General features: G+C 41.6%; 1 protein-coding gene across 1 annotated transcript; it reads left to right on the top strand.

Moving 5' to 3' along the window:
- Positions 1-47,312: 47,312 nt before the first annotated feature.
- LOC126235570 (leucine-rich repeat and calponin homology domain-containing protein) lies at positions 47,313-246,054 on the top strand. The gene is made up of 18 exons (XM_049944287.1): positions 47,313-47,317; positions 47,407-47,698; positions 70,356-70,573; positions 87,908-88,188; positions 167,593-167,755; positions 172,718-172,950; positions 177,437-177,573; positions 178,832-179,068; positions 179,196-179,360; positions 181,345-181,454; positions 184,592-184,708; positions 185,006-185,114; positions 202,262-202,807; positions 206,148-206,285; positions 210,266-210,343; positions 214,877-214,975; positions 236,478-236,602; positions 244,008-246,054. Exons 1-17 carry the CDS (start codon positions 47,313-47,315, stop codon positions 236,595-236,597), a joined length of 3,048 nt encoding a protein of 1,015 aa, XP_049800244.1. The 3' UTR covers positions 236,598-236,602; positions 244,008-246,054.
- The last annotated feature ends 42,304 nt before the right edge of the window (positions 246,055-288,358 follow it).

The raw sequence follows: 288,358 nt of genomic DNA, 5'->3' as shown, positions 1-288,358 counted from the left end.
TGTACTTTCGACCATAAAACTATGCGATAAGGATGTTAGTATTTAATGCAATAAGCTAACGGCTGCCTAGAATAAACGTGAAAACGTCGCTCCCGATACGTCCATATCTACTGTTACGAAAGCGACCAGGAAAAAAAAAAAAAAACCAAGAGACAAAAAGGAGCAAGCAAAACGGCAAGACAGTTGCTTCCTTTTCGGGAGGATTACTATTCAAATACCAGCCCTGCCTCGTTAATCATAGTACGCATACCCTGGGTCCAGTGGACCCAGAGAGAGGTGTAACTTTTTAATTGAGCTCCCACTCATCAGATATAGTCCAATGCAATATTAAATGACATACTAAAGGTATTGTTAGAAGTCTGTGTCATTAGTTTCATTGTCATTTATATTTTCTTCTTTATACCTCACATAAACATAACCTTGTGGTTTAATCAAAACCTTGTGGTTTTGACACAATAAGAATATTCATTAGATCTGATGACAGGAGAACAAGAGAGCTTATGTTATTAACTGATAAGCTTGATGCTATATCCTACACATGGAAAATATTCACTGGAAAATGCATGAAATTAATGATACGTAAAATTAAAATTACAGTGGATGAAAATGTGTTATCATTTAGGGCTGTAGAGGATTTGTTCAATATATGCCAAATAAGCGTAGAAAGTATAGAACAAAATATTCTGGATGTGTGAAGCTATAACTGATTATGCAATTGATGGGATTGTGTGTACAGAAAGTGGACAAGGTAAGCCACACAGAGAATTTTGACCTTACCATAGTGTGAAGAATCTTGCAGGCAATATTGCTGGTACAGCCAGGAATATTATTGTAGATAATTATTTTATAAGTGTACTGTCGGCAGAACATTTCTTGAGTAAACGCCTGACTGTTGTGGGAACAATGAGGATGAATAAAATAGAAGTTCCAAAAGAGATTAAACCAATGGCAGTAGAAAAGAAAATTCAAGACTATTTATTTGCATTTACGAAAAGAATGGTAGTGGTCAGTTTTTTGGCCAAGGAAAACAAGTGTGTAGTCCTTCTAAGTACCTTGGCTCATGACAACTTCATCTGATGAACATCATTCAAAACGGAAATCCGAGAATGTGAAATTTTGGAACCAAATAAAGGGTGGTGTGGATGTTGTGGGTCAGCTTGTGCGGGATTACACATGGGAAAGATGAAGTAAGCGCCGGCACCTGGCTCTCTGGTGCAGCATCATGGACGAATGCACTCTAATTGCCTTTGTTCATTACACATCATTCCACATATCATGAAGAACTCTTGCACAAGAGGAGACTTTTCATCTAGGAACTTAAAGTGGAGTCGATCTAACCGTTTACGATCGGAAGATCTAATCCCTTTCTACAGGATCCGTTGAAGTTCGTTACTATATCTCAAACACAAAACAGCAGTAGCAACAGTAACAGCCCGATGGGTAGTCATATGAGCTGTTATTGTGCCCTGCTTCAAAGGACAGAAAAAGAAAGACAATGTGCTACAAGTGTGCAAAAATGGTTCAAATGGCTCTGAGCCACCTGAGGTCATCAGTCCCCTAGAACTTAGAACTACTTAAACCTAACTAACCTAAGGACATCAGACATCAGTCATCGCGGCTAACGATACGTGGTGACCGATGGATTGGTAGAGGCGGACCAATTCCATGGCCTCCACGCTCTCCTGACCTCAACCCTCTTGACTTTCATTTATGGGGGCATTTGAAAGCTCTTGTCTACGCAACCCCGATACCAAATGTAGAGACTCTTCGTGCTCGTATTGTGGACGGCTGTGATACAATACGCCATTCTCCAGGGCTGCATCAGCGCATCAGGGATTCCATGCGACGGAGGGTTGATGCATGTATCCTCGCTAACAGAGGACATTTTGAACATTTCCTGTAACAAAGTGTTTCAAGTCACGCTGGTACGTTCTGTTGCTGTGGTTCCATTCCATGATTAATGTGATTTGAAGAGAAGTAATAAAATGAGCTCTAACATGGAAAGTAAGCGTTTCCGGACACATGTCCACATAACATATTTTCTTTCTTTGTGTGTGAGTAATGTTTCCTGAAAGTTTGGCCGTACCTTTTTGTAACACCCTGTATGTGGGAAAACAGACATAAACCCTATGTAATATATTGCTATTTAGCGCGGATCATCTGCTTCATGTGTAATTGTATGAATTAAACTTTTCACAAGGACGAAATTCAAATAAACCTTCCACCAACAAAAAACAGAAAGTTTACCGTATTGCATTTTATAATGCGCTTCCTATTTCCCGTGTGGCACAACTGTTAGAGATATAAATGGAGATCTTGAGCGACAGTTTTTGTGTTCTATCTTCCTGCGACGTTTACAAGACGGTCTCCACGTAATGAGCACTTACCAGCCGAGTGCTTAAGAGCTTTGTCTATCTTGTGAAGCGGGCGCTGCTAAAAGTTTTAAGTGGGGCGAAGCTAAAACTTAAGGGCCTGAATCGCTTATAGTCAGCCAACTTTTGAAGTTTCCTCTCGTGTCCTACTTCGATAAAAACTTCACGCAGCACTTAGCAGACTCATTTCTGTTGAGTTAGGTCCCCGTTACCGCATCATAATTTAGTATACCTTTTATTAAATTCGTGCTTCTCCGGTTCCGAAGACTTGTTTCCTTATTCTGCTTAACCGGAGTTGTGCTGAAGCGAAGCCAGCAGGTTACTAGACAAGCGAAGAGCTATGATCATGATCTTGGCGCAGTGCCTACGTGCAAGCGAATGTCTAGCAGTAACTATAATTTTTATAAACGAGAAGTACTATCAAGGCGAATCATTAGGAAACTATTAGGCCCAGGAAGAACTATTGAAAGTTGGCAATGAAGCGCTAATGATTAGATATATCAAAACATATAAAACATATCGTAAACAATGAGGAAAAGAAGGCTGGTATTTTTTGAACATTTATATCGAATGCAAGAAAATTGATAACCAAAAAGATCTTCCTATATTTTTGGGATAAGAAATCAACAAGAAGCTGTGTTCTTGAAGCAAAAGAAGGATTAAAAAAAAAAAAAACAATATAATTGATGAAGCAACTGACAGAGAAGTGATTAGGAAAAAGTATTAAATATGAAACAAATCCAAGGTAGGAGACTGGAGATAGCTGGTTTGAATTGGTCCGAAGAGAGATGGGTAAAAGTACCGGAGCAAAAGAAGAGGGCAACGAATAAGGAATTGGAATTGGCACGTGGTCCTTAGTTATCCCATCCGAGGACGATACAGAAAAGGGTATTTAGAACCGGAAGTAGAGTCGAAAGGATGCTACATTCTGCTACTTTGTGCATGTAGTCACTTCAAAGATATTATACATGTAAGAGATATGCTTCCTTACATTGAGTACAAACATAATTGAAAGGTGCAATTGCTGGAGATTCGCTATCTGTTTAATGTTCATAAAGTACAGACGTTTTTCTTGTACTTAAAAAAATAATATAACTACCAAGAAATGTAAATTCAGTAGCAATTCACTAAATTAAATTAGTTTTGCTCTTCTGAGAGAAAACTTTCGCTTTTACTTTTACACGAGTCAGTACTATATTGCAGCCCACACATACGTATATTTTTAAATACAAGCGAAACACATTTATGTACATATAATCACCTGATATACATTGAGTGAGTTAGTAAATAAACTGGAATAGAGGCACCAGAGCAGCGTGTACCAGCTTGAAATTTATTATTCTTTTCAACAGACTCCCCTTGTAAATTTAAACACTTATCCCAACGCTCGACAAAGCGGTAAAGCGCCCTAGCATAGAATGCTTGTTGCAACGTTCACCATGAGTGACCTGTCTGTATATAACGGGTTCATTTAGTTTCTGAAATTGCTGAAACCCAAAATACGTATGTGTCGTGTGGGTAGCGAAATACCTCTAGACGGAGAAACAATGTATCCTGTATCCAACTAAACAAAAGTTTCCACGGAATACAGATCTAAACATACGCGGGACGAATTTCGCTATGAACGTGCTCTGCGGACAGTCTCTCATCTCAAAAAAATCGCGTTGTTCTGGTCGGGTACACACTCATAGCACATCTGCGTCTTTGTCTGACCGCGGAACAATCATTGGCTGCGGAATACTGTGTGTTGGCTACCTGCCACCTTCTAGAATCATATAGGCGCGAAATTTAAAACGATGTATCGTATTCTGGCCTTTGTGCCAGGCTAGGGCTACTGCTATTATTATTAACATTGATTTAAAAAGCAGTTAGAAATTCTAATTTTATGAGGCGCAGTGTCTGTAATTTTAATTGAAGTATATAAAATTGTATTTGTTCTTAGTAGTTCGTGGTTTTCTTTACAAACTAATAAAGTAAAAGCGACATTATTTTTTTTTTCCTATTGACTGCAGAGTGTCCAGTTTATTTGATTAGTAATTCCTACGTGGAATCGACGCACTTGATTATTCTTAGTATTGTTTGGAGTTGTAGAGCCTCTCGGACTGGCGGAACATTACCATCAGCGGCAGCTGCGTATTTAGGGCTCTAAAGTAATTTTTATGCTGACAAATTTAACATTTTCACGTTTTTTTTACTTTAGTAATAGCGGCGGCTCAGCCGGTTCAAACTGTGTAAAAACTCGAACTGAGACATTGGGTTGCACTCCTTATTCAAACTTTTTAGTAAAGGGAGCCGACATAAAGTTAAAAGAGAGCGCAAGTTCCAAAATGAATCAAGAAAACTACTACTTCCTGTAAAATTGTCTCGCCTAGCGATCACAACGTTAACATTCGATAAATACTGTCCCTGAGGAACAGGTATCGACAATATTTCTTTCCGCGTTTCTCTCATGAATGAAATAGACTGGCGCTTACTATTTATTCGATTCGCTGAAACGTCGGTCACAAATTACAAAAACGAGATGAAGATGAGTGATGCAGTATATAACCTGCACCGCACGACGCACGCTGGCACAAAGATTTTTTTTTTCTGTTTATTGGCTTTCGGGACGTGCCCATACAGCCATCTCAACAGTGCAATGTCAATTATAAGACGATACGAGCGAAAGGACAGCACAACATCCAGTCCCCGAGCGGAGAAAGCCTCCCATCCGATCGGGAATCGAACCCGATCCCCTTCGGCCAGCAATCTGGCGCGCTGATCGCGCAGCTACCGAGGCGGGCAGAGTACAGATGTAGACGCAGATATCTGCTTGTAGATTGCTTTTGACTATGCACTGTCTACTGTGTGTCGTTCCAACCAGCGTCGTAACCAATATGGCAGAGTGGCTCTTAAAGAGAAAGGTTTGTGCTGTCAGCGTTTCCGTATTCACCTGTAAGGAGTTTAGGAGGAGAACCGGAGAGTTGGCACGTGCGGTGCTCCCAGCCTTCTTCCGCAGTCGCTGCAGCAGCAGCTGGCGAGGAAGCGGGCCCGCCTTGCCGCTTGCGGCTTCCGGCGCCAGCAAGCCCCGGAGGATGTTGCAACACGTGCCTCGCACGCGTCCTGCAGCCAGCGCCTCGGGGCCGCCGTGACAACTGTTACAGCAGCACTAAATACGGCACAGCTTCCCCTTCCTTTGTTCCGGAGCGGTATTTGGCATACACTTAACCGACAAAAAAAGTTAACGTGTAACCCCGTATCCTCGATTCTTTAAACAATCAAGCAGCCATTTATAAAACTCCAGTTTCACGCATTCAATATTTCTCATGTCTCCTTTCATTATTTTGTGGGACGTGTCATCCAGAAAAAAGTTTAGAAAGGTTTGAAATTATATATAAAATTTGTTGGAAGTCACTAAGGCTCTCATTCTCAAACATTGAATGAGTATGATGTATTTTCCGCGCCTTGAGTTACGCTGCATCAAAACACACACACACACACACACACACACACACACACACACACACACACACACACATACATACATACATAAAGAATCTTGGCGGAGTTGTGGGGTCCTTTCCAATACCACTGAAAGTGTACACGTCTGCCATTTCTTCTGTTGATAATTGTATTTCTGGCTGTTCCACATACCTTGTCGGCAGTTGATAACCGACCTGCGGACAAATCAGAAGCATTGTCGCGTCATCCGGTTTTTCAGTGTACTGCTTTGAAGTTTGGGCTGTTCCATTATTGACCCCACGACACCTTAGGCGTTTCTTTCTTCTGTATGGTCAAAATTTAATTATCAACTGAACAATTTTATTTTTAGGCTTAATTAGTGTTCTCATTTACTTTCAGCGTTACTGTGGCTTTGAGCTCTCATTCGCGTATGTCAGTGCTTGAGCTAAATTTTCCGGATTTTGTGAGGAAAACGTTAGGAGAAGATGGAGGCAGTGATACAAATGATCTCGAAGATGAAAATTACCCTTCTTACAATTGTGATTATAAAACTTCTTCAGAATAAACCTGTGACTCGAGTAAAGCAGATAATGAAGAGAGAAATGACTACAGATGAGACACCTAGTTTCTGTGGCAATGGCAGAAATAGGTATAAGTGGTCCGCTATTGGACTTCAAAAGAGTGTGAGAACCCTAGTCCACCACTTAATGATGAAAGTTCCTCACTGAACCGTCCTGAAAGCGGATTGGATGACTCGTGTAGTCCATCGGAAGCGTGGGAGTATTTGTCTATCAGAGGTATATTTGAGGAAATTTGCTAAACCTGTCGTCCATTGATTTGTAAATAATGTCGAGAGGAGAATCTCGGTGATTACTGAACCCTGTCATCCCGCGCCATTGTCTGGAGGCTAGCAGAAACCAGACTGCTGAACTGACTATAAAACAACACTGGCGGCTGCCTTCCGTGTTCTGCCATACTTGGGAAGCAGAGACTGCTGACGATTCGCATGGCATCATTTTTCAGTCATGAATCTCTGTTCTGCACATTGGTTAACACACTGGACACACATTCGGGAGGACGACGGTTGAAACACTTTTTCGGCCATACAGATTTAGGTTTTGCGTGATTTCCCTAAATCACTCCAGGCAAATGCCTGGATGGTTCCTTTGAAAGGGCATGGCCGATTTACGTACCTATTGTATTTATTGTATTGTATTGTATTGTAACCGGGGCCCTAGAAACGAAAGAAAGGCTCCGTCCCAGTCCCCGCCGCAGCCGCAGTGGTTCACAACCCCACGACTACTACCGCAGTCCACCTCTCCGCCGGTCCACACCGAACCACTCGTTCAGGGTTACTGTGTGGTTCGGGCTCCGGTGGGGAACCCCCCCCTTCTCCTCCCCCCCCCCCCCCCCCCCACCCACACCCAGGGAACGTCTCACACCAGACGAGTGTAATCCCCATGTTTGCGTGTTAGAGTAATGGTGGTGTACGTGGAGAACTTGTTGCGCAGCAGTCGCTGTCATACTGTAGCTGAGGCGGAATAAGGGGAACCAGCCCGCATTCGCCGAGGCAGATGGAAAACCGCCTAACAACCATCCACAGACTGGCCGGCTCACCGGACCTCGACACAAGTCCGCCGGGCGAATTCGTGCTGGGGACCAGGCGCTCCTTCCCAATCCAGAAAGCCGTGCATTAGACCGCACGGCTAACCGGTCGTCCTTACTCATACTTGACACAGTCCGAGCTTGTGCTCCGTCTGTAATGCGGTCGATATAGACTGGATTGTAAACACAATCTTCCTTCCTTCGGTTCTGCGCGACTCGGATGACCACCGGCTGCGAATCTGGCGCCGCCGTGGAACGAGATCGCATTCTGGTGTAATGTTTTGAAGAGATACAGTAGTGTTATCGCTAGTATCATTGTGTGGGTAGCTGTCGGGTTACCCCTGGTAGTGATTCAGGGAGCTCCGATAGCACGGTAGTATGCCACAGTCGTCCAACCACCTCATTTCTTACTTCTTATAATACAGTTTCCTATGCGATTTTTCAAAGAACAACACTTGTCTTCATACGACACTTGCGTCTATGAACTGCCTGCAAAATTTTCTTGCACTGGCTTGGCCAGTTGATTTCACCAGTCAGCCCCAAATATGTGTGGGACCTGGTCGGACCCACCTAATGTAGTGTCAGTAACAAGGATGTAGCGGACCAATTGAAACAGTTTCGGGCCAGCTTGATTTTGAAGAGAATTCTACCGCTGCACGGCATTCTCATCAACCTAATCCTTGCATACATCCAGGCGCAAAGGGATGCAGCAACCTACTCTTATGGGACAAGCAACTCTTACTGCCAGCTGTTAACTTAACTTGATTTTTTAATCACTGAAATTAAACCAATAACAACTTGTTCTTTTATTTCGCGTTCTAGTCTCCGACTACCTGCGTAACCCTTTCATCAGTGAGCGTGTTTTTATGAGAGTAACCTATAAAATCAGTAATTTGAAGAAAATAAAAAACCCAAGTGTGAAGCTATGCTTGGTAAGTGTATTGCAAAAATACAACGCAACCAATAACTTTAGAACTGCTTGCTTCCCTTGTCAAGCATATCGCGGGGATAATAAGTTTCTTCCAACTCTAGGGATGATATATTTCTCCCACCATTAGGACGCGAACGGACACCTTCCGATCAAAAGTGACTGTTGTAGCATTGGTTAGTGACTGGAGCCACGGGACGGAGGAGCTACAATGATAGGAAAACGACGGATATAATTTGAGCAACTGCAGCCGTAGTGATCGATGGTGCCTTCAGACATAGAAGTTTTACGCTTAAAACCATTAACTACAAAGAACCATCACAGCTGGGCGTATCACCAACCATCCCAACTCCGATGGCGTTCATTCAAACGTGTCACTGTTTAGCAGTACATCTGCTCGTGAACTCAATAATAATAATAATAATAATAATGATAATAAATCCATATCAAATAATAGTTTTTAAATAAAATGCACTAAAACTGCAGGGGGCAAGCATATTTTCCACACACTGTGCGTCACGCAGTACATCACGCGGTCATCTTGCATATGTCGACCGTACGAGAACGTAAATTTAGTGCGCCTGAACATCAACAGAGGACGAGTGCGGTCGTATATCTTGCCGTGAAAGCACTCCCCGCAGCTACATACAGTATAATACAGCTGTAGACTCGTATCATTATCTCATTTACCGGCGCGCCTTTAAAAACGCAGCAGCAGACCTTGCACACGGCTAGACTACGTGTTGTGCTGGCTGCTGCAGTGGAGAGGGCCCCTTATCGACATCAAAGAGCCACTGCCGTCGCTCATTAACTCCTTTACTCTAATTCCAATCTACGTATCTTTTACGTCATTAAAATTTCATCTGTAATCGCAAGCCTCGTGATAGGAGATTTGTTCCATTGTTGCGCAGCGTCTGTAGCTCGAATAAAATAATTTTGATCTACAGATTGCAGTTTGGTGGGGGGAGAGACTGGTACAACCTATCCCTGCGGGTGCGAGCGAGCACTGCCTTGACACACCTGATGGATGTTAAACGCAGAAAATTCAAAAACTGATTGTAACATTAATGATGATCTAGCATTTACGCAAAAACACGTTTTGTAGAATATTCATTTACCATACATTCTACGCAAAAACATAGTCATTCAGCATTTTACCCATCGTCAGCAACTGTAGCTGTATATATCTAAATAATCAGCAGCCAGTTGCATGAAAGAAATGCAATTTCGTAACCGATTTCGGGTTCTTAGTGCCCCTCTTCAGAAGAGTGTACACGAAAATACACCATAAATAAATAGAAGTCAGATAAGAATATTAAAGTTCAGGATGAAAAGTTTAAAAATCATAAAAATTTAAATATAAAAACGATACATAATTATCTCGTATTATTTGAGAGTGTCGACAGTAATATGTATACAGCAAAATGCCGTCATCCAGAAAAGAAATACAAGAGCAGTTAAGTAGTACAATATTGAATTCATTATAGTACAATAAGATCTTTTATAAGAGTTCGTAATTGCTTACATGTGATTCATAATGCCTCTGCAAAACTGGTATAAAGGAGGCATGCATAGCTTGAAGTTTGTCTTAGGGTGAGGGTGAAAGTACGTTGAAATTATAAAACAAAACCGTACACAGTTATGGTTGTCATAAGGCATATAAAAAGTATACCACGATGCCCATGTTTCCTTTCACCTACTGACTTGGAATTCTCTCTCCATTTACTCCATTTATTGCTTCTCGCCCCTTTTTGCATCTCGCGCGCTGTCTGCGCGGGCATATTTCCTGCTGCCACGCTATTGGCATCTCTACACCAATTCAGCGACGTGTTCTTTAACTTTCAGTAGCATACAATTGATGTAAAAGCTGCTAGATAAAATTATTTTACGAAACGTACTTGCGACCTGCATATATTCCAGTACTAGTTGTTTCATTATAATAAAATTGTTCTCACCTTTATTTTCCCGTTTAGTCACTTGCGATACTTAATATTAGCTAATGATTGAGAACTCTCTCTCCACTTACTCCAGTAGCAAGTTCCAGTCTCATGATACGCGTCACGCGTAATTTTGTTGACAGGTTCCCTACAAGCATGCTGCTGACCTCACTATAGCTATTTGAAGATTAGTTCCCAAATTTCCCACCTATAGCGCCACTTGTCGTTCATGTTAACTGATTTTATTTGGTTGGTTGATTGATTCAGGGGCAGGGACCAAACATGGAGGTCATCGGTCCCATCAGATTATGGAAGAATGGGGAAGGAAGTCGTCCGTGCTCTTTGAAAGGAACCATCCCGGCATTTGCCTGAAGCAGTTTAGGGAAATCACGGAAAATCTAAATCAGGATGGCAGGACACGGACTATTTTATTTATCATAAGGTTTTTATATGACTTATCCGTCCACTTTTATTTTTGTTTATGCCTTATGATCACTGCAGTTGTGTACGGTTTAGTTTTATTATTTTATCGTACTTTCACCCCTACACTGAGACCAACTTCAAGAATCGCATGTCATTAGCTGATTAGCTCCGGTTCTGGCATGATGTCTGCACTTGTTGTTTGGCTCCTTTATCCCATTTTTGCAGAGGCACTATGAAACACATGCAAGCATCCACCAGTTCTTATTATTTTTAATCGGTTCGGTATTGTACTACTTATTGCTCTTGTATTTTTTAGGACCACAGCAATTTGCTGTATATGTCTTTCGACTCTCGCAAATAATGCGATAGGTATAGGGTGACAATTATTGAACTGTATGAAAAAACGTAAATCAGGTACAAACTGCGGCGTGCACACACTTTATTCAACATGTAAACGTCACTACGGATATTCGGAATTAGTTTATGTTTGATATGCCTCCCATCATTGGCGATGATGTTGCGCAGTTGCACAGACGCATGGCAGAAATTCTGCATGACCCTCTTGAAGTATCGGAACATCGATGCTGTCGATGACTTCCTGAAAGGCTGTTTCCAGCTCAACAATGGTTTTGGAGTTATTGCTGTACACCTTGTCTCTGATATAGCACCACAAAAAGAAGTCGCATGTGTTCAGATCCGGAGAATATCGTGGCCAAACGAGGCCCTTGCCAGTGGTCTCTGTATACCCTAGAGCCAGAATGCGGTCCCCAAAGTGCTCCTCCAGGACACCAAATACTCTCCTACTTCGATGGACCGAGCTCCGTCTTGCATGAGCCACATCTTGTAGAAATCGGGGCCATGGATAATGGGGATAAAAGCATCTTCCAAAACGCGCAAAGTTTGCTTTTTGACGAACCCATCCAAATGAAAGTGGGCTTCGTCGTTAAACCAAACCATGCTTGTGCCTACTAATTTTTATCATGTCCCGAGGCCAACTGTGCAGTTTGAACGTCGTAACGCAAATAGTTCAGAAGTTGTGACAATTTTATTTCATATAGTTCAATAATGTCACCCTGTATATACCATTTTCTGATATTTAAATTTTTCAACTTTTCATCCTTCCTTTTAACATTCTTACCTATCTTCTACTTACTTGTGGTGTATTTTCCTATGTAGCATTCTGAAGAAGTGCCCGAAATCGGTTAAGAAATTAAATTTCTTTTTCTAAAACCCGTTGTTGATTATTTCTATACATAATCATTCAGTTTCAAAAATATTTTTTTTTTTGTAGGAAAGATAGGTCCGATCATTAATATTCGCAGAATCCTTGACAATGCCACTGATTAAAATTAGACTAAAAAAAGGGCCTAATTAAACAGGCAAGTCACTAGTGTTCAGCAGCCTGGCATGAATATGAAACGAATTTGTAACACATGTTTATATGCAAAATAAAATTAGCAACATGAGTAATTAGCTTCGTGATGGATCGTGCCTACAGCCTTCGGCACCCCTCTGTAACCTGAGACCGTTGGGATGCACCCTTCGCATCTCCGGGTAGGGCTGCCTTTGGAGGCGTGGGGAGGGGAGGGGGGGGGGTTAGTCTTGTATTGTCCAGCGTGGCTGGCTGCACGCTGACAAGGCTCTGCTTGTCTACCTACAACACTGGTAACAGAACGAGCAAGTGGCGCTCGAGAAACAGCTACGACTGGCTGGCAGTTGAACCCTAACGCTCTCAAACGTTAGGCGTAAAGTAATTGTAATTGAAGTACAGTAAGAAACAGTTCTTACATCATTGCTAAGTATATTAATTTAATTCGTTGTCCTATAAAGGTCATGCCATTATTCAAAATTTAATTTTGTTTGCCTCTTTCGTCATCAATGTGGTTATATTTTGAACCAGACAAGTGCGTTGTTGAGTCGTATTGTTTTACATTCGTTCTAAAATGACGTAAGTGATCTGTGGTTTCCCTGTGGAGTTGGCCGAGATACGTTGTTGGCGAAGGCAGTAGAGTTTTCCTCGGCACTGCCGCCTGACCGAGCGAGGTGGCGCAGTGGTTAGACACTGGACTCGCATTCGGGAGGACGACGGTTCAATCCCGCGTCCGGCCATCCTGATTTAGGTTTTCCGTGATTTCCCTAAATCAGTCCAGGCAAATGCCGGGATGGTTCCTCTGAAAGGGCACGGCCGACTTCCTTCCCCATCCTTCCCTAATCCGATGAGACCGATGACCACGTAGTCTGGTCTCCTTCCCCAAACCAACCAACCAACCAACTGCCGCCTGCAAGTGGACGCGTTCCGCCTGTCAGTGATCTAGTTGGGTGACGAAGCTCAGATTTTCCAGCTTTTAATCGCCTTATGAGAATAGACCTTCAAAGCGAATTTCACATTGGTTTATCGGCCGAAGCATCAGTGTTGTCTTGAACATTTGCGACAAGTTATGTATCTCTTATGTTCAGGCGAATTGCTGGAGTCTTGTACAGTATGATCTTTTATAGATTCTGTACGGTACCTCTTCTCCGCCGAGGTGGCACCGGTAGGAGAATATGGTGTCACCGTAAAATGTATACAGGGAATTACAAAAAGGTACGGCCAGACTTTCAGGAAACATTCCTCGCACACAAAGAAAGAAAATATGTTATGTGGACATGTGTCCGGAAACGCTTACTATCCATGTTAGAGATCATTTTATTACTTCTCTTCAAATCACATTAATCATGGAATGGAAACACACAGCAACAGAACGTACCAGCGTGACTTGAAACACTTCGTTACAGGAAATGTTCAAAATGTCCTCCGTTAGCGAGGATACATGCATCCACCGTCCGTCGCATGGAATCCCTGATGCGCTGATGCAGCCCTGGAGAATGGCGTATTGTATCACAGCCGTCCACAATGCGAGCACGAAGAGTCTCTACATTTGGTACCGGGGTTGTGTAGACAAGAGCTTTCAAATGCCCCCATAAATGAAAGTCAAGAGGTTGAGGTCAGGAGAGCGTGGAGGCCATGGAATTGGTCCGCCTCTACCAATCCATCGGTCACCGAATCTGTTGTTTAGAAGCGTACGAACACTTCGACTGAAATGTGCAGGAGCTCCATCGTGCATGAACCACATGTTGTGTCGTACTCGTAAAGGCACATGTTCTAGCAGCACAGGTAGAGTATCCCGTATGAAATCATGATAACGTGCTCCATTGAGCGTAGGTGGAAGAACATGGGCCCCAATCAAGACATCACCAACAATGCCTGCACTAACGTTAACAGAAAATCTGTGTTGATGACGTGATTGCACAATTGCGTGCGGATTCTCGTCAGCCCACAAATGTTGATTGTGAAATTTTACAATTTGATCACGTTGGAATGAAGCCTCATCCGTAAAGAGAACATTTGCACTGAAATGAGGATTGACACATTGTTGGATGAACCATCCGCAGAAGTGTACCCGTGGAGGCCAATCAGTTGCTGATAGTGCCTGCACACGCTGTACATGGTACGGAAACAACTGGTTCTCCCGTAGCTTTCTCCATACAGTGACGTGGTCAACGTTACCTTGTACAGCAGCAACTTCTCTGACGCTAACATTAGTGTTATCGTCAACTGCACGAAGAATTGCCTCGTCCATTGCAGGTGTCCTCGTCGTTCTAGGTCTTCCCCAGTCGCAAGTCATAGGCTGGAATGTTTCGTGATCCCTAAGACGCCGATCAATTGCTTCGAACGTCTTCCTGTCAGGACACCTTCGTTCTGGAAATCTGTCTCGATACAAACGTACCGCGCCACGGCTATTGCCCCGTGCTAATCCACACATCAAATGGGCATCTGCCAACTCCGCATTTGTAAACATTGCACTGACTGCAAAACCACGTTCGTGATTAACACTAACCTTTTGATGCTACGTACTGATGTGCTTGATGCTAGTACTGTAGAGCAATGAGTCACATGTCAACTCAAGCACCGAAGTCAACATTACCTTCCTTCAATTGGGCCAACTGGCGGTGAATCGAGGAAGCACAGTACATACTGACGAAACTAAAATGAGCTCTAACATGGAAATTAAGCGTTTCCGGACCATGTCCACATAACATGTTTTCTTTATTTGTGTGTGAGGAATATTTCCTGAAAGTTTGGCCGTACCTTTTTGTAACACCCTGTATATAGATTGGTGGTTGGAGCTGCGACCAGCTCCCCCCCCCCCCCCCTCTCTCACCTCCTTCTGCTACAGGAACGCTAGTTAAAGCCCTTATTCATAAAGGCACGTGTTAAAACGGTTCGCTGTGTGTTTTCTAGCGAGAACATGTGTCCGAACATTATGAAAGAAATCGAAGAAAACTGTCTATTGCCACACAGGTAGCACAGACTCAGAAAATATAGTTCTTTTGAACGAAGCAGCGAATCAAATTGCGTACGTGTAGAGCGTCTGTCGTTGTGCGACCTTATTCGTGATTTCCTGTCAGAAAGGTCACAGTTCGTAGTAATTAACGGAAAGGTGTGGAGTAAAGCAGAAGCGATATCTGGTGTTCCTCAAAGAAGGCTACAGGTCGTCTGCTGTTCCTAATACATATACTTCCGTTTTTTAATGCAGTGTTTCCTGTTGCCTTTTGCATACTCATGCCGTTGATCGCTGCTGATTCTTCCGCCTTTTAGAGGCAGTTGGCCGGCCATTGTGGCCGAGCGGTTCTAGGCGCTTCAGTCTGGAACCGCGCGACCGCTACGGTCGCAGGTTCGAATCCTGCCTCGGGAATTGATGTGTGTGATCTCCTTAGGTTAGTTAGGTTTAAGTAGTTCTAAGTTCTAGGGACCTGATGACCTCAGATGTTAAGTCCCGTAGTGCTCAGAGCCATTCGAACCATTAGGGGCAGTTTTCCCATCCCAAGGACAAGAGAGTGCCTTTAGCCCCTGACCGCTCCTCCGCCCTCTTTGACAAGACTATTGGCAGAACGAAGGTGACTTCTTATGCCGGAAGTCCTCGGCCGCCATTGCTGGTGATGTTTATTTAAGTAGTGGCGAGAATCGAAGCCGGGACCGAGGACATTTTGCTTACTAAACAAAGACATAACCCTTAGACCACGGGTGCTATGCTTTTCTAATCTATATAAACGACTTAGGAGACAATCTGAGCAGCTCTCTTAGAATATTTGAAGATGAAGCAGTCATCTACCGTGTAGTAAACTCGTCAGAAGATCAGTACGAAATACAAAATGATTTAGACAAGAGAGAGAGAGGAGGAGGAGATTAACGTCCCGTCGACAACGAGGTCATTAGAGACGGAGCACAAGCTCGGATTAGGGAAGAATGGGGAAGGAAATCGGCCGTGCCCTTTCTAAGGAGCCATCCCGGCATTTGCCTGAAGCGATTTAGGGAAATCACGGAAAACATTTAGACAAGATATTCGCTGGATGCGAAAAGTGCAGTTTACTCTCAACAATAAAAAATGTTAGGTACTCCACATGAGTACAAAAAAGAAAGTTACATATCTGTCCCACGTAAATATCACAAATTTAAAGCTAGCAAATTCAGTTAAGAACCTGAAGGATGATTACAATTAGAAACGATTTAAATTGGAACGGTCTCATAGAAAATGTTGTGGAGAAGGCGAACCAAAGACTGAGTTTTATTGGCAGAACACTTAGAAGATGCATCAGTTCTACTGAAGAGACTGCCCACACTACGCTCGTCCGTCTCCTCCTAGAGTATTACTGCGCGTTACGGAACCCTTACCATATAGGACCGACGGAGGACATCGAAAAAGTTCAAAGAAGACAGCTCGTTTTGTTTTACTATCGCGAAATAGACGAAAGAGTGTCACGGATATAACAACGAGAGTTGGGGTGGCAGTCATTAAAACCAAGGCGTTTTTCTTTACGGCGAGATGTTGTTGTTGTTGTGGTCTTCAGTCCTGAGACTGGTTTGATGCAGCTCTCCATGCTACTCTATCCTGTGCAAGCTTCTTCATCTCCCAGTACCTACTGCAACCTACATCCTTCTGAATCTGTTTCGTGTATGCGTCTCTTGGTCTCCCCCTACGATTTTTACCCTCCACACTGCCCTCCAATACTAAATTGGTGATCCCTTGATGCGTCAGAACATGTCCTACCAACCGATCCCTTCTTCTGGTCAAGTTGTGCCACAAACTCCTCTTCTCCCCAATCCTATTCAGTACCTCCTCATAAGTTATGTGAGCTACCCATCTAATCATCAGCATTCTTCTGTAGCACCACATTTCGAAAGCTTCTATTCTCTTCTTGTCCAAACTATTTATCGTCCATGTTTCACTTCCATACATGGCTACACTCCATACAAATACTTTCAGAAACGACTTCCTGACACTTAAATTTTTTTTTTTACGAAATTTCAATTACCAACTTTGTCCTCCGGATGAAAAAACATTTTGTTGATTCCCACCTTCGTAGGGAGAAATGACCACATTAATAAAACAAGAGAAATCAAAATTCGCATGGAAAGATAGAGGTGTTGATTTTTTCCCAAGTGCTGTTTAAGAATGGAACGGTCGAAAAATTGTTTGAAAATGTTTCTATGAGCCTTCCGCCAAGCACGGACAAGTGTGGACTGCAGAGAAGTCATGTAGCTGTAGAAGGTGGCTAGGACGAATACTTTAGATATTTTCTGCGTTTTCAACGCTAATAACCAGATAAGCTTTCATCATTATAGTCACCACTGTCCGCTGTTACTCAGCCGTACTGATTAAGAACTGCCTGCATTTCTTTCTGAGCTGTAGCGTTCTGAGACCATGAATACAACTGACGTCGAAAATTGTGTGGTAGACATCTTATTGCCACTGCACAGCTTCTCTGTCCTATGCAGCGCAACACCAAATTACCATCCTCCACCAACAAAATACTTTATAATCACCCACCTTACTGACTTGTCAATTTTTATCTTTAGTCTCTGAAGCTGTCGATATTCTTAGATACATAAAACAATTTCTCTTTTCCACGACCACACAAATAAATGACCATATCGTCTTCTCCCAAAAGGCTGACTCGGAGATAATTACATGAGCTGCTCAGTATTAATCTTCACTCTTACAGTCTTCAACTCTTTACTTTACGACATAGATGTACTTTCATATCTTCCCAACTTAGTGCATTTTATATTTTGTTGAACCATTTCTCTTCTTGTAAGAGCATTGATCTGTACAACGTCGGTGCATATCTCACACAGAACAACTGTTTCTACTCCGTGGTTGAGGCTTGTATTGGAGCTCACCATTCCGCACAGTAGCTGAATTACACATGTTACTCACCACGTGGATTCATGCAACTCCAGTATTCTGAGAAGTGTTGTCGCCTTCACCAAGTAAACGCTGTGGGAAATGTTGTCATAACGCACTTACCGATGCAGACGCCAACAGACAGGTAGTATTATGTTGACCCTCCGCTGTAATCACTGAAAGTTGTCAGCATCTTCAACGGATTAAATCACAGTTACTATCTGTGATCACATGAATCAAGTTGTTGGAGTGAAGACAGTAGTTAATTAAAATTATGAATAATTGTTAACAGCAAATGATGTAGCAATACGCAAGCACATATTCAGATTTGTAGCTTCTGAACAAGTAATTGTCATGTTTAATGCGATCTGCATCATTTCGATCTTCATGTGTTAGAACTTGGTTGTAATCTGCGATACTAAAATTGTGGGGCCGGTGAAGAGAGCGAACACTGCAAATATTTGTCTGAACAGTTTTGTTCGTAGGTCATTGATTTATCATACTTAGTTCAGTATGTTTGAATGAAGTTACCTTTCGCCGTATCAAGGATTACAAAGGTCAGTTGTGTTGCTTCGGAGCTGACCTTCTGTGGCCTTTATACAGTCGTTGGTGTGCGGTTGCTGCGGATTACCTTCGAGGGATAACTATTCGCAAGAAAAGTGCTGGAAGACTGACAATACACAATATATTGCTGAGAGGTTCGTTCTTCATGTTATTACGTGTAGCAGGCGTAGCTATAAAGTTTTAACTATCACCTGGAAAATAATCAGGTTGCGACCATTAAACTTGGTGATGGTAATAGCCCTTTTCTAAATATTCTGCCTTCAGATCGACGTATTTTTCCCAACGACAAATGACTGTGTGGAGATATTGGTCGCGAAAGTCTGCATTTTGGCTCTTTAGGAATATTTCGGCCTCGAGAATTAACTCGTCGTTTTTCTGGAAATGCTGGCACGCAGTGTCTCTGGATCCGAGGCAACAGTAAGAAGTCACTTGGTGCTATGTCGAGAGAATTCTGGGTTTGAGGCAAAATTTGATAGCCCAAAGAAGCATTATATGTGACTGTGTCCTGTGCACCTGGAGTAGAAACACCACCTTGGACGCCTTCCGCGACGCCTTCGTCTTGACAACCTCACAGGACCACGTCAGACTTCAGTACTATCTCCTTTGTTTGATGATTCGCCCCTTACGAGAATAATCTTTTACCACCACAACGCGGCAGTCCCAAGAAACACGTTGCCCGACGGTTGTTTGGTGTTCGTACTTTTTCGGCGATAGTGAATATACAGGTTTTCAGTGCCTGCTTTTTCCATTGCCTTGATACCCACAGAATTCAGCAATGGTGATCAGACGTCTAAAGGAATAATCTGCATTAGTCTGAGATAGCTGCAGCATTGTCGCTGGTTACTTAATTTTGATTGGCTCTTTTTAACAGGTGTCATGTCTAAACTGTCTTGCAAGATGTTAAAAAGCGACCCTTGACTGACTTTCACTTTCTCCGCTATCATCTCGATTGTGATAAAACCGATCTTCAAGCACCAGGTCCGTCTCATCTTCTGCAATTCTCGTTTCTTCACAGAAACGTATTGCCTGTTGGGTTTTGTCTCTGGATCTTCGGCTGACGTTAGTTTAACAATTATTTTGACGTTTCGCCAGCACGCACGGCTCGGCACTGTCAACGGTTCACCATCCGTTGCTAGTGGCGGACTTATTTGATCACGCTGGAAGTGTGCGCGCGGCGTAACCACTGTGCTATTTGATTGTATATTGTTGGCGTACGCTTCTACCAACTCAGCATGGGTTGGTCAGCATTGTTCACCTTCAAATGCAGAAAACGAGTTACTGCACGCTACTCCACTTTATACATGAACTGCGTCATTTTGTTATGACTGCTCTTGCAGCGTTATGTGGCAATGTGGATGAGGATCGTAGTCATTGCCTGCAAACAAACAAAAAACTAATTGCGTATTTTTTTTTTTTGTATTTACGCCACGGAATATTCTGTACTTGCTACCTTAAAGCAGAATGTCTCGCACCATTCTCCTTTTAGTCGTTTCTTCCTTTGGTAATAAAGACTTCCTGCTGACCACTCGGTAAATTACGCGCAACAGAAAAATTATTGCACCGAATCGCGTCATCAGTGCAGGTGCAAATATGGAAAAACTAATGCTCGCTGTGTTGTCTTAGCATCTACAGTTTGGGTCCGACAGCAGTGGACAGCGAAGCGCAGGTGCAGGAGTGTGGGTTGCACGCCAATGTGTTTATGATGGCGTGCCGACCAATGAAATGGTGGCAAGAGCCTACGGCAGTAAAGAGACACCCTGGTGTGGGAATCGGGAGTGCTTTCACGCCGCAGAAATGACGACATGTAGCGTCAGCTGAATTGTTTTTAGGAAAGGTGAAACGACCGCCATTCTTGGACGTGCTGTAGTTTAACGCTCGACGGTGATGGTAAAGATCATGCAGACTGTCGTATCAAGGTATGGTTCATAGTGAAATTTGAAACCACCTCCACCAACCACCACATTTCCTCTTGATTTCTTTACAAAAATGGAAGTTTGAGAGCTTGTTTCCTTTAGTAGAAAATTTGCACACAAATTGTGGAACTACATCCATTTACTTAGCTCATTTGTCACAGTCCTTGTTTTAGATATTGTGTCGGTTGTGTGCTGTCTTTAGCAACTGAGAAATGCTCGGTATTTAATGTCCTCGAGGTTTATGAGCTGTTAAACATGAAAACGTAAATAAATGAGGAAGGAAGGAAAAATACGTAGAGCTTAACATCCAGTTGTAACACAGGTTATTCAATTCGGATTGCGAGCTCAATAGGACATTGGTGGGGGCTAGAGCCGCCTGTGGCTTATCCCAGCAGTCGCTTCAAATTGGTTGGTAGAACAACAAATAAAAAACATGTATTGATGAGATATCTCCAAGGTCTTCTTCATTACAAATTCATGCCTGGTATATAATGAAATGAACAGGGAATCACCTAAGTTAACGTTGGCCTTGTAACAAGTTGCTTTTAAAATGAATTTTTTTTCGTCCATTAGAGCGGAAAGAATGTTCTTTTTCTAGTGTATATTGTACCTATGCTTTCATTCGCAGCTACTTATTCCACTAACAATGTTGTTTTCTTCTTTTTGCAGGTAAATTGTGCTCACGTTGTTTCACCGGGAGTTATTAGTAAGTACAGTTCTTGGAGGTGATACTATTAAAAACAAATTGTGACCTGGTCCGGCGGGTGCTCTCAGAAACAGAGAATGGCGCTGGACATTGTTCGAATCCTTGTGTTGGCACGACAGCCGAACTGTGTGACCAGCAGAGTATACGAGGATCGCAAGTCATCCTCCACAACGTTTGGAGAACTCTTTTCCCACTTCGGGTTAAAAGTTCAGTCACATAAACAGGAAAAACCAAGGAAACACACGTGGAACTTCCGTAATTGATAAAACTGAAGTCTGCCACTGAAAGGCTGCATCTCTGCAGGACCCAGGAACTTGTGTCGGCGAAGGGAGGAGGAAACAATTTACAAACACAGCGCAGTTGCAAAAATGTGTCCAGAATCCTATGAACGCGTAAGGAAAGGAAATAAAAAGCTACTATTGATAGTTGGCAGCTGACTTCTGTTTGCAGGCAGCCACCACAGCGTCCCGCTCGCTGCGGCCATAGAAAATCCCTGTCACGTTTTGTTCTTCTACAAAAATTACCTAAAAGATCTTAAATACACGTGCGCCTTAGGTCTCGATATTGTATCTAAACGTGTGAAAATTTCCTTCTAAATCGGAGTTAGAGCTGCAGTTATGTTAGTTGCTCTGAAACGAATAAATTTTTTCTGTCCGGAAACAGTTTGAAACTTACCACATCATACTTTGAAAACTATTGAACCTCTTGAATAAAATTTTCTTTTTTTATTGATTACAAAACTGTCTCGCTCGACAACGGATCTCGTCATCGTTCCGTATAGCATTATGCTGCCATATGTAATCTTCGGAAAACGGCGTGTCATTCTTTACGATCTTGTTAATATTTAAATAATAAATATGAAGTTTAAAGTCTCAGTATCCTACAGAAGCTACATACAAATCTGGATATTCACCTGTGGTATACTCGTAGATATTGCTAATGCTTCTAAGGATGTCAAAATCTGATCTTAATTTTAATCATCCTTGAACTAGGGGCAATTTACGTGTCCGGTCAAGTTTCCTACAGAAAGGTGCATGCTTTGCGCAGCAGAAGTGGCAAGGCAACAGCCCGATTACACGGGTGGTCTTTGCGACGCTTTTGTAAAGTACGCTGCAAGTTCGCACGCGAAACAAAGGAAATGCCAGAAGCACACTCTCTATTCCATTGTTGTGAAGTTGTTTGATCGTTGTGATGCTCCGTAGTGTTATAGACGTTAACATGTCTTAGACAAGGAATAAATAATAATAATAATAATAATAATAAAACCCGTGGAGGCCCGGGAAAAGAATAGGACTCCGGTATGTTCTGCCAGTCGTAAAAGGCGACGAAAAGAACAAACCACTAATAGGGCTAACCCCCTTTTAATGTGATTAGTTGGTTCAGGACAGAACTAAAGAAGCCTCGGACAAGCGCTGTCATGGTCGGGGACAGACAGATGTAAGAAAAATACCATAGTCAAGGGAAAACACACTAAACAAGAAGATTACATATTGGACAACCACAGCGACTGCATTGAAACGATGGAAAAAACAGATGCCTATAAATATCTAGGATACAGACAAAAAATAGGAATAGATAATACAAATATTAAAGAAGAACTAAAAGAAAAATATAGACAAAGACTAACAAAAATATTGAAAACAGAACCAATATTGACCTACTCATTTGGAGTAGTGAAATGGAGTAACACAGACCTAGAAGCACTCAATACACTTACACGATCACAATGCCACAAATATAGAATAAATCACATACATTCAGCAACAGAAATATTCACAATAAGCAGAAAGGAAGGGGATTCATCGACATAAAAAACCTACATTACGGACAGGTAGACAATTTAAGAAAATTCTTTCTGGAACGAGCAGAAACTAGCAAAATACACAAAGCAATCACTCATATAAATACATCGGCTATACCACTGCATTTTCATAACCACTTCTACAACCATTTAGATCACATAACATGAACGGATACGAAGAAAGTAAATTGGAAAAAGAAAACACTACGTGGCAAGCACCTGTATTATGTAACACAGCCACACATCGATCAAGACGCATCCAACACATGGCTAAGAAAAGGCAATATATACAGTGAGACGGAAGGATGCATGATTGCAATACAGGATCAAACAATAAACACCAGATATTACAGTAAGCATATTATTAAAGATCCCAATACCACAACAGATAAATGGAGACTTTGCAAACAACAAATAGAAACAGTAGATCACATCACAAGCGGGTGTACAATACTAGCAAATACAGAATACCCCAGAAGACATGACAATGTAGAGAAAATAATTCACCAACAACTTGCCACACAATATAAACTAATAAAACAACACGTTCCCACATACAAGTATGCACCACAAAATGTACTGAAGAATGATGAATACAAATTATACTGGAACAGAACAATTATAACAGATAAAACAACACCACATAACAAACCTGACATCATACTCACCAATAAAAGGAAGAAATTAACACAACTAATCGAAATATCCATACCCAATACAACAAATATACAACAGAAAACAGGAGAAAAAATTGAAAAATACATCCAAGTGGCTGAGGAAGTCAAGGACATGTGACATCAGGATAAAGTTGACATTATACCAATTATACTATCATCTACAGGAGTCATACCACACAATATCCACGAGTACATCAATGCAATACAACTACATCCAAACTTATATATACAACTACAGAAATGCGTAATTATTGATACTTGTTCAATTCCCCGAAAGTTCCTAAATGCAATGTAACATATACCGTACAGTTAAAAGGAAGTGACGCTTGATCAAGGTCCGCGTCACTTTCCATTTTTAACCAGACTTAACGTCTGAGAAAGTAAAGAAATAATAATAATAATAATAATAATAATAATAATAATAATAATAATATAATAATAATAATAATAATAATAATAATAATAATATAATAATAATTTATTACATCAGTGAATAGTACAAGAAATTGCATTTCAGAAAAATAAAGCCTTTGAAAAATATATTTCGAAAATTTGAAAAGTACATGGCATACAGTTAATTTAAGAACTATAACAGCAGTAAACTCTCACAACTATGATAGCGTCAAAATTTACACAATATAAAATCGAAGCCTGTATTCACAGTCACCAATATTTCACCAAGCACTAAGATTGTGAACACAGGTCAGCAGACTATGATCGCGGGGTGTGTGAATGAGAGAAATGGTGTTCCTTCCGCCGTTTCCATCTACGTCTTGGATGTTTTTTGAGAGGTCTTTATTGTTTTGTCTTCTTACTCAACTGTGTAGGATTTATTGTTGGTTGTAGATGTGGTCAGACTGGGACCGTACTGCTTTGCGTGGCTAGATTGTTGTCGGCCAGGTAGTAAGCCTATAAATGTGGGCAAGCCCTCCCGCAAGCAACTACAAATTATTGCATTCTTTTGTTAAACGCGGCCTTTGCGTTTTAGAATTTCTTGCCATCTCCGAGACTGTGTAGTCTTCATGGCACTGTATTCCGCGAAAGTTAGCCTTGGAAACCCTAGAGGCTCTACCAGAATCTTTTGAGGGTGTGGTGATACGATCACCCCCTCCCCCTTTGAGTCATTCCTGACAGCGGAGGACAGAACTGCGTGTTTGAACACCTGAACGAAAACGTGCAGCAGAGAATGTGCGTCCGCAGATCCGAGAGGACCGTCGGTGCTGGGGGACGCTTTTTGTGCGGCCAGCCAGTTGAGAGAGTAACAAGAGAGGCGGTGGGGGAGCGTGCCCGCTGAGTGACGTTAACTGCTAGCGCCGGCCGCTGCTGTAATTGGCGACAAACTGCGGGGCGCCAGCCGTCACAGCGCGAGTCCAGAGCGGCTTGTTACCGCACCGACTCGGCCGGCGCCGTGTCACCTCGTTCTCTGCGAGGGCGGGGGATGGGTGGGGGTCACAAGGCAGAAGCGGCCAGAGTGCGTACTGCCCCTGTTAATCACTGCACAGACTCAGGAGGAGGTAGCATCTGCATCCACGCTATGCAATTCGTTGTGCTCGTGACAGGTGGTACTTTCCACTGTATGATTCACTGTGGGTTCCTTCGTGCGAAAAATGAATCCTTACATCACTCTGTCAGCGGTAGCTGTAATACATCATTATTTTATTAATATTATAACCCTACGTGCTACTTGCTACAAAATGCTCATTATTAAAAGTAAACAAAATGTCACGCTTCTTTGGCTCAAATTCGTGCTGTGTAACAGGTGGCCGAATGTGCGGTAGTTTGCTACTCGGTAGCGCTATATTTCGTGTTAGTTCGTGAATTTTAAAGCATGTGCAGTTAGTTCAACACACAAAAATCACTATTAAAATAAATACTATACTTTATTGCTACCATGCCTGCACTCCAGGATTGGTCCCAGCTGAAAGACCGCGATCAGGATGCCTGGTCTCCTCGGAACCCACTCTGCTTGCGCCACGAAAGTACAGAAAGTAGTTCCCTCGAAAATTAAAATAAATACACGAATTTGACACATTTTGGCATTCCACGATATTCTTATATGCTAAATTTGGTTGTTCTTAATGAAGTGCAGTTATTCTATTCCACTCTTAAGGGAAAATTGTGTACAATGTGTGGCGTACGAATACAATCACATTCACAGTGCCTGCTGCTGCTGCTGCTGCTGCCAGTCCGAAGCTTTCCACGCTACTCTATCCTCTGTAAACCTGTTCATCTCCGAATAACTACTGCATCCCACATCCATTTTAACCTGCCTTCTGTACTCATCTCTTATCGTCCACGTTTCGCTTTCTTACAAGGCTAAACTCCAGACAAATGCCTTCAGAAAAGACTTTGTAACCCTTAAATTTACATTCGATGTTAACAAATTCTCTTCTTCAGAAACGCTTTTCTAGGCATTGTCAGTCTAAATTTTATATCCCCTCTACTTCGGCCGTCATCTAGTAACAAAGCTCATCTACTACTTTCAGTGTATCATTTCCTAATGTAATTCCTTCAAGACTGCCTGACTTAATTCGACGGCATTGCATTACACTAGTTTTCCGTTTGTTAATGTTCATCTCGCATCCTCCTTTTACCACACTGTCCATGCTATTCAGTTGCATTTCCAAGTCGTTTGCTGTTTGACACAATGGCAATGGCATTGGCAAACAGCAAAGTTTTTTTTTTTCTTCTCTCTGAGCTTTAATTCTCTGTACAGATTTCTCCTTGCTTTCCTTCACAGTGGGGATGGCGGTTTCCGCTGTAATAATCTGTTTTCGTTTATACAGTTCTTTTTCCCCACGCCATTTTAACCTGACTGGAAAACCGCTCAAAACAACCTTTATCGGTCTTTTATTCCTGTCATTACCCGTAATAAACGTAGAAATTGAATAGAGATTGAAAAATTTTTGACTCTCTCAGTTTCAAGATACATAGACTCGTAATATTAAATTAAATAGGCAAATAAAAGACAACTTAGTCCGTCAGCCGTTCGGTGCTTTTCTCGAAAAATTATGGGTGGTTGAGTACTATAAAAATCACCTGTTTTTCGCTGTTGATTCTAATTTTCTGAAACTCAACTAAAAATCATGTTCTAATCGGGCATCATACCAATATTTGGGCATTACCAATATTCACTGGTAATGGGTGAAATCTGAGGTTGAAGAATTCTGTTTTTCGTGTTAATTTGTGCACATTCAAGGGCTACAGGCATCTGATCCTTCTATTTTTATTGTGTAGTATGAAAATACCACTGGTCGCTTTTCCCATTTTCTACAATAACTCAATATTTCAAAGTCAGTTCAAATTTTACGAATAAAAATTAGTACTTTTTATTTAAAAAAAAAAAAAGAAAGGTCTATGGAAAACGAAAACATTTAACACTGCTGCCGTAAATAATTGATATTTAGTTTTATTTACTTGGTTATTAGTGAAATACAAAAAGTACCTGTTATGATAGAGACCAAACAAATATCGAAAAATACCGGTTATTCAGAACTAAGATACTGGTGTTGGTTTTCACCAACTGGTTTTTCTCATCCCTACTTCACAGCTTGCTCAATGTACGGACTGAAAAACATTAGGGATAGGCTACAGTCGTGTCTCACTCCATTCTCATCTGCTTCCTGCCTTTCATGCCCTTCGACTCTTATAACTACCGTCTGGTTCCTCTACAAGTTGTAAATAACTACCGTCAAAAATTTAAAGAGTTATTTTCTAACATAAGTCTTAGGTTCATTATTGGCTCGTGTGTTCCAACATTTCTCTGTAACCAAAACTGATCTTCCCCGAAGTAGGCATCTACCAGTTTCCCCATTTTCTGTTAATAATTCGTGACAGTATTTTACAATCATGACTTAATAAACTGATAGTTCGGTACTATTCACACGTGCCCAATAGCTCAGAATTTCCACTGGAAACAACAGACATGCACAGATAATATATTCGAGATCTTAATACGTTTTACGGGTGCTGAGGGCTAGAAGTTAGATATTTTATAACGTTATAATCTCCATGAGTGGTGCACATACATAACTTTAATACCTTAATGTCAATGAATTTTCTCTCGCCTGATTCTGTGACACCAAGCGAACTGAAACTACTTGGTCAAGGAAGGAATTACTCAGTAACTTCTAGAAAGCTGTTAGGAAAAGCGCGAAGACGTGGGTGTGTTGCAGTATCAATTAAGTAATACAATTTTGCAATGTTCGTATTTCACAGTGTCTGTGTAGTACTATGCAATGTCTTTCAGACATGCTGTATGTCTGAAGGAATAGACACCGCTGACGATCTACCGTCGTATGAAATAAGAGATGTATTCGCAAATTGCGAATATGATTATACACCATCTGCACAAATGTTTAGTGACACATGAAAATTCGTGCCGCGCTGGGACACGAACACGGGTTTCCAGCCGGTTAAAGCGAGCGTTCGCCTGAACCACTTTGGTTATCTGTGATCCAAATCTCCATATGCCACCGTGTCCACGTTCCGAAGTGCGTGTTCCGCACAACGAGAGACTATTTTCGTCCTTTGTGGCTTATCCTGGCATGGTATACGATTTTGAAATGTCTGTATTTTTCAATGCCACTAATAAATATTACAGCTGATGTCTAATCGTATTCGAAAGTTCTGTTGATTTAATAAGTTGACCGGTTTTCAGTTTGGACAGCAAACCTCAGTATTTTCCACAACTCCGTAATGTTCCAACGTACGCGGTCCATACAAAAGCATGTGTTAAGTAGAAGAAGATAACGTAATTTCGTCATCTCAGCATGTAGTTCTGCAAGTGCCTCACAGACAACAAAAAGGTGCATTTTCAGGTGATGCTCCTTCCGTGAAGTCAAGCTGCAAATGTGACAACAATCTATGCGTACTGTTATACGTTAATATCCTTATGCAGAAGAATGTTGGTAGATACGGTCTTAATATCGGATTTTTAGAAATTGGTGAGGAGATATCATTAAATGTTCACCAACTAGATCTTTTAAGAAACTCCCTCCCTCAGATGGTCATGGTTAACGAGTTGCGCTTGGAGTAAACGATGTCTAACGCCTATCTACTTTCACCACGCTCCACACGATAGTCACAGAAACGCCCCAACTTGTACGTGCGGTTCGACATCAGAAGGTGATTTAAACCACACGTTCTTTTCCGCTACATATGTCACAATGAGCAAGCAGCTTTGCGAAAATTAAAAATCCTGTTTAACACTAGAATATCCACTTGCATCATGGAATTCACTTGCAGTATCTTCAGGTGTATCATAATAAAGCAAAACTGACAAGAGATAGTATGTGATGTAGCAGCAAAAATGCGCTAGTAAGCAAGGATCCAAAAAAGAGCCGTTTTTGGAACTGCAAATGTGTGGTTTTATACGAACTATTGAATGTAAATTTAAATTTTTCAGTGAAGTACTTCTCTGATTGTCCCAGATTTCACCTATCGCCCATCGCTGAGGAATGTGGTACACGAATGGCGGGGAACCAGCGTATTTTGCTGCTGGCATACGATGACGTATAATGCGCTACTATGGTCCACGATGAATAAGTCGAGCGGGTCTATACCTTGTCCTCAAAGATCACCTGACCTCAGTCCTCTGCATATACCTGGAGTCCTCTCAAAACTTTCATGTACGATACACATGACGACACTGTTGAAAAAAACTGGAGCAGCGAATTGTACTATTTCGTTAAGGTGTACGATCTGATCCGAGAGGGTAGGGGTGCGGTGTTTGAAAGAATTCTTGACACTCATAGCAGAGACTAGTGTTTAATTACATCCAAATGCGAGAACAGTAGGTGCAACACCTCATTTATTAGGTACGAGTGTTCAGTAAATTGTAACATGTAGCATACTGTAGGAGTGTTGTACTTTTTAGTAGGGTAGGCCATGCGTGAAATATCAGGCCAATTACCTTTGGACTTAGTCGAGAAGTTCACTTGAAATACATGTGAAGTAACTAGAAGAGTATTTCATAGTTATGTCCGTGGCGCTTCTTAACCACGCATTTGCAATTATCTTGCAAACGACGCATTTGCGATATCTTGTTTACTGGAACTTATTTACTCTTTTACTGTACACTCTCACCGGTGTCAGTTTTCGCTGTTAGTTATGATACGCTCTATATAATTATGTGCTAACATACCACGGACTGTCTGTGAGCTTATAGTGCGTATTTTCAATTTATGAAAGCCATTGTATAACCAGAAAATACTGCCACAATTTCGTAATAAATTAGCGCATTTGTAGCGTTCTTGAGTCTCCCCCCACCCATTGATGTAAAGGAATTCTATCTGTTACCAAGTACCATGATGTATTCTAATGTGTTATCTGCTATTATGCATTCTGTATGTTGTCACTTTTTTTAACGTCACATGATATATACTGTCAGCAGCTGAGAAGAATGTGCGCGGCAGATATACTGCTGCGAGTCGGTATACGTGGTGGAGACAGAAGGGAGGAAGATCAGACTTTAACGTCTCGTCGACATCGAGGTCATTACAGTCGGAGCACAAGCTCGAAATGTTTCAATGAAGGGAAAGGAAATCGAGCACGTCGTTTCAAAGGAACCATCCTGGCAAAGCTAGAGCGATTTAGGGGAATCACGGAAAACGTAAGTTTGGATGGCCGGACGCGGATTTGGCCATTGCAGCACCTCGCTCGGTATTCGCACAGAATTGTAAGTCCTGTTCTAGAATCATTTTCATGAATGTAGTTACGTGAACATTATAACTGTGACAGACTGATCAGATTCGAGTGACGTAATCGTCTCACCTCTTCAGTGTACTGATATTGGCAGGATGATAATCACTCAGATCTTCTCGAAATGTGTTTCGTCACGTTACACGTTCTGTTTTCCTCAGGTAAAACATGACGAATAGTTGAATATTCTCGTTCGTTTCTTGTTTTTAATGTGGATGTGAAATCTCCAAGGAAGTTTCACTGAAATTCGCTCCCTTTTCACTGATGCTTTCAAACTGATACATAAAAATATTTGTTTGTTCGTCTTGTCTGGAAATATTTACTGTTGCAGTAGGAAACTTTACGGCTGAATTTTTTGGGGTAAAAAGGCTTGACATAAAAGCATTAACCTGGTGAAACTTCAATCCTGTGTACCTTTAAAAAGAAAGAGAGACACTGCAACACATGCCGGGCACAGCTAGTAGAATATGGAAGAAACTGCAGTGGATAACAATGAACACAACAAGGCTTACAACTTACTACTGGTGATGCAGTATGTTTCGAATGGCCAATAACACAGGCTATTGGCAACCGCGGGGCGGAAGGGAGGGAGGCGAATGACTGTTCGGCCGCTCCACGCCTCACCCCACAGTAACCAGTCTGTTCAACAGCCCGCTGTACATCAAACGCCGATAAATTAATAAAAACTAAAGGTTCTTTGGCCTGACGGGTCTTCCTTTAACACTGATACTTGCACCTTATCGGGCTCAGATTTCACTAATTTCAAAGAAGCAAGCGTGTTGCTGGCCGTGCTACGCAGGCTGTCCTGCTGGCAAGGACAGCGCAGCCTCCGCTCGCTGCAGTTCCCGCTGGGTGTCGGCCCAGCTGTAGCGCGTAGCGGCAGCGACCCCGCCCACCGGCGTTTCCACGTGGCCGACCACTCGCGAGCTCGGCGGAGCGCGTGCCTGGCCGGCGGCGCGGCGAGGCACGGCGGGTAGCCTGCCTGCCAGGGCGCAGCTTCCAGCTGGTCGCGCGGTCGCTGACCCCGCCCCGCCCTCCTCCGCGCCTCTGTGTTGTCGTCCGCCAGGTGTGAACCTTGCCTCGTCCGTCCGAGTGCGCTTCCGCCCTCACCGGCCGTGTTATTCCTGTCCGCTTATCTGAGCGCGTGTTCCTGCGGTAATTCCGTCTTAGCGCTGCCACTTTAAAGGTACCCGTGCCGATAAAATGACAACAGCTTTTTCAGGTAGGGAGCGACGATGAATTCAAAATACATTATATGATCAAAAGTATACGGACACTTATATGTGGATGTTAATATGTGGTGTGTCCACGCTTCGCGCTTATGACGGCTTGAACTCAGCTGAGGGCACTTTTCAGTGAAATGTCTGTGGAGGAATGGCAGCCAGTTCTGACTCAAAGAGTAGGACTGTTGATATTTTTAAAAATATCGGAAATCCGATACATCGATATTTAAAAGAAATACCGTGTGATCAAAAAGTCAGTATAAATTCGAAAACGTAATATTGCTAGACGCGCGAAAGATCTCTTGCGCGCGTCGTTTGGTGATGATCGTGTGCTTTGCCACCTTTTTTTTTTTTGTCTCCCCTACCTTTTCCTCTCCAAAAATGCCGCCAGCCGCCATCCTCTAGTGTCGACGCAGCACGTAAAGCAGGGTGCTGTTAGTAGCAAGACTTATTTCCATAAACGAAAATAAAAGCGGAGGCATACTCTGCTATGCCTCAGGGGGCGACGACACACTACTCAGAAACACACCTCCCTCTGCAGGTGTGAAGCAAGTGATGATTTTAGAAACTAAAGAGAAAGAAAGAAATAAATAAAGACAGAAATGAAGGCAAAATAAAAACAGGGACGGCAGCACACTCAAATTAAAAACAAACTGGCGAGATAATCCCATCGAGATAATCCCATCGCCCATAGAATTAACGAAGTAATAATCCTCTAAGATAGATTACGTGGTTTCCAATTTTCCAATAATTTTTCATACAAGGTTCACACAATTTCCAAGTATCATAGAACAGTCTACTCTAGTGATGCCCAGAAGGCCAATGTCAAATCTGGGGTATAGGCAAGTCAAGGGTAGTTTGAAAGTCAGAGTGACAAAGATCCAGGGGTACACTCAGGCAATTCTTGTACGAGGGGCCTTAGTCAGCCCGGAACACCATTTGATAACCATGAACCATTGCAACTTTAAGAAATCTTGCAAAAGTAATGGTATATTTCCGGTCAGATTTCGCCAGGCGATGCTGGCTCCAAAGGTAGTGCATGAAAGAGACAGCATCGGTGAGGCAAAGGTCGTAGATAGTAAAAATGGTGTGGCCCAAGAGCCACACCATTGCGTTACGTCGTATTCGGGGATTGGTCTGAATATCAGGGGTAAGGAACCAGTCGATTAACACATTGTCCGGTGCAAGGTTCAAAAATGGTTCAAATGGCTCTGAGCACTATGGGACTCAACTGCTGAGGTCATTAGTCCCCTAGAACTTAGAACTAGTTAAACCTAACTAACCTAAGGACATCACAAACATCCATGCCCGAGGCAGGATTCGAACCTGCGACCGTAGCGGTCTTGCGGTTCCAGACTGCAGCGCCTTTAACCGCACGGCCACTTCGGCCGGCTACACGTGCAAGGTCCCACACTTCTGTGACATGAGGGCATAACAGACGATGCTCTCTGGTGTCTACGTCACCACATTGGCCGCAAGCAGCCGAGGGCCGTAGGCGGATGGCCGCCAGGCGATGATTAGTGGATATTAAATTGTTTACCACGCGATACCATAGCGCTGAAACTTACGTGGAAAGGGCTGTGTGGTTGATATTGGCCCAAGCTTGGTGCCAGATGACCGACGGTCGTCTGTCCTCCAATTTATGTGGTGTGGGCTGGCCTCGAAGTGCCTGGTAAAGAGGCCACTGTTAGAACGTAACTTTGATTGAGGTAATAGTCCTTGACTGTCGTCATCCGGAACGGAATATGTGTCAAACATACTGGTGCACGCGCCGATGGTGGGCGATAACGGTCGAAAAGCACCGCTGTTGTCCCACCTAGGTCAATCTCACGCAAAGTGGCGATACGGTGAATCAGGAGGGCCGCACATTTGCGGGGAAAGTCAATGAGTCCAAGGCCACCATCGACCTTTGGCAGTGTACAAGTCTGCGCATCAACTTTGAATAGTGCATGCCGCCACAAAAGCCAATATACTGTTTGTGAGATGGCTCTGCCGGTTTGTTTCGGTAGCGTAAGGAGCTGTGCTACATACAATGCCCGTGCTAGGATGTAAGTATTAATCAGTTGGATTCGTTGATGGAGGTCTACTCGTCGATCAGCGTGACTCACGCGAAGTGCTCTGATGCGTGTGAGAATTCGCCTCCACGTGAGTGTTAACATGCGCTACGGACAGGCAGTCACCTCAAGGCCCAAGATACGTTGTTCCCCCACAATCCGGTAGCATGGGCGTTCGATGGTCAATGATCGTGGTCCTAGCGGGATTAGCACCGTTTTCTTGGAATTTAACATGGCACCGGATGCTCGTTCATAAGCGTTGAGGACTCGGCGAACTGAATCGATGTCCCTGGCGTTTGCTACAAACACACCGACATCATCCGCGTATGCCGCACTGCGGAAGGTGACGCTTTCGTCGTGCTCGGCCTCCCAGGTCCCCAGACCTCGGTTCGTGTGGTTATTGGCTTTGGGGTTACCTGAAGTCGCAAGTGTATCGTGAACGACCGACATCTCTAGGGATGCTGAAAGACATCCGACGCCAATGCCTCACCATAACTCCGGACATGCTTTACAGTGCTGTTCACAACATTATTCATCAAATACAGCTATTGAGGAATGATGGTGGACATATTGAGCATTTCCTGTAAAGAACATCATCTTTGCTTTGTCTTACTTTGTTACGCTAATTATTGCTATTCTGATCAGATGAAGCACCATCTGTCGGACTTTTTTTGAACGTTTGAATTTTTTTGTTTCTAATAAAACCCCATGTCATTCCAAGCATGTGTGTTAATTTGTACCTCTCTATCTACATTATTCCGTGATTTATTCAGTTGTCAAATTTATGCTGACTTTTTGATCACCCGGTATAATTACCGGTCATCGATGTATCGAAGAAAAGCATAGAAAGAGTGTCTAGTACCAGCCTATAAAAATATCGGCTGCACATTGTAAATATACTAACGGTTTTGGACCTATATATTTAATTACCGATTTATTATTAGATATTCTGCACATCAACAAGCTTACAACCTGCTTAGCCCCCTTAGAGCAAGAACTGAAAGGAAAACGATGCCAAGTTCACGCTTTTCGCGATAACCACATTGCTAACAATGGTAACTGAATGTCAGTGCACGATACAAGATGTGCGATGGATCCGTCGTATTACAAACGTTCTTGCGATTTAAATCACAGTGATTCGCTTGTATTCTGTAATAACTCATAGACTCTGTCTTTGGTGTGTAGCGGTAGGCAGTTGCAGGGTTCTGATTTGTCCTTTAAGTTTTTCATTCCTTTCTTAAAAATGTTGACTCACATTTCAGTATGCACACCGAAGTCTGAGATGAATGTCAGAATCAGATTTTTCTCCTTTAACAATGAATTTAATGATAGTACACTGTTAGACACCGATTCATCCGGCCGGCCGCTGTTGCCGAGCTGTTCTAGGCGCTACAGTCCGGAACCGCGCGACTGCTACGGTCACATGTTCGAATCCAGCCTCGGGCATGGATATGTGTGTTGTCCTTAGATTAGTTAAGTTAAAGTAGTTCTAAGTTCTAGGGGACTTATGATCTCAGATGTTAAGTCTCAGATGTTAAGTCCCATAGTGCTCAGAGCCATTTGAACCATCTTTGAACCGATTCAACCATTTTGCAGATATACTCACTTGATAGAAGTTAATGACTTCACAGTGGGCCAACACACAATGTAAAGTCTATAGAGTATTGTAATTATAGTACTGTAGCAACTGAAGTAGTAGTGAGCGGTTGCTCACTACTTACTCCTATGACACGTACGTTCCCCAGTCGCTTCTTCCATATCATTTTCTGCGGCATTGATAGGTGTACCATATTAACTTAGACATTTTTCCAATCAGGCCGCAGCATGTACCAAACAGTTGTTCCCAATTGAACGTTTCAGTTATATTTCCTATTTACATACTTATAAATGCAAAAGATTTTCTGAAAAATACTAAAATAATAATAACACGGAGACAATAGAAACGTTAAATTGACGATAAATAATGGACAGAAGAATAAAGCAACTGAACTAGGATAAAATTACATCCTTTTTCGCATCTCTAGTCCACTTCTGTAATTGAAAACAATTTTAATTTTTCCGTTCTTTCATTGACTGCATTCCTCTAGAAAAACACAGCTTCAGACTATGCGTACACAACAGAGAACGGTTATCGTTCAGACTGAAAATCTCGTCTCTAGGAACAAACATCTCGCCCTCATCTTGCATGAAATTTTTGCAGAGGGCCGGTACGCAGATGAATTATAATGTAGATCACACTATCATTCAATCAAGGTACATTACTTGCAGGGATGACCTAAATGACCCTAGAGCAATCTGGACATTTCTGACATATTAGAAGCAGTCCTGTTTACACGTCCTTTCTGCGAATTATTCACAAAGTTACTATTCGAAATACGGGAACGATAATTTTCCGCTCTATCCGTCTGCTACCGCCAAGCACCAGCTGTGCTCAGTCACTGGTGGAGTAGGCCTACTACTTACTATTGGCGTTTTCTGTTTTTCCTCATACATATCGTTATACCGAATGTCAAACTAGGCTGATTTGAGACTGCTCTATCGAATGGCGACATGCAATTCCACATTAAAATCATTAAAATGCGAGGGCTATTCAGAAAGGAACCTGTCGCTGCACGTCTGCTGAATCACTACGCATCGACCTGTGATTGTCTGCGATGCGTGTTGCCTCTGCTTTGTTCACTATGAATGTTTAAAATGAGTGCTGCAATAGAAAATCCTATGACTTGTGGAGTGCAATAAATGAATAAGAGTCCAGTTGAAATTTAGCGGCCGGCCGGAGTGGCCGGAGTGGCCGAGCGACCGCTACGGTCGCAGGTTCGAATCCTGCCTCGGGCATGGATGTGTGTGATGTCCTTAGGTTAGTTAGGTTTAATTAGTTCTCAGTTCTAGGCGACTGATGACCTCAGAAGTTAAGTCGCATAGTGCTCAGAGCCATTTGAACCATTTTTTAAATTTAGCGGGAACTTTGATCGGTGTATGGATCAAATTTCACGAACTTTGTTGTTTCGTTGTGACGTAAGACCTTAGCCATCACAAGTTTTGTGCCAGATGGGTACCGAAACTCTGCTCAGAAGACCACGAAAAGCAGCATATGAAAAGGTAGGAGACGAGGTACTGGCGGAAGTAAAGCTGTGAGGACGTGGCGTGAGTCGTGCTTGGGTAGCAGATGGTAGAGCACTTGCCCGCGAAAGGCAAAGGTCCCGAGTTCGAGTCTCGGTCCGGCATACAGTTTAATCTGCCAGGAAGTTTCATATGGTAAAATCTTTGACATTTCTGGAGGCCTACAACAAACATGGTGAATCTCTTCCCGATCGTGTCGTTAGAAAAGAGACTTTGGTGCAGTTCGTGACTGGTGGTACGCGCCAACAGCCTATGGACTAGGATCAGACGACTTTCCCCAGGAAACCAAAAAAAGTTAGCAAACATTGCCCTCAAGAATGATTATGGCGACTGTGTTTTTTTGGAAAGATAGTGTGTGCTTCTGGTGGATTTACTCGATTATGGTGGAACAGTAGTTAGCGAGAGATGTTGTGAAACGTTAAATGAATTAAGAAGAGCGGTGCAAAACGAGCGACGAAGAGAGTTGCGTTCCAAGTTTTTTTTCATTCGCACGACCCTACACAGCCATTCGAACTCTACGGATCTTGGGTCGTATAGGATGAGATTACTTTGGTCATCCACCATGTAGTATGGACATTGGTCGTCATGATTTTCACTTGTTCCCACACTCGAAGACGTGGGTCGCATCGCAACACAGCTCTTCAGCAGTAACGAGGAATTGCGCGCACATGTTCGTGCGTGGTTGAAGTCTCAGCTGGCAGCATTTTATGACGATGGAATTAAGAAGCTGGTGCACTGTTTTGACAAGTGCCTTAATTTGTACGGATATTATGTTGAAAATAGTTGAACAGTATCCACCACCTCCCGCTTTTTTATGTATAAAAAAATCAGAGTCACTCTCTGAATAGTTACGTTCGGACTTCTTTCATTGACACTGCATGAAACACGTGGTGAGCTGACTTGTGCATAACAGTTGCAGACTGCAAAAGCTAAACTGTAAATACCTCCCAAAACACGAGAGAATATGCTGCTGATGACATTTCGGAGAGAGACTCCGTACATACATTGTAAAATATCGTATTATCCCTTCAGACCATTAGCTGTTTAGATACAGCAGCCGAAGACACATTTAAAACACACAGCCGTGCCCGTGGCGAAACTGGAACCTGCGTCGTCGGCTTTACGAGGCACCACCGGTGCCACGAGTACACGGAGGTGAGCTGTGGTCGAGTTTGTATTTGCCTGGAAGGTGAGAGAATGCTTAGCTGGCAGCAGGCGGTGTGTTTCGCAGGGGCGCGGTGTGGCAGCTCGAGCGCGGCGTTCGGGTTGGGAGGACGCAGGCCCGGATTCATTTAGGAGCAGCCGTTATCCCAGCCACCACCTGCCCCAGGGCCGCGTGTTTCAGCGCCCCCAGGCGGTCGTTCGCCTAGAATGGCTTAATTCGCTCAACTGCTGTCATCATGTACCACGATTTACTGCGGCGTATCGACACTGAGCATCCAAATTAACTGCCCAGAGCTGTGCATTTCCCCCACGACTCTGCTCTTGCTGTCGCCGCCGAGGTCGGGTACAGGGTTGGCGAGCTCTTATTCTGAAGCTTTTTCTAGTCTGCCTTCGTTTATATGAAATATCCGTAAGGCTTTCAAAGTAAAGCCATAGTCACAACACTGCTCATGTTGTTGTTGTGGTCTTCAGTCCTGAGACTGCTTTGATGCAGCTCTCCATGCTACTCTATCCTGTGCAAGCTTCTTCATCTCCCAGTACCTACTGCAACCTACATCCTTCTGAATCTGCTTAGTGTATTGATCTCTTGCTCTCCCTCTACGATTTTTACCCTCCACGCTGCCCTCCAATGCTAAATTTGTGATCCCTTGATGCCTCAAAACATGTCCTACCAACCGATCCCTTCTTCTAGTCAAGTTGTGCCACAAACTTCTCTTCTCCCCAATCCTTTTCAGTACCTCCTCATTAGTTACGTGATCTACCCACCTTATCTTCAGCATTCTTCTGTAGCACCACATTTCGAAAGCTTCTATTCTCTTCTTGTCCAAACTGGTTATCGTCCATGTTTCACTTCCATACATGGCTACACTCCATACAAATACTTTCAGAAACGACTTCCTGACACTTAAATCTATACTCGATGTTAACAAATTTCTCTTCTTCAGAAACGATTTCCTTGCCATTGCCAGTCTACATTTTATATCCTCTCTACTTCGACTATCGTCAGTTATTTTACTCCCTAAATAGCAAAACTCCTTTACTACTTTAAGTGTCTCATTTCCTAATCTAATCCCCTCAGCATCACCCGATTTAATTTGACTACATTCCATTATCCTCGTTTTGCTTTTGTTGATGTTCATCTTATATCCTCCTTTCAAGACACTGTCCATTCCGTTCAACTGCTCTTCCAAGTCCTTTGCTGTCTCTGACAGAATTACAATGTCATCGGCGAACCTCAAAGTTTTTACTTCTTCTCCATGAATTTTAATACCTACTCCGAATTTTTCTTTTGTTTCCTTTACTGCTTGCTCAATATACAGATTGAATAACATCGGGGAGAGGCTACAACCCTGTCTCACTCCTTTCCCAACCACTGCTTCCCTTTCATGCCCCTCGACTCTTATAACTGCCATCTGGTTTCTGTACAAATTGTAAATAGCCTTTCGCTCCCTGTATTTTACCCCTGCCACCTTCAGAATTTGAAAGAGAGTATTCCAGTTAACACTGCTCATATTACTGTTGTTATCTCATACTTGTCCCTTCGAACTACCAGTGGGCTCATGAGAGAATGTGACTGGAATTTATTCCGTTGTAGTGGCAATTTTTAAATTTTATTTTGATGTTAATCTCATGTATGCACAGTCGGCTTAAAGGCAATATTATCTCATCTTCATATACCCCTAAGGCGTGCTTCACCGAGTCGAATGCCTTAAGTATTGTAACTGTCATACCATCAAGGGGACCCCATCTATAATAGGGAACTTGCAAGACTGTACGACAATAACTGTACTTACGGCATTCGATTCATGAAGTACGTCTAATTGGTATGGAAATTGGTAGATCTGATGTACTTGTACAGCCATGAAATGATCTCAGTTTCATGGATATTGGATAATTTAGTCAGGAGGAAGAGCTTCACAAGTCGAGCTTCTCGTTAATGCGCTGGCCCACCTCTGGCCCTTATGCAAGCAGTTATTCGGGGTAGCACTGATTTATAGACGTGTCAAATTCTGTCCAATTGGCGCGTTAAATCGTCAAAATCCGGAGTTGGTAGGACGGCCTTGCCCATAATGCTAGAAACGCTCTCAATTAGGGAGAGATCCGGCGCCATTGCTGATGAAGGTAGGGTTGGCAACCACGGAGACAAGCAGTGGAAACTATCGACGTGTGCGGGCGGGCTTTATCTTGCTGAAATATAAATCCAGTATGGATAGCCATGAAAGGCAACAAAACGGGGCGTAGAATATCGTCAGCTTACCGCTTTGCCGTAAAGATGTCGTGAATAACAAGCAAAAGGGTCGTGCTATGAAAAGAAATGGCCCCACAGACCACCGCTCTTGGTTTTCGGACCGTATGGCAGACGACAGTCAGGTTGGTATCACACCGCTGTCTGAGACATCTCCAGACACGTCTTCGGTCTGGAATCTCTTTGAGTGGAGTAGAATTGTCTTAAGCGATGAGTCCCGCTTCAAATTGAGCTCCAATGACCAGGGAAGACGTGTCTGCAGGCACCCCAGACAGCGGCGGGATACCAACCTGTCACCACCATACGGCTCAATAACCAGTAGTGGTGGTCTGGGTTGCCATTTATTTTTCATAACAGTTGTCATCTGCGGCACCCTTCAGCACAGCGATATGGCTCTTTTGGGCAACTTTCCTGTCAACTTATCCTGGGCTTACATTCCAGCATGTCAATGTCTTTACACAAAAAGGCAGAGCCTTGAATGTTTGTGGAATTTATTGCAGTTGGTATACTGGCGTTCTAATTGTCTTGTAGTTATTAACACAGAAACATAACTTATGTTAGGAACATTTACTACTGAGTGTTAAAGCAGGAACAGTATTACTAATGCTGGAATTAAGCGTTTAAAGTTTGCCCAATTTTGACGGAATTTCTGCAAATGTTTGTACTGCCATCTGGTAGCTATATTTCGGTAGCCTACGGGCCTCCCGTCCCTCGGGGACGACGCTTTCTCCGCCTCTTCTGGAAATGAGCCGCGGCCAAACAAACGCTTGCCAGCCAGACTGTGTTTACGCGCAGGAATGTCAACATTTACGCATCAGCCGCGGTCGCGTCCCGGATGCGCAAGTCACAGACGGCGATACGGTCAGCAGAATTTCGCTGACATCTGCTCACCAAGCCCGAGTCAGAAACTACACCACCGTTTGTGAAAATAGCAACATCAAGAAGGGTACCCGTGGATGAAGTACCACAACGTTGGCACGTCGTATCACACAGGGGTTACCGGACTTTGCACGACCTGTGACTTAGCGATTCCAGTCTCTTGGTAAGCGAGTTTCTCGAGACTGCCGTTATGCTTTGACCTCTGGCTCTAAATCCGTCCCTTTTTTGTTGCATTTGGCCAAGATGAAAATTTGTTACAGTGGTTGTGATAACTTAAGGCAAAAAAAAAGTTAATAGCTCCACAATATAATACTAGGCCTCTGCCTGCCGAGAAATTGTGCACTCTATAAGTTGGAACATACACCCACTAAAACGGGTTAAAGCCAATCAGAACTCCACACCGACGCATAGGAACGCAGTTGTAAATCCTTGTAAGTCTTCGATGTTAACTGACTACCTTTATCGATCTCTGTGGTTCACTAATCCCGGCTTTAAAAAATTTAAAACAAGCGTAATCACCACCTTCTCAACATTGGGCCCACGACTCTTCTTTCGCCAGGAGAAGTGAAGTGCCTGGCGAGTCGTCCGGTTTTGCAAGTACAATCAACTCTAGCATTAGTATAAACATAGATGTCTTTCAACCATCATTCAGACCTCATGCGCAAAGCGATTAACTTTTAACTCAAACCTAGGTACTCTCGTTGATCATCCTTTTTTCCCGCAAGATGTTGCCTCCTGTCAGAACTTCGTGCAATGTTACTTTGAACTTAATGTTGTTTGGAGAATATCTGACGTCATGAGAATGTCTCTAACACGTAAGCTCTAATTCGTTTGAGTACGTTTATGACAAAAACGTACCCGCCCAAAACCTCTAAATTTTCTGGGAGTCCGTTAATTTAACGCCGTACTTAGTCTCTTGTATGGATGGCTATTATCGCTGTATCATTCGGGTTTCGGCCATACCGGTTGTTTTCGTCTCCATTTTAAACCAGCAGTTAAAACCGCTCGAAGTAATCTGTTCCTGAAATAACCAGTTTTCGGTTTTTTATTTTTATTACCTCCAGTAATAAACGTAGACTTCGAACGAAGATTGAAACATAATAATGCAGCTGAAGGAATAAGAGATCACGGTCGATATGGGGTTGGTGCTGTTGCAGAAGCCGGTGTTACTGTCTCTAGCAAAGATTGCGAAGGTGAAGGAGACGAGACGGGCGCGGCGACAGCGAGAGCGAAAGGTCAGAAGTTGATGACCTCCATCGTCACTTTGGGATGGTATCAACTCTTCACCCTGAAGCAGCCATAGAATGGTTCAGTTATTGTCCCTACTTTATATCAGTCAAATTTACCTTCTCTCCCAAAGTGTGGATGTTTTCTGCTTATGTGATGTCGCAAGTGTTTTCTGCTTCCTTCCGTTTTTAATCTTTTAAAGCAAATGTAGTATTGGTTTCATTGCTACTGCACTTTGTAAAATACTTCCAAACTAGGAATGATGCCATCGTGCCATACAACTGATGTCTCAGGACGATAGCGAGAAACTACCGTATAGATCAGATGGCGGCAAGTCTTGCACATTGCACGTAGATACGTTTTTTCTACAGGCCACTCCACATGCCGACAGGTCCAGCGTTGTATCTGAAATGCTGTACCGATTCTTTTGTTACTCATGAATTTGTTGCTAGTTTTTAACTGTTGGCGTTGTTATTAAAATAATGCTGATCACTTTTCCCAGTTTCTGTAACAACTCAGTACTACATAGCAATGGAAATTTTACTCGTTTACAAAAAGAAGTTGTATTTAAAATCCAAAAATTTGATCACTGCTGCTGTGGCACACTGATATGGCGGCTTTTTACGCGGTTATTAGGAAAAATGAGAAAAAACTTATTATAACCGAGACCAAACAGATACCGAAAAATATCGGTTATTCAGAACTAAACTATTACCTGTTTTAACCGGTCAGTTTTTCCCATCCTTAGTCTCTCTTATTTTAACTATTATATTAGCCAAATTTGCTGCGTGCTGTTGTTGAATTGCTCCCTTGTTTATAGCGTCACTGGTCAAAGCTAAACTGGTTGTATTGTATTCAGGACTATTTTCGTCTAGAAGCACCTGCATGTTTCAGTCAAGCTTTTAAATGTCTTGGTACGAGGTGCATTCAAGTTCTAAGGCCTCTGATTTTTTTTCTCCGGACTGGAAACAGATAGAAACATGCGCATTGTTTTCAAATGTGGCCGCGTTCATTGTCAATACGTCCCAGAGATGGCAGCACCGTACGGCAGATGGAATTTTACCGCCAGCGGCGAGAATGAGAACTGTTTTAAATACTTAAAATGGCGACGTTTTCCTTACTTGAACAGCGTGCAATCATTCGTTTTCTGAATTTGCATGGTGTGAAACCAATTGAAATTCATCGACAGTTGAAGAAGACATGTGGTGATGGAGTTATGGATGTGTCGAAAGTGCGTTCGTGGGTGCAACAGTTTAATGAAGGCAGAACATCGTGTGGCAACAAACCGAAACAACCTCGGGCTCGCACAAGCCGGCCTGACGACATGATCGAGAAAGTGGAGAGAATTGTTTTGGGGGATCACCGAATCACTGTTGAACAGATCGCCTCCAGAGTTGGCATTTCTGTGGGTTCTGTGCACACAATCCTGCATGAAGACCTGAAAATGCGAAAAGTGTCATCCAGGTGGGTGCCACGAATGCTGCCGGACGACCACATGGCTGCCTGTGTGGCATGTTGCCAAGCAATGTTGACGTGCAACGACAGCATGAATGGGACTTTCTTTTCGTCGGTTGTGACAATGGATGAGGCGTGGATGCCATTTTTCAATCCAGAAACAAAGAGCCAGTCAGCTCAATGGAAGCACACAGATTCACCGCCACCAAAAAAATTTCGGGTAACCGCCAGTGCTGAAAAAATGATGGTGTCCATGTTCTGGGACAGCGAGGGCGTAATCCTTACCCATTGCGTTCCAAAGGGCACTACAGTAACAGGTGCATCCTACAAAAATGTTTTGAAGAACAAATTCCTTCCTGCACTGCAACAAAAACGTCCGGGAAGGGCTGCGCGTGTGCTGTTTCACCAAGACAACGCACCCGCACATCGAGCTAACGTTACGCAACAGTTTCTTCGTGATAACAACTTTGGAGTGATTCGTTATGCTCCCTACTCACCTGACCTGGCTCCTAGTGACTTTTGGCTTTTTCCAACAATGAAAGACTCTCTCCGTGGCCGCACATTCACCAGCCGTGCTGCTACTGCCTCAGCGATTTTCCAGTGGTCAAAACAGACTCCTAAAGAAGCCTTCGCCGCTGCCATGGAATCATGGCGTCAGCGTTGTGAAAAATGTGTACGTCTGCAGGGCGATTACGTCGAGAAGTAACGCCAGTTTCATCGATTTCGGGTGAGTAGTTAGTTACAAAAAAAATCGGAGGCCTTAGAACTTGAATGCACGTCGTATGAGCAATATGTCTGCACGCTCTTGGTCGCATGTGAGGTTTGCTGGTTGCTGGAGCACAGAGAGGAACAGATTTCCTGCCACCCTTAGCCCAGAGATGTTCGCAGTGCGACGTGTCGGGCGACTGTACAGGTCAGGGCAGCAGTACTGTTTGTTGTTTCTTTGAAGGAAGTTCGCGCATTCTGTTGCTGATATGCAGCATGTGGAGTTTGGGATAATATCCATGTGGCCTCTGATATGCAGTTTGTTGTATCTAACGGCGTCCGAAACCATCTCATTTGACGTTTGTGAGTTTGTGCACTATGTTGCTCAACATGTACGTTGTTAGGTTGCAAACACAACATATGGAACCGCCACTGTAGGACAGCTCTGACTGCTCCGAAAACTCTGTATGCCAGAGACGACGATCACGTGCTCTGTGCAGTCCGAGACATTTGTGTTTGTGGACAACGTAGTCGGCGCGAGTGCAATGCTCGTTATACATTAATTTAAACAACTTAATCAACCTTGTACTTTTCTCAAACATAATAAAAAATGAGCAAATAAAAAGATGAACATCGCATAGCGACATGGGCAGCTCTGTCACAGAGTATAAGGTATTAGTCTTCCAAACCTGTCACCATTTTGCATGGTCCAGTACCTCCCTCCGTAGCCGCGTTAGGCCTTACAATGTTCCTTCCTTTATACTCTCGTTGTTTTTCGTGACGTATATATCTTCCTTCTCTCTTGTCCTAAAGTGGGATAAAAGACGACTCGATAACTGATTTGTCTTACACGAGGTTTCCGATTGATAACCACCATTTATTTTTACTGTTGGTTTTTTTTTAACCAAACTATACTGCATACTGTGCGTCACTGCTCTTCGACCTGATCAGCTATTTAACTAAAATGGCTCTGAGCACTATGGGACTTAACGTCTGTGGTCATCAGTCCCCTAGAACTTAGAACTACTTAAACCTAACTAACCTAAGGACATCACCCAAATCCATGCCCGAGGCAGGATTCGAACCTGCGACCTTAGCAGTCGCGCGGTTCCGGACTGAGCGCCTAGAACCGCTAGACCACCGCGGCCGGCTATTTAACTAAACCTTGAACCATTTCGCGCGACCGATTTTCTTGTCATCGACATGCGAATCACCTTAAGTCAAATTCTCGCGATTGACCCGTTCAATCATTCACTAGGACCACTTCGCCGACTGCCCGTGGCTCTAAACACAGTGCAAAATCCTCCCATTGTTGGTGCCAGATATGCAATTTTACTTATCGTCACAAGTTTTAATTGTTTTCACAAGTCGCCGATACTATTCCTCCCCAGGCTCGTCAACACGTATGGATATTAAGACGAGCTGTGAGAAAAGTAACCTTGCAACCCTCTTCTGTCCCCTAGCTGCACCCAAGAGTCTCTTGTCATAGTAGCGTGCAGCACAACAGATGAAATGTCACGGTGTGACCGACCCATTTCTGAGAGACCGATGAACTTGCCCCCATTCGAATTCACTCCTGTTCTGACATCGCGGCATTTGAAAGGTACCATGAGACGCGCTTTCACGTTTCAACTTCGTTTGCGAGGCCTTCGCGTGTATACCGCCTCTATAATCTTAATCAGTTGTACAGGAAATGTATTCTCAGTTGCAAATGTGAAACAGTCAGCTGTACATTGGAAACACGACAGTGAAAATGTATGCCGGACCGGCACGCGATCCCGGATTTCCCGCTTTACTCGAGCTGTCACCTGAACCGCTTCGCCCATCCGAGCACGAAACACTGCCAGACAAAAACTTCCATGTCTGGTCGTTCATGTGTCACGACCTGCACTCGTGCGTTACGTATAATCCCGCCAGGAAGGACATTTTATTTATTAAGAGTCGGGGGCCTGGTATTGGCGATTAAATATTAAGTAGCAGTGCCTGTATGTTAAGAAGTACGAGTTAACGGCAGGTCCAGAGGAACATTGCATCACACTTCTTAATAACACAGACACTGCTGTTTCGTATTAATCACTTACTACTGGTGCAATCTTCTACACAACCTCCAAATTCATTCGACACATTCTTTTGGTAGTTGCAATTTTCACAAACTTTAGTGTACATTCTTTCCCTCCAGTGACTGCGTAGTTGATCAAAGGAAATATTTTTATGGTATAACATTACCATTTGGTTAAAATAATGAATTTGCGATACCAGATGTCGCGTAGTGGTGTAAGTAATGTTGGTAACAAACTTTTTGGGCAGATGTAAATTTTAGGTATTCCCCTACCTTTCTTCAACCATTCCTTCCTCCAACCCTCCTGCTCATCCGAGTCCACTTAACATCTGAGGTCATCAGTCCCCTAGGCTTAGAACTACTTTAAACCTAACGCGCCGGCCGGTGTGGACGAGCGGTTCTAGGCGCTTCAGTCTGGAACCGCGCGACCGCAGCGGTCGCAGGTTCGAATCCTGCCTCGGGCATGGATGTGTGTGATGTCGTTAGGTTTAAGTAGTTCTAAGTCTAGGGGACTGATGACCTCAGATGTTAAGTCCCGTAGTGGTCAGAGCCATTTGAACCATTTCGAACCTGTGACCGTAGCAGTCGCGCGGTTCCGGACTGAAGCGTCTAGAACCGCTCGGTCACAACGGCCAGCCGTTCTTTACAGTATTCCCGCTACACTGCTTATACAGTGGCTCGAGCAACTCGGATGTACTCACAGCTTGAAAAATCTAAGCCTTCATCCGACCGAGACCCATTATCTCACGTGTTTCAACACTACAAAATAGCGTCACCAGGACAACTGAGAAAAATTCGCAAGACTTTGAACGGGACGTCCCCTTTGTTGCATTATCCTTCATTGTGCCTACTGTCTTTATTAAAGAGTAACTTTGCTTATTCAAACATGCGGCCTGTCTGCCAGTCTGACTTTGAGGGTCTCCTGTCGCCAAAGCTGAAAGATATTTGAGAGCGTAAGGCGTTGTCTGCTTTCTGTGTAGTGCCGCGGCGGTATGCTCCTGCGCGCGACACCGGGGGCCCGTAAGCTCTCTGCCTAATGAATCCCCGCGCGGCGCGCGCCAGCAGCTGGCTGCTTTTAGAGATGACTGCCCGCCGCGCCCGGCAGCAGCGCCAGCACCGGGAAATGAAGGCCGCCACCCGCCTGCCTGCCTGCTTGCTGCCTACCTGAGCGCCGAGCAGACTTTAGGGGACGAAATTTTTCCACTTGCGGGGACAAAAACACTCAGCAGAGGCCCTTCACCGTGCTTTGTTGTTGCAGCGACGAGGGGGAGGGTTTGTTTTAACATTTTGCGGAGAGCGCAGCTGGGAAATGGGGGGCAAAGGCTTAAAGCGCAATTTTGTAGGGAAGCCGAGCCACATTCGCTGTTGAATAGCGGCGCAAGTGTCACCTTTTCAGTGCAAGCCAGTCGTAATACACTGAAACATGCTAATCACACCGTCAGAGGGTACGTTTCAGAGACCGTAAATATTAGCAGGAGCGTCCATCTCATGCAGCAAGGCATTGGATATTAGAGGGTGATTTAAAAAGAAAGAACAGATTTTAGTTGTTTATTACAGAGAAACTTCGAAAGATAGAAACACATTGCGCATGTCACTGGGTAGAGGAAGTTTCAAAGTTTTGCGTTCGCACGCACTCTACAGGGTGGTCCATTGATAGTCACCGGGCCAAATATCTCACGAAATAAGCATCAAACGAAAAAACTACAAAGAACGAAACTTGTCTAGCTTGAAGGGGGAAACCAGATGACCCTATGGTTGGCCCGCTAGATGGCGCTGCCATAGGTCAAACGGATATCAACTGCGTTTTTTTAAGTAGGAACCCCCATATTTTATTACATACTCGTGTAGTATGTAAAGAAATATGAATGTTATAGTTGGACCACTTTTTTCGCTTTGTGATAGATGACGCTGTTATAGTCACAAACATATGGCTCACAATTTTAGACGAACAGATGGTAACAAGTGGGTTTTTTAAATTAAAATACAGAAAGTAGGTACGTTTGAACATTTTATTTCGGTTGTTCCAATGTGATATATATCTGAGAACGCATGCTGTTACAGCGTGATTACCTGTAAATACCACATTAATGCAATAAATGCTCAAAATGATGTCCGTCAATCTCAATGCATTCGGCAATACGTGTGACGACATTCCTCTCAACAGCGAGTAGTTCGCCTTCCGCAATGTTCGCATATGCATTGACAGTGCGCTGACGCATGTTGTCAGGCGTTGTCGGTGGATCACGATAGCAAATATCCTTCAACTTTCCTCAAAGAAAGAAATCGGGGACGTCAGATCCGGTGAACGTGCGAGCCATGGTATGGTGCTTCGACGACCAGTCCACCTGTCATGAAATATTACGTAGGAAATCAGCATACATTGCACCATTTAGATTGCCATCGATAAAATGGGGGCCAGTTATCCTTCGTCCCATAATGCCGCACCATACATTAACACGCCAAGCCGCTGATGTTCCACTTGTCGCAGCCATCGTGGATTTTCCGTTGCCCAATATTGCATATTATTCCGGTTTACGTTACCGCTGTTGGTGAATGACGCTTCGTCGCTAAATAGAACGCGTGCAAAAAATCTGTCATCGTCCCGTAATTTCTCTTGTGCCCAGTGGCAGAACTGTACACAACTTTCAAAGTCGTCGCCATGCAATTCCTGGTGCATAGAAATATGGTACGGGTGCAGTCGATGTTGATGTAGCATACTCAACACCGACGTTTCTGAGATTCCCGATTCTCGCGCAGCTGGTCTGCTACTGATGCGCGGATTAGCCGCGACAGCAGCTAAAACACCTACTTGGGCATCTTCATTTGTTGCAGGTCGCGGTTGACGTTTCACATGTAGCTGAACACTTCCTGTTTTCTTAAATAACGTAACTATCCGGCGAACGGTCCGGACACTTGGATGATGATGTCCAGGGTACCGAGCAGCATACATAGCACACGCCCGTTGGGCATTTTGATCACAATAGCCATACATCAACACAATATCGACCTTTTCCGCAATTTGTAAACGGTCCATTTTAACACGGGTAATGCATCACGAAGCAACTACCGTCCGCACTGGCAGAATGTTACATGATACCACGTACTTATACGTTTGTGATATTACAGCGCCATCTATCACAAAGCGAAAAAAGTGGTCCAACTAAAACATTCATATTTCGTTGCGTACTACACGAATACGTAATAAAAAATGGGGGTTCCTATTTAAAAGAATGCAGTTGATATCCGTTTGACCTATGGCAGCGCCATCTAGCGGGCCAATCATAGTGCCATCTGGTTCCCCCCGTCAAGCAAGACGAGTTTCGTTCTTTGTAGTTTTTCCGTTTTGATGCTTATTTCGTGAGATATTTGGCCCGGACACTATCAGTGGACCAACCTGTATACAATACACTCAACATGAGCACCATGCGTTGCTGGAGAAACATCGTAACGGTAGTCCATTTCATCCCACACACGTATTAACAGGTTCCTGTTTATTGAATCTACAGCCCCAATAATTCCATTTCTCAGCTCTTGAAGAGTAGCTGCCATAGGTGCGTCAAAGACTTTGTCTGTTATATACTCCCATAGAAAAAAAATGTAAGGGGTGAGGTCTTGTGATGGGGAGAGGCCAAAACCAGTAAATGAAATCATTGGAACCTCCGTGAAGCTGAGGAAACGAACAGTACTGCAGCATGTTAAGGTATGACACTCCTGTCGCAGTTTCCTCTGCAAAAAAGAAAGGCTCATGAACTTCGTCAACAGAAACGTCACTAAACACATTCATGTTCGATGACGACGCCAGGATTTTGTGACCCTCAAATTCTTACGTTATCGTGGTTTACTTTACGCGATAGATGAAACATCGATTCATCTGAAAAGATGAGTCGTTCCAAGGTCCCTCCGCCATATCCTGGAGAATTGAAGTGGAAAATTCGACACGTAAAATGATACCTATACTGATGTAGTCGCCATGTTGCTAACAACAGCACACCTGCGTCAAAACTTTGAACCTTACTCTATCCATTGACATGCGAATGTGGTGACAGTTACTGAACTACGTATATGAAATAAAATCGTCATAAGCTCTCAATGATTTGCGTTAGGACGTTCATACTGTACGGTTCGCCATGGGGCATGACGGGAATTAGTATGGTTTGGCCCACTGTCATTTGGATGGGTTCGTCAATAAGTAACATTGGCGCATTTGGGGAACTGAGAATCCGCATTTTGCGATCTAGAAGTCTCTTCACCCTCAACGGGTGACTGTGTGGTGTACAATGCCTAGTCACGCAATAATGGGTGCGATATCCCATGAGCCGGCCGCGGTGGCCGAGCGGTTCTAGGCGCTTCAGTCCGAACCGCGTGACTGCTACGGTCGCAGGTTCGAATCCTGCCTCGGGCATGGATGTGTGTGATGTCCTTAGGTTAGTTAGGTTTAAGTAGTTCTAAGTTCTAGGGGACTTATGACCACAGCAGTTGAGTCCCATAGTGCTCAGAGCCATTTTTGTTAAGTCCCATAGTGCTCAGAGCCATATGAACCATTTGATATTGTGCTCAGAGCCATATGAACCATTTGATATTCCTTGATGGCACGGTGACTACCGAACGGTACGTGATGGTTTTGGAAGATGATTTCATCCACATTACCCAGGGTGACCCTGATTTTGACAAGATGTGTTTCATGCAAGACGTACTTCAACCCCATCGAAGCAGGAGAGTATTTGATGTCCTGGAAGAGCACTTTGGGGACAGCATTCTGGCCCCCAGAGGCCACTGGCATGGGCTCGATTAACGCCATATTCTCCGGCTCTGAACATATGCGACTCCTTTTTGTGGGCAATCTCCTGCGACTGCAGCCTTGCTTGCTAAATAATAATATCAGTAAAAGCCGAATGAGTGCACGTGTACAGAAGCGTACTGCAGAAATGTGACACGGAGAGATGTAAGTATGGCACAGTTTGGAATAGTGTGTATTTCGAAAACAAATGTACGTAGTACCTCCTTTTACGCAAAAATGGTTCAAGTGGCTCTGAGCACTATGCGACTTAACTTCTGAGGTCATCAGTCGCCTAGAACTTCGAACTAATTAAACCTAACTAACCTAAGGACATCACACATATCCATGTCCGAGGCAGGATTCGAACCTGCGACCGTAGCGGTCGCTCGGCTCCAGACTGTAGCGCCTAGAACCGCACGGTCACTCCGGCCGGCTCCTTTTACGCCAAACAGTTTTTGATGTTTGCATTGTGCTCAGTGCATGCTGTTTTTATTTCATAATTAAAGTGCTCCCACTGAGGTTAATGCAGTATCTCTGAAACACGTGTAGGGCATAGCAAATACTGAATATGTGGGTTTTACGGAGTCGGACGTCCACCATTAAATTTTTATTCAGCAAATACGAAACCAGACAAAGGAGTTATTTCTTTCCTTAATGAGAAAATATACAATGAACACGTTTTTACTGTCGTACTCCTACAGTTACATCACAATATTGTCATCTGATAAACGCAGCACTCTTCAGGAAATAACTACAAAATGGACTTGAGATGACTTCGCGTCCCGTCCTCTGAGGGCCCAATGGGACGGGACATTGCTACCACTGTCTGCTTCGTCGCCAGCAATTTCATCAGTGCGCCGTTTTGCACGCGGTCAGTAACTCGGAGGGAAAGTCGTTGCTTTTTATGTGCCATACTCTTATAGCCGTAATTTTTTTTCCAAGGAAGAGAGCACTTTACGCCGATTGTAAACATGCTCGCGGTCGCCACACCCTAACCCGCCTCCAAGAAATTCCTCTGCCGACGAACGTACCTGTGTGAATGTGGGGGGGGGGGGGGGGTTGAAATGGTTCACACACACACCACGATAGTTAGGTTGCTGTGGGAGAAAAGCCATCAGTGGCTCCTGCGTCGTTTCCGTCACCACAAGTACTGCTGAATTGCCCTCTGCTGGGGGGGGGGGGGGGGGGACGATGGCATCAATTTTATTTCTCTGCGACCGTCTTTAATGTCGACTTTTTTCTGCTTTTATATCAAATTATTGACCTGGCCCGGCTTTCCCTGCGCAGCAAGAAGTATCTACAGCCGGTCGTCTTATCTGGCGGTGCGGTAGTACACAAACTTTCCGCGTGAATCAGTATATCTGCTAGTGAAAATCGTATCAAAATTCCTACTATAATTCCTGTGATTAGCCTTCACATACAGGCAGAAAAACGCGGCGACGGACTCTAATTTATACAGGGTGTTTGTGGTACCTTAAGATGTGTACACGTGCGACTACTTTTTGTGGGGCTATATTAAAGACGAAGTGTACAGCAATAACCCGAAAACCATTGCTGAGCGGCACACAGCCATTCAGGAGGTTATCGATAGCATTCGATGTTCCGACACTTCAGCGGGTCATGCACTATTTTGCTATTCGTCTGTGCCACATCATCGCCAATGATGGCAGGCATATCGAACATGTTATAACCTAAATCCGAATACCTGTACTGACGTTTATATGTTGAAAAAAGTGTGTGCACGCCGTAGTTTGTAACTAGTTATATAGTTCAATAATTGTTACCTTGTAAGTGATATAAGCGAAATATTCTCAGACCTCTAGAAGAACGTAGCAATTCCAATTCAAAAGTAGCTCACAGGAGTAAACATTATCGGACCATCTGTTTAAAAAGTCATGGCTGCTAAGTACTGGCTCGAATTATTAACAGAAGAATGGAAAAATTGGTAGAAGCCGCTCTGGGGAATATCAGTTTGAGTGGGAACACAGGTTTTTAAAGAAGGCAAATCTACATTTGTACTGTAGCATTTGTAGAACTGGAGAAAGCTTTATACAATGTTGTCCGTAATACGCTCCTTGCAATTCTGGAGGTAACAGGGGCTTAGTTTACATTAATTTACCATATAGCATTGTTCACGGACAGGCGAAATACACCAGCAGTGCCAGTGGTATAAAAACGAGTTTTGAACTTAGAGTAGTCTCATTGGTCAGAGTCACAGGGCTTATTCATGTATGAGTAATTGCGTTACATCGCAGTCTCAGTCGGATTGTATTTCCATCAACACGCGCGTTTCGGTTCGTTTGTACCATGTTCTCGTAGCCTGTCTCAGTCGTTACCGGCTCTCTCTGGCCTGGCCCCTAGTACGCATAATATGTAAGTTGAGTTGCCTATCTTGAGGTGCATGAAATACTTTTCTAGCCAGTTTTATTTTACCCATCCTGTACTTGTCGACATATAGAATGTGTTTAGTACATCATGGGCCAGGGGGAAACGCCGACGACTGGAGACGACATGACGGCACAGAAGCAACCGAAACCAGTGTGACATTTGTGGCAACGGAAATAAAGCGTTATTGATACTGTAGCGTAATAAAATTATTTTAAACGTCGTCGGTTAGTTACTTTTCCCTTTCTTTAAGTATTTAGGTGGCTGATAGTCGCAAGAAGTCATTGACATACACAGCTTTCAATAGAAAGCAAGTGTTAATATGCCAATATTTCATTTGACCATGATTTCCGCGTTTTTATCAAAGAAGCGATTTAAAGAATCAGTCCTTCACTGTGAAAATATTGGTTACACACGTGAGGGTGGAAAGAAATGCGTTCAAACCTACGCTGCAGCAGGTAGGAAATGGAATCCGTATAACAAATAAAAAGAATTGATTTTCTGTCTCCTTATTCTTGATCAGTGTATGGAAGGTTTGTGGTTTATGTGGAAACGTATAGAATCGGTGTCATTTCTCTCTGCGCGGATGAGTTCGAGGGCACATGAATTTAAATGGCTGTCGGTTTCCCCTCACTAGCAAGTTTGCTTAGCGCCCGCTTCATGGGGCGAATCGGGAAAACTCGCATAAAGGCGAGACGTGTTTGCCTTTCGGCTGTTGGAGAGATGGGCGCTCTTCGGAGAAACGCGATCCCCTGCCGAACGAGGACGATGTATATATTGAGGGCTGTATGATGGGGCTATGAGGACTTTGAGATTTGGTTTTCGTGGAATCGCGGGGGCCGCCCGCCAAGATGGGTCCACCGCGAAGTAGTGCTCTCCCAGAGAGATCGATGCCTGTAGTGAAGTGATCCCTGGATGGCCAGAGCAGCGTCGAGAGACTAATGTGCTGCTTCTAAACTGCGCCTAATGTAGTAGCTTATGATCTTCTGTGACTCACAAGGCGACCTTATGGAGTACTCCCCCCCTCTCAAAATTTTTCTCGTGCTTCTGGGATTCGACGATCAGTACTCGGACATCGATATCCTTGAGAGGCATGACGCACTTCCCAGAAAAACTGAAAAAATCGTCTTTGAAGATTAAAATATTTCCGAGCGCTGGTAAGTACAAAACATTTGTAGATTACTAATGTATTCGTCGCTAGTTAAACGCGTAGCGTATCTGAATTGCAGTCATAGAGCTGCTCGTGCGAATCTCGCTTACTTTATTTCCATATTTGTTAATTTAGCATCCTCGCCATCGAAATGAACGCAGTTGAGCTGGCATGGGTATCGCAACGGAATAGTGCAAAACGCTGTCACGGAGACCCTACGGGAAGCGTTGCGTGGTTAGAGCCAATGACCCAGTCTTCACCTGGCAGCTATGGGCAGTTCTCGCGGACATCAACTACCTCGGATCTGGCATTCGCCTCACCTCGCACCGTGCTGTTTCCCGTGTGCTTAGTTCATTGAGTCGCTGTTTTTGCTCCGCGGTCCCGTACATTGACTAGCACTTTCTGCATTCAGCTCCCCGGATTTGTAGTCGAGCCATAGTCATGTACTATAGTAATATTTTGTGCCTGCAGTGATGGCATCACGGCGTTGTCACTGCTGTGCAGCTACAAAAATTGTCAGCTAACATTATGACATCATAATTTTTCAACAAAAATAAAATATTTTTTGTCTTTACTGATTGTATAGCTTTTTGGTAAATCAAATTGTATACTTCTGTAACGCTGCTCAATTTTTAGAAATAAAAATAAAAAGGTATCAGTAGTTTTGAGCTCAGTTACCGTGCTTGGAGAAAAATAATAATGAATGAAGAATAGATCCGCCTTTTGCAAGTACACAAATTATTGCTTTGTTTTAGCACCCAAATATGTTTCGCTACAGTTGTGGCATCCTCAGTGTAATTTTTTTATATTATTTTCCTGTGATACACATACATGTAGTTTATTTTAAGTTAAGGAATATGATACAGCAGATTTTGTTGTTATTTAAACTGTATGTACACTTTACCTTTTATTTGGCATTGTGTGCGTCCAGCGACTACCAAACAAAATCAGCCACAGGTCTAAATTAGTACACCATGTCATCTATAAACAGGAGGGATGTCATAAAACCGTCTGCATTGAATTTTTTCGTTTATTATCCAATCTTTAAAACGTAGGTTCTGGTAAAAATTCGTGGCATATACCCATTTTTGCCGTTGCCGTTGCAGTATTTTGCTAGTCCTTAGCTGTGACAAGTTTGTGCTTATGTACCAAACGTGTTTTTGTGTAGTTGAGCTGAACCTGTGGACGTCGATAAAAGTTTTGTGAAGCTTAGGTATGGCGAACTATTTAGTGTAGTTTGTTATTCAAGGATTATATTTCGTATTTTGACACTGTATATTCATGTTTTCTTCTGCTCGTTTGTAAATACTGCGTCCTGTTCTGTTGCTGTGACTTGGACACACGTTTCATTGCACACATTTACGTCTCTGATTCAGTTCTGACTCGTTTGTTTACTGTTTTGTTTTGTTCTGACTTCCGTGAACTTTGAACCTGTTCCTCTTGTTTCCATTCTCTCTCTCTGTCTCCGTGCGCGCGCGCGCGCGCGCGCGCGCGCGTGTGTGTGTGTGTGTGTGTGTGTGTGTGTGTGTGTGTGTGTGTGTGTGTGTGTGTGTGTGTGTTGAATAGTAGTGTGTGTGTGTGTGTGTGTGTGTGTGTGTGTGTGTGTGTTGTCAGTGTTGAATAGTATTTTGTTACATGGTACTGTTTCATCATTGAAAACTTTTTTGCACAGTGTGACAGCTTTCCGGATGCGCTAACTTTCTTATGTTGTTAAAAAGTGGTACAGTTGGTACTGTGCTTTAGGATTTGGCGGTCTTTTTCTACGCCACTACTTTGGTGGTTGTTTTTGATTATGTGGTCAGCAAATGTGGAATGTGGGCTGTCTCCTTTCAGTGGTCTTAAAATGTTCTGAGTATCTTATCCTGAAATTTCAGCGTGTCTGTCCGATGTAAACTGAATCACAAACTGGTGTATACTTGCTTTGTTAAATTTACTTATGGTGTTGTTAGGTATTTTTAATCTTTTACGCAAAGTGTTGTTTATTTTATATGTCATATTTATACCTTGTTTCCTCACGATGTTTCCATCTGTATGTTATCTGTTATCAAATATCAGGCTGTGCCATATTTTCTTATTGCTTGTGGCTTCTTCGTGCTGTGCCTTGTTTTTTGTGTGGTTGTTGCTGGTGTGTGGGTTGTGATTCTATTGTGTGTGTCAGTTATGTTTTTATTTTATGAAACTGAAAGAGATAAAAATTAGACTTCCTAACCATCACAATAGAAAAAAAAACCACAAACATCCGTTCTCAGCAGACACAAAACCTAAAACCGCCAGTACAGTTTTTCATAACAGAGCAAACCACGCGACAGTCCACAAGCTGAGCAGCCTCAGATACCTCCTACACAGACTGAACAGCAGACGGAGATAGCTTCACACAGGAACTAAATATAATCAGACAGATTATTACAGAATAAAAAGTTTAATGATTTAATCCGGCCTGGTGCTGTAATTTGTTTTTCTTGATTTGTTATACAATTGTGCAATTTCAGTCATAGACCATTGTTAAGTATCTAATAAGCGGAAGCACCATACATACTGTTTACTAACAGTCAGTTAAAAGTTAAACATAATAACAAGTCAGATCTTACAATTCATGGCAGCAGCCCCGTTGTAACAATTTTAACGTATTGTCAAATACCGCATTTTCATACTATCAGTAATAAAAAATTAGGATTCCATATCTGTTAACTGACATTTCTGTTAATAAATATGCGATTGAAAAAGAAAATTAATATACTTCTACCGAGATTGCATCTAGTGTCTCTGTGATTGCAATCGAATCACGCCACGCGCTGAGTTACCGAGGAATTAGTTTGCAGTCCACAAATGTTTTGTACTCAGGAGTGCTCGGAAGTCTTCTAACTTCAAAGGCGATTTTTTTCGCCTTGGAGGATTATGCTGCTTTGCTGTAGGAAACTGATTTCCAGGCACTGAGCTTCAAGTCCTGTAATTATGAAGAAAATTGACGCGGACGGTAGATTTATAGGAGATACATATGAGCGATCGGTGATTGCAGAAACAGAAACGGGTTTCAGCGATATCGACAATACGGTTGAGAAGAAAGATCGGTGCAACTGAATCCAAGGAAGCTTTATTCTGGAATAAGTGTTGGTAAATTCCGAACGAATTGGATAGAATATCAGCTCCGTGTCTCCATTGGCAGCATACCTTACATGTTACTAAATAAAATATAATACACTCCAGTAAACGCAGAACTTCGATAGTTTTTTAGTTAAGCAAATGTTACGAAGATGAAAATAAATTGTAAGCAGTTCATATGGACATTTGGGACAGTTATGGAAAAATTATTGTGTAGTAGTCTAGGGCACTTTTACGATCTATTTTGTAGTACTCTTCAATTGTTTGGAATCATTGATCCGGAAGAAATATGTAGATGCCAAGAATTCAGAAACATGCAGTCAGATTTATAACCGGCAAATTGTCAGTACGAAAATGTGACGGAAATGCTCAGGCATCTTAATATGGAAATATTTTGCTGCGAAACGGAACGAGCTGGCACATTGGTTTAAACGTTGGGTTTCTATTAGAGAGGAGCGTTGTTGATATCCCCGTGGAACCTTGGAAATGTAGATTGTCTGACTGCTCTAGATCAGTTAAGGCAAATTCAGAGATGTGTTCTTCAGAAAAAGCTGCCGCCGATTTATTGTTCCATTCTTTTCCAGTCCAAATGCTGCTCCATCTGTAACGACGGAAACTAACGAAAATTCAGTTCTAGTTTTCATTTCTCTTACTATCCAGCGATGTAGTCTTTAACGATTTCAGTCTTCACATCTTTACATATCTAACGTGATGAATGAGTGGTTAAACGTCAGTCTGCAAATCCATACGATTGTATTTAAATACCCATATGGCCGCCGGCCGCTGTGGCCGAGTGGTTGTAGGCCCTTCAGTCCGGAACCGCGCTGCTAATACGGTCGCAGGTTCGAATCCTGCCTCGTACATGGATGTGTGTGACATCCTTAGGTTAGTTAGGTGTAAGTGGTTCTAAGTCTAGGGGACTAATGACCTCAGATGTTAAGTCCCATGGTGCGCAGAGCCATTTGAACCCAGATGGCCCTACGACGTTTCACCGTACTTAGACGTTCGTTTGTGTGTTTGTGTGTTTGTGTGTGTGTGTGTGTGTGTGTGTGTGTGTGTGTGTGTGTGTGAGAGAGAGAGAGAAAGAGAGAGAGAGAGAGAGAGAGAGAGAGAAAAGTCTTCCAGTTGGACTACGATGCACTGGAGAACACTGTACAGTGTTGAAACTAACTGTATTACTGTGACGGCTTAACATACTTTTAGGTACGTATGTGGCTGTTAAACTTAGTGTGTAATACTCAAGCAGTGATGATGTTGCCGTAATCAGCAAAAATGCGCCATCACATTGTGAGCTGACGCTTCTGCCAGCGCACACTTTTCAATGAGACTGTGCTGGCTGTGTTGTGATACTCAGTTACGTCTGCGTCACTGTTTATTCTCGGCACGTTTTCTGAGCGCAGCCCACACGTGCACACCGAAGTTAGCAAACGGACGTTGCACGCCGTTCGTCGTGAGGCTGGGAGGGCCAGCTTTCTGCGGAAAAATGGCTTCTCTGCTGTCGTTTCCTCTCCGCTACTTCGCCGTCGACTCATTCCGTCGTCTTTAATATTTTCGAGCACTGCCCATTCAACTCCCCTCGAAGTCCGTGCCCTAATTGGTTGCTCAAAGAAGTTTCTCAATTATGAACGCCAGGTCACGAACTTGGAGGTATGGCTGCTGCTTGTTGAGTTCGCCAGTGTATTTCCAGTTCACAGCTGGCGGTGGGGTGGGAACCGTTCCTTGTTACGATATATTTCGATTGCTGTTCACTACTGCCTTAAGAACTCTTTTTTTTTTTTTTTTTTCGTTTATATCTCTCTCCTTATCGTTTGCTTTTTGTTTACTTGCCTCTGGAGAGATTTGTACAGCAAACATTTTTAAAATTAATGCTTTCACACAATATCTACTCGGAGTATTTATACAAAATAACTTGATATAATTAGATGTATCGCAGAAAAACCCTTGACACATTGGAAATAATAATTTTTGCATGTTTGTTTGGATGGCGTGTTATGCGCTCCAGTCGTCATTGTGTCAACACGCAAGCTAATACAAACTTCTTTACTGAAACGAATGAGTGGTGTCTGTTCTTTCGGACATTCGCGATCATGGAGGACATCGACGGGGGTTGCGGTTAGGCGGCGCTCAGTGGTAGTGTGAGGGGACCGGCGAGCGTGCCTGGGCACTCTGCTGTTGTGACCGTAGAAAATTTTAATTTTTATTCTTGCTTTCGTGAATAAGAGTCCAGGCTCCATAGGCAAACAGCCAGCCGACATTAAGAAATAGTCCACCAGGACGTAGGGACAAGATAAGCGACGGAGGCTGCCATGTATGGCTTGTTGATCAAATAACTTAAAGTGTTTGACTTCCTGCCAGAGGAAGCAGCATGAATCAAACTTGCGCAATGGAAGACGCAAACACCATTGCGGTAATACAGCAAGAAAGAGTGTCAGTCACGGGCGGAAAAGACTCGTGTGGAACCGAAGGCATTCTTGCGCAAGCCAACCAATTAGAAACGAGAGTGTCATGTAGAACCTGCGCATTTGCGTTAAACATTGCGTCTGGGTGCCGCAGTGGATGACGTAACTGCCTCGTAAGCAGGAGATACCGGGTTCAACGGCCAGTCCGGTATACATTATCATTCGTCGCCGCTGATTCCGCCTAAAGTCCCTATGCAGCTGATATCATTAGTTCCTTTTCTTTTCTCCCCCCGCCCCCCTCCTCCAATTTCAATTTACACGATGGAAATCTTGCTCTGTATTAGCTGCGCCTCTCGAAAATGGTAAACAGTCTAAAATAGTCAGAATGTAAGTGTAATAATTGACCAACTAAATACAATAAATAACAATGATTATCTTCTTACCACGGCTTCTGAAGTCAGTTTGCCGGCCGGTGTGGCCGAGCGGCTCTAGCCGCGTCAATCTGGAACCGCGCGACCGCTACGGTCGCAGGTTCGAATCCTGCCTCGGGCATGGATGTGTGTGATGTCCTTAGGTTAGTTAGGTTTAAGTAGTTCTAAGTTCTAGGGGAGTGATGACCTCAGATGTTAAGTCCCATAGTGCTCAGAGTCATTTGAACCATTTTGAAGTCAGTTTTCTTGCTTGTCTGTTGTTGATGGGGCAGCATCAGAAGTATGTAAAACATTTTTCATTTCTTAATTTTTTGCCTGACAAAATATTAGTCGCCTCTTTAAAAGAGAGTGACGTGGTGTGTAAGTGCCGGTATGTAATCACCGCGATGAAATGGGCCGACATGACAGAATGGCGCATATTTGCTGATTACGGCAACATCATCACTGCTTGAGTATTACACACAAAGTTTAACAGCCACATACGTACCTAAAAGTATGTTAAGCCGTCACAGTAATACAGTTAGTTTCAACACTGCAGTGTTCTCCAGTGCATCATAGTCATGATAACACTTGTGAATGAAGTTGTCCGATTTGTCGGTATATCAGCGAGGGCTGTAAAATGTGTCCTCTAGAAATGCTCTACTTGCAGCCATGTAATAATACAACATAAGAGCAGTGATCGTAAAATTATCGTAACCGACAGGAACAGGAGACGAATATCACGCCTTGTCAATGACAATCCGTTTCAAACCCCATAAGAACTGAGTCTGTCTATGAATGCAGGTCGTCTCAACGTCGTTTCCGAGCGAACACTGCGAAGGGAAATGCATGCAGTGAGCATTTGGAGTCGGATTCGGTCGGCCTCAGCTCACTGCTGCACGTCTTCAGTGGACCTCCCAACACAGAAACAGAACAGCAGCTCACTGAGGCGTGTAGTTTGCTCGACGGGCCGCGATGTTGCATCTTTGAAATGATGCAAGGCGGCGAGTGCACCGACGATCCCACATGGCGCTTACTGGGCTCGTATTTCACGCCAGAGGTGGTTCCGCAGCGTTTTAGGGGTATTTTAACTACGGTAATTTGGGCCTTACATTCAGGGTACCGTAAAATTAATCAGATTGTATATTTAAACATTATCGGTGACCAAATAGGGCTCGTCGTTGTGGCCGAGCGGTTCTAGGCGCTTCAGTCCGGAACCGCGCTGCTGCTACGGTCGCAGGTTCGTATCCTGCCTCGGGCGTGGATGTGTGTGATGTCCTAAGGTTAGTTAGGTTTAAGTAGTTCTAAGTCTAGATGCCCTCAGATGTTAAGTCCCATAGTGCTCAGAAGCATTTAAACCACTTGACCAAATAGGCCTCTTGCCATTTCTTCTAAATCCTACGGATACTCTCGTCTTCCGCAGCGACAGCAGCTGTGTTCACAAGCCTGTACTGTTACTTTCCTGGTTTCGCGAACACACCGGTACCCTGCACCCCACGACTGACGCTCTAAATCACCTCATCGTAATGCCACAGAAAATAAACGCTCCAATTACATTGATGTGGCCACCTGTCAAAAAGCTGAACAATCACCTTTTGCATCGCGGACCACTGTGAAACATGCAGGAAGAGTGTCAGTGAAGCTCTGGAAGGTGCCGACAGGAATGTGGATCCATGGTGATTCCAATGCCGTGGCCAGCTACGCTAGATTCCTCAGCTGAAGGCCCATGCCGCTAACACCCCAAACGAAGTGCTCCTACAGATCCTCGATTCAGTTCAAATCCAAGGTGGCCAGGGGAGTACGTGGTGCTCTTATAACCATGCACGTACACTGCAAGCTGTGTGCCCAGTTGCATTGTCCTGCCGGTAGAACCCACCGTGTCGAGGAAAAACAAACTGCATGCACGGTGTACATGGTCCCCTGTGCCTTTCATCATAACGAGGTCACCCAGGGAATGCTCTCCGGCCTGTACCCTTCCGACGATGTTTCAGGCTACTTGCTTTCAAACCTTTTACGCCAAATACACGCAAATGGTCTTTGGTCCGATGTAGCATAAAACGTGATTCATCTGAAAAGGCCACCTACCGCCACTCACTTGACGTCCAGTTGCGGTATTGGCCTGCAAATTCCAACCATCGTCGCCGATGAACAGCAGCTGCTGCGAAGGCCCTTACGCAGCAGCGTTCGCTGAATGATCATTGAAGAGAAACGGTTGTTTGCCCTTGTTCATGTGGGCGTTCGGCTGCTCAACAGTTGCGCGTCTATTCGCCTGTACACATCTCCGCAGCAGTGGTTCACTTCTGCCATCTATGGCCCGTGGTGCACCACAGTTGCTTTTATGCCGGTTTTGGATAGTGCCATTTTGCCATGCACGCTATACTTTAACCCGGCACGCGAACAACTTACTAACTTAAATGTTTCGGAAATGCTTCCACCCTTGGTCCGAAAGCAAATGATAATGCTCTTTTGGACGTCAGATAAATCACTCCTTTTCCGAATTAAGACAACGCCTACACTATTTTCCGTGTCCCACCTACATGCTTTATATATCTTCCATTGCTAGTGCTGCCACTTGCCGTCTGGGAGTAGCTATTACACTTTGAAGTGGAACATAGGCGGTGACCACATTAATGTGGCTGGACGAAGGAGCGAGTGAGACGTACCCGTTGTCGTCCGCCGCCGGTGTCCCATCAGTTCGCTTATCTCGACGACAAGTCTCCCCTAAATTCCAATGAACGTCGTCGATTTTTGAAATAGTCATTTATCCGCCAAGATGGACGGTACTGCTCAAACTTGAGCGGTGACTGTCATTAGCCGACGTAGTCATGGTGGGATAGAAGCTCTGTGAGGGGGGGGGGGGGGGGGAATTTCGAAAAGTCGCGCCAATACCATTCCGTGTTCCTGTATCAACCATCACGTTAGAAGACGTTTCGTACTACGCCACTTAACTATCTACATGCTCAAATGTAAAGAACAGCAGTCAATCGTAGAATTGGTAAATTAATTCCAGATCTGGATTTCGAATAGATGTTCATCGTTCCGTTACCAAAAGAGCCATATGCCTATAAGCCTAGGACTATATGACTCTTCTGGTAATGGACCGATGATGACTGTGTTATAATCTCGTAAATCTAGATCGGCAGTAAATTACGAATTATGCGATAGACTCCTGTCCTTTACATCAAAATATTCAACGGTCGCTCGTCACCGCAACTCTGCTTGTATTGAGTGGTGGAGTCTTGCACACTTCGCTCCGTCTGTAGAACACGGCCCACGTGCCACGATGAGCACAGCTCTACTGTGTACTCTGCTCCCGTGACACCATTGCCTGCAGGGCATAAATACACTCCGGCCCCAAAACCCAGCATTCGTGTTCGCCGTGGCATGCTAATGCGCTTGAATAATTGAAATCTTATTTAACCTCGTAACCTTTCAAAAAAGGATATCTCTGTAGACATTTAAGGGGGAAAGCTGCAGATAAAATCCGACGCTTCATGCTACCTGATGTCTCATTACCGAGCCGTGTACACCGAAAGCCAATGTAAGGTGCCTGGCGGAAGGCACTCGATTGCTTTCCCTTCCCATTCGCGACGAAGCATGCCTCCGTAAGAATCCAGATAGCGATCTTATGGCACTTTAACATAGCTTGCATTGGGGTTGTGGAATCGTTAAATAACACTCTCTCGTAAAAAGAACATCATCCTTGAAACTTCCTGGCAGATTAAAATTGTGCGCCGGACCGAGACTCGAACTCGGGACCATTGCCTTTCGCGGACAAATGCTCTACCATCTGAGCTACCCAAGCACGACTCACGCCCCGTTCTCACAGCTGTACTTCCGCCAGGACCTCGTCTCCTACTTTCCAAACTTCACAGAATCTTCCTGCGTACCTCAGTCCGGTAACATCATCCTTATTCTAAGATTCAGATGTAACTTCCCTTCTCATTTCAGTAACACACTAGTACTAGATGAAACGGCGGCGTGTAGTCTTAGAAATACTTTAGTGTATTTGATTACAGATAAGACATTTTACTGCGAGGTTGTCTTTGCGAATATATATGTGTAGTAATCTCATTAAAACGGTCCTTTTAACCTCAGACTTGTATTCAGCGTATACTGTGAGTTGACAAAAGTCTTGGAATACCTCCTACTCGTACTATCGTGTCGGGGCTCCTGTTGCCCAACGTAGTGCAGCAGCTCGACGTGGCGTGGACTCAACAAATCGTTGGAAGTCCCTTCAGATGTATTCAGTCATACTGCCTCTATAGCCGTCCATAGTTGCGAGTGTTGCCGGTGTAGGATTTTGTACGGAAACGATCCCTCTATTATGGCCATTACATGTTGGTTTGGATTCACACTGGGCGATCTTGGTGGCCAAATCATTCTCTCCAATTTTCCAGAATTTTCTTCAAACCGATTACGAACAATTCTGGCTGGTGACATGGCGCACTGTCATTCATACAAATTGCATCGTTGTTTGGGAACATGAAGTCCTTGAATGGCGTAAGAAGGTCTCCAAGTATCCGAACATAACTATGTTCTGTCAATGATGAGTTCAGTTGGACCAGAAGACTCAGTCCATTCCATGTAAACACTGACCACAACATTATGGAGCCACCACCAGCTTGTACAGTACCTTGTCCATGGCTTCGTGCGGTCTCGGCCCCCCTCAGCTCTTACCATATGAAATCGGAACACATCTGACGAGACCATGATTTTCCAGCCGTCAAGGGCCCAACCACTATGGCACTAGCCCTGAAGAGACGTCACAGGCGATGTGCTGTTAGCGAAGGCGCTCGCGTCGGTCGTCTGCTGCCATAGCCAATCCATGCCAGATTTCGCCGCACTGTCCGGACTGATACGTTTGTCGTACGGCCAATATTTATTTCTGCTGTTATTTCACGCAGTGTTGCTTCTCTGTCAGCAGTGACAAATCTACGCACACGGCACTGCTGTCAGTGGTTAAGTGAAGGCCGTCGGCCACTGCGTTGTCTGTGGTAAGAAGTAATACCTGAAATGTGTTACTCTCGGCACACTCTTGACACCGGGGATCTCTGAATATTGTCTTCCCTAACGGTTTCCAAAGTGGAATATCCCATGCGTCAGATTCAACTACCATTCCACGTTCAGAGTCAGTTAATTCCAGACGTGCAGCCATAATCACGTGAGAAACCTTTCCACATGAGAACCACCTGAGTTCCAATGACAGCTCCACCGATGCACTGCCGTTTTATACCTTGCGTACGCGATACTACAGCCATCTGTATATGTGCATATCGCTGTCCCATGACCTTCGTCACCTCAGTGTAAGTACGTTATTTCTTAACTAGTCTTAGGTCTGTTGTGGTTGATAGCTTACACCCAAACGTCCAGATGTCTGTCAGATCGGTACCAAACGTTGTGTATCGATAGTGTATCAACCAAAACACCGACATATTTCGTGCTGTGTGCTGTCGTCCAGGACAACGTGCGTAAACGATAATAAATACGTACTGCATGACCTACGGGGCACAGGAAAAGTTTAACTATGAGCGTCTGTCGTCTAGACCTCCCGTGGGGAAGTCGGTAGATTGTTAATTTTTCATACGAAGTGCCATGGATTCGAGCCCTGGTCATGTCAATTTTTGTACTGCAGTACCTGTGAAACTGTTTTACGGGAAAGAACTTGCCCCCCTTCTAACAGCCGTGTACCGCAAGTCTCTAGAGGAACGGAGGGTTCCAAATGATTGGAAAAGAGCACAGGTAGTCCCAGTCTTCAAGAAGGGCCGTCGAGCAGATGCGCAAAACTATAGACCTATACCTCTGACGTCGATCTGTTGTAGAATTTTAGAACATGTTTTTTGCTCGAGTATCATGTCGTTTTTGGAAACCCAGAATCTACTTTGTAGGAATCAACATGGATTCCGGAAACAGCGATCGTGTGAGACCCAACACGCTTTATTTGTTCATGAGACCCAGAAAATATTAGATACAGGCTCCCAGGTAGATGCTATTTTTCTTGACTACCGGAAGGCGTTCGATACAGTTCCGCACTGTCGCCTGATAAACAAAGTAAGAGCCTACGGAATATCAAACCAGCTGTGTGGCTGGATTGAAGAGTTTTTAGCAAACAGAACACAGCATGTTGTTATCAATGGAGAGACGTCTACAGACGTTAAAGTAACCTCTGGCGTGCCACAGGGGAGTGTTATGGGACAATTGCTTTTCACAATATATACAAATGACCTAGTAGATAGTGTCGGAAGTTCCATGCGGCTTTTCGCGGATGATGCTGTAGTATACAGAGAAGTTGCAGCATTAGAAAATTGTAGCGAAATGCAGGAAGATCTGCAGCGGATAGGCACTTGGTGCAGGGAGTGGCAACTGTCCCTTAACATAGACAAATGTAATGTATTGCGAATACATAGAAAGAAGGATCCGTTATTGTATGATTATATGATAGCGGTACAAACACTGGTAGCAGTTACTTGTGTAAAATATCTGGGAGTATGCGTGCGGAACGATTTGAAGCGGAATGATCATATAAAATTAATTGTTGGTAAGGCGGGTACCAGGTTGAGATTCATTGGGAGAGTGCTTAGAAAATGTAGTCCATCAACAAAGGAGGTGGCTTACAAAACACTCGTTCGACCTATACTTGAGTATTGCTCATCAGTGTGGGATCCGTACCAGATCGGGTTGACGGAGGAGATAGAGAAGATCCAAAGAAGAGCGGCGCGTTTCGTCACAGGGTTATTTGGTAACCGTGATAGCGTTACGGAGATGTTTAACAAACTCAAGTGGCAGACTCTGCAAGAGAGGCGCTCTGCATCGCGGTGTAGCTTGCTCGCCAGGTTTCGAGAGGGTACGTTTCTGGATGAGGTATCGAATATATTGCTTCCCCCTACTTATACCTCCCGAGTAGATCACGAATGTAAAATTAGAGAGATTAGAGCGCGCACGGAGGCTTTCAGACAGTCGTTCTTCCCGCGAACCATACGCGACTGGAACAGGAAAGGGAGGTAATGACAGTGGCACGTGAAGTGCCCTCCGCCACACACCGTTGCGTGGCTTGCGAAGTATAAATGTAGATGTATATGTAGACATCTTCCTGGCATGTTAAAGGACTGTTCGGACTTTGTAGATCTATGGCGGTGCTGTCACCTAGTATCAGTTATTATTATTATTATTATTATTATTATTATTACTGCTGCTGCTGTTACTGTTAATACTTCCTCACGTATGACGCAATTGTTTCTTTATTCTTCTGTTGCGAAACTTCTGTGCACAATACTTTTTCATGTTAGGAACATGTTGTCCGATGCAACACTTTCACATGTTCTGCAGTACTAACTGGCAAGACCGAGCGGTTCTAGGCGCTACAGTCTGGAACCGCGCGACTACTACGGTCGCAGGTTCGAATCCTGCCTCGGGCATGGATGTGTGTGATGTCCCTAGGTTAGTTAGGTTTAATTAGTTCTTAGTTCTAGGGGACTGATGACCTCAGAAGTTACGTCCCATAGTGCTCAGAGCCATTTGAACCAAGTCATGAGACAGGTCGGAGCAAGGCAGTAGCATACTACATCCGATAAGGCCACACCTACGTAAGAACTGAGCTGATCACACCAGTCTTAAGGCTTAGTACAGCTGTCGTTGGCATAAATAGATAGTTGTAGATCTCCTGGTTACGGATACGCGCTTCTTACTACACTACTGGCGATTAAAATTGCTACACCACGAAGATGACGTGCTACAGACGTGAAATTTAACCGACATGAAGAAGATGCTGTGATATGCAAATGATTAGCTTTTCAGAGCATTCACACAAGTTTGGCGCCGGTGGCGATACCTACATCGTGGTGACATGAGGAAAGTTTCCAACCGATTTCTCATACACAAACAGCAGTTGACCGGCGTTACCTGGTGAAACGTTGTTGTGATGGCTCGTGTAAGGAGGAGAAATACGTACCATCACGTTTCCGACTTTGATAAAGGTCGGATTGTAGCCTATCGCGATTGCGGTTTATCGTATCGCGACATTGCTGCTCGCGTTGGTCGAGATCCATTGACTGTTAGCAGAATATGGAATCAGTGGGTTCAGGAGGGTAATACGGAACGCCGTGCTGGATCCCAACGGCGTCGTATCACTAGCAGTCGAGATGACAGGCATCTTACCCGCATGGCTGTAACGGATCGTGCAGCCACGTCTCGATCCCTGAGTCAACAGATGGGGACGTTTGCAAGACAACAACCATCTGCACGAACAGTTCGACGACGTTTGCAGCAGCACGGACTATTAGCTCGGAGACCATGGCTGCGGTTACCCTTGACGCTGCATCACAGACAGGAGCGCCTGCGATGCTGTACTCAACGACGAACCTCGGTGCACGAATGGCAAAACTTCATTTTTTCGGATGAATCCAGGTTCTGTTTACAGCATCATTACGTCGCATCCGTGGGAACACAAATTGGAAACATGTATTCGTCATCGCCATACTGGCGTATAACCAGGCGTGATGGTATGGGGTGCAATGGGTTACACGTCTCGGTCACCTCTTGTTCGCATTGACGGCACTTTGAAAAGTGCACGTTACATTTCAGACCGTGGCTCTACCCTTCAATCGATCCCTGGGAAACCCTATATTTCAGCAGGATAATGGACGACTGCATGTTGCAGGTCATGTACGGGCCTTTCTGGATAGAGATTCAAATGGTTCAAATGGCTCTGAGCACTATGGGACTCAACATCTTAGGTCATAAGTCCCCTAGAACTTAGAACTACTTAAACCTAACTAACCTAAGGACATCACACACACCCATGCCCCAGGCAGGATTCGAACCTGCGACCGTAGCAGTCCCGCGGTTCCGGACTGCAGCGCCAGAACCGCTAGACCACCGCGGCCGGCTTCTGGATAGAGAAAATGTTCGACTGCTGCCCTAGCCAGCACATTCTCCAGACCTCTCACCAATTGAAAACGTCTGGTCAATGGTGGCCGAACAACTAGCTCGTCACAATACGCCAGTCACTACTCTTGATGAACTGTGGTGTTTTGGTGAAGCTGCATGGGCAGCTGTACCTGTACACGCCATCCAAGCTCTGTTTGACTCAATGCCCAGGCGTATCAAGGCCGTTATTACGGCCAGAGGTGGTTGTTCTGGGTACCCATTTCTCAGGATCTATGCACGCAAATTGCGTGAAAATGTAATCACATGTCAGTTCTAGTATAATATATTTGTCCGATGAATACCCGTCTATCATCTGCATTTCTTCTTGGTGTAGCAATTTTAATGGCCAGTGGTGTATATTCAAGAGAAAGTTGAAAATGTTTCAAAATGTCAAATACATTTCTGGATGTTAGGCTGGAGTGACGAATCCATTTATCTGCAAAATTGTTGGACAGTTGACCCAGTTGTTTTCTCGGCTTTTGTGCACGATGATCTCAGACTTAGGCGGCATCTGTCCCATCATAGTGTGTTGTAAACGATATTGTAAGCAACCGTGTTCGGTGGAGTTACAAGACACGCTGTCTTTATTTGTGCCAAAAAAAAAAAAGGAAACAGATGAAGAAAATTTGAGAGTTGTAGGGAGAAATAACCGCACCCTCCGGATCGCGAGGGTGTGGGGCGGTTCAGCTGTCTCCATAGAAGCAGCGGCTGCGTATTGATTGCGGCTGCAGACGGTGGGCGCGTGCACGCTGCCAGCAGGAGGGCACCCGCGTAACACGGACAGCACGTGGTGCGCACGGCGGGGTCACGCCCACGCCATCGATCAGCGACACGCGACTCCCATCTGGCGCCCAGGGAACTCGTCTGGACGCCCCACCTGCCGGGGGCGCGCTGGCCCGGCAAGGCACCTCCGCCGCCCGTTCACATTATCATAAACAACACACCACTCCACACCGGCTGGAACCCAGAAAAACGCTATCGAAATGTGCTGCAAGTGACCGAGTAAGTTGCCGATACACATCCACGGCTGTTTGCGTCCATGCTGACTGCAGAGCCTCCCACAGGTGCAACAGGGAAACATGGTGGAAGGTCAACACAGCGAACGCAACGATCGAGGTGTTGAAGTCTGTTTACTCGAAACTGAGCGATACTGACGTCAGCGGTCAAGGTTTCTAGGGAACAAAATTTTGACGTCACTTTGACAAAGAACGGTATCAAGCTATTGCAAAACGCCGAAGTCAGCCAGGTTGAACTAATGCAATAATGATGCGTTCAGTTGGACCAGACCATTCCACATAAACACAATCCACACTATTAAGCGTAGCTTCCCGTACCGTCTTTCTGGCTGGTCCTCCCTAAAAACCGAGCGAGGTGGCGCAGTGGTTAAACACTGGACTCGCATTCGGGAGGACGACGGTTCAATCCCGCGTCCGGCCATCCTGATTTAGGTTTTCCGTGATTTCCCTAAATCGCTCCAGGCAAATGCCGGGATGGTTCCTTTGAAAGGGCACGGCCGACTTCCTTCCCCATCCCCCCCTAATCCGATGAGACCGATGACCTCGCTATCTGGTCTCCTTCCCCAAAACAACCCAACCCCAACTTCCTAACAAGTGCTGCGTATGTTGGCCGACATCGCACCGAAGAAATTCATTTGGTTCGCTGGCGCAACCTGTTGAAGAATTAGGGAACACGTTCTGTGCACACGTATTGTCAGACATCAGGCGAATGCTAATAGCTTCTATAAAAAAATAAAACGTTCGCTGTGTTTGTCCATGGAGTCCAGAGCGTAGGAGACAAGGACGCCGAGGCAGTCGCAGTGTTCTTAAGTTCGGGAAAGCATTTGACACAGTTTTGCACTGTAGTTTAATGAGCAAGGTACGAGCTCATCGATTATCGAACCAGATTCGTGACTGGATTCAGGACTTGCTAATAAACAGAACTCAGTACGTCATTCTAAACGAGATGAAATCGACAGATTTCTCGAGTACCCCAGGGGGATGTTGGAGGCCACGTTCAAACTCACTTAAGTCTTGGTAACTTTCCATTGTAGCAGCAATAGCTGATCTAACAACTGTGCCGACCGCGGCGCCGTATTCTGTCTGTTTATATATCTCTGTATTTGAATATGTATGTCTATACCAGTGTCTTTGGCGCCTCAGTGTATAATTTATTACTGCTACACCAGCAAGTCGTTCGACCAAAGATGCTTAGCGCTATCCTTGTGAAGCTGGAGCATGTCACGAGTCTGGTATATGAGGGTTCGACAAAAATTTGGAGACACTGCGAGAAATGCGTGCTTGAAAATAAATACAGATGCTAGCTTGGCTTGCAGGTAGCGCAGTTGTATGTGACCACGGACGGCACCTTCGTTATGTCCCCAATACGTTCCAGGCCTGAATAGTATTCTATGTAATTGTGAGTACATTATATCGGATCTAAGTGAACTCAAACGTGGGTAAATTGTTGGTGCCCGTAAGACGGGCACATACATAAACAAGGTAACCACAGTGTTTGGAGTGTAAAGAGAGGCACCATATCTCTGATTTATACAGTACCGCATAAAGGGAAAAACGGGGAAACATCATTCGCTAAGTGAAAACGCAGACGAAACTGTGTGTTAAGTGATCATGACAAACGGTTGTTGAAATGGATTGTGACGAAAAATAAGAGGACGACAGCCGCAAAAGTCACTGTAGAAATGAATGAAGCACAACCATACCCTGTCGGCACTAAAACAACACGGAGTTCAACAAACAGCGAATTGAAGGGCGAGCCGGAGGTCCAAAACAACCTATCAGTGATGAAAATGCTCATAAGAGGAAAACGTGGTGCCGAAGCTGTAAGACGAGGACAACGAAGTAACGGAAGAAAGTCATATGGTCTAATGAGTCTTGTTTCATTCTGTTTTCAACTTCTTGCCGAGTTTACGTCTGATGTACATCGACCAAAGCCTTCCAATGCAGATTGATTGTTTCCAGGAGTGAAACATGGTGGGGGTTCGGTGATGATTTGTACAGCTATATGGTGGTATTCCGTGGGCCGCACAGTTACTCTGCAAGGTTGCATTACTGCCAAGAATTTGTGACCGTTTTGACTGATCTGGTCCGTCCCATGGTACTGTATTTCTTCCGCAATGGTGGTGCTGTATTCCAAGATGACAGGCCCCTCTGCACACAGTTCGCATGGTCCAGTACTGGTTTTATGAGCACGAGTATGAACTGTCGCGTCTTCCCCCGTCACCGCAGTCACCATATCTCAATATTATTGATCCTTAATGGTCTTGAGAGAGAAGTGTGCGTGATCGCAATCCATCTCCATCGTCGTTACCTGAACCGGCCACTGTTTTGCAGGAAGAAATATGTAACACTCCCTTGAAAAGCATACAGGGCCTGTATTTATCCATTGCGAGACGACTAGAAGCTGTTTTGAATGCCATCGGGTTTCCATCAGCGTATTAGCCATGGTAATGGGTTGTGTTTTGGTGTTTCAAAATTTTTCCCTATCCCCCGTAAATTTAAGTGTTATGGAAGTCATTTCTGAACGTCGTTGTCTGGAGTATAACCTTGTACGGTAGTGAAACGTGGACGATAAGCAGTTCAGACGAGACGAGAACGGTAGCGTTTGAAATGTGGTGGTACGGAAGGATGCTGAAAATTAGAACAGTAGGTCGCCTTACTAATTACGAGACATTGAATCGGTTTCGGGAGAAAAGAAATTTATGGCACAATTTGACTAAAATAAGGGATGTGTCATATTTTGAGGCTCGAAGTAATAAGGTAAGCAAATTGAAATGAACGTAGCTTACTACACTCGTAGTTATTCGGAGTTGAAAAGCCTTGCACAGGATAGGAAACTTTATTCGTTAGTGATATTTCCACGTATGATTTTAGGTCACTATTACTGGAGTTTGTCCCACAGGGTATGACGTTTGTGGAGATCATTTAACTCAATTTATACAGGGTGTTTCAAAGGCAGTGGCTTTTAGGGTTAGTAGAGGGCACTTGTAGATAAAGTTTTGATATGGAAATCTACCGTTTGGATGTCACATAAGATTGAAAAAATGGTTGAAATGGGTCTGAGCACTGTGGGACTTAACAGCTGAGGTCATCAGTCCCCTAGAACTTAGAACTACTTAAACCTAACTAACCTAAGGACATCACGCACATCCATGTCCGAGGCAGGATTCAAACCTGCGCCGTAGCGGTCGCGCCGTTCCAGACTGAAGCGCCTAGAACCGCTCGGCCACACCGGCCGGCTAAGATTGAAGTCGGATCACTTTCAAACCTGCCGTTCCTGTGCTCTGCAGTAGCCCACAGCATGGACCATTTATCGAGTACTGGTCATTAGGTATCTTCCTACATAACGAAGGGTGTCGTCTTAAAAGTCCCTGGAACACCACAGTCAACTCTCCTCGTAGCTCTTCTCAGTCTTCGTCCATACCGTGAAACGGGAAATTTGAAAGTGATTCGATCTTCAAGTCATTTTACATGTAAGCTATACATTTCCTTATCAAAAGCTTATCTATCAAGTCCCCTCTAAAACCCTTAGAAATCGGTAATAGGAATTCTGAAAGACCCTGTTTACACTTCTTGTGGCTGGGTAAACAATGGCCCTCCACCGCCTCCTATGCCTCAGCTGCTGCTACGACATACCGAGTGGTTGCTCTGGTATCGAAGTTCGGAAATAAGAGGAAACATCAGTGGCGCCGGAAGGTTGAGTGAGACCTGGAGACGTGCTCAGATGGTCTAACAGCAAAGGCATCTGCTTCCGAAAAGTAGGAAATATACGTTCGGGTCACGCACAGTTGTTCCATTGTAAGCATAACTTTATTAATGTCCTTACTTCAGGTGACTGATGGGCTATTTCCATAAAAAAAGACCACGGCAGCATTTTTACAGCACTCTTCTCCACCTGAGCTTGTGGTTCGTATGTGACGTAGTCAGTGTCGATGGCACGTCGTTAAGCACCAAAAGTCTCTCTCTTCCCGCGACCAAATTTTTTAAAATAGTAAATATTTGACTTGAAAACTTTATTTCAGCCGATATACACCTTCCATATCTGATGATTTGGAATCGCGTGTACTCTCGATCTGTCCCGCAGATCGGCAGTGTGATATGAAATATCTGCTTATTCTTTTCGGAGTAGGAGGCAGCCTACCTCTGCTGGAGATTGCGGAAATGCCACAAAAGAAACTCGCTGAATGACCAGATTGGTGGGCTGCATTTCCTACGCTGTTATTTTCCCAGCCGTCGCCGGGCATTCTCCCCGCTGCATAATGGAGCACAAGGACCATTCAGAAGCGTCGCGATTTCCGCTCTCTCCCTCCGCGGACCCTACGGGCTCCGTCTGAATATTTCAGCCGGGTTGCTTCCTCCTGCTGTCCTCTGGGAGGGCTGCAGCAGCCTAGCCTCCCGTACCGTCTTTCTGGCTGGTCCACCCTAACAAGTGCTGCGTATGTTGGCTGGACATCGCACGCTGCTGTCGTTCACATTATCCTCACAAAGCTCCGAAATACGATGTTGCTTTCATGTGACTCACGCCTATGGGACACGAGGAATTTTGAAAGAAGACGTCCCTTTTAAAAAATCTACTTATCCATTCCATCAGGGAATCGTAATAAGGCTAGTATTATGATTAGGACTTCATAACTGTTGTTCTCGGCATAAATTATAATGGTAACGTGCATTGTTTTATAAACATGTAACGGTTATAAGTGCAGATATTTCTATTGGTGACTGAGCATAATGTACTTAACGACATTACACCAGGATTTGCGTCGTTTGCAGACTAATAATTACAACTATTAAAAGTCTTATGTTTTTAGGTTGGTTAGTACTGCCAAGTGTATGTGCCAAGAGCAAGCCATTAATGATTATCTCCCTCTGGGCAGCAGATCAGGTGTTGAAGTGTGGACACATGGACGCAAAACGGTTACTCTATACTGACAGGTGTAATCGACTTAGTGCAGTTACAACCATGCAGAAAACATCAAGTCATAAAGTTGTTATTTGTGGGAAGACTGTTCAAAAAATGGTTCAAATGGCTCTGAGCACTATGGGACTCAACTGCTGTGGTCATCAGTCCCCTAGAACTTAGAACTACTTAAACCTAACCAACCTAAGGACATCACACACATCCAAGCCCGAGGCAGGATTCGAACCTGCGACCGTAGCAGTCGCACGGTTCCGGACTGCGCGCCTAGAACCGCGAGACCACCGCGGCCGGCAGAAGACTGTTCGACGCAGAGAAAACTCAACCAAAAACACCCTGATTTATGTACATTCTTAGATAAAAAAAACCGCGATCAGGCCCTGAAAACCACACCGTAGTCGATTGACCGCCGTGTCATCCTCAGTATTCGTGTTAGGTCTTTCATGTTAGTTAATTCATGTTAAGGTACCACTTAAAAATATTTGGACTTATACCCATTACGCCCTGTATACAGTGTGTTTGGAATTCCCAATCAGAACTTCTAAGACTTGTAGAGGGGAGTGAGTACAAATATTTTGAATAGGAACTCATGTCTCTACAACGCCTACAGCTCAGATGTGTAACGTGTCCATGTCTGCTTCCCTCAAGCTAACTGGTTCTGCATACTTGATCTTTCTACAAAACGTATTGGTTCCGTTCTCGGAAGCATTGCCCCTGAATGTCATCAAAAAACGTGGTTTCAACATATTGTGCGTCACTTCTCACTTGCTGTTCAGAGAGAGCTCAACAGATGATACGGTGAAAGATGGATAGGCCGAGGAGGTCCAACCGCTTGGCCGACGCGATCACGGATTTAACTCCTATGAACTACCTCTTGTTGGGTCGTATACAAAGTTTAATTTACGAGACTACTGTAGAGACTGAGAAAGATCTGCTGGCCCTTCGCGCCAGTACACTAGAAACAGGAGACACTAGGTGGAGTGGAGGGTGTGTACCGGAACATGTTTCGGAAGTACAATGTGAGTAACAAAGTAGGTGGTACCGCTGTCGTAATGCATCCGTGCTGTTCTGTACGTACGTTATACTGCTTCATTTTTGTTTTGGAATAATGTAAACACGTAACGTATAAGTTTTAATGCAAACAAAAGTGCTAAGTGATAAATGGACGTTTCGTTTGATTTTCTTTCGAATTGTTATCTAATAATTGTACTGCGTTACGCCTAATTCAGTTCTTCAAGTAGAAGTGGTTGAGTTAAGCTTGTGAATTGAAACCGTCGTAGAGCGGAGATCGGACGTTTCCAGACATGGGTTCTTATTGAAAATATTTTGTACTCACTCCCCTCTACAAGTCCTAGAAGTTTGTAAAGGGAATTTCCGAACACCCTCTACGTTGAAATCATTGTGCCTTTGGCGACTGTTTGACATCTCACTCACTGTTGGCATTCGTTCCAGGTTCTTCAGCAGATGACTTTGTGGCGTTGCCTCTTAAAGCAACTACAGCGGGAAAGTAATGGCACGTCTTCGCAATGCTCAAACGTGTCAGTGAATAGTAGCAGTGATGCTATTAAACCAGCTGGCGAGTTCTTAGTACCACAAATAATCATAATTATCATCGACATCGATGATTCTCAGAACAATTCGTGCCGTCCTTTAAAGGGGGCTAATATTTCATTTCCCAGTGGTATTGTATTGCAAAGCAATTTTAGTATTTCCACTACCTTCCGTACATTGAATGTGGCCTCTCCATTTCATTCTTTATTTTCGTATAAAGTCTGCAGCTGACTCCCCGTTTAGTTCCTGCCTAATGCCAACGATCTACGCAGCGGAGATATCTTATTTCAGACGATCCAGTTTGTATTGTTTGGTCAAAATTAGGGTTGGCTATCGCATCCACACAACAAGAATGGTATACTTCGCATAGTTTGAATAACATTTCATTTTGATCTTTACATTCTGATGTATGTCACATTGTACAGGTCTATGAAGCTTTATTTATTTAAACATAGTTTGATACTCTGTGTTTAAGTTTGTACCCCAGATATTTACATTCATTTACTCGTTCGGTTGTGTGCCCATTTATTTCAGTTTCTGCGTTTATTGTTTCTAATCCTCGAAATGCTATCACTTGTGAAAATCGACATACCATATGTAGCAAGAAGCTGGCATATTTATGCGCTGTTGTCTGTATTTCATTTTCGGCGAAGTTTTTTATGAATTGTTTGTCAGCATGTAGGAAATTAGTGATGATAAAAGCGTCGTTTACTGCTTTAAGCAAGTTTTTTATGATTGCGTCCGTATAAACATTAAAAAGTTCGGGTGAAAGTCGACACCCTTCTCTGACTTCTTGACTAATGTTCAACGAACAGTGGTAATCCATATTTAAGGAATAAAACAACAGAATAAAAATGGTTATATTATTTAAGAATTCGAGTGTCATACCCTAAACAAATTACTGGTGTACCTGAATAAGAGAATCCGTATCAGAGTGTATTTGTCACTTCTGATTTACAGCAGTAGGAGTTTGCTCTTAAATGCGTAACAGAGAGAGACCCATCGATGATAGCCAAAACATTTAGTGAGAAGATAAACGAATTGGTAAGTACGTTGGTTTACAACGATATAGGGACTGGCAGGGGATGCGTGTGGATGAGTGATAATAAGCATACCTAGCTACCGTGTTACTAGAAAAACCTGCTTTCTTACCTAAGGTTGCCAACACATGGCAGTACGGTGGCGCTCGACTGGGAACTCTGGCAGTTGGAATACATCTACATAGATACATACCCTTCAAGCCACCCACATGGTGCGCGGCGGAGGGTATCCTGTACCACTACTAGTAGTTTCCTTTCTGTTCCACTAGCAGATGGACCCTCCGTATGAGCCCTGATTTCTGGGATCTTAACTTCGTGATTTTTATGCGAAATACATGTTGACGGCAGTAGGCTCGTCCTGAAGTCAGCTTCAAATGCCGGTTCTCTAAATTTTCTCAATAGTGTTCCTCGAAAAGAACGTTGCTTTCCCTCTAGGGATTCCCGTTTGAGTCCCCGAAGCGTCTCCGTAGGACTTGCGTATTGTTCTAACGTACCTGTAACAAATCTAACACTCCCTCGTTGAATTGCTTCGATGTCTTCCTTCAGTCCGACCAGGGGAGATCCCAAATACTCGAGCATTACTCAAGAATAGGTCGTTTAGCGCCCTACATGCGGTCTCCTCGACAGATGTACCACACTTTCCTAAAATTTCTCCCAATAAACCGAAGTCGACCATTCACCTTCCTTGCCACATTCTACACATGCTCGTTCTATTTCATATTGCTTTGCAACGTTACGCCCAGATATTTAAACGACGTGACTTGTGTCAAACAGGACACGACTAACACTTTATTCTAACAAGACAGGTTTGTTTTTCCTACTCATCCGCATTAACTCTCATATTTCTACATTTAGAGTTAGTTGCCATCTAGAAATTTTGTCTAAATCATCTTGTATCCTCCTACAGTCACACATATTCGACACCTTCCCGTGCATCATTGAATCGTCGGCAAAATACTACAGACTGCTGTCCATCCTGTCCGTCAGATCGTTTTGTATATGCAGAATAATAGCGGTCCCATCACACACTTCCCTGGGGCACTCCTACCGGTGTCCTTGTCTCTGATGAATTGTCGCCGTCGAGGACGACATACTGTGTTCTATTACTTAAGAAGTCCTCAAGCCACTCACATATCTGTGAACCTACTCAGTAGGCTCGAACCTTTGTTAACAGTCTACACTGCAGTCCACTAGTGGTGAGAGTAAATCCATTACCAGGACTGCACTGACAAATCTAGAAAGTGTGATGTTGTACAGTTCCTTACCAGCAGACTGTGCGGCAGTGTCCTGGATTAAATTCCAAACTGTCAACTGCGTGTAATCATGTGAGAGTATACAATACTGATGATGACGATGATGGTGATTAGGCAGCTGGTTGGGTGACGTTAAACTATAGAGTCCTGGGGCTTTTCGAGAGACCGGGTTTCACCCTCTCGTCGTTTTCTTTCCAGTCGCAAATAACAATGGGAACATAATGTTTGCACAAGCACTCATTACAGTCATCCACACGATTTTGACCGGCGTTGAGACACTTAAAATTGGTCACAACATTAGAGTACAAACTACACTGAAGAGCCAAAGGAACTGGTATAAATGCCTACTATCGTGTAGGGCGCCGCGAGCACGCAGAAGTGCCGCAAAAACGACGTGGCGTGGAGTAGTGCTGGAGGGACCTGACGCCTTGAATCCTGCAGGATGTCCATAAACCCGTAAGAGTACGAGGGGCTGGAGATCTCTTCTGAACAGCACGTTGCAGGACATCCCAGATATGATCAATAATGTTCATGTCTGGGGAGTTTGGTGGCCAGCGAGAGTGTTTAAGCTGAGAAGAATGTCCCTGGAGCCACTCTGTAGCTGTTATGGACGTGTCGGTTGTCGCATTGTGGTGCTGGAATTGCACAAGTCCGTCAGATTGCTCAATGGACATGGATGGATGCTTAAGTACGTGTCAGCTGCGGGGTCCTACCTAGACGTACCAGGGGTTCCATATCACTCCAACTGCACACGCGCCACACCATTACAGAGCCTCCGCCAGCTTGAACAGTCCCCTGCTGACAAGCAAGATAGATGGATTCATGAGGTACACGTCCATGCGCTCGATACAATTTGAAACTAGACTCGTCCGACCAGGCAACATGTTTCAAGTCACCAACAGTCCAATGTCGGTGTTGACAGGCCCAGGCGAGGCGTAAATCTCGGTGTCGTGCAGTCATCAAAGGTACACGAGCGAGCCTTCGGCTCCGAAAGCCCATATCGATGATGTTTCGTTGAATGATTCGCACGCTGGCACTTGTTGACGGCGCAGCATTGAAATCTGCAGCAGTTTGCGGAAGGGTTGCACTTCTGTCACGTTGAACGATTCTCTTCTGTCATTGGCTCCGATCTCGCAGGATCTTTTTCCAGCGACAACGATGTTTTACTGTATTCGTGATATTCACGGTACACTCTTGAAACAGTCGTACGGGAAAATCCCCACTTCATAGCTATCTGGGAGATGCTCTGTCCCATCGCTCGTGCGCCGACTGTAACACCAAGTTCAAACTCACTCACATCTTGACAACCTGCCTTTGTAGCAGCAGTAACCGATCTAACATCTGCAACAAACACTTGTTGTCTTATATAGGCGCTGCCGACCGCATCGCCGTCTTCTGCCTGTTCACATATGTCCGTATTTGAATACGCATGCCTATACGAGTTTTTTGGCGCTTGAGTGTAATAACTACAGCGTGACGCTACGTAAGAAATAGGAGAACCGTGGTAACTGTATGAACACGCTCTACAGTTTTAGACAGTATCGTACTGTCTTGTCCATTAGTCGTGGCTGCCGCTCGCTCCTGGGCTGCAGATGGCCGTTGGGCGCAGCAGAGCGTGGTTCCCGTGTGAAACTCGCTTGTACCAAACGCGGCCAGTCTGGGGTCCCGTGGGATTCCGGCAACAGGGACTACTACTGAGAGACAAGGAATACATTTACACTGCAATTGTGGGAAGAGCTGACCTATTGTGCTAAGGCACACAAACATTCTGATACTGAGAAACTCGCGTTGTTTGTACGGAAATAAACATGTACCCAAATGACCCAGTCGGAGCATAATGCTACTGCTGTGTCGTACTGTACATAGCGAACATTCTCCCCGTTGAGGATAAGCAATCGCAAATACAGGCAAGCTGCGGGGCTGAAATTATATACATTTCTGGAAGCAGCTAATGCACAGACTACGCAATTTGCCCGGAAATTACAGCTTTTTTCACCTGACATGCGGCAATGTATTTTAAACTGAAAATACTGCCAGGATGTCAGTTCAACTAATAATGTAGTGATTACTATTACGAAGAACGTATATTGGATCGATAACATAGATAATGTTGTGGGAAAGACAAACCAAACAGAACACTTAGGAAGTACGACAGGTCTACCAGAGAGACTGCTTACTCTACGCTTGTCCACCCTTTTATGGGTGTTGCTGTGCGGAGTGGGATCCGCATCAGATGGGTCTGACAAAGGACATCGAAAAAGTTCAGAGAAGGGCGGCACGTTTTGTAATATCGCGCAACAGGGGAGAGAGTGTCACAGATATGATAAGCGAGTTGGGATAGCAATTATTAAAACATAGGCGATTTTCGCTGCAGCGAGATCTTTCGCGGAATTTCAATATGCAGCGTTCTGCTCCGAATACAAAAATATTTTGTTGACACCCACCTACACAGGAAGAAATAATCATTATAATAAAGTAAGTCAGAGCTTGCACGGAAATATTTAAGTGTTCGTTTTTCCCGTGCGCTGCTGGAATGTGGAAAGGTAGAAAAATAATGTGAAAGTGATTCGGTGAGCCCTCTTCCGCGGTCTTAAGTGTGAATTGCAGAATAGTCATATACATGTACGAGCTATTAAGTAAACTTAGAGCGAAAAACATTTAAAATACAACTACAGTATTATAAGTATACGAGTAAGTTGCCTAGAATGTGTGGGTGAGATAAACGTCCTACATGCATTCTTGCAAACTATAGATCTTTCGACATTTTTAACAAAGAGTAGTTTTGTTTTAAAATTTCGTATAAAATGCCGTATAACAAAGTGGAGAACACGGGCACGAATTTTCGGTAGATGGAGTACTTCTTTTAAATCTCGTGGAGACTTGATAGTGAAATGAGCCCTCAGATATAAAGTCATAGGAAAAGTAAATCAGTCGCCTACGTCCTACTACACGTCGACGTTATTTGTCAACGATTCTCTGTGTAAGGATTGAATAATATTCTTATGTAGGAGACAGAATCTTCAGCCACTCCTCGCGCAATCAAGTCTGCCAAGATTACATAGACGCTGTCCCAGAAGTTTAGCACATTGTTCCTCGGATCGGTACGGATGTATGGTCTGCCTTTAGTGTTCCTTATGCTAAGCAGGAAAAATAAAAAGATCGTAGGGCATTGTTGGCCGGGAGGCCCCTTTCGGGGGAGTTCAGCCGCCGTATACAAGTCCTTTTTAGGTGACACCACATCGGCGACTTGCGAGTCAATGATGATGGACACACAACACCCAGTCCTCTGTCGAGAATCGAACCCGGGCCCCCTGCGTAGTAGGCGGTAACGCAACAGCTACGCTACGGAGGCAGATTAAGTAGCCACAGTTTCAGCTTGATGGACACGGGAGTTGTCGTCTTGGAAGTTATAGTTGGTAATGTTAAGGTCGTGCAAAACTGAATGGAAAAGGAAGGAAACAGTTTTGCTCGTGCTATTGCTTTTCTGCTGAAAAATAATAAACAAAGATTGCTGGAGATTTTTGTTTGTTATTTACAGAGTTGTTATCACGTCAAAGGAAAGCCGAATCCGTGGACGTGCAACTGTAGGCAACCAACGACCACACAGTAAATGTGTCCACAGGATCTCGAGTTAATGTCATTTGAAATAAACTATAGGTGGGTGTCAAAAATGGCATAAGAGTTAGTCTCCCAGCTGGTAACAAGTTTGCAGCCATTCACCGTCCACTCTCGGCTTCTCTTCTGCCACTGCGATCCAAAATCTTTTGAGGGCTTTTGACAGAAGTGGTGAGGGGTCGTCTTGTGTAAAACACTTCTCCAAATTCCGAAGCTGCCCAGTAATTCCTGCCTCGTAGAGAAGCTATTTTTAGTCTCGCGTGGGGATTCACACCGGCTGCTCTGCTTCGTCATAACCTTCTTTCGGTCACAATTCTGACTTGAATGCCATGCGTACCTACGGTTTCTGTTACTGTCTGTGAACCTGTAGCAGTATAGTAGTGGAAGTCAGTATAAAGGCAGGGTTCCTACGAAAGTAGTAGCACAATGGCTGTAACGTACTGTATCGGTTTTATTATGAATGCAATAGATACACAGATACGCATAAGACATAAACAATCATGACGTGCTTTTTTTTTCATTACGCGAATAACAAAATAAGACGTTTGCATTTCCTGAGTGGAACTGGTATAAAGGCACTTACTATTCTGATGCGTTATTGCACTGTTAGTACTTTGTCCAACTTCCGTTCTTCCAAATTACCTCAAAAATTCTCTCCGGCATTGAGAGTGTTAGCGTTCGCAGTTATTGTAATGGAACTGTCGCCCACTCTGTCAACCTGTCCGGGAACTTTCCTTCCAGAAATTGACCGGTGTTTAGCGACAACACCTGATGGAATATGACTTCAAGTTGCACATGTTCCAAATGTCACACGGCAAACCCCTGTACCACGTCCAAGTATACACTGTTGACGGTAGACTCGCTGAAAAAGAATGAACAGTGACACAAATGTGCTGACATGACGACACTCTGACACCCATACGGAAACGTTAGACGGTTCAGCTTTCTGGGTGCATGAAAAGTTGATTCATCGGTGAAACGATGAAACCTTTGTACCTACTGAAAAATTAAATTACTTGTCTTAGCAATTAATAAGTTATAGCCCATCAGTAATGAATGAAGGAAACGTTAGACAGTTGTGTCGAAACTTTAAATGTGGCCCTGCGAATGCACGTTACGAGAAGCGGAGGGGCAGGACTGCCTAAATCGTGTAACAAGTGGACCGAAACTGCGAACTGATCAACGATTAGTTCTCTGCTGATGAATTTCCTCATGTTGGACCCATCACTATTTACACAGTTGTCGCCGAAAAACTCATATATCACAAAATATGTTAAAAATTCCGCCAGTAGAGCTCATGCAAAGTAGCTTTACCCATGCGCAGAAGCACAATCTCGTTCCTTGCGCCACGCGAGTCAACCCTTTGTTCCGGAGCTTGTCGCATGCTGAGCTATGCGCTTCGTCCGTTAGAAGTGGCTGTTTCTTTTATCTAGTCAGAAATTGCTGTCTTGTCGAATTATTGGTCGTATTGGCATGATTTGTCAATACGATCGTTTAAAGTAGCTTAGAAATTCTGCGCGTGTAGGCTTGAACTGTAGAACTGTACCACCCGTACTGCACAGTGGTCGCATGAAACCCCCCCCCCCCCACCCTTTCTCAACTCGCAACTACCATTGTGCCTATTAGCTTTTCTTGCACGTGAAGCAATAGCTTGTACACAACGGTTTGAAGACGACGATCAATTCGAGACAGCCGTTGTCGACTGGTTCAATTCCCAGGAGGAGAATTACTATGCAGATACGTTGAACAAGTTAGTGTAACCTTACGAAAAGTGCTGAGATTGCAAGGAAAACCGAAGAGATCTGTAGGGAACAAAAACTGTCACTAAAATGTATTTTCTTTATGATGGAAAGAGACTTTACTTTCGAGTAGTACTCGTACTTTTGGCTTTTACACACAAAACGACACTTGGTTTTTTATTCGAGAGAGATTAATATGGGCTCCCTAAAATCTCTGGAGGCAAATGGCGGGATGGTTCCTTTGTAAAGCATACGATCGATTTCCATCCCTATCCTGCGACAATACGTCTTTCATAACCTAGTCGTAACGAGACGTAATACACAGATCTCTCTCTTTCTCTTACCCCTTACTTTCCAAAGAGAGATATATAATGATTTTGACATGTCAGCATCCTACACATCACAGAATGTTGAACACACAAATTTATCTTTTATTTATTTATGTTCTCGCAGTGTATAATTGTTCTGTTCAATCCGTTCTCGTACTCAGTCTCTAATGACCTTGATTTTAATGACACTGTAAACTATTAACTTTGCTTTCTCCAAATTTCATTTTTCACCATCCGTTCATAATTAATTTACTTCCAGTACGTTTTTTGTAGCTTGGATTAAACACAAACAAATCTTATATAATAGTTGTCTCTTATATCAGAAAGCGACGTAGGTGTGGCACACACGAAGAGCGCAACGGAGACTTACGCTTGACAATAACATGGCTGTATACCAGACTCTTAGACGATGTCTGTAAGGCATAGTACACCGGAACGAAAGAAATGCAGTTCATGTAACGTTGATGATGGTGATAGAAAAAAATTAAAAGTTTTATACCTGTGGTCCTTCAGCGTTCTTCAGCAGTTGACGCAGTGGCCTTTTTTCTTGAGTCAAATTAACCCTTCGTATGTACTCACATGTGTCCCATTGATTCGGTGCCAAGTTAACTAGCTCATTCTCAATCTTTAAAGTTATCGAGCTTGGCCTCAGTATTTATTGTCGGCGTCATAGTATTGTAGTTCCTCTCAGGTAGTGTCTTTAATAGGAAACTGATAAAAGTATAAACTTTCGTTCATTGTAGTTTATTTTCAGTATGCTTTATGATATTCCGGCAACGAAACATTTCAGCGCCTCGGAATTCACGGTCTATGCGCTACGGATAGTGGTAAATCAATTTAGAAAACCTTCTAAAGCCGCTTAGAAAGATCTTGATGCCCGAAGGCCATTCCCATTAACCTCTTTAATTGGTGGTATGCGCAGAGAAATGGCGTTTAAAAAGCACGTTGGACTTATGAAGCCTACTGTACAAGTAGTAAAGCAGACGCGATCAGCTAACCGGTCAGGAATATCCCACTGAGAGCCACAAGAGGTGTGAGACCAGTATATTCTGCGCACCTAGACTCGCAACACGAAACTCGTATGGTAACAACAAAAGCAAAAGCAGCGTTTTATTAAATTGAATGTCGCCACAAGAAAAGCTTTCGCAATGTGTTCATACTAGAGCTCGAAAGTTTTCGTTCGGTGTGTTCGCGTCCTTTAGGCATCCCCCCTGTCCCTAGTGGCTAACGATCTCCCCGTATGATTGATTCCATCAGCGTGACTATCTAGCTGCACTTCGGAAATGTAACGGTGATATATTCCGCGGCAGCATGCGGATGCTTCTACGTCATTGCCCCTCATGCTCGTATTAAATATGTGTTTCACGATTACTAATAGATGGCTCTCCATGACGCGTGGCTCCCAGCGCATGGTGTGCCTGCTATAACGGAGTCACATGTTCGATTTGATGTAACTCAGCATCAGGCCGAAGCATCGAGGCACTGATGAGTCAGGCCCGGACAGCCTTCTGGGTTGTACTTTGCTATTGTAATAATAAAAAGGCATAAGCTGTATTTCACTGCGCATGGCATTCTACCATCTGTATTGGATGCATTTAACCTGAAGCTAGATCGTATTTTGACGACTCCTGAGAATTTCGGTTGTTCTGTTGAAACTAAATGATTTACCAGGTTTTTGTTTGATTTTGATGTAATAGCCACATTACTTAAATTGCTTAATGATAACTTAAAGATTGAGGTGAATATTCACAGTACAGATCCAATATCATAAAATTTAAATACGGAAATTATGCACCGCCCAATTTTAGTGACAGCTGTGCATGAAGGTTAAGCGAGATATCAGTCATAGGCCTTTTTAAGCAACTATTCTATCAGTCACTGCAGTAATTTACAAGAAAGATGAAAAGTGCAAAGCAGGTTATTTCATACTCTCACCAGTGCACGATTTCACTGTTTTCTTTTTCTTTAAATTGTGTGGATGAAAAGCAGCATGAAAGCAGTTGAACCAGACGTATTTGTAAAATATTTTTAGAGTTATTATATTTTACATCAGTGTTACATTTTCATTGTTTCATCGCGCACAAAATGTTGTATTCAGAGCAAGTATGAGGTCGGTCACCGAAATACCTGACCTGACGTATAAATAGCGTTTGTTGTTTCAAACAAATAACTACGGTAGTATGTGCTAACCTTATGAAGCTCAAGTCTGACGGTTGACGATGGTACGTTGTTTAGTATTGGTTTGGCAGCCATCAGTGGTTAACACTCTCAGCGAATTTGTAAACATATATAGAACTGGTCGTGGTAACTTTGTTGACTCCCACCTACAGAGGGAGAGATTAACCATCGTAAGAAAGTAACAGATATTAGAGCCCGCACGGAAAGATTTATGTGCCATTCTCCCCACGTGCTATTCCAGAGTGGAACCGTCGAGAAATACTCTGAAAGTTGTTCTATGAATACTGTGCCAAACACGTATGAATTGTAGAATTGCCGTTCAAATGGCTCTAAGCACTATGGGACTTGATATATGAGGTCATCAGTCCCCTAGACTTAGAACTACTTAAACCTAACTAACCTAAGGACGTCACACACATCCATGTTCGAGGCAGGATTCGAACCTGCGACCGTAGCAGCAGCGCGGTTCCGGACTGAAGCGCCTAGAACCGCTAGGCCACAACGGCCGGCGGAATTGACGTGTAGAAATAGATGTAGACAGACGCATTGGACGACAGTCACGTAATTGTTTTAGGAATTAACGAAGAAAGTACACTGATAACTGTGGTATTGCGTACTCCAGGACCTTGTGATGATACGCAAGTCGGGAGTTTGGAGAGCGAGAGCGAGCTAGCTTCACTGTGTCGACTGGTCCTCAAAGCCGTCGCATCCGCCCGCGAGAGAACAGACGCACCTGGCCGGGCATCAGCGACCGTTCGGGCGGCGCGTTTTTGCCTGCTGGAACAGAAAAAGTGTGTCCGGCATCGGCGGCGGCGGCGGCTGATGTGAGTCACGGCAGTGGCGTCTCCCACGCCTCGCCTGCGGAGTGTAGCTGTGGCTGTAGCAGCGGCTCCTCGCCACCGCGGGCGTGCGGCGCGCTCTACCAGCCAAGCGGCAAGTTTGCGGCGCGCGTGCTGCTCAGCACCTGCACCGGCCAGAGAGGTGGCGTTTAACACCCGCAGCAAATATCTGGCTGTACCTTATACGAGCCTTAACAGCGAGCTACACGTACTACGGAAAAAGGGAGCCAGGAGGCGCACACACTGGACTCGCATTCGGGAGGACGACATTTCAAACCCGCGTCCAGCCATCCTGATTTAGGTTTTGCCTGATTTCCCTAAATCTCTCCAGGCAAGTGCCAAGGTGGTTTTTCGAAAGAGCACGGACGATTTCCTTCCCCATCCTTGACACCATCCGAGCTTTTGCTCCGTTTCTAATCACCTCTATAATTTGAAGCTCTTTTTGGGGACAAACTACCCCCGTTCTATAGTGGTTTTTTAAGTTTTCCTTCTGCTCTATAGTTCCCCCACTTTTTTGAGTTTCGCTCCCATTGCTGCAGGTTTCAAGTTTCGTTTTTTTACCTTTTCCTAAGTCACAGACCGGGCGCTTAATGACCATAGCAATTTTGCGCTCTAAAAACCATAACAAAAAATAATCAACTCTATGTCTACGAGACGTCAAACCCAATCTTCCTTCGGATAAAGGGATGTAGAAATAAGTGAGCAACGGAAAAACACTGTCACTTTTTTCATGAGATAAAAAAAACGGGTGGCGGTCATCAGGACCGTCAATCTGCTACAACTCCTCCCCCTTCATTCACTACGTGCTATATTTTTGACATGTTTTCGTTTCCTCTACGCCACCTCATCCCCACATCCTCCTCCCACAGTGCAAAAATATCTTCGTGAACATATTTTTGCTATACATATGTTATTATTTTGTTAGAATATTTAATGAAAATATCGTTTTCTTGGAACACACTGCTTCAGTGAACTATATCGATATAACAAAATAAGAGTAAATAAATTGCGGATATATATATATATATATATATATATATATATATATATATATATATATATACTCCTGGAAATTGAAATAAGAACTCCGTGAATTCATTGTCCCAGGAAGGGGAAACTTTATTGACACATTCCTGGGGTCAGATACATCACATGATCACACTGACAGAACCACAGGCACATAGACACAGGCAGCAGAGCATGCACAATGTCGGCACTAGTACAGTGTATATCCACCTTTCGCAGCAATGCAGGCTGCTATTCTCCCATGGAGACGATCGTAGAGATGCTGGATGTAGTCCTGTGGAACGGCTTGCCATGTCATTTCCACCTGGCGCCTTAGTTGGACCAGCGTTCGTGCTGGACGTGCAGACCGCGTGAGACGACGCTTCATCCAGTCCCAAACATGCTCAATGGGGGACAGATCCGGAGATCTTGCTGGCCAGGGTAGTTGACTTACACTTTCTAGAGCACGTTGGGTGGCACGGGATACATGCGGACGTGCATTGTCCTGTTGGAACAGCAAGTTCCCTTGCCGGTCTAGGAATGGTAGAATGATGGGTTCGATGACGGTTTGGATGTACCGTGCACTATTCAGTGTCCCATCGACGATCACCAGTGGTGTACGGCCAGTGTAGGAGATCGCTCCCCACACCATGATGCCGGGTGTTGGCCCTGTGTGCCTCGGTCGTATGCAGTCCTGATTGTGGCGCTCACCTGCACGGCGCCAAACACGCATACGACCATCATTGGCACCAAGGCAGAAGCGACTCTCATCGCTGAAGACGACACGTCTCCATTCGTCCCTCCATTCACGCCTGTCGCGACACCACTGGAGGCGGGCTGCACGATGTTGGGGCGTGAGCGGAAGACGGCCTAACGGTGTGCGGGACCGTAGCCCAGCTTCATGGAGACGGTTGCGAACGGTCCTCGCCGATACCCCAGGAGCAACAGTGTCCCTAATTTGCTGGGAAGTGGCGGTGCGGTCCCCTACGGCACTGCGTAGGATCCTACGGTCTTGGCGTGCATCCGTGCGTCGCTGCGGTCCGGTCCCAGGTCGACGGGCACGTGCACCTTCCGCCGACCACTGGCGACAACATCGATGTACTGTGGAGACCTCACGCCCCACGTGTTGAGCAATTCGGCGGTACGTCCACCCGGCCTCCCGCATGCCCACTATACGCCCTCGCTCAAAGTCCGTCAACTGCACATACGGTTCACGTCCACGCTGTCGCGGCATGCTACCAGTGTTAAAGACTGCGATGGAGCTCCGTATGCCACGGAAAACTGGCTGACACTGACGGCGGCGGTGCACAAATGCTGCGCAGCTAGCGCCATTCGACGGCCAACACCGCGGTTCCTGGTGTGTCCGCTGTGCCGTGCGTGTGATCATTGCTTGTACAGCCCTCTCGCAGTGTCCGGAGCAAGTATGGTGGGTCTGACACACCGGTGTCAATGTGTTCTTTTTTCCATTTCCAGGAGTATATATATATATATATATATATATATATATATATATATATATATATATATAAATGTGTAGTGTTCCAAATCTCCTCCTAACCACTTGGACCGAGTTGACCAAACGTGGTACACATCATACCTTACTGTCAGGCAACAATCGCTGTGGGGGGTTAAAAACCCATTACATATCAGTTCCACAGATACGGCGTCATAGATAATCGGATCCGTACAAAATTACCGCATCATGCATGACGTTAAGTTTTCTTCTGTGCTACTAACTCTTAAGCGCAATACATTTCGCAGGCAGTATCCACATATGCCGCTGAATATACCTACACAAATGCTGGATTGAACGACACATAGTTCAAGAGATATGACGTCATAAATATTGATATTTGTGAAAAATACTGCGTCGTCCATCAAATTTTTAACATATTTATCCTCTACTGCTAAGACACTCCAATAATCGAGTCTGCTTGATGAAATCCCTGACACGTCGCAGCGCTTTTGACAACTTTCAACTGCGACGTGCAAACGGCAGCAGTGTATAAAGCCAGGAAGAGACGTCCGAGTAGAGGTGTTTACAAAAACAGGTCGTAGACAGCGAAACAGCTGCGTCCAGAATATAGAAACTGTCTCGTAATAGGAAAGGTGTTCTCACGAATATATGAAAATGAAAGTTTTTGTCCGCAGCTCGTGGTCGTGCGGTAGCGTTCTCGCTTCCCGCGCCCGGGTTCCCAGGTTCGGTTCCCGGCGGGGTCAGGGATTTTCTCTGCATCGTGATGACTGGTTGTTGTGTGATGTCCTTAGGTTAGTTAGGTTTAAGTAGTTCGAAGTTCTAGGGGACTGATGACCATATATGTTAAGTCCCATAGTGCTAAGAGCCATTTGAACCATTTGAAAGTTTTTCGTTATTACACTGCAAACTCAGATAATTTTTTTATTTTACGCGTCAAGTTCCGTAGGACCAATAACAGGTAAAATAAAATGTTTATGAACCCAAACAAAGGCAAGCCGTAAGTTTATGTAAACGCAATCAACAATGCAATAAAGAATCAGCTTAATTTTTCAAGGAACTCCTCGACAGAATAGGAGGAGTGACCCATGAGAAAACTCTTCAGTTTCGAATTGAAACCATGTGGATTACTGCCAAGATTTTTGAATTCTTGTGGCAGCTTATTGAAAATGGATGTAGCAGTACACTCTCTCTGCGTAAGAGTCAAGGAAGTTCGATATAAATGCAGATTGGATTTCTGCCTAGTATTAACTGAGTGAGGGGGGGGGGGGCTTATGGGCGCTCTATTAACTGAGTGAAAATTGCTGATTCTTGGAAAGAAGCTGATATTGTTAACAAGAAATGATTGGAAAGAATGAAGAACGACTACTCTGATTACGAGCTGAGAACTTATGTGGTGGATTCCTTTTATATTACTCTCAAATGATATTTTGTAGCCGGCCGATGTGACCGAGCGGTTCTAGGTGCTTCAGTCCAGAGCCGCACGACCGCTACAGTCGCATGTTCGAATCCTGCCTAGGGCATGGATGTGTGTGATGTCCTTAGGTTGGTTAGGTTTAAGTAGTTCTAAGTTGTAGAGGACTGATGACCCCAGATATTAAGTCCCATAGTGCTCAGAGCCATTTGAACCATTTGATATTTTGTAGTATTTCAGTGAATAAAGATTAAAAATGTTGCTTTCAGTGAAGAATGGGCTGAAAAGTTAAAAATAGTTTGGCAGATTAAACTATGAGCAAGACCGGAACTCGAAACTTCGACCCATGCATTTTACGTCCAAATGCTCTCCCGACACAGCCTTCTTCAGTTCTTTTATTTAAATAAGTTTTGTGCTAAAAGTATTTTACTGTGTTGAAATACAATGAACTACAAGTTGTACAAGTATTGATAAAAAATTTAACCGTTACCAACAAATCGTTCATATTATTTACATGAAGCAACATATTAACTAATAGATGCCAGTTTTTATTTTGTATCCAGAAGCATATATTTTTTAAACATCTTAATTGATTTTAACGTGTTCTTGCAGAAAATTGTTTGAAATTATTTTAGATGCAAATCAGATAATATAAAAAAGCAGAATTGCAACAACTCTCATGTGTGAACATGTGAGTTTTGTGGTAATGAACTGAATGATTGGTTCAAATGGGTGCTATGTGAAAGTAATCCGTCCAAATTTTTGTGAATTGAACTGTATCCATGATAATTAAAGTGAGCTCCAAAACATCAGTTTCTTCGCTTTCACTTTCAAAAATCTAAGCTACGCCAAGGAGTACTTTGTTCTTATTGCATTCTCTCGTACACTATCGGATCAAAGGTTTGGGGCTTAGGTGATGTGTACAGTAGAGGAACAGCCTGGAGACGATGAACGTTCTAGCATGGGAATGCACCCTGTCATAAAGCAACATTCGTGAGGCAGTGGTCTGTGGACAATAGCATTCCTGAAAAGGACTGCTTTGCTCAGAGACCCTTCTTAAACTCAGCGGAAGACCACTGGAATGAGCTAGAATGTCGACTTTGCTCCGGATCCGAGCGACCATCATTACCTTGTATGGTTTCAGCTCTGGAGGAAGAATGGGCTGTCATTTCTTCACATACATTCAGATACATGCACTAATAGGCGTCCTGATCAGTTGATGTATAGTCTCAAAGCAGTCTGCATTTTAATTATTTTTGCAATTTAACTTGATTTTTGCAGCCTTTTTCCATCAGGCGATCTGGCTTGAGTGTAAACTCACCATATTTTCCGTTCATAACCTACCTCGAGAGTCATACGCAGGTAATCGTACACTGAAGGAACATACCTGGCTCCTAAATGAGATCTGAGACTCCAGTGTTGCAATGAATAAAAATCGATAAATTTCGATGTATCAGTGTTTTCCAATTTGTTGAAGAAAAAAAAAAAAGGTCACGCAAGGAAAAGGTATTGTGAAACTTACTGGCAGATTAAAACTATGTGCCGGACCGGGACTCGAACTCGAGACCTTTCCCTTTCGTGGGCAAGAAGCTGTGAGGACGGGGCGTGAGTCGTGCTTGGGTAGCTCAGTTGGTAGAGCACTTGCCCGCAAAAGGCAAAGGTCCGGATTTCGAGTCTCGGTTCGGCATATAGTTTTAGTCTGCCAGGAAGTTTCATATGAGTGCACACTCCGCTGTAGAGTGAAAATTTCATTCCAAAAGGCATTGTGTTTAGCGACAGGGAAAAATTTCCAAACCTGCCCCCAAACTTTGTCGACGTTCACGATATTTACGGTGGGTCTTGTGATGATATAGTCCTTAAGGGGGTTCACGACTCGCCCAAACAGCTTTACTTCGAGCAGTATCTTCCTCCTACCTTCCACACGTAACAGAAGTTCACCAGCGTATCTTACGAGCTGCAGTATTCTTTATCTCCTTGCGACCTCTCTGTCTGGGTTACCGCCGTCCCATCGGTATAACACAGATCGCAGTGCGGAAAATGAAAGGTTTGCCATCTGCAAAGTGAGTGACATAAAATACCAAATCTGCATGACGCTGTGATACTGAGCACTAAAAGAACTGATCAGTGTATCGTGTCGTTCCCAAAATAGGAACCATGTACGAGGAATTGAAACCGTGAATATGACTTTCTCAAAGAATTGTCTCTTGGTTCGAGCGTCGTAATGGGGTAGTAAATATTGCGGGCATACCATGACGAGGTCGATGATCATAATTTTTGCAGTTATCTCAGATTCAGTGAGTTCGTGGTGCGGGCCTGCGGGAGGCCAAGGGTTCTAAAGAAGAATTGCCCAAGCTACTGAGCGTGAGGTGTTTCGTTTGCATTATTGTTACGAGGAGTTGCTCAAGAAAGGTGCATCAGCTCGTCAACCTTGTTGTACACATTAGCCAGCCATAGTGACCGAGCGGTTCTAGGCGCTACTGTCTGGAACCGCGCGACCGCGACGGTCGCAGGTTCGAATCCTGCCTCGGGCATGGGTGTGTGTGCTGTCATTAGGTTAGTTAGGTTTAACACATTAGCGTTACACGAGGTTTGACCAAAGGAAACTAGACAGTTCGCGTCACTAAGGAATTATTTGTTAAGGGACTGTTTTCCGGCCGTGAACTGTATCTTTCTGCGAAGAAAACTGTCAGTTCAGTGGCAGCGGATGGGCTGTGTACTACAATCATGTTTTTGCCCTTCGTCAGTAAATCTCTAGTGCGAGAAAAGATGCAGACGAAAAGAGACTTACTCTGCGAATTTCTGTTCTTAACAAAGGGAATGTTCAGCTTGTGTTGATTCCCTTCAAAGTATGTTTTCATTCGCTGCTCCCACTGCTCATAACATTTCTACACGTTGTTTTAGCAAAGTTTTTCTTCAGCTCGGCCGTTAGTGCCTTGCTGCGGAGCACAAGAAAATGTCTTGAAACCCCTTTTACACTAGCAACTTTCTTCTCCGAATTGTTAATTCATAGCAAGTGAGTCTACTGCAGCGCCCCTTGCGTTGTATTCCTGTACTGAATCTCGCCTGTCACGAGTGCCAAAGTAGCGTGTTGTAACAACTGTCAGCTGTACCGTTTGGAACGGGGACGGTGAACGAGAGGTTATTAGAGGCCATCCTTTGCACGAAAAACTGGCCAGTTGCGAGTAGGACTTTGGGTTTCGTAAAGACTTAAATTATGTATACAGATAATTCATCCGTTCCGGAAATCGAGAATCTCCTCAAATTTTGCTTTTTGTCGACAGTGATGCTGGCAAGATATCGGTCCCCGGGGTACCAAGACTTTAAGAAAAGTTTTAATTTCAAGTTTGAAGCCGGAAAACAAATGAATCTTCTTTTCGTTCGGCATAATATTCAAATTTTTTGATTGTGCAGTAAAATATTGTTTCTTGCCAAATTTCATGATTCTAGATCAACGGGACGTGTCCTGTAGGTTTTGATGAGTGGGCCTGCAAGTATTGAAGTACGTGCATAAGTGGCCGTATCTTTTGCCTGTGTTGACTTACAAGTTTAACGTTTTTACACCACTATGGGACAATATACTTCGGTATATGACGTAACTTTTAACTTTACACATCTATCCGTTCCTGACAAAAAGGATTCATAACAGTCGGACGGGTAGACGGAAAACAAAGTGGTACTGCAGGGATTCCGTTTTTACTGACTGGGGTATGGAATCATAAAAATCGAAGTATAGCAGCAGAATGTAGAACAAGTAACGATGATAGAGTTGATTAACGACCAAACTAAAATCCGTATTGGATGTTCTTGACAGCGGTCGCAGAGTAAATTCTCTACGCTCTTGAGAATTGGAACAGCATGAAAATTGTCGTTCAATCATTTCAGAACATCTAAATTTATCAGCTCGAGAAAATATATGCTTTCAAACGCATCAAACTATATTTAGAAGGCAATAACTATTGTCTTTTTACTTTATCCTTTTTTTTTTTTTTTTTGCTAGTTTTCTTTCTTATAGATAGTATTGAAAATTACCGCATTTTTCTCGGTAAACATATTCGACATTTTCATTGTTGAAACAATATTTATTATTAAAAGTTCATCTATTTATGTTCTCATTTGTGCACAGTGTAGGCTTTTCTTTGTCCCGGTATTGTAAAACGTAAATTCCTTTATCCTTTCAAATGTTTCGTCTCTCTTTTTGGAAAACACTAATATAAAAAAATATCGGGCCCTCGTGTAACATTCGCAAAATGGCATTGAAAACAAATCAGACAAAATAGTTTAAAAAGACACAAAAACGTTAAGTCCGTGTGATAGTAGGAGTGAACTCGGCGAGAATAGATAAACGAGTGATATTAGCAGACAACGTCTCAAATCTGTGTTTCTGCGCACGCGCAGTCTGCAGCATATTCGATTTTAGAACTGCAAACTCGATACAGTCATCTGATAATTGACATTACTGTTTCATTTGGGACGTGGTTGGCCGCTGATTCACATGCAAACGCACAACGCACACGCATTCCCGTTAGTCGATTTTGACCAGAAAGTCACTTTTATAGCATGGACAAACTCTCTACTGCCACTGACAAGAAGTTGAACGCTTTGGATGAAATGTAGTCACAACGTAAGAACACTTGCGCGTTAATACAACGGACAAATGGTTCATCAGTAATGCGAAAAGTCTTTTTTTTATATAAAATCTTCAAATTACTAACTTGATTCCACTTCTCGGAAACTGATTTTGAGTCCCTGCCTCCCTTTCCCTTGCAGTACATTTTTTGACGGTTACATATTTTTCAGTTGGATTGCATACCGCGCGAGTTAACGAGTTCCCACACCACTGAACTACGCTGTTGACCATGCTCCGTTTTTTATAGGCACGTAATTGGAGTCTGATATATTGTTTGCAGTGTGTGTGTGTGGGGGGGGGGGGTACACTTTTTATTCCTCTGCCCACATCCGCAGCCGAGGAAATGAAACGCGCCATGTTGTGACAGCCCGATAAATTAGACAGGCGTTATTAAAGCGGTCGAGTGCCTAAAAGCGATACATTTTGCAAGGTTTCCCGGTAAGAATTCCCATTTTGCCCAGCTTAAAAAATTTCGTTTTGCGTCATGGAAAGCTTCGAGTGCAAGCACTGCCTCGAATAATCACTATTTATCCCCGCGAAGATGTAAAAAGAAAATGCTATTCCAAGTAAGTTTACTGCTGTTTTAAAGTAGATTTTCTTCGGGCGAATATTTTAACATTTAGGGAAAAAATGAGCGGAATAAACTCATTCTTCTTATAAACGAAAAAGCGTGTACCTGCAATACTATTGTGCACACTGGATGAGGTTTAGTGTTTTATATAAAAATACGTACAGTTTTCCTATAAGTCTACTTACAAAGTTCCGAGAACGAACTTTTAATGATGAATGTAGGGGCATTCTACAGATCCCTGTGTATCACTTCATTCTTAAACAGAGCAGAGAAATTCCCACGTAGTGCTGCCAGCTATGGGGCATAAGTAAACACAATGACGTAACAACGGCTATCATGAAAATGAAATAGATGCATATTCAAAAACATTACAAAAACCAAAACCAATAGCAGACAAACCCCCAAAACATACAAAAACTCAAATATATGTCGGTACCATATAGAGGAGTCATTTACGACAAAATAGCCAATCTGTTCAGAAACACAGATAGCAGGATCGCTTTTTCCACCTACATCAACTTTGGGAAAGAACCTGTCTCGTGGCGTCTCAGACCCAACAGAGATACTAAGCAAATTAAGAATTTATAAACTTCTATGCCATCATTGCAGCAAATACTACATTGGCCAAATGGACAGAAATTTTAAAATTCGTTTTAAAGACCACATTGGCCGTCTCAGACCTCAAGAAACTAACAAATCAGCTATAGCGAAACATTTGGACGAAACAGGACACAGTGTTGCAATAAACAACGATCTGAAAGTACTGTGTATTTCAGAAACACGCTTCGACATACAGATTATAACAAGACGGCTTTCTCAACACTAACCATGTCTTGGAGTAAATGAAAGTATGCATCCGTGGCCAAAAATTGAAAAACGAGATCCTAAGTGAAATTACGGAATTTAAGAACTCATATTTCTTCGCTAACTTAAATACAATATTCCTAAAATAGAACATTCATAAAAATTGATCACATATAAATGTAGGCCCCAGAAATCTTTGTCATTCTTTTCAGTAATTTTTATACTTTCATATTTGGTATAAAATTTTCAAAGCCTCCCATTTTGTAATATCTTTCGTCGACCAACATCAGTGATGTGACAGTACGATGTGCAAAAGACACTGCAAGTTACTGACAACACCAGGATTGACATACCGATAACTAAATCGAATCGAGCTTCGTTTTGGCACATTTTGTTTTCATACACTGTTGAATCTATTGTGACAGCGTCTCTTAAGTTTCTTTTAGAAATTTGTGAACAATGTCTAACAAATTCAAAAGAGCCATAGAAATGTAGATACCAGAAGAGAACATAAGAAGACAGCCATTTCGTAAGAAAAAGTGAGTGATTATTTAAAAAGAAACTGTTGTGATCAGTAGACAAACATACTAAGAGACATGGCCTCTTGAGGTATCCTTCGGTCTGTCCACAGTATGACCGCAACACTACGAAGACTGTACACTTTAATATCTATGTGCGCTTCTGTTAAACGTTTTTGTGCTACTAGTATAGCCTGTTAGTGTCTGTCTCGAAATATTTCACGGATTATATAAATTAAGTAGTAAGAAATATTATGACTAATAGTGGTATTTGAGGAACGCCACTGTGGGTGGTGGTTATTTTTATTTGCATGTGGCGAGCCATTCCGATGAATGACGAGTGCATACGAGATGGGGTGGCAATCGCAGCAACTTCGCGAGAGGAAATATCTGCTTGGGCGCGACCGCCGACCTGCTTTGAAGAGGTGCACAATCCCTATGAGGATACGTTTCATAATGAAGTTTACTCTGTATTAGAAAACAAATTAAATGTTATTTTAATATTTATTTTATGTTCCATATCCGGACTCTTAAGGTTGAAAGTTATTGTTGAAAAAGGGGTCTTGTTATAATATGTATATCAAAATATGTTATAAGAGACAATAGGTGAGTCAGGAATTCAAGATGAACTTTTTATGTTATTTAAATAGTGGTGTAGTTTCTGTTAAAAGTAATAGAAGTGCAGTGAAGCAGAGAGTCCAAGAACAGCCGTAACAGAGGTTACAGTAGTGAGTACGAGGAGATATCGCAAAAGCTCGTTATTACGTTTCGGAACGACGGGACTCTTCACCACTTATAGAACATGAGTGGTACTTCACTTACGGCTTTTATTGAGAGGCACAAAACTCTTAATGGGTTGCTTGTGTGTGAAGTCTAATAACGTGCTCCGAAACTTGTCCAGGTTGGCAAGAACGAAGCCAACGTTTCACGCGGCCTGGCGCCCGCCCGCGAGACGGATTTCACGCCTTCTGCCCAAGGCTCGTTTAGGCGGCGGCGCACTGGCTGCAAAAAGCGCCACAGGTCACGGCTAGCGGGCGCTGGACTGACGAAGACACTGGCGAGCGGCGGCCACTGGCGCCACGAAGCGTGGCCGACCACAATACCCAAACGACAGTTTGGTCAGACAACCTGCCGCAGTGAAGCGCCATGCTTGTATTCGCCAAGAGCAGCGTTCAAATCCGTGTCCGGCGATCTGGAAAAATGCGTTTCACGAGTGCGCAAACGTACTTGAGGGGAATGCTGAGGTGGTTCCTTTATCGATACCACGGCCAGTCGCTGCCCGATTCCAATTTGTGCCACGGCACTAAAGATGGTGCCATCGACCCGATGTTTACATTTAATTTCCCTTCCTTATTCCCAAGCCACGTTTGATCCAGACAAACTTGCCAGTCACACTTATAATGCTTCAGTAGCATGAGTCTCATTTTACACACATTAGTGCACGATGTTTGCGTATGCGAACTACTTTATTGAGAAACTTCCTTCTAACCATCCTCGAATGTGATTCGTGACAAAACACATCCCTCATAGTTCACATCGTTTATCCAAAGGTGTCGCTATATTCGTAAAAAAAAAAAATTAGGAACTCCCAGACCAAGAGCTTTGCACACAGAAACATAATGTCCGAACAGATGTAACATAACAAACACCTGCGTCTGAAGATGAAGTATGCAGTTCTTGGAAACACAACTGGGAACAGTTATGATAAAAGTAACTTTTTCAGTACTAAGCAGTATGTAATTTCATTAAAGTGCAGGCCTGTCTTTCAAATGTCTAACCCACACAAGGATAACAGTGTGTAATTGTTGTGTGAGTTGTAGGACTTGCTTTAAAGCGTTTATTTCGAAAGTAAGATGCCAATAGTTTCATGGGAAAACTGAGTTAACAGGCAATGTAACTGACACAGTCTAATACGGCACTAATAATTTTTGAGAACATATCTCGTGGAGAAACTGTGGTCTCGATAAAAGTACTTCAAAATGGATTAAAAAATGTGTCTACCTCAGCAAACCATTTATTTACAATGGTTACCTATTTTGGTCGGCATATGACGGTCTTCACACCATTTATACTATGATGGTAGGCGGTTGCGGTGAACGGAGCAGGTGTTACGACACCACGAACGTCAACTGCTGAAGCGTTCGTGCTTATTCTATCATTTCTGGGTCGGTAAAAATGAATGTTAGGAGGATCAATTCTCCTGTTTTAATTGGGACAGTACCTTTGCATTTTTCCGAGGTGCGATAGGCAGCTACACTTCCGTGATACAATATTGGCTATTAACGACAAAGTTTCCACGAGTCTCGTGGGCTCGGGATGCTTGCCTAGTATATACCCTAGACTTAGTGAGTTGATTTAGCAGCGTGATTGGCTGAAAGGCCTGAATGTTTAAGCAAGTTCGGTAATTTCGCAGAGCTAGCTAAATCCGGGAGTCATACACTATCTGAGTGCATTACACGAGTCGTCGGCCCTCGAGGGTGTTTGGTGGCATTACTGGGTTACTGGTATGTGACGTCGGAAATTAGTGTTTCACTGTAATTGAATCATCCTGGAGTACCGACAGCCTACAAGGAATGTTCCTAGATATAGGGAAGTGCGTCGTTGCCCTGCTCCGAGTGGGAGGAATGAAACCAGCTGTTTCGCTGCCCAATTATTAGAGGGTTATAGGAAGGGAAGAAGAGAGATGAGTGAATGAGAAAGAGAGAGGAGGGGACGTAGAAATAAACGCAAACGACTGCGGGAAAAGGAAACAAAATAAAATGTAGTAGAAGTATGGAGGGGGGAGGGGAGCACAGTGTTACGGCGCCAAAACGTCCGCGGTAATAACTTGTCCTCGCACGTCGTACCACATCTGTTATCACTTTAGATATGGAGCGTGGGCTGTCAGAGATACGAAGGCACGCCGAGATATTAAGGGTGCCAACTAGGCACACCCAACGTATGTTGGTTAACGAGAGCTTTGCCCTACTGTAACGCTTGTACATCTACTTTTCCGTCGTCCCTAGAGTTTCAAGGACAGAAAATGTTAATTCCTTAACCTGTAGCGGTCACGGGTACAATCACGACCTGCCTTGTCTCCAAAAGTGTGGCCGAAGTCGTTTCAGTATTTAATTAAAACAATTGTCAGTGTATTTTCCAAAAGAACGTAAAATGTTTTCCAAAACACATACGTTTCTAATCCCAGGGAGATTAGCAGTTCAGGGGCGGCGATGGTGCCATCTGTGCCTCTGGTTCTCGGTCGCACGTACCCTCTTTGACTTCATGGATTTCCATCTAATATCATTTTAGCTGTTTCTGTGTCCCTAATCCGTGTCAAGCGTCCCGCCCATCTCAATATAGCTGATTTTGACATTCTTTTAGTCGGCGCGTCTTTATATCTAATGTATCTGACACCAATTCTCCCGTACTTATCCTACTCTGTGCCTCATTTGTCGTTACTCACACAAGCCTTAACAATTTCCCAGGAGTTCCTAGTTCAGTCAAAGCGCGGTACTTTAGTAACTACGTATTTTCTGTCACACTGTATGTTCTGTTTAAGATTAACTGACTGCTTTGTACTTTGTGGCAAACGAGAGAAGCACGTTTAGGTGGTGGTCTGCCATCTGTTTTATCTGATGATGAGACGAGTGTGGTGAAGCTTTTAAAATTTTGTAATGTGTCTAAAGTCTGGCGTAGGCTTTAAAGCTGGAGTTTTTATTGTGTTGCAGACTGGCTGGTTCACACGCGAATCTTCCAGCGATCAGCTGGCTGCAGGTGTCTGCTGTCTTCTTTTAATACATTACATTGCTTATTTCCTCTTTTACCTAGTGTTGGCTTTGACTCTGGTATTTTCATTGCTTTGTGTGTGTGTGTGTGTGTGTGTGTGTGTGTGTGTTTAAGTTTCAAGACTTCCTTTACGTTTTTATTCTCAGTTCTCATATTAGTAATTTTATTTTCTCCACACTTGTCTCATTACGTTTTATTACGGGTGCTAAAGACCTTGTCGTGCGGTCTCAAACCCTTATCATCGTCTATTTAAAATTAGTATCTAGTTTCGTAAACTTAATCTGATGTTACTTCTTTTCTCAAAAGAGAGAACACGCTCCTCTTATTTGATAAAATTAAAATATATTTTCTTTGTTTTTAGGTAAGTTGCTGTCTACCTTGGATCACGTCTTACTTCTTTTTAACCTGCCAGTATTCAAGTAAGTATAATTTAGCTCGTAATGCAGCTGCAGTAGTTTTAGAAGCTCCTGCAGTGTCTGTTGAGCAATGATGAGCAGGAGAATCCACAATATGAATGTTGACTCTTCATTGTCGGTGCTATTGTTTCGTAGTTGTCATAAATATTCCACGTTCGTTATAAGAATTGTCTTTTAGTCTTTTGTCAGTCTATCTTTACTATTGTTCTGATGTCATTTCCGGCTATCAAATTTGTCATTACTTTCTTCTGTGCGGGAATCTTCTGAACCACGGACTTTTTTGCATTTCCATAGCCCTTGACCTAGGGACCACTTGTTTATCAACAGAAGGATCGTCTTACTGTAACTATCCTACAGCACCGGGCAGCGTAGGCAAATGGAGCAAATCGGTTGGTTCTCTTTGCATTAGATGTGATGTACAGTGTGCCTTAAGGGGCACCATTTGAATCATGGGAGGTTCCGGGGAAAAAATGAAAAAAAATGTTTTTCACGTTCTTTCCCCGTCAGCAGCGGATATCTAAACAATTAACCGCAGAAAATGGCGCAAATTTTAACGGTATATTCTCGAGGAATTTTGCTAGAAGGAAAATTTTTATCTGTTATCCATAAACACCACAAAAACATGGTTTTTGGGTATCAAAATCGATCCGCGCATTCCAAGACGTCTATGCACATCAAATGGCTGTAATTTTTACGCTGTATTCCACTAAGATTCCGATCTCGAACAAACTTAGAAACTTCCTCCGTATTTTTATCCATTTCTGGTAACCAGGAACACATTCACCCTATTTGTCCTCCGATAGGAGTATTTTTTCAGTGGTTCTTACCATTAAAGTTTGCACTTGTAAGTTGTAGTGTATTCAAGTTTAATTGTGTGGCTTCTGCTTGCTAGAATTATTTCACGCCTGCAGATAGGCAACCGAATGAACAGCTTTGCAAAGCGTGCTGCTTTCGCGCCTTCCCATACAATTTGTATCAATGACTGGTCGCACGCATTGACGTTGCCTTTTCACGAAAGACGCGGACTTTGAACACATGTAATATGAGTTCAAGACTTGAAGAGACGCTCTATACACTGACGTGTGTCTATTTTCTGTGTGTGTTGTAGTTTTGTGCAGTCGTCTTCTGAAAGCCCAGACGCATATGAATAACCGTCTATGTCCCACATCTCCCCCAGTTGAGAAACGGAACGGCGAGAAATAGTTTCCCATTTTGTTGCTTCTGACTATAACATTAATTAAATTAACCATACATTTTCTTCGGAAAAAAACTGATAGTGATACGGTTAACGCTGCGTTCAGACTGCTGTCAACTTCCGTAATACGTCTTGCTCTTTGAAATTCACTGCCTACTCTAAATATTTGTCTCCGCATTCAACGCAATTCTATTGTTCATCTCGGTGGAAACCGCAGATCACGAAAATGTGCAGAGGGACACAGGACCCCCACAGCGATGTCGGATGGCGTAATTACAATCGCCACGGAGGGAAGCATCCTGGGAGGAATCGTGCCTGCGTTATTGGTTTCCATCCGCGAGGAATTTCATATTACGATGCATCCCGAGGCTAGGCTAGCTGCGCAATTCCTGCTCCACTGTGGGGGACTGTGTGGCGAGTCCCTGGGGCACAGCCGCCTGGGGGAGGCTGCACTCCGGTCCCTGCATCTGGCACGCTGCCCACCTTCAGCTCACTACGGCCGAGTGGGGCGCTGCTTCGTTTCGTAATGTCAGTTTATAAACCCACAGTAACACTGGATGTTCAAGATTCCTGTGCACTTGAGGTTCCTACTTCATGCCTTGTCTGGGTGTGCCTGAGGCAGGGCTTAATTTCGGCCGGAACGGCGTTTTGCCACCTCCCATGATATATAGTGGAACAAGTGAGCCCTGGAGATTTAAAATAGCACACATGTATTACAATCGCAGCGTAACTGTGAAAGTTGAGCTTCGTTCTTGAGTTGTGATCAGTACATATGGGTAAGCTTCGTGTTGTCTGTATTTTGTTTACGACTGTTAGCAACCTCGGAGATATCGATATATCAATAGTTCTTCAAAACAAGATCGATATATATCGGCAATATTTAAATTATCCGTATTTCGATTACTCGGCATTTTATGTTGGATATCGGAAGCGTTATTTTTATTGTCTATCTTCTCTTAATTCATAGGCATTATAGCTCTCATCAGCAGATTTATTGCCCGTTTCAACTACTACCAATCTTTGCAATCTGACAGTAAATATGTTACAGTGGACTTAATTTAATTTCATAATCAGTAATACAAATGAACACCAGATTTGAATATAAATGTATCCACACCGCATATTTTTGAAAGTTTGTTAGTTCTGTGTGTAATTTCTACCATTGCAAACGATAGGTATAAGTCTCAAAATACACACATTAGGTGACAGCACTGCATGAGAATGGTGTGAATTATTACTTCCTGCTCGCAACTATGAGGCAACCGCCTGATTGCCTGGATCAAGAAAAGATAGACGCGCTGTAAAAGTAACGTACACTCGGAACAAAAATCATACTCATTACAGCACTGTTGTTTAATGGGAAATGGACTTTGTTGTCTGGAATGTTTAGTCGTCATTTCACATCTGTCTTGTCAGAAATTGTTCAGAAATACTTAATACGCCAAGCATCTTATGTTTCGTCCAAAAGAGCGACTCCCTTAGTAAACTTGGTTGTGCTAGATAACGGAAGCAGACTGAGTGGCGAACATATTAAACAGAGAGTCCTGTTAGTGTCTATCGGTGATGATTATAGGTTTCATTAATTACTTTTTAGCAAATAAGTGATTTTATAGTACATTGTGTGTCTTTTATTAGTTAATGTTGGATATCATTTCTGCTACTTCAACCAGTTTTTTAATTCTTCTAAATATTGAAAATATCGACCGATTTATCTAAATAATGGTATATTTGTCTCGATAATACCGATATCTTTCTGTAATATTGATGCAATGTATATCGACGTATTTAGGAATATGCCCATCCCTAGCTCACGCTGTGTTCCGCTGTCAGTGTGACCTGCACTCAAAGACGCAACGCTTATGGTGTCTGTGGACTCCATGGAAGGCAATAATTTCGTAACCTGCATCATTACGGCCGTGAGAAAAGGGTCATCATTTCACACCTGCAACAAAGACATCGTCTATAGAGTAGAAACACATCACCTCGCCTCTGTGGAAGAAATGCAAGGTTGTGCCATCAGCAAAGAGGAGCTTTGTACAGATACATTCTTTATACAGGTAGTTTATGACAAAGGACTCAGCCGTTAATGGCGATTCGTATTCTGCAACACTGACATCGTTGCGCAACGGCATAAAGTAGGAGAGGTGTGGAAAATTAAGCAAGGCATTGTTCACGTGCACGACATCCGACGCACCACACGGCGTGCACAACACAAGATTTGCTTCAATGTGTTCGATCATGTACTGTGTGATTTACATCTTTTCCGAAAGCTGAAAGAACGTCTAGCAAAAAGACATTGTCCGACGATGACGACGTCCACACAGCGGTTGTCGAATAGTTACGTGATCAAGGAGCGGAATTCTATCGTCCAGGAATTAAACGATTGCTACAACGTTCCGACCGCTGTTTACAGTGTGTTGGTGAGTATGTGGAAAAATAGTGACATGCATCTGCGTCATTTTGAAGATTAGTGCAGCATTCTGTAAAAGTTACTACGTCAGCCACAAGAATATGCACCTTACATTTTGAAGTCCCCTCGTAACTTCCGTTGGTGACTTACATTTTTTTGCGATGGAAGTTCTCAAAGTTCTCGGTCTGATATAGAAATGGCTCGAACGTCGCTATAATATTGTGGTCATTGGAAACTACGATTCTACAGGTGGTGCACAGTGAAGTTTCTGACACGAAAATTTGGTTATTTGTTTGTGGCGATCGTGTGATCAATCAGAAATTTGGAAATTTGTGGTAAGTTCCTGTCAGACCAAACTGCTGAGGTCATCGGCCCCTAGGCTTACAAACTACTTAATCTAACTTACGCTAAGGACAACTCACACACACACACACACACACACACACACACACATACATACATACATACATACATACACGCGCGCGCCTTAGATCACGCGGCAGTCAATCAGATGCAAAGATTTTCCTGAAAAGTGAATCTTACTGAATTGCGAGGTACAATAAAGTTCACGTCTGGCCATTAGAATTACAACACCTAAAAGCAACCAGCAACGAACGCCAATTTGGCTTGAAGGCTACTGCATGCTTGCATACGAAAGTGGTCAACATTTCAGTGCAACCACACAAAGAAAGTAGGAATAACCCCACCTAAATTCTGTATGTAAGGAAGAAAGAATAGGAGCGGGGTGGGGGTGGGGGGGGGAGGGCAGAGAGAGAGAGAGAGAGAGAGAGAGAGAGAGAGAGAGAGAGAGAGAGAGAGAGAGGGGGGGGGGGCTTAGAAAAGAAATCATAACTTTTTAAAAATATGCCGTCTAACTACATTTTCTGCCCGTTTCATTATCACAGCTTCGTTCCACAGAATTCGGATGTTTAATTTCCGGCTGAATCAGCCCTGATACCATCTTCAGCGCTCCCTCATCACAGAAAATAGAGAAGAAGGTTTAGGAGGCAGTAGCAAGGAGAGTGCTGTGGTTAGCTATTGTTCATGAGATATGTGATGAACCGAAGCAGTCTTCAGGGGACTTTGTCGATAATCACGTTTCGAAGTTGTTACCTACGCTTTGTTTTTTCTTTTGGCGTCATAAGATACTTCACCAGCCAATGAATTACGCCAAATTTCGTCGACTCGCAAGTAACATCCAAACAACAGACAGCATCCGTGATTGCTACTATATCGTTCCCTTTGCATCATTCATCAGGTCCCTACTCCCAGGTTACACAAGATCATGTGTTTCACGCTAAATGGCTGACTACATATTTACCAATGAAAGTTTCTCAGAGATACCTGAATATATTTGACGTCCCAGAGTACGTGAAAATACTTTTCTAATAACGAAGAGTTTTTATTGCAATACGATTCCGTCCTCAAAACTAAGCAAAATTTCTTCGAAATTTGTACTCGACACTTCTTATAGGCGTCAAATAATCACTAAATTCTTACGCTGATTATTCAAGGTTAATGAAAGGGATGTTGGTGTCCCGCAAGGATCTATGTGACAATGATAACAATAGTAAAGAGTCAAAATTTGACTCGATAACTGAAATATACTTGGGAAATTATAATGTCCATGAAAGATTTTAAAAAATCGTTGGGGTAAGTGGCTAAACGTAACTAACAAATGATACAATACGTGAAAGACCCTCTCTGAAAGTTGTTTTTTAACATATTACTCGCACGTTAGTTTGGAAAACCGCCAATAGGGGCGCCACCGATCGTAGTTGCTGAAAATGGCGGAAAACCAGTCAGAGAGAGCATTTTGTTTCCTAGATTTTGCACATTACCAGTCGGTAGCCAGTGTGCAAAGAGCATTCCGTAGCAAGTTTCAGAAGACGCTACGACTTTGCATCAGCATAGTGAAATGGTACAAGAGATTCGAGGAGTATGGTTGTCTGTGCAATGCAAAATGTTGAGGCCTAGATGTCGTGTCAGAACAGAAAATTGACCGTGTGAGGAACTCGAAATTTGCGAAGTCCCACAAAATGCAGAATTGAATATATCTCGACTAACAGTGTGGGAAACCCTTCGTAAGCGATTTAGAACGAAGCTGTACAAAATGCAGCTTCTTCAGACTATAAGCCGTGACGATAAATTGCGCCGTTGGCAGTTTCGCATTGAAATACAGAAACGTTTTGAAAAGGGCGACTTCACAAGTAAATTAGTCTTCAGTGACGAAGCCGCTTTTCATTTGTTGGGAGACACCAACCGACGCAACTCACGCGTGTGTGGGGACAGAGAATTAACATGCAGCGGTCGAACGCGTTTGGAGTTCCGAGAAGGTTAACGTGCTCTGTGCCGTGTGCAACCATACTCTTCTTGACTGAGAGAACTGTCGATGGTATCGCCTGCCTTGATATGCTGCAGTTGTGGCTCATGCCACAGCTTGAAATTGACAGCGGGAGGCACGAGGTGGCGCCTCCAAGTTCGGCCGCGTGTGTCACTCTGCAATGTCTTTCGGAGATAAGGCTGATAGTTGCGCTATGTTATTGCATATGCATGAATTTAAACTGATAATATAGCCACTTGTGTGTACCGGGCTGAGAAGTTGCCATCGTTGATGTATCGCACGGGATGTGCTCACGAAGTGGGGTCAGATAGTGGCTGTCGCGCGGGTTGACGGTCAGCCGCACAGACGACCGGGGCGCATGCGCATTGGGAAGTGTGGCCTGCCGAGGGCAGGTCGCGCTATCTCCGGAAATTGTGCGGTCCCCGCGGGCTACGGCCGACAGACAGGTAACCGGCTGCCAGCCACACCGGCTGCACCACCGGCGCATGGGGCTGCGGGGGGGTTACAGGTCAGAGGCGTCGTCTCTGCGTGCCAAGGGCGCATCTGCCAACTTGTGCCAATGAATGTAAGACGAGTGCGGAGTATAGCCGCGCACCGTGGTTAAACGTGACTGTTGTTCTGCCGCAGTGAAATGAGCGTTCAGTAAAAGATTGCGCATGTTTAACACCTCGTAAAAAATAAATTTCTATATTATTATTTTTTGTTTATGCGCTGCTAGAGGAGCATTAAAAAAGTGGCGCAACCCATTCATGAAGTGGAGTATCGTGCCGTAATTGGTTTTCGGCATTTAAGAGAAACAAGGCTGCAAAAATCCGTACTGAGCGTAGAAATAGAAAACAGTAGGCACTATCGCATGACACACTGGTTAGGTAGCGCAGTGTTCAGACAAGTCTGTATGGAAAAGGATGTGGGAGATCATCACTCTGTGAATAACAGGCAATCTCTAGAGAAGTAGAAGCCGTTATGTTCGAAGACCGGCATTTTACTGGAAAAAGTAAGAAACAGTCAAGGATTAGTTTTCAACATCGTGGTATCAGACGGATGCCATATTCCTTGACTTCCGGAAAGCGTTTGACTCTGTGTCCCACTGCAGACTCCTAACTAAGGTACGAGCATATGGGATTGGTTCCCAAATATGTGAGTGGCTCGAAGACTTCTTGTAATAGAATCCAGTACGTTGTCCTCGATGGTGAGTGTTCATCGGAGGTGAGGGTATCATCTGGAGTGCCCCTGGGAAGTGTGGTAGGTCCGCTGTTGTTTTCTATCTACATAAATGATCTTTTGGATAGGCTGTTTGCTGATGATGCTGTGGTGTACGGGAAGGTGTCGTCGTTGAGTGACTGTAGGAGGATACAAGATGACTTGGACAGGATTTGTGATTGGTGTAAAGAATGGCAAAAAAAATGGTTCAAATGGCTCTGAGCACTATGGGACTTAACTGCTGAGGTCATCAGTCCCCTAGAACTTAGAACTACTTAAACCTAACTAACCTAAGGACATCACACACATCCATGCCCGAAGCAGGATTCGAACCTGCGACCGTAGCGGTCGCGCGGTTCCAGACTGTAGCGCCTAGAACCTCTCGGCCACACCGGCCGGCAAAGAATGGCAGCTAAATCTAAATATAGATAAATGTAAATTAATGCAGATGAATAGGAAAAAGAATCCCGCTATGTTTGAATACTCCATTAGTAGTGTTGCGCTTGACACAGTCACGTCGATTAAATATTTGGGCGTAACAGTCGTCTTCGGTGCATTGGTAGAATTTTTGGAAAATGTGGTTCATCTGTAAAGGAGACCGCTTATAAAACTCTAATACGACCTATTCTTGAGTACTGCTCGAGCGTTTGGGATCCCTATCAGGTCGGATTGAGGGAGGACACAGAAGCAATTCAGAGGAGGGCTGCTAGATTTGTTACTGGTTGGTTTGATCATCACGCGAGTGTTACGGAAATGCTTCAGGAACTCGGGTGCGGTCTCTGGAGGAAAGGGGGCGTTCTTTTCGTGAATCGCTACTGAGGAAATTTAGAGAACCAGCATTTGAGGCTGACTGCAGTACAATTTTACTGCTGCCAACTTACATTTCACAGAAAGACCAAAAAGATAAGATAAGATAGATTAGGGCTCGTACAGAGGCATATAGGCAGTCATTTTTCCCTCGTTCTGTTTGGGAGTGGAACAGGGAGAGAAGATGCTAGTTGTGGTACGAGGTACCCTCCGCCACGCACCGTATGGTGGATTGCGGAGTACGTATGTAGATGTAGAACATCGTCGCGATATTTTAAGCATGATAATGGTCGCCGCTCTCTGGGCCGCGCGACTAGCGACACCAAATAAAACAAGGTCACCGAACTGAACTAGCAGCGGAAATGTCGCAGCTGTGTCAAGCCAATCCAGATGACTTCTATAGCCTCCTGATCACCATGAACGAGTGCTGGGTGTTTCATTATTAGCCAGTGCCAAAGGGTCAAAGCAAGCCGTGGAAAACTATGGCTTCACCACCACCGAAAAAGATACAATCATTATCGGGCAAGGTGATGCTGAGTGTTACCAACATACCGTGGCAGTTCCAAACAACTCATTATGTTCCTACTTAAGTGATACACCGTCACAGGAGCATACTTCTGAACTCGCTGCAAGCTGTCCGAGGTGGTGTATTCGCTCCACCAAAACGCTCATCTCTTTCATCACCCAAAATGGAGACCTCTAGAAGGTCTCCGCCAAGTCATCCATTGTTGGGGAAAATGTGTTAAATTGAAGGGAGGATCCGTGGAGTAGGACGCCTTCAGAAAGTTTCGTAGTCGCAACTTGATTCGAACAAATCTTAGTGGCTTACTAGCGAGAAAAGATATACTATTGAGTTAAACCTCCCTAGCACTCATAGTGTGGGATGACAGTGTGAAGATATATAAATAGTCGGAAACTAACTATATTAGGATTACTTCCGTAGAGGCATGGGTAGCGTCACTGCCTTCGGTGCGGAAGGACGCGGATGCGATTCCCGGTGCCATCTCTGATTTTTTTTCTGAGTTAAGGAACCCTGGAACGCGATCAACCAGCCTCGTGAGACCGAATGAGGAACTGCTTGGGTAAAGATGCAGCACAACCATCAGGATTCATCTACTGGCAATAGCGGCTGGACGGACTGGCCATCTGATGATCACATTCCCACTATCATGTATTGCTCCTCGTACTGCCTAGTAGACAATCTGACTGCCTAAGGCCCAATCCCTGAGTGGTGTTTACGCCTTACTAACTACTGTACATTAGTGCCTAATCCTAGATTTTCGGGTTTACTGGGCGAACTGATGAAAATCCAGTAGTATACAATTTAGGGGAAAATAATTTGGGTGGTAAGACACGCTCGGCACCGCTAGGATTCGAGACCAGTGTGAAATGTAGAAACAACGAGTACGACCGGCAGAAGTGACGAATCAATTATTTTCGGTGTTTCTAGACTGATTCTCCAACAGAAAGAGGTTCCTACTCAATGGTCTGAAGATGACCACAGTAGTGGTCGAAACCGGTCACCTTGATAAATAAATCGTGATCAAGACTGCTTTTAATAGTAAATATTTATAAGACATCGATCACTGCTGTTCCTGTAATGCATTCAAAAGTAATTCTAGACTGATTGTTGACAGTTCTCACGAACCCTGATAGATTGAGCGTGGACCAATTTTAGGGATAGCTAGACTGATAGACGAAAGTTCGGAAGAGATTTCATTTTTTTTTTTGGGGGGGGGGGGGGGGGGGAGACAGCGGATGCTGTAAAAATAATTGGTAGTGTGAAATTCATAGTATTTCGGATTACTGGGATGGTTAGTGATAGTCGTGGTGGCTATCATTCTAGAGTATACAAGTGGTATGCGTGGAGTAATTTCTATAAAACTCTGTACACATATCACTGTGCTTCGCATTTGAGATCGCCATGTTCTCCCCCCCTCCCCCCCCCCCCCCTCCCCCCTTGCAGCAATATGTTGCTTTTTCAGGTTTAGGTTCAGCCAATCATTTATTTATTCTCTCACCTGGAATGCAAGTTGAAAATGACTTACCTAATCTAGTATTGTGTTAATAATTAAATGAATTTGTTAAAAGTAAGTTGCTTTACGATTTGTTTACTGTGTACAAACAATTAAAATCCCGTAAAAACTAAGTTTTGTTTTTAGTCTATACAAAGATTTCATTTCGTTTTCTCTCTAAGACTGGGATAAATAATTATCCAGGCAGTGACGGATAATCAGCTACTGGTCTATAGTTGACATTGTTGCTTCTCCGTAACACATCTAAGTCTCTTTCAAAAACACATCATATTCGCCATTGACTGTAGAAAACATTTATTTTCACGATTGCAGTTTCGCCCTTATGGCCATTCTTAACTGTTATACTGCAAAAGATTTTACTCCAGAACTTGGCAGGCTTTAAAAACACTCAAAACCAGTACACTTGTCACCGTTGTGCGAGCCTTTTGACACTGTTAACATCCTTAACACAAATCCCAATAAATCACTGTTCTTGTACACTGTTTACATGTGAACTAAGGCAGGTGATGCGAAGATACATTCGCAGGTCGCATTTCCTTTGTTCTTTCTTAATCATATCTGGCCCTCGTTACTGCTGAAATGTTTCGGTGCAATTGACACAAATTTTATAGAGGGATTTTCGCCGAAAGGTAGATTTTTGTAGCATCCACAAAGCACCGTGAGATACACAGTAATTAGTAACGCGCAAGGAAGAATGGGCGGGCGGTAGGGGAAGAGAAATTCGCGACTTTTGATGACTAGCGTTCTCCACGTCGCCTCTCGGGTGCTGCGTGACGTCTTTCGGGTAGTGTTGTCCCTAACACCAGGCAGTGTAGAGAAACTTGCTGCTGCAGTATTGATCTCCAGCCCAGAGCCCCTGAGAATGCGGTGGCGCTGCATTTGTCATGAGTCTCCACGTTGCCGCCCTCTTCCACGGCGCCTGCACGCGACAGCCCCCACACCTACGCGCTACCAACTACTTTGTTCTCCGCCCCCGAAGTCACTCCTCATTCGCGCAGTGAAGTATCTCGTGCGAATACCATTTGCTTTGGCGCCTCTTCATTCGAGCACAATACACACTAGGGGGTTACTTCTACCGAGTGTTTATCCAGACCCAGCAGTTCTCGTAACGGCACATCGTCTCCTTATAAGATGGCCTGCATGCACAGTTTAGTATAGTATATTTTGTCACGATTGCAATTTTTTACATATTTTGAAGGCATTTAAAGGCAACTAGTGGCGAACTGATGCTTTTGGCTACCTGATTAGGAGGTTCTGATATTACCATTAGCAACGCACTGCTCGCGATTGAAAGTGATCCAGGAGCTCTACCAAATAATAATAATAATAATAATAAAACCCGTGGAGGCCCGGGAAAAGACTAGGCCTCCGGTATGTTCTGCCAGTCGTAAAAGGCGACTAGTGAGTAGTTGGTTCAGGACAGAACTAATGAAGCCTCGGACAAGAGCTGTCATGGTCGGGGACGACGCTTGAACCCGATGCCCGTCCACAATGGTAACGACACTGCTAACCACACGGAAAATGATTAAAACCCAAATAGAGGTGTTTTGCAGGATATGCTTCCTGCAACCACGCTAGAAGGAAAACAAAGACAGAGGATGAGATGGTCAGATGAAGTTAACAGACACCTCATGTTCTGTTATTACCAAGCAACAAACTTAGGAACCAACACAACTGGATACAGATCACAAGTATACACAACATTTATTACCAGATACGTAGAATTAAAATTTTTAACAGAACAACGACTAGCTGATCAGATCCGTGTAATAATAAAAAAATAACAGGATACCCCAGTCAGAATTAAAAAACATCAAACAACAAGTACAACGAATACTGCAACAAAATAATGTGCAATCAGAAGAAGAAGAAGAAAATGCAGTAATGGACTCAAACATCCCAGAGCAAACAAACAAAGAACACACATCAATTAACAAATCAGAGGAAAACGAAATCTTAAGACAGCCACCAGAACAAGCACAAATAAAACACGAAGTGACACACGTTACATATAGAAGAAAAATTTCAGCTGACATATATAGAATACAAAGAGACAAATACAGACATTAGATCATTCTTGCATAGACCACCACAGAGCCCACAAGTCGAAACAACAATAACAGCTATTAACACAATCATACACAACAAAATAAATGAAAATACAACTATGGAAGAGTTACAACTATTGGTTTATATAGGAGCACTCACTACACTAAATATACACACTAGGCAGAGATCAGAACCAACCAACACACAGAAGAAACCCACAGTAGACCACCACAGAGCCCACAAGTGGAAACAACAATAACAGCTATTAACACAATCATACACAACAAAATAAATGAAAATACAACTATGGAAGAGTTAAAACTATTGGTTTATATAGGAGCACTCACTACACTAAATATACACACTAGGCAGAGATCATAACCAACCAACACACAGAAGAAACCCACAGTAGACCACCACAGAGCCCACAAGTCGAAACAACAACAGCTATTAACACAATCATACGCAACAAAATAAATGAAAATACAACTATGGAAGAGTTACAACTATTGGTTTATATAGGAGCACTCACTACACTAAATATACACACTAGGCAGAGATCAGAACCAACCAACACACAGAAGAAACCCACAAAACCAGCATGGCAACACAGGCTACAGATCAGAATAGAAAAACTGAGAAAATACATCGGACAGCTAACACAATTTATAAGAAATGAAATATCAGACAAGAAACGATAAAGGTTAGGTAAAATCTCCCAACAAGAAGCGATAGAGCAATTAGATGAAAAGAAGCGGAAATTACAAGTATTGGCCAAACGACTTAGAATATGCAAAAAAAGTGAAAATAGAAGGAAACAAAACCAAACATTCAACACAAACCAAAAGAAATTTTACCAGACAATAGATAACACACTCATTAAAATAGACAATCCACCAAACATAATAGATATGAAACACTTCTGGAGCAACATATGGTCAAACCCGGTACAACATAACAGACATGCACGGTGGATACAAGCAGAAACAGACACATACAAGATGATGCCACAAATGCCTGAAGTGATAATTTTGGAACATGAAGTCAGCCGAGTAATTAATTCCACGCACAATTGGAAAGCCCTTGGAAAAGATAACATAGCAAATTTCTGGCTAAAGAAGTTCACCTCAACACATTCACATCTAACTAAATTATTTAACAGTTACATTACAGGCCCATACACATTCCCTGATACACTTACACAAGGAATAACTTACGTGAAACCTAAAGATGAAGCAGACACAGCAAACCCAGCAAAATATCGCCCCATAACATGCCTACCAACGATACACAAAATACTAACTTCAGTAATTACAAAGAAATTAATGACACATACAACACAGAACAAAATTATCAATGAAGAACAAAAAGGCTGCTGCAAAGGAGCACGAGGATGTAAAGAGCAACTAATAATAGATGCAGAGGTGACATAACAAGCTAAAACTAAACAAAGGTCGCTACACTACGCATAGATTGATTACCAAAAAGCTTTTGATAGTGTACCCCACTCATGGTTACTACAGATATTGGAGATATACAAAGTAGATACTAAATGGATACAGTTCCTAAACATAGTAATGAAAAATTGGAAAACCACACATAATATCCAAACAAATTCAAATAATATCACATCACAGCCAATACAGATTAAGCGTGGAATGTACCAAGGAGACTCATTAAGTCCTTTCTGGTTCTGCCTTGCCCTGAACCCACTGCCCAACTTGCTAAATAATACAACTTCTGGGTATAATATTACTGGAACATACCAACACAAAATTACACATTTGCTATACATGGATGATCTAAAACTACTGGCAGCAACAAATCAACAACTCAACCAATTACTAAAGATAACAGAAGTATTCAGCAATGATATAAAATGGCTTTTGGAACAGACAAATGTAAGAAAAATAGCATAGTCAAGGGAAAACACACTAAACAGGAAGATTACATATTGGATGACCACAGCGACTGCATAGAAGCAATGGAAAAAACATGCCTATAAATATCTAGGATACAGACAAAAATAGGAATAGATAATACAAATATTAAAGAAGAACTAAAAGAAAAATATATACAAAGACTAACAAAAATACTGAAAACAGAATTGACAGCAAGAAACAAGACAAAAGCTATAAATACTTACGCTATACCAATATTGACCTACTCATTTGGAGTAGTGAAATGGAGTAACACAGACCTAGAAGCACTCAATACACTTACACGATCACAATGCCACAAATATAGAATACATCACATACATTCAGCAACAGAAAGACTCACATTAAGCAGACAGGAAGGAGGAAGGGGATTTATCGATATAAAAAACCTACATTATGGACAGGTAGACAATTTAAGAAAATTCTTTCTAGAACGAGCAGAAACTAGCAAACTACACAAAGCAATCACTCATATAAATACATTGGCTACACCACTACAATTTCATAACCACCTCTACAACCCTTTAGATCACATAACATCAACAGATATGAAGAAAGTAAATTGGAAAAAGAACACACTACATGGCAAGCACCCGTATCATCTAACACAGCCACACATCGATCAAGACGCATCCAACACAGGGCTAAGAAAAGGCAATATATACAGTGAGACGGAAGGATTCATGATTGCAATACAGGATCAAACAATAAACAGCAGATATTACAGCAAGCATATTATTAAAGATCCCAATACCACAACAGATAAATGCAGACTTTGCAAACAACAAATAGAAACAGTAGATCACATCACAAGCGGATGTACAATACTAGCAAATACAGAATACCCCAGAATACCCCAGAAGAATGTAGCAAAACTAATTAATCAGCAACTTGCCATTCAACATAAAATAATAAAACAACATGTTCCCACATACAAGTATGTACCACAAGATGTACTGGAGAATGATGAATACAAATTATACTGGAACAGAACCATTATAACAGATAAAACACCACCACATAACAAACCTGACATCATACTCACCAATAAAAAGAAGAAATTAACGCAACTAATCGAAATATCCATACCCAATACAACAAATATACATAAGAAAACTGGAGAAAAAATTGAAAAATACATCCAACTGGCTGAGGAAGTCAAGGACATGTGGCATCAGGATAAAGTTGACATTATACCAATTATACTATCAACTACAGGAGTCATACCACACAGTATCCACCAGTACATCAACGTAATACAGCTACATCCAAACATATACACTCCTGGAAATTGAAATAAGAACACCGTGAATTCATTGTCCCAGGAAGGGGAAACTTTATTGACACATTCCTGGGGTCAGATACATCACATGATCACACTGACAGAACCACAGGCACATAGACAGAGGCAACAGAGCTTGCACAATGTCGGTACTAGTACAGTGTATATCCACTTTCGCAGCAATGCAGGCTGCTATTCTCCCATGGAGACGATCGTAGAGATGCTGGATGTAGTCCTGTGGAACGGCTTGCCATGCTATTTCCACCTGGCGCCTCAGTTGGACCAGCGTTCGTGCCGGACGTGCAGACCGCGTGAGACGACGCTTCATCCAGTCCCAAACATGCTCAATGGGGGACAGATCCGGAGATCTTGCTGGCCAGGGTAGTTGACTTACACCTTCTAGAGCACGTTGGGTGGCACGGGATACATGCGGACGTGCATTGTCCTGTTGGAACAGCAAGTTCCCTTGCCGGTCTAGGAATGGTAGAACGATGGGTTCGATGACGGTTTGGATGTACCGTGCAATATTCAGTGTCCCCTCGACGATCACCAGTGGTGTACGGCCAGTGTAGGAGATCGCTCCCCACACCATGATGCCGGGTGTTGGCCCTGTGTGCCTCGGTCGTATGCAGTCCTGATTGTGGCGCTCACCTGCACGGCGCCAAACACGCATACGACCATCATTGGCACCAAGGCAGAAGCGACTCTCATCGCTGAAGACGACACGTCTCCATTCGTCCCTCCATTCACGCCTGTCGCGACACCACTGGAGGCGGGCTGCACGATGTTGGGGCGTGAGCGGAAGACGGCCTAACGGTGTGCGGGACCGTAGCCCAGCTTCATGGAGACGGTTGCGAATGGTCCTCGCCGATACCCCAGGAGCAACAGTGTCCCTAATTTGCTGGGAAGTGGCGGTGCGGTCCCCTACGGCACTGCGTAGGATCCTACGGTCTTGGCGTGCATCCGTGCGTCGCTGCGGTCCGGTCCCAGGTCGACGGGCACGTGCACCTTCCGCCGACCACTGGCGACAACATCGATGTACTGTGGAGACCTCACGCCCCACGTGTTGAGCAATTCGGCGGTACGTCCACCCGGCCTCCCGTATGCCCACTATACGCCCTCGCTCAAAGTCCGTCAACTGCACATACGGTTCACGTCCACGCTGTCGCGGCATGCTACCAGTGTTAAAGACTGCGATGGAGCTCCGTATGCCACGGCAAACTGGCTGACACTGACGGCGGCGGTGCACAAATGGTGCGCAGCTAGCGCCATTCGACGGCCAACACCGCGGTTCCTGGTGTGTCCGCTGTGCCGTGCGTGTGATCATTGCTTGTACAGCCCTCTCGCAGTGTCCGGAGCAAGTATGGTGGGTCTGACATACCGGTGTCAATGTGTTCTTTTTTCCATTTCCAGGAGTGTATATACAACTACAGAAATCTGTAATTATTGATACTTGTTCAATTACCCGAAAGTTCCTAAATGCAATGTAACATATACCGTACAGTTAAAAGGAAGTGACGCTTGATCAAGGTCCGCGTCACTTTCCATTTTTAACCAGACATAACGTCTGAGAAAGGAAAAAAAGAAATAATAATAATAGATACAAATCGTGGGCGATATACTGTGAGATTTTGTACCATTCACCGTAAAGTAACTCTTTCAAATCTGTAAGATGTAACATGGTAATGGTACATTAATTGCGTTTCTAATGTACAGAGTAAGCAAAATAACACTGTCCCGGAAAGGCCAGAGATATATTATTTCGTCATCATGCTCATCAAACTAATCTTAGACATTATTGTTTTGGAAGATGGAGCTACTGTGAACGATGTCTCCTGCCACAATGAACAGATGTGATCACCCGAAATGGTTTCATAGACTTTGCTACTTTTATGAAACAGTGTGATAATGGAACTCCCTGAAAACACCACCACGATCGAGCAAACCATTATAGAAGCCCCACAATGTTTCTCAGATGGATAAATATGGTTTGAAATGTACAGTGCCCCTGGTTCTCAAACGCGAACGTGCTTTTCGCTTGGTAATAGTGTAAATCTAGACTCGTGGACCAGCAGTAGAAGTTTCCTTTGCTCGGTGATTGAGGTTTTGTACTCCGTACACTACCTGGTCGACGAAAGATTCGGCAACAGAGGTTCTGTGATGGAACGGTATGGTGAACAATCTGCCTGTGTGAAGGTTTGTGGAGCCACTGTGTGCAGTTTCCAGTGTCGGTGCCATCGTATTGAGGGCAGTGTGATCGGCAACTGTTACATGTGGCAGGCTTCAGAGTTTGACATAGTGCTCCTCCTGCGCGCCATATTTCGTCAGAACGATGTGAAAACGATCGTTCAAGTTATTTCCGAAGAACGACGGGTACCATCAGTTTTTCGGCTGTCACGTTTGCCTGACGTGTCGCTTCATTGAAGATATTCGGGATAGAGTGGTAAGATTCAAAAAATGGTTCAAATGGCTCTGAGCACTATGGGACTCAACTGCTGAGGTCATTAGTCCCCTAGAACTTAGAACTAGTTAAACCTAACTAACCTAAGGACATCACAAACATCCATGCCCGAGGCAGGATTCGAACCTGCGACCGTAGTGGTCTTGCGGTTCCAGACTGCAGCGCCTTTAACCGCACGGCCACTTCGGCCGGCTGGTAAGATTCTCCAACAAGTACTGTTGACTACCGGGAGGCTGGCCGGCGTGGCCGAGCGGTTCTAGGCGCTTCAGTCTGGAACCGCGCGACCGCTACGGTCGCAGGTTAGAATCCTGCCTCGGGCGTGGATGTGTGTGATGTCCTTAGGTTAGTTAGGTTTAAATAGTTCTAAGTTCTAGGGGTCTGATGACGTCAGAAGTTAAGTTCCATAGTGCTCCGAGCCATTTGATTTTTTTTTATTTCTATATGCTCAAAATTAGCAATTATTCTGTTTGCAAAAGTTGCCGAGCCTAGTCGCTTTAGCAGATCCAAAATATGAATTTTCCAATTAAGATTCTCATCTATATGCACACCCAAAAAGTTACTATGCTCTACCCTGACTACTGACTTCTGTTGATGTGTTACATTTATTGAACTCCTTGCAGTAGAAAATTTGATGTATTGTGTTTTTTCAAAGTTCAGAGGAACTTTATTATTGGAGTTTCTGTTACTGGCTTAATAATGATGCTTGTATCATCAGCAAACAGTGTCAGTTTAGCTTCTTGTTTCACATAAGAAGGGAGATCATTCACATATATCAAGAACAGTAGGTGACCCATGATCGAACTGTGTGGAACACCTAATGTAATTTCATTTCAGTTAGATGGAGTGAGAAACTTTTTTCTTCCTGTTTTGTAGATAGATGACTTTAACCACTCCTATGCTGTTCCATTTACACCGTAGAATTGTAATTTCTGTAATATAATGTCATGGTTCACACAATCAAACGCTTTAGATAAGTCACACGAAATTCCTGTTGGTAACGTTTTACTATTTAAAGACTGTTATGTTGCCAGTGAAACTGTATAATGCTGTCTCAGTGGAACAGCATTTTTGAAATCCAAAGTGTGATTTACTAAGTATCCCATTACTTACTTTTGAATACATTGTAGGAGTGAAACAGTGATCGAAGTGTTACAAATATTTACTATCAAAAACAGTCTTGATGACAATTTATTGATTACGCTGACCGGTTCCGACCACTGCTGTGGTCATCTTCAGACCAATGAGTAAGAACCTCCTTCTGCTGGAGAATCTGTGATCAAGACTGTTTTTGATAGTAAACATCCCATTACTGTTGAGATGGCTAACCACTCTTGAGTACATTAGTTTCTCGACGATATTTGAAAATGCCGTAAGCAAGGATACTGGTCAGTAACTATGACATCTGTGGTGTCCCCTTTTTTGTAGAGAGGCTTGACAATGGCATATTTTGACCCATCTGGGAAAATACCTTGAGTTAGTGATGCATTACAGATGTGACTCAGAACATCAGCTGTAACTGCTCCTGTTGTAATATCTTGTTAGAGATGTCATCTACCATTTTTCATTATTTGCGGTAAATAAATAATGCAAAATTTGTAGCACAATTTCTCGAGCATGAATATGTCAACGGATTAGGTGATTTCCGATTCGACAGAAGTGTCACTTAAGCTGGCAATATTTCCGCGAGTACCACCTCCGATTTCATGTTGAGCACAAAACGCGCATGGTGGTGCCAGCATTGCTGCAAGCAGCCGATGCTGCCTTCCCCTCGCCTCACCGCTGCTCACCCCTCGGCTGCCGGAATGCGATGGCACGGCAGTTCCCGACAGCCACCGAGCCAATCGTCAACTTATCGTGGATAAACAATAGGCAGTCTGTGTGTTCTGGATTGGCAGGAGCCAACCCACGGGGTTTGAAGGAAGCCGAAAGGCACGCGTTTAAGCTCACGCAGACTGGCGTGAGGTCTGGAACAGGACAAGGTATTTAGACTTCAGAAAAAAGGTGGTACTTGGTGGAATACTTGACTTTAATCCATTAATGTTGAACGTAGCTCTTGTCTGTACATTCTTTACAAGATAAATAGCAAATGATAATGGCGCCTTGCTAGGTCGTAGCAAATGACGTAGCTGAAGGCTATGCTAACGATCGTCTCGGCAAATGAGAGCGTAATTTGTCAGTGAACCATTGCTAGCAAAGTCGGCTGTACAACTGGGACGAGTGCTAGGAAGTCTCTCTAGACCTGCCGTGTGGCGGCGCTCGGTCTGCAATCACTGATAGTGGTGACACGCGGGTCCGACGTATACTAACGGACCGCGGCCGATTTAAAGGCTACTACCTAGCAAGTGTGGTGTCTGGCGGTGACACCACACTGTGCATTCACGCGACGTCGTTTAGAGGAGCCGATTTCAGCCAGCAGGCGCTTCACACCACGGGGTAACCCCAGCGGTAGATCGTGTATATGGTTCAAATGGCTCTGAGCACTATGGGACTATGGTGATCAGTCCCCTAGAACTTATAACTACTTAAACCTAACTAATCTAAGCACATCACACAACACCCAGTCATCACGAGGCAGATCTTGTGTAGCTGAGTACGTAATTCGCGTATTCTGACTTATTCAGTAAAATGGTACAAATGGCTCTGAGCACTATGGGACTTAACACCCGAGGTCATCAATCCACTAGAACTTAGAACTACTTAAACCTAACTAACCTAAGAACATCACACACATCCAAGCCTGTGGCAGGATTCGGACCTGCGACCGTAGCAGTCGTGCGGTTCCGGACTGAAGCGCCTAGAACCGCTCGGCCACAGTGGCCGGCACTTATTCGATCGTTAGCGTCAGGTTCATTTTAGTGACGCGTATCCTTCTGATGTTCCAATTGTCCCAAACAGTATAAGATACAATAAAACGTACCCTTTGCAACACACTTTTTTGTATGTATTTTTCCATTCTTGTAACTTGATACTGCTAGTGTTCAGCTTGCACGTACGCTGACTCCTGAACATCTTTTACGTCTATATACCGAAGGCGTGGTGGAGGATAGCTCGTGTACCACTATCGCCTCATGCTTTTTCTTTCCCCATGTTGCCAGTGGTGCGCAGAAAGGACCGTTGCTATTAAGCCTCCGTGTGAGCTCGAACCGCTCTAATGTTACCTTCACGTTCTTAGTGGGATACACGTGCGAAGAAACAGTAATTTTAGGCTGACACTTATAGGACCGGAATTTTAAGGGTAAACCATTTCTGCCACTCAACGGCTCCTTTTAGCGTCTGCCGTTGCGTTTCGATGAGTATCTCCATGAGGTATTCGCTCTTACTCGACAAATATGTAACGAAAAGCGCTGCTGTTCTTTGCATATTCCCTATTTCCTCTGTCAGTACTACCTGGTATGGATCCCAGTTTTACGAGAAGTATTCAGGTATCGGTCGAATGGGGTTTTTGTAAGCCACGTGCTTCGTGGGCGGAATACACTCCCTAAGAAATCTCAAAAAAATGTGTGTGAAATCTTACGGTACTTAACTGCTAAGGTCATCAGTCCCTAAGCTTACACACTACTTAACCTAAATTATCCTAAGGACAAACACACACACCCATGCCCGAGGGAGGACTCGAACCTCCGCCGGGGCCAGCCGCACAGTCCTTGACTTCAGCGCCCGAGACCTCTCGGCTAATCCCGCGCGGCAAGAAATCTCGCAATGACACTTTTGTCCTATTTGCCTTTACTACTAGTAGGTTAATATAGTCTCGCTATTTAAGTCGCTCCGTACGCACACTCCCATATAATTCACTACAATTTTCTAACCTTGCAACCGCATGGAAATTCCACCTGCTTACTCCTTTCGTGTACGCCTCATGTTACGTTTACCTCTGAAGCGGTTTCTCCGTTGAGAATGACACGGTAGGAACTCTCCAGTCCAATCGAAAATTCCCCCTAGTATCGGATGTTGGATCTCATGGTATCGATTTCCCTGAACTCGAGCAAGTAGTGGAGCAGAGGGTGGTGAAGACCCGCAGTGCGGGAAAGTCGGCGTCGCTTTGCCGGGGGTTGCTGGCGACGTTCCCAAGGGCGTGGGAGCTTACTGGCCTGCCCTGCCAAGAGAGCGCCAAACGGATGGGGCGCACGTCTGAGCGTGCCGCGCCATCTCTCTTCATGTTTACTGCAAACGCAAAGAAATGTCCCGCGCCATGTCAGACCGCTGGCACGCCTATGGGTGGCGAGAGTTTGCTTCTGCCACGATCGGAGACAAATGTTCACTCCGCAGACTTTCGGATACAAGAAATTTATGCGATCCTCTTTGTGGAATTGGTGAGTATTAGCGAGGTTTCTGCCGCTTATAGGAGCAAAATTCCAGATAGAGTGTGCCAAGGATGTGGTATCCTTCCACCCCGGTTTGGACGAGCGTAAAACGAGACGTTTCCTTGTTTGCGAACGCAAGTCGCCGCATCTCTTTTTGCTAGTGTTCTCCTCTCATCCGCAGCTCTGTGCTATTCAACAGAGTACACGCAAAGAGCATGTACGAAATAAATCGCCTACGTGCAAAAAAGGGAGATGTTTGTGGCGGCACTCATTTCTACCCAAAAGCTTCTCGCAGTAGTCTCTTTCACGATAGTGTTTCCGGAGATAAGAAAATGTTAGGGTTATTTTTAAGACCATTATCATTAACAACGATTTGCTGCAGAATTCTTGAGCATATTCTCAGTTCGAATATAATAAATTTCCTAGAGACGGAAGAGTTCATGTCCACGATTCAGCGCTACTTTAGAAAGCTTTGCTCTTGCGAGACCCAGCTTGCTCTTTCCTCAAATGACATTCTGCGAACTATGGATGCAAGGCAACAGGCAGATTCCATATTTCTGTATTTCCGAAAAGCATTCGACACGGTATCCAATTGCAGATTGTTAACGAAGGTACGTGCATACGGAACAGACTCTCAGATACATGACTGACTCGAGGACTTCTTAGGTAATAGAACCCAATATGTCGATGTTACGAAGCGATATGAAATGGAACGAGCATGTGAAGATTGTGCTAGGCAAGGCGAATGGTCAACTTCGGTTTATTGTGAGAATTTTAGGAAAGTGTGGCTCATCTGTAAAAGAGACATATAGGAAGCTAATACGACCTTTTCTTGAGTACTGCTCTAATGTTCAGATCTGCACCAGGTTGAACTGAAAGAAGACGTCGAAGCAATTCAGAGGTGAGCTGCTAGATTTGTTACCGGTATGTCCGATCAGTACTCAAAACGCTTCGGAAGCTGAAGTCGGAATCTGGAAGAAGACATTCATTTCGAAGAACACTACCAGGTTTCGAGAACCGGCATTGAAGCTGACTGCAGAACGATCCTACTGCGGCCAACATACATTTCACGTGGGGACCACGAAGATAAGATACGGGAAATTAAGGCTCGTATGGAGGCATATAGATAGTCGTTTTTTCCTCGCTCCATCTGCGAGTGGAACAGGAAAGACGACGACTAGGTGGGATACAGGGTACCCTCCGCCACGCATCGTAGCTTGCGTAGTATGTACGTAAGTTAATTCGATCTGAATGATCAATAATTTGACGAACTGGTGTAAGCTTAAACTAGTGACCGAGCGGTTCTAGGCGCTACAGTCCGCAGCAGCGCGACCGCTACGGTCGCAGGTTCGAATCCTTCCTCGGGCATGGATGTGTGTGATGTCCTTAGGTTAGTTAGGTTTAAGTAGTTTTAAGTTCTCGGTGACTGATGACCTCAGCAGTTAAGTCGCACAGTGCTCAGAGCCATTTGAACCATTTTAAAATAGTGACAAATCCCCTCCCCATGTCCCCTTTCTTTAACGAATCTACTCTATATGTATAAAACAGCATTAAACGTCTGATTACTTTACAAATGAGTTGATGCGTTAAATACTTGACGTGAAACATGTGAAGTCTTGACGGTACAGGACGCAGAACCCTAACTATGTTGGCTTTGTTAGCTTTGGGTTATTCACCCACAGACTGATAAAGTCAAAACCAAAACTGGTTAACAAAGAAAGTGAAAACCCTTTTGTATGTGCAAGTGAGGCCTTTTTGGCACTGTGTAACATAGTATTTTTGGCGGACAATTTACACTACATCTCAAGTAAAAGCTAGTTTCCCACGCACCTCAGTCTTTATGTCGTCATATCTCCTGAACCGTGTGTCGTACAGTGACACAATTTTGCTGATAACATCCAGTGGTATTTGTGGATACTGTCAACAAAAGTGTTGCGAATAGAGTTAAAAGGAAGGATGTGATGCATTAGTACGTGGTGGCAGATTCTGAAGTTTTACTGCATAAACAGCGAAAAGGCAGTAAGCAATTTACTGTTTTCAGATTAATCATTTTCTGGGGGAGCGTCTCCGAGGAAAAAGTTCCGAAAAGGTTTGAAATTGTGCAAGTTTTGTTGGAAGTCGCTAAGTGCTCTCTTTCTGAAATACTGGGCGATTGTATTCAGGGTAATTTATGCTCAGTGAGTTACGCTGCATTTTAATCCTTACACGAAATACTGAAAATCAAACTTTTGTTGCCCTTGGCAGCGTTTAGATGGGCAACCTCCATTAGGACTGGGTGATTGGTTTAGTCATTTAATAATATGGATGACGCAATCAGCAGCGAAATCAGGATCATGAAAGTGGCTGCTTTTTCGGTTGAAATGTTAACTGTTGAAACTTCCTGGCAGATTGAAACTGTGTGCACGGACCGAGACCTTTGCCTTTCGCGGGCAAGTGCTCCATCATCTGAGGTACCCAAGCACGAATCCGACCGGTCCTCACAGCTTTAATTCCGCCATTACCTCGTCTCCTACCTTCCAAACTGTATTTTGAGATTTAAAATGTGATTCACACCGTATAAAGAATGATGACAATAATATACAAATCAACTTTTTGTTTGCAGTGATTCATGTTATGCATGACAAACTACGTCACCGGATTCTTTAACCATAACAACATAGTGAAATAGTAATTAGAGAAATGAGTCTTGAACGTCGCCCAACTGTTCAGGAAGGACTGTTGCACTTCTTTGCGTGCAGATCTGCTAAAACGTCTTGGTTCCACAACCTTTCCTTGTGCGTGTAATCCTTGTTTAGGTGATGCATCATCAAAAGATTAGCGTACTTAAATCTTCTGGGGCAATTCAACACCTGGACAAAAAGGACTCATTGTAGAGAAAAGAGCCGTTGACATAGCAATCGGTTTGCATCTTACTGTGATGGTGGAGGGTACATGTGGTACCCTTATTTTTCCCCGTCCTGTTCCTTACCAATGGCGCGCGAGAAGAATGAGATAAAGCTCCGTACTACACATAATTTCTCTAATTTTCTCGTTGAATGTTGGTAGGAGTAATATGTTGCCTCACTCTTCGTAGAACGTGCGCTTTCAAAACCTCTCCGTGATGTACAACGCCTGTCCTGTAGCGTCTTCCTCAGGAGTTTGTCAATGTAAGACCCTCATGGCGAGTAAACGACCCCGTGTCGAAACGTGCCGCTCTTCGTTTACATGTTCTCTATCTCTTCTATTAATCCTACTTGGTAAGGATCCCAGACTCATGAATAACATTCAAGAATCGGTGAGCGAGTGTTTTTCAAGCAACGTCTTTCGTGGATGAATTACATTTTCTTAAGATTCTCAAAGGCAATCTTAATCTGGCATCTGCTTTTCCTGCTATTCGTTTTATGTGGCCAATCTTTTTTTTTTATATCGTTCCGAATGCTTACTCCTGGGTTATTTTATTGTAGTTACTGTTCCCAGTGATTTGCTGACGTAAGTGTAATCGAACGGTAATGGATTTCTTCGCTTACGTATGCGCAACACGCTTGATTTATTTACGTTCAGGGTTAGCTGACAGTCGGTACACCGTTCGTAGATTCTCAGTAGGTCATCCTGCATTTTGCTACTGTCTTTTGGTGTTGTAAACTTCCTATAGACTACAAGATCGGCCGCATATATGCTCACGGAGCTTCCAACGTTATCCACTACATCGTTGATGTAAATTGTAGGCAGTTTTTCTTACTAGACATATAAAAATGTCACAATACATTACCTCCTTATGAATTTTGTTGTTACAAACGGATCACAGATTAAAAATACGTCAAAAGGCGTACAATCCAAAATACACCTTTTTACCGGTAACAGCTGTTTACTGCACTGTAGGGGTCGGCCTTCTGCCGGGCCTGCCGGCCGGAGTGGCCGTGCGGTTCTAGGCACCACAGTCTGGAGGTGAGCAACCGCTACGGTCGCAGGTTCGAATCCTGCCTCGGGCATGGATGTGTATGATTTCCTTAGGTTAGTTAGGTTTAATTAGTACTAAGTTCTAGGCGACTGATGACCTCAGAAGTTAAGTCACATAGTGCTCAGAGCCATTCTGCCGGGCTGAAAACCCATACAGTGTGGTCAGGATGCAGACCGAGGACCTGTGTGGCGTCGTTAGACGCAGTAAAACAGTATTTAAGATTATTCCATTTATTACTCAGAATAAAAGTCGTTGCCGTGTGTTCTGCGACGACTAGTGTTTACGTAATTGGGGGAGGAATCCGCGGAATCCAACAACGGACTCGCGGCCGCTGATGACACTGCATCAGCTAGGAGCGGAAGTCGACACCCGTGACGCGGAGGTTTACCGGCCGCTGGCGAGGTACTTCTGTTAAGGATGGCGCTGATCGCGACGTACAGGGGTGACATCATTGATTTATATGAAATAAAATTGACATAACTTCTGAGTAGTTTGCGATAGGACGTTCAAACTGGACGGTTGGCCGCGGGTCACGATGAGAATTGTATGCGCATTATCATTTGGTTTAGCGACAAAGCCTATTTTCATTTGGATGGGTTCTTCAATAAACATTTTGGGGACTGAGAATATACATTTTGCGATCGAGAAGTCTCTTCACCTTCGACGGGTGACAGTGTGGTGTGCAATGCCCAGCCGCGTGATGATCTATGCGATATTCCTTCATGACACGGTTACTACCGAACGGTACGTGAAGGTTTTGGAAGATGGTTTCATCCCCATTATCTAGCGTGACCCTGATATTGACAAGATGTGGTCCGTGGAAACGAAGCTCGACCCCATCGATGCAAGAGTGTGTTTGATATGGAAGAGCACTTTGGGGACCTCATTCTGGCTCTGCGCTACTCAGAGGCCACTGGCATGGGTCTCGATTGGCCGACATATTCTCCAGATTTGAACATATACGACTCCTGAATGAGATTTTCACTCTGCAGCGGAATGTGCGCTGATATGAAACTTCCTGGCAGATTAAAACTGTGTGCCGGACTGAGACTCGAACTCGGGACCACTGTCTTTTGCGGGCAAGTGCTCTACCATCTGAGATACCCAAGCACGACTCACAACCCGTCCCCACATCTCGGTCCGGCACACAGTGTTAATCTACCAGGAAGTTCCATATCACCGCACACTCCCTTGCAGAGTGAAAATCTAATTCTGGAAACATCCCTTGGCTGTGGCTAAGCCATGTCTTCGCAATATCCTTTCTTCCAGGAGTGCTAGTTCTGCAGGGTTCGTAGAAGAGCTTCTGTGAAATTTGGAAGGTAGGAGACGAGGTACTGGCAGAATTGAAGCTGTGAGGACGGGTCGAGAGTCTTGCTTGGGTAGCTCAGATGGTAGTGCACTTGCTCGCGAAAGGCAAAGGTCCCGAGTTCGAGTCTCGGTCCGGCACACAGTTTTAATCTGCCAGGAAGTTTCATATACGACTGCTGTTTGTGAGACTATATTAAAGATAAGGTGTACAGCAATAATCCCAAATCCATTGCTAAGCTGAATATAGTCATTCAGGAGGTCATCGACAGGATCGATGTTTCAACACTTCAGCGGGTCATGCAGAACTTCGCTATTCGTCTGCGCAACATCGTCGCCAATGATGGCAGGCATTTCGAACATGTCTTAACCTAAATCCGAATATCTTTAGTGGCTTTTACGTGTTAAATAAAGTGTGTGGACGCCATAGAAGGAACTAATTGCCTTTTTTCGTATAGTTCAGTAATTGTTACCATGTATGTATCTGATTGACACTCCTTTGCGGGGAATACCAGTCTCACCCATATCACTGCCAGTGTTGTCCCCCTAGGTCCGATTTCTGTACTAATTTTTCGCGTAACAGTTCCCACAAAGAAATGATAACTGTCATGTTTGAAAGTCCACGCCATTACTTCCGCGTTACTGACAACTCATTTAAAAAAATTACATTTAAAACCCACTGTATATTGTATCACTTGTTTTCAGCTCACTTCAGTAAATAATTGTGCAATTGTTAGCTTTCTTATTAAGTTTTTCCGACTGTTTTCATTTTTGGAGAATCAAAAGTCGATAGAGTCAAACAAGTTGTCTTAGTGCCTCGATGTCGGTGATAATCGGCCGAGAACATGTTACGAAGTAGAAGCCCCCGCATTTACTTAAAGATGAAATAAGAAATAACGAAAAAATTATTCGTAGAGTCCGACACACCGTCTTCCAGCGGCAAAACGCGAGTCCCTTAAATAATAGTGTATTATTAATGAAACTATTCTTTCTGATAAAATAAGAATGCTACAAGCTTAGTTTATTTTTTCAAAAATCATCGAACTATCCATGGACAATCCGTACCCGGATAATTCGCAGCTTGCTATATTCGTAACATTGACAAATATTACACTAGGCACAAAAAAGGCCTGTACCGTTCACTACTTGGTTTAAAAGGGAGTTAGCTTGGCATTCGTCTGAGTGCAGAATGTACTGCACGTTAGGAGATGTGTGATTTCTTGACTATCGTGAATGAGGCGCGAGATACGCGTAATAGTGTTTGTCTAAAGTGGGAGCTTTAATGTTAACTAATACACTTTCGTCGTCTCTTTCCCTTCTCTTGTCTCGTGCCGTTTTCTAAACATCTGGACTCAGCGTCATTCTCCGAAATTCGGTATAAATATTCTGCAGCAAGCATTAGGTAATTGTACTGCGGAAGGAAGTGGCATTATTATTTTGTTTACCGTAATTGTAAAAAATACAGATTGTTTCACACTTCAAACGCGTAATATGCGCTACGGTTCCTAGTCTTCAGAAAGAGCACGTTTATTGAATACTGGGGAACATGAATGAATGACAGGCTACCTGAAAAGTGCCTGGATAAATAATTAAGTTTTTCAGAATGTTGAGTGTAGTATCCATTCTGGTTTGCTGGAAATCCTGTTTCTTTGTTAAATCATCCTAACGTGTTCTTTAATTATTTTTGGTGATTTGTACTACTCTGCTGTGATACTGATGATACATCTCGTCCAGAGGTAATATCTCGCCTGATACACTATTTTTTTCATTAGACATGTAAGTTTTACAGACATATTTTTCTAGTTAAAAATTGTTGCAGCTCGAGAAAGGTTTCAACGACAATTATTCTTGCTCAGGGAGGCCAAACAAGGAGAGGTTAAACTTGGTCAAAGTCTGAAGACATAACCTAATTTTTGACAAATTTAAGCGTACGTAAAAAGTTTGAGCTTTACATCTGTGAGTGGGGCTCTGGGGTTTCTGCGGTAACAACCGCAGTTAGGTTTATTTTTTTGTTTACTCATTTGTTTGTCATGACAAAATTAGGACCAATACGGCCCTAACTACAAGTAACTAGGTTTACCTAGCCCCTAAAAGTTGAAATACGCCAAGACATTGGAAGCAAATTCTTCGCTGTCACTTGTAGGAGAATGCTCAACGTCCATGTGTTCAATGAAACTACGCTGCCAGAGAAGCCGAATCATAATTAAGAACCCTCCACTCATTGCCCCCTCTCTCTCTCTCTCTCTCTCTCTCTCTCTCTCTCTCTCCCTCTCTCTCCCTATGTCCCTACTCTTCCCTATCTCCCCCCCTCTAGGCAACGCGAAGGAGAGATTCTTTCCTTTTTTTATGTCAGATAAATTAGCTAAACTGCATTACCAGCTGTACACTTTATGTTCCAACACGACCATAGTAAACATTCCATTCGCCTGTCGTAGCTCCCGTCTGCTGATGTTGCGTGGTATCTCCACATTCCACCGGCTAGGGAGCGACCTCACATTTGCATGACGGAGACATGCGATATTGTGTTTGCATTCCTGAATCATCCCACCCTCACTGGAATTTCAGTTTCCCTCCCAAAGGATACAGGTTCCCGCCTTCCACAGTGCCTGTCACGGAGCCTACTCCCTTCAAATGGCGACGTTTCATAATGCGTGTTGACACTAATATGCTTGGCAAAAAAAAAAGGGCTTTTAAAAATGTTCTTAGCGTATTTGTGATACATAACATAATAATAGTTTATGTAGTTTCGAAGGGAACCCGAAAATACACGGCATTTGCAGCCTGAGGCGCAATGCCAAGTCACTGACGTCGTAAGAATCCGAAACTGTGACTTTGTTGCCTTTTTGTCAACGGTGACGTAAATATCTGCTTCCGGAAAAAAAACCCTCAAATTCTGTGATATAAAGACAGGAAGAATTTCTCCCACATAACATAATGTTCCATTTAATACGATGTGCTTGCATTAATTTTGAAATTAATGCTTTCCTCAAGCGTGGTTGTGCGTTTGTTTCCTCTATGAATTAACACAGTGTTATTAGAGTTTTAGCCACTACGATAATCAAGTCTGAAACCTCAGGGATCGACTTTGGAGGAACAGTTGCAGTGCGCAATGGACGATTGTCGATTTGCAACCAACCCCATCGACAAATATGAATGTAACTCCATCCTCTGTCTGGAGTGAGGGACTACGGCTGGTCAGTTTCCATTAATCCAATACCTGTCGCCGTTATGTAGGTTTTATTTTTAGGCTACCAGTTTCGACAATACGTTACGTCATCTTCAGGCATGCTTAAATCGAGTAACCTTGGTGTTACAAAATATAGCAGCACTTTCAACTGGTCTCGTGAAGATTATTTCACAGGGGCATACGTGCTCCTTGGACAGCAGTCAGAAACCGAGTTGCGCCACCAGTACGTTCTAAAACTCCACGCAAAAAATTGAATTTTTCCGGGGCTCATACCTCGGATTCTATTGGTGACAGAAAGGTAGGGTGCTTTGAATACATCTTGGGCTAGGGACTATTTCTGTACCCAACAGAGTACGGTATAGGGCCATAGTTCGAAAGTAAGATACTATTTCCAGCTTAGGCAAATGGAGCAAGTTAGTTGGTTCTTTTTGCAGCAGATGTGGGCTACGGTGCGCCATAAGGACATAGTTTTTTCACCGTCAGCAGCGGATATCTGAATAACTAACCGCAGCGAATTGTTCAGTTTTTAACAGTATATTCTGTAGGCATTTATCGAGAAGTGCCACATTTCCGTTTTCAAAAATGTTTATTCGTTATCGAGAAACACAAGAAACATGGTTTTAGGATGCCAAAACGGAGCCGCGGATTCAGAGACGGCTCTGGAGACAAATGGCTGAAATTTTTGTGATATGTTTCTAAGATCCCAATCTCGAGTAACCGTGAAACTTTTGGTGATATTTTTATCCGTTTCCGAGATACACAGGTGCAATGTTACTAGATCAAAAGTTACTGTACTTGTACTTGTAAAATACGCACGTAAAATGCCGCGTGAAACGAAAACGTAGTCTATAAAGTGGCGTAGCATAGAGAAATACGCTGTAAAGTGTCTCCATTATCGCCAGAACGGTTCTGGGAACCCAATGCTGTAGTAGTGAAGCACATGTAGAAATTGTATGCACGTAAAATCCTTTCTGAGATGTAAAATTAATTTTGCGTTATTTCAGTTTCACATAAGTAAACTATCAAACTTCTGCTGACCCATAAAGGTCTTTCCATATGAGAAACATGCCCTGCTGCAGCAGGGAAAAGGAGGAAACCAGCGGAAAAATATTCCTGTCGGAGCACAGAAAAGGCGAATATGCTTCTGTTTAAATGGCTCTGACTGAAAAGGGTACCTGATGCCTCATTTTGTCTCTCTCAGCACGCGCAACGAATTTTTCGAAAAATTTTGGCATGCGAACATAGAGCGCAAGATAGTGACAGGGACAGTGAGAGGGAGACAGTAGTAATAGGACAGAACGAAAGAATCTGTAGCTGTGAGACAGGAGACAGCGACAGACACACGCAGAGAGATTGGACAATAAGTTGGGATGAATGAGTGAGTGAGTGGGAATAGGCAAGTGGGAGTAGATGGGTATGAGCGACGTTCAGAGATGGATTAGTGGGTGTGAGGAAGTTACAGTTAGAGGGAGTTGTGGGAGTGAAGTGAGTTGCATGTTAAGAAGAGCGCGAGTGTGTTCATATGCCAAAATTTTGGGAAAATTTTTTAATGTTCGATGGAAGGTACAATGAATATCCTGGTATCCGCTTTCCAGTCGGAGTCTTTCAGACGGCAATATACTCGCCTTTCCTTGTTCTCCGATAGGAGCATTTTTCTGCTGGTCATTGGTCATTACTCCTTATATATGCGCAGAACCTTTGTAAGGACATGTTCAACGAACTATTGGAATGTGCTATAGCTCTGACTATAGTTTGTCCAACACCGATGCGTACAGTTACTCAGACGTTTCCTTAATAGGTGTGGAGTATGGTTACCCTGCACGGGACATAAATCAAAGGTTCTTGTAACCACTTTTCGTGTACTACTACCGTCGTTTTCAGAGTAGTGTGTTCTGGAGCAGGTATATCCAGTAATTATGTCTACGTGTAACTAGTTTGGATAAATCACTTCTCGACGGAGCTGACGGATGTTGCCTATTTTTTCGCTCTGGACTTTACATTGCATCTCCAACCCATTGATTAATGTTGTTGCAATTGTTGCTTACTTAATGCTTTTCATCGACCCGTTTATCCTTCAGGGTGAAACCTCGTACATACTGATAGAGCTTCACAGTGGTAACTCTAAAACCGTCGTTTGCCTTTTTGTGTGTGCCTGTCGTTTAATAAAAGTATTGATGAGGGTAACGATCTATTGTCAAATACTAGATAATGCTTGTTTCTTGTTTGTAGAGTAACAGACAAATTGGGATCTGTCTCTCTGTACAATGAAGGATGTGCTGAATTGAAGCTTCGCTGATAATTAAACGTGTTAACCTGATTGGGACTTGAATTAGACTGACATCATATTTGAAAAGCATTTTTCAATCCTGTTGTGTAATTCAGACACGCTTCAAACGCTGACATAGTTCTAGGGTTGTGTACCGTAAAAAAAATCAGACGGTAACTGGTTGGACGTTGTCTATTTTTGAGGTGGACTGTGTCATCTGTGGACAGACTACGTTGTTCAGATGAAGAACTCGATCCGTGGTCTGAATTTCTTCTGTTTTACATTATTTGTTCAAAAACAGCAAAGTGAATGTTTTTTTGTCAAATCATTGCTTTCGTCGGACACGAACACAAGATTGTCAGTGGTTTAGCTTTACTTCTAATTCAGACATACTCTCTTTTCACTGTTGGTCATTATTAAGTTGGCGACCCGTGTTTCTACCCCGTATGTAATCTCACTGGCCGCGTGACACGAAGCTGTTGGGGTGTGAGTTGAACGCGTGGGAAGTCTCCCCAGCTAAGCGGGCCGAGTGTGGGCACTCGTTAGCGCCTGGCCTGTACGCCGAATGTTGCCGCTTCTGGGAGAGGACGGCCGAACTTCGGAAAATTCTTTGCTCTAGAAACATTTTTCAACTACATGAAATAAAATCATCATAGCTTCTGAACGGTTTGCATAAGGACATTCAAATTGCACGGTTGACCATGGGGCGTGATGGAAATTAGTATGCGCATGCATGGTTTGGTTTAGGGACGAAGCCCACTTTCATTTGGATGGGTTCGACAATAAGCGAAACTGTGTGCCGTGCAGCGTACAGCCACGGAGTAATCGGTGCGATAGTCCTTGCTGGCTCGGTGACTACCGAACGGTACGTGAAGGTTTTGGAATATGATTTCATCCCCATTATCCAAATTGACCCTGATTTCGACAAGATGTGGTTCATGCAAGACGGAGCTCGACCCCATCGAAGCAGTAGAGTGTTTGATTTGCTGGGGTATCCAGAGGTTGTTGGCACGGGCCTTGATTGGACGCCATATTCTCCAGAGCTGAATACGTGCGACTACGTTTTATGGAGCTATGTTTAAGACAAGGTGTCGCCAATAACCCCGGACCCATTGGTGAGCTGTAAACAGTCTTTCAGGAGGTCATCGACACCATTTATGTTCCGACACTTCAGCGGATGGCAGGCATATCGAACATGTCATAACCTAAATCCGAATATCTGTAGTGACGTTTACATGTTGAATAAAGTATGTGCACGCCGTAGTTTGTAACTAATATACGTTTTTTCATATAGTTCCATAACTGAAACACTGTATAAGCTGTGTTGGTTGACTCATAAGTTGAGAATAAAATTCGAAGTATAAGAAGTATGTACCAGAATAACTTGTGGAAACCCACGTAATAACATATACATTTGTCATAATACAGAGAAAGAGAGAAAAAGATGGTGATTTCAGGGAGCTTTTTCTGTGAGCATGAAATTAATCCACGCTCGACGTGAATAATACTGTAGTTTCCCCCTTGCACAAGCAACCTAACAAGGGCTTAGTAGAAATTGGGAGGATGATGTTCTTTCCAGACGAGACTACCCAACTGTAGGTTTTTTGATTGCTCTGGGAGAATATTAGTTCAGTTTATTACGTACATGAAAGAAAGATTTACTTAGCTTTGACACATTGCTTTAACATAGGATTGCTTGATAAGTTAGAACTGTTATTGACTATTAAAGCATCACTTGATGATGTAATTAACAAAATGTTCTCTTGAGATACAATGTTCAACGTTAACAAATCTATAAGTTCATCTGAAACTTTAACTTCTCGTTGGTGTTATGATCTTGACCGCTGTACCTTGGATCTTGAACTGGAGAAGAGCTCTTACTAGCTAGCCACTACCTATATTGCCCTCCGATTGAGGACGCTTCTATGCTAAGAGGAAAGACGTGATCTTCAGAAGCACCTCCCATACGTTGTTGACGATTGTAGCGAGCCCTTGCTGATGTGTGTGATATCGATTCGCGTTGCCTACTTTTGTGTAGAAATGCGATATATGTACGATACTAGAGATGAAGTACGCAGCAAGGATAGCATCTTGACGAACTGGTCCAACCTCATTTTATACTGCTCTTGTGTGGTTGCGGTTCCCGACGACCATTTCGCAGCGTCGATCGAGACGGCACTGAGAGATGAGCAACTGTGTTTTCGTCGGAGACACCGTGACTTACTACTTTCGCACTGTCCTCTCACCACCCGGCTGCGGATGCCAAATTAAGCAGAGGTGTTAAGTACGAACCACTGCCGGATGTTATCGCACACATCCTAGGGGCAAGCACCTCCCACAGTTTTGCGGCAAGACGCGACCATATATTGCAAAAAGCAGCGGTCACGCCATGGATGCAGCGCCACCGGCGCCAGACTGTTGGCAGATTAGGGACTCGTGCGCCTGACAACCCAAGTTGCCGCCCTTTTCCTCGCACCAACTCTTTCACAGCATCTCTTCCGTACTGTTAACTTGAAGCTGGGAAAAACACATTGACTCGTCTGTATTGTAATCAGAAGTCCGAAGCTTTTTTATACATGTGATTTCGGTTCTTTAAAGAATCGGGTGTTTACTGGTGATATACTAACACCCTTCGGTCAGAACTCGGTTATATGATTTTTCTCGAGCCGAGACGATGTATTTGCGCATTCTGTGTTTCTGTTTGACAGTCCGTAGTTTTACAGGGAGCATTACCTTGTGATGCAGCGTCCGTAACCGCATAATCAGAGCGATTTTAATCAGTGAAACATTCTTGATAGCGACAGTTTCAGGAAACTGTTTAATACTGAACATCTGATGTTCTCTCAGTTTGTTTGGAAGATTTTTACACCATGTTGGTCCAAGTGAGGAAACAAATTACTTTTGAAAAGTGGATCTTTTCAGCCTTGTTTGTTGGCGGTCATAGTGGGTAGCAGAGTGATAACACAGTGAACTCCTTTTCCGTGTCTTCGTCCTTGAGTGTTCCCCTGATTCAGATGAAGCAAATGGTGCGATGTATCCTTCGAAATAGGATATGGTCGGTTTTCTTCTTTGTTCTTCACCAGTCTGAGCTTGTATTCGGTCTGTAATGTTCTCATCGACGATGAAACGTAATGGAAATGTTTGTAAAAGCATAATATTTTGACAAATCAAAAATTATTGGAATAAAAAATAGTTGCAGTTTTTGATGCTGCTCACGTACGAGTAAATACACTGACGTAAAAAAAAATCCCAACACTAAGAAATGACTGATGTAGAGTAACGAAATCTTAGCAATACAATTGTAGGCGACAAAATTAACTGATCAACGTTGCAAGATCAGAGGTTAATTTAAGCGCGAGAAAAGCCATTAAAAGTGTGAAATGCCGGTATATTAATAACTAGCGTATGTTATGTTATGTGAACCGGGGACCTAGAAACGACGGAGAGGCTCAGTCCGCTCCGCAGCCGCAGTGGTCCGCAACCCCACGACGACTATCGCAGTCCACTTCACCCCTCCGCCGCCCCATACCGAACCCAGGGTTATTGTGCGGTTCGGCCCCCAGTGGATTCATATTCTCACACCAAACGAGTGTAACCCCTATGTTTGCGTGGTATAGTAACGGTGGTGTACGCGTACGTGGAGAACTTGTTTGTGCAGCAATCGCCGACATAGTGTAGCTGAGGCGGAATAAGGGGAACCAGCCCGCATTTGCCGAGGCAGATGGAAAACCGCCTAAAAACCATCCACAGACTGGCCGGCTCACCGGACCTCGACACATATCCGCCAGGCGGATTCGTGCCGGGGACCGGCGCTCCTTCCCTCCCGGAAAGCCGTGCGTTTGACAGCACGGCCAAACGGGCGGGCATAACTAGTGTAACTGCAAGAATGTTGAATGCAAGCGTACAAACGGGCCAGCATTGTGTCGTACAGGGGCCGGAAGTCAGTTTGTGGGACGGAATTACATGCCTGTTGCTCTTGGTCGGTTAATGCAGAGATGGTTAATGCCGGTTGTGGATGGCGCTTGAGCTGCACGATAATGCCCCATACGTGCTAGACTGGAGACCGATGTGATGATCGAGCAAGCCGAGACAAGAAGTCAATAATCTGTAGAGAATATTGGGTTACAACAGCGGTATATGGGCGAACGTTATCCTATTCGAAAACACCTCCTGGAATGCTGTTCATGAATGGCAGCACTAAAGGTCGAAACACGAGGCTGACGTAAAATTTTGCAGTGCGGATGCTTGGTGTAATCGCGAGAGTGCTCCTGCTCCTGTTGTCGCACTCCAGGTTCAAATGGCTCTGAGCACTATGGGACTCAACTGCTGTGGTTATCAGTCCCCTAGAACTTAGAACTACTTAAACCTAACTAACCTAAGGACATCACACACATCCATGCCCGAGGCAGGATTCGAACCTGCGACCGTAGCAGTCCCACGGTTCCGGACTGCGCGCCTAGAACCGCGAGACCACCGCGGCCGGCCGCACTCCAGGTTAGGGCCAGTGTGTCTGGCATGGAGAGAGGTTGACTGCAGGCGCTCACCAGGCTTCCTTCTAACCAACACACGGCCATCACTGGCACCGAGGCAGAACCAGCTTTCATCAGAAAACACAACAGACCTCCAACCTGCCCTCCAATGGGCTTTCGCCTGACACCATTGAAGTCTCAAACGGCGGTGGTTTGGGGTCAGTGGAATGCACTGTACAGGGCTTCTGGTTCGGAGCTGTCATTGAAGTAACCGATTAGTAACAGTTCACTGTGGTGCCAACTGCTACTCGAATTGCGGCTGCAGACGCAGTACTTTGCGCCAGAGACATATGCCGAACACGACGGTCTTCACTCTTAGTCACGTGGCTGTTCGGAGCCCTGTCTTCTTGCGGACGCCTCTTGTCCTGACCACCGCTGCCAGCAAACATAGCTGATATGCGTTTAAGTCACAGTGGCTACATTCTTGCCAAGTCTTTCTGTGGTATCGCGGAAGTAACATCCAGCCTCTCGTAGTCGTATCACACAATCTTGTTCTAACTCAGTGACTAGTTCATGATAGTATCTTCGTCGTAGTAGAGGCATTCTTGACTAACATCAACTCATTGCGTTGAGTCTCAAAACTAAATAACGCTCAGAACCGCTACAGTGTATATTTAAAGCGGCACCATAATGCGACTGGAGCGAAATCTGAACAGACGGCATCTTTCAGTTGTAGAAACTCGCATTTATCTCGCACAACTCCTGTTTGGCGTAGGATTTTTTTTTCGTCAGTAGTATGTCGTTAAGGCCGTGGAATACTTTTAGGGGAAACAGCTTAAAAATTAAAAATTGTTTCATCAAAGCGTACATTTTAAGTAAACGTGAGTTGTAGGCTAACAATTCCCTATTTTACAGGCATTATAGTGTTGTAAATATCAATAAAACTGACAAACTACAGGGACGGATTCCTGTGTGGAAATGGAGGAAAAGAGATCCTATGAACTTGTGTCCGGAAGTGCAACGACAATAAATCGTCCCGGAACACAGTACAGAGCTGCATCGCACCCACATCACACCTGATGTTCGATGTGACCTCCATGGGATTGCGGGTGATAGGGATAGTAGCGGTTGTCATACAGGATACACATAATCGTACTTTGTCTTATACCATGTTGGCCGGCCACTTGCCTGGAGCTCGTATGAGGGTTCATCTCAATATCCTGTAGACCCTGGTCCTCCAAATGTGGTTGATATCGAGCGCTCCCTCAACCCAAATCATCAACATCATCATCCAGATGTGGTGACCGCACACTCCGCCGCCTCCCTGCACGTTCGTCTGTCTGAAAGGACCCATGATCTCACAAACGTCCAAAAAGGGCTTGTAATGTTGTGTGATGTGACTGATGTCTGTGAGGGTGCTTGCTTTGGTACAGCCGTGCTGTCTCTCGACCGTTCCCATTTGGTTAACCGTACACAAACACCATATGAATACCGGGCCATTCTGCTGCTTACAAAACGCTGCGTCTATTACATTGCCTGTAACACACAGGGAACACACAACACACGGCACGTGGTCAGAAGAACTGTCGCTCGTCAGCGCCATTTCACGTGGCAACGCTACGTTTCCGAACAAGTGTTCATAGGACCTTTTCTCGTCCATTTCCAGGCAGGAATCCGGCCCTTCAGTTTGTCGGTCTCATTAATGTTCACCCTGTATTTATTTTGGACCTATCGTTCTGAGATATTTCTTCGTTGTATTCTTTGGCAACAGCTTTATGACAGAGTGCTGCGATTGACAAAACGTAAGACAGACTTGGTGGTCGTCTGCAAGGCTCCATTCAAGGTGGATAAGACAATAGAGTGCGTGGGCCCACAGGAGACAGAGAAATTTTTGTCAAATTAAGGTTATTACAGTTACATGGAAGAGAAAAATACTAAGAGTTTTTCACTTGTTATATAATTCTTCAATCCACCTAACTCGATTATATCTCCATCTCACAACTGAATCGTTAGTGTGATGTTGTTAAAATTTAAATTGCCCTGTGGTGCAGATACTTTCAAACATTTTGTGGTTTACGAATGTGATCGACGCAAATATTTTTGTTTGTAGTTGACATTCGTAAGTCAACGTTTCTCTTAACTTGTGACTCCCATATATCACAAATCGCAAAAACAGTGCTCTAAGTCAACTGGAATTGTGTAACAACATTGCCGGTAGTAAAACTGGGTGTAGTTATTTGTTAGCTATTTGTTTCCGAAATATAGATCCGTCAGTTGTGCTCCACTTTAGCTATTATTCTGTAATAACGGGAAAGCACATTATGTTTGACGAAAATGCTAATCGCTATGAAGAAGAACCGAAATGTGAAGAGTTCATTGAATATCTCGGCAATGCCTGCGAGGAACCAAGTTTGTTTTAGAGACGGTGGCGATTCCCATCGAAATAACTTCCAACTACTGGAAGAGCATATTAAACTGCAGGGTGACTGCCGACACAAGTTGGGCTTCATAGTTCTTGGTTTATTGCGCAAAAGCTGCGAGCGTGGCTTGTTTCAGTTTTCGTTGGAGCCAGGGTCGCCGCACAGGGCCTTTTGGTCGTAAAATTCACAGGGAAGAGCTTCACTCTCAGTTTTAACGACCTCTTCGCGGCTACAAACGGTCGGCGTTCGTGGGAATGTCTTTCGGCTGTTCCGAAAATGTGTATCGTAAACCTGTTCGCCTGGATCATCAGTCTCTGCGGATATTTCAGGAACGTAATAAGCTGCCTCTTCCTCTCCCCCCCCCCTCTCCCTCTCTCTCTCTCTCTCTCTCTCTCTCTCTCTCTCTCTCTCTCTCTCTCATATTCGGCTTACAATGCATTCTAAAAGAATCGTTTGGCCTCCCCAGAGCAGCCAGAAATACGTGTAATTTAAATAAAACACGCAAGTTGCTTCGGAGAAAAGAACTTTTGATTTATCGTGGAAGCTATCCACATTGCGACTGCAAAATAAATCGAGCCAGAAGCAGTAACCAGTCACAATTATCACACTGGAACTGTTATTCTCTCATAAGCTATCTATCAGGCCACTCAGTGTTTATCAGTCGGTGGGCATTTATTGCGACTGTTTTGTAAACAGGTACTGAAGTGTGTGGAGACCATTGATTTTAATTGGAATCTACTCAAAGTGCATATTTTCGCCACTACTTCTGTTGAGGGAGTACTGGGACAGAAGTTCATTGATACGTCACCCCCATTTCGACCATCTTACTGGGCTGGAAACCTACACTTGAATATTAGTTCAGCTCGCTGGAAGATCCGACGCAATAATATCGACATTTTATAGTTTATTTCAGTTTATAGTTTATTTCAGTTTATAGTTTATTTCAGTTTATAGTTTATTTCAGTTTATAGTTTATTTCAGTTTATAGTTTATTTCAGTTTATAGTTTATTTCAGTTTATAGTTTATTTCAGTTTATAGTTTATTTCAGTTTATAGTTTATTTCAGTTTATAGTTTATTTCAGTTTATAGTTTATTTCAGTTTATAGTTTATTTCAGTTTATAGTTTATTTCAGTTTATAGTTTATTTCAGTTTATAGTTTATTTCAGTTTATAGTTTATTTCAGTTTGTGAGGATAACAAGTGTCATTTAAAAACTTGCTCGCGTATTCCACGTTTTGAACATCTGTAATCGAAGAAGAGGTAGTCAGATACTGGTCTCTCATCGAAAGGCCGGCGGTTCAGATACTCGTCGGGTCATTCACTCTCAGCTTTGCCATAGTTTCCCTGTACAGCTTAGGGAAAATTACAGAATGGTACCTTTGGAAAGGGTCTCTACTGATTGCCTGCCCCAATCCGAGATCCTGCTCAGTCTCTAAATACCCCGCCGTCGACGGGACGTTAACCCTTTCACTACCATTGGGACGTGTGTGTGTCCCACAATACGTTATCAGAGAAACAGTGGGAATTTTCTTATGAATCATATGCCAAAGTGCTTTCTGCAAACCGGCCGTTGTGGCCCAGCGGTTCTAGGCGCTTCACTCCGGAACCGCGCGACAGCTACAGTCGCAGGTTCGAATCCTGCCTGGGGCATGGATGTGTGTGATGTCCATAAGTTAGTTAGGTCTAAGTGGTTAAGGGGACTGATGACCTCAAATGTAAAGTCTCATAGTGCTCCGAGCCATTTGAACCATTTTTTGCTTTCTGCAAAAACAGTTCCACCTTATATCACAAAAAGAAGACTCGATGTGACTGTCACATGAAAAATACGAATTTGCATGTAATGATAAAATGTCCTTATCATCTGGAATAATCTACCGAGATGTCAAATATTTGCTATCATAAATACGTTACAAGTGTTTTTCTGAAAATGTATATCATAAATGAAAATACGGAATGATCAACTTTCATTGAATTACTGCTAGGAAATATAGGTCCCAGGTCAAAATACCTGTAGAACATATATGTCCAAGCCCTCCCCGCATTGGAAAATATTTTTTTTTTCATACTGTTACTTCTGACTACAAAATTAATTGAAGTAGCGATACATTAATGTCTTCGCTTCCGAAAAAAAATGGTGGCGAAGGGGTTAAACCATACTCATCCTTCCTTGCCTTAATAGTGTGTATATGTCTTGAATTTGCTTTCCATTCAGGGTGATGATTCTTCTAGAAAATTTGGAATTCGCAGGGAATTACGTTTTACCTGAAAAAATCAGAAAAATATCAGAATTTTATTTAGTGTATGAATCACAGATTTTGAAATACTTAATACTTCAGAGTGTATTAATTATATGAACATTATTCAGTATAAATTTTACCTATGTTTAAGAACTGCGATTGAACTATTGCTAATGGCTAGTATATCTCAGATATTAGCTGAGAGGGAAGAATATGCCTCCTCCTCCCCCCCCCCCTTCTTGGTTCTTGGCACAGTCTTCCTGCTCACACCTGGAATTCTCAGGGAAAATTTTTTTCAGGGTTAAGTAGCCACTCTGCCGTGGTGCAGTGACGCAGTGTAATCTACGTCCCGCTATGTTTTCGTTCATCCGACAAGGCTTAGACTCAACCGTGCTTACATTAGCGGTTAAGTTTAGTTCCACTTTCACTCTGAATTATCGTACTATAAAAGTTCGCTATAACCTAAACAGTTATTGAGGTAATAATATAGCCCACCAACAGATGAGGCTGACTAAGAATGAAGATACGGAAAATTTCGAAACTCATATTTCACCACATTTGGAGGCTATTCCAAGCGAATCCTGAACGGCTGTTGCATTCGCTTCACATTAATGTGCGTGAATGCTAGCACGTAGACAAAAGAAAAAGCAAAAGACAGTGTCTTCTGCCGGCAAATGGCCGCTGTTAGCTGCCAGTGTTCCAGAGAACTAGCGATGCGTAAGGATTACAACTGTCTATGTTGTACCACTATAGATAGCGGTACTCCTTACAATAGGTGTAAATCAGAATTCATGTGTTTATGGCTCGGAGAATGACTTGACAATGTTGTGAATTTCATATCAAATTTGTGTTTTGAGTGTTTGGCAGCGCACTGGAAAAAGTTATTCCGCTACAGAATAATCCTTCCTGATCACATTTTGCTTGATGAACTTGAAGGGATGAGTAGCGGCTCGCCCTCTGTCGTTACTCCGCGCGAGTAGTTCCCGTGTTGAGAAACGACCCTCGAAGGACCACGGTCTCCTCTCCCAGTGGCAGGTCAGCGGTGCCCGTCTTATGTTCCCCACTTGGCTTGCGGGTTACACCACCAACAATGTGAAATGTGCTCATTGTTGGTAATTTTTCGAGGAGACACAGGGGCATGTCTGTCTATCAACTCAACACATCGTGATCCACTGTGCTGTAGGGATCGTCCACTCCATTGGTGAAACTCTTACTGTTTTGTCAGGATATTTTGCCTTGAGGACCTATGAGGCGTCGTTAGACGCCAGTAAAATAAGATTAATTATTACTCAATTTATTGTTAAGTATACATTTCGTAGCTGTGGCCTCAGCGACAGCCAGCTGCTACGTAGGCTGTAGTGGACTGGACTCCACTCAATGGCAGACTCAAGACGGCCGGAGGTCGCTAAGTCAACCGAAGCATCGGCCAGCGACTCGTTGTCGGGCGCTTGTCCGCATACCAATCAGTTGGCGCTTCCCATGTGCCCGATCGCTACAAAGAAGGCGAAATTGATTCACATGCCGCCCTGAGAGTGCTCAGTCCTTCTGTGCTCACTGCTCATTTTGTCCCTCCAGATGGACCACAGTGTCGGATGCCGTGAAGTTTCATGTCATGATGTACGCTGATTGGCCTACTGGTTAGGTAAGCTCTTTGGTCTGTACATAGCTGAAAGATCAGAGCGGCTCATATTCAGAACTGGAATGGTGTTGATGGACCCTTTGGATCACCCATCGGTAGCAGCTGCAGTCCTGAACGCTGGCATCGGTTATCCGCGGCAACAAAACTGCAGTCATTACGCCAGGCAGCGAGAGTATAACTGGCAGATGTGACAGTGGAACCATCTTACACAGGATGTTACAATACAGTAGTCATAGAATTGAACAAGAATGACATTGACAATCGATCCTACAGATCGGCTGCCTTTGAGTTAGTTTGTCAGGGTATTTATGTTGAACTGAGGAGAGGCTTTGCTGTGAAATGTCATTTATAATGGCTGACTCGGTGTCGTTTGTTACAAGTTGTCAGCGGTCTCTGGCCCGCTACATTTGCTTACAGCATTTGTTTCAGTGCGATAACTGCTGCGTCAGATCCGTGATAGGTGTTGTTGCATCCTATGTAATACATCTTATTTAACATTACACATGGTGTGCACCTGTCTCACAACTTTCCACCTACAGATGTGTCGGTACCGCATTCTTGGTGACTGACTAACCATTCCAAAACTTTTATTGTGCCTTGTGGCTGGGCCGGCCGGGGTGGCCGAGCGGTTCTAGGCGCTACAGTCTGGAACCGCGCAACCGCTACGGTCGCAGGTTCGAATCCTGCCTCGGGCATGGATGTGTGTGATGTTCTTAGGTTAGTTAGGTTTAAGTTCTTCTAAGTTATAGGGGACTGATGACCTCAGAAGTTAAGTCCCATAGTGCTCAGAGCCATTTGAACCATTTTGAACCTTGTGGCTGGCATTTGTTGACACATCCCTGCACTTTACCAATGCTGGGTTGTGGGGACTTAGTACTAGAACTGAAGAGTACAAATTTCCTATCTCGTTTCTCGTTACGTAACGGTGCATCAAATGCTGGTAGCCGTAGTATCACGTGTTGTGTAACGTTTCTTCTTCGGACATCGACTGTCATTGTTAGCCAGCTGTCTCTGTGCCTATATACCACGATCATTAGTTTTGTTTCATAGACTGGATACGTGTGAGAGGTATAAAAGATGGAAAAGTGTGTTTGGTCATTCTTTCATCTTGTTACTAATTCCCCATTGGGCAGCAATTGGATGCTATTGAAACTACAGTAATATTCTTAACTTTTGTATTTTTTCTTGATTTCTAAATGATCAGCCAAAGTTTTGATAATCTAACTCCCAATTAGTCGCACTTTTTCTGGGTGTCCACTGAACTTCGAACTATCGACAGTCGACTGTACATGATATTTCATGATGACGCCATTTCAGTTTTAATTAATAGGGATTCCCCTGTTATTATTATTATTATTCATTTCTGCACTGTTCAGTTGACGGGAAATGTATGGGATGTGCAGCGAAGGCTAGCTGTGGAACACACACAAGTGCTGTCGGAGGTCTCGGACACAGTGACCCCGTTGTGTACGACCCGTGCCGGCGGAACGCCACGGCGCCCCTTGGCGCGGCCATTTTGGCCTCTGAGCGCGGGATTGTGGAGCAGGCGTGAATAATTGAGAACGTTCATTATTAACGGCGCTCGCTGCAGAGGCCAGAGCACTGTTGACATTTCGAATGCACACAGAATGAATCCTTTGGTGCAGTGTGTCACAAGGACCCTGCAGAGGCGAGCGTGGAATTTAGATTGGAACGGAATATTTGCCATCTGGTGCGCAGGGGCTACAAATCGACTCGTAACTTCTCATTGTTGTGAGAACCAACCATGATGCTCACCTAGAATGGTTATTGTTTAGTACCGCTTAATAAAGCTAATTAGGTGGTGGACACGAAGGTAGCTGGTAACGGAAAATTTTTATTGCCGTTATATTATTAGCAAGGAGGTGTTTCAGATTCCCGAAAGTCTTCGTTATGGCTGGGTCAACAACCGCTACAATGAACGATTCTATTTTTTTAAATTTCAAATAGGTACATAATTTCATTAACAATTAGCTAAAATCACCCCTTTGGTTAGTATCAAACTATATGTAGTTAAAAACAGTAACAAAAGCTATAGACTACCTCAATTAAAAAGCAGAATATAAAAAATAGACGCCGTGGATACTTACATCGCACAACTTCTGTTAAATTCGTACAGCATTTCACCATCCACACAGTCATGTGTGTAGAACAACATGCAATGACATCCCTAAAAAAAAAATGCAACATGGCTATAGTACTTGTGGACACAACGTGTATGTACATTAACATTTAACGCAATTCTTACTAAACAACGGCAAAAATAAATGTTGTACCATATTTCCGTCGAATGCTGCAATAACTTACTATAACGTATATGAAGTTCTATATGTAGAATAAAAAAAAAATTGTAAGCCCTGTGCACGTTTTGTCACCGTGCCCCCATTAACAACACATTAGAACAGGCTAGCATAACTGTATTGGCGTGGCATTCTTATTAGAGACACCATTACATGTTGCATCGATCATGACGTACTGTAAGAATGTAACAAGATTTAAGTGTAATGTATGTAAATTATGCGTGTATTTTTTATATTTTTATTTTATTATTTGAACCTATTCATACTATTTGTTGTTCTTACCACCAGGTCGCTCGATTGTGGACAAGGGTGTAACATGAGCTAATCACAACTGAAATGAAGAAGTGTTTATTTCAAATAAAAAGGAACCTTACGGAAGAAAATGACTTCAGCACTGTTCAGGAAGACAGGGTTGGAAACGACTCTCTTTGCTTGTTGTTGTTGTTGTTGTTGTTGTTGTTGTTCCAGTCTTCAGTCCAGAGACTGGTTTGATGCAGATCTCCTTGCTACTCTATCCTGCGCAAGCTTCATCATCTCCCAATATCTACTGCAACCTACGTCCTTCTGAATCAGCTTAGTGTATTCACCTCTTCGTCTTCATCTACGATTCCCCCCCCCCCCTCCCCCGCGGTGCTCTCCACTACTAAATTGGTGATCCCTTGATGCCTCAGAACATGTCCTGTCAACCGATCCCTTCTTCTAGACAAGTTGTACGACAAATTTCTCTTCTCCCCAAATCTATTCAGTACCTCCCCATTAGTTATGTGATCTACCCACATAATCTTCAGCATCCTTCTGTAGCATCACATTTCGAAAGCTTCTATTCTCTTTTTGTCTAAACTATTTATCGTCCACGTTTCACTTCCATACATGGCTACACTCCATACAAATACTATACTCGATGTTAACAAATTTCTCTTCTTCAGAAACTCTTTCCTTGCCATTGCCAGTCTACATTTTATATCCTCTCTAGTTCGATCATCATAGTTATTTTGCTCCCCAAATAGCAAAACTCATTTACTGCTTTAAGCGTCTCATTTCCTAATCTAATTCCCTCAGCATCGTCCGAGTTAACTCGACTACATCCTCCTTTCAAGACACTGTCCATTCTGTCCTACTGCTCTTCCAAGTCCTTTGCTGTCTCTGACAGAATTACAATGTCATCGGCGAATCTCAAAGTTTTTATTTCTTCTCTACGGATTTTAATTCCTACTCCAAATTTTTCTTTTGTTTCCTTTACTGCCTTCTCAATATACAGATTGAATAACATTAGGGATAGGCTACAACCCTGTCTAACTCCCTTCCCAACCACTGCTTCCCTTTCATGCCCCTCGACTCCTATAACTGCCATCTGGTTTCTGTACTAATTGTAAATAGCCTTTCGCTCCCTGTATTTGAACCCTGCCACCTTCAGAATTTGAAAGAGAGTATTCCAGTCAACATTGTCAAAAGATTTCTCTAAGTCTACAAATGCTAGAAAGTTAGGTTTACCTTCCCCTAATTTATCTTCTAAGATAAGTCGTAGAGTCAGTAGTGCCTCATGCGTTCCAACATTTCTATGGGATCCGAACTGATCTTCCCCGAGGTCAGTTTCTCCCAGTTTTTCCCTTCCTCTGTAAAGAAATCGCATTAGTATTTTGAGCCGTGACTTATTAAACTGATAGTTCGGTCATTTCCACATTTGTCAACACCTGCTTTCTTTGGGATTGGAATTCTGTAGTGTTAATTTAAGTCTTTACAGTTACCAGTGGCCACAATTCCCTTCTAGAAAAAATTACACTCATTTCCCTGAGAAATAGCTTCTACATGAGTCTGCAACTGTACTAACAATAGGACCTAAAGCTGTCTTGTCTGTCAGTCTGTTTCAACGCGCTAAATCTCCAAAACTACTTCACGAATTTTCATGGCGCTTTCAGTAGTAACTTGAGCGTAGCTTGAGTCAACATGTAGACTTTTTTCGTCAAAATCGGAAAGATATTTTAATATAAGGTAGGGAAACACATTTACTTTTTGAAGAAGCTGTTTACTTTCTGACGGTTGAGCTGTATCATGTTTGAATCGCTAACTGCAAAAAGGAAACGTGTTTAAAATTTTCAAAATTGGTTTTATTAAATGAAAAAAGTCCAGTTGGAGAGGAGCATCGTTTCCTGCAGTCACAGAAGTTTTCCACAGTGAATGAAGTGCACACCACTAGCTGTGCTCACCTGCACAGGTACACACATGTAGGCAGCTGATATGGCACGTGCAACAGCTTACTTACTCGCCATTACTCATCATAACAAAAATACAAATATGCTTACGCAGCCGCAAGTAACAGCTATACAGCATATTTATTCTCGACTCGACCTAACTACAAAATTTCATTAAAACTCGACATGAAAATACAGAGCGGTAGTTCGTAGCTAAGCAGCCAAGAACTCCACAATTGCTCGTTACATTCGCTTTGGCAGTTCAGTTTATTTTTGTCTCTAAGCTTATGTAAGTTATTTTTCTGAAATCTTACATTTGTTGTAGAGGAATATAGAGTCACTCAAAATTTTATGCTCCCTATCTGGCTTATATTTTCCAAATATAAACTAACACCAGTTAAAACAATAAAACAAAAAGTTTCGCTATTTTGGCGCCGCCGTTTTCCTCTTAAAACATCGATAGCTCTGCCTCTTCACACGTTAGGAAATAATGAAATTGCCGCAGTTAAGTAGGTCCATTAGGTCTCTATTGTCTTCTTTTAAACATGAATGAGTGCATCTATTCGTTACAGCTCTGCCATCGTAATATGTCTTATCGGAATATGTCCACTCAGATCTACCCAACTCAGGGGTACTAATTAAAAACAAAAGAAAGTCACTTTTTGTGCCATAAGTGACCAGTGGTGTCATTTTTTTATCCACTGCTTTCTTCTTTTCACGCGGGTAAATACTCTGCAGATGTGCCACTTTCTGGCTGACTTGAGTCAGTTCAGTCTCTACCAATTTCCCGGGCTGATGACTAGTAAACACTGCCATCGTGCTAGTCCGAGGAACAATAGCGAGACTAAGCTTCATTCTATTAATTGTATATACTAAGATGGGGTTCAAATGGCTCTGAGCACTATGGGACTTAACATCTATGGTCATCAGTCCCCTAGAACTTAGAACTACTTAAACCTAACTAACCTAAGGACAGCACACAACACCCAGCCATCACGAGGCAGAGAAAATCCCTGACCCCGCCGGGAATCGAACCCGGGAACCCGGGCGTGGGAAGCGAGAACGCTACCGCACGACCACGAGATGCGGGCTATATACTAAGAACCATCGGAGTAGATGTTCATTTATGCAGAGCTGTAGAGGAGCATTGGATAACGTGTATTGTTGCTACTAGTGACAAACGTTCGGTGGAAGGTCATTATGCTTCGTCGAAGCTAAAGGGCGCCTTGTGGAAAGAACGAAGGAAGTGATGGGATTAACCTCGCGTCGACGAGAAAGTAATTATAGACTGAGCACCAACTTGGATTAGGGTAGACTGGTAAAGGTAACCGGTCATTTTCTTTTCAAAGCAACAGTTCCGGCATTTGCCTTAAGCGATTCAGAGAAACCATGGATAGACCTCCAGAACGCGAATATAGTCAGTGTTTAACCCTTGCATAACCGTACTCCGTGACCTTGTATGACAGTCATGTGGTTTGATTGGGAGCGAATGGTCCTCGTATATGAAAATGGTTGGTCATATCGTTACATTGCAATCGATACAGGATGTAGTGCTGTTAGTGTGTGTGTGTGTGTGTGTGTGTGTGTGTGTGTGTGTGTGTGTGTACTGCATGCGTTTATTTCTTTGCAAAGGCGAGAAAGAGGTGGAGCCCCTCCACGCCACCGGCATGATGGCCAACTCTAAAGGTCTACTGCCACCTCTACATAAGGGTTAGTCGCAGGATGTGGGTACTGCGATGTTTGCGTACGTCCGGTTAAGGTTAACCATTTATACGCGCTCAACTGGAGATAGATTGTGTCGAAAGTGGAACGAAGGGTAGCGGTTTGAAGGGCAGAAGGGGAAAAGTGCCGAGGCAAGCGGCAAGGGGAAAAACCCTCTGCGATAGTTAGGTCGGGTAGTAAGAGCAGTAGCGGATGTCTTGATGACTGCGATAGGTCATGCAAGGATGGGTTAAGTTAGAAGCGGGAATCATGCGATCGCATACCATGTCATGCCATGTGTTCGTCATAAGAGATCAGTCCGTGACGGTGCTGCAGCGTAGTGTGCTGCAGTTTGATCTGTGAGAGCCCCCTGCCGCTCTGTCAGTGGTGACTTCGCGCCGGGGAGGCCCAGGTCGCCCATAGGTGTCTGGTGGGCGAGCAGTTAAAAGCCAAGCGCTCGGAGATGTGTGGTCGCGAAGCGACACCACTCCTCGCTCGATGGCTCCGCTGACAGCCTCAATGAAGGCCGCGGCTGAGTCTTCCCTCGAGCGTCCTGATCGCGCCTTGTACCCCCACTCGTCGGAGCAGAGCTGCTCGGAACCGATGGACTTCGGCGTTGTTGCGGCGGCTTCCGTCTTCTTCGGTGTGTCCAGTGTGTCCGCCGCGGTGTGTCCTTCAGCCGGCTGCTCCTTTAGGGGAGCGGCGGCAGGCGTCTTCTCTTCGCCTGCGGCGTCCTAACAGATGTGCGCCATCTGCGAGCTCAATTGCCGCAGTTGGTTGCATGCCTTCTCCGTCTCTGCAGTCAGGGTGGCCTTAAAGGCTGCCCTACCTTCGCCCACGGCGGCTTTGAAGGCCGCAATCGCCTCCTCCGCCGCGGCCGCCAGCATGGGGCGCATCTAATGCATTTGGGGCGCCTGGTACGCTATCGCCGGCGGCTGGTCCCCCGCGCCACCCTCACTGGCGCGAAATTCCGGCCACCTATGGGCAGTGGGAGCTGTCTTCTCTCCTTCCGGTTTCGTCTTCGTTCGGCGGCGCTTGCGGCTTCTCGGTTTACGCCTTGTCTCCAGCGCAGCGTCGCTGGCGAAAGCCGGGCAGCCACGCCAGTTTGCCACATGTGGCCCGCCGCAGCGAGCTGAAGTTGGCGCTCCCCCCCCCCCCCCCGCACCACATCCCCCCACCCCCCCACCCCCCACCCACCAGGGGGCTCACCAATCTTTGGCGGGTTCGTGCTTGGCTACCACGGGGCCCCAGCCTTTGCAGCACTTTCTCCCTTCCGTGCTGTATGTCTGTCCTCTTGCTATTCTTTTTCCCCTCCCTTGGCGAACAAGTCTAGGGTATTATTGGGAATGTTCTGCATTCTGTCGCTGACCTGCAGAAAGTCTCAACTTTCTGTTTGGCTCCTTTTTCCTATCTTTGTTTCCCTTCTCCTCTCGTTCCTCCGCTTCGGCGTTTGAGGATCCTCTTTTTTCCCTTTTTTTCCCTGTTCGCTCCTGAAGGCCGGCCCACGCGTCTGACGCGCAACAGGTGACTGGGTAATGCATAATTCCCAGCCCTGGGTAGACAGATAAGGTTCATACGTACCCCCTGGTACAGGCCAGACCCAAGGAGTGGTGATTGCCTGAGCTGTAACCTTCCCTAATTGCCGATTGGTCCCTTTGTCAGGTGTTTGGGAGGTGTGACCTGAGGTGTGAACAATCACCTAAGGCTGATGCGCCCCCTTGTGAAGGGGGCCCCCAGTTGGAAGGAGCGTGCCATTGGAGACGCTGGCAGTCATGAGGGATTTCCTCACAGTGAGGCCACTGATTCGAAGACCCTTCCCACTGCACCGCAGATCCTTGTAGTATCACGTATGGTCAGTCTTTGCCACAGTCAATCCGTTTATTATTCGGAAAGGTGTTAATTCCATTGCTGGCCCTGTGAAATGCTGCTCTCGTTTATGGAATGACACTTTGCTTTTGGAGACGGCTTCTGATTCTCAAGCACAACATCTACTAGCTGCCTCGCTTCTGCACAGCTACCCAGTTTGTGTTGAGGCACATAGAACTTTGAATTCTTCCTCTAGTGTAATTTACACCATGCTGCTTGACGGTCTAACTGAGGCTGAAATACAGTCTCTCTGATCAGGGTGTCATTGCTGTCCATCGTTTAATGGAAAAGGTCAGTTCCTCCTTGGTGTCCACCCACACTCTCTTCCTTAGCTTTGATAGGGTGGTGCTGCTGTCCAAGTTTAAAGCGGGCCATGAAATCATCAGAGTTCGTCCGTACATTCCGAATCTGATGCCCTGATACCAGTGTCATCAGTTCAATCACACTAGAACATCTTGTCGACACCCAGCCACGTGTGTAACCTGTGTCAGGGTGCACATGAGGGCGTATGTCTGCCTCCTTCTCTCCACTGTATCAACTGCAATGGCGGCCATGCCACCTCCTCCTGTCCCGTGTATCTAGATCAGTGGGCTGTTCAAGAGATTTGGGTAAAGGCAAATATGCCTTACCCAGTAGCTCGCGAGTTACTGGCTAGTTGCAAACCCTGTGTTGCAAACCCTGGCACCTATTGTTACCCCTCGCTCCATGAAGGACATGGCCATGCAGAATGCGACCTCGAATTTGGCTCTGAAGTTGTGAAGTCGCCCAGTGTCAAGGTAGCATCGCCATCCCCTCGTCCCGCTGTGTAACAAAAGGTCAAACAATCGCTTCAAGGGGCGAAGCTATCCACTACACAGCTGGCAGGCAGGAAAGTACAGAAGGAGTACCCTCTACAAGTCTTCCTCTAACCAAGAGGCCTCGAAGAAGTCCGCTAAAGACAAACGGTCTTCTCCTTCACCAACTCGACGATCCTGCTCGTTGGTGTCGCAATGTGATCACTTAGCCTGGCCAGCCTCTGTCTCGCCGGTGCCCACCACCAACCGTTTTTCAGCGTTGGACTCCAGAGACCGACCACACAAGCACGCTGATCCTTCTGTGGACCCCATGGAGCAAGATCCTCCTGCTTTTGTGCCCTGTAGTAGCGACTCTCTACCGGCTGTCCCTCGGTGGCCACCTAGTTGACACACCTGCATCTCTTCCTCCTCATGACTGTCCTCCAATGCAACGTTCACGGCCTTTGGTCCCGCGAAGAGGATTTTAAGCTGCTCCTAGCATCGCAGCATTGTAGTCTGCCTTCAGGAAACGAAACTGCCTCCTCACGACTGCTTTGAGCTTTCACATTACTTACCAATTCGTTTGGACCTTCCCCCTGAGGTCGGCATCCCATCGCATGGGGGCGTTATGCTGCTCATACGGGATGACATTCATAGTCATCCCATCTCCCAGACTACCTGTCTTCAAGCTGTTGTCATTCGCCTTTCCTTTCCCCATCTGACTTTTTCCCTCTGTACCATTTATGTACCTCCATCCTTCGATGTCACCAGGGCAGACTTCCTTCAGCTTATTGGGCAGCTACCTCCCCCATTTTTGCTACTCGGTGACTTTAACGTACATCATCCCCTTTGGGGTTCTCCCAGGACCTGCCAGAGAGGTGCCCTCTTGGCTGACCTTATTAACATACTCGACATCTTCTGCCTTAGCTCTGGAGCACCCACTTCCTTTCTGACTCCTAACACACCTATTCCCATTTGGACCTATTCTTTTGCACTGCCCAGCTTGCCCATCGTCTTGAGTGGTCCGTTCTTTCTGACGCCTACTCGAGCGACCATTTCCCTTGTGCTCACTGTCTGCTGACTCCTACCCCATCCACATCCATGCCCAAATGGCAGCTTACTAAGGCTGAGTGGCGGCTTTACTCCTCCCTGGCGATCTTCGCAGAACGAGATTTCGTCAGTTGTGATGACCAGATAGACTATCTCATCAACGTTGTCCCTACTGCTGCAGAACTTTCCATTACTCTCACTTCCTCTTTACCACGTTGTTTCCCAGTACCTTGGTGGACTGAGGCATGCCGCGATGAAATTCGCGCTTGGAGACGTGATCTCCGAGTTTTTAACCACCACCCTAAGCTGGAAAACAGATGGGTGCAGAGTGCCGTTGAGTTCTTCAGGGTGGCAAAACTGCTAGTTAGATTTAATTCATTAGTTCTTTTAACAGTTCCACACCTTTCTCTGTCTTGTGGGCCAACCTCCGACGGCTCTCTGGTACCAAGATCCATTCCCCCCATTTCTGACCTGACAGTAGGTGCCGATTTCATCTTGGATTCTCCAACACCTTGGGCCGCCATTTTGCGGAAGCTTAGAACTCTTCCCACTATCACCCTGCCTTCATCCATCGGAAACGAGTGGAGTAGGCTTGGGCGATACCCTACTCTTATCCGAATCGTGAGTACTAGAATGCCGCCTTCACTATGAGGGAGCTAGATCATGCTCTCAGTTCATCCTGGTCCTCCGTCCCAGGGCCAGGTGCTATCAACATTCAGATGTTGCAGCACCTCTCTCTTGCGGACAAGCACTTTCTGCTTAACACAAGCCGGCCGAAGTGGCCGTGCGGTTAAAGGCGCTGCAGTCTGGAACCGCAAGACCGCTACGGTCGCAGGTTCGAATCCTGCCTCGGGCATGGATGTTTGTGATGTCCTTAGGTTAGTTAGGTTTAACTAGTTCTAAGTTCTAGGGGACTAATGACCTCAGCAGTTGAGTCCCATAGTGCTCAGAGCCATTTGAACCATTTTTTGCTTAACACACACAACCGCATCTGGGCAGAGGGCACATTTCCTGGACGCTGGCATGAAGCCACCATCATACCAACCGCCGGTAAGGACAAAAATCTTCCTTCTAGCTACTGTCTCATCTGTCTTACCAGCTGCGTTTGCAAGGTGATGGAATGTATGATTCATGCCTGGCTGGTGTGGTGGCTCGAGTCACGCCATTTACTCACGAATGCACAGTGTGGATTTCGAGTGCGGTATCCTGCAGTTGACCATCTCGTTACTTTGTCCACCCATGTCATTAATGGTTTTCTGCCGAAATCCCAGACTGTGGCCGTGTTTTTCGATTTGGAGATGGCCTACGACACCTGCTGGAGAACTGGTATCCTCCATACTCCTTACACGTGGGGCTTCCGTGGCCCCCTGCCCTGTTTTCTTCTGGCATTTTTCAAGACCGAGTTTTCAAGGTACATGTGGGTTCTGCCTTGTCGGACAACTTCATTCAGGAAAATGGTGTGCCTCACGGTTCCGTCCTGAGCGTCATCCTCTTCGCTATCGCCATTAACTCTATAATGGCCTGTCTCCCGCCTGGTGTCTCCAGGTCCCTTTTTGTCGATGATTTCGTCATCTATTCATCTATTGCAGTTCTCTACCGACCTGTCTCACTGAGCAGCGTCTTCAGCGCTGTCTTGATCGTCTTCACTCCTGGTGCATCGCCAATGGCTTTCGCTTTTCCACTGACAAAACCGTCTATGAATTTCTGGCCGCGCAAATGGTTTCTCCCACCATCTCTACTTCGTGGGACTGTTGCCCTTCCGTTCTCTGACTCTAAGAAATGCCTGGGCCTCATGCTCGATAGGAAACCCTCTTGGACCTTCCATGTCTCTTACCTGGCAGCCCACTGTACGCAGTCCCTCAATGTCCTACATTTTCTCAATGGTTCTTGGGGTGCCGATCGGACCACCCTCCTCCGTTCGTACCTGTCCCTTGTCCGTTCGAAACTCGACTGTGGGTGCTTTGTTTACGCATCTTCACGCCAATCCCTTTTACGCCGTCTCAACACTATCCATCATAATGGCATCCATTTGGCCACGGGCCACGGGTGCCTTTTACACCAGCCCGGTTGAGAGTCTGTATGCTGAAGCTGCTGAATTACTACTGTCCTACCGCCGTAACTTTCTCCTCAGCAGGTATGCATGCCTTTTGTCTGCCATGCGTGGCCATCCCTCCTATGCCTCCTTCTTTGATGATTCCTTAGATCGTCAGTATGGGGCTCGTCCCTCTTCTCTGTTACCTCCTGGAGTCCGTTTTCGCCACTTGCTATGGCGGCTTAACTTCACACTACGTGCAACTTTCCCAGTGGGTGTGAACCCTTCACCATCTTGTCTTCGTGAAGCAGCTCATGTTAACCTTGGCCTTTATTCACTTCCTAATGACACTATTCCAGTCTCAGTCTATCGCCTTCAGTTTCTCGACCTTTGCATATAACTTCATGATAGTACCTTTGTATTCACTGATGGCTCTCGGGCTGACTGTGGGCTCGGATGTGCCTTTGTCATTAGCCCCTTTGTCTTTCGATGTTAGCTTCTGACACACTCCTCAGTATTTACAGCCGAGCTCTTTGCCTTGTATCAGGCCACGGAGTACATCTGGCGACACAGCCTTCCCAATTGCGTCCTCTGCTCAGACTCACTCAGCCCCCTCGAAAATCTCTGTACACAGCTCATCCCTTAGTGCAGCGGGTCCAGGAAAACTGTCACTTGCTCACTCTTGGTGGAGCCAATTCCATGTCTCTGTGGGTCCCTGGTCCTGTCAGTCTGCCACGAAATGAGGCTGCTGCCAAGGCTGCAGTCCTCGTACCTCAGCCCGCGAGTACCTCTGTTCCCTCCGATGATGTCTGCGTTGCCATCTGTCAGGAGGTGGTGTCCCTTTAGCATTGCCATTGGTCCTCCCTTCACGGGAATAAGCTTCGGCTTATTAATCCTCTCCCGGCGCCTTGGACGTCCTCCTTTCGGCCCTCCCGCCAGGAGGAGATTATTTTAACTCGGCTGCGTAGTGGGCACTGCCTTTTTAGCCATCGTCATTTGCTCAGTGGTACTACCCCACCACTTTGTACGAATTGCGCCCAAATTTTAACTGGCCGCCACTTCCTTCTGGAATGCCATTTTTTTTACCAATTTACGTTCCAGCTTGGGTTTGCCATCCGATTTATCAGCCGTTTTACCGTATGACGCGCGGGCTGTCGACCGCGTTTTACTTTTTAGCCACCGAAGGCCATATAATTTTTGGGTTTGGACCTCCATTTTTGTATGGTGTTTTTTAGCCCTTTTTCCACGTGCCTTGTTTAGCTGTCTTCTATTCTGTCCATTGGGACTGACATATAGTCGTTTCCCTCGTCTCTGTGTTTATGTTCTATAGTTTTGACTTAGGTACGTATGACCCCAGTTGGTTTTTGCGCCTAAAACAATACAAAACAAACAAACAAACAAGTTGGCGCCTCTTCTTTTCGTCTGTCACAGGCGCGGGTGTCGTGTGCGCCTGCCCACTTTACACACAGCGGCGAGGTGCGGCAGTATTTGGCCACATGCTCTTTGGCTTGGCACCTGAAGCACTGTGGCTTGGGGTCCGTGCCTAGGGGGAGAGCTTCGCGGTCACAGGAAAGCCTAAGAGCTTCCTTAACCCGAAGATGTGGCTGCCATCTGTCGCAGTTATCACTACGACGATGTGCAGCGGCGGCCTCTTCTAATTCGTCCGGTTGTGCAGCTTAGTAGTTGCGCCCCGCAATCCGGCAGGTGACAGCCCTCTTGGACCGTCTTTTCGTCACATATCCAAGGCAGCCCCCTGATCAGGACCTTGGATAGCTTATCGTGCTGTTTCGGCGCGGTCGTCTTCTCCACAGTAGGTGGATCAACAATTTGGGCGGCCGCCGCCTGCAGCTGTGCAGCAGCTGGCTATGACGACATCATATATCTCTGTCCACGACCCTCTACTGCACTGATGCTTTTCGCGTTTCCGTTCCGCATTCCTGCTGGCTTGCGGTGTCGAAGGCTTCTTCTCTGTCTCTGTCTTCTTCTTCTGCCTGTTTCTGCCCATTCTGTGACGCCTGGACACGACAGTTTTGCTGTGTCGTAATAACGACGCACGGCTATTTGCTTAGTGTCACGCCACAGTCAGAGCACAGCTTCACAGGTCTTCTTCTGGCCAAGCACAGGTAGCGCGCTTCACCAATGATGAGCGCGCCTGCGCTGCTCGAGCACAGTGGTGGTGCTTTGCAAAGGCTATTTCTGATGCTGAGACACTTTCAGCAACAAATAATATATTCACAAATAGTGCCGTGGTGACTGGCAGCAAATCATCGCTACTGCGATGCTCGTTTATGGCTAAGACATTGCAGAGGTGATCTCCAACTCTTAAAAGAAATATCAGTATTTGGAAGAACAACTGACATGATGGATTTCGGTCTTTGATGGGTTTCGTGAGCTACCCAGACCACCGTTTCACAGTTTTAAGGAATCGATAATGTTTCTGGGCTTCGTATTTCATAAGAAACTTTTCTGATTGACAGATATGGTCTCCCGATCTACTATTCTATAATGTTTTTGGTTGCTCTTAGGCTAGGGCTGCACAATGACGTTCTTATCCGAAAGTGTTAGCTAGCGTCTGTCGTTAGGACATTGGATACGGGTGAGTGTCTTTACAATAAGCTCCGGGGCCAACACATGCACCGGACCACCGCTATTGCATCTAGGGGGGGAAAAAAAGGGCTCTGAACACTATGAGACTTAACTTCTGAGGTCATCAGTCCCGTAGAACTTCGAACTACTTAAACCTAACTAACCTAAGGACATCACACACATCCATGCCCGAGGCAGGATTCGAACCTGCGACCGTAGCGGTCGCTCGGTTCCAGACTGTAGCGCCTAGAACCGCTCGGCCACCTCTGCCGGCGCACGTAGGAAAAGTTCTTCATTTTGTGAAGTACTTAAAAGGGCAAGTTATTTCCGCAGATCCCAGTGTGTAACCTCATTGCTCACGCACCAGCCAAAAGTTTCGTCCTAAGAGCAACAGCCGTTTTTTTTGAGACCTCGGACGTGGAGAAAGTACTCGTAGACCTCATAAGCTTGGGTCCGGTAGACATAATTAATATTTTAACCTTTACTTGTTATAAATATCCACTCTGGACAGCAGAGGCCAAGAACTTTTTGTCTTACGTTGTCGTAACGCAAGACCTATTCTACATTACGTTTTTAGAGAAGTATCCTTGAATCTTTCCGGCAACACTGTAATTTTACAGTCATTTGCCCTCTTGGATCGAAGCAAGAGTCGCTGATCTGCTGATTCGCCTGCCAATTTCGATAGACATTGTTAGTAAGATTCGCTTCCAAGCAAACAGACAATAGCTGATGTCCAGCTCTGCGCGATCCTGAAAGTGGCAGAGTGGATGAGAAGTGAATCAGTGTGTACTGCTTGTGGCGTGCAAGTTTCTAAGCGTCACTTTTTTTTGAGTCCGTTTTGTATTTTGCAAAGAAAGCAGCAGTTGATCTTCCAAACAAACGTATTCTATTTTACGTAAAATTAATCAGTGTAACAAATGCGTGGGTTAAACGTTTTTGCGCGTTGTACAGTCTCCTGCTCAAACTATTGATAGGATTTTTAATGTGAGTCAGTAATATGTGATCCACCAGCCACATCAATTTGAATCGCTATTTTACGACTTTAACTTGTTGACTATTTTAATACACATTCTGACTTTGTATAAACTCTTTTTAAAATCATCTTTTAGTTCTGTACGTGTCTGAGTCTTGATTCTTCAGATTTTAAAATTTTTAGAGTTCCGTACCTCAGTCGCTACGAAATCGTTATAGGATCACCTTGTTGTCCGCCTGTCTTCCTGTAGGTCCGTCAGACTGTTAAAACCCTGTTCCTCAGTAAGGGGTCGACTTATCAAATTGAAATTTATGTTACATACTAAAATCTGTGGTCGCTTAGTGTTGTAATAAATATGAGCTTCTAATCATTGCAATCAAAGGATACAGTCATTTATGTTAAATAGTTAGACTCTCGCAAACTCACTCATCAAAATCTGTAGGCCACTTCCTGTTGATCTAAAATCGTGAAATTTGGTATGAAGCAAGGATTAACAGTAAAATTAAAGGAAAAATCCGGAAAGTGTTATTTTATATTTGTTGTTGTTGTGGTCTTCAGTCTCTTCAGTCCAGAGACTAGTTTAATGCAGCTCTCCATGCTACCCTATCCTGTGCAAGCTGCTTCATCTCCCAGTGCCTACTGCAGCCTACGCCCTTCTGAATCTGCTTAGTGTATTCATCTCTTGGTCTCCCTCTACGATTTTTACCCTCCACGCTGCCTTCCAATACTAAATTGGTGATCCCTTGATGCCTCAGAACATGCCCTGTCAATCAATCCCTTCTTCTAGACAAGTTGTGCCACAAACTCCTTTTCTCCCCAATTCTATTCAGTACCACCTCATTAGTTATGTGATCTAACCATCTAATCTTCAGCATTCTTCTGTAGCACCACATTTCAAAAGCTTCTATTCTCTTCTTGTCCAAACTATTTATCGTCCATGTTTCACTTCCATACGTGGCTAACGCTTAAATCTATACTCGATGTTAACAAAATTCTCTTCTTCTGAAACTCTTTCCTTGCCATTGCCAGTCTACATTTTATATCCTCTCTACTTCGACCATCATTAGTTATTTTGCTCCCCAAATAGCAAAACTCATTTACTACTTTAAGCGTCTCATTTCCTAATCTAATTCCGTCAGCATCGCCCGAGTTAACTCGACTACATCCTCCTTTCGACACTGTCCATTCTGTTCTACTGCTCTTCCAAGTCCTTTGCTGTCTCTGAAAGAATTACAATGTCATCGGCGAACCTCAAAGTTTTTATTTCTTCTCTACGGATTTTAATTCCTACTCCAAATTTTTCTTTTGTTTCCTTTACTGCCTTCTCAATATACAGATTGAATAACATTAGGGATAGGCTACAACCCTGTCCAACTCCCTTCCCAACCACTGCTTCCCTTTCATGACCCTCGATTCTTATAACCACCATCTGGTTTCTGTACTAATTGTAAATAGCCTTTCGCTCCCTGTATTTGACCCCTGCCACCTTCAAAATTGGTAAGAGATGGATGGAACTGATCCCCCATGGTACACAAAACACGTCCGAACGCTGTTGCAGAGGCAACGGAAAAACCATGCGAAGTTCAGAAGAACGCGAAATCCCGAAGATTTGCTAAAATTTACAGACGCGCGAAATTTGGCACGGACTTCAATGCGAGATGCCTTTAATAGGTTCCACAATGAAACATTGTCTCAAAATTTGGTAGAAAATCCGAAGAAATTCTGGTCGTATGTAAAGTACACAAGCGGCAAGACGCAGTCAATACCTTCGCTGCGCAATGCCGATGGTACTGTTACCGACGACTGTGCCACTAAAGCGAAGTTATTGAACGCAGTTTTCCGAAATTCCTTCACCAGGGAAGACGAATGAAATATTTCAGAATCTGAAACACGAACAGCTGCTAGCATGAGTTTCTTAGAAGTAGATACCTTAGGGGTTGCGAAGCAACTCAAATAGCTTGATACGGGCAAGTCTTCAGGTCCAGATTGTATAGCGATTAGGTTCCTTTCAGATTACGCTGATACAATAGCGCCCTACTTAGCAATAATATACAACCGCTCGCTCACCGATAGATCTGTACCTACAGATTGGAAAATTGCGCAGGTCGCACCAGTGTTTAAGAAGGGTAGTAGGAGTAATCCATCGAACTACAGACCTATATCATTGACGTCGGTTTGCAGTAGGGTTTTGGAGCATATATTGTATTCAAACATTATGAATCACCCCGAAGGGAACGATCTATTGATACGTAATCAGCATGGTTTCAGAAAACTTCATTCTTGTGCAACGCAGCTAGCTCTTTATTCGCACGAAGTAATGGCCGCTATCGACTGGGGATCTCAAGTTGATTCCGTATTTCTAGATATCCGGAAAGCTTTTGACACCGTTCCTCACAAGCGACTTCTAATCAAGCTGCGGATTATGGGGTATCGTCTCAGTTGTGCGACTGGATTCGTGATTTCTTGTCAGGAAGGTCGCAGTTCGTAGTAATAGACGGCAAATCATCGAGTAAAACTGAAGTGATATCAGGTGTTCCCCAGGGAAGCGTCGTGGGACTTCTGCTGTTCCTGATCTATATAAATGACCTGGGTGACAATCTGAGCAGTTCTCTTAGGTTGTTCGCAGATGATGCTGTAATTTACCGTCTAGTAAGGTCATCCGAAGACCAGTATCAGTTGCAAAGCGATTTAGAAAAGATTGCTGTATGGTGTGGCAGGTGGCAGTTGACGCTAAATAACGAAAAGTGTGAGATGATCCACATGAGTGCCAAAAGAAATCCGTTGGAATTCGATTACTCGGTAAATAGTACAATTCTCGAGGCTGTCAATCCAACTAAGTACCTGGGTGTTAAAATTACGAACAACTTCAGTGGGAAAGTCCACATATACGTATAATAATGTGGGGAAGGCGAGCCAAAGGTTGCGTTTCATTGGCAGGACACTTACAAGATGCAACAAGTCCACTATAGAGACAGCTTACACTACACTCGTTCGTCCTCTGTTAGAATATTGCTGCGCGGTGTATGATCCTTACCAGGTGGGATTGACGGAGGACATCGAAAGGGTGCAAAAAATGGCAGCTCGTTTTGTATTATCACGTAATAGGGGAGAGTGTGTGGCAGATATGACACGCGAGTTGGGACGGAAGTCATTAAAGCAAAGACGTTTTTCGTCGCGGCGAGATCTATTTACGAAATTTCAGTCACTAACTTTCTCCTCGGAATGCGAAAATATTTTGTTGAGTCCAAACTACATAGGTAGGAATGATCATCAAAATAAAATAAGAGAAATCAGAGCTCGAACAGAAAGGTTTAGGTGCTCGTTTTTCCCGCGCGCTGTTCGGGAGTGGAATGATAGAGAGATAGTATGATTGTGGTTGATGAACCCTCTGCCAAGCACTTAAATGTGAATTGAAGAGCAATGATGTAGATGTAGGTCTTGTAAGATAAGTCGTAGAGTCAGTAGTGCCTCACGCGTTCCAACATTTCTATGGAATCCAAACTGATCTTCCCCGAGGTCAGCTTCTCCCAGTTTTTCCATTCGTCTGTAAATAATTCGCATTAGTATTTTGCAGCTGTGACTTATTAAACTGATAGTTTGGTAATTTTCACATCTGTCAACAGCTGCTTTCTTTGGGATTGGAATTATTATCTCTTTCTTGTAGTCTGATAGTATTTCGCCTGTCTCATACATCTTGCTCACCAGATGGTAGAGTTTTATGAGGGCTGGCTCTGCCAAGGCCGTCAGTAGTACTAATGGAATGTTAACATCCGGGGCCTTGTTTCGACTCAGGCCTTTCAGTGCTCTGTCAAACTCTTCACGCAGTATCATATCACCCATTTCATCTTCATCTGCATCCTCTTCCATTTCCGTAATATTGTCCTCAAGTACATCACCCTTGTATAGACCCTCTATATAATCCTTCCACCTTTCTGCTTTCCCTTCTTTGCTTAGAACTGCACTTCCTGTCTGTCTCATTTTTGAGACGTTTGTATTCCTTTTTGCCTGCTTCATTCACTGCATTTTTATATTTTCTCCTTTCATCAATTAATTCAATGTATCTTCTGTTACCCAAGGATTTTTACTAGCCCTCGTCTTTTTACCTACTTGATCCTCTGCTGCCTTCACTACTTCACCCCTCTACTGTATTTCTTTCCCCCATTCCTGTCAATCGTTCCCTTATGCTCTCCCTGAAACTCTCTGCAACCTCTGGTTCTGTCAGTTTATCCAGGTTCCATCTCCTTAAATTCCCATCTTTTTGCAGTTTCTTTAGTTTTAATCTACAGTTCATAACCAGTAGATGTGGTCAGAGTCCACATCTGCCCCTGGATTGTCTTACAATTTAAAATCTGGTTCCTAAATCTCTGTCTTACCATTACGTAAACTATCTGAAACCTTTCAGTATCTCCAGGGCTCTTCCACGTATACAACCTTCTTTCGTGAAAATTGAGCCAAGTGTTAGTTATGACTTAAGTTATGCTCTGTGCAAAATTCTACCAGGCAGCTCCCTCTTTCAATTCTTACCCCCATTCCATATTCACGTACCACGTTTCTTTCTCTTCCTTTAGGAGACTGATGACCTGAGATGTTAAGTCCCATAGTGCTCAGAGCCATTTGAGCCATTTGAACCATTTCTCTTCCTTTTCCCACTATCAAATTCCAGTCACCAATGACTATTAAATTTTTGTCTCCCTTCACTATCTGAATAATTTCTTTTATCTCATCTGCAAAGGTAGTTGGCATACAAACTTGTACTACTGTGGCAGGCGTGGGCATCGTGTCTGTCTTGGCTACAATAATGCTTTCGCTATGCCGTATGTAATAAGTTCACCCACACTCCTACTTTTTTTATTCATTATTAAACCTACTCCTGCATTACCCCTATTTGATTTTGTATTTATTACCCTGTATTCACCTGACTAGAAGTTTTGTTCCTCCTGCCACTGAACTTCACTAATTCCCACTATATCTAACATCAAACTATCCATTTCCCTGTTTAAATTTTCTAACCTACCTGCCCGATTAAGGTATCTGATATTCCACACTCCGTTCCGTAGAACGCCAGTTTTGTTTCTCCTGATAACGACGTCCTCCTGAGTAGTCCCCGCCCGGAGATCCAAATGGGGGACTATTTTACCTCCGGAATATTTTACCCAAGAGGACACCATCATCATTTAACCATACAGTAAAGCTGCATGCGCTCGGGAAAAATTACGGCTATAGTTCCTCCGGCTTTCAGCTGTTCGCAGTACCAGCACGACAAGGCCGTTTTGGTTAGTGTTACAAGGCCAGATCAGTCGATCATCAAGACTGTTGTCCCTGAAGTACTGAAAAGGCTGCTGCCCCTCTTCAGGAACCAGACGTTCGTCTATCCTCTCAACAGATACCCCACCATTGTGGTTGCACCTACGGTAAGGCTATCTGTATCGCTGAAGCACGCAAGCCTCCCCACCAACGGCAAGGTCCAGGGTTCATGGGGGGAATTTATAATTATATAACACGAATTTCCGGGACCTATAACTTTCCAGTATCAATGTCGATAACAGGCAAAAATCGTCGAGATTCTCGATTCCTGGAATGGATGAACTGTTAATATACGCACATCAGAACGCTCAGAGCGCGAGACAAACTCACACTTGACCAATTCTTTTTTACATGTGTTTTAATAATTTTAAACATTCCCTCGTTTCAGTGAACACAACACGAATGCTAATGACCAAACCGTCGTCCGCCTTAAACATACATCATTATTATCATCTGCACAGCAGATATTTGCAGAACCATCTCTGTGCTAGGATATTCGTGCAACTGTCATCACATTGCTGAAGCTAGTGTTCAACAGAAGGGCGCTAGTTCGTTGGGTGGAATCCTGTTTTATTCGATACAAGGTGTTAGGCTTTTGTATTATAGCATTTGATATAGGACCTGATTTGTAATGTGGTTTTCTTGTTCTGCATATTTAAGCATTGCTCTAACAGACGTCTTTTCTGTTTCAGATTTGTCCAAGAATAGATTCAGCGAGCTGCCAGTGGAAGTCACCGAGTATTATTCCTTAGAAAAGCTCATTCTTTACCATAACGCCATCAAATCTATTCCGGATTCGGTTGTATATCTACAGTCGCTGTTGTACCTTGACTTGAGGTAATAACCGTATTTGTTTATGCACGGTAAATTAGCAATTGTTGTTGGCTATAAAGGAGCTTTTTGTAATGGCACGATCATTTTAATACACTGTTGCCTCTAACCCACACCTGTACTGCAATGCAAGAAGCTGATCATCCCAAATGTTCATATGAAAATGACATAGATTGAGTGTTCCGGTCACGTATATGTTGTCAGTTGTAACTAACGAAACAAGGATGCCAAAATACGGAAAAATTCTTCTCTACGAAACCAAATCATGACCTTTCCGTCTGGTGTGTGTGTGTGTGTGTGTGTGTGTGTGTGTGTGTGTGTGTGTGTGTGTGTGTGTGAACCTAAATTATCCTAAGGACAAACACACACACACACACACCCATGCCCGAGGGAGGACTCGAACCTCCGCCGGGACCAGCTGCGCACAGTCCATGACTGCAGCGCCTAGACCGCTCGGCTAATTCCGCGCTGCTTTTGGTTTGGTAGTAACCAGTGCATAGGTCAAAATACACGTCGAATACGTTTTGAAAGCTGAAAACACAACAGCTGGCTGAGAGGGGTTTTCTGTAATGTAATGTCATTTAGAGCAGGGTACATTGTTGTTGTTTAATACTTCGAATATGCACTCTGGCTGCCCTGAAATTAACGTTCATTTCTTGGTCAGATAAACAAACATATCCCGTTGAAACACAGTCACACTAAAAATCTCTTAAAACCACTGTCAGACTTCTTGTTGGTTTGGTCACACTTTAAAAATGGTTCAAATGGCTCTGAGCACTATGGGACTTAACTTCTAAGGTCGCGCGGTTCCAGACTGTAGCGCCTAGAACCGCTCGGTCACACCGGACGGCAGTCACACTTTAAGTATGCGTATTTCACACGCCGTATGAAAATCTTTGACATATTACGTGCACAAAAATTTGGCGTTTCTGCTTCAGAAGGACTTTCAAGCTCCCTTGCAACTCTCTATCATTAACGAAACGCTGTGTAGTGCATGAAGAAGGTGGCATGTGTGGGCTGTAAGATGAACGCTCGAAATGTGGAGGAAGGTGTTGAGGGTCACAGCAGTGGAATCAGGCATTTTTGCGGAAGGGGGGGGGGGGGGGGGGGACCTCCTGGGAGTGTTAAGGCACGAAAGCTTTTGGGCTTGCGCCCTTCTTCGGCTGATTATACATTTAATTTCATGTTTCCACAGTCAGTTTTGAAGTTCACGGTTTAACTAAAAGGCACATTATTTGGTGCTGTCTAAGTAGACACAAGGGAAAGAATTAGAAGTGGCGACGTGGTAGGTGTCGAAAGTATTAGTGTACATATTATACATATATTATCATACATATTATACATAAAGCTGGAGTACACAAATCATAACTGCACATTTGTCAGATTTTTTACAAACGTATTTAGATTTTCACACAGTACCTGCATATTTGTCACCGTACCCTAGTAATTATCTGAACTACAATATTAGATCATTAACACTGTAATAGCGCCTTAGACGGTTATAACTGTAAACCAGGCATATAATTTCAGGTTTACAAGCCGCCTCTGGTTTCTTTCAGTGTATTTTGATTTTTTTTTTGCCTTTTAAGGATCTTCTACCATAACACTCTTTGACTTGACTAAGACCTGTAACTGTCTATAAAGTGGTGTTTATGCTTTCTGACAACTTTGTGTAGCTTCCATTGAAGCAAACATTGTTAAACTGTGTAAGTTTTCTGCAATATAAATGTATATGTAGAAGAGAGTTGCAGTGGATCAGGAGATGAGAGAAATCCTGAGCCACCTTGTGCTGGCTTGATTTAGCCAATTAGGTAGTGAAAGTTCTTACAACCGACTGCACATACGCAAGTAGTTACAGATATTAGAGTGACAATATGGCTATATGCGTCCAGCCGAAGAGTTCTGTACGTCCATCACATGTCAATCCCATAGCAACAGAGGGAGTAAGACTTGAAAGAGAAGGAATATCTTAAATCAAAATATGTATAATTAATAATTTTCTTTTAATTTATGAACCACTGAAGTTGCCTAGCATGAGTAGGCGAAACGTATGCGGTATACACAAATGAGACGGAATTCTTCCTATCAACATTATAAAACATAATTCGAGGATGAATAATTTTGGTTAGTTAACCTCTGATGTGAGTTTCAGATATTTGGGCTTGGGAATCCTGAAAATTTTATGAAGGTCCCATATCAAGTTAGGTATATATATCATGTGTAAACCTCTTTTTGACTCTAACTACAATAGCTTAAATTTGTTGTGTAATCGAAAGTAATAACTTTTATTTACTTTGCACTTGCTACTACTAAGTACACTGTTGCTTTCATCATCGACCCTGAAGTTGGTTTGTTGCAGCCGTTCACTCCTGCTGCTTGCCAGCTATCCTCTCCGTTTCATTACAGCTGCTTCATTACACACCACCTGGTCTCCCTTATATACTCATATCCATACCTTTCCCTGGTACACTCTCCCTTTACCATTCCTTCAGCCACTGTTTTCAACAATAACAACAACAACTATGTCATAAAATGTGTCCAACCACTCTGTCTCTTCATTTCATTTTGATCTTTATTATCCATTAATTTTGTACTCAGTGGATCAATATTACCTTCAACAGTCTTGAGCAGAACCATATTTCAGAAGCTCCTAATTGTTTCATTTTTGTCTTCCCTGTCAATCATGTTTCACACCGATTGTGACATGTACTTGAAGTATAGCTTTCTGTAACATGTGGTTTTTGTTTTTGGATTTTGGTGGCTGTTTCTGTTTATAGAAATGTCCTGTGTCTTGTGTCATTATTGCTGCTGTCTTTGTTGCATTGTCCTTATTCACCTATTCAACTTCAGAGACAGAAAGATTCGTTCACTTCTTCGAGTATCTCTTGTCCGTGTGTAATATTTAGCCATCTGGCATGTCCACCTACTGTGTGTGCAATTACTGTAGTATTGTTCTTATTTATATAGGCCAGTGAGCTAAAACATTATGACCCCTGCTCACAGCAATACTGAACGCCACCTTGTGGCATTATATAAGTGGAGCAGAGATGAATGGGCAACCATTGTAGCTACGATATGGGCCATAGATGAAGAAATCGTTTGACATAAGTGACATTGACAAAAGACAGATTTTTCTGGCCCTTTGCCTGCGAACAAGCATCTCAGAGATGGTAAAGGTGGTTGGCTGTCCACATGCTAGCGTTGTGATGCTTTATAGACAGTGGCTGGAGGATGGTGAAACTAGGAGTAGCCTGCAAGATGTTGATTGGACCGTGAATCTATGGAAATGTGTTGTCTGGTTTGATGAATTGCACCTCTTGCTGCAACAGGTCTTAGATTGCGTTTGGATACGCAATCATACTGGTAAAAGGGTGCTCAAAACATGCACCACATTGAGACAGGTGGTGAGGCAGTGTTACACTATGGAGAACATTTGCCTGGCCTTCCACGGGACCTGTGGTGTTATTCAAAGGCTCTATGGCAGCTTTGGACCACGCGAAGAATACTGCGGACCAACTTCAGATCTTTATGCTTAATGCCTTTCCTGGCAACAACGGCATCTTCCAGCAGGATAACTGTCCACATCACAAGGCCAGAAGCCTGCTATAGTGGTTTGAGGAGCAAGGTAGTTGATGCTGATGTCTAGGCCACCAGATTTGCTTGATGTGAATCTAATGCAGACATCTAGGACTTTATCAGACACCAGCGCCGCCCTCACAAACTACTGGTCCATAATTTACGACAATTGCTTGATCTGTATGTCATCTGGTGCCACGTATCTCCAAAAAACTTACCAAAGATTTGTTGGATCCACGCCACACAGTTATTGTTCTGTGTTGTGTTCCACATCTATTAAGCAGGTACTGATAATGTTCAGCTCATAAGTGTTTACACTTTTTATCTATACATGTAATTCTCTTGTATTTGCTGTGATTCTGTTGTTCATGAGAGTTTCAATGGAAACTTTTTTCTAGATGTCAGGTTTCTGCCAGTTCAGCATGTAATCAGGATACTGACATGTCTATTATATTAATATTTGTAGTCACTGGTGTGAACTTGTGTGACTCTCTGTCATTGAACTGATGTTCATATTAATATGTTAGAATTGTTTTGTATGCCGATTAGGATAATACACTAGAGGGAGTTATTTTAATGAAACTCTGAAATTGTATCTCACAATTTTGGGTTTTCATAGTTGGTGTTTGTGACATATATTAGATTTCTGTGGTGCTTTTCAGTGATTTTGTGTAAATGATTTAATGGTAGCTCCATTGAGGTTATCACGAATCCATTCCAGATGTTACACGTTTTTGTTTGTCCCTACCAGGTAGTGGCTGTTATTAATGCATGGGAAAGGTATTTAAACCAAAATGGATGTTTATGAACACGTTTGTATTTGAAGGATTGAAGATGATTGTAGCATGATTAGTGCCAGTATGCATAAATTAGATGTGATTGAAATTAATTTTTACAGAAATACAATCATTCCAGTTTAGGGAGAAAGAAAAATATAGTGGCTCTGATGTGTCGATGGAAAAAAAAAAAGGTAGCCTTCTGTTAACACATGTGCCATTTCAGCAAGAACCCATCTCAATTTCTGTTTTCTTTTGTGGATTTCTGCTACATCATCGTGCTAATTTTGTGCCTTTGACAGACAGTCCCCATACTGACATAGCTCTTTATTTTCCTCAATGCCTCGCTTATTTATCATTTCTTAAAAACATGCCATTCATCAATGGCCAGTACACCACTACTGAAAGTTGTACTGTTAAATTGCTGAGTTTGCCATTGGCCACAGACAAAAGTGTAGTGGCCTCTCAAGTCTTCCGAGCCATACTCTCTCATAATTAGGAAGCCAAGGGGTCAAGGAAAGCTTTACGGGTAGCAGACTTTATGGTGTTTTGAATGAGTGTAATCTGCTAGAAGATTGGTGGTTACCCCGTGACAGCTGGAACATTTCTGTTGCAGCCGCAACCAGTTGAGCGTGCTACCGAGCTCACTGTGCCAGCTGCCGCTGGAAGTGCTGCTGGTGGCAAATAACAAGCTGGTGTCTCTGCCCGAGGAGCTGGGTCGCATGAAGACACTGGCTGCGCTCGATGTCAGCTGCAATGAAATTTCGCACCTGCCCCAACAGATTGGGGAGCTGCCCGCACTGCGTTCCCTCAACCTGCGCCGCAACAAGCTAGTCGACCTGCCACTCGGTAAGCGCTCTACTCCGTATACGGCATAGCGTCAACTGGGTTAATTAATGCGAGCCTAATTATAATGTGATATATTTTGGCTCCGTAGTCTAGCACCCGTTCATAATATCTTGCTTTCTCAAAGATTTTCATGGTGTGAATTCTACCTTGACACTATGATATAAAGCGTTGCTCATAATTATAATGCTGAAGGGATCCTGTTGTGGTAGAACATCACTGAAATGTTTCTTAAATGCTTCACTTTTTGTATCTTCTTGTGAATCTCTAGTATTTATTAATTTTAATTTTATGCCAAAATTAAATAAGAATCCTCTAAAAAAACTGCTGTTGCTACCTGTATGTGCAGTAACTAATCTGCCATTTCCACATGCCATGCATCAATCCAACACTCTTTAATTGGTAGTCAGGTGCTGTGTGCCCACACCAGATGTAATGGCACTGGAAGTATGTTCTACTTACAGTATATATTAGTTATTTCTCTACCATGAATGACCCAGTGAGGCATATTAGAACATTAGAAGCATTCGTAGTGATTAAATGTTTAACCTGTGTACTTCTTGTTTTATATCTCATGGGATAGTTGCTCTCTTTGTCCTCCCTTCAGACATGATCAATGGGTCTTGTCATTCATATGCGCTGTGTAAAGGTGTGAGGTTGCTTCAAATTCTATAGTGAAACACTGGTGCAGATAATTGTTATAAGGCATAAACGAACAGATTATGCTTGATGTCTTCAACAAGTTTTTATATAAAAAAAACCTAGTGCTTCTGATAAGACACATAGCAAATAGCATCCAAGTTCAGCAGAATTTTTGCTTCAAGTTTATTAGGTGTGTGAAACTGTCTACACTCAGCAAGATGAGAAGATTACAATTATATGTGTTAGGAAAGTCTGACGATACTATAAATACTGTTGTACTCTTGAAGCTACATGCATTTTTCTTCAGATATGAAGGTACTTCGAGTGGTAAATAATGATGATGACTTGCCTACTTTTAAAATAAGTTGTTAATAAAAAATATTGAAAGACAATTCTTTTCAATATGAAAATAGAAAACTAAATAATGTTACAACAGATGATGGAGACAGACGAAAGCTTCCTTCGACAGTTAGATGAGATGTGAACATTTGCTTAACATGAATTACATCGTAAATTGTAAAGCTTTTACATTCCATTTTGTTTGATTATTGCAATCAAGGACAATGAAGCACTTTACAGTATGGCTCCTCCTCTTCCTCACAGTTGTTGGTCATAAGCTAATACATCAGCTAATACATTGCAACAAACTGCACTACAGAGTTCTGTGTGAAGATGATACTGTGTTGACAGCATGTCATTAACTAAACATGAAAACAGAAAGAGACACATTGAAATAAAGCTAATGTAACCACATTGAAATGTAATATAAATGTTTACCAGACATCAGTATGCCACAAAAGGCAGGTGTGCTTGCACCAGTATTTGTAACACTGGATACTCTGTAAATTTGCTTCAACATCATCCCTTCCTTTTTAAAATTTTGACAAACGTGGTAGTTTGACCATATGCATCAAAGAATATCAGAAATTCCAGGAAAGAAAACACAGTGAATCCGAAACCAGTTATCAGCCCTGGGGAGGTGTGTGTGGGGGTTGACGGTTGAGGTGTGCCACTTTCATGTGGGTCAGGACCCACTTGTGCCCCTCTCCCCCTCCCCACACCCCCGCCCCCCTCTCCTGCAAAACCAATTTATTAAAATTATTTATATTTTCACAAATATAAATTTCCAAATATTTGAACTAATTTTTGAGGTTAAGGTCCCATAAGGGCTCTCAAAAGTGCCAAAAAATTCCAGAAAATTGCAAGCTATGTATTCTTTGGTTGATTGCCTGAGGCAGATGAGCATGTCACCTGGCTACCAACTGAAAACATTCTCTTCAGCTAAAGGCAGCAGTTTACAGGCTGATAGAACCTGATATTGAACACAAATCTGACATGGTTCAGGAGTCCACAGAGAAAACCCGCAAACTGCAGAAAGTGAAAAATCGTCCATCAATAGAAAGATAACAGAAAGATTGCCATTACATGAATGTAGGTGGAAATGCAATTCCTTTGATATTAGCACACCAGAACTGAACCGTTGATTTCTGCATCTGCCTGAGATATGCTGTCATTTTTTATTTTGTCACTACATAATATTCATTTCAGAATACTGAATATTTATTCTACATTTTAAAAGTAGTTGCCCATCTAATAGAACGGTGAGTATGTAGAACTATGGTTGAAGGACTAATGGAGTATGTAAAGGTGATCCAATAAGATAAATTACTTTAAAATATACATTTTATTTTAATGAATCATAATCTATAATGTACTAGTGTCATTAATTGAGTCTTATTCATTCTTGAAAAAAACTGAATCATCTTTTGTCTCATTGTAACAAGTTTGCAGGTAAATTTCATTTCATTATGCTTCATGGACTTTTAATGTGGAAAAATAAGCACAGTTTATTCTTATTATATAGGACAGAATTAAAATAAAGATCAGAAAGCATTGACTAGTGTGCCTTCTTGTATGTGTCTCACTTCTGTCACATGTCCCATTTCCTTTGATACATGCTCTTCAACTAATCAACCACAATGTTAGAAATAAAAGTGATTTTGCTCCTTTGCCTAACAACTTAATCTCTTCTGCTTTGTTTCTCTCATGTCTGTGTCACCAGTGATCTAACACTGTATTAAACGTTGCTGTTGTTGGTGTTGAAAAGAGCAGTTTTCAGGAAGGAATCTTGCTTTAATTTAGTATTTTTATAGAGAGCAATTTCTCCATGTTCTTCCTCTTCTAATGAGGCCAGTTGCCTGAAATGCTCCCTTGACCACTTCATACTGAATCAGCAATAAAACAATCACACATGAAGCTTATATCTCCAAACATAACCAAAATGGACACAGTAAGACTATGGTATACTGCCATAATCAAGTGATGGGCCACAGTTGATCAGGTACAATGCTCCCTTAATCTATACCAGATGCGCATTGGCTATGCAGCAGCACATAGAAACAATGTTCCAAACATTGTTGTGTCACATTGACTCTGTTCGTATTCCTAAATGACAACTAGATTGACTAATGCTGTGTTGCCTTTGAAGTGGAGTGCCTGCCACATTTGAATGATGGTTGGGTCGATCTGTCTTTATTATTTACCTGGGAACCTGACCATCTGTTACAATAACTAAATATAAATGGGAATTGGATGTGGGTCCAAATGTCCTTCTGTTTGCTTTCTGTGCCCATCTCCTCCTCCTCCTCCTCCTCCCCCTCCCCCTCCCCCTCCCCCTCTTCTTGTCCATTGCATTCCCCTGACCCATCTATCTTCTCTTCTCCCTACTGCCCTCTCTCTCTCTGACCTTGGCCTTGATAATTGTTATTGCAAACGAAACCTGGATTGGGGATTGAAGTTGCTTAAAATGAATGGGTAAATTGGTCGGGATCGTAGGTATACAGGGCATTAGAGAGACCTCCCCAGCTCCTGGATCTTTAAGGAAAGTAGCCTCAATGATAGTATTTCACATGGCAAATAGGTAGGATTACAGAGTTTCAGATGATTCATATTCCATAGTAATATTCTAATCGTAAGCCATTAAGACATAAATACAACTTTCCTATTTCCTGTTAAAACTGACTGCAGCGAAGAAAAGAAAAAAAAAGCACATTATTCTGATGGAGGAGTGATCAGTATTCAGGGATGTGGCAGGGATGATGATTCAAAGCAAAAAATTCAAGTAAATGCGGGCTTTAAAATGCGTAACTCAAGAACTATGAGCACTTCTTCAGTAAAAGAGCAAAGATAAAAAATTGCATTATTGTATGTGCTTTATTGCCCATATTTGAGTCATTTTTGCTTTGAATGATTGTTCCTGTTGTATTGCTGAATAGCGACCATTCCTCCTGGGACACTCTGAATAAGTAGAATTAATATTTGTGAGGAAAACCATATTTGTCTAATTGTTTAAATGCCCTGATGTAATAAATCAATTGGAAACTTTTTGAGATTTTTGGTAACAATGTTCAACATTGTCTTATCTTTCCATTTTAGCATAGATAAGGAACCAGCAGATAGTAGACAATAATTTGAAAAACAACTTAATTTTTACTGTTACTCTGCAGAATTGCTTACAAAATGAATAACAACTTTTGTTTCTACAATGTGAAAACTAGTTGTTCAGTTTATTTATAGTATGTGTGTTCTGAAAACTTGCAAATTTGTGGTTACCTCATATTCATGTATTTGTTGCAGTTGCTAAGCAGAAAATTCATTTGTCATATTTAATTTTAGCCAGTAGTTGTTTCAGCATTAACATTTTGTGCTCTATAATTTAGTTCAATAGTCGCTTTCTTCTATGCATAATTTTGTTATCACTGATATCTCAATAAGTACTGTAAAGTGAATAGTCATTTAAATCATGTTTTTGGAGGTCAGCACGTAAAATATATATGATTTATTCTAGGTTTGACAAATCTCAATCTGGAACGATTAAATTTAAGCGAAAACAGAATCTCAACATTACCAGCAGAGCTTCGCTTCATGACAACATTAGTTGAATTGATTCTTACCCATAACCCTTTGATTTCACCACCTGCATATGTAAGTTTCCATAAATTCCTTTTTACATATATTTAAAGTTATATAATTCATTTTCTTGTGAAAAAGGAGCTATGCAATAGAAGATAAGTGTATAAATACATTAGATTAAATTCATGAAAGCAATTTGTTTGAGTGAGCACACATAATGGGATGGATAAATCAGAAGAAACATACAAAATGAGACCATTGTTTATGTTAAACATGAAGCTCTTCATCGTGTAATTGAATACACATTGAAATTGAACAGTTAGAGCTTGGTGGCCTACTGATTCAGTTTTCACGATGATTTATTTTAATTCCTAATAGCCACTTTAGATAAATATGTAATAATACAATAACTGTTTCTCAAATCAAGGATGCTGAATAGTGAGCTCAGTGTTCATAAGGCTTGTTTTGAGTTACTTTACCTCCACAAATATTTGATTTTATTGGAAGCTGTGTTGTTTACAAACATAACACAGGAAGAAAAGTAAAAACAAGTGCTCTTTTCATAAGTTGCCATACCTTCAGCTTATTAGCTGCCATGCCATGTACTGAAAACTGCTCCATATGATGTGAAAAAACTACCATCAAGCTTATAATTAGATTCTAAAATGCAAAGTATGAGAAGCAAATAAAAATTTGAATTATATGGTGTAATACTCTAAGGCTGCTAATGTATCTACATCAAGAAAACTTTCAAAGGTCTACTTCAATATATCTACAGGTACATTTGCAATAAAGTTTGTGAACTGTTTTCATCTGCTCTTCCAGAGTCATATTTCTGGGTGCATATTCAATTTGTTTCCATTATGGTTTGCCACGTTTTTAGCTCTTCACCTCATAATGTAATTGAATGCACGCATAAATTGAACAAATAGAGGTTAGTAGCTTACTGATTCATATTTCACAAGGATTTATTTTAATCTACTTGAGATGAATATGTAATAATAAGATAACTGTTTCTCAAATCAAGAATGATGAATCGTGAGCTCGGGGTGTTTTTAATCATACTTGTTTTGCAGCAGGAACCATTTTGTTTTTGCTAATATTTTAATGAGTTGCATGCTATTTGGAAGAGTAGGCAGTCAAACATATTTTAAAATTTCCTTATTTTTTTTAAAAAAAAACCAATTAATTCATTATCTTCAGCTATTGTGAAATGTTTCCAGTTACTTTATTAACGTATCACATTACGTATTCATTAACAGATTAAATCCTGTTGTATGTTTACATAATTTGAAAAGTGAAATTTTATAATTATCTAAATATTTTTCAGTTGTGTACGAGGGGCCGTGTACATGTATTTAAGTACCTAGAGAATCAAGCGTACAAAGGTGATAAGAGAAAGGGCCTGCTGACTGACGATATCAGGAAGTTGCAGCAAAAAGTTGGCTACTTGTCAGATTCTCGCCTCTCAAATGGATTTTCTGATTTAAGGCAACGCCGTTATAATGTAGATAGTGGCTACAGCACAAGTGATGGAGGATCTGATAAACGATGGTCCCAGGAAATAGTGAGTAATGTTAAAATGTTGATCTTTCTTTTAGGATAAAAACCTTAAAATTACTAATCATTTTTATCTTAAGGAGTTAAAATTGCTTATACATTAGTTACTTTGATTTGATCAATTTTTGTTTCAGATTGTTGAGGAGGAGTGTGATAAAAGTAAAGGCCTGTGGTCTCGCGCAGATAGTCTTCCAATACCTGTAAAACGCCGTGATACCAATGGTAGCTGTAGTGGTACATCCACGCCTTCTACCATCAGCCCAGGTGATAACATCAATCTTGAGGAGGAATTCAGCAAGGTTAGTGTTAATGAGGAGCTTCTCACTTGACTTAATGCCCGTTTATTAAGTTGTTATAAATATAGTAGTAATTCTCAGAGCAAAAACACACAAATTGTACTCGTCTTATCATGACATTAAATGAGGACTAGATAATTATTTTGCCTACAAAAATGAGAGAGACAGGTGAGATATGCAATGTTTTAAAATGAAGAAACAATTGTTTTTCTGCTGAAAATGTATTCTTTATCCTGGAAACAAAAAAGGCAAATTGAAATGGTACCCACAAAATAATTTTTCATAATTTTAGGGTAACGTGAACTGATTATATGATACAAAAAGAAAATGTAAGAGAAATTAGAGAAATGCAGCAGAGGACTAATTTGAATTAAGAATTTTAATAATAACTTCAGATTTTTTTGCAGATCATGCAACTGTCTATAAAGAAGTACCTCTGCACAAGCATTCAATCAGATCTTGGTAAGATTTCAAAGTGGTAAAAAGACTGACAAATTTCTTTAGATGTTCACAAATGTAAAATTGTGCATTTCTTTTAATAAAAAGAATGTAGTATCCTATGACTGCAATGTCAGTCAGTTGCAACTGCAATTGGTCAGTTTCTATAGATATCTAGGAGTAATAAGAATTTGTAGGAATATTAAATGGAGTGATCACATAGGCTCAGTTGAAGTAGGTAGTAGACTTCAGTTCATTGGTAAGATACAGTGAAAAATCAATCAACTTACGGAGAAGGCGTGACTCATCCTAGAATATTGCTGAAGTGTATGAGACCCACCTTATAGTACTAAAACAGGATGTGCAATGAATACAAAGAAGGGGAACACCAATGGTCACAAGTTTGGTTGACCCATTGGCGAGTGCTGCATATATTCTAGAACAGTGGAACTTATAGACACTTGAAGATACGCAAAAACTGTCCAGTGGAAAGCTTCTTACAAAGTTTCAAGAACCAGTATTAAGTGATGAATCTAGGAACACACTGTGAACTTCTACACATCAAACCATAGGAGCGATGGAAACGAGATTAAACCGATTCAACATGCACAGCACCATTTAAGCAATTATTCTTCTTGCACTCCATATGTAAATGGAATGCTAAGAAGCCTTAATATGTGGCACAATGCAAAATACTCCCTGTCATGCTCTAAACAATGGGTTTAAATTGTAGATGTGGATGTAAATATGTAGAAAGTGAGGTAACTTGTGTACTGTTACAGAACTGGTGGATTTCCTCGATTACTGTCTGGCCGGCCTGTGTGCTTCATCTAATTAGAGTTTTGATTTGTAATTGTGTTTGAAGAAACTATCAATCTATCTATATTAATTTGCAATGTTTGATTTAAAATAGCACAACATGGCAGCACCACGAAGTCCCTTGCTTTCAGTGCTTTTGTGTCAACAGCTATAAAACCTGCAAATATTCTGGCTACTGTGCGTAGACCCTGTAATCAACTTCTCAACTTGAAAGCACCATGCAGTGTATCAGTGGTTTAAACCTTCATAGATCAGAAATTTCTCTACATTGAATGGTTACATGGGTTTCAATCTTTATGCAAGTTTCTTACATTTTTATGCTTTTTCCTGGCTCCAGCCTTCTCTGTACCTCATTAGCATTTTCCTTTATCATTTTTGTGACATTTATCAAAAAAAAATCTGTTGTAAATCTTAATTTTCACACATTTGATACCACAAAATAGCGCAATTGGAGAATATGAGTGAAGCGCTGGTAGACCAAAGCTATGAAACATGTCTGGCCAGCTCATTATCAGTTAGTAAGAGCATTACTTGCAAAAGGCAAGAGTCTGGCAAGAGTCCAGAGCCAGCACACAGTCTTGATCTCTGTTGAAGTTTTTTTAGTGAATTTTTTTTAAAATTTTTGGTACACCACCAATAATATGGAAAAACCATCTATTTTTTAAAATTATTTATGTGAAAGTGCTGTGAAAACAATATCCGTAACCCAATAACTGCCTTTTTTTCACAGAATGTTTCTGTCTGTGATGAATTAGAAAGGAGAAAGACAGACAAAGTTCAGAGTGATAAAGAAGAGGGCAAAAATCTTGCTAAAGATGGTGTAAAACCAATGACTGGGAGGTAAGAATTTTCGGCAGTGCATGAATGAGCAGCTGGCAGCATGGAAGTATGGTGGTGGTCTCAATGTAGTAGTTGCTGCAGTTCCATTTCCTACAGTTGGAATATTCAACAATTTAATCATGTTGTGCACGTAGTTTGCTTCTTGTATCACACTGTTTGTTGTTACGCATGCATTACTACATATTTCTGTATCTATTTATGTTTTAATAATACATTTCATATTATAATTTGTAAGATGTCTGTTTATTGCTTACTGTAAAATGTTCCTTCAGTCCTTTCTGTCCTTTATACTTTTTATTGACGTACTGAAAGTTACTACTACTGTGTTGTCACTTACATCCATTAGTTCATTGTCATACCTGTACTGACATAGAGCAGATTTAGAGCACACCGCTAACTTTTAATTTAATACACAGTGATCTATTATCTATTCTGTTTTCTTACTATTAAACAGAGTGACATTCAAAGCTTGGAAAATGTTCAGCCTACGCAGAAACTTAGTACAGTTTTTCTTTAATGTTTTCTGGCATTGTTAAGTCGTTTTATTAACCTTAGATGTTTCTTAAGTAATGGCTGTTGTTGCTTTGTAAGAATTCCTTTCTTTTGACATATTACACGTGCAGTTGTATTGTTTTCTCCCCCCCCCCTTTTTTTTTTTTTTTTACTGGCAGTAATTTTGATTTCCTGTTCCCATAATATTATTTAGTAGTCTTTATTAATTATTTTAAACATTTGGTGTCCAAAATGTACAATATTGTGTTGGAAATTCAGTTTGTGATATGTCATCATGAGAATTGTATTATGAAGTGATGAGTCATGCTATATGATAAGATGATAATATTAACATTTAAAACATTCAAGAATATTTGAGAAGACTCAGTATCTTCATGACAACATTCTGTGAGTTGCTTTTACATTGATACTTCACACACAGTATTTCTGTGTTACACAAAGACATTAATAATACAACTGTGAATTATGTTGTTTTTATGCAGTGTGCAGCAAAATAATCAATCAACCTTTACATACAAAATTTTCTCATAAACACTTCATTTTTTTCAATAGTAAAGGTGGAACTAGATCTGTATGTCACATGATATTCACTTATAATAATTCAACAATTCAGAAGCGTGTTGTTTTGGGTATGTATCTAAACTGTTGATGTATATTGTATAAATTTGATGACATTGATGTTGGAAAAAGACATTAATTATTAGAACATAATTTATATACGTACTATTATTAATTTTTAAACTAGTAGTTGCAAATACTTTAACTGATATTTCAGTGATATTTTGGTGGTGGGCTTTCAGTCTTTTCTTTTCCCTCCACTTCACTACCTTTATGCCTATTTTTGTGTGTAACAGCTCCTTATATAGTGAAGTATTGACTGTTTAAAATAGCTGGATAATTAATTTAACATGATGTGGAATGTTATCTATCAACCATTAGCCTGTTGCCCTAATCACAGAAACAATACTGAAAAAAGACAGCAACATATTTCATTGACCACAAGAAAATTGGACTATCATTTCGAGTTTACTGCTTGCACCTTCTGCAGCTGTTACACAAAATTTCTCATTTCAGAATAAGTGAAGAAATTTGTGATGAACATCACTGAGTTAATCTCTTGTGATTGGGTGCTACTCATCTAAGATTTGTAGCATTACTTGTAGTGTTAATGTCTTAACAAACTGATATGCACAATACCTCAAGATAAGTACCTCACATGCTCCACCTCTATAGCAGTCACTAGTTCAACATAACACTCTCTCATACTAACGAGTTTACCCATGACACTCACTTGCTCTCCCAGTAGCAAAGGCCACACTAGTGATCAACATGTCACTCAAACAAAGCTGCCAAATTCACAAAAAGTAAAGCCGACTTATGTATATTGTCTATAAAGTGGGATATATTCAGTACCACAAAGAGTTACTATTGCTTTTGTTATGGCATGGCATATATAATGTCACTGTTTGTTTAATTCTTGTTGTCTGAATGGCACTAGAATGCAATACATCATACAGCATTGTATGTGTGGCAGCATGCAGCTTCAGAAATATATACCACGACAGTGTGACTTGTGTGTGTGTGTGTGTGTGTGTGTATGTGTGTGTGTGTGTTAGTTTATTTGTTTTCTGTCTACCGGCCCCTTCCATTTCCTATCCCTGCGTCACATTCAGTGTACACTGCTCCCCACTGGCTCCAACAACCGTGCATCGCATTGCCTGCCTAGCCCATGTACTTACTACCTCTCCTACAGTTGTTTGTGTATATACTCTTAGAGATTTTATGACTCCTGTAAGCAGCAAGAAAACAAAATTTTTACATTTGCCAATGAAAACAAAAAGAGTGGATATTCTACACTATTTATTTGGGTTTTAAGAATAATAACAGTCTGTGACATAAAAGAATATTATAGAACATCCACACCATTATTTTTCAGTGATAAATATGAAATTTTTCCATAAATCTGCCACAGAAGAATCCAAAGACAGAGATTTGTGTAGAATAATCAACTTGTAAATAAATTAGCTTCACTTGTCTATGGGCTTTGCGGGAATTGAAATAATGTAGTGAATATTTGAGGTAGAAGACATCTTAACGTGAGTTTCATAGGAGCAAGATTAAACAACATTGCAGTGAGCAATTAAGTACATCAACAATTTATCTTCTCTGTGTTTTTGAAATGCATTCCTCAATGTATGACTGTTGGGTGGATAATAAAGCATTAGACTTCTTAATTGGAAGATAATTTTTTTTATTATTATTTTGCACTGCTTGAATTCAGCCGTGGTTTACAGTGTGATGGTGAATGCGTACAGTGCAACCATACGCCATTTGATAATTACTTTGTTTTATGTTTTATTCATTTATTAACAGCTTAATACAAAACCTTAAGAAAAGTAGATAGCACATCAAAAATGTGAGACCTATGTGGTATATTTAGATACAAATAAGGTAGTGAAGGTAAATTCTGCTGCTAAGATACTTGATGTATGGATGCGTGAATTTCAGCTTCTCCAACATTTTTAGAAGCTCTTAATATATACACTTAAAGATCAGTGTGTAAACTTTTTTTTTTATCATTGCAATACTATTTGATCAGTCTAATGTATGAAGTTTGATTTCAGTGGCACTAACAAAATGGTGACAAATGGTCCTGCCCAGTCGCCATCCACAGATGTCATTGTCAACGGCAGTGGTGCAGTTGAAGACAAGCGGCCATTGGATCACATACAGACATACAGGTCTGAATACTGCTGAAACCTCTTATCCTCTTTTAAATGTTTTGTAATGATACTCTTTTTCATGTCACTAACTAATGTACTTTGGGTTTGTAGGACATGCAGTAGTGTCCTGTTTGGATTAACTTGCAGACTGCATTTAAGAACTTGTAATTTAGTAATTTGTATCAATGTGTCATCAGAAACAACATAAAAAGTTTCGCTGAGATGGTATCTTCTTTAGCATTAACACACTTTGGATTTATATCTTACAAGTTTTATTCATATTTCTGAAATAACTTGTTTGACATCGATTTGCAGGGAATACAAGGAAGCCCTCAGGCAACAGCGAGCTCTGGATGGGCTGACTGTGTATCGACCACGTGTTCCTGGAGAAGGTGGGCTGCAGCCATTAAACAACATGAATCAGGTTGGCACACAGTTAATGTGACCTGTTGTCAGGACATTAATAGTGTCTTGAAAAAGAATAAGCAGAACAAATTCCGTAAACTGTAAAAATTTAACTTTCTCACAGGATAAAACTGCGACTGGCCTGGGGCTCAAACCTGGACAGTTGCCTTAGGTGGACACTGACCTTACCAACTTAGCTCCCTCTACCTGGAGAGCTCATACAGCAACAGCACTGCCCACATAATGCATTGGCCTAGGTTTGGGTTCTGGGACAGGTGCACAGTTTTAACATTTCAAGAAGTCTCTCAATAATACAGACTATGCCCTTGAGTGAAAGACTCAGTAAAACAATAGCCATCATTTCATTTATTTAATTCACTTAGGTCATTATTATTATTATTATTATTATTAACATCATTATTATTTACAGATGATGTCTCAATAGTCAATACATCACCATCCAAAGTTTACAGAAAACCTTGGCTGAACAATACACACGTACCCCCAGTTGTGATGCTGTTAGCTTGGGGGAGGCTTAAATCCTCCAACAGCCAATTGGATTATAGTTTTGTAAGTGGTGGGTGTGACGAGAGAGCCTCCAAAACAAGATTAAGTGCTTTCTCTGAAAACTACTTGGAACATATGTCATTCAGAAGTAAAGGAGACCAATCACACACACACACACACACACACACACACACACACACACTTACCTTGACCACCCTAAATAACTGTTTGTCCAGATGCAAATTACAAAATGTTTCAAGCAAATGATCCTTAGCCAGCAGGGGGACATCAATCAGCATGATAGCCTTCATTGAAGCTTTGTTTTTTACAAAGATATGAACAGCAGTATGGCTTTTTTAAATGGCACCCTGTTTTATTTATTCGGTATTTCATTTCTTCTCCTAAAGACCTATTCAAAAATCTTTCACAGTATACCATTCACTGAAAAACGACGTTATTAATTACATAACACAACATTGACTTTGAGCCTGGGATCACAAACTCGTCCACTTGCTGGAATTGTCAGAAAACAAATGAAAACTAAGTAAAAATATTATACAAAATTGACTTCGACTGTCCTGTATCATTGCCCAGGAGTAGAACATTCAAAGGTGCTTAAAGTGGTGACCCTGGACACCGATATACTGGTTCACTTGTTGAATGAGAGAATTATTTACTGCTTCCAGTGTTGCCTGCTGAAGAGAATTACAAGCAAGCATGATATGTTCCTGTGTGTCCTTTGGAGTTGGAATATCACAGTAGACGTCTTTAATGTATCACCAAAGAAAAAAGTCCAGAGGATTTAAATCAGGAGACGTAGCAGGCCAAGTAACTGTTCCTCCTTGACCAATTCACCTGGTAGGATACCTTCAGTCCAGAACACGACGTGCACGCAAGGCATTATGTGCTGGACATCCATCATTTTGATACCACATAAGCATTCTGGTTCTTAGCGACATTTCATCCAGAAGAGGAGGAAGAATTTGTCTGCGGAAGTTGGCACACGCTGTGCTGTTTGGACTACAATTAATGAAGTAAGGACCAATAATTGTAGTACCAAGCATCCCATACCAGATGTTAACTCTCCATTGACGCTGATGTTCCACCTGTCTAATCCATCGTGGGTTGTTGCTGGACCAATAATGCATGTTCCTTGTATGTACCTGCTCTTTGTTTGAGAAGGAACATTCAATGATTAATAGAACATTGGAGAAGTAGTTTGGGTTGGTGAGGATTTGCTGCTGTGCCCATTGACAGAACGGTACACAATCCTGGAAATCATTCCCATGCAATTCTTGATGCAGGTGTACATAGTAAGGATGGAACCAGTGACGTTTAAAAATGTGATGTACACTGGTTTTAGGAGTGCTAGTCTTGTGTTCAAGCCGTTGTGTGCTCACGTGTGGATTCATAGCAAGGGAAGCAAGAACAATAAATTTGGCAGCTTTGTCTGTGTGAATGCTATGACGATTCCATTGTCGTGGGTTGAAACTTCTATTTCCCGAAGCATCGCAACAAGAAGAGAAAACATCTGTCAGGAAGGTGGGTTCTTGTCAGGATATCGCTCTCTGTACAGTTCCGCTGCCTGCGTAGCATTTTGCTTACCTTCAACAACAGCAATAAAAGAAACGTTATGTTGATGCAGTTTGTAGGAAGGACAGCCTTTACTGTATGCCTACTCTACACAACAGTATTTAAAACGAGTAAACTATTGTACTAAATGTACCCCTACAAAAGAAAACAGTATTGCAATTATTGTTCTGCTAACTTACATTCCCCATAGATGGGTAGCATTTCTACCTTCTCTTCATTGGTGTACATTCTACTCACACATCTCTTCAACTGACAATGTTGACGGAATGATGGGTGTCCATTCTACTTATGTTTAAATTTGTTTTCTGTTAACATCAGCACATGGATGTGTTCCATTACCCCGAGTACCTGCACTAAGCACTGGGAGTGTCAACATCAGTAGTGTGTTATTTAATTAATAACGTTGTGTTTCAGTGAACAGTACACTGTGATACATTTTTGAATAGGTCTTTAGGAGAGGAAATGAATTATGACAAAAATATATTAGATGTAGTGGCAACAAATAGACCTGATCTTTTTGAGTATGTCCACATTGAAACTGGTACTATCAACCATGACACAGTTATACCAACAATAATTATCAAAGTAAAAAGGGCAACTACAACAAGTAAAAAGGGTTACACATTCAGTAAACTAGAGGAAGTAATGTCAGATTACAAGGAGGATTTTGATTTATCAGATCAAACTAGGGAGAACTTGAAACATTAGCTCTGGGACATTAACATGGAGGTGAGCTGCAGATACTGTCCAGACACTTGCATTGATATGGGCATCAAAATTGACATTAGAAAAACAAAAATGGTGGTGCTGAACTCAATTTTCAACTCCCCCAGGGGGCTCACCACTCTTTGGTAGGTTCGTGCTTGGTTGCCTTGGGACCCCAGCTTTTGCAGCATTTTCTTCCCTTTCATTCTGCATGTCTGTCCTCTTGCTATTCTTTTTCCCCTCCCTTGGGGAACATGTCTCGAATGTTATTGGGAATATTCTGCATTCTGTCGCTGACGTATGAACAGTCCCTCCTTTGTTATTCACTCCCTTTTCCTTTCTTTGTTTCTCTTCTTCTCTCATTCCTCCGCTTTGGCGTTTGAGGATCCTCTTTTTTTCTTCTTCCCTTCTGTGCACTACCGAAGGCCGGCCCACACATCTGACACAACAGTTGACTGGGTAACACATAATTCCCAGCCCCGGGTTGACAGATAGGGTTCACACGTACCCCCTGGTACAAACCAGACCCAGGGATAGGCGATTGCCTGAGCTGTAACCTTCCCAAATTGCTGATGGGTCCCTTTGTCAGGTGTTTGGGAGGTGTGACCTGAGATATGAACAATCACCTAAGGCTGATGCGCCCCCTTGTGAAGGCGGCTCCCAGTTGAAAGGAGCGTGCCCTCGGAGATGCTGACAATCAAAGGGGATTTCCTTGTGATAAGTCAATCATCTTCCCACTCAACTTCTACAAAACATACACGTAATTATGCTAATGATTCAAAGACCCTTCCCGCTGCATCCCGGTTTATCATGGTCTCACGTATGGAAGACGGTCAGTCCTTCACTACGGTAAATCCATTTATTATTCAGAAGGCTGTTGATGCAATTGCTGGCCCTGTGAAATCCTGCTCTGATTTACGGAATAAATCCTACTCTCGTTTACGGAATGGCACTTTGCTTTTGGAGAACGCTTGTGATTCTCGAGCACAACTACCACTTGCTGCCTCACTTCCCCACGGTTACCCTGTTCATGTCAAGGCCCATAGAACTTTGAATTCTTCCGGTGGTGTAATTTACACCAGGCTACTCGACGGTCTAACCGAGGCCGAAATCTAATCTTACCTCTCTGATCAGGGTGTCATTGCTGTCCATTGTGTACTGAAAAAGGTTGATTTCTCCTTAGTGCTCAGCTGCACTCTCTTTCTCACCTTTGATAGAGAGGTGCTTCCGTCCAAGCTCAAAGCAGGCTATGAAACATTCCGAACCTGATGTGCTGTTACCAGTGTCATAGTTTCAACCACACTAGAACATCTTGTCGACACCCAGCCAAATGTGTCACCTGTGGTAGGGATGCACATGAGGGCGATTGTCCAGCTCCTTCTCCCCACTGTATCAACTGCAATGGCAGCCGTGCCGCCTCCTCTCGGGATTGTCCCATGTATCTTGATGAGTGGGCTGTTCAAAAGATCCGGGTAAAGGAAATGGTGTCTTACCCAGTCGCTCACAAGTTACTGGCTAGTCCCAAAACCTGCGTTTTCTTGTCTGGTATCTATAGTTTTGTTCTTGTTACCCCTTGCTTCATGAAGGACATGGCCACGCAGACATGTGACCCCAAATTCACCTCTGTGGTTGTGAAATTTCCCATTGTCAAGGCAGCATCGCCATCCCCCTGCCCTACTGTGCAAAAAGTCGTCAAACTCCCACCTCAAGGGGTGAAGCCACCAGCTACACAAGCGGTAGGCCGGAAAGGACAGAAGGAGTACTCCCATGAAGACTTCCTCTGTCCTTCCAGCCAAACAACACCTGAGTCGTCCTTTAACTGGAAGGGCTTGAAGAAGTCCACAAAAGGCAAATGGTCTTCCCCTTCGCCAACTCAAAGGTCCTCATCGACTGTGTCACCATGTGGTACCCTAGCCTGGCTGGCCTCTGTATCCCCGGTGCAGACCACCAACAGTTTTTCAACGTTGGACTCCACTGACTGACCGACCAAACAAGCACGCCAATGCTTCTGTGGACCCCATGGAGCAGGATACTCCTGCTTCTGTGCCCTGTAGTAGTAACTCTACACCGGCCCGGCTGTCACTCGGTGGCCACTGAATTGGCAGCCCTACATCTCTTCCTCCTCATGCCTGTCCTCCAATGGAATGTTCACAGGATTGGGTCCCACAATCCCCTTGTACTCTGCCTTCGGAAAATGAAATTGTGCCCTCACGACTACTTTGAGCTTTCACATTACTTACCGATTCCTTTTTGACCTTCCCATTGAGGTCGGCATTCCATCTCGTGGGGGTGTCATGCTGCTCATACAGGATGTCATCCATAATCAACCCATCTCCATGACCACCCATCTTCAAGCTGTTGCTGTTCACCTTTTCCTTCCCTGCCTGACTTTTTCCCTCTGTACCATTTATGTCCCTTGGTCATTCGGTGTCACCAGGGCAGACTTCCTTCAGCTTATTGTGCAGCTACTTCCCCCATTTTTGCTACTCGGTGACTTCAATGCACATCATCCCCTTTGGTGTTCTCCCATGATCTGTCAGAGAGGTGCCCTCTTGGCTGACCTTCTTAACCAATTTAACCTCTTCTGCCTTAACACAGGAGCACCCACTTTCCTTTCCGACTCTTCGCACACCTATTCCCCTTTGGACCTATCCTTTTGCACTGCCCAGCTTGCCAATCGTCTTGAGTGGTCTGTTCTTTCTGAGACCTACTTGAACAACCATTTCCCATGTGCTCTCCGTTTGCTGACTCCTGCACCATCCACGTGCACACCCAAATGGCAGCTTACTAAGGCTGACTGGCAGCTTTACTCCTCTCTGGTGACCTTCGAAGAACAAGATTTCCCTTGTTGTGATGACCAGGTGGACTATCTGACCAACGTTATCCTTACTGCTACAGAACGTTCCATTCCTCGCACTTCCTCTTTAACACATCATGTTCCTGTCCCTGGTGGTCTGAGGCATGCTGCGATGCAATTCGCACATGGAGATGTGCTCTCCATGGTTTTAACCATCATCCTATGATGGCAAACTGCATTCATTGTAAACAGATATGTGCAAAATGTTGTCGCATTCTTTGGGGTAACAAACGAGCTAGCTGGCTGTCATTCACTAGTTCTTTTAACAGTTCCACCCCTTCTTCTGTCGTACAGGCCAACCTCAGGCGGTTTTCTGGGATCGATATCCATTCCCCCATTTCCGGCCTCAGAGCAGCAGCCGTTATTATCAGCTGTCTCCGACACCTTGGGCCAACATTTTGTGGAAGTTTCGAGCTCTTCCTACTATCACCATGCTTCCCTCCATTGGAAACAAGTAAGTAGGCTCGGGAAATACCCTTCTCTTCTCTGATTCGTGAGTGCTACAATGCCACCTTTACTATGAGGGAGCTCAATCATGCTCTCAGTTCATCCCAGTCCTCCGCCCCAGGGCCATACACCATCCACATCCACATTCAGATTTTGCGGCACTATTCTCTTGCGGGCAAGCACTTTCTGCTTAACACGTACAATGGCATCTGGGCAATGGGCACATTTCCTGGACGTTGGCATGAACCCACCGTCATGCCCGTACTTCAGCTTGGCAAGGACAAAAACCTTCCTTTTAGCTACTGTCCTCCATCTCTCTTACCAACGGTGTTTGCAGGGTGATGGAACATATGATTCATGCCCAGCTGGTATGGTGGCTCGAGTCTCTCAATTTACTGACGAATGCATAGTGTGGATTTCGAGCACGGCATTCTGCAGTCAACCATCTCGTTACTTTGTCCACTTGCGTCATGAATGGCATTCTGCGGAAATCCCAGACTGTGGCCATGTTTTTCGATTTGGAGAAAGCCTACGACACATGCTGGAGAACTGGTATCCTCCGTACTCTTTACACTTGGGGCTTCCATGGCCGCTAGCCCTGTTTCCTCCAGGCATTTTTAAAAGATAGAGTTTTCAGGGTGCATGTGGGTTCTGCCCTGTTGGACACCTTTATCCAGGAAAACGGTGTGGCTCAGGGTTCTGTCCTGAGTGTTGTCCTCTTTGTTGTTGCCACTGACCATATCATGGACTGTGTCCCACCAGGCATCTCTGGCTTCCTTTTTGTTGATGATTTTGCCATTTATTGCAGTTCTCCACTTACCTGTCTCACTTAGTGGCGTCTTCAGTGATGTCTTGATCATCTTTACTACTGGAGCATTGACAATGGCTTTCGCTTTTCCACTGACAAAACCGTCTATGAATTTCTGGCGACACGAGTGGTTTCTCCCACCATCTTTACATCTTGGGCCTGTTGCCCTTCCATTCGTTGAAACTGTGAAATTCCTGGGGCTCATGCTCGATAGGAAACTCCCTTGGGCCTCCCATGTGTCTTACCTGGCAGCCCGCTGTACACTGTTCCTCTGTCCTACGTGTCCTCAATGGTACTTCCTGGGGTGCCGATCGAACCACCCTCCTCCATTTTTACCAGTCCCTTGTCTGTTCAAAATTCAACTATGGATGCTTTATTTATGTGTCTTCATGCCCATCCCTCTTACGCCATCTCAACACTATCCACCATCTTGGCATCCATTTGGCCACAGGCGCCTTTTATACCAGCCCGGTTGAGAGTCTGTATGCTGAAGCTGCTGAACCATCACTATCCTACCATTGTGACTTTCTCCTCAGCAGGTATGCATGCCATTTGTCTGCCATGCGTGGCCACCCATTGTATGCCTCCTTCTTTGATGATTCGTTTGATCGTGAATATGGGGCTCGTCCTTCTTTTCTGTTACCTCCTGAAGCCCACTTTCGACATTTGCTACAGCGGCTTAACTTAACACTACCTGTGCCTTTCCCGGTGGGTGTGAGCCCTTCACCGTCTTGGCTTCAGGAAATGGCCCATGTTAACCTTGGACGTCATTCGCTACCTAATGACACTACTCCAGCCTCAGTCTATCGCCTTCAGTTTCATGACCCCTGCATGGAACTTCGTGATAGTACCTTTGTATTCACTGATGGCTCTCAGACTGACTGTGGGATCGGGTGTACCTTTGTCATTGGCGCCTTTGTCTTTCAATATTAGCTTCAGACACACTCCTCAGTATTTACAGCCGAGCTTTTCGCCTTGTATCAGGCCATGGATTACATCCAGCAACATAGGCTTTTCAATTGTGTCCTCTGTTCAGACTAACTCAGTGCTCCTAAAAGTCTTTGTGTGCTGTAAACTGCCCATTCGTTAGTGCAGCGGGTCCAGGAAAACTGTCAACTGCTCACTCTTGGTGGAGCCAGTATGATGTTTCTGTTTGTTCCTGGTCATGTCGGTATGCCAGGAAATGAGGCTGCTGACACTGCTGCCAAAGCTGCAGTCCTAGTACCTCAGCCTGCGAGTACTTATGTTCCCTTCGATGATCTCTGTGTTGCTGTCTGTGAGTAGGTGGTGTCCCTTTGGCATCAGCAATGGTTGTCCCTTCACAGGAATAAGCTCCAGTTCATTAAGCCTCTCCCAGTGGCTTGGATGACCTTCTCTCAGATCTTCCGTGAATTTCAGCTTCTCCAACATTTTTAGAAGCTCTTAATATATACACTTAAAGATCAGTGTGTAAACTTTTTTTTTTATCATTGCAATACTATTTGATCAGTCTAATGTATGAAGTTTGATTTCAGTGGCACTAACAAAATGGTGACAAATGGTCCTGCCCAGTCGCCATCCACAGATGTCATTGTCAACGGCAGTGGTGCAGTTGAAGACAAGCGGCCATTGTAACTCAACTGTGTATTGGTCACTGCCTTCTTAGCCATCGTCATTTGCTAAGTTGTGCTACCCCACCACTTTGTACACATTCTGCCCAAGTTTTAACTGTCTGCCACTTCCTGACGGAATGTCCATTGTTTAACCTTTTATGTTCCCATTTGAGTTTGTAGTCTGAGTTATCAGCCGTTGTAGCAAATGTTGCGCAGGCTGTTGACCACGTTTTACTTTTTATCTGCCAAAGCAGTATGTCGAAGGCCATTTAATTTTTAGTTTTTGACCTCTTTGTCTGTATGGTGTCTTTTTTAACCCTTTTTCCACATGCCTGTTTTTAGCAGTCTTCTATTATGTCAATTGGGACTGATGTATAATCTTTTTTAACACCTCTCTGTCTTCGTGTTCTATAGTTTTGACTTGGACACATATGACCCCAGTTGTTTTTGCACCCTAAAGCACAACAAAATCAAACCAATCAATTTTCAAGTATCCCTTCACAAAGGAAGATGCAGGAGTACTATACCAGTTCAATTACTTCCTATTTCATTGAGATTTGTGTGTTTTAAATTCTTCTAACATATCCTGAACTTACATGTGATGAGGTATCTCAAATAGAAAGACCCCATGTATTCCAACCAATGTTGTAATATGTCTTGCACCAGTTGAGGTGAAATGAGAACACAGCCCACATAATCAACGTAGCACAGTTTTATTGAAAAGAATATAAACCAGAATGGTGTTCTGTTAGAGAAAACCTCAGTACTACAATGGGTTGTGAAAGTTCATGTTCAACACAGAATTTATACAGGTCTGAATTTAGGATGAAGGCGATAATGATGAAACATTCAAGGCTTAATATGCACTCAGAAGTAAAACAAAATAATGTTGTGAAGGTGTATGGCCAGTAACAAGTTCCTGGTTGTCCCCTAAGCAGTAGCCAAGTCCTGGGGAGGGTAAAGGGCAGACACTGGCAGTTCCGTTGATAAGTGGTGGCTGGGGCAGCAGTGTATCGTACATGGTGAAGGTTCCAATCAAGACTCTGATTGATGGACTGTAGATTCAGTCACTGCCTGGCCCAGAGCTCGAGAGGAGGCAGCCACATAGGGATACTGGATGAACTATTTGTGACTCTGTGGCCCGCATGAGCAAATAGGTCCATGGGGCCAGTGCCCTCTACAAGCGCTGACGCTACCACTCGCTGGTCTAGCCAGCATACGTGATTGAAGTTCTGTCTTCGTCTGGTGTAACTCCTCCTGGGTTTGGCTTCTTACATGCCACAGGTGTAAGAGAGGTCATACGTTTGTGGGATGAATGGCCCATACATCACACATTGATTCCAAAAACATAGCTAAAGTGACACCTATTGCCCCATTTATGTGATATCCTGGAAACCATGGCTCAATGCAGTCAGCTTGATCAGTAAGCTGTGACTACCATAAAACATTTGTCTCAGTACCATATCAAAAGAGCAATCATTTTGGGGGCAGAAAACAAAAATTGTGACTGGTTTAAAGATTTATTGATATGAAGGATGCAGCATATTTCCTTTGATGGCGAATCTTCAAAAGAAGTAAAAATAACGTCATGTATGTCCCAGGTGTGTGTACTGGAACCCTTTCTGTTTAATGCACTGGCAGACAGTATTGGTGGTAGCCTCAGTCTTTTTACAGGTGATGCATTATCTATAATTATGTATGATCTGGAAAAAAAAACTCTTCAAAGTACACTCAGATATTCTTAATATTTCAAAGTGATACCAAGATTAAATGTAAATGTTGTGTGACTAGGGCCTCTGTCGGGTAGACCGTTTGCCAGGTGCAAGTCTTTTGATTTGACGCCACTTCACCGACTTGTGCGTCGATGGAGGTGAAATGATGATGATTAGGACAACACAACACACAGTCCCTGAGTGGAGAAAATCTGTGATCTAGCCGGGAATCGAACCCAGGCCCTTAGGATTGACATTCTGTTGCGCTGACCCCTCAGCTACTGGGGGCGGACATACCAAGATATAAACAGTGGTTTGAAGTTCAGAAAAATAAAGTTGTCCGCTTCACGAAATGCAAAAATGTAGTTTCCTGTGACTACAGTCTGCAATATTCTCAATTACAATTGGTCAGCTGTTACAAATGCTTGATTTAACAATTTGCAGGGATGTGAAATGGAACGATCACATAAACTCAGTCATAAATAAAACAGGTTGCAGACTTTGTTTCATTGGTAGGATACTGGGAAAATGGAGTCCATCTACAGAGGAGATGGTTTACATTATCCTAATTCGAAGGTTACTTTAGTGGATGTAGAACCCATATGCAATTGGTCTAACTGAAGATATTGAATTCTTACAACAAAGGACAGTGCAAAAGGTGACAGGATTCTTCAACTCACAGAAGAGTGCCAAGAAGTACTGAAAAACTTGAGTTAGCAGGCATTTTATTTTTTTTCCCTTCCCATCAGTCTTCTGACTGGTTTGATGTGATTCGGTTCACCACAAATTACTGTCTTGTGCTAAATTTTTCATCTCAGTGTAGCACTTACAACCTTCGTCCTCAATTATTTGCTGGATGTATTCCAATCTCTCTCTTCATCTACGGTTTTTGCCCTCTACAGCTCCCTCTAGGACCATGGAAGTCATTCCCTCATGTCTTAACAGATGTCCTATCATCCTGTCCCTTCTCCTTATCAGTGTTTTTCACATGTTCCTTCCCTCTCCAATTCTGTGCAGAACCTCCTCATTCCTTACCTTATCAGTCCACCTAATTTTCAACATTTGTCTGTAGCACCACATTTCAAATGCTTCGATTCTCTTCTGTTCCGGTTTTCCCACAGTCCATGTTTCACTAGCATACAGTGCTGTACTCCAGACGTACATTCTCAGATATTTCTTCCTCAAATTAAGACCACTATTTGATATTAGTAGACTTCTCTCGGCCAGGAATGCCCTTTTTTTCATTGCTAGTCTTCTTCTGATGTTCTCCTTGCTCCGTCCATCATGGATAATTTTACTGCCTAGGTAGCAGAATTCCTTAACTTCATCTACTTCGTGACCATCAATCCTGATGTTTTCTCGCTGTTCTCATTTCTAGTACCTTTGCATTTCTTCGATTTACTCTCAGTACATTCTCTGTACTCATTAGATTGTTCATTCCATTCAGCAGATCATATAATTTGTCTTCACTTTCACTCAAGATACCAATGTCACCGGCAAATAATATTGTTGATAGATATCCTTTCACCTTGCATTTTAATTCCACTCCTAAACCTTTCTTTTATTTCCATGATTGCTCCCTCGATGTACAGATTGAACAGTAAGGTCAAAAGGCTACATACTTGCTCTTACACTCTTTTTAATATGAGCACTTTGTTCTTGGTCATCAACTCTTATTATTCCCTCTTGGCTGTTGTACATATTGTATATAACCCGTCTCTACCTATAGCTTACCCCTACTTTTTTCAGAATTTCGAACATCTTGCACCATTTTACATTGTCGAACAATTTTTCCGGTCAACACATCCTATGAACGTGTCTTTAGCCTTGCTTTCATTATTAATTACAATGTCAGAATTGACTCTCTCATGCCTTTACCTTTCCTCAAGCCGAACTGATCGTCATCAAGCACATCCTCAATTTTCTTTTCCATTCTTCTGTACATTATTCTTGTTAGCAACTTGGATGCGTGAGCTGTTATGCTGATTATGTGATGATTCTCGCACTTGTCCGCTCTTGCCGTCTTCGGAATTGTGTGGATGATGCTTTTCTGAAAGTCAGATGGTATGTCGCCAGACTCATACATTCTACACACCAACGTGAATAGTCGTTTTGTTGCTACTTCCCCAACAATTTTAGAAATTCTGATGGAATGTTATCTATCCCTTCTGCCTTATTTGATATTAAGTCCTCCAAAGCTCTTTTAAACTCTGAATCTAATACTGGATCCCCTATCTCTTCTAATTCCACTCCTGTTTCTTCTTCTATCCCACCAGACAAATTTTATCCCTCGTAGTGGCTTTCAATGCATTCTTTCCACATATCAGCCGTATCCTCTGCATTTAACAGTGAAATTCCCATTGCACTCTTAATGTTACCACCCTTACTTTTAATATCACAGAAGGTTTTTTTGACTTTCTTGTATGCCGAGTCTGTCCTGCTGACAATCATTTCTTCTTGGATGTCTTCACATTTTTCTTAAAGCCGTTTCATTTTAACTTCCCTGCACTTCCTATTTATTTCATTCCTCAGTGACTTGTGCTTCTCTATTCCCGAATTACCTGGAACATTTTTGTACTTCCTCCTTTCATTGATCACTTGAAGTATTTCTTCTGTTACCCATAGTTTCGCCCTTCTTAGAGATGTCCATTCCTCTTCAACTGTACTGCCTACTGAGCTATTCCTTACTGCTGTATCTATAGCCTTAGAGAACTTCAAGCGTATCTCGTCATTCGTTAGGACTTCCGTATCCCACTTCTTTGCGTATTGATTCTTCCTGACTAATGTCTTAAACTTCAACCTCCTCTTCAACAGTACTATATTGTGATCTGAGTCTATATCTGCTCCTGGGTACACCTTACAATCCAGTATCTGATTTCAGAATCTCTGTCTGACCATGATGTAATCTAACTAAAATCTTCCTGTATCACTTGGCCTTTTCCAAGTATACCTCCTCCTCTTGTGATTCTTGAACAGTGTATTCGCTATTACTAGTCGAAACTTATTACCAAACTCAATTAGTGTTTCTCCTCTCTCATTCCTTGTCCGAAGCCCATATTCTCCTGTAACCTTTTCTTCTGCTCCTTCACCTTCAACTGCATTCCAGCCCCCCCAAGACTATTAGATTTTCATCCCCCTTTACATATTGCATTACCCTTTCAATATCCTCATACACTTTCTCCATCTCTTCATCTTCAGCTTGTGATGTCGGCATGTATACCTGAACTATCATTGTCGGTGTTGGTTTGCTGTTTATTTTGATAAGAATAACCCTGTCACTGAACTGTTCGCAGTAACACACTCTCTGTCCTATGTTCCTGTTCATAACGAATCCTACTCTTGTGATACCAATTTCTGCTGCTGTTATTATCCTATACTCATCTGACCAGAAGTCCTTGTCTTCTTTCCACTTCACTTCACTGACCCCTGCTATATTTAAACTGAGCCTTTGCATTTCCCTTTTCAGATTGCCTAGTTTCCCTACCACATTCAAGCTTCTGACATTCCACACCCCGACTCATAGAACGTTATCCTTTCGTTGATTATTCAATCTTTTTCTCATGGTAATCTCCCCCTTGGCAGTCCTCCCAGAGATCCGAATGGGGGACTACTCCGGAATCTTTTTCCAATGGGAAGATCATCATGACACTTCTTCAGTTACAAGCCACATGTCCTGCGGATACATGTTACGTGTCTTTAATGCAGTGATTTCCATTGCCTTCTGCATCCTCATGCTGTTGATCATTGCTGATTCTTCCGCCTTTGGGGGCAGTTTCCCACCCCTAGGACAAGAGTGCCCTGACCCTCTGTTCGCTCCTCCTCCCTCTTTGACAAGGCTGTTGGCAGAATGAGGGTGACTTCTTATGCCGGAAGTCTTGGGGCACCAATGCTGATTATTAATCAAAATTTAAGCAGCTGCAGGATTTGAATCGGGGACTGAAGACATTTTGATTATGAATCAAAGATGCTACCCATAGACCAAGGGTATATTTGAAGATAAATGTCAACTATCACACAAAAGTCTACTTACAAAGTTCCAAGAACCAATACAAAGTGAACAATCCACAAAAATACTACAACTGCCTGTATATAACTCCCACAGAAACTACAATGTTAGAATAGTTACAACAAGCACATAAGCATTTCATCAGTCGTTCTTCTGTCACTCCGTATGAATTGAAAAGAAAGAGACCCTAAAACAAGATACTGCGGCAAATATTCTTAGGTGTGCACTTCACAGCGACTTGTGTAGAGTGGATAAAGATGTAAAAGTGCAAACTAGATGAGCTAATTCTGTGTTTAAGCCACAAGGCTCATTTTCAGCAAGAGATAATCCAAATAACCACCAACTATTCAGATTTAGATTTCCCATTGTTTTCATTCTTTACTTGAGGTAAATGCTGGAATGGTTCCCTTGAGAAGTCACACACTGTCTTCCACCCAATCCTTACCTGTCTCATGCTTATGTTCTGTGTTGCTGTAGCAACATAATGTCGCAAACATGTAATTTGTGTTTTACTTTACATCTGCACCTACATCTATGCTCCACAAGCTATACTGTCGTGTGTGGCAGAGGCTACTTTGTGTACAACTATCACTTCCCCCCTTCCTGTTTCAGTTGTGAATGGTTCACAGGAAAAACAGTTGTTGGTAAGCCTCCATGTGAACTTGAATCTTTCTTATTTTATCTTCATGGTCTTTTGGTGGATATTTTTTTTCGTGGATACATGTAGGAGAAAACAAGATATTTGTTGACACTTTAGGAAATGTACACTCTCAAAAATTTGACAGTATACTACACTGTGATGCTGAATGCCTCTCATGCATTGTGTGCGACTTTAGTTGGTTGATTATGTCCATGATGCTTTCGTGTTTACTAACTGTACCTGTAACAAAACAAGCTGCTTTTTTTGAGATCTGTTTGCTCTACAATCCTGTCTGGTATAGATCCCTCACTGATGAGCAGTATTCAAGTATTTAAGGTTTTGCAAGCTACATCCTTTATTGGTGGACTAAATTTTCTGTGGACTCTTCCAGTGAATCTATCTGGCATCTGCCTTTATTGTGATTAGTTTTCTGTGGTTGTTCCTCTTTAAATCACTCTGTACACATACTCCTAAATATTTTATGGAAGTAACTGCTTCCACTGATAGTTCTGCAATTGTGCAGTTATACAATAATTTGTCCTCTTGTCTATGTATAGGCAGTGTATTACATTTGTTTATGTTGAGAGTCAAGTGCCACTATTGCACCATACACTGGTCCTCAGAAGGTCTTCCTGCATTTTGCTACAGTTTTCTGCATTGAGATTTCTATATATACAACAGCATCATCTGTGAAAAGCCTCATAGAACTTACAGCATTGTCTACTTTGTCATTTATGTGTATTATGAAAAGAAATGGCCCATAACACTCTCTTGTGGTATGGCCAAAGTTACTTTTATGTCTGGAGACTTCTCTCCATTGAGAATGACATGCTGTGTTCTGTTTGTTAGAAACTCTTCAATCAAATCACACAGTTGGTTGCTCATATTTTGATTATTAGATGGCAGTGTGGAACTGTATTGAACACGTTACTGAAGTCAAGGAACAAGGCATCTATCTAGGCACCTGTATCTACTGCTTTCAGGATCTCATGGGTGGAGACAGTGAGCTGGAATTCACATGATTCTTGTTTTCAGAACCCATGTTGATCCCTACAGAGATTTTCGTTCTCCAGAAATATCATAATGCACAAGCATGAAACATGTTCTAAAATTCTACAACAGATTGGACCCAGAGTTTTGTGCATGATTTTGACAACTCTCCTCGAAAATGGGAGTAATCTGTTCTTTTTTCCAATCATCAGGAACATCTCACTCCTTCAGAGACCTATTATAGATCGCTGCTAGAAGAGGAGCAACTTCTTTTACCTACTGTATGTAAAATCATACTGGTATCCTGTCAGGTTCAGCAGACTATCCCCTGTTGAGTGATTTAAGTTGATTTTGATCTCATGGTAACTTATTTTAACACTACAGTGCAATCTTTCTCTGTGAAATAATTTTGAAAACATGTTTTCATTATTTTGAACTCTTGTATCATCCTCCATTTCAATGCTATTATGGTCACAAAGTGTCTGGACAGACTACTTCTATCCTTTTACTAATTAAATGTAACACCAAAACTTCTTGGGATTTTCTGTCAAGTTAGTAAACAGTATTTCACTTCCAGAATCATTAAACCCTTCATGAATTGCTATCCTTAAGCTAATTTCAGCTGTGTTAATATTTCATTGATGTGAGGCTTTGAGCATTTGTAAATATGTGGTGAAGCTCTCTTTGCTTTTGTAGCAGCTTTCTAATGTGACTGTTGAACCCAGTGGGCCTTTTTCATCCCTCACAACCCTGGTAAGCACTTCCATGTGTATTTTACAATGCTCTTGAACTGTGTCTGTTGATACTCAGCATTGTTAGTGCTGGATCTCTAAGATAAACTGAACTCTGTTTCTTGCTAATCTTACTAAACAGAAAATTTTCCAACCTTTCTTGGTATTCCTATTTTATTTTCAGATTCTTTCACATTCAAACCTATCTTCCAATGTGGTGCCTGCCAGTGCCTCTCTCCCAACATCAGAACTCCACAGAAACTCTCCTGCATACTTAGCCACAGAGATTAGAACAGAAATCGAGGCATAATTTAAGATACATTTCAAAGCTTTTATATAGCAATAAATATATTTTTTCTTCCAGAATCCTTTGATGCTCTCCTGTACACCTAGAAGCATTACAATCCTAGGAGAAATGATATTTCAGAGAATGATGTCAAAAATGGCTTAGCTTATTCCATATAGATATTTTTAAACAGCTGCATATGACTGCAGTTTGTCACTTAGTGGCTGGCTGTAGTTATGTTCCTATATGTAACATATTTTCATGTTTTTTCTTTCTTATTTTATCTATGCAGGAGGAAGATCATACAAAGAATGAAGGGAACTTGCCAAATAATAAAATAGAAAGCCTGAAGAACCAAGACAGCTCCGTTAATAAGCGGCCAGTTCAGAAGGTTCCACCATCCAGGAATGGAGCAACAGTGACATTTCAGGATAATCGTGTTGGGCAGGGAGGAACTGTGTTAAATGGTACATGGAGTGATTATGGAGGAAAAAGTGTTGTGCAAGATACACAGGACACTTATTACATAAAACCAAACTCTCCCATCAAGACTTCAACCAGTATCACCCAAGTTCCTTCTTCAGCATCACCAGGCAGTCCTAGGTTGGTTACTACATCTTTAGGGTATGTTGGCAACATAGTTCCTGTTTCTACGAATCATCATAACAGATCAGCACCGACAGGAAATGGCAGTGGAAGCCCCAGGTCACCAAAAATAGGTACAAGTCGGACAGTCCCGTGGAACAGGGATGTGGCACCAGAGAAACTCAGTTTTACTATGAGGCGGGAATTTGACAAGGCTCGTGAAGAGGCAGAACTCATTGACCAGCTGAGGAGTGTAAGTATCTTGTAGATCAAACTCATTTTGGTTTCGTCATGAAATTGAAAACAGTTCTACAATTATTGCACAACAAAGCATGGATTTGTTGTGACAGAAATGGTGTGGTAATTTCATTGTAATAATATTATTCAGGGGAGCTGCAATTGTAAAAAAAAATTGTATTGTTGTAAATTAGTAATTTTAAATTAAGTATTCTTAGGAGAAAGTGTGTTACTTCTGTGGGAACTTAAACTCTGTGATAAACAAGAAAAAAATAATAGTACTAGTTTTAATAGTGGCCAATGACAAATAATGGTTATGTAGAAGTATATACAGTGTATTCCCCCTTTTCCGTGTTCCTTACACGCACACCCAAAGGATTTTCATTATAAAAAATGTCTGCTGAACATATTGCCGCCTGTTAGGAGGTGGCATCTTAAAAATTTGTGCAGAAGCAGTGCTGCTTTAGGTAGTGATAAAATGTTATGTGGAACAGTTTTAATGACACAGAAAGACTTTTACTCATAAAGGATGACCAGTTTTGACCCAGTGTCATTCATCTTCAAATCGTACTCGATGATGTGTGAAGACAATGGCACGGAGCAAGAACTGTGGATACCATCAACTGATGTCGACTGCTGTTTGGTATGAAGATGGTCCACAATGGTCAAAACTGGTCACCACTCAGCTCTTCCAGTCAGCACTCCACCAGTTTGATGACATTCCTTAACATGTGACCATTGCTTCCTTGCTGCAGTTTGCCATAACTGCAGCCTGCATAGTTATATGATCCAAGAAACCCATTCTACACTTCAAAAACTAATTAATTTTTTTGACAGCCATGTCACTGTAGCTTTTGTCAACTGGGAAAGCTTTATTCGGATCCCACAATAGATACGCTAGACATGCTGTATCACTTAAATGTGTGTCATTCCATAAATGAATTCATTGCTCTCTGCTTGGCATCAGATTGTGCGTGTTCCACAATATGTAATAAGAAACAGTTGGTCTTCGATGAAATTTTCCTTTTTGGATCATTTCTGTATTTCATTGTTATTTGTATGTTCTCATTATGAACTATTTGCGTAGTATGGTAATACACTGCATTATTGATTATTTGGGTGTTCATGGATTTTTTGGTCACTCAGTATTTACTAAAATTTAGAGAAAAGAAGCTCCATTAGTAAAATTGGTGCTAGTATTGTTCTTAAGAAAGGAGGGGAGGTAGCTGATGTAGAAGAAGGAAAGGTAAATATATCAAAGCATTGTAAAGGCTGGGCTGAAGGAGTTCTTAAGTCACGAAAGGATGTAATAGTCACCTTTGAATGTAAAAATATTAGGACTTGTGCACTGAAGCACACCACAGTAGTTGCCAACATATAAAAATCAATGACAGTGCTGTTGACTATAGATAAAACATTTTATCATAAATATTTTTGCGAAGTGTTATGTATCACTCTTTACACAACAGCCCTTATTTTGCACCTTGTTTCACCAAAGATTCAGAGAAAATATAAGAAAAGATAAATAACAGAATCTTGAGTGGAAACAGTAAATTGAAACTGTATTGGGAGATTTGAACATTTAATAAATTAAATAAAAATATAATTATGGTTGGAATAAGTAGTTTCAGAAGGGTATCCTCTAAAAATGATGATTTTCATATTACTTAACAGTTTGTCTTATTTTAAACATCATTTCAGAATAAGTTACATCATTTGACGTAATGATTGGGAAGTTTATTCAGAATGTTAGTAGGTTTTTATGTGTGTAATATTCTTTGTGCCCTCTCTTCCATCCTCCTCTGAGAGAGACCCAATGAGACTTTGCTCCTCACATTCTATGTTTCTTAATGAAAAATGAGCATTAGTGCACTAGGGTTTAAAAATGGAAATCTATATTAAAACCAGGTTAATGTTAAACATATTGTGTTGCAAGATTTAATAGTTGTAATGCAATATACCAAGCTAATTTTTTTGATTTATCTCATGAATATTTACTGATTAATGACTATTACAATAGTCTTTCTTTACTTTGATTAGAATGTGCATAAAAGTTTGAAAATTTTGTTACCTATCATGTAAATCTACTTGCATAGTTGAAACAGTTCTCTACTTGAGAAATGAACACATTATTACCCAACTACAAGTAAAACAGCGGATATTTTGTCACATTGTAGAGATTATGTAACTGTGAGAAGTTTTCTAATTTTTGGCAGTTAGAGGATACAGTAGTAAAAAACAAATATGCTGTAATTTACCAAATGAGAAAGTGCTGGTAGGTAGACACAATAAAAAACAGACAAACACACACACACACACACACACACACACACACACACACACACACACACAAATTTCAAGCTTTCGCAACCCAAGGTTGCTTCACCAGGAAAGAGCGAAGGAGAGGGAAAGACGAAAGGATGTGGGTTTTAAGGGAGATGGTAAGGAGTCATTCCAATCCCGGGAGCGGAAAGACTTACCTTATGGGGAAAAAAGGACAGGTACACACACACACACACACACACACACACACACACACACACCTATCCGCACATATACAGACACAGGCAGACATATTTAAATGCCAATATGGCATTTACATATGTCTGCTTGTGTCTGTATATGTGCGGATGGATATGTGTGTGTGTGTGTGTGTGTGTGTGTGTGTGTGTGTGTGTGTGTGTGTGTACCTGTCCTTTTTTCCCCATAAGGTAAGTCTTTCCGCTCCCGGGATTGGAATGACTCCTTACCATCTCCCTTAAAACCCACATCCTTTCGTCTTTCCCTCTCCTTCCGTGTTTCCTGATGAAGCAACCTTGGGTTGCGAAAGCTTGAACTTTGTGTGTGTGTTTGTTTGTTTTTTATTGTGTCTATCTACCAGCGCTTTCTCGTTTGGTAAGTTACAGCATCTTTGTTTTTTATATATATATTTTTCCCACGTGGAATGTTTCCCTCTATTATATTCATAGGATACAGTAGTAAGATATATATGCTATGTTAGATTCCTGCTAATGACAAGTTTGTTCATATTCTACAGAGACAGTGCTTTGTAGACTACTATTTTTAGATAGCTACATGAAAAGCACACTTTTCTGTATTCTTGTTGATACTGATTTTAATTTTGTCATCATCTTAATTATAAAACAAATGTGATTATAAATTGAGACTGTCCTTGTATAACAAATATTTAGAGAAATTACAAGTAAAAGTAAATTACAGACTGCCTTAAGTAAATAAAGTAGCTTTATTATGTCTTCATGCTTCCCAGTGACGGAAATGTGATAATTTGAGAAACTAATACTTCTACTTTGTAATGGGAATATCTGTGTCATAATTTCAATTTATGAACATTTCAGCATATCGAGACGAGACTTAAAATGTCACTTCCAGAAGACATGGCTTCTGCACTGTCAGATGGTGTGGTGCTGTGTCATTTAGCAAACCATGTCAGGCCCCGATCTGTTGCCAGTATTCATGTGCCTTCTCCTGCTGTGGTGAGTTTCTTGTATGATTCCTGTTTAAAATATTCAGTTGAAGTGTAAATGTAGGATCATTCAATAAATCTACATCTACATACTCTACTGTACAATGCATGACAGAGAGTACTCTGTACTATTGCCAGTTATTCTGTTTCCTGTTGCACTTTTAAATAAAGCAAGGGATGAGTAACAGCCTGTATGCCTCTTTTGAGCCCTAATCTACACTTTTTGTCTTCTAATCATTACATGAAATGAATTTTAGGAGCAGTAGAATCATTCTGCAGGTGTGACGGGATTGACTGATAACAAATCTAGCAGCATGCATCTGAATTGCTTCAGTGTCTGCCTTTGATCTGACGTAGCAGAGATGACAAACACTTGAGCAGTATTCAAAAATGGGATGCACAAGCATTCTTTGTCTTCTCCTTTACAAGTGTGCTACACATTCCCATAACTCTCACAATAAACCACATTTGGCTGTCATCTGCTCCTACAGCTGCACTTAGGTACCCACTCCATATCAAGTTGTTTTGCAGTATTACACCTTGATGCTTAATCAATGTCATAGTAAATAAAGCAGCATGCAGTTAATACTGCATTAAAGCATTGCAGGGATGTTTAGCCTACCATCTGCATTAACTTACTTTTAAATTAAATGAATGAGACTCAATTAGATGGTGGAAGTAAAAAAAAAAAAAAAAAAAAAAATTCACATTTCAAATACATTTGTAGTATCTGGGAAAATATTTCTTACTGAAGCCAGAGGTGGCTTGCAACGACACATTAACAATTTTGTTTGGGGACATATGTTTACTTGAATGTTTTATTTCTATTATTTTTATTTCTATTGTCATACATTTTCTATTATCATACATTTTCACTCACGTCAGTTTTTATTATTAACATGTTAAGTGGGTAGTTTGCATGTGTTAGCCTCTTCCTCAGTGGGTAATATGCGCCAGTGCCTCCTGGCATGATGGTGCTGTATACTTTTCTCACACATCAAAGTTTTCCTTCCTGTTTTCATTTTTGAATTTAAACTGATACTGGGTGGGAATGAATAAAATATATTGCAGAAGTTAATGAAAATTTGTTTTTTGATATTACAAGTTGTTTCAGTGTGAAACATTTTAAAGCAAGCTGCTGCACATCAGAAAACTTCTCATTGTGAAGCCCTTTTTTCATGCACGCTACACACCTCCTTGTTGATCTTTTCTCCGTAGTGGATAGCAGAAGGTCTGGAAAATGCCTGACTGTAAAGCTTGTTGCTTTTGGTGTTCTAGATGGGTGTCCTACTGTTGTCCCTTATTGTGATGGAGATATGGCCAACTAATCATTCTACTTTGTTCACCACTACACTTCTTGTATAGAACATATGTATTTGAAGCATGCAATGTCCAACAAAAAGTGGGAAAGCTTCTGATAATATTTTTTCAACTTGCTCCTGGCCATCTGGTAGCTGTGCAACTGAGAATCATACCTATCCGTACCTCCAGTATTTTTCTTGTAATCAACTTCCTTCTTCGAGTTTACACTTAAAAATGTATCATCACGGAAGATGCTGACCACAACAACATGTCTTTTGTCCTTCCATTTCGTTACCATCTGCTCGTACGTTATGTACTTTCCTTTCTTCGGTTTTTCCTTTCTTATAAAGTCGAGGAACCCCTTTCTGCCTTGCCACTTTGTTCCACCAATGTCGGTGTCATTGCTGGTTAGTTTGTCCACCAAATCTGGACTGGTGTACCAGTTGATAAGATAAATGCAGTGACCTTTCCCAAATAGAACATGTGCAAGCTCCAAAACAATCTGAGAGGCTATTGTTTCTCCTGGTTAGTGGCTATCATAATTAGTGTCCTTTCCAGTGTAAACAATAAGTCCCATACATACATGGAGCCGCTTTCACAAAGTTCATAAAATATGACGCCTAATTGGCTGTGTTCTGGTGGAATAAATTGCCTCCGTCCAAGCTGTCCTTTTCAGAGCAACAATGATTTGTCAGTGATGATATTTCTCTTTGCATGTATACTGATCTGAATTTATGCCGCAGGTGCTCCATAATTGGCTGAATTTTGAAAAGTTTTCTGCTGATTGTGCATAGGGGATTATACGAGGTATTGTCAGCGAAATGGAGGAATTTCAGTAAAAGATGAAACTGTTCTCACTCATCAGTTTCCTGAAGAAAAGTATGTCAGTTGATTCTCCCTTAGAATAGTACGTCTTGTGTTCTGGTTTTGTGAAGAATTCCTTGAATTAAGGGCATTTCAATAATAGTTTTTACCTCATCCCTAGTAGTATCCTGCCAGCTGCAGACTCTGGAGTGTGCTGCTGAATTGTGATGAGAAGCTATAAACTGTTGTGCATATAAATTCGTCTGTTCAGCTATTATTTTGCACAGATCATCAAACAAAACACACAAAAACTCATCATATCATATTGTTTGAGAGACATAACTGTATCACTACCACCACTGAACAAATATTGATCAACGAACTACACTAGCATGCAAAAATGCCTTAGGTACTATCTGATGCAGTAGATGTTTCTGAATTGAAGTCACTTTCACTAGCCTCAGCATCTGTGTCTTGAAAACTTTCAGAATTATCACTGAAATTATGTTCACTTTCTAAAAGCAGTTGCTGTGTCTCTGAATCTGGTAAATATGTCTTTTTGCCATTGCAAAAGATCACTCACTAATGCGGTGGTAAGCACAGGTCAAAAAGGTGCACTTTTGTGGCTGGTTCACTGGACGCATACTGTCGATGCGTACTGAGTGGAAAATGTTGTAACCAGCCCAAAACATGCTGTATTGCCTGAAGAGAGTCACCGTATAATGGACAGAGCTCAACTAATATCATGGTTTTCAGTGGCAGGCTGATAACTCATCATTCCCATTAGCTAATAGCCACAGAATGCAGCAGACGGATATATCTGTCCGACCCACTGTAAATCAACAGAATACGGATGAATATATCTGTGATGCCCACTTAAAAGGTTAATGACGATACACCCTATATGTTAGGAAGTGTCTACTCTGAAAGAGGGCACTGATTCCTCACATCAATATCAGCTGCATATGCTGGAAAAAAACTTGTGTAATATGGACATTACATTACTTCTTCATATAATTTGATGTACAGCCACAGGGCTCAACTACTATTAACATGTATGAATTATCTTCTACTTTATTTTTTTGGATATCTCAGCATTTTAGTTTCTATCTGTCTGCTGGCCACATGTTACATTTTTGTGTCACAATACAAAAATCCCTATTGAGGGAAACAAAATATAAACATATCTAAAGGATTTTCAATTATAAACTTTAAATAATAAATACTTTCATATAGGCTGCACAATACATGTTTCACCTTATTGCATTGCCCCACAGGGTTAGGCCTTAGGACAATATTGAATGAAAATGGGTAAAGTGTGCTGACATTCACATCTGCAGGGCAACACAGTGAAAGAGATTTCCAAGTGCAAAGGAGGCATAAGTGAGGTTTTTGATTATCTTATCCACGTGGTGATGCCACCTCAGTTTGTTATCCCATCTGAGTGCCTGATCTATTCTCATATAATATTGTATTCCATCCCGTAATTTCCATCAGTGAATAATGTTAGTCAAGCAGCGGAAGTAACTTATTAAGGACAAAGTCATTTATCTCAAAAGCTCATCAAGAGTTCAGTGATTGATTTCCATGTGTTATAGAAATTATTTGAAGGCTCCCTTTAATAAACACATTTGTATTTCTTGTTCTAGGAGCATAGATTTATCAGACTATTTAAAGCTTCTGCAGTTAGACTTTATTTAAGATATTGATGAAATGACCGTCATGTAAATTGTTACTCAAGTGATGTAAATTGTCACTCAAGTGAGTGAAATATTGTAATTTTCTGTTTCATAATGAAAGTGGCTACTGGCTAGTTATTTGTTTGAACTTACATTTGAATCATCGTGGCTTTATTTAATCTGATTTTATCAAATATTTTTTCAGCCGAAGCTGACAATGGCAAGATGTAGGAGAAATGTGGATAATTTCTTGGAAGCTTGTCGCCGAATTGGTGTTGATGAGGTAATTACTTTCAGTGACTGCGTTTCAAAGCTGTTCGTTTGTATGTATGTGTGTATGTATGTATAAAGTTGTGTGCTTGTTTTATCACGTCACTCTAATTCTCTCCCTAAATCACTAAACAAACACACACACACACACACACACACACACACACACACACACACACACACCACTAGATATTCATCCATCATTCAATGGACACGCCACTAGCAGAAAAAATCATTTAAATTTGTTTTACTGCAATTTATCTTGTTTTCCACCAGGTCAAATTACCATAGTGACTGTCTCTATAACTTAACTGGTTTCTCTTGTGCAGTTACATTGTGATTATAAGCAAACTGTAGCATTATATAAAAGGCAGCCTGATCTACTGAAACAGTGTTTTGTTGACTAGATTCAGCACAAGAGAATTGTTGGTTGTAATCACATTAAATTAATGCAAAGTAATAGAGAAGATGAAGTTGTAGATTGAGAAAAAGTAGGTGTGACAGACATATGAATGGAAAATCATCCTGTGCCCAGTGAGAAACAGTATCCCAGGTTACACAAAAGTAATACATAAAAATTGTCAATGCCTGATTAAATGACATAAATCCATCTGATGGAGCTTAATCCTCCAAAATGCGTAGCGGGAAGAATAAAATAAATTTGACTGGTTACAGTAATTCACCATATATTTTTAGTTACATTTATACTAATAGTCATGGAAAATTTTCATGTAAAATGTTTGCATTTCAAGGACTAGATTACTAAAATGCTGTATGTACCATAAAATGCTTATTGTTTCACAAGTAGAATCATTTGTATCACTTGTTTACGAAAATAGCTCTTCGGATTCCATTTTGGAAGCTGCCTCTTATCATGTTCTTATTTTAAACTAACTTCACACTCAACTGAAACGAAATGCTTCTACTTCTCACTTGTATCTCAATGATATCTTTTATGTTTCCTGTCTTTCATGGTTTATTTTATTCAGTCCTAGGAGTCTTGTTTCATTTTTAATTTTTGCTTCTTTTCTAATTTCGTGATATTGTTTGCCAGTGATTTCCTACTTCTGTTAATCATCACAACCTATTCATTGCTCACTTGCTATCACCTTTGTCATTCTGCATTCTTTATAATTTTGACCACATTTTTTCAAAACATTTACAGTGAACATTGCTATTACCACTCTTCTTACACTACAGCTGCTTCCCATGGCCAAGTAGGTCAGTGAATAACATGGTGAGAATCATATTTGTATGGATGCTGGTGCAAAGAGGACCTTATTGTTTAAGAGAAACTTGCCATATTTGTATAAATCCCTCTTATTTAACTGTAATGGTTTTGAGGGAATTTTTAAGTATCAGTATGGAATTGCCTACTAGTCTACCAGTACTGTTTCAGTCAAGTAAACTTCCTATCTGCGAGTTATCTTGATCCTTCAGGAAACAATCCTTGATGCTTGTCTCTGTGTAGCAGCTTCTCGCCTTCTTGTATTTCAGCTGCCAGACCATCACTGACACATCACCCTCTTAAGATTTGATTGATTAACTTGTTACAGAAATGTGTGTTTCTCAGTTTTGTTCTAGTAGTTGCCATCTTTTTGTGCATTATAACTTTGGTTAGTATTTATAACCCATTCTTCAGCACCTTTTCAAATAATATTGAACAAAAAAATAGTGGTTAATATGTCAGTACATGTCTCGTAATGGAGAAGGTAACAATCAGCATTAACAGGAGCAGAAAAAAATAATTGTCAGCTTACATGCTTAAAATCAAACTTTCCAGACTATCTGAAATGATTTACTTTGATATGTGATCAGTTCTATTACTGTCTTTTCTAAATGATTAATTTATTCATTAAATAAAATGTAATTTACCCTGTGTGTTATGTAAATAACATGTATCAACACTGCAACTGCTTTTCAGGACATTGCTTCAAATCTCTGAGAGCTATAGATAGACCTCACCCTCTCTAATATACATATACATTTACCATTTACTGTAATGATACGAGCACTGCAACCTTTTTGCTTAATTTTTTTTTTGAACAACTGCATTCATTATTATTTTGATGATTCAGGCTAGTGTTGCTAAGGCTTTTGGACACTGTCTTGAATGGTACATTGAAAACATTTGAATATATCATCTGAGCACGTTCTTGGTTGAAGCATTCATACGTTTCAGTGATGGTGTTTGTTGTCCATTTGTGGAAGTCCACAGGTGGGGACTTCTGGTGCATAGATGCTAATCAACATCTCTGATGTTCAGATTTGTGTGAAATCTCATAGGACTTAACTGCTAAGGTCATCAGTCCCTAAGCTTACACACTACTTAACCTAAATTATCCTAAGTACAAACACACACCCCCATGCCCGAGGGAGGACTCAAACCTCCGCCAGGACCAGCCCCACAGTCCATGACTGCAGCGCCTTAGACCGCTCGGCAACATCTTTAGCAATTGCACCAGCATGCAGTGGATTCTATTGAGTGGCTGGTTTTGGCATTCCACCAGACTGCCCATTTCCATGCCCTTTCAACAGAACATGCTATATTCAGGTGCTAGTATTATACACCATTACTTAACAATAGCACACACAATTTTCCATGTAATTTAGTACTCTCATAAGGGGGTTACACAAATGGTAAATATTGTTGCCTAGAGCTGATAAAAATATTTTGATGCTTTAGCAATGCTATCTAATGCAGCGCTCAACAGCTTCAGTGACATTTGTTTATCAGGGAAAGCCTCATGCAGCTTATCTATGTTATATTTAAGACAAAATTTATTACGGCTTTGCTGGAGTGAATGCTTGAAGGTGGTATGCTTTGATGAAATACCTGGCCACTGAAATATCGTATCAGTCCAGTGTATCAGATGAATAGCAGAAATTATATTCATCTTCTACACCATTAAAATGACTTTGTTGCTAAACAGTTTGTTTCTACATCATGGACACAATAGCTTTTTCATTATTCAGAATATAATTTCTTTGCTATAACACTGCATTTTCTTTTTGCTAAATAATATCTCTGTTGTGTTGTATCTTGTTTGCAGCTTTGCCCATTTGCAGATATTACTATAACTAAGGGAAGGAATATAGAGCACAAAGTCCCAATAAGAAGCAATAACAGTTTACATAATTTTCCTTTACTAATACAGTTTTGTTTTTTATTTGATGCTTCCCACTTGTTGATGTTCTGGAATGGGCACTATCCAGAATAATTATACACACTGTGTTCATTAACAAAACATTGCATAATTAAAAGTATGTGGAAAATATTGTTCAGTTTAATGACAACTGAGGCTTGTGGAATTTAATAATCTCATGGTATCACAGTTAAACTTTTATACTTCATTCTTCTTTTATCTATTAACTAAAATATAAAAAAGCTGAAGCTGCTATCCAAATTTTGCGCTATAACTTACTTTCTCTTGTAACCAAGAAAAAATTCTCTCGAAATTACGAAATTTGCCCTTATGTCATTGTGCTAGATTTTACATACAACTGTGTAGCTACAGGTGGAATGGAGAAAACAATTCAGTTTTTTAGCTGTCATTCTTGGTTTGTTATTTCTTTACTCCTCTTTTGTACTGGAAAGTAGGAGGAATTAACTTTTGTATTGTTGACAAGAACACGTTACAGCTGGATACTAGTATATTTCTCTCACTGAAGCACTGCGTGATTTGGTTTATTTTGACATTTCTCAGCTTGGCCAGCTACACCATTTCCAAATATCATAGTTGTTTTATAATTGGGTTCTGATAACATGCATACATCACTCACGCAGGGAAAGAAAATAAAAAATAAACTTTACTTTTTACTTGAGGCCGACACCCAATCTCCCATGCACACACCACACCTGCAGAAAATATGACATAAATACTAGCTGTCAGAAAATATGACTTAAATACTGGCTGTCAGAAGCTAAATATTGAAGATGGTTGGGATGATAAGGGAAAAAAATTAACGTGAGACCTCGGGTTAGTAATAATAAATTAGAAAAGATTGAGTGAGATGTCTTGCTTTTCTCTCTTAATCTGGAGTATAGAGCATGCTTTTTAATTTTTTCTTTGTGCTACATCTCCCTCTTACGTGCAAAATGAATATCTCATTCCAAAAGCTGCTGGGGTCATATACTTTATGTTTGGTGCCACTTCATTAGTTTTTCCCTGTCTTTATTTGACTGTAGTTTTATTTTGAACACTATTGCCATTAAAAACAAACTACAAGAAAATCAGATTTCTTAATGTCTTTTTATCCTTTTATGTTGGTCTTCCTTCACAAGCCACAATTGGTGCTGTGGCAAAAAAAAAAAAAAAAAAAAAAAAAAAAAAAAAAAAAAAAAAAAAAATTGTGAACTGTCATTGCTGGTTGGGATTAGTGTTGTATATTTTTAAAATAGAAAAGATACTGTTCTTTTACAGGGGCAAAATTGCTGTAGGTATAATAAGAAACATATTGTTATAAGTAATTATTTTTGCTCTCTCAAATAACCACTGAGTAGGGAAGGGCGTGGTTTAATCTTTTGCCCTGCACAATGTTGCAGGAGGACGTGTGCTCTGTTGAGGACATTGTTGGGCGTTTCAGAGTTGACGCAGTGTTGCACACAGTAGAGAGCCTAATTGCCCGTGGAAGTCCACATACCGTGAGCATGAATGTTCAGCGTGACTCTCTCTTATCAGTGTTCTGCCTGTGTTTCTTTCTTGGGACTCTGGTGCTTCTGTATTTCTTCCCACCACCTGAATAATGAAGTTGCTGTCAACAACTGAAATAATTTCTTTGAAAAGACTTTAACTGCAAATTGTTTCTCTGTGGAATATGGCAGTTATTATCTGTACAAATTTTTGTATATTTGTAAAAATTATTTATTTTCGAATAATTCTAGATATTTATTTATGTACAAATAATGTACAAAATATTTTCATTGCAATGTCTGCAGAACTGCTTATCTGCATCAAGGCATATGTGAAATTTTTTGAAAAGTAAGACATATTTAGGCCAGGCTTCCATGATGATGTGGGAAGACCACAGAAAATATTTTTGATTAGAGGTGTTAAATTTTTGGAGTTAATGCAGATGCATTTTCGCATGTAGTGAACGTTATTTCATTAAATTTGTTGCATTTTCAACAATTATCTGTTTGTTTCAAAGTAAAATATTTGTTACAATGTTATGGCTTGATGCAGTAACTTGTGGTTAAATAAATGCTTATAATTGTAAGCTTAAAGTTTAAAATGTGATGCACTACTTTGCTTGCTTTCAGTGTAATAATTCCTAATTAGTAAGTAAGTACCATGAAGAGCTCCTATAGAGTGAGTAGACAGCTATGCAACATTTCCTTTGTTTCAGTTCATGCTGTGTGGTAATGTTAATGTAACATTCACATGGCGTTGTTAAGATTTCTATTATTTATCTATGTGTACTGATGCTGACATTCCTTTATGCTTAATGGACTGCAAAAATTAAGACATATTATGGGAACAAGAAAGTATTAATTAGAATATCAAACAGTTTTATGTACTTACTATTTTACTGACATTTGTATTATATATTTTAATCTTTTTTCATTTCAGTGTGATTGTTGTAACTCTGTTTGTTAAATTATGTAATGTGAACTGTGAATATTCTGGTTTTGTTTTGATAGATTTATTGACTCAAAAGGCATCTCTGTGTTACTTATCACCATTGTCAGTTTGTTCAGTGAAAGTCATGCTGCTTCAGACAAAGATAAAAATTGATCAAGAAAATGTTCTGTTACTTGGGGGTAGAGAGGAGGCGTAATGACTTCTCTGAGAGAATTTTTATCAGATGATATGCATATCATTGAATCTCTCTTAAGTTGTGTTGCTTATAATATGATAGTTTTTTTTTTTTTTATTTTGTGAATTTTTTAAAATCAATGCTTGATAGACTTCGTGCCAAATGACTGAAAATAGTAATTGGTGTAATCTTAATGAGGCATTTTTGACGATACTTTGTAATTAAATTGGTTTCAGTGTTGGTAGTGGTACTGAGGGGGAGGAAAGATGATGAAACGTAATATATGATTACTGACATTAGATTTTGATTTGTAGCACATCATACTCATTGACAGTCATTTAGAGTGAAACCACTCACTGTTCCTCCTGTCACACTGACAACCACAGCATGCAGTCTTCCCCTCTCAGACAAGGGCAGAAATTGACATAGTAAGATAACAAACAAGTAAAACTCATATTATAAAAGGAAACTGCCGCAGACAGGTGAGAAAAAGATTAAAAATACTTTGAGAAATGACATGTGTGGCTAAAAAAGTATTTATGGGACCAATCTTGGCACCAAGGAAAACAATCATTGAGCCATCAGAATAGTTTTTATCTGAATGGATGGTGAAAGATATACTTCCTCAATGATCTGTAATCATTTGTTGATAGATTTTTAAGTGATTATCTGTAATTTTTAAGAATGTTACACATGAGTCTAGTCATTGCATTTACTTAAACATCTTCATTAATTTAAATTTTTTCGTGTATAGAAGAAATTACATGTATCTGTTGTCACTACTTCTCTAGTCAGCTTCAGTCTATAATATGCTGGTTGTGTGTACTGCTAAAGGTAACTTTTTTTTGCCTGATACCAAATGTAATGAATGAATGGTGTAGTACAATTTAATAGCTTTATCAAAATAAAAATTGTAAGATAATCAGCTTGTTAAGTGAAAAATAATAATATTGGGGACATTTCTATACCTACAGATGGTAGTTGTAATTTTAGTGCATACGAATTATTTTACAGAAATTTTTTGAAGAAGTTAGGTGGCAAAATAATTTTGTAATTTATATGATTCTTTTTTTTTTCTTACTAATAAACAAGTGACTCTGATGGAAAGTTCTGCCTGTGCTAGTGCTTATGAATTTGTTCCTTGTGACAATAGTTCCTTTTTGGTTAACTTACTACAGAGTTGAGAAATACTGTACTAGCCAAAGGTCTTTAATAGCCAAAGGTCTTTAATATCAGTATAATGCTTAATGTTCATACACATATATTATACTAGGAAAAAAACATTTCTTATGAAAAGGATAGTTTGATACTCTTCATATAGAGGAGACATTGAATTGCATATGGGCACAACAAAAAGACTGCTGTACCCAACTAGCTTTTGTCAACATCATCTCTGGCCACTGTGGCTAGAGACAGTGGTCAAGTGTGTGCGAGTTGTACTCGTGTGAATGTGTGTGCGTTTTCTACTTCAGAATAAGACATTTTGGCTAAAAGCCAAAGGATACAGCAGCCTTTTTCTTGCACCCATCTGCAACTCATCGTCTCCTCAATATTGTGAGTAGCACTACGTCCTTTTCATTATATTATTGTTATTCCACCTAGGATTTTGTGTTAGAATAAAACACTTCTCAGTTCTACTGTTGTGAAGCTGCTCTGATACATGTGAATAGAATAATAATGTGGTGTAATAAGTTGTTTGAACGCAATGCCTTATACATTGAAAATTATGATACAGGTGACTTCTGGTGTAAACTTCACTGTTAATATTTTGTAAGTCTCAGATCTGCTCAGTTGAGTCACTCAGCATGTTACTTTTTATAGTAAGTTCGAACAGAAAGTGTGAACTGCTGTCACTCTACTTTTCTTCAGTTAGCATCACACGTTCATATACTTCACTTTTTTTTTGTTTATCAAACTCTGATCTAGCTAACATGGGGTACTTTGAAGGTTGTATCAGTGCTATTATGGACACTATAAAAATATGTGGAAGTCTTAGGCTGTATGGTAATTGCTTTTTTTTTAGTTACATGTTTCGATTTAGACATTTTATGATTAATCAAGTTATGGATGAACAAATCATACATAGGTATGGAGTCATTTATCTTATCCGTAAGACAACTGCTACAGAGCAAGTATAGTTGTATTATCTTATGGGTAAGATAGATAACTCCATACCTGTGTATGACATGCTAACCAAAATCTTGGTTATGTGGTGGTGGTGGTGGTGGTGGTGAATAAGTCAAAACGTTTAACTAAATAAAGCAGCCACTCTGCAACCTGTGACTTCCATGATTTTTTTATGTCTTTTTTAAAATATTCTAGATAAAATTAAAATACTGTAATTCATCGTGATTAGTAGGAACAGTAATTACCTCACTTACAGACTCTGTAAAATTGTGTTTATATGCTGGCTTAGCAGCAGTGTGTCCTGAGCCTCCATAATGTGCAGGAAACTGTCTGCATATTTTGAGTCTTGTACACTATTAAAACAACTGGAGCACTTTCATCATCTATTCTCTTTCACTATAATTTCTTGGGAAAGCAAAAATAGAAGAAAAAATTACATTTGCAGTTCCACCAATGAGTAGAGGTTTGTACATTATTATCTAGACAACCAAATATGTACTTAGGAATTAATGTGTGAGGTAAGACGTTCTTTATCTATATAACTCATGGGAGCATTTGTTTAGGGGTGAGGAGATTGTGGAAAAGTTTGAGCAACAAGCATGTTGTTACCTGCTAAGCAACTAATTCTGTAAGAGCATGGTTACTTGCTGTGATGGCTAATTTTTGTGTCCTGTAAGTTTATTCAAGCATTTCGATCTAGGATGTCATGAAATGTATTCATCAGTTGTTCAAATATTTTTCTGTAATTATCTTCATATTTGTTTGATTGCGGTATAGTGCTTTATCATCATCTGAGGGATACCCAAAACTACCATATTGTAGTTGAAAAATAGTGAGTTAAACCACCATCTGTTCCATTGTTCTTGTTTTCTCATTATTATTATTATTATTATTATTATTATTATTGTTGTTGTTGTTATATTGATAACTACTCACTTTACAACTATCTGTTGCCAGTATACAACATATTTAAGTTTGTTCAGAAACACATGCATTTCTCCAGCTAATCACATATTCAATGCAAAAGCATGCTATACCATGTCTGAAGTTCAGATTTAATTTGTTTTCACAACAATGACAAAAGTTATGTTGCATTGTGTGCTTTTGATCTAGCAATTTTTGTATTTAGTTTTTGTTTCTGGTCATGTCATGTATATAACATTTTAAAATTGCACACACAGTGAAACCTCTTTAACCTGGCCATGTATTTTTTTTTTTTTTTTTTTTTTTTTTTTTTTTTTTTTTTTTTTTTTTTTTTTGGTGAGGAAGTGGTCATCTGGAGGAATGGTCTTCTCAAGTGGTAATCAAGGTAAAATGTGATGCTGAACACAATTAATGACAGCAACTGCTAGAATGAAAAATGAGCTCTTATAATGTATTAATAACCATTATAATAATACAGTATGTTCATAATCATTTGCGTAGTAAAATACACGGAAATTGGCATCCGCACACAATTTTTCATATATTTGCTTACAATCGCATTCTCATATTCCTTTTTCACCTCAGATAGTAAGTACGTTAGTTTTTGGTTGGAGAGCTCAAAAGCAAGGGACTTGTGTCTAGCAATACTACATAAGGCATCACCATCTGCCTCTGCAAAAATTGTGTCACTATCATTGTTTTGGTTGTCACTACATTGTGGATCTCGGTTCATTTCTACAATGACAGCTTCCCAATTGTCATTACTATTGAAGCATTTAATTTCTTCATTCACTGTAGAAGTGTCCAATTCAGTATTGGCAGCATCAAACAGGTGACTGAGAATGTTTATTGATTCTTCTTCCTCAGTGTTCACAATTTTGTGAAGACTGAAAACCAGAATTAATAAAGCATTTTGTAATTATTTCATTTTTTTGCATCATTTGATGAACTTTTAATCCATCTCTCAGCATCAACTGTGATCACAGACTTAGCTAGGTCATATTCTGATGTTGCATTATCCATTTTTGCAACAATGGAATGCAGAAGCTTCTTTCATTTATTTAATTTAAAAAACTGGATCACTACTCCTTGGTCGAGAGGCTGAACACATGATGATGTATTGGCAGAAAAACATTTTACTTCCATATTTGATAACTTTTCGCTGCAATGACCTGGTGCATTATGTATGAAAAGTAGGATTTTACATTCCTGGATGGTCATTTTAGAATTTACGTTATTCAGCCAAGAATGAAAAATGTCGCACATCATCCATGTGTTTTTATTTTAATGCCAAGAGACACCAAGCAAGGAAATTGCATCGTTTTTGAAGTGCTGTGGACAATTTACTTCTATTAATCTGTTTTGCTATTCTGATGCCTTTGCACTGATCACCCTCTGCAGTTAGTGTTTTGTCTGGAACAGCTTTAAAAAATTGGCCAGTTTTATCCATGAAACTTCCTGGCAGATTAAAACTGTGTGCCCGACCGAGACTCGAACTCGGGACCTTTGCCTTTCGCGAGCAAGTGCTCTACCATCTTAGCTACCGAAGCACGACTCACGCCCGGTCCTCACAGCTTTACTTCTGCCAGTATCTCGTCCTAACAGAAGCTCTCCTGCGAACCCTGCAGAACTAGCACTCCTGAAAGAAAGGATACTGCGGAGACATGGCTTAGCCACAGCCTGGGGGATGTTTCCAGAATGAGAGTGAAAATCTCATTCTGCAGTTTTATCCATGTTGTAAATGTCACTGTCATAATAACCACTCCTAATTACTCTACGGCTCATCTTCAAGTTGGATATTACAGATTTCTTAGTAAACAATACAGAGTTGAACACAAAATTGGCCCAACCAGCCATTGCTTGCACTTACATTAGGAATTCCGAGATCAGGAACAAATTTAAGAGCTTTTGCTTGTAGTATCAGGCCACTAATAGGCAGTCCTTTGGCTTGTGCTCTATTACATCACTCTAAAACAGCATTGTTAATGTCTTCAGATGGTTACCACCTTCTTTTCTTTGAATTTTTGTTGGCATTTTGTTCCCATTCCTTAACATACCTGTCACAGTTTGCAGTTGCATTCTATATTTGACTTTTTCTACAATTAAACTCGCTCACCAACTGATGCAGAGATTTTCCTTTTTCACTCCCTCTAATAACAGAAATTCATGATTCTAGTGAAAGGTCAAGTTTTCTTTTATTTGAAGTAGCCATGACTGTCCACTACAGAGAAAAAACCGGAACTGGTTGCTATTAAAGGTACAAATGACAATGAAATTTCACAGATTTTTTTGGTCCCTTACAGTAATACAGCATTGTAATTCCCTTTCCTATGATTGATTGTGATAGTTTGAAAGGGAGGACACTGTTTGTTGAAGAGTGGTCATTGGTTGGGGAATGGGGTGGTCATCTTAAAGGGTCTTACGAAAATTTATTTCCGTTCCTTAAAAATACAGTCATTTAGAGAGAGGGTCAGCTTAAAAGGGTGATCTTCTCGAGAGGTTTCACTGTACTTAACAAGGTGCAGTACATTGATGGGAACACAGAGGGTGAGAAACCCACTGGAGTTACCTTTTCAAAGCAGAAAGAGAGCTGAGTAGTGCTGTTTTTTTTTAACTTTCAGCAACTGAAGGAACCTGTTCTTCCAAAGGTGTTTTTAACTATACATGAGTATTTGTTGCTGTTTAGTATGCACAAGTATTCATTCTGTCTGTATTTGAATATATTATATATTTATTATATGTATCTGCCATACTCTGTCATTTTATCATATATCTGTCATTTTGTCATGTATCTGTTAAGTGGCTATGGTGAAAATTTGTTTTCATTTACACAATATATTGTGTGCTATTCTGTTGCTCTCTAATTTCTGTGGAAATGTTCAATTGTAAGAATTTCTCTGAATTCCTTTATACTGAGAATATTGTCACTGTCCAGAAAGCTTAAGTGAAGATTACTTTTTTTGACTTAATGTGCACATGTAATACATGTACGAGTTCTTTAAAATGATAGACAAATTATATCTGTCTAAATTTACTAATATACCACAGTAAAAAAAGAAATAGTAGATTAAAATAAATGATAAAACTGTGTTAGAGGGCTCAAAATAATACTGCAGTTGGTTTTTTCATACTTGGTTCTACAGCCATTAGAAATTGTTTGATTAATGACATTGTTTCTGCCAGGTCTGTTTATTTACTGTGGCTAATGTTTATGTAGAACTGTTTTAAGCTGACTGACTAAAAATCACATTGAACATATAATTTCTAAAAATTTACAAAGTATTGTAGCCATAGGGCATACAGAAATTGAAGGAAACATAACTGACTCTAGCACGCCATCAATACAAGCTCCAAGATATCCAAACACAGGCAGTACATAAACAACCATGGTACATAATCATATAGTGTCAGTATATTGGCATAACTGTTCAAAATTCAGGAGCAATATAGTGCATATAATGAACAATAAAATAATAATTGCCATATATTTAGTAATTCTAATCCTATGGAACCAGACACACTGCATACCTTACCTTGTATTGATGAATTGTCAGTCATTGTCAGAATGTTAGAAGTAGTCTATATTTGTCATGTTATTGGCTGATGGAATCAGTGACCACATAACTTTTCACTATAAAGTTTATTTCTGCAAATGGGCCACAAAATCGTTTAGTGAGTATACAAGATTTGAGTGTTTAGTCTTTATCAATAGCCCCTAAGTATTGCTTGGGTGATAGCTGCCAGTGTCAAAACAAGTTAGAAGTCAAAATGTCACTGAGGCTCCTACTAGAGACCTCTAGTAGAATCCTCAGTTACATGTGTCTCCTCAATGACATGTTGACACCTAGCATGTTTTGACACAGGCAACCATTGGTCAAGCAGTTTTTACAGACTATTATAATGATTACACAGTTAAAACTGTTATAACTGCTTTTGATATTTTTGAGCATTTACTGAAATAAGCCTTTCATAATTGGGAACAAGTAGGCTGAACATAGTGCATATATTACCAGTAGTTTGAAATATCAGCACAGAGCAGACAGATATGCAGTAAGGATTTTGGAATACTGAGATTGTGAAACCAGGTTTTTCCTCATAGTGAATGTAAATATAAAAGATAAGAAAGAGAAGAACTGAATCTGGTAAGTGGTACATGTCAAATAAGACCAGAATATATGTTATAACATTATCTAATGCATGAAATGCAAATTTGTTTCAAGAAAGCTGAGGAAATACTAATTAGTGAAATAGGTGCTAGAAGGAATTTCACTCTATGGAGCTAAGAAGAACTAAACCAGAAAGGATGCTGACAGACGCAGGAAAACATTAACAGACTACTCATTGTATCGATATACTTATTGTCACTGTATTACATTTGCCATTCACCCTTTTCTCATTTAACTACTGGTAAATCTGTGGTTACAAAAGGCTGTGGTACCAAAATTTTGCTTTACCGTGGACCTTTTTTTTTTTTTTTTAAAGTAGAGTTTTTTATGTTCAGTCTAGTTTAATATGGATTTAAAAATCCTGTGACTCTTTTGAATAGTTCTACATATCAAATACCAGAAATGTGAGGACTGGCCAAGAGATGAGATCTCCATCCTTTTTAAGCAGAAAGGAACACCTGTTTTCAGGACTTCATACATTATTTTTAATGTTCAACATCTGTCTCCTTTCCCATGTAATTGCTATGGAGTTGAATACATATTTGGGGGTGCGAGAACAGTTGTTGTATATTTACATTGTTCTAATTCACTGTCATGTCTTTAAGGAAGGATTGGACCTCATCTTTCACCTTACCATCAACGTTTAAGTGGCTTCAACCCAAAACTTCCATCAACTCAGGAAATGAGTGGTAGTCACTGGCTGGGTAGACAATGACACCCCATCCAAATTTTTCTGGAGAGGTATTGTTTGGTGGACAATTTGGGAACAAGTACTATTGTGGAGAAGGTTCTGAACTGCTTTTTGTATTGGTTAAGAGCCTCACAATATGACAGATGTTAACCGAACCTTGCTTAGAATGTCCTTATTGCTTATTGCACTACATTTTTAGCACTGCCACTCCCCTCTACTGGTAATGCACCATTACCAGTGTTTCTTTCATTTTTGGAAAGCCTCCTGGGATGCACTTTCTGGGATGGTCTCTTGTTGCATTGTGGTGAATCTCCTCTATGGTTTGGAAATGATACTTTTTCAATGTGGCTTTAAGTTTTCGAAACAAGAGAATGTCTGCTGGGGCTAGGTCCAGAGGAAAGGGGGATGGGGCACAATGGAAGTCAGATGTTTTGTGTGATACTGCAGACAAGAAGCGACATATGAGCTGGTGCATTGTCATGAGACAACATCAGAGACTACTTTTTACATGATTCAGATCTCTTCCTGTGCACAGCATCCATCAAATGCATTAATTTGATGGCAAACTCCCCTATTTACCATGTGACTGTAGTCTGATCAAAATTACTTGCTAGTTGACATCTTTCACTTGCCAGTTAATTTGAAGGTGGCACTCCAACACAGCAGGTCAGCTCACAAGTGCTGAAGTGCTGTTACATGTAACACAGAGCAATGTTAGAATTGCCTGCCATCAAGTATGACGGGAAAGCCAACTTCGCTTTCCGCAACTGCTTTTAGTGATCAATGACTGAACTGGGACAGATAACATACTTTGTAGTCCTGAATTTACACTCATGTCCTAACTTGACCACAACCTCGTGGCATGCAGTGTATCTAAGGAAATGGCAGTCAACAACCTGTGGCAGAACTGTTAATCAAGCCCACTTTGTTCATGGTTATTGGAGTTGATTTCTGTGAACAAACCCAAGACAGAAAATTTTCAGTTTCAGTACTAAATGCTGGGGTGAGTATACGGTTAAGTATGTAAGGCTGAGTTTATTTGACTGACACAGTTGAGCTGAACGTTCTTTATTCAGAATTCGTAAGAACAGTAGGATGTACATCATGGCTTCTGGCAAATCATCTTTCTAGCAGCAAGAGCATAACTGCATCATAAGAAGTCAGCTGTAATAGACAGTCATGACAAGGACCAGCAGTGTATTGTGAAACATACATGTAAGATGCAAGCCCTTAACTGGCAATGCCAACGAAAGTTTATTTTCTGGCCCCTGCCATAGAGTGCAGGAGTCAGGTTAAAGTCATTTCCATAAGACACAGTAAACTTCAGCTTAAAACAACTCACTACCACAATTATGAAACTTAAGAATCATAAACTGAAGGAGATATTTAAATTGGAATTTTTGATTCCAAAAAAAAAAAAATACTTTAATATGAACTTGCTCTAAAAAGGTTTCGATAATCTAAAAGAAACTCTATGACTTGAAGACATATAGTAACAAGATCTCCAGTCGATTTTAATTATGTTAAATTTCTAGACATTAAAACTTGACAAGGAAACCAAATTAATAATAGATCACAACTCAGAAGATGTAGGTGAGGCACAGAGAACCATAAGGGCCTAATGTCTGTTGTTCTTATAGTGAAGCAGCTTTAACTTTATCTATATCTGTAGGCCCACACTGTTTACATGAACATTTACGAAAAGCTGTCTCACTTATTTCTCGGATATTTATTTTCGTAAGGGCCCAAAGCACAATGCATAATTTTGTTGCTCTGCACTGCTCAATTGTTGACAACATAATTTAGTGTCTACATCATGCATGTAGTAGTAATACTTCATAATCAGAGGTGTATCAGCAATTTTATCTCAACCTCAAGCCACATAACTTTTTTTAAAATTTATTATATTTACTTTATTTATATGTCAAGTTCCATAGGACCAAATTGAGGAGCAAATCTCCCACGTCATGAAAATGTTAGTACATGAAATTACTACATAAAAGTAATAACAGATTAAAATAAATGTTTATGAACCTGAAAAGAGTCAGTCCATAACTGTAAGTAAACGGAGTCAACAATACAATGAGACCAAGCGGGGTGGCGCAGTGGTTAGACACTGGATTCGCATTCGGGAGGACGACGGTTCAATCCCGCGTCCGGCCATCCTCATTTAGGTTTTCCGTGATTTCCCTAAATCGCTCCAAGCAAATGCCGGGATGGTTCCTCTGAAAGGACACGGCCGACTTCCTTCCCCATCCTTCCCTAATCCGATGAGACCGATGACCACGCTGTCTGGTCTCCTTCCCCAAACCAACCAACCAACCAACAATACAACGAGAAACAGCTTAATTTTTCAAGGAACTCCTTGACAGAATAGAAGGAGCGACCCATGGGGAAACTCTTCAGTTTCGATTTGAAAGCGTGTAGATTACCGCTAAGATTTCTGAATTTGAGTGGTAGCTTATTGAAAATGGGTGCAGCAGTACACTGCACACCTTTCTGCACAAGAGTTAAGGAAGTCCAATGCAAATGCAGGTTTGATTTCTGCTGAGTATTAACCAAGTGAAAGCTGCTTAGTCTTGGGAATAAGTTAATACTGTTAACAAGATATATATATATATATATATATATATAGAGAGAGAGAGAGAGAGAGAGAGAGAGAGGCTAATATCAAAATACCCGGACTCGTGAACAGTGGTCGACAAGAGGTTCGTGAACTTACACCACTTATTGCCCGAACCGCGTGTTTCTGAGCCAAAAATATCCTTTTAGAGTGGGAAGTGTTACCACAAAATATAATACCATACGGCATTAGCGAATGAAAATGAGGAAAATAGACTAATTTTCATGTTGAATGATCACTCACGTCAGATACCGTTTGAATAGTAAAAAGGCAGGTATTAAGTCTTTGAACAAGATCCTGAATGTGGGCTTTGCATGACAGCTTACTATCTATCTGAACACCTAGAAATTTGAACTCTTTATCAGAGATTTTTTAGAACATTTCTTGTGGAGAGTGTCTTGATTCTAGTTTTACATTAGTTATAAACTTTGCAGCAGTCAAGACACTATTGCCACTAGACTTCATATGGAAATTTTATGAATTAACATTAATAATAAATATAATTTTAAATATTAATATTTTGCAACAAGGTGGGTACATAATTTTGTCATAAGAAGCATAGGGTGTTGAGACTTGGTTGAAAACAGTTTAGATGTATGAGAATGATTGGTTGTCTACAAATTTTATTTTCATAAACATCTATTTTTCTCAGAACTTTGTTTCTGTGTTTTGGCCCCTTGTGGTTCTCAGTGCCTCAGATGTATGTACATTACTGATCAGCATTGGCCACAAAGACACAGATAAACAGAGAATAATTTGTACCAGCCACTGAAGGGACACCCACTGCTAGCTATGCCATTTACCAATCTGGTTCACTAGTATACTCAGCCACATCATAAAAGCACTACACTAGCGCACCTTATGAATAACTTAGTACTATTATATTAATAATAACTTAAACAGGTAGTAACTTGCCTAACCTAAGGTGGAAAAACCACAATATGTAACCCCTAATTAGTAAACAGGAACTAGACCTATTCACCACTCAGATCTTACACTGACAGACGGTTAATCTTAGCCCAGAAATACAGAGCTCACTCAATGTATTTGAGCATGGCGACTCTGCTTGCAGCTTACACCAAGGAAGCAGAAAGCTGCCGCTTTATTACTTGTAACCAAATTAACGACCGTAAACGTTGCTACTAACACCATTCACAGTAGCAAACACTGAAGCTGTAAACCAACATTTGGGAACACCCGCAGGGTAGCCTCTCCACAATAACATCCATTGTAATGTTCTGCCTACAGTTATCTTAACAAATTTCATCCACACACAGTCATACTCACTCCAGGTTTCAAACATGAACACGGTAGGTTAAATCACTCATCATTAAGCAAATGGAGTGTCACAAGCAAGTCGCATCAATGGCGAAGGACTAAACTAAAGCCACTAGCACTGGAATCACCTAGAAGTGAGTGCTTCAAAGTTAGGTTAACGAAACAATTTGAGAGCATGGAGAAATTGTGTACTCAATGCTTAGGCAACTTAGTGTGGATAAACATTTTGTAGCAACAATGTTGTGTGATAATAAGTAATACAGACTCCTATATGTGGTGTCTGTGGTCGGCGAGAACCAGAGTCACTTTAAGTGTATAGTTATACTGTTGTCTGAATATGGAAATTCTCATAGCTCTAACATTATTAGCAACCCCATCGTTACAAAGACACCACTTATTAGCAGGAAACATCTTAATTAACAGTTAAATAAGCAACTGCCCAATGCAAACAACTGTCAATTCATAAACCACCCCAGCATGAAATTCACAAGTTTAGCTGAACAAAAATTATGACTGAATTTGAGGGAGTGTAAACCACACAGTCAAAGCATCAACTCAGATCCCCATTCAGTGATATTATAAGGACAGAAGCAAACTACATAGGTAAAATCCAAGATAAATGTCAAATAATTTAAAACAATACCCACAATTCAATTTCGCTGCTGCATAAATGTGTTGATTCAAATTGCTGGATAGATGAATACCCAGCAGAAAGTGAACTGTAATTTCTCACTTTACTTAGTTACGTGACACTACCCTCATACTGGCTGCATGAGCTGACACAATAGCAATTGATTGGCAGTCTGGTGATCACTCACTCGGTTACAGGTTATAGGCGACTCTGGCAGATTCCAAATGAAAAAAGGATAATAGGAGGGAAAAATAAGAACAAATAAAAAAGCAAATGTGATTATGAAAATGATATGCTGAAGAATAAAAAATAAAAAAGAAGTCATGTTTAAACCAATTAATTGAGTAAAAATAATAGTCATTTTAACAAAGATTTAAAAATGAAAAGATTTTATCTCCAGTGGAGATTCAAATCCACAAACCTGTAACTCATCCACTACATTACAGCACCACATACCATTACAGCTTTGTATTTATTCCTCTACAGATCCAGCCAGAATGATGATTTTCTGCCTTCAAAGATTTTGGCACCATGCAATGTCATCTACTGTAGGCCAATGTCTGTGATGATATACTTGAATATGTGTCCTGAATTGCATCTTGTGCTAAATGATTCAGTAGTGTTTGGTTAGTGCAGTGTATGAAACATCTGTATGTCATTTCTCTCTCTCTCTCTCTCTCTCTCTCTCTCTCTCTCTCTCTCTCTCTCTCTCTCTCTGTTCAGTTCGGAAACAGAACAGTTCATGCATTCCAACATGCGAAGGGTCAACTAGCAAATAATTTTAATTAGACAATATGTAGTACAAACACATCATGGGTAATGCAATGCCTTTGCAGTCAAAAAATATCAACCTACCATCCTCACCTTGATCTCTGACTGACTTGTGTGCTTTATATGGACAAAGAGACCATTTGGCCATCCAAAGCAACTGAATGTATCTGTAAAAGTTCTGCCAAGTTTCCAAGTTTGTAGCAAATTTTTCATGCACACACATAAGTGCGCCTACACACACACACACACACACACACACACACACACACACACACACACACACACACACACAAAAACTGATAGAGAGTCCTTCAAGCTCTGTCACTGTCACTAACCCAGTGACAGTGAACAGCTTGGGCACGTGCTCACTTCAGTGGCTTTAGCTCAGATACTAACGGTCACTCTGAAATGAGGCTAATGGCAGTTTCTTGTCTAAGTTACAACAAAGTGTGCTCAGTAGCTGCAGTGCATCCCTCTCCTGTTTGAAGCTCCATTTCAAAAGTCTGGTCTTTTTTTTTTAAATATTCCTCATATGTGTTAGTGTTACTTGTAGTTTCAGAACCCATGAAGTCAGCTGATGATACCCGTTTTCATTCCCTAACCTAAGCTGTCATGACTTTGCTGGTAGATTGTGTTTGTTTGAATTTTAGTGTCGTTGGTGAAGACTTGCTTGTTCAATATTTTATCTCGGGGCTGAAGTGCAGTACCCAAATTTCATTAGTATTTACAATAGAATACAATGATTGTTCTGTCTGCTTAGTGCCAAAGAAATTTGCATTGATAGTGTGCTCTGAGTATTTGCAAGACCCATCTTCTACACACCTTCAAATATTCCAGATTTTCAGTTGGTCCTGTAAACAGTGCTTTGTACAACTTCCATAACAGTGTCATAAAAATTTGGATCTTTCCATCTGTATACTCCCTACACCACTTGCAGATATTTTAACAACCATGTATGAGACTGCATATCCTGATGATGAATATCAATAAATTTTACTGCAATTTGCATTCAAGAAACCATTAAATGCATGTGTGTCGCACCTGGCAGTAATAGCTAGTTGGAGATCCATTGCAAGTGGTTGCCATGCCAAGAATTTAGCATCCCAGAGGGCTGATTGATGCATTGTTTGACAGGGGGAGAAGCAAAGGATATTACTCATTTGAATGCTGGAGCAGCTAACCAATGTTTACTGTTTTTTGTGAGGCTTCCAAGATAATGCTTCATAAACATAAAGTTCTGTTGTTATAATTTATTTGTACTTGGTCTACATTTTTTCTAGCACATATGTATTAAAAGTAATATGGGATTCAGTTAGCTGACTTTTTATCCTTTACTTTCTAAATCTGTTTTCTGAAATGTCTTGCGGTTATTTAATGTGCTGAGTGTAATCTGCATTCCAAATGAAGAACAGCATTTATTTGTTCCTGACTTTTCATAATCACATACTGGATACTTGCCAATAGATATTGTGAATCAAAACCAATATTTATATTCTGACTGAAAATAGCAGTACTTAAAATTATACATTTGAGGCAAAACCTACTGAATCGCAGTAATGACACAAATGAGATACTTACCACTCGTGCACACACACACACACACACACACACACACACACACACACACACACACACTGTAAGCTATATTAACAATTAAAATATTTTCAAATGTGTGTTTTTTATTTATGATTACACAAGTTGTAAGTGAAAAAAAGTATCAGGTTAATTACTGGTTTGGAAAAATTATTTCCCCCAATTCCCTAAAGTACTGCTTTTATTTACATTTATTGTTACTAACTGCCAGAAATAACAGTTATCTACATGCTCTCTGCCTCCCCACCCCCTCCTCTCTCTCTCTCTCTCTCTCTCTCTCTCTCTCTCTCTCTCTCTCTCTCATACTATAATGGAGTCTGTAGAAGTAGTTTTGTGATTGTTGGCAACACTATTGCCAGCTTTCAAGTGCAAAATGCAAATGGCTGATGCCACAAATGATAGTCAGCTATACAGATGCAACAACACCAGTGTGCTGCCTTAGAGACACATACAAAATCACATGATAAGTAGAGGTAGAAACATGAAGTAGGCATTTAAGCCCACTGCATCAGGCATCATCTTTTGTCAACTATACTGCCACTTTCAACATTCACAAAAAGAGATTATTAGTTATAAATACTGAAATGAGCTTTTTTATTATATTTTTGTTTATTTTATATGAGCATATATTGTAGTAAATAGTCAGCGCAAAACATACCTGTATGAGAACATTTTAAAAATCTTTCCAGAAAGCCAAAGCTTTCCCTCTCTCTCTATTTACGCAAAAAGACCTTTTGAATCTGAGACTCTTAGTCCTGGCTCTCTATGGTGGCTTGCTTTATTTTTCTGTGGGTATATTTAAAGTGAACATATTCAGAGATGGATGGAATTTTTTTTTCTTAATAAAACAGTATTATGTATGTGTTACACATACTAAATAAAAGTATTTTTATTATATTGATTTATGTTGATCAAGAATAATTCCTTTCATTGTAACATATGTTTTTCTTTAATAAGTTTTTATGTCTTTAGTCATAGGGAAGCAATATTTTTCTGTTGATAATATAACAAAATATATTCCAGTTTTTAATGTGCAATTTAAAGACAAACCTCTTGTTTGTATACATTATTACATGTTGACAAATTGATTGGTTGCAGCACAATTGTTAAAATTTGTAGACATTTGTCAGTACTAGTCTGTAAAGGTGTATCATTCCAATTTCAGAATTCTGTGAGAACTGTTCCCAAATTTTAATTATCTATTACAAACTCATTCAATTTTAATGTAACTTATTTCATACCGTACTTGACTACTGAGGAATTTTGCCTTGTCTAGGTGGATGCACAAATTGTATACTTGAAAACATGGTGCAGTGGTTAAATGTTAGACACACAGTAAAAAGATTGTATTTGAACATCTATATTTGCATTTTGAACAACACTATTGGTAAATAGTGGAAGTCTTTTGTGATACTCAGTTTTGTAAAGTTCGTTGTTACACTGTGGAATTCTTACTAAGCATTAAAACAGTATCAAGATTTTAATTTGTTTCACATCTTGGATTTTAAATAACTTTTATGCATATATTTCAATAAAATTTTGACTTTGTATATGAAAGTGAGTTGAACCTTTTTTCCTTGTTGCAAAAACATTACATAATACTGGTGAATTTTTGTGCCACATTTGTTTGGTGGAGCTTCACCAAGCATACAGCTATGCTGAACCTTTAAGTTCGTGAGTTTTTGTAAATAAAAGTGAGCCTCATTTAGCTTTTGAGCACAGAATTAACCTGTTTCTTGTGACTTCTACAAAGATTTATAATTATTGTAGGCTAATATTATTTAAGAGGACTTCTTGTCTATGTTTTTTTCTGTATTAAAAGTTGAAAAGGGATGAAGTAGTCTTTAGAATCAAAAGAAGATATTAACATGGTTGATATTGTTGATAAAAATAGCACTGAAATAGTAATGGGATGAACAGTATGTCGTAAATACAATGTACAATGACTATGTAATGGTTTTACAGCGCCTGACTGACAGTTTTTTGTTCAACAAAGATAAGTTGATGACTGGGACAGAATGCTAGCATGTTGAGGTTCAAGATTATGTCAACAAAAAGAACATTAGAAACAAACTTGTGTTATACAATGATGGAATAGGAAATTGGTCATAACCATGTAGCAGTAACCAGAAAATGCAAACTGTAATTTTGGCTGCTGAGACTCAAGTGTTACATTAGTACCTTGACCACTGTTCCATCTTGCTCAGTTTATTGGATCATCTGGGAGATATAAGGATAAAGACAGTTTCAGAAAAAGAACTGAGAGTCCTTTTTACCAGAAGTTTTTAAACAGTTTTATTATACACTGCACAAAAAGTATAAATTTTTTGAAACCCCATAGTTGTCTCCCGTTGCGGTGCATGAGTGCCTAGAAAGGTGCCAAGAACTTTCCTCTGTGGTAGTGCAAAAGCGTAGCACCCTCGGACACCCTCTGGCTCAGTGATACTTCAGATACATGTGAAAAGAAAGGCCACAGCTCAGAAATTTATTTGAGGTAAGGTGGGTTATTAATACCACATTGACACCAAATTTCACCACAAGTTTGCTCAAAGTCATTGTGGACATGTCAAATGATGGCAAGATAGTCACTCCTCCTTTTACCCACATTTCACTCCTTGTTATGAAGCCTATGTGATGGAGGTCATCACACAGTTTTCTTACGAGTGACTGAGGAGGGCATTTTGGACACCTGCCACTCAAAATCGACATGGAAAGCCCTCTGAAGGTGGCATAAGGGGCATCAATAAAAGCATTCCTTTCCTTAAGGCATCGATTCCCACACATTTTGTGTTCAAAAAAACAGTTCGCAGTGCAATGAGACCTTGACAACACTTGTCACTGCTGACACAACCCAGATGATTCAACCCTATTGTAAGAACATCACAAGATGACAATGCAATTGAACTTTATATGGCCCCCTTTGGAGTGTAGTGCAACCACAATTTTGCTCTGGTATACAGGATGATACCACTAGAGGCCTTTCAAAACCATTCAACAAAACTTGAATCTGATCCAAAGCAGCAATGGGTGTTTATGCTTTCTCAGCCCTCCTGTTTCTCATCTTCCATTGGCATGATCGCAGAGGGGCTCAACATTGACATGGTGGGAATAAATTAGGAAAGGTCCCCTCTAAGACATCCCTGCTCAGCAAGAGCCTCAGTGCCACCCACATACCTTTGTTGAGCATGGTAAAAATGTACCTGTCAGAGACTTCAACATCCATTCGGATGAGTGTTGGCTAGTGGCTGCTCTAGTGCTCGAGGGCAGGCAACCCCTTCGACGCCCCATTCAGAAAATGAAGCAGTGGAAACTCCTGGTTAAAACATCAACAGTATAAGGGAAAGAAGAGATTGTTACTCATCATAAAGATGACATGGTGAGTCAGATAAGCACAATGCAAATACTGTTCTGATTTAGCTTTTGGCCAACGCACACAACTGCCATCTCCAGCGGCTCGGAACATTAAGGAAACGAATTTTTTATTGTAATTTTGACTCTTCATTGAATCTACTGTTGTCTGGCAGCTACCTGTTCAAAGTGCAGTGCACAGGCCAAGCTTTTAAGAGTTACTTCTTAATGTATGACTTGACTTGTACAACATCACTGAAGATTCTCCTTCTTGGTGGGAGGTATGGCACATGATGAATGAATGGATGAATGAAAATTATTTGTACCCAGGTTTTCAATTACAATACAAAGAACTTAGTTACATGAATCTGCATTATAAAGCAAATGTTTAAATACAGGGTGTACATAAAGTCCGGGAACACTTTTCAATTATTTATTGCACAAGGACCAAACATTGTACAGATATCATACATCATACATATGTAATTTTGAAGAGAAACCCTGAAAGTTCTTTTTTTGCATGTATACTGCCCTTGGTAATTTGCCAATAGCGTTAGTCGCAAACATGGTGAGTTCAGGTGCAGAGCGAGCTTTCTGTGTGTTGGAGTGCTACAGCTGTTCTACGGATGCTTAGAAGCATGTACGGTAAGAAGCCACCAACAAGGAAGGCCATGTACCAGTGGCACAACAAATTCTTTACGATGGGTCCCTTGTGCCCAGCAGAGGAGCAGACATCCCAGTGTGAGTGAAGTGAATGTGGAGCCATGTTTACGTTTAGCACTGACTACTGGCAAATTACCAAACCAGGCTGTCGTGGTATACATGGAAAAAAAACTTTCTGTTTCTCTCTTCAAAACGCAATATGTATGACATCTGTACAATGTTTAGTTCTTGTTCAATAAATAATTGAAAGTGTTCCCGGACTTTATGTACACTCTGTAATATTAGTTCACCGCCTTCATATCTATATTATTTTGATAAAGGTCTCCAGTAATTCACGTCTCCATATTTTCAGATATTCTCTTCTTTATGGCGTATCTATCATTTAAGTACTATTGGTTTACTGTTGTAATGACTAGTTCTCAAGACAAAGAAGGTACAATGATACCGAATGTAGGCACAGTACTTTTTAGACATTTTCTCTGAAAATATGAGATTGTGCCAAAGCATCTATAAGCAAACTGGTCTCGAAAGTGAGACTGTGGTCAACCAAAAATAAAACTGAACTAGGAGCTTCTTCATTTGGGTTACCGGAAATAAAATTATTCATCAGTTGAACAGGAAAGCTGCCCAGGTCAAGGATTCTACAACAAATTATGAGGTATCAGCTATGTTAGCAATCGATGAGATTTCAAAAACTATGATATTGGAATTGATGGATGTAGCAGTTAGCATGTCAGAGGTAATGAAAAGACAGACAAAAAGTTAAGTAAAGCTGAGACAAACAGAGGCAGTATAAATAGGAATCAATAGGAAACAAGAAACAGTCATCAAAAGAGAAAACAACATTAGAAGGGGGGGAAATATATATATTACAAAAATTTTCTGTTGGTGTGAGGGAATAAAAGTGTGGAAAGATAAAGGATGGAGTTTTTTTGTACCTTGTGCTCTGCAGCCCATGTCAGTTGTATGAATGATACAATAATTCCGTAAAAACTGCATTTTCTATTATATTTATATTTCTGGTATCATTTTCAAGTATGATTCATTGTCATGTATTAGAGTTTCACGAAGTACGATGTTATATGTGTGACACAGTAGAGAGAGAGAGATTAAGAAGGAATTAGTCATTATAAGATGGTGACTCTTATCATTATGATACTGCTTTTACTCCTAAATCAATTACAGTATTGCAAATGACAAATTTTATAAATCTGTGACAGGCTATTTTTTTAATCTCTTATGTTTTTTGCCTTTTATTATTGTTGTTGTCATACTTCCTTTTCCTCCTCCTTCATCATATCCTCTTGTTTTATGTTGGTCTCTCTCCTTTATTATGTAGATATTATGAGATTTGAGAAATAAATAACATGTAAGAATAATAAAAAATAATTGCAGAGTTTAGCATGTTTCCTGTAAAGCATTAAATTATGTGTACAGTCTGAAATAATTTTCTGCTTATGTTAATAAATGAAAAAGTACATGCACATATATTTGCAGTATTTATCCTGTAGCATGCTACATTATTCTCTCATTCTTAAATTACTGTTTCAAATATGAATGATTAAATTTCAGCCACTTATTTGCTGTGCATCAGATGTGCTTGAGGGCAGAGGTTTGGTGCAAGTTGCTATTACAGTATCAGAACTCCTCAGGTTTCATCAGCCTCGGTCACCAGCACACACAGCACCTTGAATTACGTACGTATATTTTTTATTATTATCAAGTATGATCGGAGCTGTTGTTATTTTAGAGACAATAAGAATGAACAACAGTAATTCTACTGTCATGTTAATATCAGAAGTAAATAAGTATCTTGACACATTGTACAAAACTACTGTTTCTTGTCACCATGTTCGCCTGTTTGGTTTGAAATTTGTAGCTAAGGTTACAGTAGAGGGTCTGGGTTAACATAACTGTTGCCTTGTTATAAACATGCTCTTGTGGAAAATTATTAAAGTTAACTGTCTCAGATGATCAGGAGATGGTGTATGACAGGACCAGTTCATTATCTTATTTTATAGCACTTATCTAGTTTGTCACATTATTACCTTCGAAATTCTGCAGTTAAAAAGTATCAAATAAACAGAGAGGAACATCAGCTACAACCTGCACCCTGACCAGACTAAAGTTTTAAGAACCAAAGGAGATAAAAGAGAGGCAGTATTTGAGAAGGGAATGAGACACATAATTCAATTGTACAATGAGGAAGCAGTCAAGGAATTTAGGCAAAATTTCAGAAAGAAATTAAAAGTTCATTGAGAAGAAAAAAATTACAGTTTTTCTGATTATGTTGTGATTCAGTCAGAGATGGCGAAGGACTTGGAGGGTCAGCTGAGGTTACAAAATGAACATCAATAAAAGTTAAACAAGGGCAATGGAATGTAAGGAGATTAAGAAATAAGCTGTTAAAAACAGAAGAAGGGTTTTGCTGTTTTGCAGCAAAATAACTGACAATGGCAGGTTTAAGGAGGATAAAAAGGATAGACTTACAATAATAAGGAAAGCCACCTTGGAAAAGAGAAATATATGTTAAACCAAATAAACACTTAATTGTTTGAAGTTCTTTTTTGTGAAGACATTTGTCTCGGGTGCAATCTTACAGGAAAGTGAAATATGGAGAATAAACAGTACAGATTAGAAGAGAATAAAACAAAAGTTAAGTACATAAAAAGGAAAATTATTCAGTAATTTGTTCACAAAGACGCATATGGATTGGTTAGCAGTTCCCTTCAGTTGATACTGCTAACAGCACAGGTGACACTTAGGTTTCGACTACCTCTAGTCATGCCCTGAGATGAGGAATGTTCTCTCGACTATCCTTCCCGTCTCTCCCACAATGGTATTCCACCATTCACTAAGCCTGTGCCATATCCTCGTCCATCCCTACACAACCCCTGCTCCCAACCCCTTGCTTCATGGCTCATAGCCCTACAGTAGATCTGGGTGCAAGACCTGTCCTATAATCCCTCCCATCACCAACTACTCCAGTCTGGTCACAAGCATCACGTATCCCATCAAAGGCAGGACTACCTGTGGAACCAGTCATGTGATCTACAAACTAAGCTGCAGTCTGCACTCCATTCTTTGTGGGAATGACAGCCAGCAAGGTGTATGGCTCTATGAATGGCCAGTGACAAACGGTTGCCAAGAAACAGTTGGACCACCCAGTTGCTGAACACTCTGCCCAACACAATGTTCTTCGCTTCAGTGACTGCTCCAAAGCCTGTGCCATCTGGGTCCTTCCTACCAACAGAAATATTTCTGAATTGCACAGGTGGGAACTCACCCTGCAATATAGTCTTCCTTGCCTAACTTTCCTTAATCGTTGTCCCTACCCATGTAGCCCCTTCCCTGTTCCTATTTCAGCACACACAGCCCTCTATCATATGAACACACTCACAGTCTGTTTACTTCCCTCCTTTTCTGATACCTTTCCCCCCCCCCCCCCCCGTCCACCCCAACCCCTGCCCCCCTGTCTAACTTCTCGACTGCACCAAGCTGCCCTACCCTCTCTCCATCTCATCACTGTATGCTCTTACATGCAGCACTTTACAGTCCCCCACCCTATCCTACTATCTCTCCCGCTTCCCACCCCAGCCTCATCCTTACACCCACCACCCCCATTCTGGTCGCAGTCTGACCTTAGCAGCCAAGTGTGTGTGTGTGTGTGTGTGTGTTGGTGTGGGTGTGGGTGGGTGTGTGCTTTTTTCTTTTTCCGATGAAGGCCTTGTTGGCCAAAAGCTTACTTTCTGACAGTCTTTTTGTTATGCCTATCTGTGTTTCAGCATCTCTGCTGTATGGTGAATAACTATGCTTTTCATAATATTGTCATTATTCCAACCTGGATTTTCCATTGTTTTACAGTTAGTTAGTTAATTAGCTATGTGTTCTCCATGTCGGGTCAGGGTGTGTACGACTCGGGACAACTGGGAGATCTGCGAAAAACCCGGGAATTTTTTCATCCGGGAGAAAACCGGGAAAAACCCGAGAATTGTTTAGAATTCAGGGAATTTTTCATTGTTTTAGTTTTCAGTTAAATTTTTGTGATTTTGACTGGTAAGAACCAATACTCTAACAAAGGATATTACTGTATACCACTACTGCAGAATAATACTGCAGCAACAAAACATTAATAGGAGAAAAAAAAGAAAGAAAATAAAACTTAAGTTGCAAAGGAAATGCGCCATATACAACAACAAAACAGTGCTCATACAACCTTCTGCCAACAGCAAAGTGTGTCAAAGGCTTAGGAGGACTATGGAATGCTTTGTAACAACAAATTGCCTCCGATGAGCATGACGTGACAACTGTTTAAATTAGATTCATTTGAGCAGTTGTGGGCAGGCTCTTGCGCAAGCGCAGCTGAGTCGCGTATGAGTAGTACCTTCTCCCGCTTCTGGTTACAGAAGTGTGGCTGGGTGTCACTACTTAATATTGCCCCGGTTCGGAAATACAGTAAATCCCGGGCTGATGCACAGAGCAGTGTGAGTTGTGGTGGGGAGGTGTGTCATCTCCAAGTGACCTGAATTACGTTTAGTGATTTTGTTGTTTCCTCTTCGTTTATTGTTCTCATGTTAAATGATAACAAAACGGATTTTTGTGGCCGGGAGCTATCAAATGAATTAAAATACATTTGTGTAATTATGGAAGGCTAAAATATGTTATTAGTTTCAGATTTTATTTCCACCTTTCTGACAGTCAAACATTAATCGCCTTACAGAACAATGAAGTTGTTTTGGCTGGTTTGCTAAAGAGATTTGGCTTTTATTAATCTTTTCTATTGAGGCAGTCAATTTATTTGAAACAAAGTGTTTAATTTCACACCATTGGCTAGTTTCAACTGTTCGCTGCATTTCAAGTGCGCGTATGGCATTATGCCATAATAAAGAACCAAACATGGGATAATACAGTACTGGTACTCAAAGAAAATTTGCATATGAATATGCATTTTAAGCCGAATTATTCATTTCAGTATGGTTCACGAAATTCCGACGCTCTAGAAGTATCCTCTGATGTCTTGTTTCTTTTATGACATAATGTAAGATCTTTTAATGTTTTACATGTACGAACATATGGGTTTCCTGCGTCATTGTAGCTGCGCAAGCGCGGTGACACTTGTTATCTGGAACTCTCTTACAACTGCTGAAACGAACCTATTTCTAACAGGTCGCAGGAAAATATTGCGAATGGCAGTTTGAAAAGCGTTACATTCAAAGGAGATTTCCTTTTACGTAAGATGAGCTATGTGCGAGAATGTACGATGAATTTTTTAAATCGCAAAGCGTTTGATTCTCATTTAAAAATCAACTCTTTGAGGATGACCATTTAGAAGAATTTCGAGCCCAGAAGATCAGATATTTACGTCGTTATTAAAAATTTTACTGGCATATTTATGTGATGTATCTTAAAGTGTAACAAGCACAAAAAAGATCAACATTATATGTGGAAGCTTAGCTTCTCTTCCAGCTTATTAATCTTAAAAACCAATACTATAGGTGAATGCTATGTATATTAATTTAAACCATTAACTTTTCTTATTTGCATGTCCTGTGCTGTCAGCTGGTGAGATCACGTGACATGAGCTATGACTGGCTTAAAAAAGCACATCGCAATCTCGATTTCAATGCTTAGGAAAGTGACATGCAGTGTTTGGTGACATTGGAATTTATACCTTCGTAATACGAAAATATGCAGCGTACATGTTTTGCACATCAAAGGTCTTTCAAAACGTGTTTTTTCCCCTCTGAGTTAAGTTTTCAAAAGTGCTGGGAAATTCTGCTCTGGTGTATAAAACCATAAACATTCAAAGGATTGATGAGTTTTACAGTGCCAAATAAGAGTATACTGTCACTTAACATGGAAAAAGTGTATTTTCACCCAGGAGAAACTGTATTTTTAACCGGGAAATCTGGGAAAAATCTAGGAATTTTTTTCCCTTGTCCACGTATACACCCTACAGGAGGATAAAAAGAAAACACACATAAAAAAGATTAAAAAGTATTTGTATGGCAGCATGCTGGCCATGTACAGTTTTTCTTTCTGAATAATGACTAATGGATGTTTATGAGTAGTGGAAATATTTGTTTGTGTGTGTGTTTTTAATGACACTATCACCACAAGGAACTTTTGCCATAACATCACGTATACAGCATAATGTAATTTTAAATGTGAACTGCCATCTGAGGATGAAACTGAACCAGTGATGGGTTGCTGTTTTTACTTTATCAGCAAGTATTTTTACACCATCACAACATGTCAATCTCCGACAAAATATCATTTACTTTATTTTTTACCCTTCCATAATATTCTGATGAACAAGTTGATTTCATCTTTCTCTCTGTTCTTGTAAGATAAACTGGGAATCTTTGTCGGTTTAAATTTCTTTAATACTGTCTTTCTGAATCTTGTATTTGATCTAAAACTAGTGTCCTACTTGATCCCTGTAGCCACCGGGATTTGCGATTGTGTACTGATGAATCCTCTTATGTTTTCTGCTAATATATTTGTTGGCCTTTAAATCATGTAGGCCATGAGATCTATATTCCCAGTATCCTGTAGCAACTACATGAACAGTACTGATATGAGATTTTGCATCCATCTGAAGGAGCCCTATCAGCTCCACGTTAACTCACTTTACCACTGAGTTAACACAGGGCTGGCCATGGAACCACATACCTCCATCACAACCCACATTTTTGTTCTCAGTAGCTGTTCCTATTTTGTCCAGACCACCCTTAATAGTATATCTACCATTTTTGGCCACACTGTTTCTGGCTCCCCAGCAATCAAAACCAGGTCTTCTGTACTAAAATCCTTACACATTTGTCCTAAGGATTCTGTTATGTGGCTAAGGCTAGCCCTTGATTTCACAGAATCTTGACCTGGATCCTGAACCTAATTTTTCCTGTAGCTGCTGGCCTACACCCCTTCCATGACTGCAGAGCCATCCTTTTCCCATTTTGTTTTTGGCCTGACATATCTGTAAGTTTCCTAGCGCTGTTCTGCTGTATCCTACAGCTTTCTACATCTATATGAGGCCCTACCCTCTTTAATTCTGGTGGCAACTGAAATGTATCACTTAACTGAATTTTGAATTTTCTAACAAAAATTTTCACCTGCCCACCCTTTGCATGCCACCTTTTCCCAGCCTCTCTTCTATTTTTCCTCCTCCACCTGCTGTAACTCAAATTTCATTTTCTGGCTCTTCCTGATGGGCACAAATCTTCACCTCCTGTTCCTCAATTTTCTGGTCTTTCTGACATAATCTATGATTCAGTGGAAGAACCTCATTGAGCACCCCAGTCTCCTCCTCACTGCAATCATTGTAGTGATCTATAACCTACATTTTTTGCAAAATAGTCCCTGTTTTGACTCTTGAAGTTTTCCCGGCGTATCGAATATTCCATAAGATTTCGGGATTGCAGCCGGATCTCATAGACTTCTTTCCACGATATTTCGGCTGACAACCTTACAGCCATCTTCAGGCGAGTGTCAAACACTCGCCTGAAGATGGCTGTAAGGTTGTCAGCCGAAATATCGTGGAAAGAAGTCTATGAGATCCGGCTGCAATCCCGAAATCTTGTGGAATAGTCCCTGTTTGCTTAAATAGCATCAACAGTCACCCTTGTTACTCGTATCCAATTGACTTAATAAAAAATATTCTTGAGTCACTCTGTGGCTGAGAATGAAAACCTGTGTATGTCTTTCAGACCACCCTCATAGTCATGCACTTCACACACAAGTAAATGGTCCATTGATTGGATATCTCCACACTTACATTTAGGACTGTCCAATAAACACTACTTGTTCAGTAGCTCCTTACACTTACCAATATTTCTTCCAATGCAGACCAAACTTGTCCACAATTTCCTAGGGAGGTTGAATCTGTTGATCTTCCTTTTGGGGTTGTCCACTACATGTTGGTTCCTATGTCCACTTGCAGCCCATGGACATACAAATAGAAAACTGCAACTCCTTATGAATGGCTGATGTGTCAGGCATGAGGCTAACTATGGTCAACTGAGTTTGGTGAATGAATTTCAGCCCTGTGGTGCTGTATATGAAAGAAGTGTTTAAGTACAATGAGCATTCATGTGGCTGTTGTAATGTATGTTATTGCATAGCTTACTGGATGATTTGATAATGATCTTAGGCTCAGAACTAGTCGATCAAGTAATAAAGGAAATTAATATTGCAACTTTTATGGTTCTTTGCAGTTTACTGCATAATTTGGTTAACCAGAATAGCTGCTGATGTCATGCTTTCCAGAATTCTGGAAATTAGTAAATTGTACTCTTTGCTTGTAGTTAAGATAAATCCAACTGTGAATGGGAGAGTGTGATAGAGCAAGGAGTAGGCTTGAAAGTATTATAATCTGACTAAAATAATGTATAATCAACATACCGAAAATAAAAAAAACACAAATTAACAATTAAGCCATGGAAGCAGTAAAGGTCTTGTATTTAAGGCAATTGAAAACAATGATTGGATGGAGTGCAAAGAAATGTGCAAGAGATTAAATGCAGTTTAGAACAATGATTGAGTGGAGTGCAAAAGAAATGGGCAAGAGAGTTAAACTTACACAGAAAGCTTTTGGGAAAGTAAGTATACTTTTCAAAGACAAGCTTTTTGATACGTGTGAAATAAAAAATTCATAATTATTGCGGATTTTAATTTTTTACTTAAGGTAAATATACATGAAATTTCAAGCTGAAAACTATTTTAAAAAGTGAGGATTGCTAGCAAGCAAGAGATGGAAAGAAGCATTAATTAATTAGAATGGCTAGGAGAGACAGGACAACAAATAGGTGCATCTGGAAATCGGTGGATTTCATTAGCTGAGCTACTGCAATGCAACTGTGACTGCTAGGTGAAATAACAGCAGTTAATGATAATAGTGTTATGTGTGCGTGTATGTCACATCACAGTATGTTAAATGTAGTGTTATTCCAACCACTTATGTGCCTTTATCTAGTGCTGCTGCATATCTGAAACATTAATTGACATGTATATTTATCAATTGAACGTTTCAGCTAATCCGATCCTGTAGATTTCAATTTCAGTGTTTTTATTGTTCTATTTTACTTTTCATTTCTTTTGCAGTGGGAGCACAGGTTAGGTGAAGAAAGAGTGTTTTACATACTTCTTCCGAGAATTTCTGCTGTGGCAGTACAGGGACCTATCAAGTGAATGTGAGATACCAAGTCACATCTACTACTTATTACAAAGACAATGTGCCAAAGAATTTTTTGTCATGGTACTAGCTGTACAGATGTGTTATTTATATGTTGTAATTGTGTGATTTTATAAAATAATATATTGCCATAGATAATTTTTAAAATGATGCTATTATTTTAATATGCAAATGCATGCAGTTTCCTAGTTTGGCTTAATAGAGAAATAATGCTACATTTTGAGCTTGAGTTAAATTGTCATTTTGTGATGTAGCTACCGTTATTAAATAATGACACTGAGGATTTTACTAAAACGTTCTTCAGCATCAAAACAATTGATGATATGCTTTTGTATTTGGAGATAATAGACACTTTCCTACTGAATTGTCTGACACAGGCCATAATGATCAAATGGCCTATGGCACTTCCTATAGTCAACAGAACAGTCATAATTAATTTGATGATCCTGCTGCACTTCCTGTATGATATGAGGCAAAAATAAAAATATGATATTTTCGTATGAACTTATTAAGGATTTAGGAGTATGCCAGTTTTCATTGAATGCATTATTTTTCATCTTTCTAAAAGTAGTTATGTATTGTAGGTACTCAAGCTTATTGTGGAAGAACTGCTTCCCATTTGCTTCTACAGCAAGGAGATGTTATACATCCATTTACTGGTCAGTTTCTTTAGTGAAGCCATGATGTTGAAGCTTCATTTTATGGGTGTTACCTTTAGGCTTCCATTTTAAAAATACACTTTGTATTCATGTTTAGTTGCACAGTAATGTGTGCAACACTGAAGTTTGCAGTTTTGTGTGTGAATATTTGGCTTATGATATTATAAACCATGAGTTCATCTAAATCCATAATTATATGCAGTCATGCAGTCATCAGTATCAGTATGTTCTTCATCCATGATTTTAGTCACTTAGGTTCAGTTAATATAACTATTTGAATGTGACATGGAACAAGCACTTAATACTGGATTTTCTGTCATCAGATAACTGGAGTTTAATATTTTGGCTAAAATTGATGCTATGAGAATTAATGATTTTTATGTAATGCTCAAATTCACTATTATTTTACAGTTTGTTATTACATTAAAATAGTATAGACAGGTAGTTGTCAACAAAAGGTAACAGCTATTCACTATCTTAAACAAAATATTTTATCAAGAAAATTTTTTGCTGAGGAAACTAGAAGTGTATGCTAGCATAGTAGTAATATGATATAATTCGTAAAGGCATGCTCCAGAACTACAAGACTGCAAGCAAAAATAGGCTAGTTTTTTTACAGCACTTCCAAGCATATGTAATGTATATTGACTTAAAACTGCCATCAGTTAATAATACATGTAGTAACCATCTATGACTGTTTGCTGTAGCAAAAGAAATTATTTTCATATTGTAAGGGAGTGTATTTCATCTCACTGTTTATAATTTCAGTTATCATTATATTTGTCACCATTGTAAGTGAACATTATGGTGTTTGTATAATGCATGTAATGAACACACCACCTTGGAATAATTGATCTCTTTGTATAATGAGGACCCTTGTCCAGATCCATGTTACCTGAGCTAACTTCCTTTCCCTCATTTTTTTTTATCATATTATTTGTTACTGTACAGCTCAATTACATTATTTCAGCATTTGCCAATTGTAATTTTAACAGTGTAGAAAACTTTTAATAAGAGAATGTATCATTTTGCATGTAAATGTATAAAGTATAAACTATGCTATGGGCTGTGAATTTGGTTGTACATTTCGTGCAAAATAAGGATAACGGAGACATATAAGTGTTCTTGTACATCACTTTTAGCTGGTTAATGTTTGTTGTTACCAGTAAACTTAAGACTGACTTCAGACAGTTGTATTTGGATCGATGAATTTGTCAGATGTCAACTTTTTAAGTTATGACAACAATGTTTAAAATTAGAATTTCCACCAATTTGAATAAAGCAGTTTTACAAAACATTTACCATAAAAGTGCCCTATTTATTTGGTTTCTAATGAGAAACTTATTCTCATACAGGTACACAGAACAATAATTTAGTTCCTTTAATTTTTAGTAAATACAATAATAAAAACTCCTGGATATACAGATAATGGAAAGAGTAAAGCCAACTATGTTGAGGTGTTGTGTTGGCTTGAGTGGGTAGAGGAGATGTGTGTGGCACCCAGTGAAATGGAGGGAGTGGGGATGATGTGTTGTAAGGATAAATTCTCATCTACAAAATGGACAGAATCTGGGGGACAGAAGTAAGAATTCAGGTGATGCTGGTTGTGAAACTGCAGTGTATACTGGCTCTGGGTGGTTAAATGCATTCTAGGCCACATTTGACAGACATTCGATCAGGTGGGCAGTTGGTTGGTAGTCATACCCACATAAGTTTGTGAAAAAGTTACATTTGGTATACGGCATGGCTACTACTACTCTTACCCATATTACTGAAATTGTCAAATTGTCGCTGTGTGTGTGTGTGTGTGTGTGTGTGTGTGTGTGTGTGTGTGTGTGTGAGGGAGAGAGAGAGAGATAGAGAGAGATATTCTACCAGAACTGTGAATATTTGCTTGCGATAACAGATTTTTCTTGTATAGCAATATAGTTGTTCACAAGCCATAATTTGTACAGATGTGGAATTGAAATAAATTTTTTGAAGAAGAATGGAAAGACTGGTAGAAGCTGACCCATGGAGGGTCAGTTTTGGTTCCAGAGAAAGCAATACTGACCCTGAAACTTACCTAAGATGATACATTCAAGAAAGGTGAACCTATGTTTATAATATTTGTGGCACAATAAGTAATAGACGACTTTTTTTATTTGAGTAGTAAAAGCAATGATAAGAGCAGAAGTCAAGATTGACAACAGGAAGCACAGTATTTAAAAAAACAGAAATATGTTAACATAAACAGGGTGCATACAGACTCCTTAGAAACATCTTTGTTGTGAAAAAATTTCCAAGGAGTGCTTGGAATTTCTTATATGAACAAGATACTCTAGAAACTCTTCATATTATAACAAAGCATAAACTGCATGGCTTCAGACACATGTATTGTTGCAATGGAAATTTTTTGCAACGTGTTGTGATCAGAAAACAAGTGGCAATATTCTTAGCATGTCATGCAGCTCAAGCACAGCAGTTACTGGTTGAATCGCCTGATAACCACACACTCTTCTACAGCCAGAAAAGAGTGACAGTTCTTTGACAGACTTCCTCCCCTCATTCTTCCTCTCTTGTGAAGCTCCAAAAAAAGGCTATCAGCAATTTTGCCAGATTGTGAGTAATTAACCTGAATTCAGATATTTTGAAAGCTAGGGGGCTTTACATAAGTTAAATATTATGTCACTAAATAGTGTTACATAATTCTAAACTTGTTAGTATTTCAAGGGTATTTTTGTTGGTGTTTAAAAAAGAAATTTCAGTCTGGCAACACTAGTTAGCGGTGTTGTTCATTCTATTGTTTCCTCTGCTATCTTTCTGCTGACACACTTACTCCCTTCAAATGTTTTGCCGGTAAAGAAAAAAATCTGTTGCTTAATTTTTCCATTGTTAGTACATTTTCCTGTAGTAGTTTTAATAAAAACCATGAAATCTCATTAAAATCATAATTTTTATTCAATGCTTCTCATAAAATGTCTTATTTTAAGCTTAATATAGCTCCATGTCAGACTGCTGTTCCCTTTGTAATAATACTAATTAATTTTCTTTTCCATGTTAGCTCAGTTTAAAAAATCCTGGAATCTTATTTATTTTATTTTTTGACCCCAGCCCTTGAAGATTTTTATATAAATAAATTGTAATGGCATATGTTTCTGATGATAACCTGTGGAAAAATAGAGCAGTTATTTCCATCCATGGTACAAATTACAAATTTTAAAAAATGGATGCATGCATCCTAATGTTTGATGTGGCACCAACTGGAAAACGTGTCTTGAATTTAAACTTGCTATAAAATAAATTTGATAAGGATTGGCTTTGAGCATGTGCAAATATAAACATAGATCAAAATGCATTGCACGCAATGAAGACTTTTCAATTGCCAATATGGGAGAGTTTTGCTTGAAATCACACACGATGCTCTAAAAGCAATATTGTCTGCAAGAAAAAATGTCTTTCCAAGCCAACAACTTATTCCCAGCAGTCAGGTGCAACAGAGAATGATGTTCTGTCTGGCAAAGAAAATGCTGAATTATCTGGAGACCTCTGAGACACTGGATGGAGAAATACTCTGGGTGTTGAGAACTATCAAATGCCGTAATTCATACAGATGAAATGTAGGTACTTATAAAGTCTTAAAATGATGTTTCTTGATAGTGCTATTATTGCCAAATTCTCATATGGTGAAAAGAAAACTACTTACCTAGCAGTGTTTGGACTTGGACTACACTTTAAAAATATTCTGCTAAAAGATTTAAAAGGAAAGAATTTTGTCTGTCTCTTTGATGAAGCATTGAATTCAAAAAAATTTAATGAAGCAGATGGACATGCATGTTTTGGTTAAATGGTTGTATCAAAATGTGCTTTGTAACACTAGCTTTCCTTGGCCATGCTACTGCAAGTGACTTGTTTGAAACGTGCTTGAGCATTGTCCTGCAAAATGATGGTCAGGTCCTGCAGAAAGTGTCATCACTTCTGCCCCTATGCTGTTCATTTTTGGAACACAACCTATGACCAGCTTAGAGACAGAAGTGATGATATTTTCTACAGGACCTGACCATCATTTTGCAGGACAATGCTCAAGCACATACAGTGCAAGCTGTTACTGATTTGTTTGAACTGATGGGGCTGCTAAGTGCTATACCACCTACTACACTCCCCTGACTTAAGCCCTCATAAGTTCAACTCAGTTTCTTAACTGAAGGAAACACTTCATGGCATTCGCTTCAGAACTGCTACAAATTCATCGGGCAATAGACAGTGTCGTTCGAACTGTCAACACGACTGGCACTGCTAAGAGTATCCTATGACTTCCACATCACTGGCAATGGGTTATACACAATGCTGGTGACCACTTTGAAGATTAGTAAAACTTTGAAACATGTATCTATTTTTTACAAGCTGTAAATAAATAGTTGCCACTATTAAAGTTCCAACCCTTATAGTTTTTCTATAAATTTTGAAATAATGTGTGTGTGTTCTGATGTCAGTGGCGAGATCTAAGATATTTATGGCTTTGTTGTCAATCCCCATTGTGAACTGAATGTTTTATGTTGACTGTTTAGATTTTTCAAAAAATGTGTTGGGTTGTCTTGTAGTAGCAGTCCACATACACAGGACATCATCTACATATCTAATCCAGAATTTGATATTTGCACTCAAAGGTTCTGTTTTTAGAAAATTTGGTTCAAAATGGTCCATAAATATTTCAGCCAACAGTGGACTAAGAGGGTAACCTATAGCCAAGCCATCTAATCGTTTATAAGGAGTCGCTTGGAACTGGAAATAGTTCTGTGTCAAGCATGTCTGAGTGACCAGTCTCAAGTCATTCAATTCAACAGGATTGACATTAGACTTGTGCATCAGCTCTGTCAGAATATCAATGCGTTCCACCACTGGTATGTTGGAAAACAAACTACACTCGTCAAAGGATACTAATTTATCACTGTGTGAGACAGATATACCTTTTAACTTATTTAATAGGTCCACGGAGTTTGAAATACCATGCTTTGGTTTGAATTTTGTCTTGCTCTTAATTAGGACATCAAGTTTACTAGCTAGTTTGTAAGATGGAGCAGTGAATGATGATACAACTGGATGAATAGGAACATCTTGTTTATGCAGTTTAGGCAGCCCATACATTCTAGGAGGCACTGGGTTCATAGTAGTTAAGTTTTGCTTCAAACTCGGAGAATATGCCTTTGCATGAAGTGATTGCATATTTAACATCCTCTTTGAATAATTTAGTAGGGTCCTTAGGAAGGACTTGGAAGCCGACTTGGAAGCTGGTGGTATTCAGGAAATCATTCACTTTATCCACATAATCACATTAATTCAAAAGTACAATAATGTTGCCTTTATCAGATTTTGTGGCAATGATATCTTGGAGTTGTAATTTCTGTTTTAAGGACTTGAGGGTTTGAAAGTCAATAGATTGTGGAATGTTACACATGAATCTGGTTTCATTCTTTAGTGCATTGGCAACTAAATATTTTGTAGTGGTATCTTTCGTTAGAGCATATTCAATATCTACTTTCATAACATCCAGTTGTTTTTCTGATGGAGGGTGGCGAGGAGCATATTTGAAACCTTTCTCAAGCACTTTTTGTTTATTTGGAGACAGAACCAAGTTCGATAGGTTAATTACGCGTTGGGAAAACTTTTGCTTACAATTTGAGGTTAGAGGTGCACTCACTTTCCTAATAATAGATATTTCCTGTTCTGCTGCAAAAATATATTGGGAATAAGATAACTTACACTTTGATGAAGTTCTCGATCGAAAACCTCAAACTCACAGGGGTGTAACTTTGATGTGGTTGCCACATGTACCACTTTAGATGTGTACACACGTTTTCATGAACACGATACTATTTCTTCCTTTCCTCCTTTATCCACATGTACTTGTGATGTCAAAGCAAACTGGTGCTTTTTAGTCATTACAATAAAAATTGGCAAAAAATATTACAACATAATTGGTTCTTTGATGAGCATATCATTGTTGCCATGAAGATCATATTCTTTCCGAGCAGATGACTCCACCTTCCGGGTAGAAGTGCCCATTCATGGCCCACCTTGTCAATGGCACGGGATCAGCACAACTCTGATGTGCACAAACCATAAAACATCTCCTGCAAGTAGGGTGCTTCCTATCTATTAACTACCCTAACTCACTAACATCTGTCATTGGGTAATGGAGAACCAGGAAGTGGGACATCCCATTCACAGAATGACATGTCAAACTTCATGGCTCCCCACTGCGAAAAAAAAAAAAAAGGGGTCACACTTCTAAACTTAATTTTAAAAATTCTTAAACGCATTCACAATGATATGACTTTGACTTTTTTTAACATATGATGTTTGCAAAATATAATACTATCTCAGTGTACGTGCTCTTGGGACTCTCATAAACAGTTCTTTCAATTCAATTCATATTTATTGTCATTCTGTTTACTAATACCATTTTCTTTTATATTTCTTATAATTATCATGTATAATACCATTCTATTTCAAATTCACTATCCCTTGGCATAACAGGAAATTATTCATCCGTTCTTTAGTATATCTATTTGTTTTCGCCATCTGGAGATTTGCTACTTACTCAGACACAGCATTTCAACATTTATCTCAGTTTCCCCTGAGTTTCTTTATTTCCTTCAAATTGCATTTAACCAAGTAGTTTATTTCAGCTTAGCCACATAGCTGGCAAATGTTTCATCATCATACTTCATTAGTTGTATGTCTCAGCTGAGGTATCTGTTTTCTGCTAACTTACTATATATAATATTTCATCCATTATATTTATTTGCCTGAGGAGTTGCTTCTGACATTGGAGTCAACAATATCCTCATCTGCACCTAATCTCAGATATTTCTGTCTTTAAAAAGCAGTAGAAATATCCTCAAAATATGCAAACACAATCAACCAGATCCATACCACATTACTCTGTTCAGGAGAATGCTCTAATACGAACATATTCCTTATGCACATTCAAGTACAGCCCATTCTAGAGGTGGATGCTTAGCAATTACCCCTCCATTTGAGATGCCAAGTGTCACTTTTACCACTCTCCCTTCACTACAGTGGTATGGGTCATACCTCTTTGTGATCCACCTGACACAAGTTATAAGCCATCCTTTTCATAGGTCCACTTACCCTATATTTCCTAATAAAAAGCAGTACACGTCATTCCTCCCATGCATACACCTGATCTAGGTGTAAATTCTCCATTATTTTTGGTCCACTTACCTGTAAACCCCTAAATACCTGCATTGTATCAGGTATAGTGCACTGTCATTTTTCCATTTCTATATGAAGTAGTGTAACCTACTCAGAATATCACTTTTAGAGGATATTACTATTCTTTATCAATTACACTTTCTGGTTTATTACTGTCTGTTCATTTCCACCTTCCTCATGTCTTACATTACTATCTATTTCCCTTAGTGTATGGTTGGTTCATAAATTTGTAGAATTTTTATTTTGCATGTTGGTATTCCACTTGCTGTGGGTTTATTTATTGAGTGTCATTTTTTTATTTACCGTTCACTGTTGCTGTTTGAGTTTACATATTGTCATTTGAAGATAGAGAGTACCGAGTGGAGAAATTGGAACATTTCCAACATATTCTTCTGTTTAAATTCACTTGAGGAGTGATAGCAGCAGACGCAGCCAGATACATTAGTGCCATGTAGTGTGATAATGACATTGTACAGAGGACATCAAGGAAATGGTTTCCTCATTTTAAGCAGGATCATTTTGACATTAGTGACTCTCCACATTCAGGAAGACCTTTGGGGTTTGATGAAGATGGTTTAAATGCATTAATCCACAATGATCCATGTCAGTGTTCTTGAAAACTGGCAGATGTGATGGACTGTGATCATTCCACCATCTTGCAACATTTGCATGCAATGAGAAAGGTTCAAAACTCAGGTGCATGGGTACTGCATGGTCTAAGCCAAGTGGATGGCCATATGGGCATCTCTGCTTGCTCATCATCTGTTGGCTCTCGAACAACATCAACCATTCCTATCCCCTATCATTACCAGGGATGAGAAATGTGTCTTTATGCTGACATGAAGAAAAGAAAGGAAGGTTGAGCCCAAACAAAGTAGCGACCCTGTACTAAGACCTGCACACACCCACAGAAGATAATGTTGTGCATCTGGTGGTGTACTATGAATTGCTTACCCTAGATATAACAACCATTGTTGACATTTATTGTCAACATCTGAGATGTCTTGCTGATGCAGTACAAGAACAATGGGCAGGAAGGCTCTGTGAAGTGGTGCTACTATGCAATAATGTTCATCTGCATTCTGCTGCACAGACAAAAAACACTACACAAGAGTTGGGAAGTCATTTTGCAGCCACCTTATTCGTCTGATCTTGCTCCTTGTAGAAATATCAACAATGTAGGAAAAGACATATTGCTACTTACAGTAAAGAAGACATGACAAGTTGCAGACAGGCACAATTAAAATACATTTACATAAAACTTTTGGCCAAATCCTTAATCAGTGAAAGAGAGACACAGAGACACCATTCACAGACACACGACTGCCAACTCCAGCATCTCAGGCTGGAATGCAACATGATGCAGGAAGCAAACAGCAATCCGGAGGAGGCAGGGAAGGGGAACAGGTGGCAGTGTATTTGTGGGGAGAGAGACAAACACTGTCTCATAGAGCGTGCAGGAACTAGACTGCCAACAGGTACAGTGTCAGGATGTTGTGAGGCAGGGAGAAGGGAAAAAAGGAGAAGAGCAGGGAAAGACAGGCAGATGCATTGGCAGAGGGCTATAAATAAACAGAGTGGGAGATGAGAATGTGGAGGAGGTGACAGGACAGAGGGGATGGTAAGTGTTAGGTGGAGTGTTTGGGGACAGTATGTTACCATAGGTTGAGGCCGGGATGATTACGGAAGCGGAGAATGTGTTGTAAAGATAACTCCCATCTGCACATTTAAGAAAAGCTGGCGATAGAGGGAAGGATCCAGAGGGCTCAGATGGTGAAGCAGTCATTGAAATCAAGTGTGTCATGTCCAGCTGCATGTCGTGCCACATTGTGGTCTACTTTGCTCTTGACCACAGTCTGGCAGTGGCCTTTCATACTGGTAGACAGCTGGCTGGTAGTCATACCAATATAAAAACCTGTACAATGATTGCAACTGAGCTGGTAAATGACATGGCTGCTTTCACAGGTGCCATGGTCCATGATGGGGTTGGATAAACCTGTGGTGGGACTGGAATAGGAAGTGCTGGGTGAGTGAATTGTGCAGGTTTTGCACCTGTATCTTCCACAAATATATGATCATTGTGGCAAGGGTTGGGATTGGGGGTGGCATAGGGATGAACTAGGATTTGGAGGTTGGGTGGGCAACAGAATACCACTTTAGGAGAGGTGGGAAGTATCTCGGGTAGGGTCTCCCTCATTTCATGGCATGATGATAGGTACTCAGTGCCCTGGCGAAGGATGTGGTTCAGCTTTTCCAGTCTGGGGTGGTACTTGGTAATAAAGCGGACACTCTTTTTGCGGCTGGTTCTTGGGGGTGGTGGGAGAATTAGGAGTGTGAAAGGAACTGGAACAGGAGATCTGTTTGTGGACTAGGTCTGGGGAATAGTGTCTGTGTGTGAAAGAAAGCCTTGGTGAGACTCTGCATAACCATCTGCTACATGCTATCCAAAATCCAAAAATCCTGGATGCCCCATTGTGGCTGGTTATTGTGCCCTACTGAAAGAATTTCAGCCCTCATTGATCAACACCTTCACCAATTGCCCGTAATCTAGCCTTCCATGTCAGAGACACCAACAACTTCCTTCACCGACTCTCCATGATCCCCTCCCCTTACCTCCTGGATCCCCGAGTTTTGACACTGCAAATATGCCATCCCACAGAAGCCAGACTACATGGGAGGGATTTTTGGTGTGAAAGGGAGGGCAGCTGTAAAAATGCACGTACTGTTGGCGGTTAGTGGGTGTAATGTGGACAGAGGTGTGGGTGGAGCCATCAGAGATGAGGATGTGGCACGCTAGGTTGAGGAGGACCACATGAAGTGGACAGGAGAGAAGGTGTTGTGAAGGAATTAAGATATGGTGTCTTGGCCCTGAGTCCAGTTCATGAAGGTATCATCAATTAACCTGAACCGGGCTGAGGGTATGGATCCTCCTCTAGAGGAACCATAAAAAGGTTGACATAGGAGCTTTACTGTATGGTTAAATGATGATGGTGTCCTCTTGGGTAAAATATTCCGGAGGTAAAATAGTCCCCCATTCGGATCTCCGGGCGGGGACTACTCAAGAGGACGTCGTTATCAGGATAAAGAAAACTGGCGTTCTACGGATCGGAGCAAGGAATGTCAGATCCCTTAATCAGGCAGGTAGGTTAGAAAATTTAAAAAGGGAAATGGGTAGGTTGAAGTTAGATATAGTGGGAATTAGTGAAATTCGGTGGTAGGAGGAACAAGACTTTTGGTCAGGTGAATACAGGGTTATAAATACGAAATCAAATAGGGGTAATGCAGGAGTAGGTTTAATAATGAATAAAAAAATAGGAGTGCTGGTAAGCTACTACCAACAGCATAGTGAATGCATTATTGTGGCCAAGATAGACACGAAGCCCATGCCTACTACAGTAGTACAAGTTTATATGCCAACTAGCTCTGCAGATGATGAAGAAATTGATGAAATGTATGATGAGATAAAAGAGATTATTCAGGTAGTGAAGGGAGACGAAAACTTAATAGTCATGGGTGACTGGAATTCGAGAGTAGGAAAAGGGAGAGAAGGAAACATAGTGGGTGAATATGGATTGGGGGAAAGAAATGAAAGAGGAAGCAGTCTGGTCGAATTTTGCACAGAGCATAACTTAATCATAGCTAACACTTGGTTCAAGAATCATGATAGAAGGTTGTATACATGGAAGAATCCTGGAGATACTAGAAGGTATCAAATAGATTATATAATGGTAAGACAGAGATTTAGGAACCAGGTTTTAAATTGTAAGACATTTCCAGGGGCAGATGTGGACTCTGACCACAATCTATTGGTTATGAACTGTAGATTAAAACTGAAGAAAATGCAAAAAGGTGGCAATTTAAGGAGATGGGACCTGGATAAACTGACTAAACCAGAGGTTGTACAGAGTTTCAGGGAGAGCATAAGGGAACAACTGACAGGAATGGGGGAAAGAAATACAGTAGAAGAAGAATGGGTAGCTCTGAGGGATGAAGTAGTGAAGGCAGCAGAGGATCAAGTAGGTAAAAAGACGAGGGCTAGTAGAAATCCTTGGGTAACAGAAGAAATATTGAATTTAATTGATGAAAGGAGAAAATATAAAAACGCAGTAAATGAAGCAGGCAAAAGGGAATACAAACGTCTCAAAAATGAGATCGACAGGAAGTGCAAAATGGCTAAGCAGGGATGGCTAGAGGGCAAATGTAAGGATTTAGAGGCTTATCTCACTAGGGATAAGATAGATACTGCCTACAGGAAAATTAAAGAGACGTTTGGAGAAAAGAGAACCACTTGTATGAATATCAAGAGCTCAGATGGAAACCCAGTTCTGAGCAAAGAAGGGAAAGCAGAAACGTGGAAGGAGTATATATAGGGTCTATACAAGGGTGATGTACTTGAGGACAATATTATGGAAATGGAAGAAGATGTGGGTGATGAAATGGGAGATACGATACTGCGCGAAGAGTTTGACAGAGCACTGAAAGACCTGAGTCAAAACAAGGCCCCGGGAGTAGACAACATTCCATTGGAACTACTGACGGCCTTGGGAGAGCCAGTCCTGACCAAACTCTACCATCTGGTGAGCATGATGTATGAGACAGGCGAAATACCCTCAGACTTCAAGAAGAACATAATAATTCCAATCCCAAAGAAAGTAGGTGTTGACAGATGTGAAAATTACCGAACTATCAGTTTAATAAGTCACAGCTGCAAAATACTAACATGAATTCTGTACAGACGAATGGAAAAACTGGTAGAAGCTGACCTCGGCGAAGATCAGTTTGGATTCCGCAGAAATGTTGGAACACGTGAGGCAATACTGACCCTACGACTTATCTTAGAAAATAGATTAAGGAAATGCAAACCTACATTTCTAGCATTTGCATACTTAGAGAAAGCTTTTGACAATGTTGCCTGGAATACCCTCTTTCAAATTCTAAAGGTGACAGGGGTAAAATACAGGGAGCAAAAGGCTATTTACAATTTGTACAGAAACCAGATGGCAGTTATAAGAGTCGAGGGGCATGAAAGGGAAGCAGTGGTTGGGAAGGGAGTGAGACAGGATTGTTGCCTGTCCCCGATGTTATTCAATCTGTAAATTGAGCAGGCAGTAAAGGAAATAAAAGAAAAATTCAGAGTAGGTATTGAAGTCCATGGAGAAGAAATAAAAATGTTGAGGTTCGCCGATGACATTGTAATTCTGTCAGAGACAGCAAAGGACTTGGAACAGCAGTTGAACAGAATGGACAGTGTCTTGAAAGGAGGATATAAGATGAACATCAACAAAAGCAAAATGAGGGTAATGGAATGTAGTCTAATTAAGTCGGGTGATGCTGAGGGAATTAGATTAGGAAATGAGACACTTAAAGTAGTAAATGAGTTTTGCTATTTGGGGAGCAAAATAACTGATGGTGGTCGAAGTAGAGTGGATATAAAATGTAAACTGGCAATGGCAAGGAAAGTATTTCTGAAGAAGAGAAATTTGTTAACATTGAGTATTGATTTAAGTGTCAGGAAGTCGTTTCTGAAAGTATTTGTGTGGAGTGTAGCCATGTATGGAAGTGGAACATGGACGATAAATAGTTTGGGCAAGAAGAGAATAGAAGCTTTTGAAATGTGGTGCTACAGAAGAATGCTGAAGATTAGATGGGTAGATCACATATCTAATGAGGAGATATTGAATAGAATTGGGGAGAAGAGGAGTTTGTGGCACAACTTGACAAGAAGAAGGGACCGGTTGGTAGGACATGTTCTGAGGCATCAAGGGATCATAAATTTAGCATTGGAGGCCAGCGTGGAGGGTAAAAATCGTAGAGGGAGACCAAGAGATGAATACACTAAGCAGATTCAGAAGGATGTAGGTTGCAGTAGGTACTGGGAGATGAAGAAGCTTGCACAGGATAGATTAGCGTGGACAGCTGCATCAAACCAGTCTCAGGACTGAAGACAACAACAACAACAACAACAGGAGGGTGCCATGAGGGTGCTCATGGCTGTGCCACAGATTTGTTTATTTGTTTGCACCCTGCATAACCACCTTCCACAATGTACCCAAAATCCAAAGATCCTGGATGCCCCATTGTGATTGGTTATTGTGTCCCCCACTGAAAGAATTTCAGCCCTCATTGACCAACACCTCCAACCAATTGCCTGTAATCTAGCCTTCCATGTCAAAGACACCAATCACTTCCTTCACCGACTCTCCGTGATACCCTCCCCTTACCTCCTGGATTCCTACTCATCACTGTTGACACCACCCCACTGTGCCACAACATCCCTCATGCCCATGGTCTTACTGCTATTGAACACTGTCTTTCGCAACATGCTTCAGACTCCAAAACATACACTTACTACCTTCATCATAACGGAAAATTACTTCTCATTTGAAGAGAAGGTATATAAACAAATCCATGGCACAGCTATGGGCACCTGCGTGACACCCTCCTATGTCAACCTTCTTGTTAGCCATCTAGAGGAGACCTTTCTACCTTCCAAAACACCAAATGACCAGTCTGGCTGAGGTTTCTTTGATGATACCTTACCTTCATGATCTGGACTCAATGTCAAGACACCTTATCTTCACTTCTTCACAACCTCAACATCTCCTCTCCCCATCCGCTTCATGTGGGCCTCCTCAACCTGCTTCATGTGGTCCTCCTCAACCCAATGCGGCACCTTCCCAGGTGTTGTCTTTGTCTCTAATGCTCTAATGGCTCCATCCACACCAATATAACAGTAAACACACCAACCACCATCAGTACCTGCATTTTGACAGCTGTCAATCATTTCACACCAAAAAATCCCTCACATGTAGCCTGGCTTCCATGGGATGGCATATCTGCAGTGTCAAAAACTCTTTTGCTCCGTATGCTGAGAATCTCACCGATATCTTCACAGATAGGCACTATCCCCCAGACCTAGTCTGCAAACAGACCTCCCGTGCCATTTCCCTTCACATCCCCAATCCTCCCACCACCCACAAGAACCATCCACAAAGGAGTGTCCTCTTCGTCATCCACTACCACCCTAGACTGGAACAACTGAACCATATCCTTTGCCAGGGCTTTGGTTACCTATCATCGTGCTCTGACATAGGGGATGTTCTACCCTAAATACTTCCCACCCCTCCTAAAGTGGTGTTCTGTTGCCGACCTAACATCCACATCCTAGTCCAACCCTATGCCACTGCCAATCCCAACCCCTTGCCACAAGGATCATATATTTGTGGAAAATCCAAGTGCAAAACCTGCCCAATCCAGCCACCCAGCATTTCTTATTCCAGACCTGTCACATGCTTCTCCTATCCAATCAGGGGCCATGCCACCTCTGAAAGTAGCCATGTCATTTACCAGCTCAGCTGCAATCACTGTACAGCTTTTTATGTTGGTATGACTAACAACCAGCTGTCAGCCAAGATGAATGACCACTGCCAGACTGTGGTCAAGAACAAAGTAGACCACCTTGTGGCACAACATGCAGCTAAACATAACACAATTGATTTCAGTAGCAGCTTCACTATTTGAGCCATTTGGATCCTTCCCTCTACCACCAGCTTTTCTGAACTGTGCAGGTGGGAGTTATCTTTACAACACATTCTCTGCTCCCGTAATTATCCCAGCCTCAACCTGCAGTAACATATTGTCCCCACACCCTCCACACAACACTTTCTACCCCACTGTCCTATCATCTCCTCCCCATTCTCATCTCCCATCCTGTTTATTTGCAGCCCTCTGGCAATGCATCCATCCATCTTTCCCTGCTCTACTCCTTTTATCATTCCTTTCTTCCTCATCTCCTTGCCTCACAACCACCTGATGCTGTGCCTGTTGGCAGTCTGGTCTCTGCACACTCCCCATGCGTACGCTATGATCCCTTTCCCTTCCCCACCCCATCCAGATTGCTGCTTGCATCTCACATGATGTTGCATTCCTGCCTGGTGAATGGTGTGTGTGTGTGTGTGTGTGTGTGTGTGGGTGTGTGTGTGTGGGTGTGTGTGTGTGGGTGTCCATTTCACTGATGAAGGCTATTGACGTATTTTCTTTATGGTAAGTAGCAATCTGTCTTTTCCTAAATTGTTGATCTTGCACCCTTATATTTTCACCTGCACCACTCTCTATCAAACATCCTTCAAGGCATTTCCTCTCTAGATGAAAATGTGCCACAAACATGGCTAGACGAATTCTTTATCTGAAAACCACTTGACTTCTACACTTGTGGAATCAAAAAGTTACCCCAGCATTGGCAGACTTTTGTAAAGTGAAGGAGAATACGTTATCGATGACTAAAGTCTCAGTTATGTAAATCTGTCATGCTTATAAAACTTATGGAAAAATGCTATGAGCTTATGCACACTGTAACATACTGATGGGGGGAAAAAGTGCAATACCAAGAATGAGTTGTGTTACAAACAAAAGTTGGTAGGCTTGTTTCTACATCTTAAAGATTATGTATATTCAAATTTCAAGCCAGTTGCATATGAGTAGTGATAGTAGTGCTACTATGAGGTTCTAAATCTGGTTTGCTTTAAATACATAGTGAGCATTAGTTACCTTTGAGATTGTAAGTGACTATTTGATGTTAGTCAAGAGATGCAGTTAAGGTGACAAAGACAACACCTCACTGAGTTTTAACAAGGTAATGTAATATGGCTACGAAGCACTGGATGTTCCTTCTGCAAATTTGTAGAAAGACTTGGGAGGAAAGTAGCCATTGTACATGATTGCTGGCAGTGGTGGTCCATGGAGTGTATGGTCACAAAAAGAACAGGCTTCTGATGGCCACATGGCACTTCTGAGTGGGAAGCCCGTCATGTCTGGCATATGGCTCAGGGACATTGTACTGCATCTACAGCAGCAATCTGGGCAGCAGTTGGTACCACAGTGACACATTTATTACTGTTTGTAAATCCTTAAGAAATTTATTTATGCCATTTTCTAAAGTACTAATCCTATTACTTTATGTATTAATCACATTTATTGTTTCCTCTTGTTTATTACTTACTGTTTACTCCTGTGATTTAAGGGTTTCCTCTAATTTGTTTTATCATCATTGTCCCCTTGTGCCTAGAGCATCTTCATGAATTTCACAAGCAGAGCCGTTGTATTGACTCCCTGTGCTTCAATTGCCATTTTTTGGGTGGTTACTGGCACACACTAGTAGCACAATAACAACCGTGACATCACCACTACATAACAGTTGGCACATAATTCCAAACACTAGAAAATTTATTAATGTCACTTGTTAATAACGTTCACTGTCAACAAATCATTTGTTATGAACTGTGACTAATATGGCTCTTCCGATTTCATAACATTGTGCTGCAGTGAGCTGCTGTGGAAATGCCAGCAAGCTGCAGATGCTTTGCAGAGATCAGCTGTAGTGGGCTGACACGGAAACTGCTGTGGTGTAGCAGGCAATAGGTAAATGTGTGGCACTGTAGACCAAGTGCCGAGTTAAACTGATGCCATGGAGTGCATCCGCTGCTACTCCAAATGTGTGTGTGACTCGTGTCTGTTATATGGTAAACATGCACAGTGTTGCAATGGTTGACTCTGTTGCTATGGACAGCTGCAATTTGTATCTTCCTATTATTCAAACAATTTCTTCTTTCTCTAGTTATAACCAACATAGACATCGTCTTTAATATTTTACTGATTTGAGTCTAACCACACAGCACGTGCACTGCTAGACTTCTTGTTGTTAACTTCAATTGCCTTAGGCAATGACATATCTTTTTGCTTACTTTCAAAAATAAATAAATATATTAATTAATTCATTCATCAAATCTTCTTTTCCTCCCTTTCTTTGCACATTTTTTCTCTTTTACATCCTTCAGAGAGGTCACCTGCTGAAATGCTCCTTCCTACTTTCCCTATTTTGATGATAGGTGTTGATAGGTAAAACCATTGTTAGTTGATCTGTACAATTTTTGTTGTTTAATTTTTTAAGTACTTGCAATATATTTATCAGTTGCCATATTTCTTGTGTTGAAAAGGTTCCGCTGATCAGTCCGTCTTTAACCATGGATAAGCTCTTCTCAGTGACTTCTTCTCTTTTCATTTGTTCTTTGGCAAGCATTTCTTTGATGTCATGGAGATCACTTTTTCGCCATCCCCTTCACCCATGGAACCACAGAGCAGATAACATCAGAGCAACTACAATCTGCACAGACCATAAAACACCTCCTTAAAGTCGGTTGCTCCCTAGTTACTAGCTGTCTTAACTTGCGAACATCTTTTGTCGGCCAGTGGAGAAGCAGGGCAGTGGAACATCTCATTCCCAGAACAACAAGTGACACACCAACTGACCAGGGAGAGAAACAACTTGGTATGACTCTGTTATCAAAATCAAATAGTTTGAGGAAGTCTTCCAAAAGAAAAAAAGAGAGAGTGCAGAAAAGATAAGAACAGTTGTTACTTATATGATGCACAGCATTTCAGGAACCCAAAAATTAAATTTTCTCTGTGTGCCTTATCATACATGAGGCTTATGTAACATAAGTTGCCAAAGTAAAAAGAGAATGCTAAGTGAATTTAGCAGAACAATTAACAATTCAGTACCACATGCGGAAGTAAATGCACAACCAAAGGGTTGCCAAATATTTGCAATGACGTTACCAATTATAAGCCGTGTTAGAGGCAGCTTGTTGTGCTCATCTTATGTCTGCTCTTAGAGGAGAGGTGCAAGCCTGTTTGGTTTTTCTGCAACATTATCTCTTGATACTTTCTAATGCTGTTGCAGAGGCAACGGAAAAAGCATGCGAAGTTCAGAAGAACGCGAAATCCCGAATATTGGCTAAAATTTACAGACGCATGAAATTTGGCACGGACTTCAATGCGAGATGCCTTTAATAGGTTCCACAACGAAACATTGTCTCGAAATTTGGTAGAAAATCCGAAGAAATTCTGGTCGTATGTAAAGTACACAAGTGGCAAGACACAGTCAATACCTTCGCTGCGCAGTGCCGATGGTACTGTTACCGATGACTGTGCTGCTAAAGCGGAGTTATTGAACGCAGTTTTCCAAAATTCCTTCACCAGGGAAGACGAATGGAATATTCCAGAATTTGAAACACGAACAGCTGTTAGCATGAGTTTCTTAGAAGTAGATACCTTAGGGGTTGCGAAGCAACTCAAATTGCTAATACAGGCAAGTCTTCAGGTCCAGATTGTATATCAATTAGGTTCCTTTCAGATTACGCTGATACAATAGCTCCCTACTTAGCAATCATATACAACCGCTTGCTCACCGACAGATCTGTACCTACAGATTGGAAAATTGCGCAGGTCGTACCAATGTTTAAGAAGGGTAGTAGGAGTAATCCATGGAACTACAGACCTATATCATTGATGTCGGTTTGCAGTAGGGTTTTGGAGCATATACTGTATTCAAACATTATGAACCACCTCGAAGGGAACGATCTATTGATGCGTAATCAGCATGGTTTCAGAAAACATCATTCTTGCGCAACGCAGCTAGCTCTTTATTCACACGAAGTAATGACCGCTATCCACAGGGTATCTTAAGTTGTTTCTAGATTTCTGGAAAGCTTTTGACACCGTTCCTCACAAGCAACTTCTAATCAAGCTATGGGGTATTGTCTCAGTTGTGCAACTGGATTCGTGATTTCCTCTCAGGAAGGTCACAGTTCATAGTAGTAGATGGCAAATCATCAAGTAAATCTGAAGTGATATCAGGTGTTCCCCAGGGAAGCGTCCTGGGACCTCTGCTGTTCCTGATCTATATAAATGACCCGGGTGACAATCTAAGCAGTTCTCTTAGGTTGTTCACAGATGATGCTGTAATTTACCGTCTAGTAAGGTCATCCGAAGACCAGTATCAGTTGCAAAGCGATTTAGACAAGACTTCTGTATGGTGTGGCAGGCGGCAGTTGACACTAAATAACGAAAAGTGTGAGGTGATCCACATGAGTTCCAAGAGAAAGCTGTTGGAATTCGATTACTCGATCAATAGTACAATTCTGAAGGCTGTCAATTCAACTAAGTACCTGGGTGTTAAAATTACGAACAACTTCACTTGGAAAGACCACATAGATAATATTGTGGTGAAGGCAAGCCAAAAGTTGTGTTTCATTGGCAGGACACTTAGAAGATGCAACAAGTCCACTAAAGAGACAGCTTACACTACACTCGTTCGTCCTCTGTTAGAATATTGCTGCGCGGTGTGGGATCCTTACCAGGTGGGATTGACGGAGGACATCGAAAGGGTGCAAAAAAGGGCAGCTCGTTTTGTATTATCATGTAATAGGGGAGAGAGTGTGGCAGATATGATATGCGATTTGGAATGGAAGTCATTAAAGCAAAGACTTTTTCGTCGCGGCGAGATCTATTTACGAAATTCCAGTCACCAACTTTCTCTTCCGAATGTTTTGTTGAGCCCAACCTACATAGGTAGGAATGATCATCAAAATAAAATAAGAGAAATCAGAGCTCAAACAGAAAGGTTTAGGTGTTTGTTTTTCCCGCGCGCTGTTCGGGAATGGAATGGTAGAGAGATAGTATGATTGTGGTTCTATGAACCCTCTGCCAAGCACTTAAATGTGAATTGCAGAGTAATCATGTAGATGTAGATGTAGATGAACATCACATTTCTGGCTACCTATATTTTAAGCATATGCACCAATAATGCTGTATGGAACATTTTGCAGTTTTTAGGAAATCGACAAATACTGTAAATTCCAGAGAACTATTGCAAAATAGTAATGTCATGGCAAATACATATTGCCTGTGAATACAGACTGTTAAAAATACTTGGTTGTGCTTTTTAAAACTGCACTAAACATAGTTCTTTTGAAAATAAGTAAGTATTAAAATGGAAAAATGCTGTATAACGGTAGGTATACAGCATTATTCCAGATCACTCTATACTGTGGTGTAATGATGAGGTTGTCTGGAATCAGAAAGTTGTAAGCAAGGAAATATACAATAAGACACAAAAACGTATTTATTATAAACTGATTACTTTGGTCTTTAAAAAAAAGGAATAGATCATGAGTTTGTCACAGAGTTGAGATACAAATCTGGTTCATTAAACTCAGTTGTCACAGTACAGGTTTTCATAAAAATGCCTGTTTTTGCCTCCATGTATATCATCAAGTCCAATAAATCCCTTTTCTTCTCCTTATGAAGTTTCAGTGCCCTGTAATAGAACAACTGAAATCCAGAAGGCAATGAAAATTTTTTTACTTGATGTTCACAACCATATTTTACAATACAGTGTCTTTACCATGGATGAAGCACATTGTGACTACAATGCACACTTATGCCTTGAGGATTGTAACTACATACCTTCAACTAGAGTGGTTCAGTAATTTTCAAAGCTGGTGGCATTTTGAAAACTAAGTCAATGGACTCATCTCCTGAATGGCCAATTTTGAAGTCTCAGCAAAGGCCTCAGCAATAACATGCATCTGTTCTGAATATACCTTAACTTTCAATACATTCTTTCTTTTATTACAGTATATAGATAATTTTTACTTTATGGACCATGTGACAGCAACTGAATAAAACACAATTGTAGTGCCATACGTGTTTCACCTTTATTTTCTGCAAGGAATCTTCAATGGCAGGTTGCGTGGATGATTTCCCACATATTATGCTCCTGTTGCATTTTTGGTGTTGGTGTTCTTCTTCTAATTGCCACTTTGCAGTTTTTTTCCATCATTTCAAAGCACTATGAACTTGACACTTGTTTCAATGCAATGTCCATAAAGTAAAAATTATCAATATACCGTAATATTACACACAACTGAGGAAGACAGGACTACAAAAGTTGAAGATGTCAATACAGCTATGTCAAGCATTCTTTCTTTTCTTGATCACTGCAAAGTCCGTGCCACAAGGTAGGAAAATGTGACCCAAACATAAAAACTTTTGATGTGTTTCTGTAAAGTACTCACAGTGGATCAGATAGAAATAAAAAGCTAAAATTTTCCAGTTATTGTTCTGCCTGACACAGCAGTCAGACCATACATTCAGTTTGTATTCCATACCTCAGTCAAATGTGTTGTAATTGTTCGTCACAAATTTTAGCAGTCAGGAAACTATTTTGGCTGAACCTCTCCTTGTGGTGCTTTCATCCCACAAATTTACTGTGATGTTTCCACTGCCAGTGTCATGAACTGTGAAATTATATGATGACAGTTGTCTCTGGTAGAATGCCTTGGAATGCGTCAGTGAAGGACAAAGTAAAATCTATTGTAGGTCAATACTTAACATACACTCCTGGAAATTGAAATAATAACACCGTGAAGTCATTGTCCCAGGAAGGGGAAACTTTATTGACACATTCCTGGGGTCAGATACATCACATGATCACACTGACAGAACCACAGGCACATAGACACAGGCAACAGAGCATGCACAATGTCGGCACTAGTACAGTGTATATCCACCTTTCGCAGCAATGCAGGCTGCTATTCTCCCATGGAGACGATCGTAGAGATGCTGGATGTAGTCCTGTGGAATGGCTTGCCATGCCATTTCCACCTGGCGCCTCAGTTGGACCAGCGTTCGTGCTGGACGTGCAGACCGCGTGAGACGACGCTTCATCCAGTCCCAAACATGCTCAATGGGGGACAGATCCGGAGATCTTGCTGGCCAGGGTAGTTGACTTACACCTTCTAGAGCACGTTGGGTGGCACGGGATACATGCGGACGTGCATTGTCCTGTTGGAACAGCAAGTTCCCTTGCCGGTCTAGGAATGGTAGAACGATGGGTTCGATGACGGTTTGGATGTACCGTACACTATTCAGTGTCCCCTCGACGATCACCAGTGGTGTACGGCCAGTGTAGGAGATCGCTCCCCACACCATGATGCCGGGTGTTGGCCCTGTGTGCCTCGGTCGTATGCAGTCCTGACTGTGGCGCTCACCTGCACGGCGCCAAACACGCATACGACCATCATTGGCACCAAGGCAGAAGCGACTCTCATCGCTGAAGACGACACGTCTCCATTCGTCCCTCCATTCACGCCTGTCGCGACATCACTGGAGGCGGGCTGCACGATGTTGGGGCGTGAGCGGAAGACGGCCTAACGGTGTGCGGGACCATAGCCTAGCTTCATGGAGACGGTTGCGAATGGTCCTCGCCGATACCCCAGGAGCAACAGTGTCCCTAATTTGCTGGGAAGTGGCGGTGTGGTCCCCTACGGCACTGCGTAGGATCCTACGGTCTTGGCGTGCATCCTTGCGTCGCTGCGGTCCGGTCCCAGGTCGACGGGCACGTGCACCTTCCGCCGACCACTGGTGACAACATCGATGTACTGTGGAGACCTCACGCCCCACGTGTTGAGCAATTCGGCGGTACGTCCACCCGGCCTCCCGCATGCCCACTATACGCCCTCGCTCAAAGTCCGTCAACTGCACATACGGTTCACGTCCACGCTGTCGCGGCATGCTACCAGTGTTAAAGACTGCGATGGAGCTCCATATGCCACGGCAAACTGGCTGACACTGACGGCGGCGGTGCACAAATGCTGCGCAGCTAGCGCCATTCGACGGCCAACACCGCGGTTCCTGGTGTGTCCGCTGTGCCGTGCGTGTGATCATTGCTTGTACAGCCCTCTCGCAGTGTCCGGAGCAAGTATGGTGGGTCTGACACACCGGTGTCAATGTGTTCTTTTTTCCATTTCCAGGAGTGTATATATTGTTGTTTCTTTTTGCCATTTCTGTATCATCTTTTAGTGCTTTGTATGCTTTTTCATGATGCTACTGACTCTCAGATTTGATGTTGAGCAGTTCTAGTTCATTTGAAGCTGCGATCATTTTGTTAAACAACAAATCACACTGTCTGCAAGTATCTGACCTAGATGATCGAAAATGCAAATTAAAATCTATTTGACATACACTTTGATAGTAGATCTGCTTCTTAGTTGATCAGGAAACTTTTCAGTATACAGTTGATACCTTCCGCAGAGGTTGAGATCAGGCTGCAGACATTTCTTGAGGATTTATTCCTGCTGTAAAGGCTCATTAACTTTGGAAAACTCGAAATGTTTTCCTGAATCAGAGCCCTGTCATCATTTGATATGGTACGTGGCCTACTGAAATATTTTCCTCAACCATCTTTCGGAGTGGTCATTCCACCCTGTAGTTTACGTTGAAGAGTCTGTATTCATTGCTGGGTGATGCAGAATACATCAAGCAATGTTTTTTGACACACTCCTTTTGACTGTACTCTGTATTTGAAAGTAGCTTGTTACCATGAAGTATTGTCTGTCTTCCCTTTCTTTTTTCTGGCTGGCATGCCTGTTTCCATGGATTTTATCAAGTAAATGGACTGCTCATTTTATGTCAAGGCATGATATTCTTTGTGCAGTTTTAACTTGATTTCCAGATTTATGTCCTTGCATCCTTTTTTAAATACACTTCTGGATTGCATACATGATCCTGAATCATGCAAACAATCAATATTACCACCTAATATTCAACTAGACTATCATATTTCACATTCTCTTTTTCTAATATACCATTGCTCAGAGTGTGTATTATATTTTTTAGTTTGTAATAACAACAGAACTGTAGTTAATTTTATTGACATTACATATTTTTACTGTCATGTTTTCCACAAGATGCGCATAAGTTACATATTAGAGCTATGTACTGAGCAGGATGCATATGCCACTGTACAGGACACATATGCTACTCTACAGATATACACCTCTTTAGAGAATCTATACAGCATTATTCCGCTCACCTATGTTGGAGGCTGTTTCACAGGAAATACATTTCCTTTTCATGATTTATGTTCCAATCCAGCATCACAAAGTTTTTTCTTCTTAATATCCTGCCAATTACCAATGTTAATTCTTCTTTTCTGCCCATTATTTGCGCATTTCAAACCACTTGCAGCAAGTGTCATCTTGCTATGCTCTACCATTCTTGTAACATCCAGCATTGTTCATGCAGAGGTGTGAAAACTGCATGAATCTGCTTGCTGTTTAGTGGTGCCATCAGACAGTAAACAGCAGGTGATACAGACTGCTGTATACAATATTATTCCATGTGAGTCTACAAAATGTCTAAATGTGCCATACAGTGTTATTTGTGAGCACTGTTCACTTAAGGCATTTTTTTAGATTTAATCTAGAATTCCTCATTTTTGAAGCTTTCTGGCATGGAACAGGGCTGTTAACCTTGGTGTTTCATAATTTAAGTGCAGAGACAGCAAAGCTAGTGAAATTAGTTTCTGCTCATGCAGCATATGGCATGTTAAATGTTATGATATATAATTTTCCATCATGATTACAATATCGCAAAATACAAATGAATAAAACACTTACTTTGACAGATTGTAACAAAAATTATTTCAGTGGAATAAAAAGTAATAGGAAATCAATCTTGCCCTAGATGTCCTGAAACAGTAAGACACGAAACACTTTGCGCCTTGAAAGTGAAAATTACGTTTATTAATGCAGAAACTAAACTGTGACTTGATATGTTTTTCACATTGAGATATATACATTAGTGCATACTAACTAGCCTGTTTTTTGCTTTCACAGTGTTCCCCTCTTATTTGGTGCAAAAATGATGAAAAGATTCCAAATCTATATCACTGATGGTTCTTCTGAATCTTTCCAGTGACTTTTTTTTGCATGTTGTTACTTGGTTCTCATAAAGCTGAATATTATGTCTGCTCCCACCAAGTATTAGATCAAGGTTGCAAGAATGCTTGGAAAATGGAAATGAAGTGCCATGCTTCTTGACAGAGTGTAGGGAAACAATGCGGGAGACTCGCACCGCTGTACTAGGCAAGGTCCTAATGGAGGCGGTTTGCTGTTGCCTTCCTCCGACCATTATGGATGTGAGTGGTGATGATGAAGATGACACAACACCACCTATTCATATCAGGACAGGTGAAAATCCCTAACCCCGCCAGGAATTGAACCTGCTACTGCCAGACTCCGAGTTGCGGACTCAGAATGCTTACAGAGTGTATTTTAAAATTGAATGTCACAACTGAAATGCACTCTTGATAACCCAGAATTTTTATGTTAGTTTATGTATCCAAGTAAATAAACGATAAAACAAAGCTTAATTCATCAATTCTCATAACTAAATTGAACAGCAGCAGAACAATTTTATTAAACATAGTCTTCCATTTAAAGTTGTAACTCTATAATCAGCAGCTGAGCCAATGATAAAACATGGTTGTTATCACAAATTCATAATCATCTGTAGCACTGGCAGAGACCATACTACATTTTCAACTGTTGAGTAATATACTGCAACTTGAATTTATCTGTTGTTATGGTGTTAAATTGACAGAAATTGTTGCAGAGTTCCACCTGCATCATGTGCCACCTGCTGCTGTCTTTTCTTATTGCTTCTTTCGTATTCCCCATAAATGAGTTGCCAAGGTAAATGTGTGTACTGTATGTGGCAAAACATTCAACATTCCATTTTTCCAGGTTCACTGGTCATGTGCACTGGTACCAAAGAGGGATATGACAGTTCTTTCTAGTGAATGGATAACAATAATAATAGTAACAGTAACAAACTGTAATGACTGAATCATGAAGGGACTACCAACAAAATAATAATAATAATAATAATAATAATAATAAAACTCAACAAGGAAAACAAAACATCTTACAGGAAATTAGTCAGACAAACACCACAAACTGGACAGAACTTGTGGACGTCCTCAAATCCACGATGAAATTGGGTCAACCCCCGAGAAGGAGAAAACACAGGTGGTGGAATATAATATGTGACCAAGCAATAGAAGAAAGGATCAATGCCTGGAAAAACTTCAATAGTCACAAAACATCAGAAAAATGGCAACAATTTCTAGTAATCCGAAAACAAACATCGAAAACTATTCAGAGGGAAAAAAGAAATTATGACAAACGGCGACTAGATGAGATAGAACAAGATTTTAAGAAGAACAACACCAGGAATTTTTATAAGACGTTTAAAGAACATATTGCAGGATACCAGCCACCCAATCTTTGTTTCAAGAAACTGGATGGTTCACTAGAAACTAACACTAAGAATAACTGCCAAATCCTTGCAGACTATTTCAACAAACTTCTCAACTGTGAAAGACCTACAAGACGTCTACAGAAAATCCCGACGCTAAACCGCCAACCATCAACGAAATAGTAGAAATTATCAAGACACTGAAAAACAATAGAGCCCCAGGAGAAGATGGAATTATTGCAGAACTATGGAAACTAAATGATGAAAGATTAACAGGAAAAATTCACAAAATGATATTAAACATTTGGGAAACAGAACAGATCCCTTCTGAATGGAAATGCGCACTCATCCATCCACTCCACAAAAAAGGGGACAAAACTGAACCAAATAATTACAGGGGTATCTCACTCGTACCGGTCACATATAAAATCCTATCAAAAGTTCTCATGAATAGATTAGAACAAGCTGACCCACAAATAGGAGAATACCAGGCTGGTTTTCGCAAGGAACGATCATGTATAGAGCAGATCTGGAATCTGAAAATGATTCTCCAGATGAGAAACACCCGAAACACAGGTTACTTTTGTAGATTTTAAAAAGGCCTACGACTCAATAGACAGTAGTGCTCTGCAAGACGCTGGAAGAATTCAGCATTGACAGAAAGACAAGAGCAATCATTCGGGAAACATTAACTGACACAGTCTCCAAGGTTAAATTTATGGGGGATATCTCGAAACCATTTGAAATCCAAACTGGAGTGCGACAGGGTGACGGACTTTCACCATTACTCTTTAATATCATTCTTGAAAAAATTATCAGGACATGGGAAAAAGAAGTCAAAGGAATCCAAATTGGCATTAGAAAAGATAATACATTCAATGTGAAGTGTTTAGCTTTTGCGGATGACCTTGCAATCCTCACAAATAATAGAAAAGAAGCCACTAACGCCATAGAGAAGTTACACGAAATTGCACAAAGAACTGGCCTGCAAATCTCATATGAGAAAACCCAGTACATAGAAAGAGTGCCACAAGACAAATTGCCTATTGTGACAACCCATGGGAAAACCGTACAAGTACCACATTTTAAGTACCTGGGAGAAATCATCCAGCCATCAGGGATCAACCTAAAGGCCAATGAGGAAAGAATAAAAAAAACTACAGAAAGCATATAAACTCACGTGGAACTATTATAACAAAAAGTCCATACCCAGTAATGCAAAATTGAGGCACTACAATACTGTCGTACTTCCGGAGGCACTGTATGCATCTGAAACAACACAAATAGGTGGGCAAACTAAAATCAAAGAAATAGAGAAACAAGAAAGGAAAATTCTCAGGAAAATTTTTGGCCCGATACAAGAGCAAGGAATCTGGAAGAAGAGACCAACATCAGAATTATATAAATACACAGACAAGATTATGGATACAATAAGGAAAAGAAGAATGCAGTTCTACGGACATATCCACAGGATGAATGAAAACAAAATTTCAAAGTGAATTCTTAAAGTCATCAACTCAGGCAGGGGAAAAACAAAATGGATAAAAGAAGTTGAAGAGGACCTCAGACAAGCACACATTACAGTAAACGATGCAGAAAACAGAACTGAATTCAGGAACATCATCAAAAAACATAAATTTGACACCACAACACATAAGAGACCAGGATGCAAATGGACAGCGGAGCGAAAGAAACAACACAGTGAACACATGAAGAAAATTTGGGCTCAGAAAAAACATAAACAATCATCATAAAGGAATTCAAGTTCAAACGTTCTCTTAAATGGGAATAATCGAAAATAATAATAATAATAATAATAAGCCACCTTGGTAATAATTTTAACAAATAGAGCCTGGAAACCTAGATGAAGACATACTGTCTTGACACTTTCACCAGATTGACATGAGATAATGAGTATTAACAAAACCACTGATTTGAAGCTGGCTGATTGTAAATTGTGACATGGTCGTGTACCACCTGTAAGCTAACAGCCCCAACACAGTATAAAGAGGCCACCAGTCGATGAGAGCTCCTGCCAGCAGGTTAGCCTTGGGAGCCTGTCAGCTGACAGCAGAAAATTATGTGAGTGAAAGTATCTATTCAGTTAAGCGTGTACACTAAGGAGGACTTGCATTCTTGTCTGTAAGTACCTCTGAACTGTAGGTAGTTAGTCTATCATGGCTTACTTGTACCTTGTCACTTACTGTGTGATGTTTAATGGAACCCAAAGTTTCAATTTGAGCAATAAGAAACTGGCTCCTCTACACAATTTGGGACAAAGTGATAGGCCAGCAGGCTGTTTTTCTAGCAACTTGGGTATCTAGTAAGCCTCATCTATTTTCCACACTCATTGAATTTATGACCCAGTGTCTGTGCTCTTCAACATGTTCATGTAGACTCAAGAAGAAGCAATAAAATCAGACCAAGTTACCAATCCAGAAGGTCATTTTTTTCATTGCTAACTTTCTAGCATGATAACTGAGTCTTTCTGTACCATCTCCAACCATTGAGACCTGATAAACCTCAGTTAGACCCTGTTGCTGATTTATTCCATTGCATGAAACCACTCTTGTGCCAAAGAGTTGGTAGGTCTGAAGAACCCCACATTGCTTTCTATTCGACTGAGGGATTCATGAACATATGTTGCAACCCTCATTGGGTTATGACATATAGACTGGTGTCAGATGTGGGGTCCAGGCTTTGATTCCTGGCTGAGTGCCTTGTCTAAGAAGTGAGGTGCCTTTGAGTATGAAAGACAAGATTTCCTTTTAGGGAAACTAACAAGCTTTTGTCTTGAGACAAATTGTTTTGAGCATTCAAGGTAACTTGTGTACTGTAAAACAAGAAGAGCAGTCCTTTTAGTGTACATCAGTAACAAGTGGGAAAAAAGGAAGAACAAGACATCGTCAATACGTCACCTGTCCCATGCCACAGAATTATGGGACTGCTGTCAACAGCCCACCACCAGTAAACACTGAGGACACCTTTGCAAACACTTACACCAGCTGAGGTTGGGGCTGATGACACCTGAATCAGTAATACAGGCATTCCAATGCTCACTTTCACAGGACACTGACACACCACCATTCACCTGATCAACAAACACAGTAAGTGAAACATACTGTGGGATGGAGACAAGGTTTGTGACTGCAAGGAAGGACAAAATAACCTTTAATATGAATCTGGAAGGTAGTGAGTTCCTCACCCAACAAATAGCTTTATCTGACACATTCAAGTTAATTCCGAAAGATTTTGATGGTAGATGGTCTTAGCAAATTCATAGACAATTCTGATTAGCATTTGAACATACTCCAGGCCATGTTTGTAGTGTACTACTAACATTTGTAACTGAGATTGGGTGAGCTGCATGAAGTAAGTTACGCATAAGTGATTTAACCACAACCTGGGCAGATGTGAAGCAAATTCTGTGGGAAACATTGCCAAATGAGCAAGTCAAGTGGACACATTGCAGCACCAATGTTGAGAAGCTGTCTAGGGGGTAATGAAAGAATCAGACATTCTGGGGAGCCAAGTTCTAATTGGGAAGCATGCAAGAGCAGTATTCATACAAGGAATCAAAGATGAGAGGATTAAAACAGTTGTGAGGGTAAAAGGAGAGGACTTAACATTAGCACAAATGGTGGATATAGCATTGACAGATGAGGCTTCAGTCACCTCTTGTAAGGAAAGATTCGGTGTATCCGGTCACCTCAGAAACTGTTGTTTTAGATGTAATAAAGGAGGCCATCAGGTAAGGAGATGCACCATGGAAAGACACATCAAAGCATGCTGAGATCATCGCAGTGTCATGGAAAGCATATGGTCAACTATGTGCAACTGATGCAACCTGCAAATACACATGGTGTGCAAATATATGTGTTGTTGTTGTGGTCTTCAGTCCTGAGACTGGTTTGATGCAGCTCTCCATGCTACTCTATCCTGCGCAAGCTTCTTCATCTTCCAGTACCTACTGCAACCTACATCCTTCTGGATCTGCTTAGTGTATTGATCTCTTGGTCTCCCTCTATGATTTTTACCCTCCACGCTGCCATCCAATACTAAATTGGTGATCCCTTGATGCCTCAAAACATGTCCTACCAACCGATTCCTTCTTCTAGTCAAGTTGTGCCACAAACTTCTCTTCTCCCCAATCCTATTCAAGACCTCCTCATTAGTTATGTGATCTACCCATTAATCTTCAGCATTCTTCTGTAGCACCACATTTTGAAAGTTTCTATTCTCTTCTTGTCCAAACTATTTATCATCCATGTTTTACTTCCATACGTGGCTACACTCCATACAAATGTTTTCAGAAATGACTTCCTGACACTTAAATCTATACTCGATGTTAACAAATTTCTCTTCTTCAGAAACGCTTTCCATGCCATTGCCAGTCTACGTTTTATATCCTCTCTACTTTGACCATCATCAGTTATTTTGCTCCCTGAATAAGAAAATTCCTTTACTACTTTAAGTGTCTCATTTCCTAATGTAATTCCCTCAGCATCACCTGAGTTAATTCGACTGCATTCCATTATCCTCGTTTTGCTTTTGTTGATGTTCATCTTATATTCTCCTTTCAAGATACTATCCATTCCATTCAACTGCCCTTCCAAGTCCTTTGCTGTCTCTGACAGAATTACAATGTCATCGGCGAACCTCAAAGTTTTTATTTCTTCTCCATGGATTTTAATACCGACTCCGAATTTTTCTTTTGTTTCCTTCACTGCTTGCTCAATATACAGATTGAATAGCATCAGGGAGAGGCTACAACCCTGTCTCACTCCCTTCCCAACCACTGCTTCCCTTTCATGTCCCTCAACTCTTATTACTGCCATCTGGTTTCTGTACAAATTGTAAATAGCCTTTCGCTTCCTGTATTTTACCCCTGTCTCCTTCAGAATTGGAAAGAGAGTATTCCTGTCAACATTGTCGAAAGCTTTCTCTAAGTCTACAAATGCTAGAGACTTAGGTTTGCCTTTCCTTAATCTAGTTTCTAAGATAAGTCGTAGGGTCAGTATTGCCTCACGTGTTCCCATATTTCTATGGAATCCAAACTGGTCTTCCCCGAGGTTGGCTTCTATTAGTTTCTCCATTTGTCTGTAAAGAATTCGCATTAGTATTTTGCAGCTGTGACTTATTAAACTGATAGTTCGATAATTTTCACCTCTGTCAACACCTGCTTTCTTTGGGACTGGTATTATCATATTCTTCTTGAAGTCTGAGGGTATTTCGCCTGTCTCTTACATTTTGCTCACCAGATGGTAGAGTTTGGTCAGGACTGGCTCTCCCAAGGCTGTCAGTAGTTCTAATGGAATGTTGTCTACTCCCAGGGTCTTGTTTTGACTCGGGTCTTTCAGTGCTCTGTCAAACTCTTCACACAGTATCATATCTCCCATTTTATCTTCATCTACATCCTCTTCCATTTCCATAATATTGTCCTCAAGTACATCACCCTTGTATAGACCCTCTATATACTCCTTCCACCTTTCTGATTTCCATTTTCCTCACACTTCACATTTTCATAAAAATTATTATTCAGATATCACAAATTATACTACACACTTCTCACAAAAAATACGTCTTCTCCCTACAAGGACTAAAGACAGAGTCTATTAAATAGTTGACAAAAAATTGAAGAAAGTTTCCATCATTTGTCATTCACCTTCCAGTGTAGCAAAATACATCTTTTCCAACCCTTACAGCGGCTGTGCTAGTGTTTATCACCATCGGTTTATAACTTTTGTTGTAGCATGTTGGGGCTTTTCCTTATGGATGTATACAATTGCCTCCACACTGTGCGGTGACTTGCAGTGGAGGCGCATAGTGTTTTGTGTACACTACGTGTACGTCGCAGACATTTAAAACACGTTCACACTATTTCACAATTAACACTAGATGCAGACAGCTGGGTACCCCAGGAAGGGCATCCAGCCACCCCTAAAACTAACCTTGCCAAATCCATTCTAACCACACCAACCCTGCGACCGCTGCGGGACTATGGCATCAGCGAAAGAAAAAAAAAGTACTCATCATGATATCGACATGGTTGGACTGTTCCAAATAACAGAGAATGGAAATAGACACATGCTAACATTCCTGGATGCCTTCACAAAACTCGTTGTAACAGAGCCTATGGCACAATGGGGTGCCAATACAGTAACGTGAGTCTTGGTGGAGACAATAATCTTCAATTACAGAATACCGTCAGTACTATTGAGTGACCAAGGGACCAATTTCCTAAGTGACATTCTCAAAAGAATATGCCATTTACTGATGATTGTGAAGATTCAGTCTTGTGTGTACCACCCACAGACAAATGGTGCACTCAAAAGAATGGGTAGAATGTCAATGGATTACCTACTTCATTATGTGGGAACAAATTAGTTAAATTGGGATTAATGGATACATCACCACCATTGTACACGGTGATTATAATTGAAGTTAAACTTCCAAACACTGTAGAAATAACACCACTGGTCAGAATGATGTCACATTGCAACAGAATGTTATCAGAGAAGAGGGAAAATATATGGCAGAAGAAAAAAATAGTGTGAAAACTGATCAATAGGTGGTGTTGCATGTGTCAGAAAATGTAAATGTAAACACCTGTCATACATACGACCTATTGAAGTTGGTATAAACATGCTGGGTACATGGCTTTTCCTCTTTTTGCATCTGCAATGTTTGCCATGACTGTCTCAATACAGGATACTGGTCTGCAATACAAGAATGATGACTGTGCACACGTAGCTCTGCAGAAGTTCCAGACACTGAAGAGTTTTCAAAAAGGCGTTAGTCCAATGATTGCAGTGGGTCTGGAGAAAATGATTCAGAAATTCAAAAAGATGGGTTCTTTTGGTGTGCAACCTGGTAGAGGGAGGAAATGAATTGATTCGACATCAGTGGAAGCAATGGCCACAGCAGTGCAAGAGGAGATGAGTGGTGGTGTGCAAACGTGTAGTGCATGGAGAATTGCCCGAACACTGGACATACCAGTGAGTGCAGTGCATAAAATCCTATGAAACATCCTCCTTTGCTACCCATTCAAAATTACACATGTGCACGAGTTGCTTCCTGTTGACCTGCCACCTAGGGAGACCTTTGCTTTAGAATTTCTTGCTCATATGGAAGTGGACAATGATTGGCCGTGGAAGATTTTGTGGACAGACAAAGCCCACTTCCATCTGACAGGATATGTCAATACACAGAATTGTTGAATATGGGCAACGGAAAATCCACCCGCGTATCAACCAGTACCACTTCATCCTGAAAAGGTCACTGTGTGGTGCAGGTTTATGGCATCATTTATCATACAGCCATATTTTTTCAAAGAGACAGTTGCTTCCGGACCTGATACCTGTACTGTCACTGGTGAGCACTATGAGTGTCTTGCACAACCACACCATTCCAGCTCTCCAACAGTGTGGGTGAGTGGATGGGATCATTGTTATGCAAAATGGAGCACCTCTGCACATTGCAAATCTAGTTAAGCAGCTGCTGAAGCACTATTTCAGAAATGGTAGAATTGTCAGCCACCATTTCCCTACAGCCTGGCCATCCCGATCACCTGTGTGACTTCTGGCTGTGGGGCTATCTGAAAGATGTTGTGTTCAGTGTTCTGATTGGAAACTTAGTTGCATTGAAAGCACGCATTGGGAAACACATTCTGAACGTGACCCAGGAAAAACTTTGATCAGCTGTGGAAAATACTGTTTCTTGATTTCAACTTTTTGCAGAAAACAGTGGCCAGCATATTGAACATGTTTTGTGCCAGTCACAAAGAAATTAATAATCCGATTTGATTTTGACTAATGCTTTTTATGCAGTTTTTGGCCTCAGGACAATTAAAAACCAAGGTGATTGATGCTTTTTACACAGTTTTCGGCTTTGGGACAGTTAAAAACCCATGGGAGTGATGCTTTTGACATGGTTTTTGGCCCCATGACAATGAAAAACTGATTTTTCCCATCTGATGTGATATGACCATGCTGTGGTGGATGGTCTTACGTAACTAACAATATCACACCTGTACACCCATGCACACAGAGTAGTACAGTTTGTTTGATGTCAGATGTACACCTTAGGCATTTTTGTATGATTCATTTGGCATTTGTAGTTGGTCACTATTAAATTATGATGCTTACAGCACCATCTGTTGCTACATTTTGTAACTATTTATTTCTCTTCTGCCATGCATTTTCTCCCTTCTCTGATAATATTCTGTTGCAATTTGATGTCATTCTGACTAGTTGTGTTATTTCTGCTGCAGTTTGAAAGTTTAACTTTAATTATAATTACCCTGTATTTAATACCACAACACATTTCTTGACTCGTTCCACCTCATTTGAGCTGTTTTTTGGTAGAGTATGCAACATTCCTGGGATGCTACAGTGGGATCCTGCCAAAATGCAATACATCTCTGATTACAGAATTAAAGAAAGGGATGCACCAGATGCATCAGGTAGCAAGAAGTTTTAATAAGGAATGTAAGAAAAGGGACAAGGAATACCATGATCGCACATAAAATCCCAAGGAATTTAAGGCTGGAGACAAAATATTACTATATGACAAAAGTATGGGAAGAGGGAGGTCAAAGAAGTTAAAAAGGCAATGGAGAGGGCCCTTACATGTTATAAGGATGCATTGACCAAATGTAGTTCTGCAGTTAACGAATAAGAAATTCATAACTGTACATGCAACCAGACTAAAAAAGTTCTTCTAACTTCAGACTGTGAGGCTGTGAAGAAATTGAGAATGGTAAAAACTCTATATAAAATCAGATGAAGAAAGGTCTTGCATACCCATGGTATAGGAGAGGGGGACACTGTGATTGGTTCTCGGAGACAGGCCAGCCCCCCGATCACTTTACTTCAATTAGCCTAACCCTGGCAGCAGTAGTGAATGGGAGGAGGAGACACAGAAGAAAGATGACAGCAAGAAACATAAAGTTGGATCATAAATGTCAAGAGAGTAAAGCTAATCCTTTTCACTTTACAGATGGCCCCAAGTTCGATTGTGCTTGGAGCACTTCTGGTAAGTGGGTCGACGACAGCAACCTCAGTCCATTATAAGCTGGATAATTACCAAATACAGGATTTCTGCCCCTCCCCAGGAGAGTACTACAATGCAGAAAGGAAGGTCTGGATCATCAGTGTCACTGGAAAATTGTGACTTACGTAAATTAATGGAGGCTAGGGGAAAAAGCCAACGAGACAATATACATAGCACAAGCCACCATAGAGCATTGAGGCAAATGGCTCCGAATAGCAGGGCTAGCTACTATAGAAGGACACACTACAGAGAATGTGGTAGAATGGCAGAAAGACAGACTATAAGAACCAGAGGCATTGATTAAGCAGCTGGCACATCATGAACCACAACCTAAGTGAGGACTCATGAAATTCATGGAAGCAGTGAGCAAACTTTTATTCAGTACCTTAAACAAGCAAGATGCCAAGTACACTGAAACCAGAGTAAAAAAAGTGGAAGAGAAACAGAAACAACTCCTGCAGTTAAGCCAGGAGGAACTGATATTAGCAAATATATATATTTTTTATGAATATTGGCAGCCATCGTGAATGCATGGAAGGAGCTGCTAGACCCACATATAATTAATCCCGTGCAGGAAATAAAAGACCTTTGAATGATAGGGATGACATCAGTGACAAGAAGATCCCCCTAGACCTCGATGAGGAGAATAGGTGGGTTGCAGTGAACAATAGGAACTGATGTAGTCATAACCGATGCTTACCTAGCATACGTACTGAAAATTACCTTAGTGGAGAATTAGGTCTCTAATTTGTACAGGGTATTAATGGTATGTATACCTAGCTCCTGAAGCTGATAGATGCTAATAGATGATGCCAAGCAACAACATGCAACTATACACCAGCATCAGTTAGATGGCAAAGAAGGAGCAAAAGCCAAGAAGATAAACAAAACAGACGTTTGCAACCAAGACAACAAGGAAGTGCAGCTCCTGTGAGAATAATCTGTTGAAATAACTGAAGGAGATTGCAAATAACTGCATCAAGAAACCTATATTGGTAGCAACCAGCATTTGGACCCCAGTAGGAGTAAATGAATGGCTCTATGTAACCTGCAGAGAGGTGAGTTTAACTTTTTATGCAATAGTCGTGTCTTAGAAAGTGTATGGGATAAGGTGATCAGACTGTAATATGTACACAGCAGACCGTACAGACTGAACGAGTGCTCCAGTACATACTACCCAATATTAACATGACCATGAAAAAGCTCCCATCTGGGACTAGAATACAGAAAGACAGTCAGGAAGATGAAGAATGGTAGTTCCCCTATACTGCTCTTTTAATTAAGATCAATATTATCAGGCTTATTTTCATACAGGGGAGAGGTGATCAATAATATTGGTAATTGTTAATAGCATTGAAAATATTTTTATTAAAATTATCAGTATATAATGTCTCATCAGAATAATGCAAACAGCAAAACAGTGATTCAGGGAAATCGTGGAGGGTTTAACGTTAAACCATGTGCGAGTGTTGTTAACTCTCTTGTCTTGTTTTCTGTGCTCTGAATAAGTCTATGTAGCTGCAGCATGTGATATAGTGGGCATTTCCGTGTGATGTGCTACAGAGGGGATCAGGGCACTTTTGTTAAATTGCAAGGAAATTGACTGTAGTTAATTTATATGGGGCAAGCTTTTGCCATAGGTCACAGACTGAGAATATCTGAGGAACTGTGTGCACGAGAATAAGTTGCACTCAGTATTAACTTCTAGTACATGCTGAATAACTAATAATTGAATCTGTGGACTGTATGAAGGGATGGTAAATTGAATGTAAGAACCGGACTGGACATCTAGCTTTGTGAAAACAGAAGTGTACAAAATTTAAATGACTATATCAAAGTACAGTAATGGACCATAGTCCTTGCTATAATATTGTTGAGTGACAAACTATAAAAATCACGACATTTTAGTTGCCATAATTGCTGAGAGTAATTTTAGGATCAACTCTGCTTTTCCATCTATACCAAGTGCAATAATTCATGATCATTTAATTATTATTCAATGTTGTTATTAAAAAACTAAAGTGATTTCCATAATATTGTGTGTTATTGAATAATAACTAACATCCAAAGACGTTACTAACTATATTGTCTTCGGTAATGCAGTAACAAATGAAGGGTGACCAACTGAGCCAAAAAGCTAACATTAATTATCATGAAGACCCAAAATTTAGTCGCTGTTACAGTGAAGTTGTTCATGGCTGATCCATCTGAGGTACACAGATGCAAGTAAAATCCAGGCATATACAGTACATAACAACATAAATGTGTATGTCAGAGAAGTCGACGACAGCAGATCGACGGAGGGTGATTACAACTGGCGCCCAGTGTGGTGCTTGAAAAAAAGGTATGAAAACAATTATTGTGTAATAAACAGTGGTGAAATATAATTGTTGTGATCGCATAATGACCAGTCATGAAGGCTTCCAATTATATGTTTAATATTCTCCACTACGACAACCCACGATGCACGCGCAATGACATGAGCTGATTGCAGATGGAAGATCGCATCTGCAGTTGCAACCAACAATGAAATGCCTACCTCCGGGAACTACAAATCGTCAAAAGCTGTATGGAAGGTAGAAAATAACTGACTTGTGTTACTGCAGCTCGGACCTGTATTTTTAAAGACATTTTATTACTGGCTGAACAGTACCTGATTGTGCTTCCTTTTAATTTTAAATGCATGGATAATTGAGGGGAGTCCGTGATGCAGAAACTATGTAAGTAGTTAGAGCTATATTTTATTTATTGTGCATTATTATTTTGGTGTTTTTCTGAGAGTGTGTATTGAAACAATGAAATGGGGATACCATTTAAAGTCGAATCGAGATACAAGACTAGGGACATTGAGGAGAGAAGATACGAGCAAGGATGAAAACTGTGTGGAAAATTTAGATGTTAATAGGACAGAGGATTTGTTGGAACCTGAAATGTCAAATATGAGTAGAACTGGTTTGGTAAGGAGTACAGACAATACTGTATGTGATGAATTTGAAACTGTAGGAACTTTTGAGGAAAGTAATCATGCCAGTGTGGTCAGTATCCCATATAGAGTTATCAGTTTCAATAAGCTGTTTAAATTTCCAGTGAAATCAAATCAGGAACCAATAGAGCTAAGCAATGTGATCTTAGAGATAAGGCCTTTAGAGAGGAAATTTTAGAGCAAAACAAACAACTCGGGATTAGGGAAAGGGAACGAGAAATGATGCAAACTTGCAGAAAAAGCTTTTTGGGAGGAGATGACAGAATTGTAGAAACAATGAGATTATCAAGACTAAGAATTTAAGAACAAGGTACTAAAGATTGTTAATGACCTAGAATCATGTACTAAGAAAAGGGATGAATACTTATCTTCTGAGGTAGATAAATTAACATTAAGTGTAAAATCTTCTAATAAAATGAATGAAACATTGCAAACTTTGGTCTCCAAATTAGAGAGGAATGCGGAGGTAATAAATAAAGAACAGACTAAAATAACTGAACAGATCAATAAAGTAACCAAACAAGTAGAAGATTTAAAAATCACTGGGCAGGAGTTTATTAATGACTATCTTAGTAAACAGATGACTAAGATAGTGGAGGATTTGTCAGAATGGTTAGAAGCAAAGGTGGGAGAAATTCACATGCAAGTTCAGAATGCTACCTAGAATGCAATGCAACAGAATAAATCAAATGCACCACGACGTGAGGACATAGACAGCGTGGAACAAATGAAAGCAGAATTCAATCTTATTATAGTAACCAATCATGTGTCAAAAGGTGAAGGTAGTCTAAAAAGACAAAGCCAATTTCAAAGATATCCAGTACCATATTCCAGAAATCAATCGCCTATTAGGGTGTGAAAGTGGGGGAGAGTGATCATAGTTGCAGTTGAAGTAGCAATGAGTCGTATCTTGAAGATCGATATTATGATTGCCGGGGGGCTGTTTCATCCTCTAAGATTGATCACAGAATTTTCAAAGCTAGGCAATTTCAAATATTTTCGAATGACAAAAATGTTATACAGCCAGTGGTGTTTATAAAAAGTTTCATAAATGTATTTCCCCTATATTGGAAGGAACAAGATAAAATACACTTTATAGTGTCAAAGACATGTGGAGAAGTTTCACTGTGGGCATCAGAAGCAGCTGGAAGCTGCAGAACCTGTAGATATTTTGAAAAATTATTCATCATGAAATATTGGTCGCAAAGCAAACAACATTGATTATGGAATAAAATTTATAGTCCAGAATTTTACAACCCTAGGAAAGGGACTTAACGAAAATACTTTGATAATCCCATAGTTGCAGAGAGGTTATTAAAATTCTCAATGGAAAATTACCAGTTTGTTTACGCTAGAAATTAATAAATAGACCAGATGACAAGGTTGGCCAATTTTTGTCAGTTATTGACTCCCTGGACGTAATTCAGGAAGATGCTAAGAGCAATTGGAATCAGTTTCTCTGTACTAATTGTAACCACTCTCAAAATAATAACTGTTGAAGTGGCAATAACAGTAACAGAAAGAGTCACTATGTTAATCGAAATCAGAATACTAAGTATAACAATCAGGGTAGTAGTAGTCAGCCTGGAGATAAAAATTATATCAAAGTAATTCTAATAACAATTACGGGGATAATGGACAAAATCGTAGTAATCAAGCTGAGTATAGCAATAGAAATCAGCAGAATCAGAATGGACACAATTCAAATGCTTTTAACAGAAAACAAAAGTATGAAGAGTAGTCAGGAAAGGAAAGACAAGTGCAATACAGGACTGTTCAGTGAGGTAATGGACTGAATATTCAATGAGAATCTCCCACTAATGTTGTTACAGCTATTGGACAATTTGTACCAATGTCCATAATGTCAAGGCCTGAGAATATCTCACAAACAGTAACAGTGAATGAAATGGTCAGAATTCTGGGGTTCGAGTGGTGGTGCTTGATGAAACGGGTAACCACCAAATAGATGAGACAAACTAAAACCAGCTGCCCTGAGCAGGAGAAGAGACGGGTGTCCATAAAAATTCTAAAGGGGTATGTATTAAGGTATGATGATGGTATGGAAATTTGAGAAGCGCTCTTAGATAATCCAGGAAAATTAGATAATAATCCTACTGAAGTGGTGCAAGCTGTGGTTAAAGTTAAAATCTTAGATGAAGGTATTAGCATCTTGTTGGACACTGGAGCAACTTTTAGTCTGATGAATATGGGGCTACATATATTGAGTAGCAAATAGAAGTTGCCAGTATTACTGGTAGCCACATATACTTTGTCTGGAGCGTTAAGAACACATTCTCTACCCATAAGGGCCCAAGTACAGGTAGAAATAGTAGCACAAGGGAATGACTTATTAGCACCTTCTTGTTGGCTCCTAATTTAATTTACCCATGTATTTTGGGATGGGATTTTATGCGTGAACGAGACTTAACAGTCGACACTGCAAAGGGTGTGTGTTCCTTAGCTAGTCTGGGATGAGTTGTTGAGTTACCATTAGTACAGAAACTGGAATTTCTAAACAAGATATGTAATCAAATTAAAATAAGAAGTAAGAAGGCTAAAATACTCTATTTCTACAATATGGATCCCATACATTTGATAACTGATCAAGGAGAGTAAAACTTCAATGAACTTATAAATGTTAAAATTGCAAGCCGCACACTTTCCAACTGCGAGAGAGCATACGTGACAACCAAATGGGAGATATTAGCTGTGGTATGGTCTCTTAAGAAACTTAGATAAGAGTATTTTGTTTATGCAAAAATGGTTGTAATACGTATATTGTGACCACAAGGCTTTGACCTTTCTTAAGGCAAGCAATATTCTTTATTCAAGGGTATTGAGATGGACTCTAATATTACATGAACACCAAATAGAAATAAAATACATTAAAGGTAAATGCAACATTGTAGCTGATACTTTATCTTGATTATCTTGAGGGAGTGGTGGTGAAGGTCAGCTAATCAAGCCAAATCAGAATTTTAAAATAATTGTTATACAAAACATTCCTTTTAAGAATGAGGTAGAATATTCATGTGATAACATGTCCAAGTTACAGCAACAGGACCCATACTGGAATAAGATTATCTGTAATCTATGGAACAACATTAGTAATTCACTTATGCTAAAGTATAAGTTATATCTAAATATACTATTTCATAAGATTATGGATGGGGAAGAAAGATGGAGAGTGTGTAATCCAATGGTAATGTTTACACAGCTTGTATGGTATACCCATTATTCATGGGGACACTTTGGTGCTAATAAGTGTTTGGAGAAATTGAAACAATACTGCTTTGTTCTCAACATGAAGAGGAAAGTATTTGAAGTCTTACATAAACGTAAACTATGTCCAAAAGTTAACCCTATTTGAAGATTCTACGAATGTATTCTTTATGATCTACTAATGCCAAACCTATGTTAAGTAAACTGGTGAATAACTACATTCCAAATGTAGACAAACCACAGCTATATTGACCAACAATGCTTCATGTTATGTTAGCAAAACGTGGTATGAATGTATGGATAATTTAAAATAAGACACATCTTTGTTTCTTGTTACCATGTTCAGGCATCGCCTGTGGAGCGGGTATTCCAGGACTTCAATAGGTTTCTTAGAACATATATGGAGAGAAACCAGTATAGATGGATAGGATACATAGGTATGTTTGAAAAGATCCATAACGAACTGCCTTATTCATCCACACAGTGTAGCTCTGTAGAAATAATGTTTCACAAGGAAGCATCAAAGGTTGAATTAAGAACTTACCAAGAATAGCTGATCCCTTAATCGACAGAAATGTACTTGTTAGTAAAGTTCAGCTAGCCTTTGCACAAAGCTGTGATGTTAAGGAAATGAAAGTATCATAGGAAGCTAATTAAAGTTAATACACATAATTTGAATGATAAAGTACTCTTACGGAAACACGCCAAGTCATTTGTGGCGAAGAAGGTGAATAAAAAATTGCAACATCTATATACTGGACAGAGTAAGATAATCAAGATTCCACATCTGGGCAGTTACATATTGGGAGATATCCATAATGTGGAAAGGGGGGGGGGGGGGGGGCTCGCCAAAGGGTTATTCCCTCATAAAGATCTGAAGAAACATTGTGAATGAAAAGAGAATGAGGGAGAAGAGTTTAGTTATTGTCTTTAGGATAAGCTATATTTTTTGTGTGGTTTCATGTAAATATAAGGAAACTTTTATAGTGTGTATTTTATGTATGGTTATTTGCATTGTTAGTGGATTTGTGTTCTAGTATTAAGTTGAATAATTGCCTCAGATGTAAAGTCAGTTTTGTGAGGCAAGTTATGTTAAAAGCACAATGAGTGCTGAGGCAGTATCCAGTATGTAGTGTGAGGACAATTGTCCTAAAAGTTAAGAGTCAGTTATTTCCTATTTATTGGGGGGTGATCCTAATTCAATGGAACAAATTGTGTCAGTTTCTGCAATATATGATCACTAGCTGAGACTGACCTTGAGGACAGAGTCTTGGTACTATACTTAGTGATCTGATGATATGTGGCTGTGTGTTTAACGATAAACATACTGTAACTGAATCGCAACACTTGAGACAGATGCTTGGTCAGTCGTATGTGTTTGGAGCTGAATAAAAGACAGGATCTGCACTCATGATGCACAGGAAGTGGTTAATTAAACGTCATCTCATTAAATGTTTTGAACTGAAAGGACAGGATCTGAGCTCAATGGGGGACGTTGATTGATCATGTGTTGTGAATGTATGTGGGTAGAACTGAAAAGTTGAAATCTGTTCACATACCTAGTTGCGCAATTATTTGATGTAATTAATGTGAGTGTTACTATAAAATGAACCTGCTGTGATTCTGTATTTAATAGATGATGATCCAGACTCTATGTTAAGAGCAGTGTGGTGAGTGATTTGGTGAAAAATAACTAGGATTAAGTTTACTTCATGAACCTCATGATCACTTGAGAAGATAACTATTTTAAATGTGATTAATTACCATCCTATTGTCTTGAAGTGATGCAATTGTTGCTACCATATATATGCACAAATTTTATGTTCCCTATCTACAGTATCCATGAGACTGAGTTGTGCGGATAGTTAATTTACACGGGACGGACTTTTGCCACAGGTCATGGACTGAGAATATCTGAGGAACTGTGTGCATGAGAAAAAGTAGCACTCAGTATTAAATTTTAGTACATACCAAATAACTGACAATTGAATCTGTGGACTATACGAAGGGATGGTAAATTGAATGTAAGAACCAGACTGGACAGCTTACTTTGGGAAAATAAAAGTGTATAAAGTTTAAACGACTGTATCAAAGTATATCAATGGACCATAGTCCTTATAATAATATTACTGAGTGACAAAATATAAAAATCACAACATTTTTGTTACCATAATTGCTGGGA

Source organism: Schistocerca nitens, chromosome 2 (genome assembly GCF_023898315.1).
Source record: "Schistocerca nitens isolate TAMUIC-IGC-003100 chromosome 2, iqSchNite1.1, whole genome shotgun sequence".
NCBI classification, from domain to species: Eukaryota; Metazoa; Arthropoda; class Insecta; order Orthoptera; family Acrididae; genus Schistocerca; species Schistocerca nitens.
The sequence above is the reverse complement of the archived record's forward strand: the minus strand, read 5'-3'. Positions and strand labels throughout refer to the sequence as shown.

What these genes read in the sequence shown, in the direction of transcription:
- LOC126235570 (XM_049944287.1), top strand. An exon ending in GCTAGTCGACCTGCCACTCG is followed by an intron (nt 172,951 to 177,436) that starts GTAAGCGCTCTA and finishes GATTTATTCTAG; the next exon opens with GTTTGACAAATCTCAATCTG. An exon ending in GCCGAATTGGTGTTGATGAG is followed by an intron (nt 210,344 to 214,876) that starts GTAATTACTTTC and finishes ACAATGTTGCAG; the next exon opens with GAGGACGTGTGCTCTGTTGA.